Below are 269,285 nucleotides of genomic sequence, written 5' to 3'. Positions count from 1 at the left end.
CGAAGATGACAACCAACATCTTCATACTAGTTGGTGTTGTGTGTTCGCAGATGGCTAATAAGTCCAATTCTAGCCAGGAAGCTACAGTCCTACACTGGACACACTAGGTTGGGGGTGGGGGTGGACACGTAGGGAAGCATCTAGCTGACGAGATTTTCGTTGCTGTCGTTTCAGCTCAGCCTCCCTGATGCGACGGGCTTCGAAGCTTGATGCACCTTCGTGTGATAATCTTCTCCATGCCGTTCGATCATGGGCAAGTTCTTCCCAGCTACTCACATTGAAGTTGCATTGCTTCATGGTTGCTTTAAGGCAATCCTTGTATCTCTTGAATTGACCACCAGCCGATCTTTTGCCTGTTGTTAGTTCACCGTAGAAGATCTTTTTGGGGAGTCGATCATCAGGCATCCGTACTACATGACCTGACCAGCGAAGTTGAGCTCTCATGATCAAAGCACCTACACTGGGCAATTCCGCTCGCTTGAGGACTTCAGTGTCTGGGACCTTGTCTTGCCATCTGATGCGCAAGATCTTACGCATGCAGGAAAGGTGGAAGTGGTTCAGCTTTCTGATGTGGCGGCTGTAGGTTGTCCAAGTTTCACAGGCATACAGCAGGGAAGTCAGGACTGCAGCTTGATACACACGCAGCTTTGTTTTCAAGCTTATGCCTCTCCTATTCCACAGACGCTCACGAAATCTTCCGAAAGCTGAGCTGGCTTTGGATATCCGATTTGTGATTTCCTGGTCTATGTGGACCTCTCTTGACAGGGTGCTGCCCAAGTATGTAAACTTGTCAACAGAATGAAGGATGTGATCTCCAATGGTGATAACGGGTGGAACATATGGCTTACTTGGAGCAGGTTGAAACATCACTTCTGTCTTTTTCAGATTGATTGAAAGTCCAAAGCGTGAGCAAGCCGTTGCGAAGCAGTCCATGATGAGTTGTAAGTCTTCCTGGGTGTGGGCGACAAGAGCACAGTCATCGGCATATAGGAGTTCACGAACTAATTCATCGAATACCTTTGTTTTTGCTTGAAGTCTTCTCAGATTGAAGAGTTTACCATCAGTCCTGAATCTCATCTTCACGCCGATGTTGATGTCACGGAAAGCATCAAGGAGCATGCTAGCAAACACGACACTGAAGAGCGTTGGGGCAAGGACACAGCCTTGTTTAACTCCATTTGATACTGGGAAGGGTTTTGAAGACTCCCCATCGTCCGTTACTCGTGCCATCATACCATCATGAAACTGCTTAACCATCTCGGTATACTTTTCAGGGCAGCCAATTTTGGACAGGAGTTTCCAGAGTCCTTTTCTACAGACGGTGTCGAATGCCTTTGTCAAGTCGACGAAGACACAGTAGAGGTCGGTATTCTGCTCTCTGCATTTCTCTTGTAGCTGCCGGGCTGCAAAGATCATGTCGCCTGTACCTCTTCCTTTTCTGAAACCACACTGACTGTCGGGTAGAAATGTGTTGGCAATGTGTGTTGTGAAGCGATTAAGCATGATTCTGGCGAGGATCTTACCAGCAATGACCAGCAGGGAGATTCCTATGTGGTTGTCACAAATGAAACGGTTGCCTTTCTTCTTATAAATGTGGACAATGGAGGCATCCTTGAACTCTTGGGGAAGCACTCCTTTGATCCACATCAGTTGGAATAGCTCTGTGAGGCGTTGCACGAACGAAGCATCTCCTGCTTTGTATATCTCGGCGGGAATTGAGTCGGAACCAGCTGCTTTACCCGTGGATAGTACATCAATGGCTTCTTCAGTCTCGGAGGTAGTGGGCACTTCAGCTAGGGCTACATTGACAGTGCTCTGAGGCAGTTGATCTAATGCCTCAGTGCTGATGTTTGAGTCTCTGTTTAACAGATTTTCGAAGTGAGAAGCCCAACGGTGCACGATATGATTCTTTTCTGTGATTAGTGTGGTTCCATCAGAGCTCATGACGGGGGTAGAACCACATGATTTTGGCCCATAAGTTTTCTTGAGCGTATCATAGAACTTCTTCATGTCTTTACAGTCTGAGTAGGACTGGAGCTCGTCCGCTTTTTTGCTCCACCATGAGTCGCACATAGCTCTGAGTCTGGCCTGCAGTGTCTTACGGATGCTCTGGAAGGCTGCTTTCTTCGATGCGGATTTTTCATCATTGATCATGGATAGGTGTAAGCGGTGTTTCTCTTCAAGAAGTTTCTTGATCTCCTCGTCATTTTCATCAAACCAGTCTTGGTGTTTCCGAACAACAGGGCCCAAAGTTTCGAAAGCTGCTGTGTGGACTGCATCTTTGAAGCATTTCCAGTCCTTTTCAATGTCGCCTGAGACCAAGTCAGCAGAGATGAATTGCTGGTACATTGCGCTGCACAGTTCACATTTTACAGCGGCGGTCTTTAATTTGGTAACGTTGAGCTTCTTTGGTGGCTTCTTGCCCTGAGGTCTCCTGAGTGGTTTGATGTTGAAGTTGAACTTCGCACGGATGAGTCGATGGTTAGTCGAGCAGTCAGCTCCTCTCATAGCCTTGGTGATTTTCACATCTGCAATGTCCCTCTTCCTGATTATAATATAATCAATCAGGTGCCAATGTTTTGAACGGGGATGCATCCATGACGTTTTGTTTTTATTTGGAAGTCGAAACAAAGTGTTGCTGATGGTGAGGTTGTGTTCTGCACATTTTGTGAGGAGAAGGAGACCATTTGAATTGCATGTTCCAATACCGTGGTTCCCTATTATGCCCTGCCATGTATGATGGTCAGAGCCAACACGAGCATTGAAGTCGCCGAGAATTATGAGTTTGTCCTTCGTGGGAACCTGGGAGATTACTTGTTCCAGATCATCATAAAACTTGTCTTTGACATCATCCGGGTTTGTCATGGTAGGTGCATACACGCTGACTATGGTGGCATGTTGTTTCGCTGTGAGTAACAGACGCAAAGTCATTAAGCGGTCGTTGATACCCACTGGTAGATTTTCAAGATTATCTACGATGTGATTCTTCACGGCAAATCCAACACCAGCTTCATGACGTTCATTGCTGGGACGACCACTCCAGAAAAAGGTGTAACCAGCACCAAGTTCCTTGAGTTGACCTTTCTCAGCAAAACGAGTTTCACTAAGTGCTGCTATGTCAATGTTGTATTTGGCGAGCTCTCTGCCAACGAGTGCAGTTCTTCGTATAGACCGCTTGCAGACGCGCTCGATAATTGACGCGCGAAGGTGTGCGACGCCATGTTGTGGGACAAAATGTGCATGGATAGATATGCGCTTGTCCCACAACATGGCGTCGCGCGCCTTCGCGCGTCGATTATCGAACGCGTCTGCAAGCGGTCTATAGGTCTATTAGGGGCATCGCGGAGTAGCGTACTCGTAACGCACTCGACCGATGCGGGACCGATGCGCTGCGTATTTATAACTTATGACCTGCGTAACAGCGTACGCAGCGTAGTTTTGTGCATGCCCAAAACTATCCTGCGTATTGGGCCGTACCATGCGTACATCTGCGTACATAAAACCTACACAAAACGATAGAGATGCATATGAGGTGCGTATTGTGCGTACGACTGCGTATGAAAAAAATGTCAATGCGCAACTCATAAGGAATTAGGATACGCAGAAGTGTGACAGGGCCCTCATATGGCTTTGGCTTTAAGTGAGCAGTCTGCTGAATGGGAGGGGGGATGGCGATGATGCCGGGATGAGGGCGTGTGACGTAACGCCCCCCCCCCACCCGTAGAAGAAGCAAGTTCTGTACCTTTTTCTTAACATTTGTATTGTTTTGACAACTTTAAGCAAAGCTTGTATTAATTATTATTTCTTTCTTCTATTTTGTTGATCAAAACCAGTAGGGCAGTCTGTAATATATATTATTTATAAAAAAAGCAGTACTACACCGAGCCCAGGCCTAGGCCCTAGTACTAAAATTATGAACAATAATCAATGCTATGGAGCCTAACTATTATTTTCAAATATATTTCCTACACTTGGTTTTGATGTGGTTTTGTAGAAAAAACTACAACAAATGATTTAAAAGTTGTGTAGAGTCTGTTGGAATCGGCAAACCATGCAAATAAAAATGTATGCATGCTTTTTTAGACTGTGAGTGAAATGTATTCGCTTTAGTTTAAGTGTGATTATTTTTACATACCCCAAAAGGGCAGAACTGATATGATTAAATGCTGTCAAGTCAAATCTTGTTCAGTTTGTCATTATTTCAATCAAGGCATGTGGCAATCATGATTTCAAAAATTGTGATATTTGAACAGAAATCGAGCAGTATCAATGTGCACAAAACAAAAATCCAAATTTTAATGACAATTTCCTATTCAGACTATATACGGTCTCCAAAAAAACCCGCACCGTTGTATATTTTCTAATGCGGTTTAGGCCTAATAATAACGTTTTTTCACATGTTGAATATCATTTCGACTGAAAGAGGACAGCAGTGATATAGCCAGTGGCGGAGGGGGGGGGGGGGGGAGGGGGCTTGTGGGGCACGTGCCCGGCTCATTAACTTCCAGCGCCACCAGGTGTCCGCCCCCACAAAAAAAAGGATGTCTTAGGCCCCCCAAAAAAGTCTCCGGTTTCTGGTATGGAGCTTGCCCAAAAAGTGGTGCGGCGACGCGGCTTTTTTTTTTTTTTACCTGTTTTTTTTTGCTTCAAATGTCGGCTGATGACTGCAAATAGTGCCCTACTAAACTTAGTGCAAATATTATGGGAGACCAGAGAGGCCACATAAAGCTTATTCTCGATCATAACCCCATCTAAAAACACGTTAAAATTGTGCAGCAGCAGAATTCCAGTCAAACACGTGAGTTTGGCGGTTTTGAGACATCATCTTTCATTGAAAAAAAACTTTTTCATTTTGCCGACGCGTATGGCTACGGCCACGCGCGCGCATACCAGAAACCGGAGACTATTTTTTTTTGGCCTTATGGGTGTCCCTTATAAAATGCTGGTTCTCCCCGCCAGCCCCCCCCCCCCTCCCAATTCCCACTGGAAAATCCTTCCTATGCCGCTGGGGGATTCTATTTTTCATAATGCCTATAAATTTGGGGTTCGCCTTTTCTGGAATTGAATAAAATAATAATAACATACATGTGTATAATGGAGAACCTTTAAGGCCCTCTCCTTTCCCAGGCGCGGATCCAGAGGGGGAATTAGAGGTCACCCCCACCCACAGCTCTGTCTTGATTTTTCTACAATAGCAGTTCATAAAAAATAAATATTAAAACGAACCCCCCCCCCATAGCCAATTTTACTGGAAACAAAATAGGCCTAAACAAACTACCTGAAAATACAGCTGATCTCATGTCTTCCTCTCTTCAAGAAAGGCGTTAATTGGCACTAAACAAAGCAAAGGTGTCCATTCCAAACAATTCTTCAAACAAAAACAGCGCAAAGAATAAGACAAAGTAGGGGGCCTCACTAAGTAAGAGAGCGATTACAGCAACAGTACAGTAAACATGTTCAAGCCCCGACATAATCCTCGGGCGCGCATGAGTTCCCGTTACGCCCCGTGGACAAGGTTTTTCACAGGAAACAGCCGCGAGGCACTTTCTGACGAACTCGGCCGCACTCGGGTTTCCTTGGGCTTGAACTAGTAACAGGTTTCGTTTTTCCATTTCCTGCTACCCTTTTTTCGTTTTTGTTTTGGCAGAAAAAGGTTGTCTTAGTTTTTAGTTGTTTGTGTTTCAGTGAAATAAAATGAAACAAAAACGAGTGTGTTTCGTTTATTTACATAATGGTAACTGTATACAAAGGAAAACGATTGATGATTTTGTTTCATACCATTAAAAACGGAATGCGGTAACTCGATGCGTTGTCCCTTTTTCTAAACACAGACTCCAAAACGGTGTACGATAAAGGGCTTGTTTTTCCTTTTTTCTTTTTGAAATTCCAAAACGGTAACCGGTAAAGGGTTTGCTTTTTCTTTTTTCTTTTTAAAAATTCAAAAACAGTAACTGGAAAAGGGTTTGCTTTTTCTTTTTTCTTTTTAAAAATTCAAAACCAAAACAGGGTAAAGGGTTTGCTTTTGCTTTTTTTGTTCAAAAATTTCAAAACAAAAATTGGCAAAGGGGTTGCTTTTTCTTTATTCTTTTCAAAAATTCAAAAACAAAATTTGGTAAAGGGTTTGGTTTTTCATTTTTCTTATCAAAAATTCAAAAACAAAAATTGATAAAGGGTTTGGTTTTTCATTTTTGTTATCAAATATTCAAAACCAAAAATTGGAAAAGGGTATGCTTTTTCATTTTTCTGTTTACAGATTCAAAAATGGTAAAAGGCAAAAGAATTTCGTTTTTCTGATTTCGTTTTCCAGACGCATAACCGGTAACTGGTAAACGATTTGCTTTTTCTGTTCCTACACCAAGATTATAATAGGGTAAACGGTAAAGGGTTCGTTTTCCTTTTTTCTTTTGACGATTTTCAAACGGTAACTGATTGGACGGTATGTACACGGACCTGAGTGGCGCACCCGCTGTCACGTACCCGTTGGTCAAGGCATAGAGCTAAACAAAATCAAACAAAAACGTGTGTCCTTGAACGTGTTACTTTACTTTTACTTCATTTCATCCCAAGGCATAGAAAAAAGAAATGTGAACTCAAGGGCGGATCGGGGGGGGGGGGGCAACGGGGACCCATTTCCCAAAATAGGTGGCGCTCTTCAAAACCGGCCATTATGCAAACTACGAATAATGTGCGGTTATGTGCCCATTTTCAGGGCGCATTGTAAGGTTTTCAGGGCTTGGTTTTCATATTCCTCGTTCATATCAGAACTCTTTATAGGCATACCATTTTGGGAAATGGTTACGGATAACAAATTATCCAAACTTTTAGGGCCAGTTGTGTTTTCATCTCGAGGGGGCACATTAATGCTCGAGGGGACACATTTATGTCCGCAAAAGGGGCACTTGGGTAAATATGGGGAGGGGGAAGTGCCCCCTCCAGCCGCCAAGGCTCAACAATTCCCCGCCATATTCATCCCAAAGTAATACAAATCGAAGACGTCTACAAAAAAGGAAAACAACAAACTTTATTATTTCAGAATTCCAGTAATATAGTTTTTCCCGGTTATCTTAACATCTGTATCACACGAATTCCCGATCTCGATACTTTCATTTCGTCCACGAACATTGCAAAGCTCACTTCTCAATTTGAATTTCAAAAAACCAGCACTAGATTTCATTTAACGTTCAGTATAAATCAAATTTTTAGCATGCCGATTCGTCCAAAATCGCTGTCGCTGTCATTACATGTCGTTTCTAGTGACTTAAACGTTACGATTAGAAACTGTGTCCTATCTTTGCATTTATTCGAAATGTGCGCATTACTACAATTATAGTTTCAACATATATTTCCTTATATGAGTAAATAAAAGTAGTCAAGCTATAAATGTAAAATCTCTTTTACTGTGTTTCACAATTAACATAACGATTAAAAAATGTGTCCAATCTTTGGACTTATTGGAAGAAGTGTGCGCATTACTAAAATTGTGATTTCAACATAGATTTCCTTATATGTAAATAAAAGTAGCCAAGCTTCTGTTTTAGAATCTTCTTTTCTGTGTTTCACAATTAACATTAGAATCAGGAATAGATCTGTCATATTAATGCTCTTTACTCATGGCATGAAAATTAAGCATTAAGATCAAACAACTTCGTTGTTGCTCTTTGATATATACAAACCTAACTTCTGTGGTTTTATTCATTATATATTTATATAGAGACAAAGGACAATTTTATGTTCATTTTTTATCAGTATTTGCATTGTTACACGACACTTAGAAACGTAAACTTAAACGATATCTTCATAATGCCATTTTTCAGCCTTCAATCTCCTCTCTGGCCATGCATCTTGGTTTGGGAGTGATTGTACCATCTTTGGCACTTGTTGGGTGTTATCTCATCCACATTATGTTGAGCAGCTTCCACCAGTAGGCGTATATACCCTCCATCCCTGTATGGTCAAGCCTTCTCTCGCAGCAGCCTGGGGGTCAGATATCCTTATTTGCCATTCGGTAAGTCGTAAGAGTCTTTTTACCCAAGCTTTGAAGCAGGAGTGTGCATTTTCAACAGGATTGAGAAAAGGGGAGTATGGGGGGAAGCCGCGTCAGTTCAATGTTCTCATTCCCTGGTGCAGGGTGGCAGTTCAGCAAGAACATGAGGCCTTGCGTTGTCGTAGATGAAGTACAAGTGCTCTTCTTGGGGAAACATTTCCTGGCAGGCTTCAACTTTTTCCTGCAGAAATTTTTCAATTGACGCACGTGTTGTGGTGTGCAGGTTTATGGCATGATGGACAAGTCCGACTTCAGGAGATATGGCAAATGTAACGATGCAGTTGTTTCCACGTTGGTTTTGCACCACTCTGCGAACGGGTTGTCCTCTAACTGCTCTCCCATATGAACGTCGCGTCCAAATGTTGTATCCGCATTCATCGATGGAGATGCAGTGACCAACGACGCCTTGTCTTAAGAACCACTTGGCATATTCTTGTCGCTGTAGGATCACTCTGTCAGCGTACGGGCTTGAGATACATTCTGAGCTAGCTTGAGCGTGATCAACATGCCGACTATAGTCCGTGCTAATGTATTTATTGCAATACGTGGTTTATCAGGGAGCCGTTGTCGTATTTAGTTGGCCCGAGGTTAACAAGGGGTTTTTATCCAGTAACTGTTGAAGGTAATTCTGCATTTCTTGATCCGTTTCTGAACGTGTTCTCCCTCCTCTTGGTAGAGTATCTCTTCTGTTCTCACGAAGGTAAGTTAAGACGATGCTGCGAGCAGTTTGGTACTTCACGCCAAGAGTGTCAGTAACGGTCAGATAGTCGTGTTCATCTCCTTCGAAAGCGTCTATGTATGATGCGACCTCTGTCCGCGTTTGGAACATTAATGTATCGACCTCTTTGAAGCCCTCCATTGGTAGCCATCTTTTTTTTCCAGACCGAGTCTCAACAATGAGTGACAAGACAACTCAGAAATACCCCAAAATTTATAGGACTCCATGGGCTAGAGAATGAGGAGAATGCACGATCGGAATTAAAATGACCAAAACGTTAAAGTTAATGACAAAAATACAAATTTGCTTTGTCATTCAACGCCGATTGCTACAAGAGACGAACTTCAAAGATTTTGGACGAATTGGTATGCTAAAAATTTGAATTATACTGAACGTTGAATGAAATTTAGTGGTGGCTTTTAAGAAGTGAGCTTGGCGATGTTCTGGGACGAAATTAAAGTATCGATATAGGGAATTCGTGTAGTACTTATGTTAAAATAACCGGGAAAACCTATAAAATAAACCAACAAAAGCAAAAGTAAATTGATATAATAATATAAATCTTACCACACGCCCCGAATTACAAGCCCGGTATACGATATTCAATTTACTTCACAACTTACTCTGAATATTCCTTGTAAAACGTTTGTAAACAAAACAAGTTTCATCAGAGAAATTAAGATTACATCTCCAGTGCTTTAAAAAGAAAAAACTACAATGATCCATGAAACCCAGTATCGTTAGTATACCAATTTGAAAGTACATGTACTTTACATTTTACTGTCAATAAATCGTAATGATACAAATGACTTTACTGAAAAACCCTCTAATTATTGAACTTTGAAAGAATATCATGGACAATTTTACCTAACTGTGAAAGAAATTGAGTCCTTAAAAACCAAAATAGTTTCCGTAAAATTACACTGCGTGGGACTTTATGTAGGAGCACTCTTGTCAAAACCTAACGTACAAGATCAAGTTCACCACGCGTTTCAAAGCCTCAATGATAAGTGTCATCGTCCTCGCTTATAACATAGCCTAGAACAAGCTAAACTGGTGAGCGTTTCAACAAGCTTTAACGCAAAAAGGCGGATGATTGACCATGATTTACCACCATGCAGTTCGTGTCTTGCGCACCAACTTGTTCTCAGCAATGAGTTCACGGAGAAAAGCCATGCAGCCAAGCTTGCCTTGCTGAGAAGGGGAAAAAATGGAACAAAACATTAAAATACTAGATATCTAAACGAAACAAAAAAGAGTTTTAACTCGAGTACTACAGCATAATACCTACGACAACAACACTGTCACAATTCTAATGGAGTTGCACTAAATTAAATGTACTCAGGAAAACTGAAGGTAGGAATTAGCACTCCTTTTGGAACAGAGCGGAATAGAGGTTGGAGAGAAACAAGCACCAGGCTAGGAACAGTGTTGTAGGTCTCGAGACCGGTCTCGGTCTCGAGACCGGTCTCGAGACCACTTTTTGCTGGTCTTGGTCTCGGTCTCGGTCTTGGAAGCTGTGGTCTCGGTCTTGGTCTCGGTCTCGGTCTCGGTCTCGGTCTCGGACCATATTGGTCTCGGTCTCGGTCCGCCTTGAAGGGGCTGGTCTCGGTCTCGGTCTCGGTCTCGCAACTTCAGGTCTCGGTCTTGGTCTCGGTCTCGGACTATCCGGTCTCGACTACAACACTGGCTAGGAATTGCAAAGAAATGCTGCACGTGGCAAAAAGCTATTGGAACTTTTCTTAAATGTAGTTTTTGTAAGAAATTCAAGAGGCCAAAAGATTCTGCCTGACTCGACCATTCAGTTATTACCCCAAACATAATTTAACAAAGATGAAATCATCAGGTATTGTGATACGTTTCATGTACTAAAAAAAATATTTCTAAAGCTTAAAAAAATTAGTAATCCCTCCCTAATAACACCCACACAAATGAAAATTACCTGAACCATATAAGTTTGGTCTTGTTCCTCCATCTTGAAGTCCAGAGTATCAAGGTAACCGGTGTTAATACCGATCGTACGATACACGTCCGAGCCCTGTACAGGCAACGAGATGGCTTTCGTTAACTACCTTAATGTAGATCGCATTGGAAATGCAATGTTGTCTAAGCAGAACAATACCACATAAAACCAAGTCACCAAATTGGAAAGAGGAGACAATGTTTTTACAAGTTTTGATTTTAAGTGTTAAACGCATAGCAAATAGACAAATACCACTCAAAGATAGGGAATCTGAACGCAGCGGAATGTCTTTTATTTAATTCTCAAAATTTCTTTATTTAACTGTATATCAAGTTCCATATGGAAATATCCACGTTACCTTCAGATCTACAGTGACTGACACAAAGGACACTTAGATTGCCAAAGTGCTCATAAACAACAACAACAGCAACAACAACAACAACTACAACAACAGCAACAAAAACAGCAGCAACAACAGCAACAACAACAAAAACAACAACAACAACAACAACAACAACAACAACAACAACAACAACAACAACAACAACAACAACAACAGCGGCGGTGGCGGCGGCGGAGGCAGCGGCGGCAGCGGCAGCAGAAACAGCGGCGGCAGCGGCGACGGCGACGACGACTAGGACTATTACTCCTCCTCATCATCATCATGGCCCGAATGTCTCCGAATGTGGTTGCGGCCTTGCCAATGCAGGGGTCGAGTTCAGCACCGAGGGAGTTGGTTTTGGTGATGGTAGAACCAAGGTAATGTGAACTCATCGACCACGCTCAGAGTTGTCCCATTGATGGAGATGGTGGGAGGAACTAGAGAACCATGCGAGAGAGCAACTGTCTTTTAACCCAGGCTGATCTTCATGGCGAACCTCGAGCAAGCTTTGGCAAAGGAACTGCACAGGAATTGGTGATCAGTTTCACTGTGGGCGACAATAGCAGCATCATCTGCCTACAGGAGTTCACGAAAGAGGACGCGTCTGACTTTAGTCCTGTCACGGAGACGAGAGCAGTTGAGTAGCTTTCCTGAGCTGCGAGTGTGTAGCAGTACGCCAGAGGGATCCGGAAAGGCATGCATGATGGAGGAGGGCTGAGAAGAAGATCCCAAACAGAGTGGGAGCTATCACGCAACCCGGTTTGACGCCACAATGGATCGGGAACTTCCTGGATTTAGATCCGTTGAATTGGACCGTGGCTTGCATGTTATCGTAGAATATCATGAGCATGGACAGTAGCGTGTCTGAACAACCCAGGCGCTTCAAGATTGAGAACAGGCCTAAAACGATTGACATGAGTCAAAAGCCTTCATCAAGTCAAAAAAGACGACGTCAAGCGGGCGGTTTAGTACGGAAGCTTGAATTGCCTTCCGCGATACCGCGTTACCGTGATAATTTATCACAGAAATCCGGAATTCAAAGATAAATCCTTCCTCGATACCGCGTTACTGTGATAATTTATCGCAGAAATCCAGAATTCAAATATAAATCCTTCCTCGATACCACGTTACCGTAATATTTTATCACAAAAATCCGGAATTCAAAGATAAATCCTTCCTCGATACCGCGTTACTGTGATAATTTATCACAGAAATCCGGAATTCAAAGATATGTATTCCTCGATACCGTGTTACCGTGATAATTTATTACAGAAATCCTGAATTCAGAGATAATTCCTTCCTCGATACCGCGTTACCGCGATAACTTATCACAGAAATCCGGAATTAAAAGATAATTCCTTCCTCGATACCGCGTTACCGTGATAATTTATCACAGAAATCCGGAATTCAGAGATACCTATTCCTCAATACCGCGTTACCGTGATAACTTATCGCAGAAATCCGGAATTCAAAGACAAATCGGTAACGATCGAGGAAGGAATTATCTTTGAATTCCGGATTTCTGTGATGATTATCGCGGTAACGCGGTATCAAGGAAGGAATTATCTTTGAATTCCGGATTTCTGTGATAAATTATCGCAGTAACGCGGTATCGCGGAAGGAATTATCTTTGAATTCAGGATTTCTGTAATAAATTATCACGGTAACGAGGTATCGAGGAAGGGATTATCTTTGAATTCCGGATTTCTGTGATAAGTTATCGCGGTAACTAGGTATCGAGGAATACGTATCTTTGAATTCAGGATTTCTGTGATAAATTATCACGGTAACGCGGTATCGAGGAAGGATTTATCTTTGAATTCCGGATTTCTGTGATAAAATATCACGGTAACGTGGTATCGAGGAAGGATTTATCTTTGAATTCCGGATTGCTGCGATAAATTATCACAGTAACGCAGTATAGAGGAAGGATTTATCTTTGAATTCCGGATTTCTGTGAATAATTATCGCGGTAACGCGGTATCGAGGGAGGCAATTCAAGCTTCCGTAGTTTAGCTTGCCCCTTAATACACTTTTCCTGTAGCTGTCTAAGAGAAAACACCATGTCCACAGAAGCACGAGATGTGCAAAACAAACACTGGCTCTCAGGGAGAATTCTGTTGGGGATGACCTACAACCTTGGAAGTAGCACACGGGTGAGGACCTTGCCGGCTATGCTCAACAAAGAAATGCCTCTGTAGTTGTTACAATCTTGCCTGTTACCTTTGTTTTGAGAGAATGATTATGTTCGCATCTTTTAGGTTATGTGGGAGACAGTGCCAGCAGAGCAGAAACACACTGAAGAGCTGTTAGAGCAACACCGCCACACTTCAGAACTTCAGGAAGGATGCCATCTGCACCTGGGGACTTGTTGTTTTTAAGCCCGCTGACGGCACGTTTCACTGCAACCAGGTTATATCGCTATTAAGCTCATGCAGGATTGGACGTTATGGCTGTAGGTTAATGCATCAGAGCTCACTTCGGCTTCGCTAGCGTACAGAGAGCTTTGGTGATCTGCCCACCGGTCAAGCTATGCTGATGGATCAGTGAGGGTAACGCCAGAAGCTGACAGCAGTGGAGCACTGATGACCTCTTTAATACCGTTATACAGGCCACGGACTAACTACGCCTCCGCTTGACGGTCTGCTACAACATACCGGAGACACTTGCATGAAGAAAGTGACCACGCTGTGATTGCAGCTGCCAGCCCCTGCTGCCGAGCTGACATATTCACTAGAGGGGAGAAGTTCCTCATCTGCAGGAGTCCACCGTACAGGTTCACTCATGTAGCTGACCAGCCGAGGTCAGTATACCGGGTTGTGGCCACTGCCGTGCATGAGCAGTTCCGTGGAGCCATACATGAGCTAGGGTGCACTGTTGGAACCAGAGGTTAGAGCCCCATGAACATGGGGCGGCTGCCCATCGCCAAAGGTACTATCCATCCAGAACACCCCAACATCCCAGGACTATTACTACATGTACTACTTATGGAAATAAGGATTACCTGAACAAAGATTCTCTTCATATTGAGCAGCAAGCTGTTCACAACGGTGCCGAAGTAGCTCCCCATACCAGTGATTTCCTGCCGGCTGTAGCCCCGGAAATGGTCCATAATCTCCAAGCCTTTAGTCTCCCCGATCGCCATCAGTTCCCGTACAGATAACTTCGAGAAAAAAATGCCCAAAATGTAGGTTCTTAATTTGTAGATAATATATTGTACATGTAGAATCATTTGCTTTTTATGCATTTGGTTCGTGTCCAAAGAGGAATGTTCAAAACCTAACCTGTTCAAGTTTTAGTACAGTGGATATAATTTTTTTTTTAGAGAACAGTGAAAAACCATGTCAGGGGCGGAACCAGGAATAGTTGCGGGGGGGGGTCATCAGCAAACAATTCTGAATTGTCTTTTCTCCGTACATTTGGCCCCCGATAATCAATGTTGGGGGGGGGAGGGGCCTCGTACCACACTTTCAATTGGAGCGCTGTTCAAATCCAACGATTATTAACACTATTACAAAATGGTGTATAAATACTCCCTAACCAAGCTGCCTATTTCCGTATTTTGTGCACAGGCAGACATCGTTACCAGTATATTTTTTGGGGTGTCAAAGCAGGGGGAGGGGGGGGGGGGTGTTACGCATTGGTTTTTATGAATTTCTATGACAAAAACCTAATTTTTGACAGAGCTGGGGGGAGGGTTTGACCCAACCCCGGATCCGCGCCTGCATGTACAACATTTTGATCACGAAACACGATTTCGTCCATAGCACTCCTTATTTCCAAACATCAGTCAGTTATTGACTGATCGTTAGATATCACCTACATTTCTCATAAATGATTGCAAGCCATCACGGAGTGTTTGTAGTACCAATACAATCTTTAATCTGATTGAGGTTTTTGATAATGATTCAGTAGTCTACTATTGCGATAAATGCAAATGATCTATATGTCTTTAAGTGGATATTTAGATTCATCCACTGAAAATACTGTCCTTAAACCAAACCGTCAGACTTACGAGTTTGTGAATAATTTCCTATAAAAGGGGCTTTTGTAGGCGTATGAAATGAAATTAATTATTCTTACTTCGCCATCTCCGTTGGTGTCCAGCTGTTTGAAAAATGCCTTTGCGTCACTGAAGTCATCTCCAAATAACTGCTTCTTGTCTTCAGTTGTAAACTCCGAGTTTGGCTGTGAAGGAGAGGAGTAAACAATTACGTGCGTTCTCGTTAAAAAGATAACATGCGTTTAGAAACTGTAACCTTCGACTGATCGCCGTATGATATTGATACGAAAATTCACTTGTTTTTCGGGGGAGGAGTAAGACCTTGAACACAGGAGAAATCTTCCAAATAGCTGAGGCAATATAACTTCCTGTGGGGCACTGTTCAAATCGAACGATCATGGGCACTTTTGGACAACGGGTGCTTTTCAGGGCGGCACAATAATTGCCCACGTTCCCGCGAAATTCTAAAAGGGGCAACCGTTAAAGGCAGCTGGTCAGAATAGGGCACTTCTGTATGAAAAAAACACTCTAAGACTTAAAAGGGGCACTTGTTTACAAAAGGGTACTCTTTAAAAGAAAAGGGGGGGGGGTAAACACCCTCCCCCCACCGCTGATTACGCCACTGATACCTTGGTCATGGCCTTCTCGAATTCCTGTTCATTGATTGTCCCGCTGTGGTCGATGTCGCTGTCTCGAAGTACCTTGAAAAACTTGGAAAACGACTCAATAAGTGTTTGGTGCTCGGTCCTCTTTTTCTCGATTATCTGCATTGCCTCCTTCCGGTTTCTGTGTTACATAAGATAATTGATTTTATACTTTTGTTTGTCAATTTTGACACTTTGTATCTGTTTATCTTTGCATGAACAGAATTTGCTGCTGAGACTACATAATATGCGGCTCATTAAGAATTCAATGAGTATTATGCGTCATGTCAACGCTTGTGCGCGCTTCGCCGAATAAAAAACCGAACTACTAGCGGAAATTTCCAATGATGCGTCTTAAGACGGTCGAAAAGTCAAAACAAGTCAAAATTATAAATTCCAACGATTTTGCACAACAAATTTACTTCATGTTTTGTGAAGCACCTCTACCTATGTGTATGGTATGTGCCTCGAACGAGTAGTACTAACAATCTCCTTATATGGAGATTGGCGCGCGCGTGGCGAAGTGGCGACAATTTGAGGTACACCGTAAGTTACCCTGAAATCAGAATAACACTTTTGTAAACTAGCCTATTCTACATGTACAAAGATCGACTACAATAAACCCATAATGCTCATAATAGCTCCTCCATCTCGTATGGGCCATTGCAAAAGCCATTTTAGATTACGTTTCATCAATGACGAGACGTGTCCGAGAGTTTAGCTATTATGCTATGATATTGTAACGGAAAGTGTAGGGACTTATAACCCGTCTAGTGCTATTGCTCATTGCAACGTGATTGTATTATAATGTCATGAACTGTACATGTAGTACGTGCGTGACTGGGCGTGGCTTAGCGCGCAGTGACTCAATGCACGTACGTTATTGGTTGCCAAAGGCCCATAGATTAAGTACATGCATATGTGCTTGTACAGCGTTTGCGTGTTTACGTGAGGGGTTCTCACGTGATCGCGCGGGGGAGTTGTGTCGTAGAGCGGACGGTAAGGTAATGTATTGCTGGCGCTCTGGGTTTGGGGTAATGCTGACGCGCGCTGTGTAAAGGCACTGACTGTGCTTCAGTTGCGCTGTGTGATGCTGACGCGCAGTCGTACAAGTGAATGTACTGTACGATGCTGACGCTAGCTTGTTGGGTAAAAGCGTAAATCAGGTTAACGCTGAACAGCGTGTATTGTTTACATTAGCGTGCATTACTTACATTGGCGTGTATTATTTACATTGACGGGCATTACTTACATTAGCGTATATTGTTTACCTTGGCGTGCATGACTTACATTTATTAATTGGCGTGCATTGTTTACACTGGCGTGGATTACTTACATTGGCGTACATTAATTACATTGATGTGTATTGTTTACATAGGTGAACATTTTTTTACATTAGTGTACATTGTTTACATTGGTGTGTATTACATACATTGGTGTGTATTACTTACATTGGTGGTGTGTATTGCTGACATTGGTGTACATTGTGGACTGAGCAGTGCAATGTTTAAATTGAGCACCGTCAGGCTGTGCGCGTCGCTGCTTATGCGAGCTGTTAGTTGTCTCCCAAGTGTAATTAAGTGATCCTGGTAATTAACAACCTCATTAAGACTCAATCACTACTGTATATTTCTTGATTATTGTATAATAAATTACGATCATATTTGTTGTGCCAACAATCCTGTTGTCAAGGTGTATTTCATGCTGGTTTATTGTGCAATTAACAGAGAGTAATCACAATCATCATAATCGGCGGTATATTTCCTCCAAAACGGACCTGCTCCCTAAGACTTGAGGTCGCTCTGAGTGGTCTTCCGTCTTGGGAAAGCTTGGGTACGGGAAGATCAGCTACACTCTAATAGGTGTCAGACTTGGTCCCAATGAACTTAGGTTTGGCCCCGGGAGATCCCCGCCACAATATCGTGAACAAAAATGAAAAGGGACTTTACTTGGCCAGATGAGTGTTTGGAAAGTCCAGCTTTTCATCCTCTTTGATATACTTCTTACAACGTTGCACCAGGTCGTCCTTCATAATCTCCCTCTCATCCACGTACGTCAGTGAAATATGACACCAGTGTCAACTTGGTCTGAGCGTGCGCACATAAATTATGATAATGGCCACCCGAAATCCCGCGGGAGAACGCTGTACGCACGCGTTTGTGACGTCACTACGCAAAAACGCGCACGAACTTTCCACGCGTAAAAACGAACCTCAAAGTTCTGCTTTATCATTCCAAAAATGTTTTTTTCCAGCAAATTTGCCTTGGCTGACCTAGTAGTCCATTAATTATTGTAATTTTTCCATTTTATGAGAACTGAGCTAATATTTTTTGCACTCAACCAGAAGTTGATCTCGTTCGCGTATTTCACGCTTTTCATGAGAAGCTTGCGTGTAATTGTATAGGGAACTTACCTGCGTGCTAAAGCATAGGCAGATTCACGAGTGTTTAAGCAGTTCCGTGAATTTTTTTATTGTTGCACCTGGTAGACTGTTAAATTACAAGATAATCCATTATTTATGAAAAGTAGCAATGGTATTCAGTAAACCTATTCCTCATTTAAATTATTATAATTATTTCATTGAATTTTCTCTTTCCATCCCTTTCTTTTTGAAAGCCCTAGTTTCAATTTCAGTTTTAAACACCGACCAGTTTTAGTGTTTTGCTTTTTGTTTTTTCAACAAAATAATTTGTAAAAAAAAACACTTTTATTCGAAAATCACTAGAATGAAAAATTAAATCCTTGCTGCAATCCTAATTTCGAATCCAATATAACAGCCGATGTTACTAGACCCAAGCATTTTTGTCTTATAACCATACTGCAATTTTTGTTCACTACATGTATACTGCAATTTCAATTTAATCAGGAGATATTTTGTCTAAATAAACAATTAAAGTCTCTAGTTTCGCATTGGCTTGATGATACATGTACTTGGTTGTCAGCAGAAGCCATGTAATTATATTCTAAGACTAAGTCGGTAAACTTACTTTTGATTTCTTCTGACTACTTCTGAGTACATTTGTTAATGGTTACATTTCTGTTTAATGCATGTCTAGTCTCCATTATTGAAAAATAATTAAAAATCTTTAAAGTATATTAAATAAAAGGATTTTTTAAATTCAGTTCAAGTCTGGCCATAGTTTTATTCTTCACAGAGTTCTTCATCATGTCTCGTAATGTAGATTCCAAGGTCTGCATCGTCATCAGAAGGAACGACAATCAAAACATCTCCATTTACAGCTGCAAAAAAAATGGAAAAGGAAATAAAGCAAGATTAAAAAATGCAAAACGCAACATTAAAATGTCTAAAAAATATATGACACAAAAATACATTGGAAGAAGGAATAGCCAAGTCATAATCACAAAATTTAATTTGAAATTGAACCAGTTTTCATATTTACTGCACATAACCAAATCCCTGTTTACCCGCATATTACACCCAAAACTCGACTCCAAAGCGGTGCCTGTCACAAGCGATGTTTGTGGTGGGGTTTCGAGCTCGAACTCCCGGCACGGGTGGCCGGCGACGACCGCGTGATGCCGCCGAATGGTGTCAGATTTCTTCCCACGAGCATGACGAGTGCGGGCATGCAATGCCTGCCATGTCCTTTATAACGTGGTGTGAATGGAGATCGGAGGTTTCTTGACTTCGACGAGACATAAGCAGTACAAAATCTTCGTTTTTGCTGCAAGATTCAGCATTTTGGAACTCGTTTAGCAGCTTCCCAGTGTGCATTTCTTGATGCTCAACGCGTGTCACATGCGTTTTCAAGCCGAAATGTCGCCAAAAATGTGATATTCAAGGACGAAAATTCACGAAAAAAAAAATATTAGCTCGGTTCCCACATAGAAAACAATGAAGATTACACCCTCGTTCACTACTTTTCAGAAGTTAAAATTCCGTAAAAAAAACACTTTTAGAAATATGCCCTTTTTTGATGAGATATCAAGAAAAAAGTTGAATTTTCATGCAAAATCATCCCAAAATTCAAACTTGGATAAAATTAGTTTACAAAATGATATTTTTATAATTTAAAAAGAATTTATCATTTTGATGAAGCCTCCTTACCAACCGGGGTGCTTAGAAACCGTCAGAGGCGATGTCATCGCTGATATGGGGTGGTTTAATTGGTGAGTTTTCGCGCTGATAAAGAAATGAATATTCATGAACCGATAATTAGGAGCACGTACGCGCGCGTACGCCCGCCATTTTTAAAAAAATACGCGCACGCGCAAACCGTTTTGCGCGGAATAAGATACGTGCATCGTCGGCATACTGAATGTGATCACACAAACATGGAGGTCATAAATAGTTAAAGGGCCATAATAATTGTGACCTCATACCGTTAGTAAACGTCACCAATGATATTTCACAAGCAATGAAACTGTAAAACTCTAGGTGTATATTTCAGAGCGTTCGTAGACTACGAGACTCGAGAACAACTTAAGGAAACGTATTAACGGTATGAAAAATATATATATATATATTACAAAACAGTTTTACCTACTGAAGACTTGTTTATACTTTGAGCATTGTTATATAATTGAACTCCTTGTGAAAAGATTGATGTACTGACTTTAGATCTTTTTTAAGACAGAGTCGATAAGGGTGGATACAAGTAGCACCAGTATGTCATATCAATTAACTCGGATTTCAAATGAAGGCGATGAATAAATGACACAAAATTTGCTGTTCTCTTTGAACATTGTCATCAAGTGCATTCTGTCACTTACAAGTAGGATCCCCAATGTTTTCTCGTTCTTCGGAGAGAAGCGTTTGTTGGGGTCCCAGAGTTTTGGAAGTTGCTCGAATGGCTGAAGACGTTGAAGAAAGGAATCTTCGGGTTTCGTGGACAAAAACCAGCCTGCAGCAGAAAAATGCAGTTAACAAGATATGTTTCTAAGATTATGAATAGGTATATTTTGCCCTATATCGATAACGCAGTCCTATGGCTGAAACACAATGTCATCTACAAGTGTATACGACGGTCGCAGATTCGACTGTTGAAGGTCTACACAAAATGTATGATTTCTTATTCGAGAAAATAATCTCATAGTGGCAAAATTCCTCGCAAAATTAAATCCTTTACACATTTCTTACATTGTCTCACTGAAGCAGCCAACCCAAGTGCGGATACAGGGGGAGGGGCAACGGGGGCCATGTCCTCCCCAAAACAAAAAAACGAACCCAGCTTTTTTTAAGTGACGTCGCAAAAAAAGGCAGCCACTGCGTACACAACCATCTTTTGCTGGAAAAAAATGGTTAAAGTGGTCAAAAATGGCCTGAGATCGCACCACAGCGCATCTAAAATCCAAAAAAAAATTGGCCGTAAATTTTTGGAGCCACTTTTTTGGGGGACATTTTTTTAGGCCCCCCAAAAATTGTGTTATGGATCCGCCCTTGAGCCAACCACGCACTTTTCTAACCCTTAAGAATGTAAAATTATGGCTTTCCGACAACTATACAGCAATATATTCTGTAGTTAACTTTCCTTGAGTTAAATTTCAGGCTATAATTCCATTAAAATAGACATCTAAGCATTCATTGTATTGCACAACTACTGGTCCAATGTTTTAGTTAGTTATGAAATGTTTATGACTTCAATGAATAGTGTACATTTTATTGAATCGATGATTTGGTTCGAGGTTCCGTGAGTGAAATTTTGGGTGCGGACGGCTGATCACAAAAATAACATACAAAGAGTGAGCTTTACCGTCGTAGCAATGTATTGGATAGTTGCAGAGAAGTCCTCCATCTACGTAGTAGTCCTTTGAGTTCCCGGTCTTTTCCTTCACGGGACAAAAAAAACCTGTACAGAGAAAACAGTATAACCGTTTGATCCATGCTCCACGCGTACATCAAAAGGTATTATTTTGAAGTGGTGCATGAGGATTCCTGGCGGAGTAACATTAAACCCTCGTCAAAAGGCAATTTAGACCTTCTTTTTGATAGTTAAGGTCAATTCATACACACACAAAGAGATCTAACAAGAAAAGAACGACATTTTCGACTTCCGGTTACCTCAAAATTTGCCTCATACACTCTAAAAAGTCCCGGGTCAGATTTGACCCGGAAAAGGGTCGTGTGGGACCTGACCCTTTCCGGGTCAAAAATGACACTTTTCTGGGTCTAAAATTACACTTTGTGACTCATCTTCCGGGTCAATTTGACCCGGAAAAGGGTCGTGTGGGACCGGACCCTTTCTGGGTCAAAAATGACACTTTTCTGGGTCTAAAATTACACTTTGTGACTCATCTTCCGGGTCATTTTGACCCGGAAAAGTGTCATTTTTGACCCGGAAAAGGGTAATTTTTTGACCCGGAAAAGGGTCAGGCCCCACACGACCCTTTTCCAGGTCAAATCTGATCCGGGACTTTTTAGAGTGTAAATGATAGAAATGTGCATTCCCTTTGATAAAAATAAGAACAAAGATATCCTGACAGATGCGTTGACTGCGTACATGTATAAATCACATAAAGGGAAGGCTAGACGTATAAGGAGTGGTCATTCACCATTTATCGAGATCGAACTGTTTTGCAATTCCTTTTGTGACCTAAATAGTAAAACCACGATGTCTTTCTGTAGGTGGTTCATAGGCAGAGGCTTTTTGCAGCCAAATCGACATTCCATTTTTCTCGTAATCAACATGGCCCTTTTCGCCATTTTCAAGAAAATGTAATAAAAATCGGACCCATACCATTTTTCGAGAAATATCAAAGTTTTGATCTTTGCGAAAGCAATTGAGTATTTTTCAATCACAAACTTTAATATACATTGAACATCCTCGTGCTGAAACCTTTGACTAGATTGATTGAAACTATATAGACAATAAACTTCATTGTAAAACATAAAGTGACGATTTGTTGTAGAAATCGGGTAATACAAAAGCAAACTTTAACTTGATGTTAAAAGAATTAAAGTAGGCCATCTTTAGCCAAGACAATATAGGCCTGCTTTAGGCCTAAAACCGTCCTAAAAAAAAGTCCAGTGCGGACAGGGCTTTTGTCTGTACCTGGAATACAGCCGGACATCTGAACTGCTTTTCTGATGGGAAGATCGGGAGTGGTTTTGACATGGCAATACGTGCAGTCCATGGTGTTCATGTTGGCCACGGTAATACAAAGCTCCGTTCCTCGTTTGTACAGCTGGTTGGGTAAAAACAGAAGCTTTGCTACCTCACGATCTGTTCATGGTAGGGTGGCTTGTGTTTGGAATAGTAACCGACTGGGTCATATGACCTATTCAAAGCATATTTAGAAGGGCACGAGGGCACCTTATTTGCATAAATCTTGTTCAAAATGACACTTTTCTGGGTCAAAATGACACCTTTGCCCAGACTTGCGGGTTATTGTGAGTATTAAAGAGAAGTGTCATTTTGATCCGGAAGAGTGACCCAGGACTATTTACAGTGTATCGTGTATCTCAAACATTAATTGATAAACAGCGCTAAAAACATCTCCCCGAGGCACGCAACAATATCAATCATACAAAACACGCATTATAAAGGGACATTATTTTCTTCCCTTTCTCACTACTGTGTTGCACCCACCTGCTTAAATGTCAGATCCGCATTGCCCGTCTTCTCTTTGACTCGCTCACCGAACCAGTGGAAGATCTTCTTGCCCGGATGCCAACCGTAGCGTCTCAGCATGTTAGGAAGAAAACTGAGTTTACCAAATCTGGCATCTGGAATCAAACCACATACCACCATTCTGTACATTCGCTCGTATCCAATGCACTATCAAAGATGACCACAAATATTATCACTCCCCTCCTCCCCAGTCTCCGCCCCTCCTCCTCAGCCACACCCCCTCCCCGATGATGCAATACGGTTTGGCCTACTCACCAAGGAAGACTTTCGAAATACCGCCTCTCAGGAATGCCTCGATATCATGCGAGTTATATCCCACAGCCACCAGTGCAGCAACCATTGAACCGGCACTGGCCCCAGCGAAACGTTTGATGTTTCCCCAGTACCCAAGCTCCTCAAGGACCTGTGATTCAAGGAGAAAATCTATTTTTAATTAACAACTATATTATATCTATACTCGGCACTTTCAATATATAAATCCCAGCCTCTGTAAGTTTTCCATTGTATGCAGAGACACATTTTCAACTTAGTTTGTCGAAGGATGATTATCTTCATAATTAACACAAGTCATAACTGAGTACAAACTTTGACTTTAGCGGCCCCACTTTTGCATTTGTTGTAGTTTTTAGAACACGTTTTCTAAAACATGTACCTTGAAAAAAAAAGGTTTTTTTTTATTGAACTTGACAAGTATCCTGGGATTGTTCATCACCGGGCATTTCAGACATAGATCCATCAGCCATTGTGGAAGCCTTTATATAACAAGTACTATTATGTAACATCTTCTACTGAGGTGTTGACGTACCGACACATCGAAACAAATACATCTTTACATGCATGAATTGGAAGATTCTTGCTTCTGTGCAGGGCTTAGACTTGAGGACAAAATCACCATACACAGTCTTTCGGCTCCCCCAATATATGAGAACAGCGCAGTGTATCATCGTAATGATATGCTGGGGGTTTTTCCAAGCGACTTGACTAACGTCATCTAACCAAATGTTTCTCAGTCTCACGTAATTTTTCCAAACATAATTATTTGCAATGTCTGACTAAGGGCGGATCTAGGTTTCAGGAAACGGGGGGGGGGGGGGGTTATATGAAGAGGGGATTGATTTAATACACTCGTCTGAAATCGACGATGCTTATTCAATTCAACGCCAATCTCCCCATGAGACGAATTTCCCAACATTTACACGAATCAGATGCTATATATATATTCGTGAATTACACTGGACCTAAATATGATCGGAAATATCTGACAAAATTATGCCCGAGTTGGGAGATGGTAACACATTCGTGAAAAAATTATCAATTAGCGTAGCAGAAGAATCAGTTATTCTAGTGGGCTTATCAATTAATGGTAAACAAGGATAAGAAGTAATGAAATGAGTAAAAGCCTGTGTGCTGGGGGCTGTATGATTGAGTAAATTAATATTAAAATCCCCAGAAATAATATAATTTTTGTTGGAAGATGTCATTCTACAAAACAGATTTTGAAAAGGTGGTAAAAAATCAAGTACATTGACAATTGGAGGTTTATATAAGACGCCTGCGATAATACCCTTAGTTTTGGGAAACGAAATTACAACAAAGAGAGATTCTAAAACATCTTCAGAATGGGTAAGATCCTGTCTAATTTTAAAATCGAGGTCACTGGAAATATACAGAGCTACGCCTCCACCCATTTTTCCCTGTCTGTTATTAACAATGAGATTATACCCTGGTAAAAAATAATAATTATGTGGATATGTTTTCAGCCAGGTTTCAGATAATGCGATGACCGAGAACTTAAATTTCAATGTAAGCAACAAAAGTTTAAGTTGATCGAAATGTTTTTGAAGACTCCTAATATTGATATAAAGTAGAGAAAATCCATCAATATTTTTATAGGTCCTCGAGAACTGTTCACTAGAGTAGTATTGTGAATTATTAAATAAAAGGAAAGGATTATTTGAGTCAACGTATCAGGCATACTTTACTTTACAGGCACACACAAAAACAAGGAGACAAGGACAAGTAATTCAAATACAAAACAATTAGGTTAAGTGATTGAAATGAGCACTGATAATCAAATTATCCTTTTTAAAAGATGTATGGATCGACATCCAAACAGTATATTTGTACTAGGCCGCCACGAACAGATAAATATACACGACAATGTACATCAAAAAGAAACTATGCGTATTTTTACTAGTCGCGACACTCGCAACCCTTGGTCCAGGAAGGGCCAGTGACGAGCAACTCAACATAGGAACTAACTAGTCCAACCATGGAGCTATAAAAAGTTGGCCCAACCATGGGAATTTGTCAGATAGTTTATTTGAGTTTGTTGAGGTCGTCAGCACAACCGATTATGATGCGGGCACCACTCTTTTTCCGAACTTCGATGCGTCCATCTTGGGTCCAGACTTTCTCCACCGTGGGAAGACGTCTGGCGGTGTTCAGCCAACCTTGTCGCACCTGCGTCAAACTCTCATGAACAAAAATGTTTTTTCCTTTAAATTTTGACTTCAGGCGGTAGAAGGAAGACCGCGTATCGTAGTCCAAAAATTTCACGACGACAGGTCTGGAACGAACATTTTCAGACTTATCCAGGCGCGAACCGATACGATCGATGGGCGCGGTCAACACTGTTCAGGCCTAAGTCCAGGCCGACGTGGTGTTGCGCAACGTCGATAATCTTTTTGTGAGTATTCTCAATCTCTGGCGATGCTGGCTCAGGAATGCCGTGAACAATGACCGTATTACGGCGGCTGTATTGTTCTGTTGTTCGATCCTCGATTTAAGATGGCGCAATACATCATGCTGCAGTTTCGCAATGTGTTCATCTCTTTTGATGAACTCGAGCTGCATAGCCTGGTGCAGGTTGTGAGATATAGCATTGGAGAGGGCAGGAATGATAAGGTCAAGAACCGCCTGGGACTTGAAGGCCTCAGATATAGCAGTAGCTAGGGCTATGGGGTCAATAGACGCTTCAGGGGTAGACACAGTTTCTGCCGAGGCTTGACGTTTTGGCGGCATATTTGCAAGTTGACAAGGTTCCAAATGTCTTCAAAAGAGCAGACTACCGGTATGCCAGAATGGCAATGAATACTCACAGGTTGAAGCAAGATAAGACAGGTCATCCCTCAGTTAAACTGCTACAAAGATTTGGAAAAAACTGCCCCAATACTGCCCAGTAAAATGTGAACTGTCGGAGCCGATTCAAAACACGTCCGTTCACCACGCTTCTTAATTGTTAAAATCACCTCTTTTGCATTATTTAGATTAGGTTCATGAAAAAATAGCATTTTGAAGATTAAATTTGATAAATAGCGGCAATTAGGGTATACAAAGTTCATTATGGGTATACATTTTAGGGTATACAAAAATCCGATATGAAATGCCTCCATGTCTGAACATTTTTGTTTAATACTGGCATGTTCGGAGTTTCATGCTCTTATCACAAAGTGCACAATTCTGTCCCTATGCCGCTCCACTAGTAGCGAAACGTCTATTCGTCCGATGCAAAATGGTTTTCAATCCGTTGATAATCAATTACGAAATCAGTAGTCATCATACCTTTGTGACACTCAATAGTTCATTTTAACTGGCAAAGCAAGACGTTCACAACGGACAAACAAACCTTTCGCAACGCGCCTGAAACGCGGATAGTCACTTTGAGCTTCCGCATTTAGAGGAAACGAAATAATATTTCGAGGGAACGAAATGATGTATTTCGAGAGAACGAAATAATATTTCGAGGGAACGAAATAATATTTCGAGGGAACGAAATAAAATTTCGAGGGAACAAAATGATATATTTCGAGGGAACGAAATAATATTTCGAGGGATCGAAATAATATTTCGCAGGAACGAAATAATATTTCGAGGGAACGAAAAGATTTCGAGGTAACGAAAAATTATTTCGAGGGAAGGAAATAATATTTTGAGGGCACGACATAATATTTCGAGGGAACGAAATCATTTTTTGAGGGAACAAAATAATATTTCGAGGGAACGAAATAAAAAAAAAGAAGATCATCATGCCTGTCCCTTTAGGGGCTCCGTACTGACATAGTGTGAAATGCCGATAGGTTTCGGAAGCTCGCCGCGTGACTTTTACACTTTCAGATTCTATTTCCTGGAATGATCATGAGAGCACACTAACCTGATTGCAGCTTGCAGCTTGGGAATTCCAGCTTGGGAATTCCCTCTTATTTTTTTTTTTTTTTTTACATTTTTGACACGAAAGATAATTCACTTTAATACAACTGCATGAGACTCAAAAAAAGAAATGAAAAATGACGTCATGGTGTTCTTCTACAGTATGAACCAATATCTCCGACATTTAGAATAAATAAGACCGGAAAATGTGACGGCGCTTCGTAACTGACTGAAGTTATCACTAAGAGGGGAGGTGTTTACCCCCCACCAATATTTTGTGAAGACTGCCCTTTTCCATTCAAATGCCCCTTTTTTTCACGAGCGCTTACCCTCCCCCCCACAATATTTGTAAAGAGTGTCCTTCTTTTATTAACAAGTGAAATGCCCTTTTTTTCTGAACAAGTGCCCTTTAAAAAATCGTGCCCTTTTTTGTGCCATCGACCGTAATGTATGCCTTTTTGTTTTAATTTCACGCATGTAAAAAAGGGGTCCCTGATAAGCACGATTATGTTACTGTACGTTACTGTGCATAATCGTTGGTTTAGAACAGCTCTCCCATCGACAGATGGTGCCAGCCCTCCCCCCCCCACTATTTTATTTTATGGAGGCCACATGTCCGAAGAAAAAAAACGTGTCTACAATTCAGCACGGATGTGCATGTGCCCTTTTCAAGAAATGTTTACCCCCCTCCCCATAACAATGACCTTGCTACGCCCCTGTGTGCAGAAGTGTCACTTGTTCCCTTTAATGTTCCTCCTAGTAATTTTTTATCGCCGCTCGTAAATATTACACCTGCATTTCATTGCATTGTAAATACAGCAACCCAGCCCGCTAAAATCAACAATACTTGGATATAATGACAATAAATAAAATAACTCCAGTCTCATGTACATCCGCCACACAATAATGAAAGTGATAGTCGGTAGAAGTATTAATAAATGTTGGGCAGTAGCAGGCCATTTTTATGCCTACAACTCGGCAGATGCGAGTACCTTTAATATATCCTTTATACATTTTGTGAGCCTACTCATAATAAATATATTTATCACCAAAGAGCTATACATAATAATTTCTTACAATTATCAGTTATTACATCGATAAAGGAACGGAGAAACGCACATAATTCCTTTTGAGGTCACCTTGCGCTGTGTGAAAGAAGAGAGCATAAACCAAAAACTCTGCAAGTAAATAAGTGTTTGAATGTGTAATTGGAACTGTTCAGATGTCTCAGTCTGATTAGGTAATTGGAGTTCTAAAGGCGTATCGACAGACACTTAAACGGAGCAGGATTGCGGGAATCACAAGACAGTTGGTCGCAATAGTTCCAATTTCTCGTCTACTGGGGATTAATTGAAAAAAATGTGAACAAAAACGTAGTCACCACCTAAAACACATACTGACCCGAATTGCCCCCGTTGCTGCTAGGCCCTTGTTCCCTCCGCCCTCCAACACGATACCATCATAAAGGAAGTCATATCCTCCGAGTTCCTCCTTTTGCTCAGCCGTGAGAATCAGTGAGTCGGCGGCCGAGGAAGAAGCTTGAGAGACTGCCGCACTCATCTCGTTGGCACCATCACCTTTCGCATTATCAGGTCGTTGGGAAATTTCCACGTACTTTGAAATTGAGCTAATTTTGACAGTGTTTGAAGTCGACAGCAAGAAGGGTAAAATACACGCACAATGCGCTACACTACACGGTTGAACTGTTGTATGTTGTTGTATAGTTCTGAAGATGGCGCTTAATAATGTCACATTGGACTGAGCCTTTGCGTCATTAATTGTGCGCGGTTTCTGCAGTGAAACTTAATCGACACTGGCATGGATTGGCGCTGGATGGAATCTGTCAGGAATCGAAAACTATAGGAATCGATACTTGGAGTGCGTTCGATTCCCCCAGCTTACTCGCGCCTGGCTCCTCGCGTGATGACAGACATGCGCAGTGGAGTTAACTAAACGAACGGTTTCGGGTAAAGTATCGTGCAAGAGATAATGAAAGTTGAACTTTGACATGACACAGGCTGCATCCGAATCAACTGTAGGTCCACGCCCATTGAAAAGACGCGGGGACGCGCTGACAAACGGCGTAGCCGTAGCTCTGGAGGCACGTTTCGGACACGGCCTCGGGCGCCCACCGGTCATTACGTTGGCAGCCATGTTTATTGCAAGGCCTATATGGTTGCAGACCAGTAAATAAACTTCCATAGACCCCAATGGTAAATGCTCACACTTCAGAAATTCGGGAAAAATACTCACAAATCTCCAAGGTGTTCGAAACACACAGCAAATTAAAGCGTGTTTCATCATCTTTCATTTTCTTTTCAATTTTTTTTTGGGGGGGGGGGGGTTAACTGATGACTTTAAGGAGAATTTTCCCATCCGAATATGATCACCCCTGAAAATAGTCCTGAAGCCCATCGCCATTTTGAAAAACGATGCCTACACTCCATTGCAAAATAGAGCGCTTTAAGGGCCCCAATTTCATCCAAATTGAACGGAACTACAAGTTCACAGTCCTGTGCACGGCTTCCACCCATATTTTTTACAAACCCTCAAGTTCATGGCCCACAGCATGCTCAAATACTGAAGATTTTGAGGGCATGCAAATCGTGATTTGGTCGGCGTAGGCAATTTCGGACCGATGTACTGGTCTGCACCCATGTAGCACCTCTAGGGTTGCAGACCAGTAAATAAACTTCCATAGTAATGGTAAATGCTCCCACTTCAGAAAATCGGGAAAAGTACTCACAACTCTCCAAGGTGTTCGAGACACACATCAAATTAAAGCTTATGTCATCATCTTTCATTTTCTTTTCATTTTTGGGGGGTCAACTGGTGACTTTTAGGAGAAATTTCCATCTGAAGATGATCACCCCTGAAAATAGTCCTGAAGCCCATCGCCATTTTGAAAAACGATGCCTACACTCCATTGCAAAATAGAGCGCTTTAAGGGCCCTAATTTCATCCAAATTGAACGGAACTACAAGCTCACAGTCCTGTGCACGGCTTCCACCCATATTTTTGTACAAACCCTCAAGTTCATGGCCCACAGCATGCTCAAATACTGAAGATTTTGAGGGCATGCAAAACGTGATTTGGCCGGCGTAGGCAATTTCGGACCGATTTACTGGTCTGCAACCCTAACAGGGATAGACAAGGAGATCGCCATGTTGGATTTCGCTTGATTAAAAGCATCTTATCTGCGTCCGTTTTCCTACAGTTGCTTAGTAATATTTGCTTAATTTAAATTATTTATCATAATTTTATTTGCTATATTAATAAAATGTTTAACTTTAAGTTGCGATATCGATAGCATTGTCCAAAAGCAAAACCACCCCAATCTATAATAGTATGGTGTACTATTAAGGACACTGAATTGTCGCCATAAGAGTCGTTAAGCGTCGCGTAATATACAAATAATGAATGTTTGTGAGTGCAATGGTAAGAATAATTTCAAGAGGTGACAGATGAAATGTTCCATTCCACGAGGCGAAGCCGAGTGGAATGGAACATTTCACCTGTCACCGAATGAAATTATTCTTCCATTGCACGAACGTGAAACATTCATTATTTGTTTTATATAACACCTGAATAAATCCTTGTCATCTGATTGGTTGACTTTTAAATAGCCAATTTATTCAGGTTAAAAACTGTTTAAAAGTTCGATAAGTTCATCATATTTAATGAATGCAAACTGTTTAACAGGTTGAGAACCATATCATATTCAAGTAATCTCGATAAAAAACAGCGCCACCACCGGCAGCAGTGACACCGTGCAATGGAAGTTCTATTCACCGTGCAATAGAACTTCCATTGCACTGTGCGCTGCGCGCCGCGCCCGCGCCGTGCGTTGGGACGAATAATTCAATAACATGTGATCAACAATCCATCAATCAGAGGACGGGGATTTATTCAGGTGTTGTATAATTGAGGTTTAGCTTACGCAGACTGCGCAGACAGTACGCGGGACTTTGCCGATCGTCTGTCACGCAGTCTGCGTCGGTCTGAGTTGTCGGCGACACTTCCGGATGAAATGTTTCCATATGTCCGCGTTGTAGTTTGGGCTCTGTTTGCGTTTCACTTTGCGTTTCTTACGTCGATATGAAAACTAGGCTTAAAACTATAGTCCATCATTTGCAGCTATCCGAAAAGTAACTGGCGTAAATTGTTTTTGAAAAACATACTTGGTTGAAAGATAGTAAGGGGACTAAACTCCCTGTGAAATTATTCTTTCTGGCAAGCTGTCAATTTGAAGTAATCAACGAAAGAAGGCCTTTCCAACGGTGCTTCTTAAGACGCACCGTAGGAAATTTAAATTAGTAGTTCGTTTTGTTATTCGGCGAAGCGCGCGCAAGCATTGGCACGACGCATACGAGGGCGCGGTTGCTATAATTCGTCGGATCAGTGCGCGACATTGCGTAGCTGCAATCGGCTCAGTGAGAACGTGTCTCGGACGCTGAATTCAGGCCCAATTCAAAACATAATTCAGCAACTTTTGATTTGAAATTGAGATCCTAGAATGTTGTTTTTCTCGGAATATACAGCTGAAGCTGAGCTGAAACTTCATCAGGTTAGTTGTTCAGTACCCTCCTTTAGATTTTGAGCACTTTTGTTGCTTTAAACGAACGAAATGCACAAATTACAAATGATGGACTACATGTATATCTTTACACGCGTCGTGAAGTCTTTTCACGCGTCGCGGTAACTATCTTCACGCGTCGCTATAAGTTTCACACGTCGCGATAAGTCTCTTCACGCGTCGCACTCATCTTCACGCGTCACGTTAACGCCCTTTTCACTTCTTCTCCAGTAACCCTAAGATGTCATCCATCACCTACATTCCAAACTCCTGTTGTAAAGGGCAAAAAGTGAGAATTGAACACACCCACATGTTCTTGATAACAGAATGGCTTTATTATCTAGAATTTATTCAATCCAATTTCCTTTCCTCCAATGAAAATTATGAAACTATACCTATCAGTCCAACCGGTCTGAAACACAGGCCAAGCACATATTTATTACCATTCATAAATACTTTTTCGGTCAAAAAAAATCAAAACTGTTTGGTCCAAAAGTCAAAACAAGTCAAAAATTATATATTTCCAACGATTTTGTTTACAAATTTTGTATTATGTTTTTCGAAACACCCCTCAAGCTATATTATGGAATATTCATTTTCCGAAAAGGCGTACACAACTCCTTATATGGGAATTGGCGCGCGCGTACAGCTAGATGTTTGATGCTTGAACGCAGCTGTGCCGGTGTTGTGTGAATTTCGGACTATAAAAATACTGACTCATGGTACTTGGTACTGTTGCGCATGCCAACGTGAGGATTGTGAAATAATAAAACGGTAAAAGGCACCGGATTTCACAGGAGTCTAAATTTCGACCAGTAGGAATGGATAAACTGTCTTAGGTATTTATGAATAATAATTAACAAGTCCCTAGTAAACCTATAATAAATAGCAGGTAAGATTCAAAGGAATTCTGTACATCAATACCACCCTAATTTATTTGTCTTATTAGGACTTACGAAACCTCTTAAAATGTAAATCTGATGACAAACCATTATTTGGGGATCAGGAGTGAGCAAAACAATATTTACTTCAGTATGTTGAGCCCCTACAAGGCAAGTAACTCTTGGGTGGGGGGAATGTGTTGGTTGTTTTCCTTGTGGAAATGATCGATTTATCAGCAACTGACTGGTTAATTGTTGACTACTCTTCCGTTATATTTCATCACTACTGCATGAATCTCCAACCATAAAAACGCTGGCGTTTGAGTTAAATCAGATATAGCTCCGCACTTTTTGCGGTTAGCTCACCAAGTAAAGGAAGTGTATTTATGCACACATAGTAGTCCTTTATTAAAAAGAATAATAAGTGCGCCCTCTTGTGACCATTCCAAAATAAGCGGGAATATTTCGGATCTCCCCTGAGGTCCTTGACCAATAGTCTGGTTCCCTAGACCTGACAATTATTCCCGACGCTCCAATTGTAGGTCAGGCAGCTTTCGTGGCTAAAAATAAACATGACGACATTGACGGCCCTTTTTCCGTTTCCGATTTCGCTTTATCACTTATAGCTTTTAATGTTCTGATCAAATTTGAAAATATATCACTTGCTTCGTAATGATCATACAATTTTGATAATACAGTCTAATATTTCTTTAAGATAATATTCACTAATCTTGATCTGGAATCTTCAAAATTAGGCACCTTAATAGCACTGTTAGCAGGCGGAGCCGAATAAAGACCGAGTTTTGGAAAATCTGGGTAACGTCAAATTCAAAATAGTACATGACGCAGCAAAAAAGTTCGCCCGTACGATCCGAGTATACTTGATGCACAAAATCGTCGTTGAATTTCAAGTTTTCTTAATGAAAGCAATGAATTTTAATTATCAACTCATTTCAAAAGGTTTTTTAATAAGCAATTAGCAGTTAATTAAACACTCGGAAATACTCGGGCGCTATCAGATTGTCGACGAAATGAACTCGGCAAACTTCGGAAATTTTCGGAAAAAGGAGGAATTCCTCCCGTTTTAGTCACGTGACGTAAATTGTAATACAATGTATTACCGAAGGCTACCTGGACTCAGATTCATCTGGAATAGTCAGAATCTTTTGGTCTGGGAACCAATTCCAGCCTGTGAAGTCATCATACTAAAAAAATAAAGGTCTATTCCAAGTTCATTACAATAAAATGTTCATTACAATAAAAAGATGGCCTCCACTTTCCCTCGCCGTCAATCGATCCTCCCACTTTTTGATGTTACACTTAGGCCTACTACATGTACTTCGCCAAACACTTATATCCTGTCGACTGAAACTATAAAAACGGCATAGTATGGGCTATATTCACGAGTCGGCCATATAAAATTGAAAGCGAGGTAAAATTTTCATTTTTGGAACTTGCAAAGAGAAATGAAAGCAATAAAGTTAATTACAAATTAATACCAGTCTGCTCTGATGACTAATTTAAAATCTAATGTTTTAAGCCACCTTTAAAGAAGAGAAAATTGAAAGTGAGGCTATAATGCAAAAATAGTCTGGCACCATCCCATTCAACAGTTCACAATTCATAAAATGCATTCAGGGAACACGACATAAAATGGCGTCTAGTGAATAAGGTCCATAGAGCATACAGGGGAAATCTAGTAAACTGGGGAATGCATTATGCAAACTGCAAGACAGTCAAAGCCGTATTACTTATGGGTTTCGCAATATTCCATGAATTTTTTTTCTTGGAATGTAAACTTTCCATGACTCCCTGTAAAACAACAAAATTCTATGACTTTTCCATAGGTTTCCACCGCAGCAAATTTTCAGAGCCACCCCCAGTTCCAAAAAGAGAGAGATTTAGCAAGTTGCAATATTTGATTCAATTTAATAAATCCAAACTGCTCGTTCAGAGCAATCCCTCATTAAGAAACAAGGATGTGTAGCAATTTGCGATATTAAATTCAATTAAATTCAGCATTTCTACCCATGGGCTTTATTCACGAGTCGGCCATATTCAGTTGAAAGCGAGGTAAGATCTTCGGTTTTGGAATTTGCGAAGAGAAACGAAAGCTATGACATAAAGTTATTACAAAATAATGCCAGTCTACTCTGATGAATAATCTAAAATGTGTGATTAAACGAACCCTAATATTTTAAGGCACAATTTAAAAACAAAATCGAAAGTGAGGCTATAGAATGCATAGGCCTAAATAGCCTGGCACCATCCCATTCAACAGTTCACAATTTATAAAATACATTCAGGGAACACGACCAAAAAAATGAATAATGGTCCATTCAAGGTGAAATATTCATCTATTTTTAAATGCTTCATTTCATCGAACAAAATTTCTTGGAAAACCAATAAACGTTATGCATTGCCTACAAAAATAATGGGATTTATTACGGGGAACACGCAGCGTATACAACAATTAGGGGCCTACGGTGATTGAATAATGTTAATAATCGTCGGATTTGAACAGCCCCCCCCCCCCACAACACCTATTGATTTTTGGAGGCCAAGTGTCCGGAGGAAAAACCTGTCTACATTATTTTGGTATTTTTTTGCTGATGAACCCCCCCCCGCAACAATTCCTGGATCCGCCCCTGAATCCTGGTTATTACTGACATTACTAATCCTGGTTACTTCACTGGTCAGTCGGTAGTCGATATAGTGTCGCAAATAAAACAATGAGAGAGATTTGGTTTCAGTAGAAGCAGTGGCGTACGCAGGATTTTTTCAAGGGGGGTGTTTCAAAATTGGATGTCATCATTTATGACGCTAGAAATGAAGATGGTAAATTGTGTTCGCGCCAGAAATAAAAGATAGTATCAGTGGGCTAAACCTAACGCTAACCTACGGGAACCCACGACCATCAGTTATCTTTTTGAGCTAAAACATAGTAAATCAAAAAAACCCAACATGTTCTGTGTCTTTAGAGTATACGATGAACATATGAGTAAAGGGGTCAATGTGGGCAGTCAATGTGGGCAGTCCCTCCCTCAACAGCATTTTATCCAACAAAAAGAAGAAATTCAAGAAAAAAAGTGACACGGGCTGCGGAAGTGCTAGGATCTGTTCTTGTAATTGGCTAAAATTACTCAGCGTCCCCTGGATCTCATGATTATCATCCGTTGGGAATCGTCGCGAAGCCCTTACGGCGTGCGGTCCGGGGCCCGCTTAAGGGCCCCGGAAAAATTTGCATTTCAGATGCTCTGTGGTGCAATCTGAGGCGATTCCTGGCCACTTCCACCGTTCAGAAAACGTTTTAAACATCGAAAATTCCATTTAAATTTGTTATTTTTTTGTTCTTTATAAAGTTTCTTATGTACTCAAAGTTGAGAACCATGTTCCATCTCCGTATTTTTTCACAATTTTCTATTTTGAAAAGGGATTAAGGCCACTTGTAGTCCGCGCCTCAGCCATTCGTTGCTGAAGGTACAAATAAGGTGGGGGCATCGCTAGGGTGAAATTAGCATAGAGGGAATTTGGCCGCAGGACTAATGCGAGCGCGGAGCGCGAAGCACCTACGGCGTGGGTTCCGGGGCCCGCTCAAGGGCCCCGGGAAATTTTGGATCGTAGATGCTCTGTGGTGCAATCTGAGGCGTTTCCTGGCCACTTTCCCCTGATTTTTTTGGCAGAAGGTTTTAAAATTATGAGGGGATATTTTGTTTCATTTGTTTCAAATACATATAGGCCTATATACTCTTACTCTTATAAAGCGTATTCTGTATTCAAAGCTTAAAGTTGAGAACATGCACATAATTTGTAATTGTTCCGCGCTCGGTCACATAAGTCTCTTTTCCCTCCATATTTTTACATGGCAAAGGGGGGTGTTTAACAGCCAAAACACCCCCCCCCCCCCTGCGTACGCGCCTGAGTAGAAGGCTTGTTTTCAGTATATTATGCATCCTGGTTCCTTGGCAAATAGACTGTTGACGACACGGTCGCTTTTTAGAAAATAAATGCCTGCTATCTAATATCGGGATTTTGTTTCGACGATGGTATCGATATGGCATGTAGGCCTATTGTTAAGCATATAATATTAGTATACCAAAGAAAATTATAATAATAATTTTAATTCAGCAAATAATTATAGCAAAGCAACGTTATTCATTTCGTTGGAGGTCGGCTGTTGGAGTCACTGTGGTGCAAAGCAATTGAAGGATTTTCAAAATAATTGTTGTGACTAAAAACACTTATACTTTAGATCATCACCATGACGTCATTTTTGTTCTGGAGTTTCAGTAATTTGTGTTTAAAGTGAATTTTTGTTTCGCGTCGCAGAAACATGTTTTCTTCTTGGCAGCAAGACTAAGAGGGAATATAAAAGAGCGAAATTCCAAACTGCGTCTGTTCCAGTTTTGTTGGCCCTCTTTCAATTAAATGATCATCCAGCAAATTTGTATGACAAAAGTGTTAATATTCAAGCGGGAAAACCTATCCGAGCATCAGTGTGACTTGAATAAACAATATTAAGCATCAGGTGGACAAACTAGTTGTTTTCATCTTTCGTTGGAGTTCGTCTTTAAACTGAAGGCAAATGCTCAAAGTTACGGTGGTGAAAAGTAAAAGATGGATTTTCAGGTTAGTATACTCTGCGTCACCACATGACATATTAAACATGCTTCGCAGACTTTCATTTCTGTTCAATTGACGCGTCCTTTCACTTCGCCGAAAGAGGCAAAGTGAAAGAGGGAAATTCCCAGCAGCAATATACCCCCCCCCCCCTATTTCCCCCAGGACAATGGACAGTGAAGGGATGCATTGTGTTCCTCCCTCTTATGGTAAAACCCGGATGAGTGCATATCGGACTCAATACCACAATGCGCAAAAGTTCAGGTTAGAACTCTTTCAGTTTCTGGAATTTCTGCCGAAAAGTGCAGAATTATTATAAATAAAAAATATTACGGCCTTCAACCAAACAGGATATTTGTTGTGCTTGCTTTGTGTCCAACCCGGATTTTTCGACTTCAATTTTCAACAAATCGTCATTTTCGTTTGTCAGTGTTTTCGATGCTATTTCGTCTTCTTGCCGCTAACACTTAAATACAATAAATAATTTAAGTTTAAGTTAACATAACTGTTCAACCCAGATTTGTCGTCTTCAATTTGCACTATCGGTATTTTCGTTTCTATGGATTTTGGAGTGGACGCCCCCTTTCGAAGACAATTGGTCGACAAATTCAAATACATGAACAATTACCTGCACCGCCTCTTGACCTCCAGACATGGACCAATCAACGGCATCTACTATCGAGCTTATGGAAAGCGATGACGTAATTACAGGCGAGCTGAGCAAAAATGTGTCTCGTTTGAAGCGCAGATTGAAGCCGTTTCATGCCTCTAGGTCATTTCATAAATTTGGGGTTCCATTTTTTCCCCTTGTTACATCTAACATGTAAAAGATTCATGACACATTCTTTCATGCCTTCTATCTCTAAGAGTGATTATGTCAATCAAAGTAGGCCTACCTGCCAAACAAATACAAAATAGTCTAAAGTAAACTTTAATGAAACTGAAATGGCAATTACACAGGACAGGTGTAACAGGGACACACACAAAATGTCACACTTTTGGACCCCAAATCTATGAAATGACCCCTCTGCCAGCACTGAAATCGATGTGTGCATGTGATAGAGAGTTTAAAACTGCCGGAAAACACATTTCAAAGTCAGAATCTTTCAGACAATCGCTTCGTGGAGGCCGCCATGTTAGCTGACAGCTTCTGACCAATCAACAGCTTTGTCTGCCCAAGATTGCATAAAAGTTTCTAAAGTCAGCTCCTGATTGGCTGGCGTGCAGGGTTCGTTCGTCCGTCTTGGCACCGACTCGGTTTCTGTATAGAAAGAACGCAACTTCCACAATCAATCGTGGTAACTTTTACAAGTGACAATCTGCTTCTTTCTGCCAAGAGTTCATCTCGCTCAGACATACATTTCATTTTCGCCTTGAATTTCCAGTATTTTGTGTACGCATATATTAGCCCGCCTAGCCGCAGAAATTGATGATTTTGTCATACGATTTTGAAACCATGCTCGTAGAACATGTAGCTATGTCTGGATTTCGACTGTGGTCGAAATCAGCCAATTTGGACAAGTTTTATTTGTTGCAATTGCCGAAAAAGTTATGTGTGTCGTGACTAGACGACTATTTCATGTACTGACTCGACGGCTGTTTCCGGTATTTTATACACACTGACTCAATTAGCAGGAGCAGGTTTGCACAGTGCCCTCATTTTAGACCTTTTGCCTTATTTTAGCCCATTATTAAAAAAAAAATGCTAATTAAATCATTTGAATTAATCTTGACGTTATTAATCCTGGTTATTACTGACATCACTAATCCTGGTTACTTCAGTCGATATGTCGAAAATAAGACAGTGAGAGAGATTTGGTTTCTGTAGAAGAAGGCTTGTTTTCAGTATTATTATGCATTTTGATTCCTTGGCAAATAGACTGTTGACGACACGGTCGATTTTTAGAAAATAAATGCCTGCTATCAAATATTGGGGTTTTGTTTGGACGATGGTATTAATATCGCATGTAGGCCCATAGTTATAAGCATATCATTAATATAGCAAAGATAATTATTACTTAGTGGTTACTTAATGTTAACATTACTGTTCAACCCAGATTTGTCGACTTCAATTTGCACTATCGGTATTTTCAGATTCACTTCACCACGACATGAAGTGGTAAACACGCTTTCAGGACTTTCGTTTTGTGTTCAATAACGTGTCCCTTAATCCATTTCGCAGAAAGTGAAAGAGGGAAATCCCCAGCTGCCATTCTGTCTCTTACATTTTCCCCAGGACAATATACATTGAATACATTGTGTTCCTCCTAGTCTGGTTCCCAGACCTGACAATTATTCCCGACGCTCAAGTCTAAATTGTAGGTCAGGCAGCCTCCGTGGCTAAAAATAAACATGACGACATTGATGACCCTTTTTCAAAACTCGGCTTCGTTTCCGATTTCGCTTTATCACTTTTAGCTTTTAATGTTCTGATCATTTTTTTTTAATAAATCACTTGCTTCGTAATATCATACAGTTATGATAATACAGTTTGATGTTTCTATAAGAAAACATTGACTTATGTTGATCTGGAATCTTCAAAATTAGGCACCTAAATAACACTGTTAGCAGGCGGAGCCGAATGAAGACCGAGTTTTGGAAAATCTCAGTAACGGTCGTCAAATTCAAAATTGTACATGACGCAGCAAAAAGGTTCGCTCATACGATCCGAGTATATTTGATGCACAAAACTCGTCGTTGAATTTCAAGTTTTCTAAATGAAAGCAATGAATATTAATTATCAACTCATTTAAAAAAAGAATTTAATAAGCAATTAGCAGTTAATTAAACCTTTATTATACTCGGAAATACTCGGGCGCTATCCGATTGTCGACGAAACGAATTCGGAAATTTTCGGAAATTTTCGGAAAAAGGAGGAATTCCTCCCGTTTTAGTCACGTGACGTAAATTGTAATACAATGTGTTACCGGAGGCTACCTGACCTAAGATTCATCAGGAATAGTCGGAATCTTTTGGTGTGGGAACCAGACTATGTTCCTCCCTCTTTTTGTAAAACCCGGATGAATGAATCGAACTGAATTCCACAGTATATTACTTCAGGTTTAGTTGGCGTACTTTCAGGTTCTGGCATTTCTGGGTGTGTGAGTGACTGAGTGGGTGAGTGCAGGATTTCATATACGGCCATAGGATATTCATTGTGGTTACTTAATGTTAACATAACAACTGTTCAACCCAGATTTGTCGACTTCAATTTGCACTAGTGGCCGCCCCATTTTGAAGACAATATTGGTCGAAAAATTCAAAACATGACAAATTACCTGCACCGCCACTTGACATCCAGATATGGACCATTCAGCAGCATCTAAGCTTATGCAAAGCGAAGATGAAATTACAGGCACAGTCATCTGATGAATGAAAACAATTACCATCAACACAGCCATATGGTTGCTAACTCAAAGCGTCATGCCGTTGTTAGGCAAAGCTAATCCGATTACGTACTTAGCCGCTATAACAGAGCAGTGAAATGCATGCACCCCCCAAAAAACATGGCTTTTTGAACGTTGTGTTTCTCAGAAATTATGCCCAGTATGATTGAAATGTTAAAATATAACGGAAGAAGAAATTCTACACTTCATGTCGGTGGTCTTAAACACTTTTCCAGTGTCACATGAAATTTTGACTCCCATGAAATCCGGTGCCTTATCGTTTCATTGGTTGAACGTTCACATTCCTCACGTATGCATGCGCAATACTGCCAGTGAATCAGTATTTCATGGTACGAAATTCACACTACACCAGCCCAGCTGCGCTTTGCGCGACATCGCGCAATATGCACGGCGCGCACGCCGTTGTGGAGGGGCATTCCATATTATAGTCAGAGGGGTGTTTCGTAAAACATGAAGTAAAATTGTTGGACAACATGGTTGGTAACGTGTAGTTTTTTACTTGTTTTGATTTTTTGGACCGAAAAAATTGGGGATTTTACCTAGAAGGTATTTATGAATGGGAATGAAAATGTGCGCGATCGGTATTAAACACCTGTTTAAGACCGGTGGGACTCTGGATGGGTGATAATTACTTTCGGCTTCGCCTCGGGTAATTATCACCCATCCAGACTCCCACCGGTCTTAAACAGAGTGTTACAATACCTCCTCAACACATATTTATTCCCTTAATAACTCGTGAAGGAGGCTTTTACGCAAAATTTTACTGCACACCATAATGGATTAGAACCTTATTAATATTTGTGAGGCTTGAAAAGATTGACAGACATCAAATATGCACGTAGCCAGGCCTGTTTTTCCAATTTCAACAAAAGTAAAAGTAAAAAACATATCACAACGATTTTTAGCACATAATTGGATCATTATAAGGGAAATAAACCTCGTTTGAGGTCGGCTGTTGGAGTCACTGTGGTGAAAAGCAATTGAAGGATTTTCAGATTAATTGTTGTGACTAAAGACACTTATACTTTAGACGTAATGACGTAATTATTTTTCTGGATTTTTTCAGTAATTTGTGTTTTAAGTGAAGTTTTGTTTCGCGTCGCAGAAACATGCTTTCTTCGTGGCAGCAAGAGGGAATTTAAAAGAGCGAAATTCCAAACTGCGTTTGTTCCAGTTTTGTCGGCCCTCTTTCTATTAAATGATCATCCAGCAAATTTGTGTGACAAAAGTGTCAATATTCAAGCGGGAAAACCTATCCGAGCATCAGTGTGACTTGAATAAACAAAAAGCATCAGGTGGACAAACTTGTTTTCATCTTTCGTTGGAGTACGTCTTTAAACTGAAGGTCAATGCTCAAAGTTACGGTGGTGAAAAGTAAAAGATGCATTTTCAGGTTAGAATACTCTGCGTCACCACATGACATATTAAACATATTAAACATGCTTCGCAGACTTTCATTTCTGTGCAATTGACATCCTTTCACTTCGCCGAAAGAGGCAAAGTGAAACAGGGAAATTCCCAGCAGCAATATAACCCCCCCCCTATTTTCCCCCAGGACAATGGACAGTGAAGGATGCATTGTGTTCCTCCCTCTTATTGCAAAACCCGGATGAGTGCATATCGGACTCAATACCACAATGCGCAAAAGTTCAGGTTAGAACTCTTTCAGTTTCTGGAATTTCTGCCGAAAAGTGCAGAATTATTATAACAAAATATTACGGCTTTCAACCAAACAGGATATTCGTTGTGCTTGCTTTGTGTCCAACCCGGATTTTTCGACTTCAATTTTCAACAAGTCGTCATTTTCGTTTGTCAGTGTTTTCGATGCTATTTCGTGTTCGTGCCGCTAACACTTAAATACAATAAATAATTTAAGTTTAAGTTAACATAACTGTTCAACCCAGATTTGTCGTCTTCAATTTGCACTATCGGTATTTTCGTTTCTATGGATTTTGGAATGGACTTCCCCTTTCGAAGACAATTGGTCGACAAATTCAAATACATGAACAATTACCTGCACCGCCTCTTGACCTCCAGACATGGACCAATCAACGGCATCTACTATCGAGCTTATGCAAAGCGATGACGTAATCACAGGCGAGCTGAGCAAAAATGTTTCACGTTTGAAGCGTAGATTGAAGCCGTTTTATGCCTCTAGGTCGTTTCATAAATTTGGGGTCCAATTTTTTGTTTCCTTGTAACATCTAACATGTATAATATTCATGACACATTATTTAATGCCTTCTATCTCTAAGAGTGATTATGTAAATCAAAGTAGGCCTACCTGCCAAACAAATACAAAATAGTCTAAAGTAAACTTTAATGAAACTGAAATGGCAATTACACAGGACAGGCGTAACAGGGACACACACAAAATGTCACACTTTTGGAAACCAAATTTGTGGAATGACCCCTCTTCCAGCACCGAAATCGATGTGTGCATGTGATAGAGAGTTCACAACTGCCGAAAAACACATTTCCAAGTCAGAATCTTTCCTCCAATCGCTTCGTGGAGGCCGCCATGTTAGCTGATAGCGTCTGACCAATCAACAGCTTTTCCCGCCCAAGATTGCATAACAGTTTCTGAAGTCAGCTCCTGATTGGCTGGCGTGCAGGGTTCGTTCGTCCGTCTTGGCACCGACTCGGTTTCTGTATAGAAAGAACGCAACTTCCACAATCAATCGTGGTAACTTTTACAAGTGACAATCTGCTTCTTTCTGCCAAGAGTTCATCTCGCTCAGACATACATTTCATTTTCGCCTTGAATTTCCAGTATTTTGTGTACGCATATATTAGCCCGCCTAGCCGCAGAAATTGATGATTTTGTCATACGATTTTGAAACCATGCTCGTAGAACATGTAGCTATGTCTGGAATTCGACTGTGGTCGAAATCAGCCAATTTGGACAAGTTTTATTTGTTGCAATTGCCGAAAAAGTTATGTGTGTCGTGACTAGACGACTATTTCATGTACTGACTCGACGGCTGTTTCCGGTATTTTATACACACTGACTCAATTAGCAGGAGCAGGTTTGCACAGTGCCCTCATTTTAGACCTTTTGCCTTATTTTAGCCCATTATAAAAAAAAAAATGCTAATTAAATCATTTGAATTAATCTTGACGTTATTAATCCTGGTTATTACTGACATCACTAATCCTGGTTACTTCAGTCGATATGTCGAAAATAAGACAGTGAGAGAGATTTGGTTTCTGTAGAAGAAGGCTTGTTTTCAGTATTATTATGCATTTTGATTCCTTGGCAAATAGACTGTTGACGACACGGTCGATTTTTAGAAAATAAATGCCTGCTATCAAATATTGGGGTTTTGTTTGGACGATGGTATTAATATCGCATGTAGGCCCATAGTTATAAGCATATCATTAATATAGCAAAGATAATTATTACTTAGTGGTTACTTAATGTTAACATTACTGTTCAACCCAGATTTGTCGACTTCAATTTGCACTATCGGTATTTTCAGATTCACTTCACCACGACATGAAGTGGTAAACACGCTTTCAGGACTTTCGTTTTGTGTTCAATAACGTGTCCCTTAATCCATTTCGCAGAAAGTGAAAGAGGGAAATCCCCAGCTGCCATTCTGTCTCTTACATTTTCCCCAGGACAATATACATGTACAGTGAATACATTGTGTTCCTCCTAGTCTGGTTCCCAGACCTGACAATTATTCCCGACGCTCAAGTCTAAATTGTAGGTCAGGCAGCCTCCGTGGCTAAAAATAAACATGACGACATTGATGACCCTTTTTCAAAACTCGGCTTCGTTTCCGATTTCGCTTTATCACTTTTAGCTTTTAATGTTCTGATCAATTTTTTTTAATAAATCACTTGCTTCGTAATATCATACAGTTGTGATAATACAGTTTGATGTTTCTGTAAAAAAACATTGACTTATGTTGATCTGGAATCTTCAAAATTAGGCACCTAAATAACACTGTTAGCAGGCGGAGCCGAATGAAGACCGAGTTTTGGAAAATCTCAGTAACGGTCGTCAAATTCAAAATTGTACATGACGCAGCAAAAGGTTCGCTCATACGATCCGAGTATATTTGATGCACACAACTCGTCGTTGAATTTCAAGTTTTCTAAATGAAAGCAATGAATATTAATTATCAACTCATTTAAAAAAAGAATTTAATAAGCAATTAGCAGTTAATTAAACCTTTATTATACTCGGAAATACTCGGGCGCTATCCGATTGTCGACGAAACGAATTCGGCAAACTTTGGAAATTTTCGGAAAAAGGAGGAATTCCTCCCGTTTTAGTCACGTGACGTAAATTGTAATACAATGTGTTACCGGAGGCTACCTGACCTAAGATTCATCAGGAATAGTCGGAATCTTTTGGTGTGGGAACCAGACTATGTTCCTCCCTCTTTTTGTAAAACCCGGATGAATGAATCGAACTGAATTCCACAGTATATTACTTCAGGTTTAGTTGGCGTACTTTCAGGTTCTGGAATTTCTGGGTGTGTGAGTGACTGAGTGGGTGAGTGCAGGATTTCATATACGGCCATAGGATATTCATTGTGGTTACTTAATGTTAACATAACAACTGTTCAACCCAGATTTGTCGACTTCAATTTGCACTAGTGGCCGCCCCATTTTGAAGACAATATTGGTCGAAAAATTCAAAACATGACAAATTACCTGCACCGCCACTTGACATCCAGATATGGACCATTCAGCAGCATCTAAGCTTATGCAAAGCGATGATGAAATTACAGGCACAGTCATCTGATGAATGAAAACAATTACCATCAACACAGCCATATGGTTGCTAACTCAAAGCGTCATGCCGTTGTTAGGCAAAGCTAATCCGATTACGTACTTAGCCGCTATAACAGAGCAGTGAAATTCATGCACCCCCCAAAACATGGCTTTTTGAACGTTGTGTTTCTCAGAAAATTATGCCCAGTATGATTGAAATGTTAAAATATAACGGAAGAAGAAATTCTACACTTCATGTTGGTGGTCTTAAACACTTTTCCAGTGTCACATGAAATTTTGACTCCCATGAAATCCGGTGCCTTATTATGGTGGCCCTGAAGGGACATCTCATATCGCAAACGTGTGCGCATACGTATGCGATGTCGCAAAATTTATCGCGAACGTGTGCGCATACGTATGCGATGTCGCGAAATTTATCGAGAACGTGTGCGCATACGTATGCGATGTCGCAAAATTTATCGAGAACGTGTGCGCATACGTATGCAATGTCGCGAAATTTATCGCGAACGTGTGCGCACACGTATGCAATGTCGTGAAACAATTCGCGAATATGTGCGCACACGTATGCGAATTTGTTTGCAATGTCGTGAATTTTATTGCATACCTTGTCGCATACCTTTCAGTAAAATTCCTAATGAACTGGGGAGTTGTAGCAGCTAGTCTGGAATCTAGACGTACTGTTAGATATAAATAGGGTCTGACTAATAAACCTTCGCACGCACGCTGTTCCTCGCGCAATCGTTACTACTAGTACTGTCGAGCGCAAACTTGGTACTTGCGCAAGTTTGAAACTTGCGCACGCAAATTTGAAAGTTGCGAAAGTAGCAAGTTCGCGCTCGACAGTACTAGTAGTAACGATTGCACGAGGAACAGCGTGCGCGCGAAGGTTTATTAGTCAGACCCTATTTATATCTAACAGTACATCTAGATTCCAGACTAGCTGCTACAACTCCCCAGTTCATTAGGAATTTTACTGAAAGGTATGCGACAAGGTATGCAATAAAATTCACGACATTGCAAAACAAATTCGCATACGTGTGCGCACATATTCGCGAATTGTTTCACGACATTGCATACGTATGCGCAAACGTTCGCGATAAATTTTGCGACATCGCATACGTATGCGCACACATTTGCGATAAATTTCGCAACATTGCATACGTATGCGCACACGTTCGCGATAAATTTCGCGACATCGCATACGTATGCGCACACGTTCGCGATAAATTTCGCGACATCGCATACGTATGCGCACACGTTCGCGATATGCGATGTCCCTTCAGGGCCACCATACCTTATCGTTTCATTGGTTGAACGTTCACATTCCTCACGTATGCATGCGCAATACTGCCAGTGAATCAGTATTTCATGGTACGAAATTCACACTACACCAGCCCAGCTGCGCTTTGCGCGACATCGCGCAATATGCACGGCGCGCACGCCGTTGTGGAGGGGCATTCCATATTATAGTCAGAGGGGTGTTTCGTAAAACATGAAGTAAAATTGTTGGACAACATGGTTGGTAACGTGTAGTATTTTACTTGTTTTGATTTTTGGACCGAAACAATTGGGGGTTTTACCTAGAAGGTATTTATGAATGGGAATGAAAATGTGTGCGATCGGTATTAAACACCTGTTTAAGACCGGTGGGACTCTGGATGGGTGATAATTACTTTCGGCTTCGCCTCGGGTAATTATCACCCATCCAGACTCCCACCGGTCTTAAACAGAGTGTTATAATACCTCATGAACACACATTTATTCCCTTAATAACTCGTGAAGGAGGCTTTTACGCAAAATTTTACTGCACACCTTATTAATATTTGTGATGCTTGAAAAGATTGACAGACATCAAATATGCACGTAGCCAGGCCTGTTTTTCCAATTTCAACAAAAGTAAAAGTAAAAAACATATCACAACGATTTTTAGCACATAATTGGATCATTATAAGGGAAATAAACCTCGTTTGAGGTCGGCTGTTGGAGTCACTGTGGTGAAAAGCAATTGAAGGATTTTCAGATTAATTGTTGTGACTAAAGACACTTATACTTTAGACGTAATGACGTAATTATTTTTCTGGATTTTTTCAGTAATTTGTGTTTTAAGTGAAGTTTTGTTTCGCGTCGCAGAAACATGCTTTCTTCGTGGCAGCAAGAGGGAATTTAAAAGAGCGAAATTCCAAACTGCGTTTGTTCCAGTTTTGTCGGCCCTCTTTCTATTAAATGATCATCCAGCAAATTTGTGTGACAAAAGTGTCAATATTCAAGCGGGAAAACCTATCCGAGCATCAGTGTGACTTGAATAAACAATAAGCATCAGGTGGACAAACTTGTTTTCATCTTTCGTTGGAGTACGTCTTTAAACTGAAGGTCAATGCTCAAAGTTACGGTGGTGAAAAGTAAAAGATGCATTTTCAGGTTAGAATACTCTGCGTCACCACATGACATATTAAACATATTAAACATGCTTCGCAGACTTTCATTTCTGTGCAATTGACATCCTTTCACTTCGCCGAAAGAGGCAAAGTGAAACAGGGAAATTCCCAGCAGCAATATAACCCCCCCCCCTATTTTCCCCCAGGACAATGGACAGTGAAGGATGCATTGTGTTCCTCCCTCTTATTGTAAAACCCGAATGAGTGCATATCGGACTCAATACCACAATGCGCAAAAGTTCAGGTTAGAACTCTTTCAGTTTCTGGAATTTCTGCCGAAAAGTGCAGAATTATTATAACAAAATATTACGGCTTTCAACCAAACAGGATATTCGTTGTGCTTGCTTTGTGTCCAACCCGGATTTTTCGACTTCAATTTTCAACAACTCGTCATTTTCGTTTGTCAGTGTTTTCGATGCTATTTCGTGTTCGTGCCGCTAACACTTAAATACAATAAATAATTTAAGTTTAAGTTAACATCACTGTTCAACCCGGATTTGTCGTCTTCAATTTGCACTATCGGTATTTTCGTTTCTATGGATTTTGGAGTGGACGCCCCCTTTCGAAGACAATTGGTCGACAAATTCAAATACATGAACAATTACCTGCACCGCCTCTTGACCTCCAGACATGGACCAATCAACGGCATCTACTATCGAGCTTATGCAAAGCGATGACGTAATTACAGGCGAGCTGAGCAAAAATGTGTCTCGTTTGAAGCGCAGATTGAAGCCGTTTTATGCCTCTAGGTCATTTCATAAATTTGGGGTTCCATATTTTTTCCTTGTTACATCTAACATGTAAAAGATTCATGACACATTCTTTAATGCCTTCTATCTCTAAGAGTGATTATGTAAATCAAAGTAAATCAAATCGAATTTTCAATGTTTTAAAATTTCGACTTTTTTTCCAAATTATTTTGACCCACCCACCCACCCCTAATTTCGATTAATAAAAACCTGAACATGTACATGTACATGCACTTGCATACTTATGTACATATACTTGAACATGAACATGTATACCCATGTACATGTGTTTCTATTTCAGTGACAGCTTGAAGTTGTCGGTCTTCCTCTTTTGCACTGGTGACCTTCAGTTTCTTGTGTTTTGCCAGCTGATATGCATACGAAAACCATCAGGTTTGGGCAGACATCACATCACAGGCTGCGGTCCTCGTAGTCTTGGAGTCCAGTGGTTGAATAGTCCAGTTTTTATAGCGATTGGTAATCGACGCCCGCGGCGTGTTATAGAGCCGTTCTAGTACACCTGGTACCCTGCTGCCTCTGCACGGCCTAACCGCTACAAACGCCCGGCGTCCAAGTCTACTGAAAAACCACCTCCCTCTCATGCCACAGTGGGTTTATATACACGTACATGTACATGACGTACATGTACAGTTCATACAGGGGGCGAAGTTGGAAAAGAAACACGCATCGCGATATCGGAACGCTTGCGCGTAGTTCAGGCAAGTCAAAAGATCTATCTTTCTTTTTCTTTTTTAAATCTTTTTCCATGGAAAGTGAATTTCGATTTTCAATTATTTAGCTTGACCCACCCACCCACAATTTGGAAAAAACATCGAAATTTTAAAACATTGAATATTCTGAATGACCCCTTAAGTTCACATAACTGTTCAACCCAGATTTGTCGTCTTCAATTTGCACTATCGGTATTTTCGTTTCTATGGATTTTGGAGTGGACGCCCCCTTTCGAAGACAATTGGTCGACAAATTCAAATACATGAACAATTACCTGCACCGCCTCTTGACCTCCAGACATGGACCAATCAACGGCATCTACTATCGAGCTTATGCAAAGCGATGACGTAATCACAGGCGAGCTGAGCAAAAATGTTTCACGTTTGAAGCGTAGATTGAAGCCGTTTTATGCCTCTAGGTCGTTTCATAAATTTGGGGTCCAATTTTTTGTTTCCTTGTAACATCTAACATGTATAATATTCATGACACATTATTTAATGCCTTCTATCTCTAAGAGTGATTATGTAAATCAAAGTAGGCCTACCTGCCAAACAAATACAAAATAGTCTAAAGTAAACTTTAATGAAACTGAAATGGCAATTACACAGGACAGGCGTAACAGGGACACACACAAAATGTCACACTTTTGGAAACCAAATTTGTGGAATGACCCCTCTTCCAGCACCGAAATCGATGTGTGCATGTGATAGAGAGTTCACAACTGCCGAAAAACACATTTCCAAGTCAGAATCTTTCCTCCAATCGCTTCGTGGAGGCCGCCATGTTAGCTGATAGCGTCTGACCAATCAACAGCTTTTCCCGCCCAAGATTGCATAACAGTTTCTGAAGTCAGCTCCTGATTGGCTGGCGTGCAGGGTTCGTTCGTCCGTCTTGGCACCGACTCGGTTTCTGTATAGAAAGAACGCAACTTCCACAATCAATCGTGGTAACTTTTACAAGTGACAATCTGCTTCTTTCTGCCAAGAGTTCATCTCGCTCAGACATACATTTCATTTTCGCCTTGAATTTCCAGTATTTTGTGTACGCATATATTAGCCCGCCTAGCCGCAGAAATTGATGATTTTGTCATACGATTTTGAAACCATGCTCGTAGAACATGTAGCTATGTCTGGAATTCGACTGTGGTCGAAATCAGCCAATTTGGACAAGTTTTATTTGTTGCAATTGCCGAAAAAGTTATGTGTGTCGTGACTAGACGACTATTTCATGTACTGACTCGACGGCTGTTTCCGGTATTTTATACACACTGACTCAATTAGCAGGAGCAGGTTTGCACAGTGCCCTCATTTTAGACCTTTTGCCTTATTTTAGCCCATTATAAAAAAAAAAATGCTAATTAAATCATTTGAATTAATCTTGACGTTATTAATCCTGGTTATTACTGACATCACTAATCCTGGTTACTTCAGTCGATATGTCGAAAATAAGACAGTGAGAGAGATTTGGTTTCTGTAGAAGAAGGCTTGTTTTCAGTATTATTATGCATTTTGATTCCTTGGCAAATAGACTGTTGACGACACGGTCGATTTTTAGAAAATAAATGCCTGCTATCAAATATTGGGGTTTTGTTTGGACGATGGTATTAATATCGCATGTAGGCCCATAGTTATAAGCATATCATTAATATAGCAAAGATAATTATTACTTAGTGGTTACTTAATGTTAACATTACTGTTCAACCCAGATTTGTCGACTTCAATTTGCACTATCGGTATTTTCAGATTCACTTCACCACGACATGAAGTGGTAAACACGCTTTCAGGACTTTCGTTTTGTGTTCAATAACGTGTCCCTTAATCCATTTCGCAGAAAGTGAAAGAGGGAAATCCCCAGCTGCCATTCTGTCTCTTACATTTTCCCCAGGACAATATACATGTACAGTGAATACATTGTGTTCCTCCTAGTCTGGTTCCCAGACCTGACAATTATTCCCGACGCTCAAGTCTAAATTGTAGGTCAGGCAGCCTCCGTGGCTAAAAATAAACATGACGACATTGATGACCCTTTTTCAAAACTCGGCTTCGTTTCCGATTTCGCTTTATCACTTTTAGCTTTTAATGTTCTGATCAATTTTTTTTAATAAATCACTTGCTTCGTAATATCATACAGTTGTGATAATACAGTTTGATGTTTCTGTAAAAAAACATTGACTTATGTTGATCTGGAATCTTCAAAATTAGGCACCTAAATAACACTGTTAGCAGGCGGAGCCGAATGAAGACCGAGTTTTGGAAAATCTCAGTAACGGTCGTCAAATTCAAAATTGTACATGACGCAGCAAAAGGTTCGCTCATACGATCCGAGTATATTTGATGCACACAACTCGTCGTTGAATTTCAAGTTTTCTAAATGAAAGCAATGAATATTAATTATCAACTCATTTAAAAAAAGAATTTAATAAGCAATTAGCAGTTAATTAAACCTTTATTATACTCGGAAATACTCGGGCGCTATCCGATTGTCGACGAAACGAATTCGGCAAACTTTGGAAATTTTCGGAAAAAGGAGGAATTCCTCCCGTTTTAGTCACGTGACGTAAATTGTAATACAATGTGTTACCGGAGGCTACCTGACCTAAGATTCATCAGGAATAGTCGGAATCTTTTGGTGTGGGAACCAGACTATGTTCCTCCCTCTTTTTGTAAAACCCGGATGAATGAATCGAACTGAATTCCACAGTATATTACTTCAGGTTTAGTTGGCGTACTTTCAGGTTCTGGAATTTCTGGGTGTGTGAGTGACTGAGTGGGTGAGTGCAGGATTTCATATACGGCCATAGGATATTCATTGTGGTTACTTAATGTTAACATAACAACTGTTCAACCCAGATTTGTCGACTTCAATTTGCACTAGTGGCCGCCCCATTTTGAAGACAATATTGGTCGAAAAATTCAAAACATGACAAATTACCTGCACCGCCACTTGACATCCAGATATGGACCATTCAGCAGCATCTAAGCTTATGCAAAGCGATGATGAAATTACAGGCACAGTCATCTGATGAATGAAAACAATTACCATCAACACAGCCATATGGTTGCTAACTCAAAGCGTCCTGCCGTTGTTAGGCAAAGCTAATCCGATTACGTACTTAGCCGCTATAACAGAGCAGTGAAATTCATGCACCCCCCAAAACATGGCTTTTTGAACGTTGTGTTTCTCAGAAAATTATGCCCAGTATGATTGAAATGTTAAAATATAACGGAAGAAGAAATTCTACACTTCATGTTGGTGGTCTTAAACACTTTTCCAGTGTCACATGAAATTTTGACTCCCATGAAATCCGGTGCCTTATTATGGTGGCCCTGAAGGGACATCTCATATCGCAAACGTGTGCGCATACGTATGCGATGTCGCAAAATTTATCGCGAACGTGTGCGCATACGTATGCGATGTCGCGAAATTTATCGAGAACGTGTGCGCATACGTATGCGATGTCGCAAAATTTATCGAGAACGTGTGCGCATACGTATGCAATGTCGCGAAATTTATCGCGAACGTGTGCGCACACGTATGCAATGTCGTGAAACAATTCGCGAATATGTGCGCACACGTATGCGAATTTGTTTGCAATGTCGTGAATTTTATTGCATACCTTGTCGCATACCTTTCAGTAAAATTCCTAATGAACTGGGGAGTTGTAGCAGCTAGTCTGGAATCTAGACGTACTGTTAGATATAAATAGGGTCTGACTAATAAACCTTCGCACGCACGCTGTTCCTCGCGCAATCGTTACTACTAGTACTGTCGAGCGCAAACTTGGTACTTGCGCAAGTTTGAAACTTGCGCACGCAAATTTGAAAGTTGCGAAAGTAGCAAGTTCGCGCTCGACAGTACTAGTAGTAACGATTGCACGAGGAACAGCGTGCGCGCGAAGGTTTATTAGTCAGACCCTATTTATATCTAACAGTACATCTAGATTCCAGACTAGCTGCTACAACTCCCCAGTTCATTAGGAATTTTACTGAAAGGTATGCGACAAGGTATGCAATAAAATTCACGACATTGCAAAACAAATTCGCATACGTGTGCGCACATATTCGCGAATTGTTTCACGACATTGCATACGTATGCGCAAACGTTCGCGATAAATTTTGCGACATCGCATACGTATGCGCACACATTTGCGATAAATTTCGCAACATTGCATACGTATGCGCACACGTTCGCGATAAATTTCGCGACATCGCATACGTATGCGCACACGTTCGCGATAAATTTCGCGACATCGCATACGTATGCGCACACGTTCGCGATATGCGATGTCCCTTCAGGGCCACCATACCTTATCGTTTCATTGGTTGAACGTTCACATTCCTCACGTATGCATGCGCAATACTGCCAGTGAATCAGTATTTCATGGTACGAAATTCACACTACACCAGCCCAGCTGCGCTTTGCGCGACATCGCGCAATATGCACGGCGCGCACGCCGTTGTGGAGGGGCATTCCATATTATAGTCAGAGGGGTGTTTCGTAAAACATGAAGTAAAATTGTTGGACAACATGGTTGGTAACGTGTAGTATTTTACTTGTTTTGATTTTTGGACCGAAACAATTGGGGGTTTTACCTAGAAGGTATTTATGAATGGGAATGAAAATGTGTGCGATCGGTATTAAACACCTGTTTAAGACCGGTGGGACTCTGGATGGGTGATAATTACTTTCGGCTTCGCCTCGGGTAATTATCACCCATCCAGACTCCCACCGGTCTTAAACAGAGTGTTATAATACCTCATGAACACACATTTATTCCCTTAATAACTCGTGAAGGAGGCTTTTACGCAAAATTTTACTGCACACCTTATTAATATTTGTGATGCTTGAAAAGATTGACAGACATCAAATATGCACGTAGCCAGGCCTGTTTTTCCAATTTCAACAAAAGTAAAAGTAAAAAACATATCACAACGATTTTTAGCACATAATTGGATCATTATAAGGGAAATAAACCTCGTTTGAGGTCGGCTGTTGGAGTCACTGTGGTGAAAAGCAATTGAAGGATTTTCAGATTAATTGTTGTGACTAAAGACACTTATACTTTAGACGTAATGACGTAATTATTTTTCTGGATTTTTTCAGTAATTTGTGTTTTAAGTGAAGTTTTGTTTCGCGTCGCAGAAACATGCTTTCTTCGTGGCAGCAAGAGGGAATTTAAAAGAGCGAAATTCCAAACTGCGTTTGTTCCAGTTTTGTCGGCCCTCTTTCTATTAAATGATCATCCAGCAAATTTGTGTGACAAAAGTGTCAATATTCAAGCGGGAAAACCTATCCGAGCATCAGTGTGACTTGAATAAACAATAAGCATCAGGTGGACAAACTTGTTTTCATCTTTCGTTGGAGTACGTCTTTAAACTGAAGGTCAATGCTCAAAGTTACGGTGGTGAAAAGTAAAAGATGCATTTTCAGGTTAGAATACTCTGCGTCACCACATGACATATTAAACATATTAAACATGCTTCGCAGACTTTCATTTCTGTGCAATTGACATCCTTTCACTTCGCCGAAAGAGGCAAAGTGAAACAGGGAAATTCCCAGCAGCAATATAACCCCCCCCCCCCCTATTTTCCCCCAGGACAATGGACAGTGAAGGATGCATTGTGTTCCTCCCTCTTATTGTAAAACCCGAATGAGTGCATATCGGACTCAATACCACAATGCGCAAAAGTTCAGGTTAGAACTCTTTCAGTTTCTGGAATTTCTGCCGAAAAGTGCAGAATTATTATAACAAAATATTACGGCTTTCAACCAAACAGGATATTCGTTGTGCTTGCTTTGTGTCCAACCCGGATTTTTCGACTTCAATTTTCAACAACTCGTCATTTTCGTTTGTCAGTGTTTTCGATGCTATTTCGTGTTCGTGCCGCTAACACTTAAATACAATAAATAATTTAAGTTTAAGTTAACATCACTGTTCAACCCGGATTTGTCGTCTTCAATTTGCACTATCGGTATTTTCGTTTCTATGGATTTTGGAGTGGACGCCCCCTTTCGAAGACAATTGGTCGACAAATTCAAATACATGAACAATTACCTGCACCGCCTCTTGACCTCCAGACATGGACCAATCAACGGCATCTACTATCGAGCTTATGCAAAGCGATGACGTAATTACAGGCGAGCTGAGCAAAAATGTGTCTCGTTTGAAGCGCAGATTGAAGCCGTTTTATGCCTCTAGGTCATTTCATAAATTTGGGGTTCCATATTTTTTCCTTGTTACATCTAACATGTAAAAGATTCATGACACATTCTTTAATGCCTTCTATCTCTAAGAGTGATTATGTAAATCAAAGTAAATCAAATCGAATTTTCAATGTTTTAAAATTTCGACTTTTTTTCCAAATTATTTTGACCCACCCACCCACCCCTAATTTCGATTAATAAAAACCTGAACATGTACATGTACATGCACTTGCATACTTATGTACATATACTTGAACATGAACATGTATACCCATGTACATGTGTTTCTATTTCAGTGACAGCTTGAAGTTGTCGGTCTTCCTCTTTTGCACTGGTGACCTTCAGTTTCTTGTGTTTTGCCAGCTGATATGCATACGAAAACCATCAGGTTTGGGCAGACATCACATCACAGGCTGCGGTCCTCGTAGTCTTGGAGTCCAGTGGTTGAATAGTCCAGTTTTTATAGCGATTGGTAATCGACGCCCGCGGCGTGTTATAGAGCCGTTCTAGTACACCTGGTACCCTGCTGCCTCTGCACGGCCTAACCGCTACAAACGCCCGGCGTCCAAGTCTACTGAAAAACCACCTCCCTCTCATGCCACAGTGGGTTTATATACACGTACATGTACATGACGTACATGTACAGTTCATACAGGGGGCGAAGTTGGAAAAGAAACACGCATCGCGATATCGGAACGCTTGCGCGTAGTTCAGGCAAGTCAAAAGATCTATCTTTCTTTTTCTTTTTTAAATCTTTTTCCATGGAAAGTGAATTTCGATTTTCAATTATTTAGCTTGACCCACCCACCCACAATTTGGAAAAAACATCGAAATTTTAAAACATTGAATATTCTGAATGACCCCTTAAGTTCACATAACTGTTCAACCCAGATTTGTCGTCTTCAATTTGCACTATCGGTATTTTCGTTTCTATGGATTTTGGAGTGGACGCCCCGTTTCGAAGACAATTGGTCGACAAATTCAAATACATGAACAATTACCTGCACCGCCTCTTGACCTCCAGACATGGACCAATCAACGGCATCTACTATCGAGCTTATGCAAAGCGATGACGTAATTACAGGCGAGCTGAGCAAAAATGTGTCTCGTTTGAAGCGCAGATTGAAGCCGTTTTATGCCTCTAGGTCATTTCATAAATTTGGGGTTCCATTTTTTTCCCTTGTTACATCTAACATGTAAAAGATTCATGACACATTCTTTCATGCCTTCTATCTCTAAGAGTGATTATGTAAATCAAAGTAGGCCTACCTGCCAAACAAATACAAAATAGTCTAAAGTAAACTTTAATGAAACTGAAATGGCAATTACACAGGACAGGCGTAACAGGGACACACACAAAATGTCACACTTTTGGAACCCAAATCTATGAAATGACCCCTCTGCCAGCACTGAAATCGATGTGTGCATGTGATAGAGAGTTCACAACTGCCGGAACACACATTTCAAAATCAGAATCTTTCCGACAATCGCTTCGTGGTTGCCGCCATGTTAGCTGACAGCTTCTGACCAATCAACAGCATTTCCCGCCCAAGATTGCTTAATAGTTTCTAAAGTCAGCTCCTGATTGGCTGGCGTGCAGGGTTTGTTCGTCCGTCTTGGCACCGACTCGGTTTCTGAATAGAAGGAACGCAACTTCCACAATCAATCGTGGTAACTTTTACAAGTGACAATCTGCTTCTTTCTGCCAAGAGTTCATCTCGCTCAGACGTAAATTTCACTTTCGCCTTGAATTTCCAGTATTTTGTATAGGCATATCTTAGCCCGCCTAGACGCAGGTATTAAAATTTTGTCATACTATTTTTAAAACTATGTTCATAGAACACGTAGCTATGTCTGGATTTCGGCTGTGGTCGAAATCTGCCAATTTGGACAAGTTTTATTTGTTGCAATTGCCGAAAAGGTTCTGCGTTTTGTTTTACCACGTGAGTCTGTCGTGATTAGACGACTTTTTCATGTTCATTTTAGCCCATTATTTAATTGCTAAATAGAAATAAATCTTTTGAATTAATCTTGACATTGTTAATCCAGGTTATTATACTGACATTACTAATCCTGGTTACTTCACTGGTCAGTCGCTAGTCGATATAGTGTCACAAATAAAACAGTGAGATAAATTTGGTTTCTGCAGGAGAAGGCATGGTTTTTAGTATTATGCATTGACGACAAGGTCGATTTTTAGAAAATAAGTGCGTGCCATCAAAGATTGCGGTTTTGTTTGGACGATGGTATCGATATCGCATGTAGGCCTAAAGATAAGCATATTATTAATATAGCAAGGAAAAAATTATACTAAATAATTTTAATTAAGCAAATTATAACTAAGCAACGTTATTTCTTCTCTTGTTGGAGGTCGGCTGTTGGAGTCACTGTGGTGAAAAGCCATTGAAGGATTTTCAGTTTAATTATTGTGACTAAAAACAATTATACTTTAGATCATCACCATGACGTAATTTTTTCTGGAGTTTCAGTAATTTGTGTTTAAAGGGGATTTTTGTTTTGCGTCGCAGAAACATGCTTTCTTCGTGGCAGCATGAGGGAATATAAAAGAGCGAAATTCCAACTGCGTTTGTTCCAGTTTTGTTAGCCCTCTTTCAATTAAATGATCATCTAGCAAATTTGTATGACAAAAGAGTTAATATTCAAGCGGGAAAACCTATCTGAGCATCAGTGTGACTTGAATAAACAATATTAAGCATCAGGTGGACAAACTTGTTTTCATCTTTCGTTGGAGTTCGTCTTTAAAGGATACAACGTTTGCTTTTGCTGTAATTTTCAGAAATGGATGGATTTGGGGGGTTAGTATTTCATAGGAAATATTGTTACACTAACTTGTTTGAAGTTTTGTGTTCGTAGATGCTGGAAAAACCAAGAAAAACAGCCATATTCCTGTAGTCTGGTTCCATGACCCCACTTAAGATGAAACAGAGCAATTTCATAGACGTCAGGGAATGGTAAGGTCAGGAAATCAGTCTAGCTGGCTTGTACGAGCTCACACATGCAGGTGTGTTATCGATTGCAAACAAATGCAACCTAACTAAATAATGGTAATTCGGGGCAGTATTTAAAAAAGACATTTTTTTTCCAACTCTGGTCGGCCGACCAGCATTTGAAATTGATACAAAAATACCACTTTCGTGAAAAAGACGGCACATTAGGTGCCACGATTTTACAGGATGCTTTAGACTGTCCTTCACTAAAAGTCCAGTAAGGTATTTCACATTAATTTGGTAGATTTGTTTTTTGATGTTTGCAAATGTTGTATATTCCCTTTAAACTGAAGACCAATGCTCACAGTTACGGTGGTGAAAAGTAAAAGATGGATTTTCAGATTAATATATTCTGAGTCACCACCATGACAATAAATAGTAAACACGCTTTCCGGACTTTCATTTTGTGTTCATTTGACGTGCCCCTCGCCTTTCACTTCACAAGTAAGGAAAAAATTGCAATATTAAGTTTCCCCTATATTTTCCCCCAGGACAAGGTACAGTGAATAGGTACATTGTGTTCCTCCCTCTTTTTGTAAAACCCGGATGAATCAATCGGACGCAATACCACAATGCGCAGAAATTCTGGTCCGTTGGCTTTCTGGTCCGAAAACTGCAGTATTTCGGCCTTCAACCAGGGTATGGCATTGTGTTTGCTTTGTGTTGAACCCGGATTTTTCGACTTCAATTTGGCAACTCGTCATTTTCGTTTGTCAGTGTTTTCGATATTTTGTGTGCGTGCCGCTAACACTTAAATACAGTCGGAGAATAACATTCACGCACACAGACACCAACTGCACCATGATGATAAGATCCAGAGTGAATTCGTACTCGCCCCATGCAAGACAAGAGGACGACGGGCGTCTTCGTGTCGAGTCGACCCGCAGTGGCAAGCCAACGAACCGGGAGATTCTCACGTCAGAACAGAAAGAGGAATTGGCCGGGTATAAGTTCGACTTCGAGAACATCGCGTTTGAGGGCGGAGGCAACAAGGGATTGGCAGCAGTCGGAGCCATTCGGGTGAGTGTTTAAGTACTTTTTTGTAAAATACACAAAAAGTGTAGAATTCAGTATCCTCACACCAGTGTTTTTACCCATGCATGTGTTTACCATTGCATGGTTATAGTCTTTTGTGCAAATACCTGTGTTGGTAAAATGAGTTTGAGAGTGACACAAATTTCAAATTGGGTTACAAAAATACCTTAATAATGTCTGTGTACAACTTCTGAGCTTGTACCCAAGTATGGTGACGTTATGACATTTTAAACATTTCTCTAATCAATTACATGTATGTGAAAAGGGATTACCTTACTGCTCAAAACCTCATGTATTGTTGTACCATCGAACAAAAAGGGCTTTTTTTGTGCTCTTTACATTGTATGATCATTCACATTTTATTGAACTGAATCTTCGTAAGTTCATTAATAATGTTTTTGAGTTATCCACAATTAAAATGCCTCTTAGCGGTTTATGAATAATTGATGATGAATCAAGACTATATAATGGCGATTAGATTCTACTCGACTCAGTTGGCTTGCCTCGATGTTCCTTTAGGGAATCTTGCTTAGCAGGAGTCCATCCAGTAGCGTATCCAGTTTTGGATGGGGGGGGGGGGGTGGGCAACCACATATCCGCGCCGAAATGCAGACATATTGCCCCCTCCGCCCCCCCCCCCCCCCCCCCCGGATACGCAACTGAGTTCATCATTTGCAGCTCTCCAAAAAGTAACTGACGTAGTTATTGTTGGAAAAAAAACATGCTTGGTTGGAAGATAGTAAGGGGACTAAACTTCCTGTGAAATTATTCTTTCTGGCAAGCTGTCATTTTCGGAAGGTCTTTCCAACGAGACGTTAGAAATTTCCGTGAGTAGTTCGTTTTTTTATTTGGCGAAGCGCGCGCATTATGGGCGCGCCCGGCCGCGATATTTTTTTTTACACAACTATCTGGGGAACTTTGTTGCGCTTTCCTATGGAGCATGGTTTTTATAACCAGCTTGAGTGGAGGCTACTATTTTTCAACTTGGTACGAATTTCGGACTTTATTTCCCTTTTTTTTTTAAAAATCCTCCAGAGCCTCGGATCAGAATAGAAAAAGAAAATTGCTGCTATACAAGTAGTATCCGACTGAAAAATAACGTTTCTAAGATAAAACTTGAAATTTTTGGGAAAAAAAAGCAAAATCTGAACCCGGGTCGTCTGATCATTAGCCAGCATGCCTATTAACGAAGCTTTGTGATAGTATACGCGCGCGCGTGTAGGTAAAAGGTTACAGGATTGTAGAGCGCCAGGTAACCTTGATTCAAGTCGCCTGAAAAAAGGTTACCCTGTACTATTGTGTAAATAAAATATTCGCCGCCCGGCCTGCAATCTTCGATATGCGCGCCCAGTACGCTCTGACTTGCCAGTCAGCGTCGTTTACGTGTACATCACGGCCAGGGGTTAATAAAGGAACGCACACGCGCCCATGGAGTCGAGGCTGTGAGACCGCTGTGACTCGGCAACTTTGGATTTGAAATCGAGATCCTAGAATATTGTTTTTTTTTCCGGAATATACAACGTTCACTGAGCAGAAACTTTATCAGGGTAGTTGTTTAGCACCCTTCTTTAGAATTTGAACACTTTTGTCGCTTCACACGAACAAAATGCACAGATTGCATTTGATGAACGGACTGTACAGTGTGTATCAAAAAAATGCAAACAAATAAACTGAATGCCAGATGTAGAATGTGTAACCAACATAAAAAATATAGGTTTGGTTTGAAAGATACGCCTTTCCATTTTAAAATGAGACATCAAACGTCCAAATCTGATATTTTTGACAGGGTTATGAGTTGTCTTGATCTTCCAAGAGAGGTCAAAATGACCAAGGGACCATGTTTTAAATTTGAGGCATTTGGACAAATGTTGCCTAAAATGTTGCTAAAAGATGTGTTTAGCGAGTAAACACAAATCTGAACACTTTTTTGCTATAAGTTTGTAAAAGTTTGCTATAAGTTTTGTTTACATTTTTTTTTATAGGCTCCGTGCGCCAATAAAAGAGGGTGCACTTTTACCTCTTTTGAGAGCTCTGTTGACGCAACCTTGTTCCCCATGAGATCTTGCTGCGCAACGTTGTTTCCCATCATGCACTGCGCGATCATGAGTGAAGAAACGCGAACGTACGCGCCCATGGTGTCGAGGCTGCTGTGGAAGCATAGGGTGCGTTCGATTAGCTTACACGTGTATACGCGGGGTTACACCCAGGGAAAGCCACGCAATGAGGCTAATCAAACGCTGCGGTGTATTCGCCTATGGCATGCTGGGGAAATGAAGGTCAAAGGTGTTAAGGGGCGGGGCCAAATGTGAATGTACACACAGCGTCGTCTGCTCACCGGGAAAATAGAGATGCGGCGATCCGGCTAATTTAATTAGCTGTAGATCATTGCAATACGATAAATTAATGAGAGAATCAATAGATTTGCTCTAAATTATCGACAAGTATGTCATAAAGACCGATGTAAACGTAAATTTCATCCTAAATCGTTTGGAATTCGTTCCAAAAGTTGAGGCATTTTCGGCTTGAAAGAAGTTCATTTCATAAGCTTGTTATTGATAAATTGAACTTAGGCCTTAATTTCGAGAGTCGAGTCCATGACAACAAATTGCAGACAAAAGCCGTCACAAATATTGCCACAGTGTTTTTTTTTATTTATTGACACACTTTCAAGAAATACATTTAGAAGAAAAAAAACTTCCATTTGCCTTTTTAAGTACAAATGTATATAACTTATTGCTTCAATCTACAATCATTGGATATTTCATAACTTGAAAAACGTTTTTTCTTGCATATCGTGCTTCTCGAAATTGAAAATAAAAAAATTGTCTGTGTATCATCCATGGATTATAACTATTATTTCAGTTTTCATTGCTTTTGAAACTCTAAACTTATTTAGTGCTTACAAGATTATGTCGGTACATGATAAAGATCCATTTATTAGTAATTAATACCTCCTTTATTCATAAAAAACAATAAGTACATTTTCTGTTCAGGGAAAACAAAAAAAGCAACTTTTTAAAGATAAGTGTATATAGCCGACAAATAAATACTTCTTTAATATATGAACACATTATTTACAAAATATCTGAACAAACATTGTATTGTGTGTTCGAGGGCTTAGGAGAAAAAATGCACATACATTGTATTGACATGGATGGGACTCACGTCTTTGGATCTTCATAATAAATGGGTGTCTTGTGTATGTTCTTCCAGTCAACAATTATTTATACATTTATTATAAGGTGTTGAAATTTCAGAAAATCAAATTGACTCGAACATGAATTTGACTCAACTCGACCTTCTTGACTTAATGACTCAACTCAACAGGAGTAACAGGCTGGACCTCTTTTGACTCTTGACCGCTTTCTTTTTCACCGGTGAGGGCTTCGTTTCCTTGAACACCTCCAATAGACGAGATGTCTCTTGAAATCTGCAAAAATAAAAAAGAGGAAATAGGTGATATTTCTCAGGGATTAAAGGAATATGACTATGTTTTACAATGCAATTGTGGGAAAAGAATAATTTACTGACAATTTGTTGTGAACATTCACCTCGGTTCAGAGACTGTTTTCTGGATGGCTTCTATTAGAACCTCGACTGTGTAATAACTTTAACATTTTGTCAGACCATTTAAGCTACACAACTGCACATACTTGGGGTGCAATGCAAACATGCTCTATTTGACCTTTCAAGTGACTCTGTTCATGGAGCGCCTTTTACTACAAAATATCACAATTGATCTTGCTTCAAATGGAATGCCTTTCATACAAAGAGAAAAACAATGATTACTACAGATCTCTTTAAGCTTTTCAGTTTATCCTCGCAGTTTTCTGCTGGAATGCCAATTTCTTTTTCAATTTTAGTTTTCACACCGGCTTCTTTACTTTGACTCTTGCAGTCTGCCTTCATACCTTGCCATTATTTTGATCAGTTGTCATGGTTCACCATCCCATCATTCATGTGTGGTAGCAGACGACGTGGTTGTTATCCTGAAATCGAGGAAATTACAAGCGATGCAAGGGTCATAAAATCACATTGACTAAAATTCACTTTCATGCACTAAAACAACCAACTGGACACATTTTTTTAAAACTGAATGTATAGATAATTATGGACCACATGTCATGTATCATTAATGGTAAGATAAAAAAAATTCTAAATTATGCAAATTCTAAGCAGAATATTAAATGTCAGTTGACTATCAGTTATTTTCCAACCATTTATCCTATTTAGAGATATTGACAAGAAAATCAATTCGTAAAGAGCCAAAATCGCTCCAAATTTAAAATGCAAGTATCTGTAGCACAAGGTACTATTGCGGGTGACAGAGCACCTTCTGATTTTAAGAGAGAGTCTACTTAGATTTCCTGTGGAAAAAAAAAATTACTGTTGATTATGAAAACTTGAAAAGGTCCAACGTGATTGATGTTCTAATGTGACATATATTTGGATTCTTTGGATTTTTTGTAAAAACCAGTGTTGTAGTACTCTTGCTCGGTACTCGTACTCGTACTCGAGTACTTTTTTAAGTGTACTTGAACTGGTACTCGCATGTCAAAGTACTCGTACTCGAAATGACGGTACTCGTACTCGGGCAGCAAAGTGCTCGTACTTGACATGTCAAAATTGTACTCGATCATCAAAGTACTCGTACTCGAATAGCGGCCTTATCTTATCGATACTTACAGTTTGAAATGGTGGATTGGCTGCGTTTGTGGAGTACTCGAAGTTTCCTGATTTTCCTCTGTGCACGTCTGGACAAACACTTTTAACAGCAACCCGTGAGTAAGTCTGTATTGCCCTATGGCTGTATTTGGAAATAGAAGTACTCGGAAGTTCAAGTACTCATACTCGGCAACGCAAGTACTCGGCAGTACTCGGTACTCGGAAAAAAGTACTCGACTACAACACTGGTAAAAATGTATTTCAAGTCATGTGGTAAAATATTTGCTTGTTTTGGGGCAAAAATGACTCAAAATACAAAGATGTACCTTTTTTCAAAAAAATGAAGATTAATAAGTGTTTACCTGAAGCAGCTCTTCATGATGTTTCATAAAACAAGTTTCTTACACTGAATCTGAAAGAAAACAAAGCAATAAAACAAGAAACATTTAGAGCTCTACTTTTCAACGGTCCTCTTTCTTTTTACTTTTTGGGAAAGGAGTCAAATGATCTGAGGACCGAAGGCTCTGCGAACTGATGAACATTTTTGACTTTATCTTGCGACCAGCATGGCTATATGGTATGGATATCGGTACCAGTGTAGGTACATAATGCCTAGAGCGTATTTCAGAGACAAATTTGAAAAACGCGAATGCAACAAAGAAGATTTAACCCTTCTTCCTCAATCAAAAAGGCGAGATCTCGTGAACGTTAAGAGAAATTAACCGATAAAAAGATGCCACTTGTCTATTTGTAGTACCCACAAAAAAAGCACCCGGCAAACGGGCCCTTCTCGAAACACACTGGCAGTGGCGGAAATCTGTTCTGGGGACTGGGTATGACTAAACTAATAAAAAATTGCACGGCCCTGAAAATTCGAAGGCGGGGGGGGGGGGGGGGGGGGGGGGGTCTTGCATGCTGGACACCACACAATGACACCAGGGGGAGTTAAACAGATGTACATCATGTATACCTACGCCCCTTGACCTTACATCAAAAGGCGCATTTAAAGCTGTTGTACTTTTTCTTCCTTTTTCAGTACTCTATTGAATACATTTTAATTGTAGGGAAGTTTAAAATATCTCAAAATCTGCCCTTTTTTGTCTTCTCACCACGTGGGCAAGGGGTTTGGGGATGTGATCCAATAGTCCATCCCCCTTGGTCAAAAATGGGGGGGGGGGGGTACTACCCCCATCCCTCCAAGGGCGGATTTTTTTTTTGGGGGGGGGCAACGGAGGCCCGCCCCCCTCACCCCCCCCCCCCCCATAAAAATAGAACCCATTTTTTTTATGTGACGTCGCAATTAAGGCAGGCACTCTGGGCAGCTCATTAAACAACACTGGTATCTATACCAATGTAAATCAACAGAAATATTCTCTATCAAAAATGTTCGCAGAGCCTTCGGTCCTCTGATCATTTGACTCCTAGCCCAAAAAGTACAAAAGAATGAGCAACAGTCCTGCTGATGATTATAACAAAACCCAAAACCCAATTTTATTCCCCTTTAAATAGTACTTCACGGCGGCAAATTGGCAAATTTTCTTGGAATTTTCCAACAATAAAAATTATTCCCTGAACTTAGCCTGCACATATCGATCCATCCTTGCTATGTTCTCAGCTATAAATCACTTCTCAAAAAAAGAAAAAAATGCCCAATCTGACAAAATTTATTGATCATGGTGGCTGCCCCCCCCCCCAAAGAAATTCCCCTCCATCCGACTTGACATGTAACAGAGTGGCTTCGTGTATGATAACGCCCCCTCCAAATAAACGCAAAAGTTGCACGTGTACAGTCTATGTAGCGCGGCCACGCAGCAGTGATGGGTTGTTGTATACCAGTCCATGTAGACTGGTACCCCGCTTTAAGTAATTTTGGGGTTTACAATTTTGTCGCAGGACTTATAGTAATTTTGGGGTTTACATTCGTCGCGGGACTACTACAGTAATTTTGGGGTATACATTCGTCGCGGCCGGGACTTACAGTAATATTGGGGTATACATTCGACGCGGGACTTACAGTAATTTTGGGATATATACATTCGTCGCGGGGCTTACAGTAATTTGGGGGTTTACATTCGTCGCGGGACTACTACAGTAATTTTGGGGTATACATTCGTTGCGGCCGGGACTTACAGTAATATTGGGGTATACATTCGTCGCGGGGCTTACAGTAATTTTGGGGTCTACATTCGTGGCGATACTTACAGTAATTTTGGGGTTTACTTTCTTCGCGGGGCTTACGGTAATGTTGGGTTTAGTTTAATTTGTGTTTTATTGTACATTTAACACGAATGTTTTATTTGTTATTTTATTTATTTTTTTTTTTTACGTTTCAATTTTGTTTTGTTGTCCTACATTTTCATTGTTAATTGTACGTTATTGTTCATTTTTTTTTGCATTTTATTTATTTTATTTTTGCTAAACTTTTTTGCCCTAATGGCCGCCCATAGTACGACAGTAGTTGAAAACTGCATTACGGCTGCCGTAATAATAGTCACTAAAATTTGAATTAATGTTAGGCTAACTCCTTTTTCTTCGAAGCCCGGCCCTGTTATTAACAAAATAATAATTGAGGCCTATATATACTGAACCATCGCAAAGAACGTAGTATCATACTATTCAGACACCACTTATTTATATCATGGAGAGTGAAGTGCATTTTCAGACTCCTTTTTTTTTTTAACCATCGCTATTGTTACGGCAGCCATCCGGCCATGACCAGTCCATGGCCGGCTAGTGCCGTACCGCGATTTTCGACTGCTTTCGGTACGACATTGGCCTAGCTATAGCAGCCAACCGTCGGGTTCCGTCCCTGAAAATAAACGGACCATACAACTTGCACATAGTTTCCAATTTATTTTGTCTGATAAATAAACTTTTCTTTCCATTTGCGTCATAATCTGTACATTTGTCATGTTTGTACTGTAGTTGTACTTACGTCGCGGCGAATTCTGCCCGCCCTGTTTAATTTTTGCGAAGTCGGGCTAGCCCGTTACGTCATTACACCGTGACTTCCACCAGAGACCCGCTCGCCAGCTCGGGTACTGGTGTATGACACCGGAGCAGACACGAGAATCACGTGATGGCTAAACGAACGCTCCCGTGTAAGGGAAACTTACACGTGTAAGCTAATCGAACGCACCCAATACGGTACATTATAATTAGGGCTGCAGTTTATCCGTTTTACGTGCCGACGCCATCTTTAAGTTGTGATTTTGAAGAATCAATCCTTTCAAACACAACGTTTGGACGTTGTGTTAATTAGCAAAGATTTGTATTAAATGTACGTACCCCTTTCGTGCCTTTACAACCACAGATACAGGGTTTTTATAAGCGAAAAACGCGACTGACATAATCCATATCGTACAGGCATCGCGACTTTTGAATCATAATTATTTTTTTATACGTGACGTTACGTGCAAAGCTAAGCACGCGAGCGCGAGCGCATTATGGGCGCGCCCGGCGTGCAATCATCGAAATGCCCGCGCAGTACGCTGTGAATAGCCATTCAGCGTCATTTACGTCATCATCACAGACAGGGGTTAGTGTAAGGAACGAGCACGCGCCAACCTCGTCCCCAGAGATTCGAACACTACGCGCCCATCACTACCTGCTCTCTCACCCTGGTATTGGATCATTTGCATGTGCAAGATTTTTGCACACGAATGCAAATGAGGAATAGTGTGGTGCCTTGGATATGCTTTACATTAGCGTTTGTTTTTGTATGCGGTGTCTGGGCCAAAAACAGAGTCAATTCGTCGCAGCACGAGCACGGCGTGAGTTACGAAAACACGATTTTTGAAAATTAAACTTTTACGGTCTTATCGAGACAACATGCAGTATCACATTTCATATAAATATGAACAAACTGGAAAGGAAATTAGTATTTTCGAGAAGGCGTGGACGAATGATCGCAAAAACACGTACTGCACGTTGTGAATAATAACACCAAGTACACGATAAAAATCCCTTACTGGCCAATTGCGGTATCGAATCAGGATACAGGAAGAAAGTTTCCTATCCAGGGTTTACTATTGGAAACGAGGTTGGAAATAAAGTAAGCACTGGGGACGAGGTTGAGCACGCGCCCCTGGAGTCGAGGCTGAGTCTTTTTATTCTATATCTATGTGTGGAAGGGACACATAGCGTGCGCGTACCGTACTGCGTACTACGCGTGAAGTACGCACGATTTCCTGAATATGCCATAGATATAGAATATATTCTATCTATAAATATGCAAACCCATCCCGTCTTCGCGTGAGCGTCAGGCGACGTCGGCGAATTCAACTTGCGATGGTCTCCGAAACTAATCCCCGCCAGCCTCGACTCCATGGGCGCGGCGCGTCCATTGCGCAAGGCATGATGGCCGTTGATGGGGTGCTTGTGCACGGAGCCTCTAGCTTTAAGTATCTTGAAACTTAAATATTTTCCACAGGTGCTTAATACGAAGCGTGATAACTTAGAAAAAATGTTGCACAATGCGAACGTGTATCATTACTTAGTGTTTTTTGGGGCAATAAAACCTAATTTGATTTACATCATCACCCCGACGCAAAATTTCCATATTATGAATAGTGTTTTTTTTTGTTTCTTTGAACATTTTGGACACTGATTTAAATAACAAAAACCTGTCCACAATGAGGGCGCTCTGTGCAAGTTCTCTGCAAGGCCTGCTAAAGTCAAAGTTCAGTCAACCTCGTCCCCAGGGTGTCGAACAGTACGCGCCCATCACTACCTGCTCTCTCACCCTGGTATTGGATCTTTAATGTGCACGATTTTTGAACACGTATGCAAATGAGGAATAATCTGGTGCCATATGTGCGTTACATTAGCGTTTGTTTTAGTATGCGGTGCCTGGGATAAAAACAGAGACAATTCGTCGCAGCGCGAGCACGGCGTGAGTTACGAATCGAAGTTCAGTGTACTCGATTATGTGCAGTGGCGTAGCCACGGGGGGGGGGGGGCGTGGGGAGGCGACAGCCCCTCCCCATGAAACCTTGTCGCCCCCCCCCCTAGTCGCCCCCCCCCCCACTGAGATTTTGAGTTTCTAAAAAAATTATCATTGATCTACATGACGCCCATCCCATGAAATGTTCCAGCTCCCCCCCCCCCCCAGCGCCAGCCCCCCTCCCCCCCCCCCCCACTGAAAAAAAATCCTGGCTACGCCACTGATTATGTGTTAATATAGGTTTTCTCGGCCAATTTCCTAAAATGTTCTTTCACTGCTGAAAATCGGTCATTCACTTTCGTCTGAATTTGAGAATCGCTCTGAACACCGTCACGCGTTTCATTTTCGCTACAAGAGCATTCGATTCCATTTCAAATCGATCAATTATGTGATTGAGCAGAACCTTTCGTTTTTGCGCATTCAGATTGTTTACAAGACTTCCTTTTCGCTTGTAGAGGGCGATTTCAAACATTGGCCATTCTATTTCACTTTTAGTAAATGTTTTGTGATGCAATCTGCTATTTTGAATGAGAAAAACGTACTTTTGATTGCACATTCACGAAATTGTATTCCAGAACTCTGCGCGAAAAGGTATGCTTGCGTATAAATGAATGCACATGTAACGTAATTGGCCGTCTGTTACTCAAATCAGTATGCACGGACATTGAAAACGATCGAACTTTCGTTGAATTGAAATGGGATTAAAGACGTGCATTCAAATTCAGACAAAAATGAAAGACTGGTTTTTAGAAGTGAATGAACATTTCAGAAAATTGGCCGGGAAAACCTACTATTACGCAAATAAACATCCTCTGACAGATTTCGTTGGAAATGTGTCCCTGGCGTGCAGTGGAAAAGTTATAGATTCTGGGATTTCAATATTAAAATGCATATGGTTATAATGCAGTAATTTAATTAGTTTAAAAAAAAAAATCTTTCTCCTTGTATCACAGGTCCTTGAGGAGCTTGGCTATCTGGGAAACATCAAACGTTTTGCTGGGGCCAGTGCCGGTTCAATGGTTGCTGCACTGGCGTCTGTTGGATATGACTCGCATGATATCGAGAAATTCCTGAGAGGAGATATCACGAAAGTCTTCCTTGGTGAGTAGGCGGAACCGAGTTGCATTTTCGGGGCAGGGCGGGGGGGGGGGGGCTGGTGAAGGGGTGGGCAGAGCCTGGGGAGGAGGGGGCTAATATTTGTGATCATCATGTCATCAATAGAGCATTGGATACAAGCGAATGTACAGAATGATGGTTTGTGGTTTGATTCCAGATGCCAGATTTGGTAAACTCAGCTTTCTTCCTAACATGCTGAGGAACTACGGTTGGCATCCCGGCAAGAAGATCTTCCACTGGTTCGGATTGCAACTCAAAAAGAAGACGGGCAAAAAGGACCTGACATTTAAGCAGGTGGGTCAAAAGGTGTGATGAGAATGGAGGGAAGGTTATGTCCCTGTATAGTGCCTAATTTGTATGATTGATTTGTTGCGTGAATCGGGGAGATATTACGAAAGCCCGTTAGTGCCATCGAATGTATAGGCCTACATTGCTCTTTTGCAAGTATATGTTTGGTAAATCTTGTTTTTCGGATGTATATGTTTGGTGAATCTTGTTTTTCGGATGTATATGTTTGGTGGATCTTGTTTTTCGGATGTATATGTTTAGCAAGTCTTGTTTTTCGGATGTATATGTTTAGCAAGTATTGTTTTTTGGATGTATATGTTTAGCAAATCTTGTTTTTTGCAAGTATATGTTTGGCGAATCTTGTATTTTGCATGTATATGTTTCCCGAGTCTTGTTTTTTGCAAGTATATGTTTGGCAAGTCTTGTTTTTTGCAAGTATAAATTTGGCAAATCTTGTTTTTCCAAGTATGTTTCGCGAGTCTTGTTTTTGTGAAGTCTATTTTTAGTAACAGTCTTTTTTTTTTTGCAAGTATATGTTTGGCGAGTCTTGTTTTTTGTAAGTATATGTTTCCCGAGTCTTGTTCTTTGCAAGTATGTTTCGCGAGTCTTGTTTTTGTGAAGTCTATTTTTAGTAACAGTCTTGTTTTTTGCAAGTATATGTTTGGCGAGTCTTGTTTTTTGTAAGTATACGTTTGGCGAGTCTTGTTTTTTGCAAGTATGTTTCGCAAGTCTTGTTTTTGTGAAGTCTATTTTTAGTAACAGTCTTGTTTTTTGCAAGTATATGTTTGGCGAGTCTTTTTTTTTTATAGTATATATGTAGGGACCCGATCTGCTACTCCCCACACAAAATTGTTGCACCCCTATTTTTATTTTTGGAATAGTCCTACTAGCTTGTACTTGTAGCTGCATAACATGTGGTCCATGTAATAATGGTACGGTATCCGGTCACTTCGGCACCTTGGCAACTCGGCACCTGGCAACTCGGCACCTTGCCAACTCGGCACCTTGCCAACTCGGCATTCAGTCGGCACACAGCCAACTCGGCACCTGGCCAACTCGGCACCCAAATTTTGCCTCTTTCTCACAACTTCCAACTCGGCACCTGACCAACTCGGCACCTGTCATCCCGAAAGCAAAATGCTGTTTTGCCGTTATTCACAACCAATACCCCATCTCGATTTTTTTTTGGGGGGGGGCTGGAAATGTTGGCGCTGTGCGGCCAGGCGTGGCACTTGTCACCGGCCGTGCGCGGTGGCGATGGCCGGAGGGCATGTGCGGTCAAGCACGGCACTGTCACTGGCCGTGCACCGTGGCGATGGCCGGTGTGGATGTGCGGCCAGGCCAGGCGCAGTGCACCGTTGCCGTGGACTTGGAAGGACAAGCGTTGACCGGTGACGGCCAGCGTACAGTGCTTTCTACCCGTACTCAAAATATCGGAGGAACTGTCAACGAACGTTGCAATCTGATATCGCCAGTTCCATTATAAAAACAATTAGGCTATTAGTATACTAGTAACAGCGTATTTACCAGCTCAATGAAAATCAGTAATGTGCGGACTGATTACTGAGAAACATTTCGATTTTTTTCACATGGGGAGGTGCCAAGTTGGTCAAGTGCCGAGTCGGCTAGGTGCCAAGTTGGTTTTTGTACAGGTGTCGAGTTGGTGGGTGCCGAGTTGGTGGGTGCCGAGTTGGCAGGTGCCGAGTTGGCAGGTGCCGAGTTGCCAAGGTGCCGAAGTGACCGGATACAAGCTAGTAGGACTATTCCAAAAATAAAAATAGGGCTGTAACAATTTTGTGTGGGGAGTAGCAGATCGGGTCCCTACATATAGGCCTATAGTTTAAAAAAACAAACCCAAGACTCGCTAAACATATACTTTCAAAATACAAGACTGTTACTAAAAATAGACTTCACAAAAACAAGCCTTGCGAAACATACTTGCAAAAAAAAAAGACTCGCCAAACATATACTTCCAAAAAAACAAGACTGTTACTAAAAATAGACTTCACAAAAACAACACTCGCGAAACATACTTGCAAAAAACAAGACTCGCCAAACATATACTTGCAAAAAACAAGACTGTTACTAAAAATAGACTTCACTAAAACAAGACTTGCGAAACATACTTGCAAAAAACAAGACTCGCCAAACATATACTTACAAAAAACAAGACTGTTACTAAAAATAGACTTCACAAAAACAAGCCTTGCGAAACATACTTGCAAAAAAAAAAGACTCGCCAAACATATACTTCCAAAAAAACAAGACTGTTACTAAAAATAGACTTCACAAAAACAACACTCGCGAAACATACTTGCAAAAAACAAGACTCGCCAAACATATACTTGCAAAAAACAAGACTGTTACTAAAAATAGACTTCACTAAAACAAGACTTGCGAAACATACTTGCAAAAAACAAGACTCGCCAAACATATACTTACAAAAAACAAGACTCGCCAAACATATACTTGCTAAAAAAACAAGACTGTTACTTAAAATAGACTTCACAAAAACAAGACTCGCGAAACATACTTGCAAAAAAACAAGATTTGCCAAATTTATACTTGCAAAAAACAAGACTTGCCAAACATCATACTTGCAAAAAACAAGACTCGGGAAACATATACATGCAAAAAACAAGATTCGCCAAACATATACTTGCAAAAAACAAGATTTGCTAAACATATACATCCAAAAAACAAGACTTGCTAAACATTTACATCCGAAAAACAAGACTTGCTAAACATATACATCCGAAAAACAAGACTTGCTAAACATATACATCCGAAAAACAAGACTTGCTAAACATATACATCCGAAAAACAAGATTCACCAAACATATACATCCGAAAAACAAGATTCACCAAACATATACATCCGAAAAACAAGATTTACCAAACACATACTTGCAAAGAGCAATGTAAACATCCGATGGCACTAACGGGCTTTCGTAAGATATGAACATTTAGTTAGCATTGTTTACTTTTCAGTGCTAATTGAGACACGATACGAACCAAAACGTCCCGGGTCTTTCTTCCGTGTCAAAATGGAACTTCTCTGGCTCCGAATGACCCGCAAACCTGGGCAAAAGAGTCATTTTGACCCAGAAAAGTGTCAATTTTGACCATGAAAAGTGTCAGACCTGACCAAATAGAACCCAGATTCTGAGTAAAAACTGGCCCGAGACTTTGTAGAGTGTATGACGGTCTCTATGATGAGGGCATTTCAGTTTAAGGAATAATTAAAATTCTACGGTTGTCCCAATTTTTGTCTTGTTATTTTCCATTTTTATCGAAATCATTTCTCCTAAAAGGTTTTAAATTCCGTCTTCATAAACGGAAAAACCTACATCATTACTTAGAATTTCGCTTAAAAAACAGGATGATAATGACTAAAAAATACGATAACTTCAAACAATTTAAAGCATAATGTAGAAGTTTTGAGTAGGAAACAAGTTAGTAATGTGAATAAAATAGGTTTTCCCGGCCAATTTCCTAAGATGTTCATTCACTTCTGAAAATCGGTCATTCAATTTCGTCTGAATTTGAGAATCGCTCTGAACACGCGTTTCATTTTCGCTACCAGAGCATTCGATTCCATTTTAGTTCAATCAATTCAGTGATTGAGCAGCACGTTTATGTTCATTCAGATTCGTTTACAAGACTTCTTTTTCGCTTTTAGAGGGCAATTTCAAACATTGACTATTCTATTTCACTTTTAGTTCAAAGTTCTGTGATGTAATCTGCTATTTTGAATGAGAAAAACGTACTTTTGATTGCACATTCACGAAATTGTATTCCAGAACTCTGCGCGAAAAGGTATGCTTGCGTATAAATGAATGCACAGGTAACGTAATTGGCCGTCTGTTACGCCAATCCGTATGCACGGACATTGAAAACGATTGAACTTTTATTGAATTGAAATAGGATTAAAGACGTGCATTCAAATTCAGAGGAAAACGAATGACCGATTTTCAGAAGTGAATGAACATTTCAGGAAATTGGCCGGGAAAACTATACTATGGTAGCGGCATACTATAAAAATCAAGTGCGCCTCAATGGATTATCAAAAAAAAATTGAAAGAAATATACCGCAAAAACCATATTTTAACATTGCATTTACATGATGTAAACCATGATAGCATCATTTAGCCCAATAAATGCAGCAAAATATGTGCATAAATAAATAGATGCTGCGGTCGCGGCCATTTTGGATTTATGCCAATAAGGTACCCTCCCAGAAACAAATTTCAGGGTGCCAGCCGTTCTAAATGAGCTCCATACGTAAGCCACCCGGCTATGAACAGGTTTTGAAGTATTACACATTTTTTTTTACCCAACCAGCTGTACACGGGAGATTACAAGGGGGGTAACAAGGAAGCAAAAACGGAGCTTTGTATTATCGTGACCAACCTCAACAATATGGACAGCACGTATTGCCATGTCAAAACCACTCCCGATCTTCCCATCAGAAAAGCAGTTCAGATGTCCGGCTGTATTCCAGGTACAGACAATGCAGGCATTTATTGTCTTGGTAAAAGTAGGCCAACTTTACCGGTAATTCTTAAACATCAAGTTAAGTTTGTTTTTGTAAGCGATTTATGCGATGAAGAAAACAAAATTATCGCTGTGGGTAAAGAGTTTCAATCTTTAGTCCAACGAATTCGAGTAAATTTTAAAAAATGGGGAGGGGGTGGCTTGCTTGATACCACATGACACTAGGGGGCGCTGTTCATGGTACAGATGTACATCTTATGTATACTTACGTTACGCCCCCTAACCTTGCATCAAAACAGCGCATTAAAAGCGGACGTACTTCTCCCTTGTCAATACTATTTTTAAATATAGGTTTTCTCGGTCAATTTCGGCAAATGAGCAGCCAATTTAACCACTACGCTATTCTATTTCGCGCGAAATCAAATGCTACTGAAAAGGGTCATTCGATTTCGTTTTATGACCAGTCAAATGTACTGTTGCGTCATTCGATTTAACAAACTAATCATGCAATTTAACAATTCAACAAAGCAGCATTCAAATTCGCAGGAGCTTTTTGAGGCGTGTGTTTAGTCATTCAAATTCATTTTTGGGCAGTCATTTCTGGAATTTGTGCAATCTAAAAAACGCTTTGTTAAATTTTTGTTTCCTTAAGAATGATGAAGGCATAAATACGGCTCACTTTTTGGCACTTGAGTCACTTTGCCGATGTACTTCGAAGACGAGCTTTCGCTACAGTTTTACACGCATATTTCTAGAAATGGCAGCTCGTGGTCGCTACGCTAGAGTGGCCCAGGTAGATCGAGAAAGGTTGATTGAGGCCTTCGAGGGAAACGAGCAAGACTACCTTGAGCTTGCGGTCAATTTGAACATCAACAAGTCCACAGCCAGATCAATTGTTGCAACATATTTGAGGACTGGAAGGCGAGAGACGCTGGCAAGAGGAGGAGCAACCCACAGCAAGATGGATGATGACATGCGAAACCATCTGCAAGGCATCCTTGACGCTAATCCCGTCTTGAAACTTCAACAAATGAAGGCTAGTTTGAGTGAGCATCTGCCAGAGAAGCCCCAGGTTTCTACTGCCACCATAGCCAGGGCCTTGGATGGGATGATGATTACACTGAAACTAGTGGAGGACGTCCCTGATGCAAGAAATTCCCCTGAAGTTCTTGATCAACGCGTCCAGTATGGTGAGTGGTTCCTGCAGCATGGTGTTCTGGCGCATCTAGTCTTCATTGACGAGACAGGTTATAACGTCTGGACTCGACGCTCCCAGGGTAGAGCTCCACGAGGGATCGCTGCAAGACGAGTCGTCGACAGGCAACGAGGGAGAAATTGCAATGCCACCTTCGCTGTTTCTAGTGAAGTAGGCTTGGTGCACCACCGAATCGCATTCGAAACTGTGACGCGAGAAGGATTCGAGGAGTTTCTTGACAATTCAAGAGTGTGATGCAGTTTTCCCAGACGACGAACCCATTTACCTCATATACGACAATGCGAGGCCTCACGTGCGAGCCCAACTCCCTGAAGGTGCCAACCCAATGATCCAGCTGAAGCGCCTCCCTCCCTACTCCCCATTCCTGAACAGCACGGAGATGGCACACTCTGCATTCAAGGCTGCAGTTAAACGCATCCTTGGGTTACCTGAGTGGCAACATCGTGTCGGAGACAGACAGGCTGCCCAGCCAGCAGGAATGAACATGCAGCAGTGGAGGTGCGATCTCCTTCAACAAGCAGCCATCCAGAGCGTTGATGTCATCACCCAAGTGAAGTGCATGCAGTGGTACAACCATACCCAAACATATATGCCAAGATGTCTGGCACGCCAACAGATTGATGGTTGAGGAAGAAGCAACATAAACAATAAAAAACCAGGAAAAACATAAAGAAACACCCCATTCAAACACAATACAAAATTAGGTCTTGGTCAGTTAACCAATAAAGATCCCCCCCCCAAAAAAAAAATGAAGAAGAAAACAAAGAAGAAGAAAAAACCTCATTGGCCCCATGTAAAGTCTACTGGAAACATAAATAAAGAAAACAAGGTTTGCCTGAATTAAAGTGAAGATACGAAACAGTTGCCTAATACAGTTTATCTGTTTATTCGTATTTCTTTAGTCGTACTTATTTGAATTCTCTTTAAGCGAAATTGATTGCCTCTTTACGAAATTGAAAAAATTAAATCAGTAAAATCTCCAGTCGAACCAGCTTTGCTAAATTGAATGATGATTGTGTGTCACGAAAAAGAATGTAGTAGGCATCCGTCCGTCAATACTGACGATGGACTGCGCCCGGGGGATTGTCGTCTTTGTTGCAGCGGCGGCTGTGGCTGAGCAGTCCAATTCTTGCATGACAGTCTCTGCCGCAATTAGCGCAGACGAAAGGAGAGGGGACTGACTCAGGGGTGGGGGGCTGCTACTCGCAATTTCCTCCTCTGCCTCTTCTCCTGCAGCAAGGAGGTGCGCCTCTCCTCAGTGCGGTGGATCCCTGCGGCAACTGTCTGTCTCCAAGCACTGCGATCCTGGGCGGCTTCCTCCCAGCTGTTGGGGTCTATGCCAGCCTGCCTCATGTCGCGTTTACAGACGTCCTTGAATCGTAGGTTCGGACGACCAATTGGCCTGGAGCCTGACGAAAGCTCGCCATACAGGATGGCCCTTGGAAGTCGACCGGAGTCCATCCTGTCGACGTGACCGAGCCATCTGAGGCGGCGCTGGCTCAACATGGCGAACATGCTGGTGGAGTGGGCACGTTCCAAGACTTCCGTGTTGGGGACTTTGTCCTGCCATTTGATGCCAAGGATGCGGCGTAGGCAGCGCAGGTGGAAGCTGTTCAGCAGTTTTTCTTGTCTGGTGTAGGTGGTCCAGGCCTCACTGCTGTATAGCAGAGTGCTGATGACGCATGCTTGGTAGACCTGGAGTTTTGTGCACACAGTTAGGTTCTTGTTAGACCACACTCTCTTTGCCAGCCTGGCCATCACTGTGGCGGCCCTGGCAAGACGGGTGCTCAGTTCTGCGTCAAGTGACAGGTTGCTGGCGACTGTTGATCCGAGGTAAGTGAAGGTGCCCACACAGTCTAGGGTCTTGTTGTCAATAGAGATGGAGGGTGGGGTTTCGACTTCTTGGCCCATGACATGGGTCTTCTTAATGCTGATGGTAAGGGCGAACTCCTTGCATGCATAAGAGAGCCTGTCCACCAACTGCTGGAGCCCTGTCTCTGTGTGTGATGCTAGAGCTGCATCATCTGCAAATAGCATTTCCCTCAGGAGTACACTGGTCACTTTCGTCTTGGACCTAAGGCGGGCAAGGTTGAAGAGTTTGCCATCAGCTCTTGAGTGTAGGTAGACGCCTTCAGGGGATGAGCCAAATGCAAACGACAGCAGGAGAGAGAAGAAAATTCCGAAGAGGGTCGGTGCAAGAACACAGCCCTGCTTCACTCCACTGCGGATTGGGAAGGCCTCTGAAGTTTCTCCATCACAACAGACTGAACCCTGCATGTTGTTGTGAAATGATGTCACGATGCTGAGAAGTTTTGGAGGGCAACCAATCTTTGCAAGCAGCTTGAAGAGACCATCTCTGCTAACAAGGTCGAAGGCCTTTGTGAGGTCGACGAAAGCGAGATACAAAGGTCTCCTCTGTTCACGGCATTTCTCCTGCAGTTGTCGAAGGGTGAAGATCATGTCCACCGTGGATCTTGCTGCCCTGAAGCCACACTGTGTCTCAGGGTAGACGCGCTCCGCCAGAAGCTGGAGCCTGATAAGGGCAACGCGTGCGAAGACCTTCCCCACAGTGCTGAGCAGAGAGATGCCGCGGTAGTTGTTACAATCGCTGCGGTCGCCCTTGTTCTTGTACAGGGTGACGATTTTGGCGTCACGCATGTCCTGGGGGACGGCTCCTTCATTCCAGCAAAGGCAGAGGAGGTCGTGAAGATGTGGCAAAAGGGTTGGTTTCCCAAGTTGGATGATGTCAGGTGTTATCCCATCAGCACCTGGGGCCTTGCCGCAAGCGAGGCTGTCAATGGCTTTGCTGAGCTCCTCTTGCGTGGGGTCCTTGTCAAGTTCCTCCATCACAGGCATGTTTGCGATGCCATTCAGAGCCTCCTCTGACACTGTGTTTTCTGTGGCATATAACTCCATGTAGTGCTCAGCCCACCTTTCCATCTGTTTGCTGCTGTCGGTGATGACTTCACCGGACTTGGATTTCAGAGGCGCCGTTTTTTTGATGGAGGGACCTGTGGCTTGCTTGATCCCCTCGTACATACCCCTGATGTCACCTGTGTCGGAAGCGGCTTGTATGCGGGAGGAGAGTTTGAGCCAGTAGTTGTTTGCGCAGCGTCGTGCTGTTTGCTGGGCCTTGCCCCTAGCTTTTCTAAGAGCCTCAAGGTTCCTCGTCGATGGATTATCTTTGTACTCGAGGAAGGCGATGCGCTTGGCCTCGATAACTGGCTCCATCTCCGCTCCATTGGCCTCAAACCAGTCTGCATTTTTCCTCACTTTCTTGCCATATGCTGCGAGGGCTTGGTCATAAATGGTGTCACGCAGGCAGTTCCACTTGTCCACAGCACTTTGCTGATTGGAGGAGGAGAGTGCTTGATCAAGTGAGGTGAGGAAGAGCTGGGTGACAGTTGGATTTATGGAGCGGCTGGCGTTGATGCGGGGACGTGCCTTCTGCTTGGCATGGTGGATCTGCCTGCGCTGTAGCTTGACCTTACTGAGGACGAGGGAGTGGTCCGTGTCACAGTCCGCGCTATGAAAAGTGCGGGTGAAGTGGACAACGTTGAGTGTCTCTCGTCTCGTGATGATGAGGTCGAGCTGGTGCCAGCGTTTGGATCTTGGGTGTCTCCAGGAGACCCTGTGCAATGGCTTAGTCTGGAAAAAGGTGTTGGTGATGCAGAGCTGATGATAGAATCAAAAGAATGACGATATGCTAAATTGAACACAGTGCTAAAGGAATTTGAATGCCTCAAAACGAAATTGAATGGCCGAATTCTGAATTTGAAACGCAGTAACAACTGGAGAGGCAAAATAGCTTCAATTCGAACGCACGAAAATTAAATTAGCTTCTCATTTGCCGAAATTGACCGAGAAAACCTATAGTATAGGTTTTCCCGAACAATTTTGTAAAATGTGCATTTGAATTTGTAAAACATAAATTCAATTTGGCGCTGATTTTGAGAACGACAAAAATCCGGGTTTCATTTTGGCAATAACTAGCATTCGAGTTCATTTTGCATCATTCAAATAAATGAATGTGCATAACGTTTCATTTAAATGATTACAAATACGTGATTAGGCTTTCGGTCGACGGTCCTATAGAAATCATGATACAGCTTTGATTGATTTATTGATTAATCAATGTTTTGTAGGCCCAATTGATCATTAATGTGTTTGTTCGTATCTGTACACAAGGCCTACTTGAAATAGGCAAATGAAATGTTAAAAAGATATAAATCTTACCAAAATAAAATCAATCAAAATAATCTTGTAGGCATGTTATTGGGACGGTAAAGGGAAACATCACGTGTCGTGTTTCATGGGATCCGGCGGACGTTCTTGTTGTTTCATTGTCTTAATTGTATTTTAATGTCTATCTGTATTTCTTAAAGTTCTCTCTCATTTTATCAGTTCGATTGCTTGGTTATATGATGCGATTGTGGCAAATGCTGAGCCAAAAAAGAACGATTGTCTTCATCTTAGGTTTTTATATATGATTTATTACAAAAGTTGGTATGTTTTGAAAGACTACACCACTTCGTGTAGTTCAGTCATCATGATTATTCAAAAATTCAATCATTCAATCAAACATTCCTCATATGTTACTTTTGAGAACACATAAATGAATTCCAATGCTCGACCGGGTATAAATGAAATAACACTGCGTAGGAAATCAGCTGCACATTAACGAAATAGATTGATGATAATTTAAAAGGAATACAGGATTGCGGATGTGCCTTCGATTTCGCGCTAAAATGGAATGTCAATATACCAAATTCAGTGCATATTCGGGAAATCGTACGCTGATTTTTTACGACTGAATGCACCTTCGTGGAAATAGATTTATCATTTGTTAAATAGAAACAGGGATTTAGAACGTTCATTCTATTTCGCACGAAAAGGAAAGCTTCTTGTACACATTTTCCGAAATTGTCCGGGAAAACCTATAATAAAATACATTTTGGTTGTTGGGAAGTTCGAAAAATACCTCAAACTTCGCTTTGATCGTTTCTCACTACGAAAAAAGTGGGGGATGGTCCAATAACCCTCCCCCTGGTCAAAAAGTGGGGGATATAAACCGCCCCCTTCCGGATTTACGCCACTGCCTAGGTTCGTGCATGGGCATTTTCGATGTATACACTCAGTGATAATAGGGAAAAATCAATTCTTTTCCCCGTCTTGAGTTCAGGTCCGACTTTTATTGTATGCATTATCGTGACAATGGGACAAAGGGCTGACTTGATTACGAAAAAAAGGGACTGTCGATTTGGCGGCAAAAAGTCTCCCTATGAGCCACTATTACAGAATGTCAGACCATCGTGGATTTGGCAAAATAATTATTGTTATATGTTAGGGAAATAACTGGAACGGACTCACCGTAAACCATAGACACTGATAGAGTAAGATTCGTTCATAGCGAGCTGCCATCTTGGAACTCCTTTTATTTGATAACATGTAGTTCGTGCCATACGACATCTCCCCCTTTTCTAGAACAAAATAAACTGGTTAAGAAAACACATTTACAATGCACATGATTGAGTCTGGGTGTTCAATGTTAGAAAGTGTCTGCAAAATGTTGAGTGTTCCAAATCAGCTCCTAGAGTCCAATGTTCTTGGTTCAAGCAGATTTCTAGAGTTCTTGAATTAAATCAGAATGAATTTGTAATTCAGAGATGAGTGCGAGATAATGCAAGATTGATTGATTTTAACCGAGTAATGAGTGATTGAGTGATTGAGTGATGGAGTGAGGACAGTTCAGTGTTCTAGTACATGACATAATCCTGCTGCCATGCTGGTGGTTTCCTCATTCGCTGAGACTGTCTCACTCCTTGTTGCTGAGCATCTGGGTTTTGTTGGACTGGATCCTCCAGTTGGATCTCGAAGTCTGGCTCAGGTGGTGGTTGTGGCATCCGGACAATATGCCGCCTGTTCCGACGATATTCTGCGCCATTCACTCTCACGATGTAAGAACGGGGTGTGTCTGCTTTACGGAGGACCTCTCCGACTGGACCAAGTTTGCCCTTTGTTCTGATCTTCACCCGGGCTCCTGTTTCCAGTTGATCCAATGCCTTGGCGCCATGTTTCTGGTTGAAGTAGACTTCTCCCTTGGACTTGGATGCAGCGTCTGCTTGTTTCAACTTTGTCTGGTTGATTGGTTTCTGAAGGAGATTCTTGGGCAACATTGGTAGGGTAGTGCGTAACTCTCGGCCCATCATCAGACTTGCCGGACTGACACCAAGACTTGGAAGTGGGGTCGCGCGGTATGTCATGAGAGCTCGTATGGGATCTGGTTGACGCAGGATACTCTTGGCCACATGGACAGCTTTTTCGGCTTGCCCATTTGCTTGGGGATAGTGTGGACTGGTGGTGATGTGGTTGAAGCCAAACTCTCTAGCAAACTGTTGAAACTCTCCCAGGAATTGTGGGCCGTTATCTGATACAACAACTTCAGGGATCCCATATCGTGCAAAGGTAGTTTTCATGAAGTTGATGACTGCTAAGGCTGTTGTCTTCACAAGGTGATGAATCTCGATCCACCTCGAGTAGTAGTCAACGATCACTAAGTACACCTTCCCTTTCAGCTCTGCAAGATCGCACGCGATTCGTTGCCATGCTCGTTGGGGTAAAGGTGTTGACATCAGGGGTTCCGCCTTCTGTGCTGGTTGCTTTTCTCTGCAAAACTCGCATTGTTGAATGTGCTGCGCGATGTCAGTACCGATTCCAGGCCACCATATGGCTTGATTTGCACGGAGTCGGCTCTTGGTGACCCCATGGTGACCCTCATGGAGTTTCTCCAGCATTTCCTGCTGCATCTTCTGTGGGATGATGATGCGGTCCCCATATGTCAGTATGCCGTTGATCTGGCTTATCTTATCTTGTTCCTCCCAGTATCGCTTGACATCAGGATCTACGTCCTTGATGTACTTCGGCCAGCCGTCTTTCACGTACGACGATACAAGGGACAATACGTTGTCTTGCACTGTCTCATCTGTGATTTCTGCAAGTTTGGCATCCGAGGCTGGCCACTGGCTTGTTACCATGCTCACGTGTGCTGCAATTTCTGCTGCGAGATCATCACTGTCATCAGCTGTCTGGTCTGTATGAACTGGAGCTCTAGACAGGGTATCTGCAACGACTAGGGTCTTGCCTGGTGAGTAGACAGCTGTACAGTGGAATTTCATGAGGCGCATCAGTAAGCGCTGGCATCTCAGTGGTGCGTCACAGAGGTCCTTTGAATTGATCAAAGACACCAGTGGTTTGTGGTCGGTTTGTAGGGTCACGTGAAGTCCTCTGATGTAGACATAAAATCTCTCGCATGCCCATACGCTGGCCAACAACTCTTTCTCGATTTGGGCATACTTCCTCTCGGCAGGAGTCAGGGTACGGGAACAGTAAGCGACCGGCTTCCATGTCTCATCTTCGTGCTGCTGTAGTAAGCATCCTCCCAGCCCATAGCTACTGGCATCTGCGCTGACCATGGTAGGTTTAGCGGGGTCATAGAAGGCCAATGTGGGTGATCTGGTGAGGAGTGTCTTGAGGTGTCGGAATGCAATCTTCTGTTGTGCTCCCCACATCCAGTCAACGTTGTCCTTCAGGAGATCAGTGATTGGGGCTGCAACTGATGCTGCGTTCGGGATGAAGCGGGACAACCAATTGACCATGCCCATGAGCCTCTTGACTTCATCCTTTGATGTTGGTGGGGGCATCTGAACGATTGCTGTGATCTTCGAAGGATCAGCATGTATACCATCCTTGTCTAGCTGTAGACCCAGAAAGGTAACCGTCTCTTGAGAAAACTTTGATTTCTCTTTGTTTAGCCGCAAGCCAGCTTTCTGTAGGATTTGGACTACACGATGCACACGTTGATCGTGCTCTGCCTGTGTTCGGCCGGTGATGAGAATATCATCCATGTAGACAACTACCCCATCCAGATTGACGAGTAGGTCACACATAATACGCTGATACAACTCAGGCGCTGATGTGATGCCGAAAGGGAGTCGCGTAAAACAGAAACGCCCAAATGGAGTTATGAAGGTTGTCAATTTCTGACTGTCACTAGCAAGGGGTATCTGCCAAAACCCGTGCTTTGCATCGAGTAAGGAGAACACTTGTGCACCAACAATCTTTCCCAAAACCTCTTCCAGGCTGGGGATAGTGAAACGCTCCCTCTGCACTGCTTTATTCAGTTGTCGCAGATCTACACAGAGTCGAATCTGGTTGTTCTTCTTGGGTACAATCACGATTGGAGCACACCACTCTGTCGGCTCAGTGATGCGCTTCACGATACCTTGGGTTTCCATCTTTTCCAGTTCTTGCTTCAACTGGGGAAGTAGGGGCAAGGGGATTCTGCGAGGAGCGGTCACACAGTATGGAGTAGCGGAGTCGGTTAACTTTATGTTAACCGGTGGGCCTTCAAGACAACCCGTGCCTTCAAACACGTTGTCTCGGTTCACCATGGTGTACACCCGCTGTATCAGACCAAGTGCTTCACATGCTGTCTTGCCAATGACAGGCTGACCACTGGCAAGAATCTGGAACACCAACGAGTACTGACGATTCTTCATTTCACATGACAGTTTCTTTTGTCCAAGAGGTTTGGCCTTGCCACCAAAGTAGCCATGCAAGCGAAGTGTCGTTGGCTGCAATGTCTTATCACTGAGTTTCAGTGATTTGTACACGTTAGCGGGTAGGATGTTGACTTCCGAACCTGTATCTAGCAGGAACTGCACCATCTGTCCCTGCACTTTGATAGGTTGTCTCCACACATCACCATTTAGTATGTCATGGCTGGTGTGATGCACTGTTCCAACGAAGAAATCATTAGTTTCAGTGTCCCCATCATCGCTGTCAGTTGGATCGTGCTGTACTGTATGCAACTTCTTCGGTTTAGCGCGACACACTACCGAGAAGTGACCAAGTTTCTGGCAGTAGTTACACTTTTGTCCACTTGCTGGACAGGATTGGTGGCTTGGATCTCTGCCACATCTACTGCATCTCTTCCCGCCTTGTTGAGGTTTGGCACGTGTCTGTGGGGGTGGCTGTTTGAACGATGGCTTGTACGGTTGCTTGTACGGTTGCTTGGCGTTTCGGTGTAGTGCGTGAACTGATACTGTGTCGGCATTAGGGCTGTTCTTAAATTCACGCAAGTCCTTGACAGCTGTTTCAAGGGTTTTGGCCAAGTCCACGGCTGCTTTGAAGGTGAGACCATCTTTGGTGAGAAGATGTTTCTGGATATTGTTGCTGGTCAGACCACACACAAGCCTGTCTCGCAATGCATCGTCGAGAAACTGGCCAAATTTACATGTACTGGCCAAGTTTTGAAGTGTCATGGCATACTGTGCAATGGTCTCTGATGGCTGTTGATCCCTTTTGTAGAAGCGAAAACGCTCTGACACAACCAGGCGTTTGGGTCCATAGTGGGCGATCAACAACTCACACAGTTCTGTGTATGTTTTCTCAGTTACTGGGGTTGGCTCTGCAAGACTTTTAGCTGTTTTATACACAGTTGGACCGACTGCACTTAACAGAACAGCTGTCTTTTTCTCCTGAGCAATGTCATTTGCTTGAAAATACAAGTTCAGCCGCTCAACATAGTTACGGATATCTTCCACCTCATCATATTTGTCGAGGCGACCGATCAGCGGTGCGCGAGAGTGCGCCCCCTGTTGTGGAGTTTGTGCCATTGTTCTGAACCGTCACTCGTGCGGTGAATTTTCCGACGTAAAAATGCCCTTGTTACGTGTCCAAAAAGTCAAGTGACGTTAGAATACTATGCCCTAAATGTCCGCGGGTATATTAGAAACCCAGCGCTGCCACCATGTTATATGTTAGGGAAATAACTGGAACGGACTCACCGTAAACCATAGACACTGATAGAGTAAGATTCGTTCATAGCGAGCTGCCATCTTGGAACTCCTTTTATTTGATAACATGTAGTTCGTGCCATACGACAATTATCTCGATCTCGATAAATGGAAAATGACCACTCTGTACTGGCCTTTTGATGCTCGCATGCAGCGTGGAGCAAACGATTATATAGGTTTTCCAGCCAATTTCCTGAAATGTTCATTCACTTCTCAAAATCGGTCATACATTTTCGTCTGGCTATGAATGCACGTCTTTAATCCCATTTCATTTCAACGAAAGTTCAATCGTTTTCATTGTCCATGCATTCAGTTTTGAGAAACGACGGCCAATTACGTTACCCGTGCATTCATTTACGCAAGCATACCTTTTCGCGCAGAAGTTTGGAAGACAATTCCGTGAATGTGCAATCAAAAGTACGTTTTTCTCATTCAAAACAGCAGACTGCATCACATAACATTAAACTAAAAGTGAAATAGAATGGTGAATGTTTGAAATCGCCCTCTAAAAGTGAAACGGAATTCTTGGAAACGAATCTGAATGAGCATAAACAAAAGGTGCTGCTCAGTCGCTTAATTGATTAAACCGAAATGGAATCGAATGCTCTTGTAGCAAAAATGAAACGCGTGTTCAGAGCGATTCTCAAATTCAGACGAAAAATGACCGATTTTCAGAAGTGAATGAACATTTTAGGAAATTGGCCGGGAAAACCTATATTTTGTTTCTGTTTTCAGGTTATATTTGTCCCGTGAAGGAAAAGCTTGGGACGACAAAGGACTACTACGTAGATGGAGGACTACTCTGCAACTATCCAATACATTGCTATGACGGTAATGCTCACTTCTTTATTTTGTATTAATTTGTCGTGAGGTGTCCGCACCCAAACGTTCGCGAAACCTCGAACCCAATGAGGTGCTTGTACCTACCATGTATAATGTCGCATTGGGTAGTCGTTTATACTCCTTAAAGTCGTTGAAATGGTCTAGACATTTCATGACTGACTAAGACATTGGAACCGTGGTGAAATGCAATGACACTTGTTTTAATGGAGTTATAGCCTGAATTTTGAACCAAGGAAAGGTACGAATATTCCTAATAGAATGCGGAATAATTGAATGCGGAATTTCGCTCGTACGAGCGAAAGCTTGATGAAGCAATTTAAGCAACCAAGCGAGGGCGTTGCAGTAAAAAGTTTTATGTTAAACTACAGAGGATGCTATGTACAGACTGGTTACATATTACAATTATATAAAAAAAAATCCTTAGACCTCACACAACAATTCCGCATTCTATTAGGAATATTCTTAACTTTCCTTGGTTCAAAATTCAGGCTATAACTCCATTTACAAAAAAAATGTCATTGCATTTCACCACTGTTCCAATGTCTTAGTCAGTTATGAAATGTCTGGGGGGGGGGTACGATCGTACCCCCCACCCTGTAAACAGTCGCTCGTACCCCCCCCCCCCCCCGCCCTGTAAACAGTACGCTGGGACACGCTGATGAATTCACGCTCTGATTGGATAGATTTTGCGTGACCTGTGACCTGCAAGTCATCACGACCACGACCCTGCAAGGTTTCAAACGGCCGTTAAGACTGATTAATTACTCTTTTATTCCCATTCATGAATGCTTTTTTTTCGTAGAAAATGTATGATAACGCAGGTTCTTATATAGCGCTTTTAACAAGATCAGTGCGCTTAGGGAAAATGTACGAAAATGTAAAACTTATCTGTTTTGTAAATTCTTAATTCCCGTCACTTGCCCAGGCCCCGTTTCGAATTCACGTAGGGTCAATTCAATTGCATATAATGCGACGCTTAAAATGTGTCCACATGGCATGCATTGAAAAAGAAATCACATCCGGTATGGATTGTGTACATTTCTACGAGAACGTTTTCGGATAGCATTTGCACGCATTGGCTAACTGCGGTCTTAAACAGCTGCAGCTAGATGCTTTATACATAGGTCATGATAAATTACCCAGAATACCACCCCACTTCCTTCACAAGAATAGGCCCCCCCAAAAAAAATTCGGTCTCTGGTCAGCGCGCGCGTCGATTTTTATCATGCGCGTCGATCTTTTTTTTTCCAAAATGTTCCGCGGTAGCTTCAACAGCCCCCTATTTTCCCGCACCTCCTCAATTTTTTTTTACCAAAGAGCACCAAGGAATGGGAAATTGCACCAAGGCAAATGATCAAAAGCACCAAGGCAAATTATGGAGGACACCAATGTACATGAGGACACCAAAAAGGCAAAATAGTACCCACCTTGTCTGTACAATCCAAGCTTGAAGAAAAAAAAAAAAAAAAAAAAAAAAAAAAGCCGCGTGGCCGCGTCAATTCCGGAACTTTGGTCTGACCAGAGACCGAATATTTTTTTTTTGGCCTTATGTGAAGCTCATCAGCGTGTCCCAGCGCCCTGTTTACAGGGCTAAAGCGGGGGTACGAGCGAACATCCAGCAAGCACATTCTTGCATACAGGGTGAGTAAAAAATAACAAAACCCAAATGTCGGGACTATTGTTTTAGTGAAGTGCTGCATGTGGCACTTTCAAAATTTAGGATATAAAAGCCCAATTCATAAGCCTTCGTTTAGTATAAGAATCATTCAAATCACTCATGTACTTTTCAAGTTACTTCACACAGACATTATATTCATGAAAATCTTTCTTCTTTCGTATGTGAACCTTACACTTTTACCCTTTTGTAAATGGCTGCCACGCCCCTAAAAAAGGTTCTTTTGTGGTGGCTCCACATCTGCAAAACATTTATGTCTTTGTGAAGTTTCCTGCCTTTGTGACAAGTTGGAACAACCGTTTTCACTGCGGGCATGACGAGTGCCCCCCTTTCTAAATGGCTGCCACGCCCCCCAAAACGTACATTTACGATGGCTCCACACCTTAAACACTTTCTCGCATAAATATAAACATCAGTGCCAAGTTTCACGCTTATATAAAAAAAGTGCACAATTTTTTCACATGTCCGCTGGACGAAAAGTTTGAGTATACTTTCAATAGTCGAATCTGTGACATCCGTATATAATTATACCCTTTTGTAGATGAAATTGTGTTTCAGCCATGATTATGACTTGCATTATAAAAGGGAAAAAAATCCTGTTCGTAATTATATTCCAACATTATATTGTTGCATTTGCAAGTGTTTCATTTTTTTTCTGTTTCAGGCTGGTATTTGTCCTTTCTAGCAACCGAAGAACACAAGAGGCGTCCACTCTCCGGAGACCCCAATAGTCCAGAAGAAACCGAAAAATCCCTCTGGGACCCCAACAAACCCTTCTATCCGGGGAACAAAAAAACAGTGGGGATCCTACTTGTAAGTAACAGAAAGCACTTGTTGACAATGTTTATTACGAACTGTGAATTTCATGTCATTTATTCATCGCCTTATGGCTTTTACTTTTTTTGCCTTTTGAAATCCGAGTTAATTGATATGATTTGTGCTACTTTAAATAAGGGAATAAATGTGTGTACGGGAGGTATTATAACACTCTGTTTAAGACCGGTGGGAGTCTGGATGGGTGATAATTACCCAAGGAGAAGCCGAGGGTAATTATCACCCATACCGACCTAAACCGGGAGCTAGGTTATTGTTTAATTAACAATTTGAGCACAAAAGGTTTGATGGTACCAATTGATTGCCTTTCGGGGGGGGGGGTAGTTCCGAAATGACCATTCTTAAGTTGCCCTAGGTCGGATGGGGGTCAGGGGACCATGGTCAAGTGTCCAAAATTTCGAGTTTAAGTAACATGTCGCGCACAAGCGCCGTTTTTGGACTTAAGTTTTGAGATTGACCCCCTGATACCAAAAATGCTACTTAAGAACAGAAAAAGGTCGGATAAAGATACTTAAGAATGATTTAAAGATTGTATTTATATATCTTTCATATATATACTGTATCCGTGTACATGTATCCTGGTCAGTAGTGGAGCTTCTTAGGCCCCATTATTTTTGCCCACACTGTGCCCAAATTTGTGATAAGAGCATGCATGACATACAGTGTGCAGATCCAAAATGGTCATTTTAAGAGGTGGACACACCTTGAAACCTGCCGATTTGGGGGCGGAGCTTGATTTTTTCGAATATTCCTTTTAAAAAAAATAGAGCCCGGTTGATTATATTGTGAGTTTTATAAGAAACTTATTTTGAGTATATATTTACGAGGTAAAACTTTGGGAAAACTCATATAATAGAAATTTTGGACATTTTTTGCCACCGTAGCGCCAGAGTATGTTGGTAAAATGTCGCCAACATGCGAAGACTAGTGGATGTCTCACACTGCGCATGTGCAACAAGTAAAGCCCGTAAGTGAATTAAAGGGAATGTACATCATTGGTTTTTGATGTAATTTTCAGAAATGAACTATTTGAGGGGTTAGTATATATAGATCAAATATTGTTACACTGACGTTTTTGAAGTGTTTTGTTCGAAAAGGTTGGAAAAACCAAGAAAAACTAAAATGTTTAAGTAATCTGGTTCCCTGACTCCACAAAAGATCAAATGGATCAATTTATAGATGATGGAAAATTGTAAGGCACGGGAACCAGTCTAGCTGGCCTGCACCCGTTCATGAAACATGTAACCAATAGCAGACAAAATTTGGACTGAAAAAATGGTTAATTTGGAGCAGTAGTTGAAAAATAGTTAGGTTTTTCCAACGCTGGTCGGCCGACCACCGTAGGGAATGTATACAAAAATACCATTTTCTTGAAAATGACTTCACATCAGGTGCCATAATTTTACAAAATGCTTGAGACTATCATTTACCAACATCCTAGTAAGGTATTTCGTAAAAACTTGGTAGTTTTATTCTTCGATGTTTGCAAATGTTGTATATTCCCTTTAAGATACTATCACAGGTAGTAGGCTATGAACATACGTGGCAAAGTGTTTCGCCTGAAATATGTATAATTTAGAAGTGAGAAAACGTTGAAGGTGGTTTTGGAAATATTCCCACGTGCTGTTTTTACCGAGCTATCCAGCAAATGTTGGCGGTATCCCAATTTGTCAATGTCTTTTTTAAATCAGAAGGAGCTTGTTAGCAGCCATAAACGATGCCATATACACTGAACAATTGCCTGGGTTAATTTTACCCAATAAAGGGTGAAAACTGGAACTACCCAAACTTGGGTTGTTCGATAACCAATTGTTTGGGTTAGAATTTATGTTAAATTCAACCAAAAGTTGTAGTCATACAAGACCAAATTAAATTTGATCTTGAATGACCACAAGTTTTAGTTGAACTTTACTAAATTGTGACGTCATTTCATTCCCAATTCAGGACTAATGGTTTGATTGGTCATTTCGAATCCAGTGTTTTGTAATGCAACAACAGCCGCGCGCGTACATAATAGAACGTGACCAAAGCCTTTGTTGCCGTGTGTATAGCGGTTTTATTTGTTATCCATGCCTATCCATGCGACAAAGGTGACTGACCGAAGTCCTGACATAAAAATCGCCCGCTGATTGGTCAAAGTCTAGAGGTCAAGATGCGGTTGTCTTGCCTAATTAATCAGCGAATCTGTTCATATGTAATATGAGCCGTGGCTTTCGCCACGGTCTGTCCGGTTCGTAAGTGACTTCGTCATACGCGCGCACGCACCACTGATTACGAGCGCCCATTGGATAATCACTCAAGTTGCGTTAACTTCCGGTTCCATTGGTGCCATGCTACACCATCATGGCTAAGTTGAGATGACGTCACACTTACAAACCGGATGGAGTACCGAAGTGAATACGTCACGCGCACAAAATGTGTGTGAAAGACATTAGCGCGTGATTCAGCCCGTAACCAACACGCGCGCGTACTCCATTCGTTTGCATCTATGGTTTGCACTTGCACTACACTTTCTGGGTGCGTTCGAGCGTGCTACTCGTGTACGTTAACACGAGTATACTCCTGAGCGCCCGAACGGCAGGAGTACGACCACTGATCCCTATATAAAGACTGGATAGCTAATAAAGAGCCGCACAATGTACGAATTTGACTCCATATTGGTGAGACCGGCTGGTGATCTACAAAGGACAAGTTTCCGTTTTTATAGACAGCACGATTTTTTTTGTAACGTCGCGGTTCACTTGACTTATATTTTGACCACCACCACTGACCAAGGTTAACTACAATTTTTTTAACGTCGTGGTTACTAAAATACCGCAAATGTGTACGTGACCAAAATGCGCGTCAACTGTTGATACAACGCGCGCGTATTTACGCCTAGAACGTTCGTATTATACGCGGCCATCTTCGTGAGACCGGGGACGAATTGGTCAATATGCAAAGTCTTCTGTGTGAATGTTGTATGCATATCCGCTATCCAGTCTTTATATAGAGATCAGTGAGTACGACCCATTGATCTCCATATGGAGATCAATGGTACGACCCACGGATCAGCAAGAGTATACATGTACTCTCCATCATACCGTGGGCGTTTTCGAATCCCTGTTCTTGACAACACGCGTGTAACACGAGAACGTGTTCTCAGCTGGTTGTTACGAACGCGCGGGTGTGTGTCGCATCGATATAAAGCAATGCAAAATGGCCGACAATCATCTGAATTTGTACTTAGGCCTATTCCAAATGAACGAGGATGACTATTGCAAAACCGGACATGCGGTGATGAAATTGCAGACCTGCACTATAATGGTATTCTTATTCCAATCATTAGGGTATTAGCAAAAAAAAAAACCACAAAACAACTTACGAATCTGCACAGTCCGCCATTTTGTTCAAGCTGCACCTCGCCGAACCCTCCATCAACCGGGGAGTAAAAATCGATCCGCGAACGCCCTCTCGGGTCTGTTCGTCACGTTCGAGACCGCTGTTCTCGTGTCGGGTTAACCCGAGTGTTGTCAAGAACAGGGATTCGAAAACGCCCCGGGAGTATACTCCTGCACCGAGAGTAATGTGCACGCAACATTTTCCTGCAATCGGGAGTAGCAAGAGTAACACGCTCGAACGTACCCCATGGTTCTTAATGACGTCACACTTCCATTACATAGACTAAACGCATATACCGGGGTACCAGCACAATTGAAGAGATCGAACGCGTCGTGTTCTGAAGTAACTTTTTGCAAAAAAAAACTTGGAAAGTTAAGTACTTTTGGGTGTTTCGTGTGTCCAAACTTTTGTGTAAACGAAAGTCTCCATCTCTTTTCGATTGCACGAAAAATAACACAGAATGCAAATTCGGTTTCTAAGGCCCCCATAGCTTTGTGTGCACCGCGTTGATCCCATAGAGCTATATTAAATTACTAGAGCGCGAACTCGATGTACAAAGAGATGCCTGATGAAAATGAAGTTAGAAATTTTGTATGTATTTTGTACGTCTATTTGCATCATTTGCGTTTGTATTCCATACCGGTGCGTTATCGAAGCCAATACGCCCAAAACCAAAACGCACTATCAGCAAATGAGCGTGTCATTTTGCTCTACGCAAACAGCGCAACGCGTGCGCGAATCGCTGCAGACGCTTTTTGCCGTGACGTTTTTTTGAACTGTCATGACGCGCTTAAGTTGTTTGCGTATGTTCTACTTGCGCGTTGCATGTAGAGTACACTTTTAAAATTAAATCCATCTAATTTCATTATGTTCTAAAAAAAAAAAGCACATGAATTCAAAATGTCTGCGCCCAGGACGGCTTCAAACATAGATATAGAATAAAAAGACTAGTTCGACAGCGCGTCCACACGCGCGGACTTTCATGGAGGGTCACGTGCTGGAGGAAAGATACAAATAATGCACAAAAACGTGACAAACGCAACGCCGTTTACGCGCACAGTGCACCATCATCGCTAATGCGTGTGCGCATCGCGTCGCGCGCGTTGAACGAGGTCACGTGCTGGAGGAAAGATACATTTAGCTCCGTTACTTTACGTTAACTTGTTGCGCGTCCACGAGAGACAAAAAAATGGCGGAGATTTATCGCACAGATTTATCTCCGTAACGGTCGTCAAATTCAAGATAGTACATGACGCTGCAAAAAGTTCGCCCCTACGATCCAAGTATACTTGATGTACAAAGTCGTAGTTGAATTTCAAGTTTTCTTAATGAAAGCAATGGTTTTTTATCAACTCATTTTAAAAAGTTTATAAGCAATTAGCAGCAATTAGCAGTTAATTAAACCTATATCACTGACTCGGAAATACTCGGGCGCTATCCGATAGTCGACGAAATGAACTCGGCAAACTTCGGACATTTTCGGAAAAAAAGGAGGAATTCCTCCCATTTTAGTCACGTGACGTAAATTGTAACACAATGTATTTCTGGAGGCTACCTGACCTCAACCTCATCCCCAGTGCTTACTTTATTTCCAACCGTGTTTCCAATAGTAAACCCTGGATAGTAAACTTTCTTTACGTGTTTTCACGATCATTCGTCCACGCCTTCTCAAAAACATTCCTTTCCTTTTCCAATTTGTTCATATTAATATGAAATGTGATACTGCATGTTGTCTCGATAAGATCGTAACAGTTTAATTAAATAAATCGCGTTTTCGTAACTCACGCTGTGCTCGCGCTGCGACAAATTGACTCTGTTTTTACCCCAGACACCGCATACAAAAACGAACGATAATGTAACGCACATGCAGGCACCAGACTATTCCTCATTTGCATACGTGTTCAAAAATCTTGCACATGCAAATGATCCAATACCAGGGTGAGAGAGCAGGTAGTGATGGGCGCGTACTGCTCGACACCCTGGGGTCGAGGTTGACCTGACCTAAGATTCATCAGGAATACATGTAGTCAGAATGTTTTGGTCTGAGAACCAGACTAGAGGAGTTAGCGCTCTAGTAAAAGAATCGTCGAATCTTGATGTGCACCATAATACCGAACTGGCTTATTTAGGGAACACGATCAAAAATGGCTTCATCATGAATAATTGAATATCTATGACCACTTTGACTAGTTCTTACCTCAATGTTTGTGTGATCTCATTCAGTATGCCAACGATGAGAGGGAGATTATGAAGGACGACCTGATGAAACGTTTTGATGATCATATCAAACTGTCTGAAAAGCCGAACTTCCCTAACACCCGTCTGGCCAAGTATGATAAAGTCTATTTTCAGTTTTGTAAACGATCTGAGGGGTAGCAAGGTCATTGATATCAGGAGTGGGGGGGGGGGGGTAAATTTGAAAAGGGGACTCGCGCATTCGTGCAGAAATGTAGACAGTTTTTTTTTCTCTGGACACTTTGCCTCATTAAATAGTGGGGTGGGGGGGGGGGGGGGACTGGTACAATCTTCCATTGGGGGCACTGTTCAAACTTCGTACCCCTGCCCTGCAAACAGGACTCTGGGAAGGGCTGATGAATTTAAGCTCTCATTAGATAGATTTTGCGTGATCTGTGACCCGCAACTCATCACGGTCACTATCCTGCAAGGTTTAAAACGGCCGTTAAAGACATTTATTCCCATTCATAAATTCTTATTTTTCGTGAAAAGCGTAACAATGTAGGAGAATCTGAAAAAAAAGGTATTAGTTCTGTAAATGTTCAATTCCCGTCACTTGCCGCAGAGGCGCGGCACCGTTTCGAATTCTCGAAGCTGTGGTCAAATTGCATACTCAGTACAGTATGCGACGCTCAAATTATTTTGTCCACATGGTCCGCAATAATAGCAAACAAATCACCTCCGGTATGGAATGTATGCATGAACATTTTCGGATAGCATTTGCGGTCATTAACCGCGCTCTTAAACAGCAGCTGCTGCAGGATGTCTTTATAAATCACGATAATTTACCCAGAATGCCATCCCCACTTCCTTCACAAGATTCTGTGAAGCTCATCGGTCCTTCCCAGCGCCCTGTAAAGTGTTTGCAGGGCGGGAGTGCAAGCAAATGTTCAAACGTGACAATCATGCACACTATTGGACAATAGATGGCGCTCTTCAGGGCGGCACACACGCGAAATTCCAAACAAAAGCACTCGTAAACGGCCGCTCGTAAAGGGCACTTGTTTTGAAAAACAAAGGGCACTTGTTTAAATAAAATAAAAGGGCACTCTTTAAAATTATTGTGTGTGTGGGGGGGGGGGGGGTTAAACGCTGGTGAAAAAGGGCACTTGAATGGAAAAGGAAAGTATTTAAAAATATTGGGAGGGGGAAGTAAATACCCCCCCCCTTACTCTCCCCCCCCCCCCCCGCAACCACATCCGTTGGCCACGCCTCTGAAGATATCAAAGCATAATATAGGTTTTCCCGGCCAATTTCCTTAAATGAACATTCACATTTCAAAATCGGTCATTCCTTCGTCTGAATATGAATGCACGTCTTTAATCCCATTTCGATTCAACGAAAGTTCAATCGTTTTCATTGTCCGTGCATTCGGTTTTGAGAAACAGACGGCCAATTACGTTTATACACAAGCATACCTTTTCTAAAATAACTTCAGGTACAGCTAATTTGATTGACGGTTGATAAAAAAGAAACCCCTAATTGTATCTGGTGCCGATGGCATTAAATAAAAAGTGAAATAGAATGCTGACCGTTTGAAATCGCCCTCTAAAAACGAACAAGAAGTCTTGCAAACGAATACGACCGGACATAAACGAAAGGTGCTGCTCAATAACTTATTTGATTGAACTGAAATGGAATCGAATGCTGTGGTAGCAAACATGAAACGCGTGTTCAGAGCGATTCTCAATTTCAGACGAAAATGAATGACCGATTTTCAGAAGTTGAATGAACATTTTGGGAAATTGGCGGAGAAAACCTATAATTACGCTCTGTCTCGTCATAGATGAAACGTAAATACCCAATCTAAAATAGCTTTTGCAACGGCCCATTATATGCGATGTAAAATTCATATGAACATGGGCACTTGGGTTTATAGCAGTCAAGCTCTGCAGAATAAGTTTCTAAAGATGTCATTCTGATTTCAGTTTTACGTTGTATACCTAAAATTGTCGAGACTTAGAAACACTAAAGTTAAAATCTTACTGCAGCTCGGGTCAATGTTTGAATTTGCCATCAGATCACAGATTCATACTGGTTGAGTTTTAGAGTTTTTTTCTAATATATGAATTCATCGTTCATAGTTCATTTTATAAAAACAGTCGAGGTTTTACAAGCATAATATAACAAAACTTGATAACGGATTCCGCTCTTTTTCACCCAAATCCTGCCTCAATAAAGCCTGGTTATAGATTATACGTTTGACCCTGGTGATTATATCGTTTGTGACAAATTATTGCATTATTATGTTACAGGGGAAACGGGGGTGAATTTGTTAAAATAAAGACAATTCTTGATCTGCATACATAATCTGAACAAAAAAATCGACACATTTTGCTCATCATGACAAATAAATGGATAAACAGTTTCAAAAGTGACCAATCAAAGAATAAAATAATTATCTTATTGTATACAGCCAGCAGAAGGGGCCAATGGAGGAAATAAATAAAAAGAGGACCGAGCGTCGAACACTTATGGAATCGTTTTCCAAGTTTCGCAAGGTACTTGGGGACAGCGACATCGACCACTGCAGGCCTATCAGTGAGCAGAAATTCGAGGAGGCCATGAACAAGGTATGGCCTTCTTGGCAATAATGTATTTTTGTTCATGTAGGAAGATCGACTGGGTTATTTTGTTAATTAAAGAAAATTATTGATCTGCATCCATAATCTAATCCCAAAAAATCGACAACATAATGTTTTTGTTGTTTGGCTTTTCTGCGGGAACGTAATAGTTCACTTCATGTTCTCCCACACAGCCAAACTCGGAATTCACAACCGAAGACAAGAAGCAGCTATTTGGAGATGACTACAGTGACTCCAAGACACTGTTCAAACAGCTGGATATCGACCGAAGTGGCAAAGTACGAATATGAACCTTCATTTCTTTCGCCAGCAAAACCCAACTTTTTTTGGTTTTTATATCCTATAAATTCGACGGTCCGGTTTACGGACAGTATTTTCAGTAGATGCACCCATACCTTAAACAAAACCCGTAAAATCATCCATTTCCCGTGTTTTTTTTTTTACTGGAAATTCCCGTAATTGGTGGTGCCGTGACGCGCATGCTGGGATTTACACTGTGTTTGTACGTAAATTACCCTTCACAATCTCTCCCCTTTTTCTAACCTCGCAACCGCTTTTTTAAAGCTGTGATTCGCATGTATGCGTGTGTGGCGCGGATCCCGCCGGGCCAAACCTAAGTTTGTTGGGATCAAGTCTGACACCAGTTAAAGTGTCGTTGATCTCCAAACCAAGCTTTTCCCAGACATGTCGGACCAATCAGATGCGAGCGACCTCAGGAGCAGGTTCGTTTCGGAGGAAATATACCGCCGAAATGTACCTTGACAACAGGATTGTCGGCCCTTTATGTCGGCATAACAAAATGATTTTAACAATAATTAAGAAATACACAGTAATAATCGGACTTAATTTGTGCTGTTTTATGGCCAACTGCTCACGTCAGCAGCAACGCGCGTTGTATCAGTAATGCACAACAATACGGTAAGCAATGCACCGAGCATTGCACTACTAAGTCAGTAATGAGCAACAGATTAAGCAATGCACCACTATGTCAGCTATGCACTACTAAATCAGCAATGTTCACCGCCGCAATTAAGAAATTTACAGTAATAATTTGGACTTAATTTGGGCTATTTTATGGCCAGGGTCACTGGAGTAAGTTGTAATTTGGAGACATCCAACTGCTCACATCAGCAGCAACGTGAGCAGCGCACACCAATGCACAACAATACGGTAAGCAATGCACCGAGCATTGCACTATTAAGTCAACAATGAGCAACAGAAGCACTGTACAACAGTGTAAGCTATAATGTATACTTAATCAGCAATGCTCAACGCCGCAAGCAATATGTACAGCCCGTTCAGCTTTAAGCTTCACCCATACAAGCTATCGTCAGCATCGTACGGCTACGTATACGCGTAGGCATTGCACAGCGTAAGTTAAAGGTAGAGTCCATCATTTGTAATTTGTGCATTTTGTTCGTTTGAAGCAACAAAAGAGTTCAAAATCTAATGAAGGATACTGAGCAACTAACCTGATGAAGTTTCAGCTAAGCTTCAGCTGTACATTCCGAGAAAAACAGCATTCTAAGATCTCAATTTCAAATCAAAAGTTGCTGAATCATGTTTTGAATTGTTTTGAATTGCAACTATACGCGACGTCGCGCACTGATCCGACGAATTATAACAACCGCGCGCGCGTGTGCGTCGTTCGAATACTTGTGCGCGCTGCGCTGAATAACAAAACGAACTACTAATTTAAATTTTCCTACGGTGCTTCTTAAGAATCACCGTTGGAAATGCCTTCTTTCGTTGATTACTTCAAAATGACAGCTTCCCAGAAAGAATAATTTCACAGGGAGTTTAGTCTCCTTACTATCTTTCAACCAAGTTAGTTTTTCAACAATAATTACGCCAGTTACTTTTCGGATTGCTGCAAATGATGGACTCTACCTTTAAGCACGGTCATAGTCTTCGCCCAAGACGTCAGTGCTTAAAACCGATAGTTGTATTGTTGTGGCGCGCCCTTGCATACTTTTTTTTCTTTGCAATTTTAATGCTCCTGATTTTTAGAAATAAAGAGTGTTGTGGACAAAATCGTGTTTCGTGATCAAAGATTGTGCATGGTTGTTCACTATTTTCTCGAAAAGTGTAATATCCACTGAGCTAAAACGTTAGCAGGTTATATTATTATGTTTTAAACGTTCTTCTTTGAATTTTTTAGTGGTGTTGTCACCATGGGCGTCGCGAGGGGGGGGGGGGCAAGGGGGCGCTTGCCCCCCCCCCTTGAAAAGCAAAACAAAAACAAAAACAAAAAAGAAACCAGAAAAAAAGAGGCTCGAAGTCATAGTGGTGTAAATTTAAAGAGTTGGGGGGGGGGGCATAATGTCTCTGCCCCCCTCTAAAACTGAGAAATCGAGAAAATGTTGAGAAAAACAGGAATTGTTTTGGGAAAAATATGTTTTGCCCCTCGAGAAAAAATCCTGGCGACGCCCATGGTTGTCACTCAAAACGAACCAAATGCATGAAAAAGCAAATGATTCTATATGACTTTAATTTAAAGACATGAATTTACATTTTGTTTCATTTTTCCTGGAAGTTAACTGCACAAGAACTGACAGCGTTCGGGTGGAAAAAAGGCTTGAAGATTATGGATTATTTGCGAGGCTACAGCCGGCAGGAAATCACTGGTATGGGGAGCTACTTCCGCACCATTTTGAACAGCTTGCTGCTCAATATGAAGAGAGTCTACATTAAGGTAATCCTGATTTCCAAAAGGGTCACAAGTATCTTTGAGGATTAAAAGAAACGCTTTCCGCTGCATTCATATTCCCTATTTTGTATGGTCTTTCGACTTTGTCTATTTGCTATACATTTTAGGTATAGCACTTATGACCAAAACGTGTACAGATATTGTGGTATTGTTCTTCTTCGACAATAATTTAATTTCCATTGTGGTCTACGATAAACTTGTTAATGAAAGCTATCACTTTGCATGTACAGGACAAAGAGGATGTGGTGCAACGTACGATCGGCATTAACACCAGCTACCTGGATACTCTGGACTTCGACATGGAGGAACAAGACCAAATTTACATGGTTCAGGTAAAAATTACTTTTAGGTTTTTTTCTGTTTTGGGTTTTGTGGGTTTTTCTTTTCTTTTTGTGTGTGAAGCTTTAGAAAAAAAGGTGTTCTTGTTAAATGTTTATGAAATTCCACGCATCTCAATAACTGAAGATTATATTTTCGTTTTTGTAAAATTATTTTGGCGTATGAACAGTACTCACTGGTGGAGTCATTGAAGAAGTTCCAATAGCTTTTTTCCACGTGTTGCATCCATTTTGAATTCCTTGCCTGATGTTTGTTTCCCTCTCACCTCCGATTTGTCCTGTTTCAAGAGGAATTATCTTCCTACCTTCAACTTCCCGAGTACTACTCTTCTTCTAATTTCTCTTGTAGCTATGTACCTTGAGTGGTAAGATTTGAGGCTTTGCATGGTGGAGATACTAAATGATGAAAGGTTTGCGGAAACACCATGTGCGAATAATTTCTCAACTAAGAGCATGGTTCTTTACCTCTGGTTCTTTTCAGAACCATTCTCTTAGTTGAGAAATTATACCTTGAGTGGCTTTTAGCCTTGTCAAGGCCGGGCTCATATTCAGAAGTATCCCCTGTCTTAGCAACTGAGCGGAAGTGTGGATCACACTGAAGTACATTATTCAGTACGACTGTTCGTATGAATTGTTTTGTCTTTGTTGTTTGGCTGTTCTGAAGTATTTTAATGTTTTGATCCATTTTTCCGTTCACAGCAAGGCAAGCTTGGCTGCATAGCTTTTCTCCGTGAACTCATTGCCAAGGAAAAGATGGTCCGCAAGACATGAACTGCACGGTAGAAAAACACATTGGATTTGGTATTGGAGATAACTATACGCTCACCAGTTTGGCTTTTTGGAGCTTTTTGTAAGCGAAGGCTATGACACTTATCATCGAGGCTATGAAACGCGTGGTGAACTTGATCTTGTATTTTATGACAAGTGCACCTATATAAAAACGCAAGCAAAAACGTAATTTTTTTTAGGAACACATTTTGTACAGCTTTAAACTCATCTTAAATGTATGAAAACTGTTTGACATCCATTTTTCATTAATTTTGTTGAATCGTGCTCTTTTAAAAAAAAATGTCCACGCTTTTCCGGACAACTGAGGGCGCTGTTGCTGTGATATCATTTCAGGAAGTTTTCTGTAAATTCTGTTCAAGTTCGGAACCCAAAATTTGACCATTGAAAATATTTGTGAGAAAGTGTTGCTCATTAGCTGTCATGTATTGACACAACAACGAATTAAGACAAGAAAATGTCCAGCGAAATATCCAAAATCACGTAGCAACTTTCACGGAGCTGCAAAAAAGCTGTAACATTGAGGTTTCTGCCTTTAATGACATCACACTTGTGGTCATGAATAGAAAATTCGCATTGACAGAAAAAAGGACACCAAAATACCCTTAAAAATGGCACAACGAAAATTGAAAATAAGGTTAAATGGGACACAAAGGTGCATTGTAAATTACATAACATGGGCCCTAAAGGACTCAAAAGTGTGATTTCTTTCACAGTATAAGGTACAGTTTATCATAATATTCTTTCAAAGATAATCATTCTGCTTTAATTTGATAATAGGGTTTTATTCAGTGAAATAATTTGTGTGTTCACGGTTTGTTAACAGTAAAATGTAAGTATTTTTTTTCAAAGCACTTTCAAATTGGCACTTATGATATTGGGATTCGTGGATTTGTCGTTTTTTTCTTAATATAACACTTGAGGTGTAATCTTAATTTCTCTTATGAAACTTGTTTTGTTTACAGACGTTTTACAAGGAATATTCAGAGTAAGTTGTGAAGTGTTAAATATAAGCCTCTGTACTGATGACGTCACAATTTGTTTATACGTGTGCTGTTTTATGGGAGCGTGATGGGGACGACACTCTCGCAGCCCCATAGAAAAGCACACGAGTAAACAAAGTGTGACGTCATCAGTACAGATGCTTATTTATTCGGAGGCATGTAATTGAATGTAGTTGGATTTATCGTAATGAATATAATTATATCAATTTTAATTTGGTTTTGTGGGTTTCTTTCATATAAGGCTACTCGAATAATGAAATCACAAAGTTTGTTATTTTAGGCCTACATCTTTGATTTGTAAACACCTTCAAGTTGTTATTGATTGCTTTGTAATCACTTTGGAAGATGTTAACGATCCAAAGCCGCGTTCCTGTAGCGAACCATTTTTGTCCGTAAACTGGGCAGGATATCGGGCGGAGGGTTTTCTAATAACTTTTTGGTTGTGTTATTTCGTTTACTTGTATAATGTTAGCATTAAAATCCATGTCATTGTGCTTCATGAGTTTATTTTGTGGTCCCCGTGTTATAGTCTCAATTATCAGGCATGGATATAGTTTTTCTTTTTTTCATAGGATTTTCTATTTTCCCGTCTTTTTTCATTTACTATTATTTCCTCTATTTTTTCAGCATTCTGTACAGTAGACATTACACTTTTGGGGTCAGCAAGACGCTTTTTCCTTTTGTTTCTGAGGGTCCAAATATCATGCCTAACAATAAATCTTAGCGAAAAAGAACGACCGAATTACGACACATACTGTATATGAAAAGCACTGTAGTTAAAATTATGTGAAATCTCAGCTCCAATAGACCGCTTGCAGACGCGATCGATAATCGACGCGCGAAGGCGCGCGACGCCATGTTGTGGGACAGGCGTATATCAATTCACGCACATTTTGTCCCATAACATGGCGTCGCTCACCTTAGCGCGTCAATTATCGAACGCGTCTGCAAGCGGTCTATATCAGACACACGAATTGTGAAGTAGGCCTATTCAAGTACTGTCAAGTAGCATTGTTTTGCCAGTTACTATCTTGGTACCAAATTTCATTTCATTCTCGTATTTTCCTTGTAAAAATAATCAAATATTATTGTAAACATTTATGTGCATTTTTTATATCAAATGTTGCTCCATTCTTATTTCTACTTCTGAGGGTTCAACATGTATGAATAAAAAACTTCTAAGAAGGCAGGAATACCATTGTATATAATGTACTTTTTATAGAGTGGTTCAAACTAAAAACCTTTGATTTTTCCAACTAGAAAGTAGAAGGCATGATTTATTTTCTACAGAATGTATACGGTTGTTACATTTTCGTTGTGTTACATTGGACTGTTTTGATATAACTTACGGAGACTATTGTTAACTTAATCTTATTAATATCCAGTACACACAGCTGGTTAACTTCCCAAATTGTCAACTGTCGCTTGCGTTAAGGTTGTACAGGGCCAACTGAGTCGCGGAAGAAGTACATTGTTTTAACCGAAGTTGTTTTAAACGAAGAGTACGGTACATGTATACAAGTAAAGTTCATGCAAGATTCAGACTTTCCGCAGACACAAATTAATCCAAAACGAACGCATGGAAGAAAAACCACAATGGAATGTTACCAATCGCTCACGGTAACCTTTAACAAAATTAAACTCTAATGCGAACGCAGCTTACTACTGTCCTCATTGAGGGCGCCCACCGGCCGCGCAAGGGGTCACTATATAGACCATTATCATGTTGCAGCCATCGTGACTTTTTCCATTCAAATTAACGTAACCAAAGCAAGGCTGGAAGGGAAAATAGTCTGGTTCCTTTTTGCAGAAAAAAATTATCAATTAGTACTGTTATTGGATACAGGGAACATGACTGAAATGGTGGCAGCATGATGAAGGTCTATAGGCCTAGGATGGATCGGAGGACGGCCGGCGTTGGCGGAAAGTATTCGAGGTTTTGACAATGTTTGGGACGAAGTTTGTTTGTATGTGGCGGCAAACACAGTAGTAAGGGGAACTCAATATTACTTCATGTATTAGAGTCTCGCTGACTAAGAATTCACTAACAGTACGGCAGATAGGTGATGGGATTGTGCCTTTGCCGATGCAAGCATGACATTTGGCACAGTCAGAGTATGGCATGAGAAAGATATTTGGCTACAGGGCCATCGCAGATTTGTCCTTTAAAGAAATATAGGTAGAATAACAAGCAATGTCAGCCATTTCGAAAACTTTGAAAATTGCTTGTTATTCATCTGCCCATATTTTTTTCCAAGGACAAATCTGCGATGGCCTTATAGGGATCCTAGTCAAAATCATTCTAAGATATACTCTTACTCAAGGGCCGATCCAGGGGAGGGGGGGGGGGCCAAAGGGGGCCATGCCCCCCCCCAAAAAAAAAAACCACGAAACCAATTTTTTTTTAATGTGACATCGAAATAAAGGCAGGCAATGAGTACACCACCATCTTTTCCTCAAAAAACATTGGTTAAGGTGGTCAGAAATTGCCTCAGATCGCACCACAGAGCATCTAGATTCCAGAAATCCAACCCCACGCCGTAAATTTTTGACCCACTTTTTTGGGGGACCACATTTTTTTTTGGCCCCCCCCCCCAAATTGTGTTCTTGATCCGCCCTTGCTCTTACTGTGTGCCAAATGCAATGATATTGTATCATCAAACTGGCACAATTCCCCTAAATATCTTCCCTATCTGCCCCACTATAATCGGGGAACTCACCAGAATGCTCACTCAGAGACTAGTGAAGTTGATTAAGCAGTTGCACACATCAATTTGATTGCATTAGCGAAAACAGGGTGAACCACGTGAAGGTTGCAATCTTGATGTATTATGAGCTCGGATACCAGGCAAAAGGGATATGTTCAGCCCCCCCCCCCCCCCCACCCCCACCCCCGTGAGAACACTGAAATACGGACTCATTGGTTTCTTGTGAATGGCGGAAAACATACGTGTGAGAGTACAAGTCATATCCGGTTCGAGCGTTCCTAATTTCTCCATGATGGTCATATGCGCGCAAACACCACCGATTACAAGGGGTTCCCCAATACCGATGTTCCATGTTTTATAGCTCCGTGATGTTCCCCACTACCGATGTTCCCCGAAATCCTTAGGCTTATGGTTAGGGTTAGGGTTAGGGCTAGGGTTATAGGGTTGGGATTTCAGGAAATATCGGTATTGGGTAACATCGGTATTGGGGAACATAAGCATGCATGCACTCATTACAAGCGCTCATTGGCTTAACACTCAAGTTGCGTTAACTGACGTCACACTAAAGAACCGGATAAGCAGGGTCGTAAATCCTGGGGGAGGGGATGGGGTATATATCCCCCACCTTTAGACCAGGGGATTGGCTATTGAATCACCCCCCCCCCCCACACACACACACACACACTTTTTCGTGATGTTGACAAACATCTATATCCTGAAGAGCGCCCCTAGTGTAATCCAGCCCAAAGTCCCCCCCCCCCCACACTTTTCGAATTTCTACGACCGGGCAATTTTTGGATTTTGGTCATCCCCCATCCCACCCACTCGTCGACACAGATTTATGCCACTGCGGGTAAGGTAAAAGAGGTCAGATTTTTAACTGCTGAAAGCAGCTTAAGTGTCTCTCCGTTGGTTAGTAACAAACTTCTGCACTGCTTTTTTGGCAATCAATCACCTTGTCTCATAGGTCCTCACAACAACACGTGCTTCAGGTCTCCAGGCTGACCAGCTATAAATTTATTGCAGTCATTACAAAAAAAGGTAAGTGTTCTTTCAGCAAGACGTACGAAAACAATTCACATAGGGCTAGTGTGTGAATTGATTTCGCTTTGCTGAAAGAACACTTACTTTTTTGTGATCCGTGGACAGGTCTTTAAAACGTTGTTTGTGTTTAAAATCCCCTAACTAAGTTCAGTAGTACAGATGAGTGATTTGAATGATTATTGTACTAAAAGAAAGCTTATTTGGGCTTTTATATCCGATATTTGGCAAAACTTCTTCGAAAATTGGTCCTGCCTAGTGCTGAAACTGATTTTCCATTTTTCATTTGGATTTCGGGTGTTTGTTTTTTTACTCACCCTGAATAAGAATAATGTCGCCCATAAACCACCACTGCGGTATTGTACGTGGTCCAAAATATCAAAAGAGAACGTGTGACTGGCAGCTATAGCGGTAAGCAACCCGTGGCAGCATCATGTGCTAGTGCCTTTGACCTTTGTTCCCGGTCAGCCAGTACTGTATGCATGATGGCCCAGATCGACTGCTATTCATATGAGAGGCAGTGTTGGTACACGTTACCATCATTCAAGCCAGCGGGACGCTTCAGGCATCTCGTGTTGCATACGTACTCAGTGTGCGTGTTAGGTACTTGAATATAAGCTGTACTGTAAAAAAGCAAATTTACTTAATTACTTCCTACAAGCGACTTCAAACACTGTCAATGTCAAGTTCAAAGTACAGGCCAGAAATGGCAGAACGACCGGATGGTGAGACTGGCGATGGTGCCGGAGGGTACAGTGGGGCTTCCACGAGCGAGATGCGTCCAGTCACGGTCTCTCCTGCTTCTTCCTCGGCCGACGACTCACTGATTCTCACGGCTGAACAGAAGGAGGAACTCGGAGGATATGACTTCCCCTACGATGGTATCGTGTTGGAGGGCGGAGGGAACAAGGGCCTATCAGCAACGGGGGCGATTCGGGTATGAGTTTTATTTATGCGTACGTTTGTGATCACATTTTATAAGTTTCCCAGTAGACGAGTCATTGCAACCATTTAAACAAAATATGGGCCAATTTACTGGACGTACTGCCACCGTATCATGATCTGGAGTGACAAGTAGCTCGTTACTAGACAAGACAGACACACCAGAGGAAAGACTGCTATTTAATAGCGAGTTTCTTCTTTTTTCTAACACAAAGTAACAGTGCAAAGTGATCTCAAAAGTGCTTTTTTTCCCGTTCGCTCTTCAATGTCAAAACTGATACTTGAAACGCGGTAAACAAAAGTGCGAAACAGTGTGGTATTCGACGTCATGAACATGAACAACATTTTCTTTTTTATTTGAAATGTTTTTCGGTGTTTTAACTTTTATTCCCAGCATATGTATTGCATCCATCGAACGTCTCTCATTACCACGTGGTGTACAAAAGGTCAAGAGTAGAGTATAGGCCCTACGCTCTCATTTCCAAGAAGTGTTATTGTGAGCGGGTGTGCTTTCAGCTTTCAGCATGTACCCGCAATGCAATGAAATGCGGGTGCAATTTTTCACAGTCAGGGGTGTCGATACCAATTATCAGATGGTAGATTGAAGGGGACAAGTTACAGACCTCCAACAGTTATAGAAAGGGACAGCAGCCATTGGAGGCAATTTCTAAAAATGTACAATGTGCATGTATTTATTTCAGTGTTTGGGTGCGTGTGCCTTCTTAATTCTCCATGGGAGGATGGACTTATACTTGTATCCACAATGTTGAATATACCATTCAACAACGGTATACTACGGTACACCATGGAGGAAGGAACAGATACACCGAATCGCAGAGCCGAAGCAGCGGACTTGTATTTAAAGCCACTTGACATTCCCTTTGGTTATCGTTGAAAATGTATGGATCAATACTAAGTACTGTGCTAAATCAACAAAATGCATTGTTCTTAAGCCTATACTTGGTATGAGGCATTCGCATGAGATGATGGCTCAGGCTCACATTAACTTTATTCCTCCATAAGTTCGAATATTATGTTTCAACCGTCGTTGATAGTGTCTCGAGTTAATGCGATTCCAAATTGAAACTGATATTTTCAAATTTCAAAGAAATTTTACTTTTTTTGTTTCTATTAAACAGGAGACTTGAGTCGAGTAGGATTACAGCCAGGAAAATCGGACAAATTAGACCCCCCCCCCTCCCTCTATACACTTCTTTTTAAACCTTCCTCGCTCATCATGTTTTGTGGAGGCATTTGCGCGGCCATCTCGTGGTTGATGAATAAACTCATGATCCCCAGCTACATTGGGAGTCCAATATTATGCGATTTTATTTAAAAGAATGCAAGAGGGCTTTGCTCTTTTTAAAAAAAATACAAGTTCCCCCGGTTACTTTAACATTAGTACAATGTACAATGTATATGCTTCCGGCGCCTGGAACTCCGAGAACACAATGTCACCAACACAAAAGAGGTGGGGTCCCTCCGTCGCGTATATCTTGTTTGAAATGCATGGCCTATTAAGTTGCAGAGTAAAAGGGCACCGGGAATAGCTATATTTACGATTGATTTATGGAACATGTCCCTTCATTGTGTACTGGGCTTTAGTGGCACGCACTGTGGGCAGCTTTTCGAGGATCATTGTACTCGGGCATTTCTTAACAACAGGAATTCTGGTGATCCTGCTTTACAGAGGTTGGTCACTAGGCGCCATATTGGCAAAGGCAGCGCATGCACATAATTCCGTGTGGTTCTTTGACAAAATGCCCCTGTGTTTTGCTCGGACCAAGAAAAACATTTAACACAACCTTTTTCTTTGATTTCATTTTCCGACTTCATGATCCGTCGTAGTTTCGACAATTGAAAGCGCTTGCACATGTGGAGGTTGGCGTTATAATTGAAAGCCTAAGAAAACTTTAACAAATATGAGACTTGTTTGCCTTGAATCCTCTATTCCCTCTTTTCACAATCCGCTATTGGGCATGCACAGCCTCGATCTGGCAAATTTACACAATAAAAATAGCCGGTTCAGTGATCTGAACCCCGACACGGGAATCACTGAGCCAGCTATTTTTATTGTGTAAAGTTGCCAGATCGAGGCTGTGCATGCCCATGGCGGAAGTGTGGAAAGAGCGAATTCTTTGGTACAATGTCTTGCGGCGCCATCTGATGTTGATAGCTTTAGCTGTAGTTCGAGGGCTTTATTCACTACGTATTGCGAGAAATCCACGCTGCGCTGGATTCGCGTAGGCCTACACTAGTGCTATTAGGTAACACATGGGGATACAGGATGTTTTGTGCGCCGGCTTCATGGTTTGCATACAGTAGTGAATTGGGAGAAACATAGATATGGGATGTTTGTGTAGAGCTTGGTTTGCATACTAGTGCTATTTGGAGAAACACAGTGTCGTTACGTGGCGCGAATGAAAATAATTCAGGCACAATAATACGCATGATTCCTTTCTCTATGCTCCATTCAATCAGCACAAACAAAAATTAGTGAAATAAAAAAAATCTTTTCCGAACTACCGATCGAGTACCGACCCATTTGTGAAAGGCATTTGTAGGCGTAATCGGAGGCAGAAGTTATTTTCTTCTTGGCCTTATTAATCTAAACTTACATTAAAATCCATACATTTTCAGTTCAGGTTTAAATGTTTGACTTGTTTGTGAAATGTTGATTCTGTTTTTAATAATTTTTTTTGTTTCGGTATAAATCTTCTAGCCTGTGAGTTTTAGTTAATGTGTGTGGCCACATTTGCGGTAGTCGCTTCCATTAATAACTTGTATGTATTTACACGTGTTCTACTATTAGGTACTATATACACATATCAGTTCACCCAATCGGACAACATTTCCTCTCCACAAACACACGAAGCATGCTTCAGTGTTCGTACACGAACCCACTCTCTAGTTTTTAATACTTTTTATCTGTAAGTCTAGTTGTTTCCTGTGACGAAGACCCAGTTTTCAGTTACCTAAGTTAACAATCTGAAATAGCAAGCTTTGGCTAGCCCGGACGGAAAGTCAGTCTTGTTTTGTGTAACATTACTGTAGTCATGTTACATCACTGATCGGTCGCTGCTATAGCGAGGTTGCAATGTGACTGACAAAATTGCGTGTTGACCGAGCGATGTTTTGGAAACGCAATTTTGGTTCAACAAGGAAAATCATCTCAGGGCTTTCCATTTCAATTCGATACAATTCATTTCAATTCAAAAAGAAGACAAGGAGTATTCCATACTCCTTGTGAAAAATACATCGATAATTTAAAAAAAAAATAGTACATACATCAACTTTACAGTACACTTTAACCGAAAGCATTGACTCATAGCAGACAAAACAAGAAATACACCACTCTAGTTAAGAGGATGAAAACGGAACATACATGCACATGTGCACACTTCACTGCTGGTCGGCTGCACTGAATGTGGCTTGACCGTGGGCTTGCTCTACGAATAAACAAACAGGGACACACACTAACAAGAGAGAAGGGGACAATCTAAACTAAAACTGGAGTTGTTAAGGGGAATCTAATACATGACAATTTACAACTGAAACCTGGCTCTGCAACACATGCACAATAATTATGGCTGCCGAGATATGGCCATTCTCAAAAGACAGATGATCTGGAAATACGTAAATAAGTTACAGATCATAGTTTCCTCCATTCATCCTATTAAAAAAACAACAGAATTTACGAAAAAAAGGCGTTTAAGTTTGGAAAACGTTGGCTGAGTGTTAACCCTTTCTCCATCTTGAAATCATGTGATTTCACCGAGTGCAAGCTAGAGTACGGCCTCTGAGCTACAGTATACTCAATATATCGCGGGTCATGCTCTTGCCATTCGTCTCGCCAAGATTAGACGAAATGAAAACAAACATGCACATCTAGCGTAAGGAGGCCTAAAAACGACGGTGCCGGATTTGAAGGGTCGTAAATGAAAGTCGTTTTTACCCTTCACCACTTCATTTTTTTCTCGATTCTACTTGAAGAAAACCAGGATAAAATTCCAACATAAGTGCTTTCTCGGAATGGTTTAAATTTGCTTAGAAACTATTCCACCGATTCGCAGAAGGTGAAAGGGCAACCCGTAAAGGAGGGCCGCCGCGTGACTTTTTAACTTCAGGCTCTTGTATTCAAGCATGGTGTCGTACATCAACGTCAAAAACACTAAACATGTCAATTTACAAGACTGATATAAGATGCGAACACATTACTTGGTATTGCGGTCACGTATGTGAATATTATCGGATCGACAGCTTGCTGTTCTCCCACAGGGTCTAGTGTCACCTTTATTTGTTTACAAAAGTTTTTATCCATTTCAAGGTTTTTCTTGTTCTACCCCCTTTTGTTTTCCTCATTATACAACTCAAAGGACTGCAGAATTTAGTCAAAGAAGAGGAAATTTCCGCCCTCAACAATCGTCACAGATGATGGTACAAACTCAGTGAACCGAAAGGATCGCACGAGAAAAAAAAACTACTTGAAAGTCTTTATTATGGCTGGTCAGTCAGATTTGTGGCACATAATAGAGCCCCTACGTCACTTGTGTCAAGGATTTCTGGAATACTACTCCCTTTGTGATCCCCGTCACGCCCTTCTTGGACAGTTGCAAGGCAATATAGATGCCCAAGGGCATATCTCTATTCGGTAAAGAGGTGATCGGGTTTTTTTGTCGCCGTAGCCCCCAAAAGGCTGTTTGTTCCGCAAAGAAGTTCATTCGCCGGTTATTTGTCGAACAGGTAGTGACCCAAAACAACAAACAATAGGACTCAATACTGTGGGGGTAGCAGTGGCGCACCAAGGATTTGTTAAAAGTTGAATTTTTTCAAAACAAATTGGGGGTTTTTTTTTAGGGGCGGCCTATTTTGACGTTGGTGGCGCCACTTACACCCCTATTATACTACTCGGAAACAGGCCACATTCGTATCACCAAGGCCAAATCGTGGGACTAAACAAATATACCAAAAAAGAAAAAAAATGACAACATCTGGGGGAGGGGGGGGGGCTCAAGCCCCCCGAGGGCCCCCCCCCTTGGGTGCGCGCAGCCACTAGGGGTGGGGGTCTGAATCAGGTACATGCATGTCCAAAATCAAATGCCAAATTCAGACATTTTGATTAAACCAAAGGAATCCAAGCCAAAGCGATTGGAGCCGAAAGCCCACCCCTTCCCATCCCACCACACCCCACCTCTCACAACCAAACCAAACCCAACCCAACCCACCCGACCAAACCCACACAAAACAAACCTCGTCAAACCATGGTCAAATCAAACCAAACATGATAAAGTAAAATGAAATCTTCAAGGTAATAGACACCATTTGCAAATATTCACAAATGAAACTGTGAAACAAATCGTAAAATATTGTAAAGTACTTGATTGTGAAGTCACTAGTATGCTGTCACTTTCGAGAAAAGAGGAATTGCCATCATTTCCTCGCGATGGTTAGGAAATTGTTTCCTGTAGACGATGGAGCCTTTTTCTGTAGCAGACAACGCCCACGGTGATGTCGATGAAATTATATAAGAAATAATGCAGCGGTTTACTTTTTTGTAAATGATCATTTAAAATTGAATGATGGGCAATGTCTTACACTATACCATTTTTGAAAAGATTTCATCACTATTAACCGTTATGTGAGTTTAAAAAATAATATCTGGTTACGACGGAAACTTCAAAATCGTAAATTTTTGGTGAATATTTTTAATGTCACTTTCTTCCAAGATTGCGTGGGAACTAGTCTTGCTAGCAGTTGAGAGCATGGAACTATTTCGTTCAGTAACGATTATCTCGGTACCTACGCCTCACCGTTACGCACCAAAAATGGAATCTAATATACTGGTGCAAATGTGAAATTGAAGGGGGAGTGTGTGGCCTAGTGGTTACAATTCGTGACTCATGATCAGAGGGTCCGGGGTTCGAATCCAGCCGCTGGCCATATATTGTGTCCTTGGGCAAGGCACTTCACCCCCACTTGCCCCTCTCCACCCAGGAGTATAAATGGATACCGGCATTAGCTGGTGAGTAATCCTGCGATGGACTGGCATCCCATTCAGGGGGAGTAGAAATATGCTAGACACCACTTGACACTAGAGGGCGCTGTTCATGGCACAGATGTACATCTTATACATAATTACGCCCCTTCACCTGATAATGTACTTTATATCCCTTTTCAGTATTATGGAATACATTTTGGTTGTTGAAAAGTTCGCAAAAATACCATAATATCCGCATTTTATTGTTTCTCACCACGGAAAGGTGGGGGGGGGGGGTGATACAATACACTATCCCTCCCCTCAAAAAGTGTGGGGAGGTATATAACCCCAATCCACCCCCCCCCCCCCCCCCCCCGGATTTACGCCCCTGCAACCAAGTCATGTTGAAATATACCGGAAACATGTGTTTTTTTCTATATTCTTTCGCTTCACAGAAACGTACTTTCTATTTGGCAGAAAGATGGGAAATTAAAAAAAGGAAATTCCCAACTGACCTTTTTCGAGGTCACTTTGGCCCATTTTCAATAACAACTTGCCCATTCCAGGGAATTTGTAAGCTCGAAGTGTTAATACGGTAACAGGAAAAACCTATGTGACTTAAATAAAATTAATATACATTTATAAGTGAATCAGTTGAGAAAAGTTATGACCATCTCTTGTATGGAGTTTTTGGGTATGGCGAAAAGTAAATGACTTTTCAGCTCAACAAATCTGAGTCACCACCACTTATCGTACGCTTTCCGGAAAGGTGCTTAATACGCGTGTATACTTTCATTTAGCAGAAAGAGGCAAAGTGAGGGAAATTCCCAGCTACACGTGATTTTTGTTGCTCAACTCTCGGGACAATACACAGTAAATACATACATGGTTTACATCACTCTCTTCGTAAAAAAACCCCGAATGAATGAATCGGACTCAGGCCACCGTTCGCAGCTGTTCCGATCATTGAAGCTCTTCCAATGATTTCTGGAATGTTACTCAAGGTGCAGGATTTCATATGAAAGACATCGCGACAGCAGCCAGGATATTCAGCGGCTTGGCGGGTCAACATACATGTACATGTACATGTAACTGGTTCAACCCGGATTGATCGTCCGCAATTGTGGTTGGACAACTCCAGAATTTTCGTTTGTCAGTGCTATTTCGTGTACGTGTGCGGCCAACACTTGTAAGTCAAGGTTCACACACATAAACTACACAATCATGTTCAGCTACGGAGCAAAGAAGTACGCTGTTGTTGCACCACCGTCGGGGATTCTCACGGCGGGGCAGAAAGAGGAATTTGCCGGGTATGACCTCCGCTTCGACAACATCGTGTTCGAGGGCGGAGGCAACAAGGGATTGGCGGCAACGGGGGCCATTCGGGTCAGTATAGGCTTATTATATAGTGTGCTAGGTGGTATAATAGCCCCATAAACGTGGCCAATTTACTGGACTGCCTCGATCCTAGCCCCATAAATGTGGCAAATTTACTGGACTACCTCCGTAAACATAGGCCACACATCCACCATGTACAAAAACATGTCGAACTTTGTCAAATTTTGATTTTCACATTTAGGCTTAATTTGTAGGGTTTTTTGCTTAAGAAGCATTCTCACCCTCTTTATAGGCCAATCAGAAAGTGCTGCCTTTTTCAGATGTCTATTTGGCCATATTATGGGGCTATAGGTGGTATATATATTTTTGTACAATACATGTTTTATTTCTCCATGAATACACTAAGCGCGGTTAGAACTTCACTATTTTGTCACCAAATGTAACCTCATTAATGGTAAGTCTTTGCAATTTATTATTTTTTTTGGGGGGGGGGGAATGAATTTTGAGACTGAGGAACATTTCTGTATCTGTTAGCTTCTGTACAACAAACGCCTGTGGCTATCGCGTATGTGGCCGCATGGTGTACATGTATGTATGAGGATAACTGCCAGAAACACCCGGGCGAACCCCTTCTCTTAGTAACTCTGTTTGCTGGGTTCTTTTACGTGCATTTATACAACACACGGGACCTACAGCTTTACGTCCCATCCGAAGGACGAAGCAATAATGCCCTTGCTCAAGGGCACAAGACTGTCCGGGCTCGAACCCAGGCCCGACTGTTGCCTCTGAAACACCAGAGAATGAGTCCGGTGTTCTTACCCGCTAGGCCATCTCTCACCCCACCCAATTTCAAATTGGGTTAACAATGATTTTGAATAGGCCTTCTGTAATGAAACATTTTCCCGACTTTTATACATGGCAATAACTTGTGCGGAGCAACTACTTTATGGCGATATCTTAAATTGTCGTTAATAATGGAAAAAATGTTGCAACCCGACGCCCCATTTTTGCTTCATATATCATCTCCATGAAGGTTATTCGTTGCAAAAATGATAATAAGGCATGAATCTGGGACTGACAAATGTTTCCATTTTTGTTTGGAAATACTTGGAAAATGTTCTTGACTCTCCATAGACTTTGTAATATTGTACCCAATCGCAGAAGTGGTGTCAGGTTGAAACATTTTTTTCCTAAGCTTATGCACACTGCGCAGACATTTGAAAGGCTTTTTTTGTGTCCGTTTATTTGCAATGAAACTTATCTTCTCTTAAATTAAGGTAGGAATAATTGGAGGCGAAACAATATTAGCTTGCCTTGCCTCGAGCTCTTAGGGATTGCTTCGCAGGTTATTGAACATCCTGTTTCGCTTCCGCGTAATTCCGGATATTTCGTTTGTGTGTCGATTCCGCTGTGGCAGTCGTACACGGATTAGTTTCTTTCGGTTTGTCTGCTAACCTTTTTTTTTTTAGAGGTTGCGTCATACTCAGCTTGAGACATATTCTCAACTGGAATTTCTCCCATGCATGAGATTCTTTTTCTTTGTCTTTTCCAGTTAGTACATTTTCTACGTGTGTTTTATTGGTTTCTTTTTTGGCAATGTTCCAGTGGGTCGGAGTCTTGTCAAGAATCAAGCCCTTTCGGACAGAATGTTGCAACCTGACGTCACTTCAGCGGTTGTGTACAAAGTCTATGAAGAGTCAGGCATTTTTGTATAAGTATTTCCTAACAAAATTGAAAATGTCTCTCAGTCCCAGATTCATGTCATATCGTCATTGTTGCAATGACTGCATGACCTTCATTGAGATGATACATGAAGAAAAAAGTGGCGTCAGGTTGCAACATGCTTTCCGCTATGTCAGTGTCGATGTCAGGCATTTCACAATTACAGACATTAAAGATCTCTACGTTTGAATTTTCCGTTTATAACGATCTCGGGATGTTTGTAAATTTAATTCCAAAAGAATAATGTTTTTACCAGCTAGCAATTAGGAGCCGATAAAAACACGAGCTCAAGTTCAATGTGAAAGCCCCTCTACATTTTCCAAAATGCCCAAGCAAATATTTTTTTTAACTTGCTGAAAGTAAAGTAAACGTATCATCAAGCATCTGGTGAAACAGCTTGTATATATAGTTTCTCATAAACTTTATTTACCTTTCTTTAATAATATGTCTTTAATATTTCTTTCATAATATAATAATATTGCGCTATATAAGACTCCATTATTATCATTATTATATAGTGTCAATTTGAAGAAAGGATGGGATTTGTTTTCTCTTAAAATTACAAGAAATATGAAGTACGCTGTACCTTTAAAGGAAATATACATCATTTGCTTTTGCTGTAATTTTCAGAAATGGATGGAATTGGGGGTTGGAAATATATAGCAAATATAGTTACACTGACTTTTTTAAGGTTTTGGGTTCGAAAATGCTATAAAAACCAAGAAAAACAATCATTTTCCTGTAGTCTGGTTCCCTGACTCCATATAAGAAGAAACAGAGCAGTTTACATACAATGGAATTATAAGGTCAGGGAACTAGTCTAGCTGGCTTGTACCCGTTCATAGGTGTGTAATCGATTGCAAACAAGTGCAATGGTCAATTGGGGCCAGTATTTGAAAAAAAGCCAGTGTTTTCCAACGCTGGTCGGCCGACCAGCGTTGGAAATTGATACAAAAAAACACTTTTCTTGAAAATGACAGTATACCAGGTGCCATGATTTTACAGGATGCTTTACACTGTCATTCACTAACAGTCCAGCAAGGTATTTCAAAATGATTTGGTAGTTTTATTTTTTGATGTTTGCAAATGTTGTATTTTCCCTTTAAACACACACCCATTATGCTGAGCTCTATGGTCATAATCAACGGCTCATCGACTTCAGTCTGATATGTGCACTACATGTACTAGTCGATTGGCACCGGCACAGTCAGCGTCAATAAAGTCGTTACGTTTCTCAAGGTCAGAGGGCACCGAATCGTTTACACCAGCCGTGAACCCTAGCCGAACTTCCACCTCCACACCATCAATCGCGAGTCTCTACGTTGATATCTTCCTCCGATATTCTGCAAATCTTTAAGACATTCGCATTGCAATCTGGTCATGGATGACAAAGTACTTCATTTAACCTGAGACAATTTATGCACACATTTATGGCTCACTAAATTAGAAGACCGAATTTGATCGGTTGTGAGAGCACTTGCATAGTTATGTTCTCGATTCTCTTTCGTAATTTTGCAGACGGAATATGAGTTTACTGCGGGAGAGTATGCGATCAAGGGCTGATGTAGGAGTTTCTCGGGTTGGGATACCATCCCAATGTTGAGAATGTACATAATTATTCAAAAATCCTGACTACATTTCCTGAAATAACTTCGTACAATCATATTATAAATCTCGTTCATTGCCTCTGCCGAGAGTGCTCCCCCCCCCCCCCGATTCCGGGCTCAGTTCAACCATGGAGCTATCAGGCTAACAAGTCGACCACCCCCTTTAAAAAATCTTTGATCCGACACTATTTTTACCGGGTTTTTATACATATCCACTGAAATTAACTACTTAAAGTGATCTTTAATTCGACAAATTCGATTCTTTTTCCTTGTAGTTTATACCCCCCCCCCCCAAAAAAAGTCCCCTTTTTTGGACGCCTGTAACCATTTAAAAAAAAACACCACACACAAAGGCTTTCATGGGCATGACATGTGAGCAGACTAGCTCCCCGCACACTACCCGTGCTGATTGTTGGGCGGGAACCAGCCTACGTACCCCGCGAGAACGGAATGAATTTAGTCCGGCCCGCAAGCATTTCGAAATTTTGTGTGTAAATTAATAATTCAATAACTGTAAACTTGGGCCGATAATTATTGTGTTGCTATAATAAAAAAAATACAGCAAATCGGATGGGAACCCGACTCGAAAATAGCACGGGGAATGCAACATTCAATGTAACCCCAAAGAAAACATGAAGGCAACTGGCTAACAGCGATTACAAAAATGCAACAAGGTTCAAGTTGAATCAGATAACAATGGAATGTGCTAGCGTGGAGTGGTATGTATGTGTGTGTGTCATGGAATTAAACACGGTCGCGCTGCACTGTCGTAGTCAAGTTCTGTCACAATGTTGAATGTCGAACTTCATCAATATTGACTTGGCCTTTACCCAGACAATAATTGTGTGTACCGGAAATTCCCGCAGTTGCGTGGTCTTTTCCGGCTTTCCATGTACCGAGATTAGATAATAGCGACAAGGATATCGTTATCGTGCCGGGATTTCCCTTCTCAACGTTATATACTGACCGGGTACTTATGGAGTTGAGACTGAAAAAATCCTAAACTCAAATATTTCTCTCAAGTCGGATCCTCAATACACCTTTGTTAAAATACGACAAAATACGAACGTGTATAAATCTGAAGTCGATACTTTTCGGAATGCTCTTTTTTTTTACGCGTTTAATGAAACAGCGCAAAGTTATAAGTTCATCTCGAAAATCGATTGTTCACAGAAAAGATCAATTAAAACATCGTGGAACACCAATAAAATTAGTTATTTTTGTAAACTTCGGGAAAAGCAGTGCATAGAAATCCAGTTCCCAGAAACTCCATTGGCCTTTTGTTGGGTTAAGTATGTCGGACACAATAGAAGGCCGCTATTTGAAGTGGTTAAATTTGTGCTAACACAAAACCAGTTTGCCTAGTCTATAGCAATCCCTATTGTGTCTGCCACACTGCATACAAGCTATACTGGCACACGTGCTATGGGGGGGGGGGGGGGGGGGGGGGTTGAGCTTCTTAGGAACTCTGGACTTTTTCTCGGGATAAGGTCGGTACGAACTGATACAATTTGTGGGGCTAACGGTCCGACCAAGTGACGTCGATACATTGTATTGAAAATGGAATTATTTTTCAGTATCCGTTGAAATTTAATAATTTTCCACGTTTCAACACCCCAAGTCTTCGACACAGATTTACGCCACTGTTCTTTTGTCATTAATAGACCAATATTATGTTGCAGCCATTTGATATTGTTCCCATTCAAATCAATGTAACCAAAGCGAGGCTGGAGGCAAGAATAGTCTGGTTCCAAGTTTTTGCACAAAATTATTATCATTCAGTACTGTTATTGGATGCAGGGAACATGACTAAAATGGTGGCAGCATGCATTCTATAGCGAGATTTCACAGAACGTTCTCACTGTCGTGTATATGTCATTGTTCCTCTGTGATTCGCAAGATTAGACGATCTGTATCGTCATACAAAAAATCTGTCCGCAATGAGGGCGTTCTGTGCAAGCTCTCTAAATTTCAAAGGCCGCTTAAATCACAGTTTGTGCTCGGTTATGTGAGAATTAGGCAAATGATTCATCCCCTGTGACAGTTTAATTAGTTGCAAATAAAGTTAATGCATGCAATGGAAAACTTTTAGCCTACTCTAGACGGATTGACCGCTGTTTTGAACAATAGCTGCATGGCACATTGTTCATTGAAAGGGGCATTCGTGAATGTATGCAGTGATCATTAGATTATTGGTTTTCGTTATGAAAATAGGTTGAACACCCTAAGGAGATGTGCAAAAGTTGGAGGATTCAGGACTGTTAGGGATAGCTATAAGCGAATAAATGTGTGCTTAGTCTGGATGGGTGATGATAATTACCCGAACCAAAGGCGAGGGCAATTATCAGCATCCATACTCCAACTGGTCTTGAATAGTGTTTAATACCGGCCAAGCACATTTTTATTCCAGGTCAATACCTTTTCGGTCAAAAAATCAAAAAAGGTTCGGTCCAAAAGTCAACACAAGTCAAAAATTATAAATTTCCAACGATTTTGTTCAACACTTGTACTTTATGTGTTTCGAAACACCCCCTCTAGTTATATTATTGAATTTCCCTGTCGCAAATAGTGGTAAATAACTCCTGATTAGCGCGCGAGTGGCGCAGAATGCAGCTGTGCATGTGTAATGTGAATTTAGGACGATGAAATACTGAAGCACTGGTAGTATTGCGCATGCCCACGTGATGATTGTGCACGTTCAACCAATAAAGCGATGAAAGGCACGGGATTTCATATAGGAGTCCAGATTTCATGTGACACTGGAAAAGTATTTAAAAACCAGCCGGCCGGTCTTTATCATCCCTTTAAAACAGGCCACGTGACGGGCTCTTGACCAATAAGAACATGGGTATTGTCTTGTGTATTTATAAATAATTGTTATCTCATCTTGTAAATCACAGGTCCTTGAGGAACTTGGCTACTGGGGAAACATCAAACGTTTTGCTGGGGCCAGTGCCGGTTCAATGGTTGCTGCACTGGTGGCTGTTGGATATAACTCGTATGATATCGAGACATTCCTGAGAGGTGATATCACGAAAGTCTTCCTTGGTGAGTAGGCCAAACCGTATTATTACATTATCGTGGGAAGAGCGGGATGGGGAGGGGACCGGAGTGGGGGCGCCGGGGGGGGCGAGGAGGAGGGGGATGGAGATGGCCGTGTGCTTAACTCAGGAACCAATCAAAAACGGGTGCAATATTTTCGTGCAGGTGTACGTGAGACAATCCTGTGCAGAATCAGCATTCGAATAAGGAAAAATTAAACAATATGCGTGCGTTTCTTTCTTAAATTAATGAATTCGCTTGTCCCTTGCCCTTGTACCATGTGACCAGGCCTGAACTGTATTTATGACAAGTGACGTACCAGCAATGCTTTGCGACACCTGTCTTCACAGGACCTTTTAAAACAGATATGTGCATGGTCCCCGACGTCTTTTGATAATGGTGGCACGGTGGGTACGACCAAATGGTACTGGTAATAACGATGGTTTGTGGTTTGATTCCAGATGCCAGATTTGGCAAACTCAGCCTCCTACCTAACATGCTGAGGAGGTACGGTTGGCATCCGGGCAAGAAGATCTTCCACTGGTTCGGTGAGCGAGTCAAAGAGAAGACGGGCAATGCGGACCTCACATTTGAGCAGGTGAGTGCAACAGTGCATCACAGGGGAAAATATAAATATATTTACATTGGTTGGCAGGATGGGACCCTTTCGTTTTCTGGTGGGGTCTCACACTGGGCTTTTGGTCATATATTAAAGAATAATACCATATTACTAGTCTCCTTTTATTCTTCTGCACTCGAGACCTGTTCCATCTTCTGATGGAACAGGTCTCGAGCGCAGGGACACTTGCAAATGGGACCGTTTACCCGAAATTTCATAATGACACCACTGGTTGACAAAGGTTTGAACAGTTATGGTCACTACGAGGGCGCCTCAGTCGATAAATTGCAATGATCCAAATCTGTGGATCGAATAATCTGAACTTTGTTTTATAGATATGAAGATCTCTTTTTTTTCCCAACGTCTTCCGAATTGTCATTTATATTTGCCTCTTCAATACGGAAAACACTACCGGTATGCTCCCTTGCAAATGCTCTTAATTAGGAGGACAGAGAATATTTAGATTGATGAATTCTGCCCATTCAAAGAATGATGATGTAGAGGTTTAAAAAAGGAGACTTAGTGAGTACATTTTGTTGTGTGTACAATGTGAATAATAAAAGTGTACCACGATGAGTTGTGAACGGACTTTGAGGTAACATAACTCTTTTGTTTTACCTTACCAGCTGTACCAGGAAAAAAAGAGGGAGCTTTGCATTACCGTGACCAACATGAACACCATGGACTGCATGTATTGCCATGTCAAAACCACTCCCAATATGCCCATCAGACAAGCAGTTCGAATGTCCGGCTGTATTCCAGGTATAGACAAAGCAGGCCTTTGTTGTCTTTACTTAATCTGCCCACTTTTCTTCTTCAATGTCAACACCCTTATAGTTGGTATCTAGTATAGGTCTACGTGTTTTTTATTAAAAAGTTCGATTTTTCTTTTCGAACCAAACTTAGAGGAATATAATGTCCTGCAACAATAAATTTGCCGGTTTAACTTTTCAGGCCTTTAACCTATACAGTTTAAAAAAGTGGCGCTTCAGTTCATAAATTGCGCACACTATTCAAAACGAATTAGGAGCGTATTCGAAAGTTGAAATTAATTAATTGATTACTTGTCGTGGGCGGGTTTTTTTCGTGCAATGCCTCATTGGATAGTTCATAACTAATATAATGCTAGAAAATTATCAATTCAATTTGAAAAACTATTTTCAAGGTGCCACACCCCCAAAACACGCATGCACCAACTTTAAAGTTGTTTTGACCCGATTCCTTCAACAAAGAATAAATCATCATTGTGGATTGATTTTTACGGAAGCATATAGAGTATACAAGCAATAAATATGTTCTAAATTGGTCCGTGGAATCTCGCCACGGCGACTCCTTGTCTGACCACGACGAGTTGCAGGTTCGTCGTGGTTCGAGAGCAACTATAGCCGGCCTCGGCGAGAAGCCGTTTTTTAATTCTTGTGGACCTTCTGTGTTTTGAACGCAAGAAGGCTAAGAAAGAATTTCTTTATTTTTTTTTTTTTATTTCTCGAGAACTATTTTTTATGTCCGATTTTCATTAATCGTGACATTGGGGCATCGATCTAAAGAAAACGATTGGAATGTTCAAAATGACAGTTTTACCTTTTTCTCTTTACAGGTGTATTTTGCCCAGTGGAGGTAAAAAATGGGAAGACAAAGGACTACTACGTAGATGGAGGACCACTCTGCAACTATCCAATACATTGCTACGACGGTATTGCTCGCTTCCTGAATTTGTAGCGAGTCGTCCGTACCTTAAACGTTAACAAGACGCTCAAACCCAACGTGCCATTCTTGCCCATAATTTATATTATCGCATTGACTGTATAGTCGTATATTTATTGAAGTCATTGATTAAAATGGTCCCGACATTCACCGGTGCAATAAATGCCAGGGTTTATTTTCTTTTAATACCGAATTAGCCTGAGTTTGGCCCAAGGCATGTTACACTAATAAGTTGGCTTGTATTATTGTCGGAAAGGTTATACATTGTATAAGAATTTCATTATCAGTGGTGGGATAAGACGACTGGTAGTAAAGTAAACAGTTTGCACGAAACATTTTGTGTTTTCGCCAGGGTTGGGGAAAATAATTCATGAATGAGCCTGACTGCTGCACTATAGTCAGAAAAGTGAGACCTCGGCATGAACGTCGATTACTTGTTTCGGCCACGACTGGCAAAATACTTGTTTAAAAAAATAACATCTTTTGTACAATTTTCAAGTGTAACTTGTGTTTTTTGGTTTCAGGCTGGTATTTGTCTATGAAACCAGACGATTCCCTTCTACAACGCCTACAGCCATTCGAGCAACTTTCTAAACTCTGGGACCCCAAGGAACGCTTCTCTCCAAAGAACGAGAAAACGATAGGGATTTTACTTGTGAGTAACTGACCATGCCGACATGTTGAGAGTAAATATTTGTGTCATTAAGTAATCCACCGCCTTAATTGGTTTTTACATTTTTGCCTTTTCAAATCCTAGTTCATATGTCTTACTGGTGCTCTATACGTTTTACGTAATGTTCATATCTCCAACAAGCCTTCTTTTTGTTGGACCTACTTCGATCTCCAATGTGCATTGAGTGTACAGGGCGAGTCAAAAAAAGGATACCCAAATTGCATGACCAATTTTTGAATGAGTTATGCCTGTAGCACTTAGTACAAGAATCATTCAAATCACTCATGTACTTCTCAAGTTACGGAATTTTGAACACAAACACCGTTTCAAAGTTCTGTCCACGGATCACAGAAAAGTAAGTGTTGTTTCAGCAAAACGAAAACAATTCTCATAGGGATGCATGTAAATTGTTTTCGTTTTGCTGAAAGAACACTGACCTTTTTTTGTGATCTGGACAGAAGTTTAAAACGGTGTTTGTGTTAAAAATTCCGTAACTTCAAAAGTACATGAGTGATTTGAATGATTCTTGTGCTAAAAGAAAACTCCTTGTTTGGGCTTGCATATCCTAGATTTTGAAAGTGCTACAGGCATATTTTCATTCAAAAATTGGTCCTGCCATTTGGGTTTCGGGTTTTTTTATACTCACCCTGTACAGGAAGCTTTGAAGTATACATATGCATGTACCTTCTTTAAAAGTATTGGGTCCCGTTGTATGACCAATCATTACTTCCATGTTTGTTTGATCTCATTCAGTATGCTGGTGATGAGAGGGAGGTTATGAAGGAGGAACTGGTGCAACGTTTTGAGAAGTATATCGACAAGTCTGAAACGCAGGACCTCCCACCCACCAAACTGGCAAAGTAATAGTCCCTTTTCATTTGTAGTCAGGTTTCCTAGATCCAAGTTTGGGCGAGATTGTGACCGACTGGTCCAAAGCACAAAACTTGGCAGATAGATTCTCAAGAAATGTAGATGGGCGCATATCATGCGCCCCTCGGATGTTAAAAAGGCCATATCCTACATCAAACCAGTCAACAAAAGTCGTTTATTAAAGTTTAATAAAATTACAAAGTAACAAAATCAATATGGTATACAGAAAGCGGAGAGATGCCATGCAGAAACTCGAGGACAAGAGGGTCAAGCATAAAAAGCTGATGACGTCGTTTTCCAAGTTTCTCAAGGTACTTCAAGAAAGCGACATCGACCAGAGCGGGACTATCAGTGTGCAGGAATTCGAGAAGGCTGTGAACAAGGTATGGCCTCAACACACAAAACTCGAATTCAAGTCGACCATACAATTTTATTGTTGTGTAAATCGCTTGGAGCGACCTTTACCGGATCCGGGTGGGTATTGTTAGCTGGAGTAGAATACTGGGAAACGTTTTAGTATTCTCATGTTATCCATACATTATAAAAGGGTATAACTGATTCGCTATTGTTGCTCTAATCCGGGTGGATAATGTCCCGTGGAGTGCCGTGGCCTCGTGGTATCAGGAGCATTGAATTCGTGGTCTGTGGGTAATTCTGTCGGTTGTGGTTTCAAGCCCAGCCTGGGGTTATACGGTGCGTGTGCCCTTGGCCTTAAGCAAGGAACATATTAATGTGTCATTGCTGAAATCTCTCAAACCAAGAGTAAATGGGTAGTTGTGAGGGCAGAAATGGTTGTTAATTTAGCATTAGGCTTATTTGCCCTTCACCGACGTATAAACACTGTACGGACTCCATCTTGTGAATGGTTATTATGGTTGATGAGCTGTAGTCGGCGCCGAAGGGGCAGCATATTGAGCTGTATACTCCCCAGGAAGCTGAGATTGTATTTGGAATGTTTCATTGACCCAATGGGCAGAGTAATAATGATGTAGCACCTTGAGCACCAATACTGGTGGATACGTGCGCTTTTATAAATACGCATTATATTATTAATATTTTTGTTGTTCGTTAGACCACACCCCTTCCCCTTTGTCCATTTTGTGTGACTTCATCCACCTTGACACTTCATCTATTAGATTTGAAAAGCCACTAAATATGAACTTGTAATTTCATGAATTTTGTCGCATAAGGGCCTTTTAAGCGGCATACTATTTTCAAGGCACAGACAACTCCCAAGATGATTTACTTTGTTCTACCTTCATTATTTTCGATATTGAATGACTGTAAAATCCGTTTCAATTATGACTTACTTTAGGCAGTTCGAACTTCAGCGATCACGCGTGCACGTCGCAGATATGAAATACTGAGAACCAGTTGAAAAAGGTCAAATCTTGGTCGATCTTCTGTTTGTTGTGCATAAAAGCTAGACGATGTTAGTGGTCCCATATAGACACACCTCCATCAACCAAAGAAATATTATGTGACATTCACCCCATAAAACCTTAGACAGATTTATTATCACAAGTTATGGTTTGGTTTCACTTTACATGAACCAAGAGGGGACATATAAAACAAAAGTGTAGAAAAAGTCGATCGTGTAAATCAATCAGATAGCTTTTCTGTGGATGTAATTTAATACTTTTATTGCGCGGATGTTGACGATTAACGGGAAACTAGTGCTGCTATAAAGTATGGGCACAAAATGTATCTTCATAGTGAGGTTCATGTAGAGTTCACCGTCGAAGGGCGTGTTCTCCAAATGACCCCGAAAAGCAAACTTAAACATGATCGTCAAGGGCCCAAACTAGTTTTTAACTGTGTGGGCATACCCTGGGTAAAGAAATGTAATAAAGAAAGATGCAAGGAAAGAAAGAAAACTCACGGCAGTTGCATTTGGAGATTTGTGTACAAGGTCTTCCCCCACTCCCACAACCCCTAAACCGAATTTATTTATTAAACCCTCCTGCTGTTTAAAAGGTCACAAATGGTCAAAATTTCCTTTCACTTCCCCTGGTTTACTTTAAAAAAAAAAAAAAAAAAAAAAAAAAAAAAAAAAACCCCAATGGGTCACTTGACCAATATTGACCCAAGAAACAGCCTCGCTCAGAATGGTTTTAATGGCATGCCGGGCGATTAGTCGAACATTGATTTCTATGAAAGGTTCTAAACGAGAAGGTTTTTTTCCATTTTTTAAAAATAATTCTCTTCTTTCACAGCCAAACTCGGAGTTTACAACCGAAGACAAGAAGCAGCTATTTGGAGATGACTTCAGTGACGCCAAGGCACTGTTCAAACGGCTGGACACCAACGGCAATGGCGAAGTACGAATATGAACCCTTTTCAAATTTCATTGATTACGCCGTCAAAAATAAAACCCGCTTTCTGAGGAAACTATTTCAGAAAATTGTAATTGCATCAGTTTTTAAATAAAATCAACCGATGAACTTATTTTTGGTTGTTTTTTTTTTTCGAAGATAAACTTCCGGGAACTGATGGCCTTCGCCGATAGTCAGGGCTTGGAGATGATGGAAGATTTCCGTGGCTACAGCCGGCAGGAAATAACAGATCTACGGAGCTACTTCGGTATCATTATGGACAGCTTGCTGCTCAATATGAAGAGAATCTTCGTACAGGTAAACGCTTCTCTATACACGGAATTCGATCTACAATTGGAAATCTTTTAAAACCGAAATTAAACTCAACCGAAATTAAACTATGAACACCAAACTCAAATTCCCTTTTTTGTGTCATTTTGGTATTTCCCTCCTTGAAAAAAGGTACAAATTACCTGTGTCTTTGACAATAAGCTAGTCATCTAAAGCTGTACGACCTTTTTTGGCTGTATAGGGCTCAGATGTGCATCGTACGATCGGCATTAATACCGGTTACCTGGATACTCTGGACTTCAAGATGGAGGAAAAAGACCAAACGTATATGGTTCAGGTAAATTTATGAACTTTTTTTTTCGAGATGCCTTAGAAAAGAATTGTGTTTATTTTGTCAGTTAATTAATGGGGGAAAAACACTTTTTCATTTGTGTTGAATCATTTCTGGATGTCAATTGACTGGTGGAGTCAAGCTGATTCTTTCGACCTTCTGATTTAACCACTGTCTTCTTACAAAAGTTATTCACATTCGAGTACGATTCACGCACAAAAGCCAGAAGTATCCTTTTCCTTACTAAGACGATGTACGGAGGGCACTGAAAGTACATCAATTACTGTCATTCTATCGGATCGTTTAATGTGTTGGTGCGGTCGTTATAATGGTATCGTGCCATACAGAACCTAACTTAGCTTATCAGATTTTGGGTGGGGTGCAAAATGGGATTTTTTTTTCCAGAAAAGGTGGCTCCATTTTTCCCCCCGTTAATTGGTTAGAAAAGAAGGTATTACTTCTACTGTCAGTTTTTGAGGTGCTGGAGATTTCATTTCCTTTACAAACCCCCCCCCCCCCCCCCCAAATATATAGATAAATAAATTTAATTTAATTCAGCAAAATATTGCCGGGGGAAGTTTCCCCCCCCCCCCCCAGCTGGCAATGCCACTGGTTATGACGCACTGTTGTTTTTTTTTGGCTCAGAAGTTTTCATTTTCGTGTTTTTTCCCATTTGTTCCCTTCACAGCAAGGCAAGCTTGGCTGCATAGCTTTTCTCCGTGAACTCATTGCCAAGGAAAAGATGGTCCGCAAGACATGAACTGCACGGTAGAAAATCACGGTGGATTTTGCATTCGAGATATTGAAACGCTCGTGTACCTGTTTGGCTTAGTTTTCGGAGCTATCTCACAAGCGTGGACGATGACACTGTCGTTGAGATCATGAAACACATGACGAAGTTGATCGAGTATTCCTCAACATTGACGACGAAAGTGCACCTATATCAAGACCAAAGAAAGAAATTTTTTGGGGGGTGGTGGGGGAGAAGTGTGGTGATGGGATACATGAACATGTACACACACTCTTGTTTTTCTCTCGAGGACAATGCTTTGTGTTTCCTTTTGTCCCTGTAATATAACACTCTCTCATAGACTAAGCAAACAAACTTACTGCCGGCAGAGGACTATTTCCAACAAATTTAGACCCAACTCCCTAGGACTAAACGGATTTGTTGTTGTCCCTTTGTGTGTCGGTCCTCGCGGGTTATGTAGAACACGTACACACGTGTAAGGACATTTGTTGACATGTTGGCATTTAATAAAACTGACACCTACACCTTGGCACACGATCCTGAATCCTGATCCTCTTCAATCATGCCCATCCCCAACCTACCTTCAGCCTCCCTTCCCGCCTTTGACAGCGAGCCACTGCGGCTTCGCCGTTCTAGTTCGACAGTCAAATGCAAATATTTTTTTAAGCACTTTAGTACTAACCGAATTGGTGTTGCTGCTATTTTTACCATTTAAAATGGAATTTTTTTATATATCGTTTTGTACGCGCTTTGAGAAAAAAGAGTGAGTTGAAATAATGTAAAAGAATCTTATTCAGGGAATGTATTTGAATTTATCTTATTGAATAGATTAAATGTATCAGTTTTATTTATGTGTTTTAATAACATCACTTGACGCGCATTGCTTTTTTTTAATTGTGGAATTGCCCAGTTTTGCAAATGTCCTCTTCCAGGTGCCCTTAATTTGTAAACACTCGGCATTTACCTTAAAAACAGTTTTTTTCCAGTTACTTTGGAAGATTTTTGAAATCGAAAGTCTTAAAGTGAGTGCCAAGTGAACGTTACATGTGTGTGTCCGTAATCTGGGCAGAACATGGGATGGAAGGTTTTTATTAACATTTTGTTTATATTTAAACTTAAAGTTGGTTGTATTGTTCTATTTACATGTACTTGTCATTGATGAGTTATTTTTCTAGTCCTCTGTTTTTAGTCTTAATAAATTTTAGCCAAAACGAACAAAAATACAACACGATGATGAACCGGTGAATGTTGTTCTCTGTTTTAATTTCAAGTAATAGTATTTGTAAATGACAAAGTTCCAGCTACAAATATCCCCCCAAAATAAGAAATCAACCAGAAAAAAGAAATTAGTTACAACAAATTGGGTCTTTTAAAAGAGTGAATATTTCCCATTTTCACAATTGTTAACAAAAAGAAAATACATGTACTGTAAAACAAATTAAAAGTTGGACTTCTATATGCCTATCCTGAGCTCAGCTCATTTTAATTGTAATTAAAATAAACGAAGTGGCCATATTGGCAACTGAATAAAACAAATTACACATGTACAAAAACAATTGTACATTATGTAATTGAGTCAGTACTGTATACATGAAAGCACAGTATTTGATATCTCATAAACTCTTAATATCTGACACAAGAATGTTGAAGATTTTATCAAATATTGTCATGTGGCATTTTAATACCAGCATTCATAAAATTCTCAATCTTATAAAAATAGCAAATTTAAACAACTTTAGAAGTTTTTTTTTATCTCATTTATCTTTTTTATGGGTATTAAACCAATTGCTTGAATCTTTTAGATCAAAATGTATGATAAAAACCTATTCTAAGGAGGCAGTAGTAAACAAGACATGATTTTACGGACTAGAAAATAGAAGACATGATGTATTCTACATTGTGGTTTTTCTTTAATGTAACTGTCGTCTAGCCATCTAGCCCTCTACTTTATAGGCACAGAAGTAGTATTTCAGGTTGTTTGGTATCAGCACCAAAGTTTCAATGTTTAGAAATACCCCAAGGTAAACAGAAATTTCATTTCTCGAAAAATTATTACCTAGTTCATTTGAGACCTTAATAAGGGAATAAATGTGTGCTCGAGAGGTTTTTATCACTCCGTTTAAGACCGCTTAGAGTCTGGTTGCTGATAATTACCCGAGCTGGAGGCGAGGGTAATTATCAGCACCCAGACTCTGAGCGGTCTTAAACGGAGTGATTAATACCGACCGAGCACATATTTATTCCCATTCATAAATACCTTTTCGGTTAAAAAATATCATATAATTCGTTCAAAAAATCCCGATTTTGTTCAACAAGCTCACTTCATGCTTTTTGAAGCATCCCTCTGGCAAAATAATGGAGTGTTCAGCTGGCGAGTAAGATGTAAACAACCCTTTTATGGCGATTGACGCGCGCGTGGCATGTTCTGCGCGATGTCGCGCAGAACGCACCTGGGGTGTTGTGTTTGGAATTTTGAACTATAAAATAATGACTCGCTGGTAGTGTTGCGCATGCCTACGTGAGGATTGTGAACGTTCAACCAATGAAACGGTAAGAGGCACTGGATTTTTAGGAGTCCACATTTTATTGTGACACTGGAAAAGTGTTTAAGACCAGCTAGCCATGTCTTTATCATCCGTTTAAGACCGGCCACGTGACGGGCTCTCGACCAATAGGAATAGCTAAACTGTCTGAGGTATTTATGAATAATAAAATTACGGCTCGGGTAATTATCAGCACCCAGACTCTAAGCGGTATTAAACGAGTGATAAAAACCTCCGGAGCACACATTTATTCCCTTATTAAAACCCTCCTGTCTTAACAGTCACAGACGGTCAAAAATTGATCCTCCGCCCCTGCCATGCCTTAAAACACGGGCTAGTCACAAACAGTCAGATGACATTTCAAACTAGATGACTAGTCAAATTCAGTCAAGAGACAAAAGCGGACAAGCGGTAGGCACAGCTGGCTTATCAATCACCAACATGTACAGTCAAAGCACAGCTGTACCAAGTTACATAAACAGTCACAGCCAGTGAATCGGCTGGGAGCTCTTAACTGTTAACAACAGTCACTTGATTGATTTTGACTGCTGGGCTGGCCTTGTTGAATTTGCCAGGTAGCGAGGGAAAGTCAACTAAGCCTTGAATAAACTGGATATTCTATGCAATCATGCGATCCCTTATTCTAAAAAAAATTGCCTTATGGGCTCCGTGCGCCAACGAGAGAGGGCGCTTGCCCCTTGGACTGGACACACCGCGTGGGCGTACTGGTTCGCACACGTATGGCGCAAAGTACGCATGGCTTATTTTATTCTGAATGTGCACGAAGCCATAGAGTCTTCGCATGAGCGTCAAGCACCGTCCGGCGTTCAAATGTTACTCCAAGTGGTCTCTGCCAACTCTCCCTTCCTGAACTGTCGAGGGGGCACTTGTGCATAGAACCCATAACTTCTGACTAAATAACACTATTCAATGGATTTTAAAGTACATCACATAAAACTGCATTCCTCAGGCTATTTTCATGTTTCATCCTGGGAAATAGATTTCTTTTCTAAATTGCTATTTTTCTAGCAATACAAAAGTCATTCACTTATTCAAGAATGAATAACTATTTAATGCTTGGAACATAGCAATTGAAAAAAACAAAAACAAATCTAATTTTTGATGTGAAACTCGAAAATAGCACGGGGAATGCGTTTTTAAGTATCTTCAGAAAAAAAACATCTCATGTTTTTAAGACATGTTTAAGAAGCCGATGCTTGGACCCATCGTCATCTTGCTCTTCACTGATTGGATGACTGCACCTTATCTACCAGCTGAACTTGAAAGCTGTTGCTTGTAGGTACTTCTCCCCGGGCCTCAAAATAGCTTTTGGGAAGTTATCCTGCAGTGTTAAGAATTCAAACAAACAACCAAAGATATAATGCATTCATGCATTCCATAATAATATTATTCCATAACTGAAAAAAAAGTTTTTTCCCAGAAATCAAAAGTATTCTTAAATTCACAATGATTCACAATAAGTCTTTTTGAACAGCACCATAACGTGCCCTCATTTTAAGTTATAGTGGGAAACACAATTTAAAGGGAATGTACATCATTGGCTTTTGCTGTAATTTTCAGAAATGAACTATTTGAGGGGTCAGTATAAAAATAGATCAAATATTGTTTATCTGACATGTTTGAAGTTTTGTGTTCGAAAATGCTTGAAAAACCAAGAAAACAAAAATGTTTAAGTAGTCTGGTTCCCTGACTCCACTAAAGATAAAATGGATCAATTCATAGATATTGGAAAATTGTAAGGTAAGGGAACCAGTCTAGCTGGACTGCACCCGTTCATGAACATGTAACCAATAGCAAACAAAATTTGGACTGAAAAAAAAAATTGTAAATTTGGCGCAGTAGTTGAAAATTAGTTAGGTTTTTCCAATGGTGGTCCCCCGACCACCGTTGGAAATGTATACAAAAATACCATTTTCTTGAAAATGACTTGACACCAGGTGCCATAATTTTACAGGATGCTTTAGACTGTCATTTACCAACATCCTAGTAAGGTATTTCGTAAAAACTTGGTAGTTTTATTTTTCGATGTTTGCAAATGTTGTACATTCCCTTTAAAGAGCCATGTAAAAAAAATGTTTTAATGCAATCCTTGACAATGCACCGTCGTGTCCCATTTAACTTTACTTTCAATTTTCATTTTGCCATTTTTTAGGGCATCTTGGTGCCTTTTATGTTTTTATGTAAATTACCATATTCATGAGCAAAAGTGTGATGTCATTTCAGGCAGCAACCTCAATGTTGCAGCACTAAAATTTGCCAGAATTTGGGATATTTTGCTATCATAAATGTTCTTTTCTTTGGTGATTTGTTATTGTTTCAGTACGTGACAGTCAGCCAATGAGCAAATTTTGGGTCACCATTTGAACAGGAAACCCCAAAGTGAACAGTGTCTACCTGAAATGACATCACAGCAACAGTGCCCTAACTTGTCTGGGAAAGCATGGAAAATAATTTAATATAAGATTTTAGGCTTTGCATGGTGGAGTATCGGTATTGTTTCGGTTTGCGGTAACACCATGTGGTAATAACTACTGCTTAGAAGATATTTAGTTCTGAAAAGAACTTGTCCTGCTTATTATCAACTTTCGCTAAGTAGTTTTTGTTCTGATCAGAACAGTCCTGCTTTAAGTTCTAAAAGAAGTTGTCTTTGGTCTCAACGTTTCAACTAGCCTGCTCTAGTCATCGTCAGGAGACTGACGGAGAATAAGCAGGACAAGTTCTTTTCAGAACTAAATATCTTCGCAGCAGTAGTTATTACCACATGGTGTTACCGCAAACCGAAACGATACAAATAATTTAATGTTTAAAAAAAGTGCACTTTTCAATCAAATTAACAAAAAAGGCATGTGCATTATAGTTTTCATACTTTTAAGAGGATTAGAAAGTTATACAAAGTATGTTTCCAAGTAAGATTCATGTCATGAGCCCTTTAAGAAGTAAAAATATAACTGTTGCCATTGATATAAGATGGCAATATAGCTTTATTGTTTAGGCTGCTCAATGTACAACTTCATAACTAATTGAAGCAGTTCTACCCATGTTCTTCCGCATATTCAATTTTAATTCCTCCTAACGATTATTCAATTTGTATATTTTATTTGACCCAAAAGAATTGATCCTTTTATTTTCTGCAGATCTGAATTAACTTAGACGTTAGAAACGGAAGGGAGAGACTCAGTGCTGTCGCCAGCCCCGAGCATCAGGAGGGCCCATAGTATCAACTAGGGGGACCCACTATCATAAAAAATACAAAAGTATGGCTTTTGCTGTTGGGGGGGGGGGGGGAGGCAATGGCTCGCCAAGGGGGGCCCGGCCCCACCAGGCGCCCCCCCCCCCCCTTGGCGACGGGCCCGGAGAGACTACACGCGAAAGATCAATTTTTGCGCTTGTTTGAAATGATTCCAGAGTCCCGTCAAGCCAACAAGCATGACATATAGTTTGTCAATTACAAGGAAATTCTATGTAGGTTGAATTTGAGTCGCACTAAATACATTTTGGATTGTGGCAACTCCAAAACGCCTGTCTGAAATGGAGAGAGGTTTGAAGGGGGGAGGGTCAGACTTCTACTTACATGATTGATAGCATCCGGAAAGTTGCCCGTCTCCAGGCACAAGCCGCCATTTCTCGGGTAGCAGACTCCCTCCTTGCCAGCAGTGGAACCATCCAGGAAGTTACCGGTGTAGAAGTGCACTCCCGGCTGAGTGGTGGAGACATCCAAGGAGCGGCCACTGGCTGGATCTACGAGCCTGCAATCAGATGGGGCTATTCACTTAGCTCAGGGGTCAAAGGTCAGGAACATTGTGGCTTAGCCGTGTCCCAATTACTTGGCTACGGCTACAAATTACACACGCGCCTATGGAAGCCGCTGCAGCCACTTCCCATAGACATGTGTGTTATTTCTAGCCGCACCAAGTAACTTGAATGCGGCCTTAATGTAGTCTATGTAATAATGATATGTGAGTAGAATCGCTGATTAACCCTTTCATTACCACATTGTTTATTGACCTGGCTCTCCCCAGGACCAAATTGTTTTCTCAGTCATGCGGAAATCACTAGAGCGTGAACAAAATGACCGCAAGCCTGAGTCCAAAACTCGCTTTTTCAACCCAGATTTTCACTGCCAAGGAGTGATTTAAATCATAGGTGTTGTGTGTAAAGTTTGTTCCTTGAACCTTACTCTTGTATGTGATGTAAAAATGAAGTCCATATGTGTAAATATAAGAAAGTTATGCCTGTTTGTTCATCTGGTTCCATTTATCAAACTGCAAGCCATTTCACCACATGACCAAATGGCACTCCATACCTCAATTTGTGCGTGGATACTTCTGAAGCACTTTTCTCATTTTTTTGTAATGGCAACACTATGAATAAACTACACCATTAGAACGATCCGAAAACACTCTTTCAGATGGTATATGGTTGTTGTATGGACGGCCAAACACATCAACATGCCGCCTTTCTGAAAAGTAGTGAATATATCTCAGATAATCTGTGTTGAGGGTGTTCTGTGGTTTCCTGGTCGACTAAAGTCGCCCATGGGAACCAGCAGGGGGGTTCTTCTTGTCACAAAAGTCGCCCATGGTAAAGAAAGGGGTTAATTATGACCTCTACATTTTGACCAATCACCGTGCGCTTTCTATATCTTCAGTCTTCAGTCATTCACCTGTTGTCGTGTCATAGACATGGATTAAAAAAAACCTAGACACAGGCAAAAAAGGCTGTGGTCATGCGCTCTGTATTATGTTATGTGATATGCACCAAGCTTGTCTAGGTTTTGTAGATCTATGCCCGGCCGTTGTTGTATTACATAACACTGCATTCCAATTGACCAATCAAACATTTAGTCCTGATTTGGGAATGAAATGACGTCACGATTTAGTAAAGTCGACTCCGATTAGCTGAGGCGCGAGATCGCATAAATCTGCATTCTTAGATATATCAGACGTTAGACAGGAGACTGGGCTCCATGGACATCGGGTGATACTCATCAGACTAGCCTTAATGGTGAGAGTGTCCAGATGCATTTACAAAACCACGGATTTATCTCTGACTTTGACTACAGGCTTCAGTTTCAAGACTTTATGCCCCTAATGTAACTACCCCAATACAATATTAATCCACTTTCGTGACTAAGACACCAAATCCTGTCACACAAAGCAAATGGTCGGCGCATTTTCACTGGGTTTGAACATGGTTATGTTACTGGGAATCTAAGGCTTAAGATGATACCATAGCCTGAACGATTGATGTCAAAACCTGAACAAGCGTTGAAAACTGGTGGTTCATGCTGCAACAGTTTTATGATTTTACGATAAGTTGCGTAACAAAATGGATGTCTTAAATATCCTACAGGGTGCCAAAAAATATTTCCCCTCAGGACATCCTTTCGAAATGATGCGAGGCCTCTGAGAAATGTATTCCCTAAATTCATGCTGGGATAGGTAGGCAAAGCACTTGACTGAATTTCTATTCCATCGGAGAAGATTACAGGTATTTCTGGTAACAGTGCCGGTTGCCTGGCATTTACAAGGTTGGGAAGTTGTTATCATTTTTTACTATTTTGTAACAACCAACTTTGAAGGCACCATTTTTAACAACAACAAAAACTTGATTGTGACCTTTATCTTGAACGTAAATGGCAGCAATTGGGTCCAGGAATGTATTCCATTCATAAAGTGGATGCATGGGAGTTCAAACTTTTCTATTTTTTACTCCAAATTGTCAAGTACACAATTTTTAAGTACAGTGAAATCTCCATAAGTCAAACCTCAAGGGAACAGGTTCAAAATTTGACTTCAGCAGAGTTTTGAGTTAAGCAGGGTTATATTATTATACTACTGAAGGCAATGGATTATTTGTTTGACTAAACAGTTGTTTTGAGTTATCAGAGTTTGACTTAAGGAGATTTCACTGTAACCTACTTGATTGAAGGCTTGTCCAGGGCAGGAGAGTTGAGACAGAAGCTGTGGTCGATGCCACCCTTAGGGGCATCCTTAATGCGATCATTCAGCTCCACCTGCTCCCTCAGATCAAAGACGGTGTCCTGGACAGAAGCCATTTCACCTGACAAACAAGAAGTGTTTACGAAGGGAACAATTGTGTGATGGAGCAGTTTATAGAAACGAGAGGTTTAAAGGGTCTGGTCGCTGATAATTATCAGCGACTACTAAATGCTGCATGCAAATAATTTCTTGGTTTGTACTTTGTTGAAGGACAGGCCTCTTTAACCCTAGCCCCCTTGACCGATTTACTCGGATCCTTCCTTACTCTTGCAAAATCCAACACCATATGGTAACTCAGCACCCAAACTGTTGGACTCTGATTATGTGAGTGGGTCGCTGACAGATATTTCAGGCCTCGCTCGCTGCGTGTTTATCCGTCATTCGTTCCAAATACCGCAAAACGTAATCCGGCGCGAACTGGTTAAGAAATACAAAACAGATTTCATTCCTTTTCCTCCCTTCCAATTTACTTGAAGGTTCTTTGTTCTTAAAGGTCCAAAGTATGCCAGATTATTTGCGACAAAAAACTTGAATGATTTCGGCAAGTTACCTGATGGAATGAGCTCCTCATTTACTGGAATGTAACGGTCGGCATCGATCCTGATTCTGTGCTGATTTATTGTGCCACCATTCTAATTTCAGGAGGGAAACAAAAGGAAGCACATACAGAATTCATCAAGTTAGTGAAGTGTTCTTCACTGATAGTGATTGTGATGACAGTGAAAAACTACAACCGCTAATTAATTAGCAAAATCAGTGCTTATGAATTTCTCAGGCATGAGAATGAATTTCAATGAAAAAAAAAACAGGAAACTTGTGCAAAAACAGGAAAAAGATGTGAAATCAGGCAAAAAAAACCAAAACTGGCTCAAAACAAATAAAATGTGGAAATTTGGGCCAAAAAAAACCCAAAATTACCCCAGGAATTCCTGTTTGAACAGGAAGATTCTCATGCCTGATTTCTTGGTAATGACAAAAAGGAAAACAATTAACCAGAAATATGACTGAAAGCTTTCAGCATTACTAGCGAAGAATTCAAATTAAGTTTGGCCATCAAAACCTTGAAGTTCTCCCTGTTGACCACAAAATTAGCATTTAATGGCAAAGGCAAGCTCTGCAAAAATAACTTAGTAGAACTTTGGTCTTCGAATTCTCCCTGACCTTTATTAAACCTTGCAAATGAAGCTCTATCAATGCCAACTAGCTTGAGATCTTTACACCATGATGTTTGGCAGATCGGGGAGCTATACCAAGATGGATGAATGAAAATAGTCTGGCACCTCTGATTTCCTCACGATTGATATGACCTTAACACAGCCACGACCTGGGAGCCAAGACAATGAAAGAAAGGACTTACATGGCCGGCTAGGTTGAAGTAGGAATGGTTGGTCAGATTAATAGGCGTTGGTGCGGTAGTAACGGCCGAGTAGACGACATTCAGAATGTTCTCATCGGTCAGTTCGTATGTAACCTCAGCGGTCAGCTCGCCAGGGTAGCTCTGCTCCCCATCCGGACTAATGTGTGTTAGTTGGAGGGTTGTTCCCTCCACTGAGGCATTCCACAGCATCTTTAGTGTGAAAAGGCAAAGACTTTGGCAATTAGCAAGTATGACTTCAACTTGATGTTTTTGTTTTGTGCCTCTTTATGAAGTATTTCTGATCATTTCAGTCCTAATTTGGGGTATATACATGGACCCTTCCTTAAGCCATTGATTGTTGGATGACAAACTCTCCCTGTCAAAATCATTATCAGACCTGTAAACAAGTAAACAAAACCAGTAAACAAGCCACCATGGGCCCCATTGGTAAATCCCCCGCTTTTGAAAATTTGGCAAAAATACTCACAACTCTTCAAAGTGTTTGAGACACACATCAAATTAAAGCTTACTTCATCATCTTTTATATTCTGTTCATTTTTCTGGGCGTTAACCAGTGACTTTTGAAGATGATCAAAGATGATCACCACTAAAAGTAGTCCTGAAGGCCATTGCCATTTTGAAAAAATGTCCCAACTTCGTTGCAAAATAGAGCAATTTTAGGGGCCCAATTACATCTGAATTTCACAGAAATACGAGCTCGCTGTCCTCTTCACAGCTTCCATCTTTCTTCATTACAAACCCTCAAGTACATGGCCCACAAAATGCTCTAACCCATGGCCCGGCCACACTGCAAAAATAGAAGTTCCATTCCACAGTAAGTAGAAGTTTCACTGCAGGGTAACACGATTGTTGGCTCTGACCAATCAGATGACGAGGATTTATTCAGGTGTTGTATAAAACAAATACTGAATGTTTCACATTCATGCAATGGAAAAATTCATCCCATTTAGTGACAGATGAAACCCTTGGCTTTGCCTCGTGGAACGGAACATTCCATCTGTCACCTTGTGAAATTATTCTTACCATTGCACTCATAAACATTCATTATTTATATATTATTTTGAGTCTTCCTCTGAGGTACATGATTTTAAATTACACTCATCGCCATAACACATCTTTCCTTCCGCTTTCAGATGTTTGGGTCAAGACTTACCACTCCGAATCCTTTGAAGCCACCGTGCAGATGATTTGGTCCATTGTTCGTTTCCAACTGGTATTCTTTACCGTCGATCACAAATCGTCCTTTTGCAATTCGGTTTGCATGGCGGCCCGCGACTATCCCAAAATAGAAGCGACCATTTTCATAACCTGTGAAGACAAACAAACTTTGCATGAAAAAGTCAACAAATACTAAAAAAATTCATTAATCAAACAAAAAAAGACAATGTTTACAGAATTATTACTACTTTCAGTTTTGAGAGAGCAATAAAGGTCTGAAACTTAAAGGGAATATACAACATTTGCTTTTGCTGCAATTTTCAGAAATAAAAGGATTCGGAGGATAAGTATGTTATAGCAAATATTGTTAAACAGACTTGTTTCACGTTTTGGGCTTGTAGATGCTGGAAAAACCAAGAAAACCAATCATGTTCTTGTAGTCTGGTTCCCTGACCCCACTTTAGATGAAACGGAGCAATTTAACGGAAACATTAGAAGCAGATTTTGAACAAAGCCAGTCTTCTCCAACGCTGGTCGGCTGACCAGCGTTGGAAAAATACAATTGTTCTTGAAAATGTCAACACACCAGGAGCCACGATTTTACAGGATTCTTTAGACTGCCATTCTAAACAATCCAGTAAGGTATTTGGTGATAATTTGATCATTTCATTTTTTGATGTTTGCAAATGTTGTATCTTCCCTTTAACAAAGAATCTATCTTGGAAACACAGCAAAGCAAGCCACCATCATATGAACGAGCTACAATCTTAGACATGTATGGACTAAGTGCTAGTGGTGTGCGTTTACGAGGAGTAAGGGAACCGGATACCCTATTGAAGTTAAACACGGGTACCCGGATAACCGTAAAAAAAAAACAGCACCAAAATTCAAATCCCAGAAGTTGTCTGATGGGTTTTATAGCTTTAAAGTGTAAACGGCAACTTTTGCGAGTCTTGTTTGTCACACATTAAAATGCACATAAATGGGAAGTCTGTTTTTATTTGTCCATGTAGCCTGATTTTATTTTTAAAAATCCCCAACATATGGCATTTTACTTTTACTTTATGTTTGCTTTTGCTTCAAGTGTTAACTAGCCTTAAGTTCAAGCAAGTTCAAGCAAGGACCAGAGGTTAACTAGTGGTTGGTTCATGACGAAACCTAGCGCATGCGTACTGAAATTGAAGTGCAAACCACTCTAGTCAAACTATTGTCATGTCAACGACTGTCAAAAAATGGCAGTCGCATAATTATTCAACACTTGCTGTTTCTCTTTATTTACACAAATAATAGTAAAGGTGATCGTGTATAGTTTAGGACATCTTACATAATCGCAACATCATTGTACAAAAAAGTGACATAATCATAAACTAACATGGAAAAACTGTGCAATGAAAATGAAATTTAGCGTTCACAGTTTCGTTTTCTGCCATTTTTGTTGAAAGTGTGACCCCTCTGCACTTGGCTATGGAAATATAACCAGCTATAACTCGTTGCGCGACCAGCCGCGGTAGGCTTGTTCCAAATAGTCAACTAGCAGTCAACCATCGTCAACTACACAGAGCTCGGGCTTACTTCAATCGAACTATGGTTAACCATTTGTCAACAATAGTTCTTGCGCGAACTTGCCCTATTAATGTCTGATAAGGATAGGAACCCCCCCCCCCCAAAAAAAAAAGGGGGAAAGGAATGTTGCTCACCTTCCAGTTTATCATGGCCCAACACCACATCGGCAATGTTGCCAGCTTTGTCCGGCATCTCAATGGACGTGATGGCGGCGCCAAAATTAATGATCTTGACTACCATGCCATTCTTGTTGCTGAGTGTGTATCTGACCACCAGGCGGCCATCTTTGGTGTGTCCAAAATCTTCCTGAGTTATCGGCATCTTCTGTCCAAATAATTATAAAGAAATTAATTACATCAACAGAATACTTGCACATATCGCTGTCACCATGGACAGGTGTTATGGAAAGCGTGCGTCCGCTTTGGCAAAGTGCGCCGGCGGCTGTTGCCTGTCATTCAGTAATCTTTGGAGCTCTCTGATGTGAGGCGCGCCCTCTTGTGTGCACTCTTCACCCGCAGCCGCGTAATGCATCTGGGCACTTTACAGAGCGCCAAAGATTTTGGAATGACAGGAAACAGCCGTGGTGCGCTTTGCCAACGTTGATGCACGCTCAGTGGATGATTATAGCTCTAGTCTGGCTGCCTGACCCCATTGCCCTTGTGACTATTTTAGGGGGGGGGGGGTCGGGAAACAGTCAAGTAAATATCAGAGAGGATATGCTTTTTACAAACCTTCGGAATTCTGCCCCAAATTACCATGATTACTGGATATAACTAGACCTCTGAAGTTATGGAATTCAACATTTTTTTTCCTATTTAGCAGTCATACTATAGCTGGGGTGGTTTCCAAGTGAAAAAAAATAATTTTGATCTTAATTTGATTTTCTGCTCCCCTAGCAACGGGAAGATCCACGTGTGATGTTATATACGAAGGTAGTCGAGTATTTTCAGTCACATTTATGGGACTAAGGATACTCCAGCTACCTTTTAATTTTACCCTAGTTGATTATTGTGCAACTTTTCCCAGTCTACAATGGTCTGGGTGGTGAATAGACTACCTTTGTAAGTGTGAATGTATTAGCTTGAGTAACTCCAGCTAACATGCTCATAAGGACATGTGAATTCCTGATGAGCATGTTAGCCGGAGTTACTCGCTGTAAATGTATGATGTCATAGGATAAAGATAAGATTTGGTATCGATCGATCCATGCATGTCAAGCAAATGGGTACAATAAGGCCCTACTACAATACCCCCTACGGAAAGAATTCCATTACCTCCTGGACACCCTGCACACAAAAATGGTCTGAAAATTTTAAGTGTTCTTTTTCAGTATAGGCCTAAATGCTTCGATGTTTTTCCCTGCTAAATTTGACTTTTTACTTTAGGGCATGTTATCACTTTCTGATGGCTGATCGTTAGGTCACTGCAGGGAAAAGTTAGTGATGTCAATGTATGGAATTTTCCCCCATCCCTTCCTCAAACAATAATCACATGTCCAACCACAACACACCTCCCACCCACCCACCGGTAATCCTTATCTTTAGGACACCTGTATTTTTGACAAGTTCTGTTCAAAACTGACTTTTGCAGATGACTGTCCAGTACCAAAGTGACTTTTGCAAGCTAAAGCAGTATTTTTTCTTCATATAAACTCATTGTTAGTTGTAATTTTGAAAGCACTTTCAAAGAAAATGTGACTTTCCTACTGTTTTATGCAGTCAGACGTGCATGTAATTCTCACAACATGAGTGAAAGCCCTACATAATGAAAGCCCGATGCTGATTGGCTGCTAAAAAAAATAAATAAGATGTTTATTTTTTATCAGCCAATCAACATCGAGCTTTCATTGCATCGAGCTTTCACGTTTGCCATCTTGGTTTTTGAGTCTGTTTTCTGGTTGTCACCAATGTCTTTTACCCCTTAACTTCCCTCATAAATTAAAGCCCTGCCCTCTTTCCACAAAATTAACGAAGTGGCTATCGTTACGGCAGTCGTTGTTTAGCGCCCTCTACGATACTTTTTGATAGGCAGTGGATATTTTGCCGGAGACGGCAAACCTTCAGTAAACGTTAGTTTGCCGGATATGCACTGAACATGCGCAGTTACTGTTTTTTTTTTACTTAAACATTTTCCGGTGACAAATTTCAGTCTGGTTCCATGCCAATACTATCGTTGTATTTTTGTATTTACAAGATGGGAATCAGACCATTTTATAATTTCGGACTTTATTTCCCTTTAAAAAAAATCCTCCAGAGCCACAAATCTGAAAAAGACAAAGTAATACTCTGCAATAAAATGTTTGAGACACATTAAAATAATAAAAGAAGAATATTCTTATTTATTTGGGGATGAAAAAAAAAACCTTAAAATTGTGGAGGGGATCAGGATTCGAACTCGGGATATCCCACTCACTAGAGCCATTGCTTAACCACTGCACCGACTCAGACAGGGCTCTTGAGTGCTCTGAAACGTGCAAAACTAAATCAGGCCCACTTTACTCACAGTTTAGCCAGCAAATTTCTCCAAAAATGCCACTGGGGCAAAGAAAATGTCTTCAGTATTTCACCAACCAAGTTTGCAGACTTAATTCAATTTTTAAAGAAGACTTTTCTTCAATATTTTGCACATGAGAGGGAAGTCAAGTGATTTCAAAATGGGGCTAAATACTAGACTGGTACATGTCCAGCCATGGTCCAACTATTTGAAAAGACTGACCTATTCATTCAGTGTCAATAGTCTGGTGGCTTGACTATGCAAAAATGTGTAGCAAATTGAGAGTAGTTCCCACTTCATGCCACATGTTTCTTAAATTCTTTTGGCACTGTTGATTGATGCAGTACTGAAGCTGTGTTGGACTGGTTGTTTTAGGTGCCAGTCTATTTTCTTGTTTTGCATGTTTTCAATACCTTAAGTTTTGGGACTCTCATACACAGTATTGAGAGTCCCAAATTTTCGGACTAGCACCGACTGTGCTACACAACTTCAGTGGGAATTTAATACATGCTATAATTCAACCCTATCTTAAAGAGTACAGCGCCCTCTGTTGATATGGATTGCCGCCGGCAAACCTTTAGAAAACGTTAGTTTGCCGGCGTTACCTCCGGCAAAATATCCACTACCTTTTTGATATGCACGCAGGTATATAATTATTTGTTTCCACACGTTTTAGCGAGCAGTGCGACAGCTCAGGCGATAGAGGGTAGGATTTTGCACCGCGAGGTTGCGGGTTCGAATCTCAGTTTTGCACTCGAATTTTTTTCCTTTTCTAACCTGAGGCTTTGGAGGATTTTTTTTAAAAGGGAAATAAAGTCCGAATTTCATAACGTTCAAATTCACTTTTTTCCTTCTAATTTTATATTTTCTTGTCATGTTTTTAGAAAAGTTGCAGTCTACTGTAACGATAGAAAATGGGAAATGCGTTACGGCTGCCGTAACAATAGCCACTGCGCAAAATTAAACCTGCTGTCTGATATTGATAATTATCAAGAAGGTGTTACTGCCAATTGTTCAGATGTGTCAAGAAATATCAGAATGTCAATTTTGAGTGTCATTTAGTCAACTGTTTTGGTGAGTCTTTCCCTTCCTATATAGCAACGGGGTCCTTAAAGTAAGGATTACCCACCCACTCCCGCCCCCCCCCCCCCCCCGAAAAACAAAACAAAAACAAGGCCAGGGGGCGCCCATGGGCCGAAGTCAAAATGGCTGAGGAAGGACTTTCACATCCCTACAACTTACAAGTACAACGTAACTTACTGTAACTTACTTCAATTGCTTCTATCTTGGTTTTTTTAATGCTTCTTTGCCGGGAAGTGGGCGTTTTCCGATCTTCTTTCTGTTCTGAATCAGTGAATGAACGAAGCTTCAAAGTTCGAAAGTCGGATCCCCTGCACATTATCAATATATCAGTATCCTATGCATGCAAAACGAGCAAGGAACCAGTCAGCCAAAGTCGCTTTGCAGCGCCCTCTAAAGTCTGTCATTTAAAAGGCCCAGGTGGGCCTGGCGGATCCGCGGATCGCATGATGATTGCAGGTGTACTGGCCGATTTTATCGTTCGATGGGTGGTGCCTCGATATCATGGTAACTTATTACCATCAATGGAAAGATAGGAATATAAAAAAAATCTGTTTTAGCCTACGGTGGTAAACTCGAAAATGTGCTGAAAGGTAGACAGGTGGGTTTTTTTTTTCACTGGACACCCGACCTCCGTAAAATCAAATAGTTTTTTTTTTGGGGGGGGGGGGGACCATCCTCCCATGGGGCGCCATTCAAAACTTATATCATGGTTAATGTTTAGACAATAACTACCGCTACTTCCTTTCCACCGACGCATGGTCCATGGAAAATAGGCACAAAAGCGCGGAAAAGGAATTTTATGTTCTTCCAGCTAATCGTGTAACTCATACGACTGTGTTTTTCTCCGGATGCCAAATTTGGGGGAGGGGGGGGGGGGGACTGCATGCGGGGGGGGGGGGGCGAACTTTTTGGGGGGCGTGCTCCCCTCCCCCCCCCCCACGCCCCAACGCCTCTCCCGTCGCGAGGGGGGGGGCGGGGCGCTTCCCCCCCCCCCGGAAAAACAACAACAACACACAAAAAGGGGGGAGAAAGAAAAAGAGGCGAAGTCATATTGCTGTTAATTTAATGGGTTGGGGGGGGGGAGGGGGAATGTCCCTTCCCTTAATGATAAATCGAGATTAGCCTATGCTGGAAAAGTATAGGGATTTCCGGGGGAAAATGTGCTTTGCCACCCTCTAGAAAAATCCTGGCGACGCCCACGTGTATCTATACGACACATAACCAAAGAATGAATAATTTGTCTGTAGATTTTTTTATCCAAATATTGTCTAATGGTACCAATTTTATGAAGGGCAAATGAAGCAGCACGACACACATTACTGATATAATTATTCAGAAAGATGAGCATTAAATACAACTCCAAGGTGCGAGCACTTGAAACTGGACATATTGAATTATTATGTAATGTGATACATGTGATAGGACTACAAGATAAAGGCGACTAGAAACATAAATAATCTCAGTTTTATGATCGTTCATTTTCAGACAGTTTTGTATTGACCACATATATTTATGTCTTTCAAGCGTCTTGAAGCTGAACCCTGATGTTCCTTCATCTTGTTTGAGAATGATGTAAAGTTGGGTGTCGTCAGCATACATCATGTTGGATATTCCATGGTGATTGAAGACATCTTCTAGTGGTGATGAATATAGAGTATAGGCTAAAGGGCCAACAACCGACCCCTGTGGTACTCCACGATCTTGGAAGTAAGGCGATGATTGCATCTGCCAATGTCAGCGGTCTGTAGGGTACGTCTTGAACCAGTTCAGCGCTAAATACCAAATCTCTCACTCAAGCGTTTATACTGACTTTATATTAGGTTAATTTATAAGTTGTAAACTGTTTAATGGGATGGTGCCAGACTATTTTATGATGGGACTGCGTTCTAAGCCTCACTTTTGTGTTTAAAAACACAAATTTTAAATTATTGATCAGAGCAGACTGGTATTCATTTTGTAATGAACTTTTATTACATTGCTTTCGTTTCTACTCGCAAGTATCAAAAATGAAGAGTTTATTTCGCTTTCCATTTAATACGGCCGACTCGTGAAGAAAGTCTATGTAGACCCTCTTAATGAAAATAAATATTGTATTAAAATATAATGATGAAGGCCTTTTATGATTGTGTACATGATTGATATCGAGTTTGTTCACTTGTAGGCCTACTTATGACGTGTTCGCCTTGTGTTTTATTCCGCTCTTGTATGTTGACTTCGAACAATACCAGCATGGTGCCAGTATATAACTATTGAACCAGTGTGCTCACAGACAACAAAAAATAGGGAATCTCATTTCGGAGAACCCTTTTGTTTCACAACTCCCTCCTCCAGCCGCAACAGCAACCTCATCGGAAAAATCTTTATCTTATCAGTTCTCACCTCCTTATCAATAATATACCCGCATAATAATATGATATACATTATCCCCTCCAAAGGCTAATTGTACACACAGCCATGCATTATACGTGTACTACCTTTTGCTTCGAAAAAAAAAAACCCATATGGGCCACCCTAAATATTATGCTTAACCCATATTCCCGGTATATTGTGAACGTTTGATAAACGGACAGGTCACGCGTGCTTGTGGGGTGGGGGTAGAATTCATAAAAAGTAAAAGGAAATTTCATGACATCGGGTAAGATTTGACCTAACTTGATCCACGGGTCAAATTTAACATGTGACACGTTTCAGCCTCAAAATGACATTTCTCTGACTTAAAATTGTAATTTTAACCAAGAATTAAGAATGTCATTTTTACACGTTAGTGTCATTTTGACCAAAATTGACCCAGATTCTGGTCCGAATCTTACCGTGGACTTTTAAGAGTGTAAATAACGTGGAGTTTGTAAAAGCGATTCTAAGGCGAGTTTTCTGCTTAATATAATCACCAGGTTAAAATTGTACATCACACGGATACTTCGTCAGCAACACCACGAAGTAACACTCATGTACATACCAGTAAAAACAAGCAATCGGAGAAAACGGCATCTGAAGTTGAACGCCTTCGCTTCTAAAACAACACTTTGCGTCAAAACGGCAGAGTATTTTCAGTTGGGTTTCTCGTTGTGGACACTTGATGAATTTAATTTATTAAATCTGCTGTTTTTCACCCGTTTGTGTATTAAATCAACAAGAAATAAGAGGAAAATGGTGAGTGTTAGTTCGTGAAACCGAAAAATCTGCGAAACTGTACATTTTCACACTCTTCAATGTATACATTGCGAGGAAAGTGCAACTTCAGGTCAGCGCGCGCAATCATATCCGGAGAGTGTTACTTTGTGAAAACGTTTTGTAAATGGAACTTGAGTGTTACTTCGTGAAAACGAAAATTGTCACTTTTGCGCAAAAGTTGCCATGGATAATTAGCGCAATTATTAAAGTAAAGCTCTTGAAGCTTCGTGCAATGGTAGGCCTTGATGAATAATGTTTAAAAATGTAAAAAACTGAAAATCGAAAAAAAAAAATTGTTTAACACGTAGAGTGTTACTTCTTGGTGTCGGTGACGACTTATTACAACCAATCAAGTTCCATCTTATTACGTGACCTCCAATCCAGCCGACTGATTGGCCGGCCGGCTACTGCATCGCCGTTTGCTTCTCCATCTTTATACCACGTGATAGAGTGACCAGAGTTTGCAATACTGACGATATCTGACTCAGTGATTCGCTAACTCGTGGCCAGCACCGCAATGAATTCGCTCCGTCTGAGCACCACACATCGGCTCAGCAGTTCCCGCCAAAATATTATTAAAGGTACGTCGGGATAATTTTCTTTTTGTGCATTTGTCTTTTTAGCTTGCTCGAAATCTTAAAGAGTGCTTAGCATGCTTAGCAAACCTGTCAAAGTTGAGCTCAGTTTAGCAACTTTCATAAATTGAAGAAAAAAACACAGAGAAAACATCAGGCATGCATATTTTTGGGGTTTCGTAAACTGGATTCCATTGCTAACGCATGTAAAAAAAAAAAACACCGCCTGTGGGCACCAAAAACCACCCCCAGGGATTGGTTTGTTCCGAACGATACAATTTCAGGCTCTATGGTTAAGCAGTGGCGTAAGATCCGTGTCAGCGAGTGGGGGTGGGGTGGGAGGGAGAGGGGATGGCCAAAATCCTACAATTGCCCGGTCGTGGAAATTCGAACCGAGCGAAGGGGGGGGGGGGGGCGCGTCTGGGCACACTAGGGGGGGGGGGGCTATTAGGATACAAATGTACATCTTTTGCGAACTGGCGCACTTACATTACAAGGTGCATTTAACACTTTTGTACTGTTTGTTCGTTTTTCGGTGCTATTTTAATACATTTAGGCTGTTGAAAAGTTAGAAAATATACTTACAACCGGCAGTTTCTCACAATCCAATGCCCCCCAGTCAACCAGTGTACGTGTGGGCTACCCCCCCCCCCCCCCCACGCCCTTGTTATGTAACCTATACGCTATAAAACACTAATCAGTTTTCATTTGAAAATAGTCAAAGTTGCATCCAGCTAAATACTAGGATTAGCTAGCTGGGTGCAAGTTGCACTGTTTTTTAGTCAAACTTGACTACTATAAGGGTGTTTTCTGAGTGTAAGAAATCAAGGGTTTTAGATGAAGACTCTACATTTCAGAGCCGGTTGACTTTGCAGAGTTTACCCCCTCGGAGATGTTATGTCCAATCCGGCCGTACTTTTCCAACCGTGAGGTTTCCAGTTTCTCACCCTCCCGTGACCCAAATCGACATCGGGGAAAATGATCAAAACCACGGGTGGGACCCTCGCCTCCCGCACTGATCCATCGCATGTATTTCGCTCAGGTTGTGCTCGTCTATCTTTGAGTATTTTGAACCTCGAACCCGGGGGCGGATATATTAATCTTTATCAAGATTTATGCGATGTTTTCTCAACTCTGCCCCATGTATCATTAATCAGAGGTCCCCCCCCCCCCCAACAAAAAATAGTACACAGACCAGTGCAAAAAAGTTACGTGCTCCTGCTATTTATAACATTTCAGTATTGTGATGGAGAATTGATAAACACAAGAACGCTTCGCTTGCATCCCACGGCTTGCAGGAGTACCCTGGGTTTGCATCCTTCTCATCCTTCACTGCTTCCAGGCACCATTTATAAACCCACTTCACCGTTGGAAACCCTCAGTCTCCTGACGACGGGCAAAGTATACCGTCCGAAACGTTGAGTACCCTCCGGTTCTTTTCAGAACCACACATACTCACAAAAGACATTTTGTCACATGGTGCTACCGCAACAAGTTATTTAATTAAACCACAAGAAATTTGCGTATGAACTCGAAGTCCCCGTCCATGGTGCTTGGTTGGCAGTTCCGTTCAGCCGGAGTAAACTATTTTGGGAAGTCGGAGATTTGGTGAGCCACTTTCGTGGCAAGCACACAAAATAATACCATTTCATGCATCCGTATATATTTTTTTTGTGGGATGCATGACAATGGTATTGGTATTGGTAGTGGTTAAAAAAAATAAATATAGTTCTGTTGCTAATAAGATACACAAGACAGAACTGCATGTAAATTCCGCTATTAATAGGGCTTCTTCTTAAATTATAACTTCCCTTTATTTCTGTTCAATATTTCTCGTCACACGTAGGGCCCATAAGCCCCATATACAAAATAATATAGGTTTTCCCGGCCAATTTCGTGAAATGTTCATTCACTTCTGAACATCGGTCATTCGTTTTCGTGTAAAATTGAATGCACGTCTTGAATCCCATTTCAATTCAACGAAAGTTCAATCGTTTTTATTGTCCGTGCATTCGGTTTTGAGAAACAGACGGCCAAATACGTTACCTGTGCATTCATTTACGCAAGCATATACCTTTTCTAAATTGAATTCAGGTACAGCTAATTTGAATGACGGTTAATGAAAAAGAAATCACTGCCGATGGCATTAAACTAAAAGTGAAATAGAATGGTGAATGTTTGAAATCGCCCTCTAAAAGCGAAAAAGAAGTATTGTAAACGAATCTGAATGGACATAAACGAAAGGTGCTGCTCAATCACTTAATTGATTGAACTGAAATGGAATCGAATGCTCTGTTAGCGAAAATGAAACGCGTATTCAGAGGGATTCTCAAATTCAGACGAAAATGATTGACCGATTTCAGAAGTGAATGAACATTTTAGGAAATTGGCCGGGAAAACCTATACCGTGTATAATAAAAATGAGTTATCCATTGTGGTGAAGGAAGACCAAAATAGCCCGCATAATACGGCATTTATAGGGAACCGTGTTGATAAATGATGCACTTGATCAAAGTGGCAGCCCGACCCCGGACGCCCAAGGGTAACGAACCCTTCGTTGTTGTTTGTTGTTTGGATCCCGACACTGTGCCAAAAAAACATAACGTGACCTTAAATAAACCGGGTTGAGAAGTGCGACAAATTTTTTTTATCACACGTAGTTTGATCATTATAGGCCTACTGGCAAAATTTTGTGTATGAATCCATGATCTCTACTACACTATCCGACAGCGGCGCGCTATACGGTCCCTCTATTTAGCAGATATCTCTGTGAAGTGTTCTTTTTTGCTGGTTCACGGCTAGGGGCCAACCTATACTCCTCAAGCAGTACCTGACTGACTGATTCCCCGACCGACTGACTCCCCGATCCCCCCCCCCCCCGACTGACTGACTGACTGGCTCCCGGGCTGGCTGGCTGGCTGATGGCGAAGATAGCCGGGCAGTGCTATCGTATATGATTACCCCGTACTAATGCGATACAACCAGCGCATTGAGTGCACCAGATGCGTGGAGAGACCGCAAGTGAATAACCCTTCTTATCTGAATCAATGGAATATAACTTTGAATGTCTCTCCCAGTGGTCTCCCCAAACTCTCTCTTCCTTGTCGTTGAGGGGGTACTTGTGCACGGAGCCCATAGCCAGCGAAATAGACCTATATCGTAAAAGTGTAGAGGAAACACATTGTCATCATGGAGTAAAGTTAAACGCGGTGAAATCACGACGAGATACGCCTCCCCGAAACAACCGAAACACGACCATCCGTTTGCATTTGGGGGGGGGGGGGGTGTCACGCTTAAAGTTTCAGAATATAACCCGTTACCGTTACCATGCATGGTCACGCTATAATATTGATTCCCTCTGATCGGAAAGCAATGCGCAGTATTGATAAGTATTCCACCATCACCCCACCAGTCTTCTGTCACAGTGTCACTATTGTTGCGCTATTTGTTGAACTCAGAATTTTATGGGATCGTCTTTTCATATCGTGCTGGGAAAAAACACCCTAGGTTTGGTTCATAGTCCATGTTTAACGAGCCGTTAACGCATGCCAAAATTGCCATTACACACCTCTGGGTAAACAGGAAAATGTGCAAATGTAGAATGAGAATCCCAGTGGAGTGAACGAAAACAGCATCATGAGTTCTATTCCGGACCGCCTTTTTGTTTCAGAGATTCACCGTGTGCCAGGCACGGTTATAAATGTGTTTGAGGTCAACGCGTGAAATAAATTAAACCATCCATTTAACTTATCAATCAGTGCAACGAGCTTGTCAGACGTAGGCTACATGTTAGATTATGCATGTGCGACATGCAGATCCGTGGGAACTGTCGACTTGCAAGCACTACCGGTCCAGAAGGCTGCACTGCTCTTTATAGGAACAAGAACGATTCAACAAGAGTAAGAACATTTTGAGACGCTTGTCTCAGTTCGTGTGGGCAGGTAGCTAGGTCTATACCTGCAAGGAGAATTAATTATATTTGTTAAATTTTCTGCAGGTTGATCTTGGCAGGACAGTAGTTTATTGAACACGCACAATGTACAAGGTCGGTGAAAATGATCCTGGAGATGTACCGGTGGTGGTTGGCGAGCGCAAGGCGTGTGGATGCGGGCCGTGTCATCCCCGGTGCCTCGCACCCCTGGCTCGCCCGGCTGTCTTCTCTGTGCTCATGGCTCTCATTCTGATCGTCGAGCTGGCTGCCATCAACGGCTACATCGGGGCCATCACTTCCACCTTAGAGAAGCAATTCCTGCTATCCAGCTCGGAGGTTGGAGCCATCTCCATCATCAACGACTTGGTCAGTCTACTGGTGGTGGGCATCTTCACGTACTTCGGTCACTCGGCGCACCGACCGCGCGTGGTCGGTACGGGCGCCTTGCTCGTCGGCGTCGGCACGGCCATATGCGCTCTGCCGCACTTCACCACTGATTCCTCCACGGGATCGTTCACCACGAACGCCTCTCAGCATCGGGTTTGCGGGGAGTCTGAGAACACAACTAGTTTCGGAAACAATGCTCCGGAGAAGTCCAGGTACACCAGTTTGTATCTCTTCATCATTGGACAGATTGTGGTGGGAGTTGGTAACGCCCCCATCATTCCACTGGCCATGACATACGTGGATGATGCAGTCGAGAAGCACAAAACAACAGCATACATTGGTAAGAAGCCGCCTGCGCAATTTAAATCTTATATATTGTTATAATTCTGGCGATTTCCTTCTCAACGTAATGAAAGTCAAATAAACCTGACACAAAATTACGTCACGGTTTGTTTACATGTGCGCTTTTCTATGGGAACTTGGTATCTGTCGTCCCAACCTGGCCCCCACAAGAAAGTGCACGTGTAAACAAAGCATGCCGTCATTATTTCCCATGTCTTTTGGTCACAGATAAGTTTAATCCCTTGTAGGGATTTATCCTGACAAATAAAAATAAAAATCATCTGAACCACTTTAATAATTCAGATTTTCAAAGCCCTTTCACAATTTCCAGAGTTAGCCTATCTATATATATAAGAGAGAGTTTAACTCGGCCTCCGAGACGATGTTTGCTCATGAAAGGATCCGAGACCGCGGGCTCCCGCGGCGCCAAAATCGCTCCACGTCTGTGGAAAAATGCGGAGGGTGTCTTCCGCCGGGTCGGACGCTTCGGGTCGTCCTGATTTTCCCGTACGGACCGGCGATCCGTTTCGTCGATTTTTCGTGACTGCGTTTTGCGCAGGAATTTGCCGTCGTGTGCGCTTTCACGTTGACTGCCTGGCCGCCCCCTGTGCTGGCTTTTCTGCGAGTCTAGACTGTGCGAGGTCAGCGAGGTCAACGTAGGGGTTCCGTTTACGTGTTGTACTCGGCTGTTCTGCAAAAGCGTTCACCAAACGGTTGTATGGGGTGACCTTGGCAAAATATTGTTTGTCCATGGTGCGTGGCCACCAAGTGTCCCTATTCTTTCATATGCTTTGCTTGCCGCCCCTGCGCTGAGTGCAACGAATACTCAGAATGACTACACATTAGTATGCCTTGCGCGGTCTGACCTACACATTAGTATGCCTTGCGCGATCTGACCAATCGAAAGTCTACACAGCGTAGTATTTCCGGGCTATGCGTAAAACCGTCGATGGCAACGCGTACTGCAGCCTGCTCCACACCCTGGAAACGAGGTTGAGTCTACGGTGCTCGCTATTTGAAGCACAAGCATGTGACGAGAGTGCTCTGTCGCTTCCATCGTGTGTACTTGTTCATACAGCTCCATGCTTCCACCAAGGCTGAGCTTTGTGAGTTCGCTGCCCGCCACGTATAATTCAGTGTCGGGTTATAATTTCGGGGGCCTGTTTGGCATGCTTCAAATATCGCGATCTTAATCGCAGTCACAAAAACATCGACGAAAAAGTGTCCGACCCGGCGGAAGACACCTTCCACATTTTTCCACGGACGTGGAGCCATTTTGGCGTCGGTGGGAGACCGCGGTCTCACCGGATCCTTTCAGGACTGAGCAAACATTTCTCGGAGGCCGAGTAAAACTTGCTATAGATGGTTGAACCAACTTGAATAAAAGTTGAATCGACTTGAATAAAAGTTGAATCGACTTTTTCCTCGCAGACGGTTCTCGCAAATTGTAAGGAGTTCCAGTTTACGTTTGTTGAAGAGTCCAATACTGAAACTTAATTATGCCCTTCCTCCATGATTCAGACCGTTTGTAATTTTATGGTAACACTCAACATTTTCATTTCAAATGACACCTTCACGTTTTATTGCATTGTGATTTATTGTCAAAACTGTACAATCAGCCTTCGCCTGTGTACTACAGTAACCTCTCTACGTTTTCCAAATGCGACTGCCCCAAACTCAAAACTTTAAAAGATGATCTTTTGCTCAAATTGGTTTTAGTGGTCAGAAATTGCCTCAGATCACACCACAGAAATTTCTTTTCTATAACCATGATAACTGCATGTCTCCCCAACCATGCCCCAACTATATCCCCCATTTACATTTAACTCCCCACATTTTCATCCCCAACACTACGCCCTACCCGATCTATGATCGGGTAAATCAGCTTGTTAAACATAATGACCAATATGCCTATTTGACTTTAGGCCTACACAACGGTCCGTTTCCCCATCAAATGCAAGGCTTCATCTCTTGAATGCAAGCCGATGCTGTAGTAGGACCGATAATAATCCAAACTTCATTTTCGGTTCCCCTCTCATGATACTCCTCAGCCGTCATCTACATCGGTACCTCCGTAGGACCCATGGTAGGTTTCCTCGTCAGCAGCTGGACCCTGTCACTGTACGTGGACCTGGACACCATTCCCCGGGACGAGTGGCCGGCCGTGCCCCGCAACGATCCCCGCTGGATCGGTGCCTGGTGGCTGGGGCTCCTGGTCCTCGGATCTGCCATGGTCCTCCTCGCCCTGCCGCTGTTCCTGTTTCCAAGGAGGCTTGGGACCCCTATTGACGAGCCTGAGACCACGAAGAGTTCGGATGTTGCGGGGCTGAGATGCAACGGGGTGGAACTCCGCGGAGCCAGCGACCGTAGGGAAAAGGAGGAGGGGTTTGGTGACGAACATAAATCGGAGACCAAGAAGTTTGAGACAGAGATCAGCCGAGATCAGGACAAGATGGAGAAATTTGAATCCAAGGAAAGCTCGAGGACATTAATGGGCCAAGTGAAAGGTATGATGATTGTCCTTTATTTTAGATTTTGCTTGCTCTTCATTTTGCCGCAGACCCTCCCTTTCTATAGTTTAAGGAATAGATAATGCGAGCAGATTCGGCGATTATTATGCAAAACAAAACTGCGTCTTGACCTCGAGATTCTGACCATTTAGCGGGCGCCTTATTTCGGGTCTTCGGTAACCCATTGTTGTTTTACAAAAACATATCAGCTAAATTGACCAATTAACAGCTCAGTCCACATTTCTGATCGAAATGACGTCACAATTTCTTGGGTCGACTCCGATTGGCTTGCGCGCGGGATCGCATAAAATTGTCGTTGCTATTTTATATTGTTTGCTCTCAAATAAATCCACCTTTCAAACTCCTGTGCACGAGCTGGATCTCCTTTACTTTACGTCGTTCATTGCCAACCAAAGCTCTGTCCTCTTGTGCATTCAGATTTCCTATCGGCTCTCTTGCGACTTGGCCGAAATCTGACGCTGGTGGCGCTGGCACTTGGCTTGGCATCAGAGCTGGCAATCGTCAGTGGACTGACGACGTTTGGCGCCAAATACACGGAGACACAATTCGGCGTGAGTGCAGGACAGGCTGCGTTACTCACTGGTAAAAAGTTGACAGAATTATCGTGCAAATTAGCCAATTACTTTTAAATACATATCTATACAGGGGCGGAACTAGTTTTCAGGAAATGAGGGTCAATTTTGAAGCTACGATGCTTTCTCCTGTATTCTGAGGCAGTTTGAGAAGAAATCTAGAGAATAGCATTCCATTTATTATTTTGGCCCCAATTTACTAGTACACGTATATAATAACGAAAACATTAGTAATGGGCTGAACGAGAGGGGGAGGGAGTCCCCCCCCCTCCCCCCCCCCCCCCTCCAGATCCGCCACTGACCGATGTTTGAGAATTTCGCTGCGAATATTTCGTGACGTCAAAACTCGTGTAGATTGGTTATGGGTTGCGCTATTTCACAGCTCACCCCCATGCTCTTTTCATTCAAAAATTTAGCCAATTTGTTTAGCGAAAAAAAAAACCCAGAACGGTCATCGGTGCTTCTTCGTTTACAGCAAGCAGAGCCCAGCTCACCACAGTAAATAAAATGAAGTGCTATGATTTCTTTTGATTTTTTTTTTTTTTTGGTTCTCGAATATCACACGATTAATCTTTCGTCTGCAAATAGTATAGGCTGTTATGTACTTTTGCATTTTTTTTGCTAAAGAGGGAATTTTTGTCATATTTGGATAGAGTTTACCTTCCTAAGCCAGAAATCCATTGGTAACATTTTTTTCTATCTACCATGTGGCGGCCATCTTGGATTTCAAAATGGCCGCCATTTCGAACCTAATGTGTATCATAACTTCGGACCTGATTGTCATATGAAGTCCATTTTGGTGGCAAACCCTATGTTTTTAATGCCAAGGAACCCACATAAATCATTGTTGATGGGATACTCCAAATGGATGGCAGCCATCTTGGATATTTCAAAATGGCCGCCATTTCGTACCTAATTTGTATCATAATTTCAGACCTGCATAATTGTCATATGAAGTCCATTTTGGTGGCAAACCCCATGTTTTTGATGCAAAGGAACCCAAGTAAATCATTGTTGATGAGGTACTCCCAATGGATGGCAGCCATCTTGGATATTTCAAAATGGCCGCCATTTAGTACCTAATTTGTATAATAACTTCGGACCTGATTGTCATATGAAGTCCATTTTGGTGGCAAACCCTATGTTTTTAATACCAAGGAACCCACATAAATCATTGTTGATGGGATACTCCAAATGGATGGCAGCCATCTTGGATATTTCAAAATGGCCGCCATTTAGTACCTAATTTGTATCATAACTTTAGACCTGATTGTCATATGAAGTCCATTTTGGTGGCAAACCCCATGTTTTTGATACAAAGGAACCCAAGTAAATCAGTGTTGACGGGGTACTCCCAATGGATGGCAGCATCTGGGATATTTCCAAATAGCCGCCATCTAGGGTTTCATTCAAATAATAACGTTGCACCTGAATGTGGTACGAAGTCCATTTTGGTGGCAAACGTCATATTTGTGATACCTAGGAACCCAAGTAAATCATTATTGAGGGAGTACTCCCAATGGATGGCAGCCATCTTGGATATTGTGGTGGCACACCTCATAAATTTGATACCAAGGAATCTACACATTGTTACCCTGATTGAAGGCAGGTTTCTCTGGGAAGAATGTTTCAAACCACTTGGAACAATACTTGGAGTGTTATTACCTCATTATGATCAACAGCACGATAATAATGACTGCTGGATATGATTGGACTGACTGTAACCTGACTGTACAGATCAGAAGCAACCCATGCAGACTTGGTCTAAACCACTGTGTTCAACCGCTTTTCCCAGGCACCTGATAGCACTGAAATTGGTGTAAATCAGAGTTGTAAAGAGCCACTAATTTTTGTGACTCGAGTCGAGTCGAGTAATTTTAAAGAAGTGAGTTGAGTCCAGTCGAATCATTAGTTTAAGAAATTTGAGTCGAGTCGGGTTGAGTCAAATATTTACCTCGAGTCAATTCGAGTTACGAATATTTGAAAACCACATAACAAAGACAAGAGGGAAAGTCATTAGTATCACTAACAGTTAACAAGAAGTGAAACTTCGATCTTATCAAGGCTATCTGGTTTGGCTTCGGGTCTTGATTTTATTTCGCTGATACGCTGACATCAAAACCAAATTGCAATATACAAAACTGTTTCTGATTATTTAAAAAGTCGGTATGTTTCTGTTTAATTTTTAAAAGGAGGGCATCAATTTAGCCGGCGTTTGAATCCAAGAACTTCATAAGAAACCGCCCAAAGCCAATGATGAAACAACAAATTGGAAAATGTGTTTAAAATCCGTCTCCTCGGTGGCTAGTATTTTGTGCGTTCCATAATGATGATATGATGTGGTATGGGAGTCTGTGACACGTGGACATTACAAGCGGCCGCTGTAACTGTATTCGCAAAGCGGCATGAACATAAATGTTGCACTGTACGTCATTGCAATTATTTTTCGCAAACTTTTGCTTATATTTTTGAGACCCGAGCCTAATTATTCTTCGCTTGAGTCGATTCGAGTCTTCTGGTGAGGACTCGAGTCGAGTCGATTCATTTGCTCGCCGTGACTCGAGTCCAGTCATTTACCCCTAGGGACTTGAGTCGAGTCGAGTCACCAAAAGTTGTGACTCTGCTTTCATATCTAGCCTAGCCACGACAGGACCAGGGTTGTCTGGGCATGTGATGCAGTTGATGCAGAGAGCCACTTACGAACAAAAAGAAACCCATGCATACAAACAACCTGAAGTGGACTTACTAATTGCTAACTATAGACATCATTCACAAATACTTGAAGTGGAGCGGCATAGCCCCAATAATACCAAGAATTGTGCAATCTGTGATACAACTATGAATTAAACTACGCATGTTGGTTTTTCATACCTTGAATAAAAAAATTTAAATATAAGAGGCATTTCATATTTAACTTCTGGTGACCTTTGAGAGTCAATAACCTTTAACAATTATGCTTCAAAGCTTCACTTTCCTATGTCACAAGTCTACGTCATAGGTCTTCATGCAATGCAATTAATGATCAGATTTGGGAACAACTCATGTCTGACCTTCAGTGACCTTTGAAAGTCCAATAACCTTCGTAAACCTTATTTATAGCCATTTGTAAGGTTTACTATTTAAACCCCAACTTTTTCACGATCTAAGTCTAAATTTTATGCTATGAAAAGAAAATATTCATATATACATGTAAGACAATTCAAATTGAACCTCTGGTTACCTTTCGAGAGGTCATGACCTATCTTTAGATATTTATAAGATTATCTCGGGTAAATGCCACTTTTTTTCATGATGTGAGGGCATCATATCTGACATCTGATACCTTGGAGAGGTCAACGAACTTTGTATACCTTATTTGTCGATATCTATCATATTTATTCCATAGTCATGTATTGAATTCAGACCCCATGCACAAACAATTTTGAGGTGACCTCTGAACTCAATTTCTTTTCTTTTTTAATTAATGACAGACTCAACATGCCCCAATTGGAATGCAATGGAATATATATACAAATGTCAAGCAGTATTCATTATTGTGTCCTTATTACACTCTGTTATATCCAGATGGACTTGAGTAACCACATTTTTAACCTTTTTACAGAGTGTGATGCTTGTCCAATGCACCTCTTATATTCTTAAAGCAGGGAAATGGAGATCAGAAGTCATGATCAGAAGTCATGTCTTTGGGTCTGAATCATTACACACTATAGAATAATTGTTAAAAAACACTTCTTTTTCACTATTTAGACTTAGGTAATGAAAAGTGGCATTTGGAAGATTATATAAATAGCGGCAATTAGGGTATACAAAGTTCATTGGGAAAAGATGTTGCATCTTGACATCAATTTTTTTCATAATATATCATTTCCAATTTTGTTAAGAAAATACTTTAAAAACTTTCTTGACTCTCCATAGACTTTGTACACAACTGCTGAAGTGGCATGTGGATTCTACATTCTTCCCATTCATTGACCCTTCACAAAGGGCACCAGGGGTCAGATATGAAATACCTCAATTTCTCAAAAATTCTCGTCAAGGCATGAAGACGTGATATGCCAAATTTAACCACAAAGTGCACAATTCTGTCACTATGCCTCTCTACTATTGCCAATAATTAACAATCCAGTCCAGGAATGGTCAACACTTGTCACTGTGCAATAGAGACCCTTTAAAAACTAAACTGCAAAATGGCGCTCATTCTGGCTGCCATCCATTGGGACTACCCCGTCAAATTTGATTTACTTGGGTTCCTTGCTATCGAAAACATAGGGTTTGCCACCAAAATGGACTTCATATGACAATCAGGTCTGAAGTTATGATACAAATTAGGTACTAAATGGCGGCCATTTTGAAATATCCAAGATGGCTGCCATTCTTGGGGAGTACCCCGTCAACAATGATTTACTTGGATTCCTTGGTATCAAAAACATAGGGTTTGCCACCAAAATGGACTTCATATGACAATCTGGTCCGAAGTTGTGATACAAATTAGGTACTAAATGGTGGCCATTTTGAAATATCCAAGATGGCTGCCATCCTTTGGGAGTACCCCGTCAACAATGATTTACTTGGATTCCTTGGTATCAAAAACATAGGGTTTGCCACCAAAATGGACTTCATATGACAATCAGGTCCGAAGTTATGATACAAATTAGGTACTAAATGGCGGCCATTTTGAAATATCCAAGATGGCTGCCATCCATTGGGAGTACCCCATCAACAATGATTTACGTGGGTTCCTTGGTATCAAAAACATGGGGTTTGCCACCAAAATGGACTTCATGTGACAGTCAGGTCCGAAGTTATGATACAAATTAGGTCCGAATTTTGAAATCCAAGATGGCCGCCACATGGTAGATGGAAAAAAATGTTACCAATGGATTTCTGGCTGAGGAAGGTAAATTCTATCCAAAAATGACAAAAATTCCTTCTTTAGCAAAACAAAATGCAAAGGTCAAAAATACGACATAATATACTATACTAAAACCACTCTCGATATTAAAGGTGCAGCCATCCTGCCGGCATCTTGCGCAGGACACCTCCTTGCAGGCGCGTTTCTACGACGCTTCAGACTGACGGCTTTCCAGTGCTCCGTCTTCCTCTGCATCACCGTACTTGTGACTCTCTGCATCTACCCCGTGCTGATGTTTCTGGGATGTGACACTCCTACTGTGGTTAGGTAAATTGAGGCCTTCGCAATTTTTAAGGAATTTGTGGGATTGAAACTATATGATTTTGGTGATGCGGTATGAGGACGCCACTTTATGGGTGGTAAGTCTGATTTGAATAATTCCGTTTTTTAATTTTGTGTTGGAGTTCAACGTGAAGGTGAAGTAATTGAAAGCAGAATCAAGACTTCAGACTTTGGTGTCAGATGATGATGCAGGCAGGCGGATAGCTGTACAATTGGTTGGAGTATTGCCCCGCTAAATAACATCCAAACCGAACCTGACCATTGCAGACAACACAAAGCAAGCGAAAGTTTTCACAAGTTAACGGATATTTCTTTTAGAAGTTTTAACAATGCAGCTGTAACATATGTTTGGGCCAGTGTCTGTCATGTCTTGGGTGTTAACCAGACTTGACTCGGGTTAGATTCGCCCCTTGTGAAGCTCTGAGCTGCCGCCTAGATTTTAAGGATATAGCTCTGCTGAAATTGCGATATGGAGGTAACAGCTGATTCTGAGTATGCCTATACAGTCTGAAAGGTTCCTGGTCAGATTCAGGGTCAAAACGCGACACTTTGCGGGGTCGACATGACACATGAAAAAGTGTCATTTCGACCCTAAATGGACAAAAGCACCCAGATTCAATGAATTATCTTTAGTGTACAGAGAGATGTACAGGCTGAATGCGTGATGCCATGGCTGGCACGGGTGGCTAGTGCGTAACTTGGGCGCTTGCCTCTTACCACTGTGGCCCTGGTTCGATTCCCGGCTGCTGACCATTACTTGAGTAGAGTTGTGCGTTGGTTCTCTCCTTTGCCACAGGGTTTTTTCTCCGGACTTTTGGTTCCCTCCCTCCGGATAAAAAGCAAACACTTCCGATCTCAGTCTGTGCTCCGTGTTCATAATTATGGGTCGATGTGGCTGGCTGCCAAAGGCGCCCTTACATGCCTGCGGCTCGACCACGCTGTAGCCGCGTCCTTTGCAATTCAGCTTCTCAGCTGCGAGTATTGATTAGCCTCCCAAATTATCATTATCCGAGAACCAAGCACAGGGTCTGACTTGAGTCAAATCCAGTTGCAGGACGTGAAAGCAAGAAAACTTCTTCGGTCATAATCAACTCCGGGACAAAATAATTTTAGAGGAAATTGGGACTGCTTGTGTTTGACAAAGGCATCGACTGAAATCTCGCGAGTTGCCGTTCAACCGTTTTGGGGATTTCTCTCTCCCCAGTCCCAAGTCGACATCGTGCACCAGCTCTCAGTGTGTCTGCGATGACACCGTCATTGATCCAGTGTGCGGTGTGGATGGCTTGACATACCTATCACCGTGTCTCGCCGGCTGTGTGGGCAGGGACGAAGAAAACAAGGTGAGACCTTCATCTCATGACTTTTAAAACGAATCATGGTCGACTGCTGTGATGCTGGACATAGCATATTTTGGAATTCGAGGGACGCAGAACACCCGAGGAAAAGTCAGGGTACCGTGACAGGGATGCGTTCAACTCACTCAAAAAATGCAAACGTTTGCCAACGTTAGTAGACGTTTTCCCAACGTTGGTAAACTTTTTCCTGTTAGATGTTCACAAAAAGATCACGCGATCGTTGGGAGCGTTTGCACGTGTGGAACGCAGCCCAGGCGTTCCGACATCGTCACAATATGTCAACCAGATAAAAGCCATGTATTAGTTACTCTGCAAGAAACGTATGAGATGATCGTTGTGTGACCTGTGATAAATGCACGTGAGTTGTTCTTGCGGCAGGTCAATCAATCGTGAGCGGTATTTCGATGATGTAAAATTAATAATGTAATGGTTGTTAAGTTTCAAGGTGAGTTTCTCGATCAATGCATTGAAAAGTCAGTATTTAAGACACGACATTTTACAATGTAATCTTTGTTCCATGCAGTGCTAACCTAAACACAAACTGTTACCACCATTAAAAAAACAATTCATCATTTCTGTCACAAATTCTCCAAACATTCCAGACCTTTTCAGATTGCAGCTGCATCCAGGGACCCGGCGCCAATTCGTCGTCTACCGAAGACGAGTCCGAGGCATCTTGGGAGGCCAGGGTATCAGCGTGCCCGCTCTTCTGTACCATGATGGTGGCCTACATCGCCACCTCATCCATGGCACTGTTCGTCATGTTTATGGGCCAGAATCCCTCCATGATCATCAATCTCAGGTATACGACAAGGTCCGAAAATTTAGAATCTCTGACTACGAGAGTCCCTAAACTTCAAAAAAAATCCTGGCACATGAAACAACCATTCCAACACCCTTTTAGTACTGCATCAATCAATGTGTCAAAAGAAACATCCGATACCCAGCAGGATCATTTGCAATTACACGGAAAAGTAACCAGTAATTTAATGACAGGAACTTTTCTCTAAGTGAAGATAAGACTCCCTCAATGCCCTATTCTTCCTGAAATGGTATTGTCTGCAAGGAAACTGACATTGAAGGTGCTTTCAAAATACGTTGTCGCGGGAACACTTTTTTGCCACGTGCCTTAGCAACGGAATCCATCTCTTTCTCATTATACGTTTTCTCTGTTTTCTCAATTTCCTTTTGAGCTGAAACTTCATCAGCTTAGTTGTTTACACCATACTTAAGATTTTGATTTACAATTTTGGTGCTTCAAACGAAAACCAAAGCCCCAAAAGCAAAATGTTCCAACGTAGGCCTATACTTTTAAAGTGATTTCAAGTCTAAGGTGAATATTGATATATAAAAGGGTATAACAATGGTGTGACTTGTCTGTATGCAGGTGCGTGGAGGAGAAAGATAGATCTTTCGCCATTGGAATGCTGACTTGTGTTATCAAGGTCATCGGTAAGGCTAGTATAGAGTTTACATGTGTATATAATCCATATTACATCATTTGCTCGGCGATTCACTATTGTTCAGGACTTCTTAATTATAAAATGGAAACAAAAAAATGCTTGAAGCGGGCTTTGAACCTGCGACCTACGGATTACCGTTCCAGTGCTATACTATCTGAGATATCCATTCCGATGTTGGCGGGTTTTCCGATGTTTATTGGGCGGCAGAAGCCATATATCCGTATGTATATATGCCATGTAGCCAGGTATCACGACCACAGTTCCGATAGCAACATAAAGCCTAGCAATACTGCAAACCTGAGGAAAAGAATAACCTACTCTATGGAATCAGAGGTCGATGGACGATTGCATTGATTAAACTGTTTAGTTTAAAACATTTTTTTTAACCAATAAAAAACGTTGATTCCACCCGGGTTCGAACCGGGGACCTTTCGCGTGTTAGGCGAACGTGATAACCGCTACACTACGGAGTCTGATGTCGATATACGATTAGATTGATTGTGCTTTTTTTTTCTTTTTTTCTTTTTTATAAATATAAAAGTTGATTCCGCCCGGGTTCGAACCGGGGACCTTTCGCGTGTGAGGCGATCGTGATAACCGCTACACTACGGAATCTGATGGTGGTAAACGGTTTCTTTGATTGTGCTTTTTACTTGAATTGTTTTTTTTTTTCATAAATATAAAAGTTAATTCCGCCCGGGTCGAACCGGGGACCTTTCGCGTGTATAGCGAACGTGATAACCGCTACACTACGGAATCTGATGATGGTAGACGTTTTCTTTGATTGTGCTATTGAGTTTAAAAAACTTTTTGTTTACAAATAAAAAACGTTGATTCCGCCCGGGTTCGAACCGGGGACCTTTCGCGTGTTAGGCGAACGTGATAACCGCTACACTACGGAATCTGATGTCGATAGACGATTACATTGATTGCGCTTTTCAGTTGGAAAAAATTTACAAATAAAAAAACGTTGATTCCGCCCGGGTTCGAACCGGGGACCTTTCGCGTGTGAGGCGAACGTGATAACCGCTACACTACGGAATCTGATGATGGTAAACGGTTTCTTTGATTATGTTTTTTAGTTTAATATTTTGTAATAAATATAAAAGTTGATTCCGCCCGGGTTCGAACCGGGGACCTTTCGCGTGTAAAGCGAACGTGATAACCGCTACACTACGGAATCTGATGGTGGTAAACGATTTCTTTGATTGTGCTTTTGAGTTTAAAAAAACATTTTTTTTACAACTAATAAACGTTGATTCCGCCCGGGTTCGAACCGGGGACCTTTCGCGTGTTAGGCGAACGTGATAACCGCTACACTACGGAATCTGATGGTGGTAAACGATTTCTTTGATTGTGCTTTTGAGTATAAAAAAACATTTTTTTTTTTACAAATAATAAACGTTGATTCCGCCCGGGTTCGAACCGGGGACCTTTCGCGTGTGAGGCGAACGTGATAACCGCTACACTTCGAAATCTGATAATGGTAAACGGTTTCTTTGATTGTGTTTTTTAGTTTAATATTTTGTAATAAATATAAAAGTTGATTCCGCCCGGGAAATTGGAATGCTGACTTGTGTTATCAAGGTCATCGGTAAGGCTATTATGGAGTTTACATGTGTATATAATCCATATTACATAATTTGCTCGGCGATTCACTATTGTTAATGACTTCTTAATTATAAAATGGAACCAAGAAATTGCCTGGAGCGGGCTTTAAACCTGCGACCTACGGCCGGGCTACGGATTACGGTTCCGGTTCTATACTGACTGAGATATCCAGCCCAATGTTGGCGGGTCCCCAGTTTGTCAGTGTCCTTGCTTATTGGGCGGCAGAAGCCATGTAGCCAGGTATCACGACCAAGGTGACGATGCTAGCAACATTAGGCCTAGCAATATTGCAAACCTGGGGAAAAGTATAACCTACTCTGTGGAATCAGAGGTCGATGGACGATTGCATCGATTAAACTTTTTAGTTTAAAAACTTTTTTTAACCAATAAAAAAAGTTGATTCCGCCCGGGTTCGAACCGGGGACCTTTCGCGTGTTAGGCGAACGTGATAACCACTACACTACGGAATCTGATGTCGATATACGATAAGATTGATTGTGCTTTTTTTTCTTTTTTTCTTTTTTATAAATATAAAAGTTGATTCCGCCCGGGTTCGAACCGGGGACCTTTCGCGTGTGAGGCGATCGTGATAACCGCTACACTACGGAATCTGATGGTGGTAAACGGTTTCTTTGATTGTGCTTTTTACTTTAATTGTTTTTTTTTTCATAAATATAAAAGTTAATTCCGCCCGGGTCGAACCGGGGACCTTTCGCGTGTAAAGCGAACGTGATAACCGCTACACTACGGAATCTGATGATGGTAGACGTTTTCTTTGATTGTGCTATTGAGTTTAAAAAACTTTTTGTTTACAAATAAAAAACGTTGATTCCACCCGGGTTCGAACCGGGGACCTTTCGCGTGTTAGGCGAACGTGATAACCGCTACACTACGGAATCTGATGTCGATAGACGATTACATTGATTGCGCTTTTCAGTTGGAAAAAATTTACAAATAAAAAAACGTTGATTCCGCCCGGGTTCGAACCGGGGACCTTTCGCGTGTGAAGCGAACGTGATAACCGCTACACTACGGAATCTGATGATGGTAAACGGTTTCTTTGATTATGTTTTTTAGTTTAATATTTTGTAATAAATATAAAAGTTGATTCCGCCCGGGTTCGAACCGGGGACCTTTCGCGTGTTAGGCGAACGTGATAACCGCTACACTACGGAATCTGATGGTGGTAAACGATTTCTTTGATTGTGCTTTTGAGTATAAAAAAACATTTTTTTTTTTTTACAAATAATAAACGTTGATTCCGCCCGGGTTCGAACCGGGGACCTTTCGCGTGTGAGGCGAACGTGATAACCGCTACACTTCGAAATCTGATAATGGTAAACGATTTCTTTGATTGTGTTTTTTAGTTTAATATTTTGTAATAAATATAAAAGTTGATTCCGCCCGGGTTCGAACCGGGGACCTTTCGCGTGTAAAGCGAACGTGATAACCGCTACACTTCGGAATCTGATGGTGGTAAACGATTTCTTTGATTGTGCTTTTTACTTTTTTTTCCTTTCTTCTTTTATAAATATAAAAGTTGATTCCGCCCTGCGGGTTCGAACCGGGGACCTTTCGCGTGTGAGGCGAATGTGATAACCGCTACACTACGGAATCTGATGATGGTAGACGTTTTCTTTGATTGTGCTTTTGAGTTTAAAAAACATTTTTTTGTTTACAAATAAAAAACGTTGATTCCGCCCGGGTTCGAACCGGGGACCTTTCGCGTGTGAGGCGAACGTGATAACCGCTACACTACGGAATCTGATGATGGTAAACGGTTTCTTTGATTGTGTTTTTTAGTTTTCTTTCTTGTTTTATTAATATAAAAGTTGATTCCGCCCTGCGGGTTCGAACCGGGGACCTTTCGCGTGTGAGGCGAATGTGATAACCGCTACACTACGGAATCTGAATATGGTAGACGTTTTCTTTGATTGTGTTTTTGAGTTTACAAATAAAAAACGTTGATTCCGCCTGAGTTCGAACCGGGGACCTTTCGCGTGTAAAGCGAACGTGATAACCGCTACACTACGGAATCTGATGGTGGTAAACGATTTCTTTGATTGTGCTATTGAGTTTGTCAGTGTCCTTGCTTATTGGGCGGCAGAAGCCATGTAGCCAGGTATCACGACCAAGGTGACGATGCTAGCAACATTAGGCCTAGCAATATTGCAAACCTGGGGAAAAGTATAACCTACTCTGTGGAATCAGAGGTCGATGGACGATTGCATCGATTAAACTTTTTAGTTTAAAAACTTTTTTTAACCAATAAAAAAAGTTGATTCCGCCCGGGTTCGAACCGGGGACCTTTCGCGTGTTAGGCGAACGTGATAACCACTACACTACGGAATCTGATGTCGATATACGATAAGATTGATTGTGCTTTTTTTTCTTTTTTTCTTTTTTATAAATATAAAAGTTGATTCCGCCCGGGTTCGAACCGGGGACCTTTCGCGTGTGAGGCGATCGTGATAACCGCTACACTACGGAATCTGATGGTGGTAAACGGTTTCTTTGATTGTGCTTTTTACTTTAATTGTTTTTTTTTTCATAAATATAAAAGTTAATTCCGCCCGGGTCGAACCGGGGACCTTTCGCGTGTAAAGCGAACGTGATAACCGCTACACTACGGAATCTGATGACGGTAGACGTTTTCTTTGATTGTGCTATTGAGTTTAAAAAACTTTCGCGTGTGAGGCGAACGTGATAACCGCTACACTTCGAAATCTGATAATGGTAAACGATTTCTTTGATTGTGTTTTTTAGTTTAATATTTTGTAATAAATATAAAAGTTGATTCCGCCCGGGTTCGAACCGGGGACCTTTCGCGTGTAAAGCGAACGTGATAACCGCTACACTACGGAATCTGATGGTGGTAAACGATTTCTTTGATTGTGCTTTTTACTTTTTTTTCCTTTCTTCTTTTATAAATATAAAAGTTGATTCCGCCCTGCGGGTTCGAACCGGGGACCTTTCGCGTGTGAGGCGAATGTGATAACCGCTACACTACGGAATCTGATGATGGTAGACGTTTTCTTTGATTGTGCTTTTGAGTTTAAAAAACATTTTTTTGTTTACAAATAAAAAACGTTGATTCCGCCCGGGTTCGAACCGGGGACCTTTCGCGTGTGAGGCGAACGTGATAACCGCTACACTACGGAATCTGATGATGGTAAACGGTTTCTTTGATTGTGTTTTTTAGTTTTCTTTCTTGTTTTATTAATATAAAAGTTGATTCCGCCCTGCGGGTTCGAACCGGGGACCTTTCGCGTGTGAGGCGAATGTGATAACCGCTACACTACGGAATCTGAATATGGTAGACGTTTTCTTTGATTGTGTTTTTGAGTTTACAAATAAAAAACGTTGATTCCGCCTGAGTTCGAACCGGGGACCTTTCGCGTGTAAAGCGAACGTGATAACCGCTACACTACGGAATCTGATGGTGGTAAACGATTTCTTTGATTGTGCTTTTGAGTATAAAAAAACATTTTTTTTTTAACAAATAAAAAACGTTGATTCCGCCCGGGTTCGAACCGGGGACCTTTCGCGTGTAAAGCGAACGTGATAACCGCTACACTACGGAATCTGATGGTGGTAAACGGTTCCTTTAATTGTGCTTTTTACTAATTGTTTTTAAAAAAATTTTTATAAATATAAAAGTTGATTCCGCCCTGCGGGTTCGAACCGTGGACCTTTCGCGTGTTAGGCGAACGTGATAACCGCTACACTTCGGAATCTGATGATGGTAAACGGTTTCTTTGATTGTGCTTTTTAGTTTAAAAACATTTTTTCTACAAATAAAAAAAGTTGATTCCGCCCGGGTTCGAACCGGGGACGTTTCTTGTGTTAGGCGAACGTGATAACCGCTACACTACGGAATCTGATGTCGGTAGAAGGTTTCCTGGTTTCGTTGATTGTGCTTTTTAGTTGAAAAACATCTAATTTACAAATAAAAAAGTTGATTCCGCCCGGGTTCGAACCGAGGACCTTTCGCGTGTTAGGCGAACGTGATAACCGCTAGGAATCTGATGTCGATATACGATTGGATTGATTGCACTTTTTACTGGTAAACGGTTTCTTTGATTGTGCTTTTTAGTTGAATTTTTTTTTTTATAAATATGAAACTTGATTCCGCCCCTTTTCGAACAGGGACCTTTCGCGTATTAGGCGAACGTGATAAGCGCTACACTACGGAATCTGATGATGGTTAACCTTTTTTTTTTTATTGTGCATTTTACTTTAAAAATATTATATATATATATATATATATATATATATATAAATGTTGATTCCGCCCGGGTTCGAACCGGGGACCTTTCGCGTGTAAAGCGAACGTGATAACCGCTACACTACGGAATCTGGCGGTGATAGACAGGTTCTTTTATTGTGCTTTTTAGTTTAAAAAAAAAAGTCTTTTTTTTTTTACAAGTTATACAAATTGTTGCTTGGCGATACAAATTGTTGCTTGGCAATGCTTCCGCTCGGGTTTGAACCGGGGACCTTTCGCGTGTGAGGCGAATGTGATGCCGCTTAAAATATTGAGAACGCATTGTTAAGGATTCAAATATTTGGTTTGTTTTGAAGGGCCCAGTCCCCGCCCCCTTGTTCTTAAAATTCCGATGGACGTTGAACAAAACATCAATATTCACAAACGTTTAATAAATTTTTGTTTAATTATTTTTTTTAAACCTCTTTTTACTTCGGTAGGATTTTTCCCGGCACCCGTTTACTTCGGTGCAGTCATCAAATCCACGTGTCTCCTCTACGCGTCGAGCGAGGGCGCTGTACTATATGAAGAAACCGCAAACTCTGTCTGCTGGCACTACGACCTGCTCGCGTTCAGACGGCGATTTTTCGGCTTGCTGATTGGACTGAAGTCCTGCACGCTGATTTTCTTCCTGATCACTATGGCATCACTGTGGAGGAAAAGAAAAGAAGAGGTAATGGAACAGCCTCATCATTATTACCACCACGTGATCAAACGTCTATATAGGCTACCCATTCGTATTTTCTTCCTATCCTGGGATCTTGAGTCGAGGTTAAATCTCAAAACTCGTTTACAAAGATATGGATATACAAAGCGCAAGGAAGTGTTTATCTGAAAGGTGGCATAATCATGTAAATCAACTATGACTGCGGACGGAACGGTGGACTTTGCCCAGCAGTCCGACAGGAGCGCCAAATGCCCCAAGCATTATGGGTTTGATATGAGTGTCCCAGAAAATTTCAAACATTAGAAGAAGCAGATAGATAACTAATTACGTGCATATTTTCAAAGTTTTCAAGAGGACCCTTCAATTTTTCTCCTCCCGACGCTCATGCACACTATTTCCCACATCCGTCCACTATCACGGTCTCCGCCTAGTGAACAAAACATTGAGACATAGTCTAGTTCTGGGGTGCATTCCAGCTCACGCGAAAATGACTTGTGTTCGTCAACCCAAATTGAAACGATAATGTCAACGAAAAACTGTTAGTTTTACTGTTTGGATAGCAGCTTTTTATAATCCTTGAAAAAAAAAATTGTGAGTGGAAGTGAATATTTTCCCCAGTAATAAATTAACTTAATTGGGATGTTGAAGACGGAAAATGTCAGCCCTGATAAAAGTATGACGTTCCTTGTTTATGTTGGTCATTATTTTGAAAAACATAAGCAAACGACTCAAAAGACCGTTCGCCTTGATTGCTAACGTTCGCCATACAACGTTAATGGCAATACATATCGGTTCCATTTTGCACAAACGTTACCAACGTTGGTAAACGTTAGCACTGTTCGTGTAAGTGGAACGCATTAATAACGTTGGTAAACGTTAGCACTGTTCGTGTATTAAGTGGAACGCATCCCTGGTCTTTGGCATAGGATCAGCTGATATTTTAGATTCACTGTTATCTTTATTTTTTGTCTCCTAAACTTAGGTACAGACCGAGGAACAGACCGACAAACGACGCCATTCTGCTTCATCCGAAACGTCATCCATCTAATGGGAAAAAAACCTGTGATTTCGGTGGATCAAATTATTAATTTTGAGGATCCAACGGCAAGATAAAAAAAAACATGAAAAACAAAATACAAAGTATTTATTCACCTATCCATTTCAGCTTATACATAAGTGCTGTTATAGATATTCCTTTTAGTAATGATAGCTTAATGTGTACAGTCATTTTCCTCTGTTTTGGATATATTTAACTTCCATACCTCAAAATTATTTGAGTTAAAGCTGAGGTGACAGAGATTTTTAAAAAGACATTCTGCCAGCTTTTTGGGGAACCTGCTGAATGTTTCGGCATCATAGCCTTTTGTTTTCAATTAAAATAGGTGATTAAACAGAGTAAAACAACATTTTTTTAGCATACGTGTATTTACGATTATTAGAAGCGGACTGCACAAGCTTCAAGAGGCATGCATGTAATTTAAAAAAAAAAAAAAAAAGGATTAAGAGGTATTATTAAAATCTTAATTAATTTCATTTAAGTTTTTGATAGTTTAAGAGTGATACATTTCAAACCTTATTTTCTCAGACCGCCGAGAATGCTGTCATTGATAGTTGTAATGTGTTGGTTACGTATTGAGTTGTCGAATCGGCTGTGGCCAGTATTTATTACTGACAAACTTTTTGTAATATACAAATAAATTCTTTAAAGAAGGTTAGGCGTGCCAGTTATACCGCAGAAATATACAACTGTTTTCTCAATTAACTTGAAAGCAGCACAAATGTGTAAATATATATAGCCAGACTAAGCCTTTTGGTTTAACTCTCCCGAACCGTACCACAACGCGAAATTCCCCAACTTTTTAGATTTGTGGCCAAAATATATATACCAATAAGCAAAATATAATGTTATATTTTTCAAATTGTCAGATCTTATTATGGCATGCGTGAATATTATATATATGCATATTGTCATTCGGTATGCCTTCCAATAAATATTTGTATCATGTGTCTACGTTACTACAATCTCCAAGTTGTCATTTTGTATTTGAGTAATGCGCGACCAATCTTCTTCTTCTGTCGTATGTCCTTAGACCTTCAGCTCCGTTGCAGCAAGCCAGTCCAGTGTGTCATTGTCTAAGTCAATTAAGCCACGATCACCATTCGGTGGCCGGTATATGGGACAGCTGGTCATCACATGTTCCACAGTCTGTGATGGGTCACCACATTCACATTGGGCACTGTCTGTGAGACCCCACTTCTGCATTGCAGCCCCGAAGCGTCCCACACCTGTCCTCAGGCGATTGAGTGTTGTCCACTCCTTACGGGGGAGGTGCTGGCCCGGAACTTCTGCTGGATCCTCGATGTAGTGGTGAAGCCTGGATGGTTCTGCTGCCTTAGTTCCACTGGTCCATCCATCTTGCCTTCACCCAGGAAGCCTTGGAGGTGTCCGCTGGTGTTGTGTGGAGCAGTTCCTGGGCTTGTGTGGCAAAGGGACGCCGGGACTTGAGGCGTGTGCGCTGTGGTGTCTCCGTGACTACCTTGTGGAGGAGGTGAGATTCACTCAGCTGTGCCTTCCGAGCAAGGGCCAGCGTGGCTGCTTCTCGTCTGATCTCTGCTGGAGCAATTCCAGCAAGGACAGGCAGTTGGTTGGTTGGAGTGGCTCTTAGACATCCGGAGACAGTCCGTAGGGCAGTGTTGAGGGCAGCGTCCAGCTTCTTAACATGATGGCTACGGCTCCAGACTGGGGCACAGTACTCAGCGGCAGGGAACACCAGAGCCTCTGTGGAGATGCGCAGTGTCTTTGTGGTGGCTCCCCACGTGGTACCGGCTAGGCGTCGTATTAGCGCGGCACGGGCGGTGGTCTTTCCCTTGACACTGTCCAGGTGTTGTTTAAAGGACAGCGTTCGGTCAAGCTTCACTCCAAGATATGTTGGGGAGGACTGGGACCGTAGCCGGGCATCGTTGACCATGATGTTGATGTCACGGGTTGCTTCCCTGTTGTAGAGGTGGAACATTGTTGCTATACAGTCTTCTCCACACTGAGCTTGAGGCGCCAGTCCTTCAGGTATGAAGACAGGATGTTCATGTCCTCAGAGAGGCCTTCCTCTACTGCTTCCCAGGATGGCTTGCTGAGCAAAATGGCCAGGTCGTCTGCGTAGCCGTACTTCCTTGATGTTGTTGCGGGTAGGTCATAGATGTAGATGTTAAACAGTATTGGTGCCAGAACTGAGCCCTGCGGGACGCCATTCTTGAGCTTTCTCGTCCTGCTGCTTTGGCCGTTGCTGGTGTGGAGCTGAAAGCTGCGGTTGCTCAGCATCTCCATAATGAAGCTCACCATGTGCTTGTCTGGGATGGTTTCCAGAAGCTTCATATGTAGCCCACGCAACCAGACAGTGTCGTAGGCAGCTGTAAGGTCGAGGAAGACAGCACCAGCCTTCTCGCCGGTCTGGAAGCTGTCTTCTATGTCCTGGCACAGAAGGGTCACCTGGTCTGTTGTCGACCTACCACTTCGGAAGCCAGCCTGTTCTTTGGGCAGCTTGGGGTCAATCACTGGGGTGAGGCGCGCCAGGATGAGGCGTTCCAGGAGCTTGAAGGATACACACAGCAGTGAGATGGGCCGGTATCCCTTCGGGTCGTCGCTCGGCTTGTTTGGCTTCGGCAGGGCAATTACCTTGGCACGGCGCCAGATCTTTGGCAGCTTTGAATACTGGAGGCATGTGGAGAGGAAGGAACGGAGCCAGTCAGTTGCCTTCTTGCCTTGATGTTTTATGTACTCAGGGTGGATGCCGTCTATGCCTGGTGCCTTACCAGTCTTCAGGCGTTGTGTGGCCTTATCGATTTCTTGTGATGTGAAGTCGATCGATAGGTTGTGATTGCATCCTGGGGCCCTCAGCAGCTCATGGACTCTTGCTGATGTTTTTCTAGTGAAGTCCTTGTCTGCATTAGGGAAGCGGCCATTACTCAGCAGGAGCGATGCGATGGAGTTTGCAGTGATGGGGCACTGTGCCGGGGTTGTTGACCTTCCTGTCAGCTTGTTTAGAGTCTGCCACCCCCGTCGGCTTGAGTGTGTGAAGTCGATTGATTCCACAGTCTCAATCCAACGTTGCCTGCGCTTCTCATTTAACCTGCAGAATAGGTCGTCTGCTGCTTTGTCCCTATCTTCAGCTGTTTGTGCTACTGAATGGGCGCGAAGTAGATGTTCACATTCGTCGTCCCAACAGGGGACATAGGCTTTGCGCACACCACGGGGGATGTTGTTCTTGGCGGCATCCAGCAGCATTTTGCAGTATGAGTCGTAGGCATCATTCAGGTTGTTGGGGCACGGGTGTGGTAGACCGGCAGCTGCCTTGTTCACTTGTCTGGTGAAGCCTGCCCAGTTAGCTTTCCGGAAGTTCCACCTCTTGACATCCCTCCCTTGCACAGACTGGACCAACGATGGGATGGTGATGAGCGACGGTCGGTGGTGTGACCGGGGAAACATGTCCAGGATGCGTCTTACAGGGAGGGGCTGGTTGTTATGTGATTTTGCAAATGCCAAGTCTGGATTGGTGGTACTGTTCCATCGTGCAGAGTAGAATGTCTGCGGCTCCTTTGGGTCGTATAGGAGTGTAGCATCTACAGTCGAGGCCCAGTCTACCAGGAAGTCGCCATCAGCGTTGGAGCTGCTGTAACCCCAGTCTGTATGATGGCTATTGAAATCACCAGCATACACGGCAGGGGCTGGGACATCTGGCAGGGACGATGGGATCAGTCTGCTGGGTGGTGGTTTGTAGATGTTGACGATGGTAATGTCTTGTGCTTTGGTGGTAATCCATTCTGTCTCTGCACCGTCTGGAGATTCGTCCGCAAAGACATTCGTCCGCAAAGACATGGCCTGGTCAGCCGCCGGACAATCTCCAGACGGTGCGCGACCAATGAAAACGGCTAAGTAGTTTTCGATTTAAGTTGGTATAAACGTGCTTTTTCAAAATTTCTTTTCCGAACGAAAGATAAAGGAATATAATGTCCTGTAACAAATAATTTTGCTTGTTTGTTTTTGCAGGCCTTCATAACGTTTTAAATATTGGTTTTAAGTGGTGTGCTCCAGTTCAGAATTTGCGCACACTATTCAGAACGAATTAGGAGCGTCCCACTCTTAATTCAAAAGTTGAAGTAAATTAATTAATTGCTTGTCATGGGCCAATCTTTTTCGTGCGATGTCGCATTGGAAAGCTCATAACTAATGTAAAGCTAGAAAATTATCAATTCAATTTGAAAATCTATTTTTCAAGGTGCCACACTCAAAAGCACGTGTACACCAACTTTCATAATAATAGGGCCCGTTTTCCTTTTACTTTTTGCTTTTCCCAAAAGTTGTATTCACGCCTAAGGTTAACCTTGTTCTTCCTGCATGTGCTATTTGTAAATTGCTATTTCTCAAGCAATACAAAGGTTATTAACTTAAAGAGACATCATCGAAAAAAAATCTGCACACTTTAGTGATGAATTGGGGTCCGACAATATTTCAGGCGGATCTGTTTGTGCATCACAGTCGTAAAAAAAAGCAACCCAAACTGTTGCAGACATCCAAAGTTGAAAAAAAATCTGTCGTTAAATAAAACATACAAATTGACAATCTTGTAGTTGTACAATTGACAATTTGAAAAATTGATGACAAAAATAATGAGAAGCATAGGGGAGCAACAAATTGTCATTTGTTTTTTTCATACTCTTTCTTACTAATTACATATCGTTTGAAATGGAAGAGAAGGTCTTTGCCATCAGGGAGTTGAAAAGAAAAATTGAACCTAGCCAGACCAGGCATCCACCAAACGCGGCACTTTCACATTGTATTATTTTGTATTTGCTGTCAAAAAGAATATATTTTTACTGGTTCGATTGCGCCCGTCTATGTTGAAGAGCGCCCTCAAAAATACAATAGTCGGGTACCATTGAGCTTAAGTCGTGTCGCCTGACCGTCGTTCACCAAATCAGTGGATAGTAGCGCGGATTGCGCGCGATAAGTAGTACGTGTGTTTACGGTGCCAGTGCAGTGGTTCCTTGGATCATGCTTGGATGATGACGATGCGAATATTTCGTTAAAAACCCACACCGATTCTTCGCCGCTTCAGTAAAAGTTCACAAGGCTTCATCAGTTAATGAAGGAATAATCAGTAGAACCATCCCACAAAATGTCGACGGAGGCTACGCTCCAGCTGCTCTGTGGAGAGAAGAAACTTGACCGAGACCGAGGTTTGGGCGAGCTTCAGCGGCTGATGGACGAGTGCGACCCGCCGGGCCTGGAGCGCTTGGAGACGGCGTTGACGAGCTTGCTGCACGGTCAGGATTCTCAGACATCGTGGGAGACGAGGCAAGGGGTTCTGTTGGGCTCCAAGGTGGTCGTAATGCACGAGTGGGGCAGTGAGACTTTTGCCACACAACTCCGATTGTATGCTCTCCATTCACTCAACGATGATGAAGCAAGAGTTCGCATCGCAGCTGGTAAAATTTGACAGAACAAAAAAAATACCTGCGAAGGAAAGAATGTTGCAACCTGACACCACTTCAGCGGTTGTGTACAAAGTACATTGTACTTTTGTAGTCAAGAAAGTTGCCTAACAAAATTGGAAATGTTTCTCGGTCCCAGATTCATGTCTTATCATCATTTTCGCAATGAATGACCTTCATTGGGATGATATATAAGGAAACAAAGTGGCGTCAGGTTGCAACATTCTTTCCCAAGTGAATTTCAAGTGAAGTGTACTTTTACATCATTTAAACATTTTAGGCCTACGCTTTTTTTTTTTTTTTTTTAAATTTCCCTCAATTCAATGCCCTGCCCTCTTTCAACAAGATTAAACCTGCTGATATTCAGACAATGTCATTACCAGTTGTTCAGATGTGTCAAGAAATGTATAATTTTAAATGTCACTTTTGAGTGTAATTTAGTCAGCTGTTTTGGTGAGTCTTGTGATGTTATATAGTTTTTGACATAGGTGATATGGTCTGCCAAATTTTATAAAACTTTCCAGACATGTAAATTTCTGTGTATTCTATCCAATAAACCTTGTTCCCGCTTCCACAATGGTTTGCAATGAGAAGAACTACGATAAAAATACAAAGTCTGAATTTAAAAAAAGAAAGAGAAACAGCGTCCTCTATTGACAGAGTAAATAAACCTTTTGCGCGCAGTGAGTGCAGGCTAAAGACGCTTGTCTTGTTCGCCTCGTATTTAGCCAACAGGATGCTGGGAAGGGCTGATCTCTTTGAGCTCTAATTGGATAGATTTTGACCTGTGACGTAGAATCATGGAGGAAATGCAGCGCACAAATAGGCTACAGCTGTTTATCAGGTGACTGCTCTATGTTCCAACACCCCTATGTTCCGACAACCTAGATTGTGTTACTCCCGGTTAGGGTTAGGGTTAGGAATAGGAATATGTGCAGTCGAAACATAGGGGTGTCGGAACATAGAGGTGTAACCGTTTATCATACGTATATGTATGTAGCCCGTGCTAGCTGCATGCGAAGGTCATGATAAGTTACTCATAATGCCATCCATTCTTCCGTCACAAGATTCTGCAAAGTGGCATCAGCCATTCCCAGCACCCGCCGCACTGTTTGCAGGGTGGGGGATACAAGCGAACTTGTCTTGCTGAATACTTCTTTCATCGACTTCCCGCTAGTGCTATAAAAACCCTCCAATTGTTTGATAATTCACCATACAGAGTGCATCGGAACCGGGCACTCGAGTCAGTGGCACACCCAGGATTTGGTTTTAGGGGGGGGGGGGGGGGGGGGGGGGGGGGGGGGGGGGGGGCTCAAGCCCCCCGAGGCGCCCCCCCCCCCCCCCTAGCTACCTACCCTATTTTCAAATGCCATGTAATCGGAAGCAGAATTTTTTTTTTTTGGTCAAGGGTAGTTGGCACCCGTACATGTACTACCCGTAAAATGCAAACCACTCATTCACAGACGGTAAAAAATGTCTTCCATTTCTTCCCCTTGCCATGCATCAAACTAACAAGGGAATTCTTAATTAATTGTTAAAAGCAGTCACTTGATTTATTGGCATGACTGAATTTGCTGGCCAGAGGAATATTTCGGCCTAATGGTCGAAATATGAATTCAAGTTTTGCCAATGCCAGCTTAAACATCTACATGTATGAATTTAAAGGCGGTTCCTCAGTTTTGCATAATCCTAACAAACAGAGCTGGACTGATGATTACATGTTTATAGCCCTAGATAGTGTCGTTCAATACAAAATTTATGTTGCCAATGGTCGTTTCTTTCTGATAATTAGGTTTTTTTTTTTTTAAATCACAGAATTTAAACTGAATGTTCTTTTTGTCAATACATTTAAGCAGTATTCATCCAAAAAAATGACTTGCTTGTAAAAGTAAAAATGCAGAACAAATTCGTTGTTCTGGAAAGTTTGGCTTTCTATTCCATTTGTTTTGTCTATGTTGAATAAAGAAATCAACTGGAGCGGGGTTTGAACTTACAACCTGCAGGTTGCTGTTCCAGTGATCTGCCAACAGAGTTATCCAACCTGTTAGTGGTTCCCCAATGTATCAATGTCCTTGTTCAAGGGGCGCTAGTCAGAAGCCATAAACCTGAATGCCGTATGCATACATGCCATGTAGCCAGGGATCTCTCCTGAAGTCACGCTGCCAGCAACATTACAATGCTGCAAATCCGGAAAATAGCAAACAGGGATCACTCAAAGAGGATACATGTACAGCTTTTAATTACATATGTACACATACTGAAATTTGTATCCTTGTGGAGACATTTGTTTGTTCTCGTGCACTAAAGTTTTCGAGTTTGAAAGTACAGTTTCAAAATCCTCTTATTAAAACCAGAATTAATTTCCTTGGCTGAAATTCGGACTTAATATCCCTTTTCTAAAACTCTACCATTTGCAACTGATCAACATACCTTGAAAATTCCTAGTTTTTGAGTAAAATCCATATATCTACGGTATTTCGTGAAAACCTTGTGGAGACGTATTCATCTATAGAAATTGCCCTGTGGAGACGTATACAATCTTTTGTTCCCTATTTTGTGCATGTCTCCAGAGGGCACGGTGTATCAGATCCGGTATTTTCAAATAAACCACAAAGGGGAAACTGACTGGGTGCATTATAATAATTTTTTTCAACGTTGAACAAAGATATCGACTGGAGTAGGGTTTAAACATGCCAACATACCGGTAGGGCTGGATAGCTCAGTTGGTAGAGCACTGGAATGGCAATCCGGAGGTCACAGGTTCAAACCCCGCTCCAGTCAGTTTCTGTGATCAATGTAGAAAAAATTAAACATGTACATGTATGCACACGTATGTACATGTGTAATGCATCTAGTGAGGTTCTGTTTGTGGTTTATTTGAATATTCTATTAATTTAAAACTCTATATTGATGTACATGTACACGTGTACACCTGTACACATGTATGTAGGCCTACATACATTTGTACAGTTTACTATTAGTTAAAGCTGTATGGCATTTTTTTCTTAAATGTGTGGCCAAATATGGACATACGTGTACTTTTCAGGATTTTCTTTATGTGTACAAACATTGACATGTAGACTAGTTTTGTACATAACCAAGTATGGTGAACACTTTAAATGGTTGTTCAATTATGCAAAAATTTTGAGCCATATTAGGCCTATAGTTCTGCTCTTGCTGTATGGTAATGTACCGGTAACTAATGTAATTATATTTGTCCACTTCCATAGTAATAGACAATTAAAATCTAGCCATTAACTGTGTAATTGGGATTTTGGGGCAGAGTAGCACATTATCACACATCACTTAGCACCATAATTGCTTGCATTGTGTACAGTGTTCAGCGTTCAGCGTATAAAAACTAAAGTTTTGTGCCAGTTCACATATATTATGTGCGTACAATGTACACAATAATGGTGGTAAAGAAAACTAATTGATCAATTTTTAATTTATTTTTTTTACAGTCCAGTGCTATTGAATAGGGCAAACGATTATACATGTAATTGTCTTGTTTACATACATGTACATGTATTTTTTATATTTTGTCCAGAAAGCACAGCCTTGTAAACAAAAACAAACTAAGGATAGAGTGTTGCAAATAGTACAAAGTACTCTACATGTATATTATTTTCAAGTGGACAAAAGTAGTCTAAATATCTTGTGCATTGTGCATTACAAACTACATACATGTACATGTAGCATCTAATAAATGTATGTGTTTTGAACATTATAATGTTCTCCAAAAAAGGGGACAACAATAAGGGAACTAAGCATTGTACATTTAATGAAACTGTTTCCCAACATGAGATTTATATGAAATATATGGCTGGATTATTGTATGTTTGTTCCTCACAAACATACAATGTATCAAAACTACATTGTATCAAGCATGCATGTAATTACCAGTACATGTACATGTACATGACATGTACATGGGCTTTAATTACGTATCAGCACAGCAGATTGCATTTTAGGTGCATATCATACTGAACGTCAGAAAAGTAAATACCACTTCAGGTTGAATTTCTAAAAATAGACATTTCCAAGCAGCTCTTTACACCTGCCTTCAATATTAATGGTCTATAAATAGAAAATGGAGCCTGGATCTAACAAAGGCCCTAATGGGCCCAGTGTTTGTTGGCCTGTGGGCAGAGCTATTTTTAGCTCCCTTGCCTTATTGATGTTTGATAAATTTGACATTTAAAAAAGGCAGTCTGCATATTACCATCCACACAGAGCGCACTAAAGCGGAATTTGTATTGCCCTGAAGAAAACACATGAAGTACTCCCTTGTCTGTGAGGCTGGTCATGTGGGGAATAGTTGATGGGGAATAAAGACAGACAATATGGCACAGTGTTGGAACAGAACGAACTAAGGGATGCAGATTTTTTTTTTTCCCCGCCATTGACAATGGCAGGAAAGCCATATTTTTTCTGCTGAAAATTAATTTTTTTCCTTCTGAAAGTATTTTTCTTCTAATTTCTTTCTTTCTTTCTTCCTGTTCTGTCTCAATTATAAATTATTATCGATTTTGCCTGAAATTAGGGGCCTACTGGTCACGATGTTAATGTGCAAGATTTACAAATGTATGTTATGATTTCTAAGACGAATAGCTTAAAACCTGCAACAATTTCAATTTGACATTATTTTTTTCACCATATACTACCTCATGGGCCGAAGACTGAATGTATTTCTCATTCAGCTAATTTGAAAGTAGATTTATTGATACAGAATTTACTTGCACGAACATGTATGTCAACTTTATCGAAAAAAAACTTTTCGCCTGATAAGCATTAATTACACTGATGGTTTACATGAAGCTCATAATCTCATTATTGTGTCACTGAACATTGGACCAGTCCCTTGTTTTGTGATTCGACATAGAAGTATGAGTTGTCGTTATACCTTCCAAATTGCCTCCAATTAACAGTATGCCATTGACATTAACTGATCTGCTGTATCTTTAAATGCAAAGTTGGGTTTTGCCCTTCACTGACATGATTTGATAAACACAATACACTCAGTGTTGTCTGAGGGTTTGTGAGAATTTTCCTTTACACATATACAAGCTTACTAGGGTGGGACTCGAACCCACGACCTCCTGCTTACTAGTGCAGACATCTTACCACTGGACCACTGAGCTTGCTAGGGTCAGTTGGCTGGCTCGATCTGACCAAAATCACATCAGTGGAACAGCAAAACCTAATATTGAATTAAAGGTACAAATAAACATTCCAGTATTTGTAATTTGTGCATTTTGTTCGTTTGAAGCAACAAATGTGCTCAGAATCTAGAGAAGGGTGCTGAACAACTAACCTGATGAAGTTTCAGCTCAGCTTCAGCTGTATATTTCGAGACAAACAACTTTCTAGGATATTGATTTCAAATCAAAAGTTGCTGAATCATGCCTTGAATTGGGCCTGAATTCAGCGTCCCAGACGCGTTTCTCTCTAAGCCGAATGCAGCTACGTGATGTCGCGCACTGATCCAAAAAATTAAAGCAACCGCACGCGTGTGCATCGTGTCAACGTTTGCGTTCACTTCGCCGAATAAAAAAAAAAAAACTACTAACGGAAATTACTAACTAACAGAACTACTAACCGTACGGCACCGTTGAAAAGGCCTTTTTTTGTTGACTTCTATAAATGATGGCATGCCAGACAGAATAATTTCAAAGGGAGTTTAGTCCCCTTACTATCTTTCAACCAAGTATGTTTTTCAACAATAATTACGTCAGTTACTTTTTGGAAAGCTGCAAATGATGGACTGTACATGTAGCTTTTACATTTCCCGATGCAAAATTCCATCCCACAATTAATAGTGATATCAGCAGTTTGACACTATCCCAGTTGAATTGCAACAAGCCGTGTAAACAGTTCCCATTTGTTTTTTCTACGCTTTGTTCATGTGTGCCTTCGGTAGGCGAGGTCCTGGGTGCACTCTGCAAACGTTGCGGCACGGAGGTCTACCAGTCGGCCTGCGAGCTGATCCACGATGGAGTGCGGAACAACCTGGAGCGCATCCCGCTCTCGGAGAGATCGGAGGGGGAGAGGGAGAACACCCACATCTTGATGGAGAAACTGGCCGTTCAGCATGAGCAGGTATACCCACTGTGCACGAACAATGAGGGCGCTATTTAGTCGGATAACGACAGTCACAAATCATTTGTTAAATAGAAGTTCAACAAAGAATTATTAGTCGACTATTGCTTCCCAAACTTTTACAGGTTGTCATAGAGGTACTTTCCTCGCCTTCCACCGCTGTGACCCATGTTCGATACCTGCCCCAGGCCAATATGTGGGTTTTCAGTCCCTGCCTGATTCCGTGGGTTTCCCCAGAATTTTCTTCAGGGGTTTTCCTCCCACATCTAAAACTGTAATTTCTTCACATTGTCTTCTCTTAACCAGGGCCCATGGGAGACCAGTGGGTTCCCCTGAATTGGCTAACCAGTTACAATAAGAATTAAATAAATAAAAAAACACCATTTTTTTTCTTTTCAGGGGCATTTTATGAACTCCATGGTTCTGTCACCACACACTAGAGCTCCGTGAAAAAGATATATTGTATGCACACACTGTTTCTTGCACTCCTGGCGTAAAGTATGCACAAGTAATTTGATTTTGAATGTGCCAAAAAAACCTGAAAAGTCTTAATGTTAGCGCCAGAGGCACTGTGGCAGTGTGCAGAGTCCCTCTTAACTCTCTGTGCAACCAAGTGAGGGAGTACTTGTCCAAAGAATTCATACCATAGGCTTTATTTTTCATATTTTTTGTGAAATTACTGAATTTCTGTTTTTAATGTTTCATCAGGTAGAATAAATAACATTTAAAATATAAAAAAAAATTGTTATTGTTTTTTTTCTTTCTTTGAAGGGAGGGAGTGCAACAGCAGAGCAGATTTTCCATGATACTGCAGGCTGGAAAAACCTGGAAACCTGGATGAAGTGAGTTGATCGCGTAAAACACATTTTATGACAAAATTATGGTCTATTTGTATTGCATATTTCTACTCAATTTTTATTACCCCAAGATGTCCTAGTTCTGCTAAAAATCCACCAAGGCACGGTAAACCAATGACAAAAATAAGCTTTGTGTTAAGTACTTCTTGTTTGATCAATGGCCTGAATCCTTCAAATTACTTAAAGGTACCATATACAACATTTGCAAATGTCAGAAAACAAAACTACCTAATTATCATGAAATACCTTACTTGACTGTAAGTGAATAATGGTTTCAAGCATCCTGTAAAATCATGGCACCTGGTGTGCTATCATTTTCAAGAAAAGTGGATTTTTTTTATGCCAGCTATACATGTACCTACATGTATGTACATTTGTACATACATACATTTGTACCAGTTACCTCTTTTGTCTGTTAACAGGATTTGACTAGTCATAGTGCTTGCACGAATGTGATCTGACTGTTTTTACTAGTCTGTATACAAATACATGGCAGGGGAAGTGGAAGAAAATTTTGACAGTCTGTGACTGATCAAACAGTAGGAGGGTACATGTACATGATATGCCTGTCTTTGTTCCGCCCAGGTGCTTGGAGTCCGTCATCAATGGCTGTGGGCCTCATTTCGTCCCGTTCATCACACAGGATCTTCTAGACCTCATCTTTCAGACCCTGACCCATACCAACCGGTTCGTCAGGGAGACGGGGTACTACGTCATGTCATCTCTAGTCAGCTGCACATCACCACAAGGTGCGTCTGTTTACAACAAACTTTGCCACTTTATATAACTGACATACAGATCCTTGTCATTTGATTGGTTGAACTCACATCATGTGACGTTTGATATTGCTCCCACTCATGCTGGGGCTAAAAAAAAAAATTCGCCCATGGGAATGGGAAATACTACCGTAATTTTCGGAATATAAGCTGCGGCTTATACGTTGAATTTGCCCATGAAAATGTTTACTGCAGCTTATACACAGGGCGGCTTATATGCCGAGACTTGAAGAATAAAATAAATGATATTCAAATGTATATTTAACTTGATGTACTGGTATAAGAAAATATCTGTTGCTGAAATGAATCATCAATTAAGAAAGTCACTAACAAACCGAAAGCACGTCCCACAAAAAGGTACCGAGCGGTAAAAAGTACGGCTAGCGAAAGCTAGGTGTCTCTTCGACATCGACAACCGGCCGTACGTGATTCTAGTGCTGCATGCATGCTGCATGCATTCCCCATGGACCACACCATTTGTGGTAATAAAGGGGTGTACTTTCTTGGGAACAATAATTACCAATATTTCCGCTGTTTAAAAACAGAATAAAAGACAACTAATACTTTTTATGGAGTTCCAACCATTTCTTTATTCAATAATCAGTTGTTCAATGTCACAATATAATTTTTTCTTGAAATGTATTCAAGAAACGATGTAAAACTCAAAACAGGAGCTAAAAATCACCCCTTACAAAATGAACTGTGAATGATTTGGTATAACTTTTTTGGCCCTTTTTATAACTTTCGTAGTGTAAATGGAACTGGTTCAGAGCATTTTACCCTGCGATGATATTCCTCCCATTCCACTCTGAGCCACTCAATATTATATAATGTAATATTGTGATAAACTTCCATGTAAAAGGGGAGGATGGTATAGTAGGGGTGTGCTTTTACGAGAAGTCTGGGAACCGGGTACCCGATTGAAAAAAAAACACGGTCACCTGGGTAACCATTAAAGAAACCCAACCAAAAATTCAAATGTCAGAAGTTGCTGTCCAGATTGTTTCTGAAGGTCCTCACGATATTACTAAAACGCTAATGTTTTAAGCCACATTTTAAAACAAAATGAAAGTGAGGCGTGAAACGCATAAATAGTCTTGCACCATCCCATTCAACAGTTTACAAGGCCTACCGGTATTTACACATACGTGAGTTTGTCGCAACGACTATGTCAAGCGGCAATGTGGAACACGTGCACGTGTGAACGAACAAATACGCGACATGTTGCGCTAGTTTTGAAATTAGGATGATTAGTCGCACGAATTTGTCGCGTAAATATAAACGCACTTATTGATTTGTGTGTATATATAAAAACGTGCGACATTATCGTAGGACAAAATCATGTTTGTGTAACTAAAATTCAGGGAACACTATCAAAATATGAATTATGTCTATTCAGCTTCATGACATTTTGTGAAAGACTTGCTATCTTGATGTCATTGATCAGATAACGGAGACGATGCGATGGAGTCGTGTAGCGAGTTAACTGATGAGAGCCCGGTCTTGCATTATGGTGACCAGGTGGCCCAACACCTTGCTGAGGGTTTAGCAGACAACTGGAGTCAGGTTAGTGTTCAACAAATTTGAAAAATCCCAAGATAATGGCAATAAAATTCCCAAGATTTCCCAAGATAGTCAGGATTATGTTTCAGAAATGCGCAATGCAAGATTACACTTTTTTATATGTGTACTGTGTATGTTGGGCCCAGAAAGTGCTGCAAAATTCAAACTATAAACTTGAAATGCGCAAACTCCCAAGTTCGGTGAAATATTCCCAAGGTCTAGACCAAATTCCCAAAATCTTGGGAAAAATCACAAGGAGTGGCCACACTACTCGCAGTTGGCCATTCGCAATATTTTAAATATTAAAAAGTGCACTTAAAAAACTTGTAACCCAAAAAGGGTGTATTATAGTTTTCACACATTTCAGAAGAATGGATGTTTGCATAATACATTCCAGTGTGGAATTCATGTCATGGACCCTGTAAGTTTTGTGTCCTCTGTGTAACCTTTGGTTGTTTGAGAAGTTTACGTCTTTTCGTTTTCTTTAGGTGAGGATGGCCAGTTCGGTAGCGACAAGAAAGTTCCTTCTGAACCTGCCAAACTGTGAGAGCAGAGAGAAGTTCTTTCCTCTCCTCTTACCAAGGATGTGTTTGAATAGGTGAGTGCTCATTCAAAGAACATTTTCAGTGAATCTTTGAAAATCCTCAAATGTGTAGTGTGATTCTTGTTAGTAAATAAAGTCACGAGCCAGTATGGCCCATCAGGCCGGCATTTTGAGCTGGTTTCAATGGCTAGAAACGACTCAGGATATTTGTATTCCCCCTGGATGGGATGCCAGTCCATCGGAGGCTACTCCCCAGCTAATGCCGGTACCCATTTACACTCCTGGGTGGAGAGAGGCAAGTGAGAGTGAAGTGGCTTGCCCAAGGACACAACATATGGCCAGCAGTTGGATTCGAACCCCTGACCCTCTGATCTTGAATCACGAACCCTAGCCATTTGGCCACACTAGGCTGAGTTGAAGTTAATCACAAAAGTTAATCACAACTCCGGGGGACGAACCTGTGTTCACAGGAATGGAGTGCCCATCTCTCTTTCAAAGCGATTGGGCCAGAATCGATATAATGCTGCTGCTGTGGGGGGATCGCCACACCTCCTCCACAGCGAGTCTGTTACCTTCCCAGCATTGACTAATGCGGTACCCATTTAACACCTGGGTTGAGAGGAGTAATTGAGGTAAAGCGCCTTACTCAAGGGCACAGCCACATGGCCACGGCAAGGCTCGAACCCACAACCTCACGATCATGAATCCTGTGCTCCACCGCTAGACCACACGAGCACAACTCAACCGCAAGTTATTCAATCTCAAGTCAAGTCAAGTCAAGTCACAATCTACTCCAATGAACTGTGATGGAGATATGTCTTTGTCATTTTTACTCGTGACCTTTTTCATAATTACTTTATGACAGACTAGTGATGGCCTTGATTACAATCCTGACGTTGAGTCGGTTTCTTTCATTGATTACAAAAAAACATCAATAAATTTATGAAGTGACAGTAAGCAAGTCGTTGTTAAGGCATGTTTACGGAATCTATGAAACCATAATTTATTTGACCCTATCAAGACCTGGCTTTTGTAATATTTTTTTCTGGAATTGGAGGAAAGCCACGGTAGCTGTGCTACTGGAACGGCTTGTTATTTGGCATCCTAGATATTTGCTCGGCTGGCTTATGATGAGCTTTCTGTTTAGTTAGATAGCCACTGCAGCCAAGCAGTTGGTGAGCTGCATGTTTTGATATTGTACGTCATTTCATCTTGCCAAAATGCCTTTATTATTTTGTTCAGTGATATCAACTTATGATCATCAGAGATGAAACTTTTCCGATTTTAATCGGAAAACCGACTTTTTGAATTTTCCAACGAAATTTCCGATTTTTTTACAGTGTGTCCCACAAAATTTGATTTTCTGATGATTTTTTCACAAAATGTCATTTTATTTCAATCATAATTTCGAAGAAAGTCGATGGAAATGGCGTGCTAAAATCATCGCGAACGTAGTTTTAATCTCTTTCACCAGTCGTTATTGGAGAGTTTCAACGGTAGAAACACAGGGCATAACACTGATCGGAGCCTTCTCCGGCTGGACAAAAGGTTAAACATTGACAGGCGACATGGAAAAATCACTGTGTCGCACGTGCGTGCGAATATGCAATGGTACCAGCGTGCGTACGTACCACACCACCGTACCGTCCGCTAGCACATGGCCGGCCGGGACGGGTAGCCTTGTGAAGGATCCTGCGGATAAAATCATTATGTTGTGCGATTTTCGGAGGTTTCAGATTCAGTTGTACAAAATGCAATGCTTTAAAAATCATGATGAATATCTCGAGGATAGCGAAGAGAGCATTAGCGAAACATTTCACTGGCATTTGTTGGAAGAGAAAGACGGTAATGCCTGATTTTTTTCCCATGCATGAATGCAAGTGGTTGAATCATGGACATGATTGAAGCACCATGAACGGTGCCCTTGTCTTTCGGACTTTTCCCTCGACTTTCTCAAGTAAGAAGTGAACTTCTTTATTGATGACTCCATTACTCTAACCGTAATTCAGGCATTTTATGCAATGAAAACGCTGACCATTTTTTTTTTCATCGTAAAATTTTGTTTGAATAAAAAATAAAGCAGGAGTTGGTGTCCGGAAATTGGGCATGAAGTGTATTGTACATGCATGTATATGTGTGTAATGGCAGCGCGGCCCAGATTTCGGACACGTATTTTTGTTCGGCCTTTTTTCCGATTTTTTTGCCACATGCCAGTTTCATCTCTGGATCATGCATTAAACAAAACATGAGACAATACGCATTTGGCATCATTTAATTTAGCTAATTAAATGGGTGCAACTGCATTTCTTTGTGTTCAGATTGTTTAATATTTCACAGACCAACCAATCCTACTTCAGAGGCAGTCAGTAAGAGACCATAAAAATGAAAAGGGACACCCTGAGCAGGACTCCATACTCTGCCAAAATGATATCACGACCCAGGCTTATGGCTCTGCAAACTGACATGCTTAAACATTGGCACAAACATTCTTCACTGTTTTAAGAATTATTCTAACAGCTATCCTCTTATTTTGAAATGAATGCAGGTATTATGTTGCTGAGGGTGTGAGGACATACTCACAGCATACATGGAGGCAAGTGACTGGGGAGCAGGGCAAACTGTTTGTGGAGGCAAACATGCCAAATATGGTGAGTTCTTCCTTCTTGACATCACATTGATAATGCTTCCCTCACCAAGTTCAATCAAAGGCTATGGGCTCTGTGCACAAGAATCCCCCTCAACGATAAGAAAGCCTGACTCTCAAGCGAGGACGCTATGGCTTTGTGCACATTCAGAATAAACAGTTGTGCCTACTTCATGCATGCATTCACGGCTCTCGAAAGGGCTGAAAAAGCCCCCTCTCTTGTTCGCACGGAGCCATGAACAGTTGCCATTAATTATCATCAGAATGGGTAGCTTAGGAAAAATTGAAGTCTCATTTAATTTACAATTCTGACATCACGAAACATTTGCTGCAAAATTTGCTGGAGTAGAAATATGTTCAACTTTTGTAAATTCGCAGCACGAAAAAACTACTCGTGATGTCAAAAATATGCATTCGCATTCAACATGTTCAAGCTGAATATGAATTGGCCTTAACCTTAAAAAGGGCCGTGTTATTTTTACCATCTCTCAGCCGAGGGGGGGGGGGGAGGGGGTCGATTTTTATGTTTTTGGTATCAAAAGATGCACAAGGCTCGAGACTAAAAGACTAAAAAATCAGAACAGCTTGGGTCGCGAAAAAAAATTTCAAAGCTATCACAGAAAAAGTTGAGGGGGGATTTCCCCCCCCCCCCAGCCCCTTTTGGGTTAAGAAGGCTGTGACATGCACAGAACATATAAAGTTGGTTGAATAAAGTTGGGTTTTATTTATTTAAATTTGTTTAACAGGTAGATTACTACATCGAACAGACCGATGCAAACAACCATGCAGTGAGGGAGGCTTCCTGTGCCTGCATAGCAGAGTTAGGGTCCAAGGTACATCCCTCTCATTGACCCCTCTCAGACACACCTATGCCCCTCCCCCTCCTTCCACCGAGGGAGGCTGCCTGTGCCTGCATAGCAGAGTTAGGGTTCAAGGTACACCCTTCTCATTGACCCCTCTCAGACACACCTATGCCCCTCCCCCTCCTTCCACCGAGGGAGGCTGCCTGTGCCTGCATAGCAGAGTTAGGGTTCAAGGTACAATCCCTCTCATTGACCCTACTCAGACACACCTATGCCCCTCCCCCTCCTTCCACCGAGGGAGGCTGCCTGTGCCTGCATAGCAGAGTTAGGGTTCAAGGTACACCCTTCTCATTGACCCCTCTCAGACACACCTATGCCCCTCCCCCTCCTTCCACCGAGGGAGGCTGCCTGTGCCTGCATAGCAGAGTTAGGGTTCAAGGTACAATCCCTCTCATTGACCCTACTCAGACACACCTATGCCCCTCCCCCTCCTTCCACCGAGGGAGGCTGCCTGTGCCTGCATAGCAGAGTTAGGGTTCAAGGTACAATCCCTCTCATTGACCCTACTCAGACACACCTATGCCCCTCCCCCTCCTTCCACCGAGGGAGGCTGCCTGTGCCTGCATAGCAGAGTTAGGGTTCAAGGTACAATCCCTCTCATTGACCCTACTCAGACACACCTATGCCCCTCCCCCTCCTTCCACTGAGGGAGGCTGCCTGTGCCTGCATAGCAGAGTTAGGGTTCAAGGTACAATCCCTCTCATTGACCCTACTCAGACACACCTATGCCCCTCCCCCCTCCTTCCACCGAGGGAGGCTGCCTGTGCCTGCATAGCAGAGTTAGGGTTCAAGGTACAACCCCTCTCATTGACCCTACTCAGACACACCTATGCCCCTCCCCCTCCTTCCACCGAGGGAGGCTGCTTGTGCCTGCATAGCAGAGTTAGGGTTCAAGGTACAATCCCTCTCATTGACCCTACTCAGACACACCTATGCCCCTCCCCCTCCTTCCACCGAGGGAGGCTGCCTGTGCCTGCATAGCAGAGTTAGGGTTCAAGGTACAATCCCTCTCATTGACCCTACTCAGACACACCTATGCCCCTCCCCCTCCTTCCACTGAGGGAGGCTGCCTGTGCCTGCATAGCAGAGTTAGGGTTCAAGGTACAATCCCTCTCATTGACCCTACTCAGACACACCTATGCCCCTCCCCCCTCCTTCCACCGAGGGAGGCTGGCTGTGCCTGCATAGCAGAGTTAGGGTTCAAGGTACAATCCCTCTCATTGACCCTACTCAGACACACGTTAGGGTTCAAGGTACACCCTTCTCAATGACCCTACTCAGACACACCTATGCCCCTCCCCCTCCTTCCACCCGAGGGAGGCTTCCTGTGCCTGCATAGCAGAGTTAGGGTCCAAGATACAACCCCTCTCATTGACCCTACTCAGACACACTTATGCCCCTCCCCCTCCTTCCACTGAGGGAGGCTGCCTGTGCCTGCATAGCAGAGTTAGGGTTCAAGGTACACCCTTCTCATTGACCCTACTCAGACACACCTATGCCCCTCCCCCTCCTTCCACCGAGGGAGGCTGCCTGTGCCTGCATAGCAGAGTTAGGGTTCAAGGTACAATCCCTCTCATTGACCCTACTCAGACACACCTATGCCCCTCCCCCTCCTTCCACTGAGGGAGGCTGCCTGTGCCTGCATAGCAGAGTTAGGGTTCAAGGTACAATCCCTCTCATTGACCCTACTCAGACACACCTATGCCCCTCCCCCCTCCTTCCACCGAGGGAGGCTGGCTGTGCCTGCATAGCAGAGTTAGGGTTCAAGGTACAATCCCTCTCATTGACCCTACTCAGACACACGTTAGGGTTCAAGGTACACCCTTCTCAATGACCCTACTCAGACACACCTATGCCCCTCCCCCTCCTTCCACCCGAGGGAGGCTTCCTGTGCCTGCATAGCAGAGTTAGGGTCCAAGATACAACCCCTCTCATTGACCCTACTCAGACACACCTATGCCCCTCCCCCTCCTTCCACTGAGGGAGGCTGCCTGTGCCTGCATAGCAGAGTTAGGGTTCAAGGTACAATCCCTCTCATTGACCCTACTCAGACACACCTATGCCCCTCCCCCTCCTTCCACCGAGGGAGGCTTCCTGTGCCTGCATAGCAGAGTTAGGGTCCAAGATACAACCCCTCTCATTGACCCAATTCAGACACACCTATGCCCCTCCCCCTCCTTCCACCGAGGGAGGCTTCCTGTGCCTGCATAGCAGAGTTAGGGTTCAAGGTACATCCCTCTCATTGACCCCTCTCAGACACACCTATGCCCCACCCCCTCCTTCCACCGAGGGAGGCTGCCTGTGCCTGCATAGCAGAGTTAGGGTTCAAGGTACACCCTTCTCATTGACCCCTCTCAGACACACCTATGCCCCTCCCCCTCCTTCCACCGAGGGAGGCTTCCTGTGCCTGCATAGCAGAGTTAGGGTCCAAGATACAACCCCTCTCATTGAACCTACTCAGACACACTTATGCCCCTCCCCCTACTTCCACTCCAACATCCTGGTCTTGGGTAGAAGTTTGCCAGGTTAAAATTGGTGCTCAAACTTCAAAATGTGCATCCATCCACCTACCAGTTTGTTTAATTTCATGGCACACATGTGTATTTAGGTTCATATATTGCATATACAAATGTGTACAGACATTCCATATGGTATGGCAAAATCACAATACATTTTAAGTAATAAAGAAGAGTTGATAGTTTATGGGCTCCGTGCGCCAACGAAAGAGGGCGCCCTTTTACCTAGAAACGACGTCCCATGGGCGGGACACTAAGGCCGTGTCCGAAACGGGCTTCCAGAGCTACGGCTACGTCTATTGTCAGCACGTCCCCGCGTGTTTTCAATGGGCGCGGACCTAGACCTAGCTCTAGACAACTGATTCGGATGCAGCCTTAGCTAGTTGTCGCTCACCGTTCCTTGTGTGTGACGCATGCACACCAGGGGATTTGTACCATGTACACGCAGTAGTGGTACGGCCGCGCGTCGTGGCAAATTTTTGCAGTCAGGCAAGATGGCGTCGGTCGGTCACCCCCAACTGTACTTTCTTTGCCGGTGAGGGGGTGTTTGTGAACGGAGCGGATATGCTGGCTCTTTGATGTTGGAATATGTTAACTCACTACACTACCTCTGCTGTTGTCAATATTACAAAGATACCATAACTAACAATTTTATGCCATCATTTTGGAATATTATACATTCCCCCTCACCCCTTACATGAAATCTGTTCACTTGTACTATCTGCGCTAGTACGTTGCCCACAGAACCAATCAGACATATTCAAAGCATGGAAAATGCTACCCTTGCTTAAGCCCAATGTTCAGCAAATGTCGAATTTTTGTTGTTTAAATGCTGTCAAGTCTTCAAATTCAAATTCAAATTCAAGTTTATTATCCACGCTAAAAAGCATAGAAATTCAGCTTCCACTGGCATTTCTAAAAATAAAATTACATGAAACTACTTAAAACAATTTCTAATCACTACATCACTGTAACGCACTTAAAAATAAAGTCTTCTTAATTTTCCGTGATCTCACAGCTGAATAAGGAAGTGGTGCGTCCCTTCGTAGGCAGACTTCTGGCTGCGTTATTGGAGTGTTTCAGTGATGACAGCTGGCCAGTCAGAGATGCTGCATGTGTAGCTTGCGGCAACTTTGTCAATTGTTTCCCAGAAGAATCAAGGTAAGTCCTCAAAAAAAAAAACCCAATCGGCCCAATTATTGAGCCCACATTTGTTCAGCCAAATGTAACTATCCACTAGAAGGTCAGCTAGTGCCCTTAGGAGATACCTTAGGAGTGTGGAGCGGATATTTTATAGTCTGAATTTAAGCCTCCTTTCCATTAATGCTTTAATTTAATGTAAATCAAATTAGGTTTTGCTGTTCACCGACATATAAACACTGTATAGTCAGTGTGTTTACCTCCGGAGTGAAAGTTGGAAAAAATCACTCGGGTGGGACTAGAACCCACAACCTCCTGCTTTCTAGTGCAGATGTTTCTTGCCACTCAACCACTGAGCTAACGGGATTGGTTGGCTGGTTACATGTAGAATCTGATGTACATAGCAGCGGGTACCGCATTAACTATTCATAAGAATCAGGGTGATGTAAATCAAATTAGGTTTTGCCCTCTAGAAAGCAGGAAGTCGTGGGTTTGAGTCCCACCCTTGTGTTTTTTTTCAAACTTTCACTCAGGAGGTAAAACACTGAGTGTGCAGTGTTTATACACGTACGTTGGTGAAAGGCAATACCTAATTTGAGTTACATCACCCCGACGCAAAATTCCATCTTATGAACTAGCGCTATTATGAACAGTCTGTTTTTGTTTCTTACATGCATAAGTCATTAAGATTTTTCAGACTTTTGTCTGAAATCAAACTTTTGAATCTGAGAGCAAAGACAATATCAGGATAGAAAGAAATGCATCTTTCAGACCTTTCATCCAATTTCCAGACTTTTATTTTTTAAATTGACAATCTCATCCCTGTACATAGTCAGGTCGGTGACAAAGTACACAACAGACACAAAAAGTGACTGCAAATATGTTTCTGGTAAGGTGGCTTCATGTGAACAGTTCTCTACCAATGAAATTTCACAATCTTATCCCTCGCTATAACAAACATGCACGTATTGCACCTTGAATCAAACCAGCATGCATTGTTGCTGATAACAAAAACGAACATGTTTTCCTTATCTTCAGGCCAAGTATGGAGAAGTTGTACCCGTTGTTCTTTGCCAACCTAGCTGATAACATCCCGTCAGTCAGGCAAGGCGCTGCCGTTGCACTGCTCAATGTGGCCAAGGCATATGGTGAGTTGACTTCTTCAAAAAGATTTTTATGTTTATTTCTGCTTTACTTGCAATCAGACTTGTGATCAGGTCAATCACTGTCAGTTAAAGTTGCATTCCCCATATTATTGTCGAGTTTAAAGGCAAATATCACAAAATGAAATGATCAAATTATCACGAAATACCTTACTGGATTGTTAGCGAAGTATCCTGTAAAATCGTGGCTCCTGGTGTGCTGACATTTTCAAGAAAAATTGTATTTTTCCAACGCTGGTCAGCCAACCAGCATTGGAGAAAAGTGGCTTTTTTTTCAAAAACTGCTCCTAATGTTTCCTAATTAGTTATTCTGCATTTTCTTCGCAATTGATAACACACCTGTGAGGGGGGTGCAAGCCTTCTAGACTGATTCTCTGACCTTACAATTCCCCAAAGTCCATAAATTGCTCTGATTCATCTTAAGTGGGGTCAGGGAACCAGACTACAAGAACATGATTGGTTTTCTTGGTTTTTCCAGCATCTACAAGCCCAAAACGTGAAACAAGTTATTTTAACAATAACATACTGATCCTCCAAATTCATTTTTTTCTGAAAATTGAGGCAAATGTTGCACATTCCATTTAATCCCGAAAATACATTCCTTTTTTTCTATTTTTGGTTTTAAATTAATTAGATAAATTCTATGTTTTTCTTTCAGGTGAGGAGGCTAGCAACCTCCTTATGGACAAAATCAAGGAAGGAGTCTCTGGTCTCGAAACGCAAACAGCCACTTCTGAGAAATACGGTGACCTGGAGAAAGGTCCGGCCACGTTTAGTGTCGCCAAGAGGTTACGAGATAACGACATCGAGTTACATTCAGACAAACAGGTACATATTTTTTTTTTTTCATATCCAATTTTAAATTGGATATGAAGAATTCCCAAGTCGTTTTATATAAGTAAAGAAAAATAAAAACAAAATTAACTTCAAGTTTTCCAGAATTGAATAAGTTTGTACATATTTTATTATTTATTTATTTTTTAATTTTATTTCTTTCTGGTTAATGAAACCAAGGATCCCTCAAAAGTGCCCTAGGCACTGTAGCTCGCAAGCCTAAAGAAACCTGTGGAGAGAAGACAATGAGAAGAAATTACAGTTTAAAGGTGGGAGGAAAAGCCCAGAGAAATATTCTGAGGAAAACCCACGGAATCAGATAGGGACTGAAAACCCAATCCACATATTGGCCACGGGCGGGATTCGAACCCGGGTCACAGCAGTGGAAGGCGAGGAAAGTACCGCTACGCCAACCTGACTACATACCTGGTGTTGGTCTAGAAATGTAATTTTAATCACCACTGGTTACATCCAGTTGGCATTACTCAGACATTTGTGCTTGGTGGTAGAAACTATTGGTAGATATTTTATATTATATGTTCATATTCATCATGAGTTGACAACTATTTGTTGAGGTAAATTTTAGGCCTCTCAAAATGGCCTCCAAATTACCTCGGTTTATGCACTATCCAGTCAGTACATGTTCATGGAGATTGGTGGTATTATAATCTTGACACATGGCGTTTTTTTCCCCAGATGTATTCATGTGGCTCCCTGGCACCTAAGATGGGGCGGGGCTCCAAGAGAGAGGGAGGCTGCATGGATCATAAATTCCGCAGGCCGTCCGAACCATGGGAAGTTTGTGAAGGGTAAGGAAAAGTTGATGCTTTGGGCAGTTTTTACCATTTTTTTTTTTTTTGGCTTTCACTTGAATCCAGAAATGTTATGCTTTCCATGAAAAAAACTTCACATAGTGGGTTTTGAAGAAACAAAAAATAAATCTGGTGTTTGTATTTTAAAAATTGAGTTTTTTCAGCCAGTAACATTTGCTTTTTTATTTTCATATTTTCTATGTATTTTTTTTGTGGGGTGGTGGGGGTGTTAATTACAATTAGGGCAGCATTGTAAAAAAAAAATAATAATCCCTGACTTTAACGTTTAAAGATTAGCTGAGAGATTTGAGGATCAAAGAACTAAGAACCAAAATTCAATCCAAGACATCTATGTAGCCTTAGTCTTGGTTCAAGAGTGGATTAGCCTCTTTTCAAGCCGCAAGTTTTTCACTCTTGCTTACAGGTGCATACAGTTATTATCAGAGCTGTCATCAATACAGTCCTTATCTGCCTCTGTTGGGACTCTCTTACCATCAGTAGCAGAGGCTACGAGGAACCAGACCTATGCTCAGCATGTTCATCTCTTAGAAACAGTTTGCAAACAGGTTGGTGCCATTTTTAAAATAGAATCATTTGCTCTCCGTCAATTTTTATAATTATTTAAAGCAACACAGTTGCCAAAATTTTAAAGCAACCACAACCTAGCCGCAGCCAATACTGAGACCCGCTACGTCTTCCGTCTGGTGTACTGCCTCTCTTGCGTGCTTACTGAATTAAGCGCGGGCCAGGCACGGCGCGGTGGACGTATTGATGCCATGTTTGTTTTCCACGCACGTTGTTTCTTCATAGTCTTCGGTGGTTTCTCGTTGATATTTTGACCGTGCTGAGTCGCACTTTTCAGTAGCAGAGGCTACAAGGAGCCAGACCTATGCCCAGCATGTTCATCTCTGAGAAACAGTTTGCAAACAGGTCGGTGCCATTTTTAAAATAGAATCATTTGCTCTCCGTCAATTTTTATAATTATTTAAAGCAACACAGTTGCCAAAATTTTTAAGTAGGATGCATAAATACTATCATACCTGCCAACTGTTCCGATTTAGGCGGAACTGTTCCGATTTCGGAGATAAAAAGTGCCCGAAAATCGAAACGTCCCGATTTTCCGAGTTGCAAGAGAAGAAATAATACAAAAAATTAAAAATTAAAAAATGCCCCGGCCCCATCGCACACTTGTCCGAGAAAAATGTTTTATTGTATTGAGGGCGCTATTGCCGCTACCATAATGGTATAAAATCCGCCTCGCTCTTATGTACGACGAAAGGGACGTAAACCAGACTCAAACGTCATCGAACAGGCCATGTCCGAAAGGCTGCGGCTGCAGCTGTTGACGCGCACAGGCTTGTGCGATCAGCCACAGCCTAGCCGCAGCCAATACTGAGACCCGCTACGTCGTTGTTTCTTCATAGTCTTCGGTGGTTTTTCGTTGATATTTTGACCGTGCTGAGTCGCACTTTTTTTGTCAACGTTTTTGTATGAGCATCTCAACTGCAACATGGACCAGGAGGATGATACACTGAAGGAGAAAAAGCAGCGATGGAGTCAAAAATTCCGAGAGGAATATCGTGAAAAATTTAGAAATGTGTATTGTAACAGGCCTATGTACATGTACATGTACACCGTCAGTGACCGTACAATGATGTAGGCCTACGAACTTTTCCAAATAAAATTGTACTTGTCACTGCTTGTACAGTGTACATGTAAAATGCATTACTGTGACTGAATATCTACATGTGATTAACTGTGAAGCATGTAAGTCAGCAGTCATTTATTCTTAAATTGTAAATTTTTTGATCAGCAAAACCGGCTGGAAAATTCAGAAAATTATCCACTAAATAAGATTAGTGTCTGTTGGGTCTGCTTCTGGATATCATGTAACATTTTAGGCACATGTACATGTATTTTGTATGATTGCCCCTGGACCCAACCCATTAGCGCGTGCGCGCCTTTGCCGCTCACCGTGTATGATGCGTAGGCACCCTGTTCCTCTTTCTGACTTTTCAATGTTGGCAGGTATGAAATACTAAGCTGTTGAAGTTTGAGCTCAGTGGCTACTCTACATTTTGAGGAAACAGAGAAAATGTATGGACAATTTGTGAGGTCGCATAACTGGATTCTGTTGCTAATACATGTCAATAAAAAAAGTGTCCCCGCTGGGCATTTGGGACCAGTGCTATCTTCACTGTGAGCAAGGTTTTTCTCATTAAATTGGTACGTGCATTTCCAGGTTGTAACCAGCAGGCCACATGCAAGAGAATCGACTGAAGTCAATCAATTAACCAGTTCGCGCCGGGATTATTTTGACTTTGACCGGACCCAGTTATTCACAGACCTCGATGCCAGACAGGTTCAGGCCGTCATCTGCAGGTAGCACGCCCTGATATTTCCGGCCTCGCTCGCTGTGAGCGGGTCACTGACAGATATTCCGGCCGCGCTCGTTGGGCGTCTATCTGTCATCCGTTCTGAATACTGCAAACCTTTACGTGCATACACATTATCCGACGTGGACTGGTTCATCAATCAACCAATATCAACACAAAAATTCCATAATGCTGTTAGTTCTGTATTTGTCACATTGTATTTCTGAAAGAGCATTATTGGGCACAGCACCAAGGTTAAAGCTGGTATCCTGTGACACCTAAGTCAGTGGTTGATCCAAGGGAACCAGCGAATTTTCCTCTGAAGGACAGTTTGGCTGTGACTATGGCTACATCCCTGCATAGATCTATCTGTAGGCGGATGTGTGGATTTAGCCATAGACATGTGTACCCTGATGGCTTATTCTTTGTATTTAAACTGTCAAAGGACATCATGTCCTTGTGAAGTAAAAGTGGTGTGGTTGTACCTTTTTCAATTCTGCAAAATCCTCCTATACTTCCCAGCTCTGAAAAACATTTAAGAAGAGCAACATCCGTCTTGTGTAGAAGTACCCCCTCAGTGGTTGAAAAGAGAGAGGCTGGTGGGGAGCCGTTAAATCGGTTTCAATCAGTCACCATCTTGCTTAACATTCAACATATATCCCGCCCCTAAAGACTGGTTTCCGCCTCCATAACTATTCATAATCAGAGCCACATGAAAGGGATGGGGAACAGTCTACACACATCCCCTGGTATTACGTACATTAAAGAAATCAGGAAGGGTGTGTGAACCAGCGAAGTGCATGTCCCACCATAGAAGGCACCGTGGCTAGGCAAAATGCGCCCTCTCTTGGTCACACATGGAGCTCATAATGAATGAACTTTGTTTTTCATATTTTTTTTTATTAAACAAGTCAAACTGTTTTCATGGCCATTTTTAGTAAGTGATGAATCTCGTGAGTTGATAATTATCGAAATAATTTCAAGATGTTGAAAATCTCCCGCAGTGTCAGTCGGGATTGCTTTTGATGTTTATTCACACTTACCAAGGCATTTCAAAAATTAGCTTGATTAAATTTTGAAGAAAACACTTCCTGAGAGGATGTTGAATAATGGGATATAAATAATGTGTGATGATGCAGATATAAATGTTATTAATACCATGTTCAGATCAGGCCGCTTCTACTGTGTGTGACGTGCACGCGATGTGGTCAACTTTGCACCGTATATGGAGATCGTAATATGTGGTTCTGAAGCGGCTACCGCAGTAGCTGGCGTGTGCGGTGCGTACTGCGGTGCGTACCTGCGATGGACTGGCATCCTGTTGGGGGGTTGTGCCCTTGGGCAAGCCACTTCACCCCCACTTGCCTCTCCACCCAGGAGTATAAATGGGTACCGGCATTAGCTGGGGAGTAACCTGCGATGGACTGGCATCCTGTTCGGGGGTTGTGCCCTTGGGCAAGCCACTTCACCCCCACTTGCCTCTCTCCACCCAGGAGTATAATGGGTACAGGCATTAGCTGGGGAGTAACCTGTGATGGACAGGCATCCCGTTCGGGGGTTGTGTCCTTGGGCAAGCCACTTCACCCCCACTTGCTTCTCTCCACCCAGGAGTATAAATGGGTACAGGCATTAGCTGGGGAGTAACCTGTGATGGACAGGCATCCCGTTCGGGGGTTGTGTCCTTGGGCAAGCCACTTCACCCCCACTTGCCTCTCTCCACCCAGGAGTATAAATGGGTACCGGCATTAGCTGGGGAGTAACCTGTGATGGACAGGCATCCCGTTCGGGGGTTGTGTCCTTGGGCAAGCCACTTCACCCCCACTTGCCTCTCTCCACCCAGGAGTATAAATGGGTACCGGCATTAGCTGGGGAGTAACCTGCGATGGACTGGCATCCTGTTGGGGGGTTGTGCCCATGGGCAAGCCACTTCACCCCCACTTGCCTCTCTCCACCCAGGAGTATAAATGGGTACCGGCATTAGCTGGGGAGTAACCTGCGATGGACTAGCATCCCATCCAGGGGGAATAGAAATATTCTTAGTTGTTTCATGAAACCAGAGATGAACACCATCCTTGTGGGCCACATTGGTTCTTGACAGACTTTACTTTACTTATTAAGACCATGTACATGACGGACTCTCGACCAATAGGAATGGGTAAACTCTCTCATTTTGTGCATGGTGATTGAATATTGTAGGGAAAAGCGAAGTACAAAAATACAAGCATTTCAAGGTCTTTGATCAAGAGCTAGCAGTGAATGTTTAATACGATTAGACTTGGCGCTTTTCCTGATTAAATTTAAAGTGACAAGTTCTGAATGATAAGAAGTTAATCACGAGCAAGCTCTGTCTGAGGGAAGTGCCAATTAAGCTTCATGTTCATTGCTGAAAGCCCCTAATTTTGTTCTTGTAGACCTTATCAGTAGAAGGGGGTAACATGTCTACTTGCCACTCACACAGGAGCAGTAAGCACCTAAATTTCACTTAGAGATAAACAACACAAATAACAAAAGACTAACAAAATAGGTAGTAAAACAACATCGATGTTGAAAATTGTAAATGATGTTGAAAATTGTAAATAAGTACAATATAATTTACTGGAAACAAAAATAAACACAATCCTTTGGTTGAGCCATGAACTTGATTCTTAACTCTAAAAACAGCTGGGGGATAGTCAATTAACATCTGGGAATGGGGGTCCTCCCATCTGTTCTCTGTAATGCAATTACTGATCTTAATGAAATTCCAAATTAAAGCTTTCTTGTTCAATTTATATGCAAGTTTAAGTTCAATAAAAATTTGTAATGACAATCATTGGTATTCCATTTTTCTGTCTGTGACTGAGTGGGTTTCTCTGTACACGTTCAGTGGAAAACAATTTTTTTGGGTGTAATTTGCATATAAATCTTTCGCAGATGTAATACCTGTTTTTTTATGATATTCACATTTTTTTCAGAGTTTGAAAAAACCCCAGAGAATACAGGTTGAAAAAATATGGCTTAATCTCTTGATAAAAAAATTTTTTGCTCCTTAAGTTGCCAGCTTTTTTTCTCCCTTAAAAAAAAAATATGTGAATACTTTTGAACAAAAATGGAATGTTAAGTTATTGAAACTTGCCTCAGTGAGGGAAGAACGGGTATCCCCCCTCAGAAAATCAGTCAGACAAACACATGCTGTCCAAATCTCCGACCACATCAAGACAGCGCCAAATTGGCCATATCCTGCACCTTCGCAGGCCCAACTGTTGTTGTTGAATTTGTTGTGGTTCAACTGCCAATTAGCTGGAGTCAGCTGGCTTGTTAGCCTTGCACCCTTGGGAATTTGGTGATTTCCCCTCCTAGATGAAATATCCGTCGGGTACATGAGGGGGGGGGGGGGGCTGGCTGGCTGGCTGGCACAAATTAATATGTTCCCTCGCGTTCTGGTGTACATATATCCTTTCCTGTGTTTACACCTTTTTTTTCGTTGTTGTCGCAGCACAGTATGATGAGTTTGTATGAAAGTTGGGGAGAGACTTTGTTGTGCACTGACTGTACTTTCAAAGTGCAGGATTAATAACATTGTGGTTTATAGAACTGAGTTTATGTTGCGTGAAATACTTTCATCATTGCCGCCTTAACTCGGACCACACAGTAATAAAAAAAAATGTGGACGTTCCGGGAACACAAAATTCATACGTAATATTTATAAACATAGTGAATTTGTGGAATTGATTTTTTTCATAAAAAAACCTGATTTATTCTCTTTTTAACCCTGAACCACTTGATTTAAACAAGTCATAGAATTGAGCAATCTTTTGATTTTCTCCACTGCTTTCTCAGGCTTTCTATAATAATAAAACCACATCTTAAAGCTTGCCACAGGTACAGTAACTGTTCTGTTAATGAATTATGTAGTCCCAGAAAAACATAACCATGTTGTTATCCACATTTTGAAATTTGAAGTTTCAAATTATGAATCATATTTGTTTTTATCTGATCTATGTAGACTTTCCTTCTAGATTCAACGTAATATTCATGCTTCCTTTCTCAATTTCCTTTGCAGCTCCCAGTCATAGCCAAGAACATCGGCAAGCGATATTTTAAGCCAAACTTGGAGAGATTTCTGGACAGTATCTTCTATGCCTTGGCAAGTATCTGATACTTTTTTGCCCATGCTTTTCCTTGTACCTCTGTAGTTTACACAGGTTTTTTTTCCCTACACCAAATGTATTAAAATGGTCTGTAAAAACCTTCACATCATTCATTCAGACAAATTTGGTTTACATATTGAGATGTGTGCAATCTGGAAGGTCACTAAACCTGGAAGCCCAGCATCAATAAAAATGCATAAAGCTAGCAGACAAGAAGTCTACAGTCAATTTGTCTCCAGCTTAAACATTTTCTTTTCCTGAGTACTAGTGCTCATCTTCACCCATTGCCTTGGGAAAAAGCTTTTTACAGGTGCCGGAAAGCTTAAGGACCTCCTCAGATACTTGAGCACTTAAATGGCTTGGTCAACTGCCGGCGAGTATCTATTGCCATTAGAATTGATATGTTAGTTGTCGCCTAGAGGTGCATTTGGACGAGACTGTTTCATCTGTATGTTCTTATAAATTGGTTACTGCAAACATGTGTAATGAATGTATGAGCTCTTAGGCAGATTGTCTCTAATCCTGATTGATCTTTCCATAGCAGCTGATGTTTTTTCAAAGCTGTACTTTTTTTTTTATAAAGGCAACCAATATTCAAGTTTCACTGAATACAACATATTGCTTTGATACATAAAGAAAAAAAACTTATATAAGATTTTTTTATTTATTCATTGTACCAAATGTGCAGTTCAAAGCTAAAAACATTTGCATTGCAGATAATGAACTTGTTTTTACGTCTCTTCCTGGCATAATTTCTTCAATAGTGAAAAGCAACACCACCACCAAAATTACAGTATATAAATGTAAATGTAATTTTTCTTGTGTCTCAACAGTCATGTGACAACGCCCTTACCAGCAGTGCGGCAAGCCTTTGCCTGATTGAGCTTGGCAAGTACCTAGGCCCCAATATACTCAAAGGAAGAGTTGAGCAGTATAACCCAAAGTAAGTAACCAGACTAACCTTGTGTGCTTATGAAAATACATGCGTACAAGCCTTGATTCGCAAACAAAATATCCATAATCTTGATGATAAAAAAAATGAAGGGAAAAAACCTCATGACGGTCTGAACCTGCAAGTTGTAGATAACCTTTCGGGATAAAACTGAACTATCTAGTCCTATGTTGGGGAAAATACCCACATAGGACTGGATAGCTCAGTTAGTGGAGCACTGGGGTGCGTTCTATGTATAAAGCAAACATTCTGTCAATGTTTGTAAAAAGTTTCCCATTGGATAATGGCATATTGGGGTGAGTGGACTACACCTTGTGAAGGTACTTGGGGGTCAGGTTGGCGTAGCGGTACTTTCCTCGCCTTCCACCGCTGTGACCCGGGTTCGATTCCTACCTGGGCCAATATGTGGATTGGGTTTTCAGTCCCTGCCTGATTCCGTGGATTTTCCCCAGAATATTCTTCTGGGCTTTTCCTCCCACATCTAAAACTGTAATTTCTTCACATTGTCTTCTCTTTACTGGGCCTCATGGGAGACCAGTGGATTCCACTGAATGGGCTACCCAGTTAAATTAACGAATAAATAATTTTAAAAAAAAATCACAATTTGCAGTTTCAAATCCTGACTTAAGGATTCTTTGCACATCTGTTCTAAAGAGGAATCAAGCATGTTTGGTTAATTAATATTTATAATTCATGTCCTTGTTTGATATTTCTTGCAGTTATATCAACAAACTCCTTGCCAACCAGTGTGGAGCACCACTCTGAAGACTATCCTAGAACAACCAGATGGCCAGATGCTCCCGTCAGCAACAAACCATACATGTAGTATTAAGTGATAAGCTTTTTTTTCTAGGCATTAAATACATTATTATTTGTCACAAAGAATTAGTCAATCTCAACTTTGAAGAGTATATACCATGATTTTAAAACAAGAATTATTTCAAGAGAATCCCTTTAAAATACTGTTTTGGAAGTTTCAAAGTTTCCAGATTTAGGACAAATTTGCACTTATTGTAAAAGCTATGATCACTTATATGTATATCAGTTTATGTAACAGACCCAAGTACAGACTGCTTTAGTTTGAAATCAACAGTGTCATGTGTCCATGAAAATACCTACAAAATCCCTTAACCAGTTACACTGAGGACGTGCAAACACAATCTGGGCGACAGGATATATCTTCAAGCTTTTCCCGAGTCTCTGGCAGCGGACGTGTATACACGTCAGTGGTTCCCATTGTACGCACTGTGTTTTGAACTTGAGCTTGGCCACTGTACATGGCCTGTCGTCGTAGCAAATATTGCTCCATGGCGGGGTCTCGGAGTGTTGCAAAACATGAAGTTACGATAAGAAGTACCGTACAAATATTGTACAAATGACCCTCTAGAGTCTGTATTTGCGGTGTTTCAACCCTGTTTGACTTACTTTAAAATTTGGCCGATATGTCTTGTCTTTTTTTAAAAAAGGAATTTTTTTTTGGCCGAAAATAATCCCAGCGGCAAGTATTTCAGTAAGAGTACATACATGTACATGTACCTCTTTGGTTCGTACTGCTTCATTGTGGTGCTGCACTTTATGTACAGTTGTCCAAAAAAAATCTGATTGAAGTTTTACTTTGAAGAGTAACTTCAATCATTTGGCAGCCGTGTTATTTCAGTGAAACAGATTTTGGATTTGTAGTGACTATTTTATGTATGATTAAATTTGTAGTGACTGTTTTATGTATGATAAAAAAGTACTTTTGACAGTAAATATTTTGGGATTTAATAGTTTTGTTTATTGATGTTTGCAAATGTTGAATATTACCTTTAAATCAGTTTTAAACATATTGTGTTGCGTGTCGGAGAGGGAAGAAAATCCTGACTAAAGGCGGACCATAAACGTCTTGGGATATCTCTTGATTGTGTGAGCGCATGTATCGAACTTTTTGGTTTGCTTGGCAGTTTGACCATTTTGAATAATCATGAAACCAACTTGCAAGTAACTTTACCAAGTCAACTTAATAACCTGCTTCTGTTGTAGTTTTCTCTAAACAATGCTTGTTGCCCCCATATCCCCATAGGGTTTTAGTCTGTCAAACATCTGAGTTTGAACAAAAACGTCAATGTTGTAAAATGCATGCCCCCCAAAAAGTAACAATGAACCCTTAAAATAGGTTAATTAAATACAGGGCAAGTCAAAAAAGGGAAACCCAAAATGACAGGACCAATTACTTAAAGGGCCAGTTCTGAATGTAGCACTTTCAAAATCTAGGATATGAAGGCCCAATTAAAAAACTTTCTTTTAGTACAAGAATCATTCAAATCACTCATGCACTTTTCAAGTTACGGATTTCAAAAACAAACACAGGTTTTAAAGTTCTGTCCACGGATCACAAAAAAAAGGTAAGTGTTCTTTCAGCAAAATGAAATCAATTCACATAGGGATGTTTGTGAATTGTTTTTCGTTTTGCTGAAAGAACACTTGTTTTTTTTTTCTTTAGTGTTGTGGGCGTCGCAAGGCCCCCCCCCCCTCCAGAAAAGCAAAAAAAAAAAGAAAAAAAGAAGGGAAAAAAAGAGAGAGAAAAAAAAGGGGCGCGAAATCATATTGGTGTAAATTTAATGGGTTGGGGGGGGGGGAATGTTCCTGCCCCCTCTTAAACTGATAAATCGAGAATATGTTGAGAAATACAGGGGTTTTTTTGGGGGGGAATATGTTTTGCCCCCCTCTAGAAAAAAATCCTGGGGACGCCCATGAACGGTGTTTGTGTTTAAAATCCCTTAACTTGAAAAGAATGAGTGATTTGAATGATTCGTGTACTAAAAGAAAGCGTATTAATTGGGCTTTCATATCCTAGATTTTGAAAGTGCTGCATGCAGAACTTCATTAAATAAAAAAATGGTCGTAACATTTGGATTTCCTTTTTTTAACTCGTCCTGAATGTAGATCTGCTCAAAATAAATAGGCTATACTACTGAAAGATCCATAAGGGAATGAATGACAGTTTTAATTTATGGTATCATATTTTGTATTTTGTTTAGGAGTGCATCATAAATATTGTTTTACACACTGATTTGTGGAAATTGTTTATTACTTGACATTAATGACAGTACTGAAGTTTGATTTGTTAGTTGAGATAGAAGTATGCAATCTATTTGCCTTTTACTTGAGCAGTTTTGCGTTGATAACGTGCCATTTTGTATAGACGTGTATTGGTTTATAAAAGTCACCGCCAACATTTCTTTGAAAGTCCAATTTGCACATCACTTCTGTGTTTTATTTATCAAGAAAGAGAAAAATGTCAACAGTTACTTTCGGATATTTTGAATAAATCTGAATGGCACAGTTAGGCCATGGGCCAAAATCTGTATCAGGTCTAGAAGTTGAGGTTCGTTTTAACTTTTTGGTGTCAGCTTGCAATAAGGTCAACTGTACTAATTCGATAGTGCTGAAATTGAATCTGGCTGTTCACATTGGCCCAAATTGCACATTAAAGTTATGACAACATGTTGTCCTCATTATTTTGCCCATTTTTTGTCAATAATAGTATTGTAACGGGAACTTATTGGGCTCTTGTCCTCCGAATCCGGCTAAAATGCAAGAAAAGGGGACAACCACACAGGATTTCCAACTTCTGAAGAAACTCTTTTTTATTCAGCTGCACGAACACTCTGGTCAACCTGCCACACTGCTACCAGTGCCACAACTGCTGATTCCCAGCATAGAAAAACACACAGTCTGAACAAATGTATACAAATGTATACAAATGTATACAAATGTGGCAAGTTTACCCAACCCTGGAATCTGGCCAAGCCCTGGCGCGTAATTGAACAAAAGACATAATATTATAGAGCCTATATTTCCGGAGCGCGCGCGCTAGCCAGACCCAAAACCAGGTCAGGTGCGCGCCGCCGGAGCCCCTCCGCCGCGGAGCACTAGCGCAAGAAAGCAATGACAACAAAAGTGCTGCACATACACAGTGACCGTTTTAGCCGATTTTCGGCTAACTTTGACAGATTTTTTGTAAAAAACGAGTTTGACAGAGAGGATTTTTTTGCAGATTTCTGGCAAAATTCTGTAAAAATTATTATTTGACAGAAAAACAGCAAATTTGAAAAAAAGAAAGAATTGTTTTAAAAACAAGCTTCAACCTTTTCAAACTTTTCAAACAAACCCTTGCAAAATAGGACAGGTTGCCTTGTCTATGTGCTAAGTCACCCTGGCTGCATAGACTGTCAGTTACAGTATTTTTGTCATATGTTTTAAGTTCAAATGCTTTCAAATGTGACACAACAGATAAATAGAAAGTCGGCATGAATAATACAAGTCATTATTTAACGCTCAACACGGTTTTTTTTTTTACAATCGATCCTTTCAAACATGAGCACTTTGGATGAGATTTGGACTTGGCGTTAAAAGGATTTATATTATTATTTATTAAATGTATACGTACCTCTGTCGTCCCTTTACAACACAAATCAATCACAAGTAAATCACAAGTCATTCAGTTTCAAGTAAATAAGTGACACTATTTTTTTTCTCCATTTCTTTACCCAGAATACACGTTTTGGGGGCGTAAAACTGGGCTTCCGGAATCCAAATTGAAAAGGCAACTCGCAGTCTTGAAAAAAAAAAAAATCATACGTTATATTGTGGAGTTTCGAACCAGAAAGTAGATTGTGCATGTTTTTAAATTGCTATTTGTCTAGCAACACGAGTAAGTACTTTACACACACAGAATTAGTTGCGGCCCGACACGTTATTGCTTGTGCGCTATGGGCAAAAAAGCAACCCCTAAATATTTCCAGTAATTGAAAAACGTCAAAAATAGAGAAAAAAAAGTACCTTTTCGTTTAAATAAAACATTTAAATGGCTGAGGAGCACGGGCAGAGAAAGTTTAACATGTTATGATTCAGCAGGGGTGATTGCAGGAGTTTCACCGTACGGCAGATAGGTGATGGGTTGTGCCATGCCACAGTCGGAGTATGTCTTACGAAAGATATACACCCAGGCTTAGGCTACTTGGACTACCTAGCTTTCCTAACGCTCGGTACCGATTCCGAACGACATTCGGTACCAATTCCTAACGCATTCCTAACAGCGTGTTAGGAATTGGTTAGGAATTGGTTAGGAATTGGTTAGGAATTGGTTAGGAATTGGTTAGGAATTGGTTATATATAGGGATATACAAGTGGGTGTTAGGAAAGTGAGGCTGCGTCCGAATGTTTCGGCTGTGGCCGCTGGCTGCGTCTGCGGCTGTGCGACGCGGCTAAACGGACGCAGCCAACAGGAGCACGTTTTGGCGGCCCTTGAACTGGAACATGACTTGTTTCTGACGTTACAGCCGTGACCTGAAACATTTTTTACGGTCATACTAGCGCTAAAACGTGCCCCAGATCATTCGGACGCAGCTGCGGCCGCGCCGCGCCCTCAATCGTTCCTTTTAAAAGCCCATTTGTAGCCAGGCCAGCCAAGTCCTGACTTCCGTGCTGTATGCCTGTGAAATTTGGACAACCTACAGCCGCCACATCAGAAAGCTGAACCACTTCCACCTTTCCTGCATGCGTAAGATCTTGCGCATCAGATGGCAAGACAAGGTCCCAGACACTGAAGTCCTCAAGCGAGCGGAATTGCCCAGTGTAGGTGCTTTGATCATGAGAGCTCAACTTCGCTGGTCAGGTCATGTAGTACGGATGCATCGCCTCCCCAAAAAGATCTTCTACGGTGAACTAACAACAGGCAAAAGATCGGCTGTTGGTCAATTAAAAAAATACAAGGATTGCCTTAAAGCAACCATGAAGCAATGCAACTTCAATGTGAGTAGCTGGGAAGAACATGCCCATGATCGAACGGCATGGAGAAGATTATCACGCGAAGGTGCATCAAGCTTCGAAGCCCGTCGCATCAGGGAGGCTGAGCTGAAACGACAGCAACGAAAATCTCGTCAGCTAGATGCTTCACTACGTGTCCACCCCCACCCCCAACCTATGTGTCCAGTGTAGGACCGTAGCTTCCTGGCTAGAATTGGACTTATTAGCCATCTGCGAACACACAACACCAATATGGAAATGTTGGCTGTCATCTTCGAATTTCGAAGGACGAACTATATATACACCGCAGCATTACTTTCATTTCCCTACCAAAACATCGCTCTTTCCTATCCAGTCTCAACATCTCTGCATATTAGTAACCCAAAATTACATCCAACAATAACCCACCGGATAAAAATGAATCCTAATGTATTTTGGAAGTGTGAACATTTAGTTAAAATTGACGATAGAAAAATACGTTCTCACCTGAATCATGGAGCTATGCCGGACTCATGGAGGCCGCCATCTTTTACTCGAGTTAAAAGTCACATTTGCTGAAATCCGATATCACTTTCCTAACACCCACTTGTAATTCCTAACCAATTCCTAACCAATTCCTTACCAATTCCTAACCAATTCCTAACCAATTCCTAACCAATTCCTAACCAATTCCTAACCAATTCCTAACCAATTCCTAACCAATTCCTAACCAATTCCTAACCAATTCCTAACACGCTGTTAGGAATGCGTTAGGAATTGGTACCGAATGTCGTTCGGATTCGGTATCGAGCGTTAGGAAAGCTAGGTAGTCCAAGTAGCCTAAGCCTATAGGGTCATCGCATATTTTGCCCTTTGAGAAAGATGTAAGTAGAATAACAAGCAATGGCAGCTAATAAAAGTTTGAAAATTGCTTGTCATTCTATATATCTATATTTTTTCACAGGACAAACCTGCGATGACCCTATAGCTAGATATCTCCGACTTTGTGCCAAATGCCATGCTTGAATCCTCAAAGACACAATCCCCAAATATTTCCCGTATATGCCCCACTTTCATGAAGACTTGGATCGGAATGAGAAGTCGGAGAGATAGTAGTGTTTGGCCTATTAATTTATTCTTTTTGTCACGGAGGAAATCTGAATAAAATCAAAGTTGGACTAGAAATTGTTTCCATGCGAAATACGCTTGCCTGTTGTGTACTTGTTATATATAGTTCTTTTATTGAGGTTGCGCATTCAGCAATGTATTTTTGATAGCATATTGACACAAGATGAGAATTCGACATAATTCTAGATCTCCCGTGGTCTTTATTAACAAATTCGATTGTTTTTTTTCCTGACGAAATGTCACTTCTGTAGTCAAGTTATCTAGAAAGAAAATGCCGTCTACACTTTTCTGGAGAAAAAAACCTTGAGAATTGGGCTTTACAGGGTGGCCCCCCAAAAAAACGGGTTGTTAAAAAAAGAGCGGTTGTTGTGTAATAAAACCCACATGAAAGATGTGCGCTTCACAAAATAGGCTCTGCAGCAAAAACTGTAACTGGGCCGAATTGGGAGATCTTGGCATATTTCTTTTAAAATAGTCTCCATCTACACTGTAAAAAAGTTGGGCAAATTGGTTGATAATTCGACCAATGCTGGTCGAATTACAGCTGCCTACACTCTTGGGCAAATTCGTCCCAATAGTTTGACAGTTTTTACCCAATTCAAACAAATATGAGGTAATTTCATACCAATACTGGGTAAATTACATTGCAATTATGGAATTATTATAGTGTATCGGTTCACGTGGTTTGATTCTATATAGGTACATGTAGGCCCCCTATAGTGGAAGTATGCCGGTCGGGTTTTTTTTTTGGGGGGGGGCACCCTGTATTAAGTGCGTTTTTTAATCCAGAACTCAGAAGGGATGAAGATATTATTGCAAATATTGTTGGCAACGATAATCCAAGAAAAAAAGGAAGAAACTTACGTGTACTGTTATTATAGAAAATAAACTGAACCCGAGTATTTTTGACTCGTTTCCCCAAAACATACTCTCGTATTCAGCTCTGAATGGAAATAAAAAGGGTTTTATATTTTGAATGTGTGTGTTTTGGATTGAAGATAAGCTATAAATAAATGTGCTACATAAAAAAAAAAAAATTGGCGACGAGGATGGGATTCGAACCCACGCGTGCAGAGCACAATGGATTAGCAGTCCATCGCCTTAACCACTCGGCCACCTCGTCAGATGACTGCTAAAGAAAACTATCTATTATAACCTATTTGTTCGGTACGTAGTCAGGTTCCGCGCGCGCCATTCTGTTTGGAATACATAGAGTTTATGTTGTAGAGAAAACGGGTACAAGACTTATCAGAACGCATGCCGAAATGAAATGGCAGCAGCCGGTCGAGTACCCGCCTACGAATTGGATCATGTTCCGAGACGTCGAGTCGTGTATGCATAGCAAAGTGTAACAACGTTACCAAACTATTTGCTTCAGGGGTAGTTCATGCGCCTGCGCATACGTGCATGCGCAAGTGCTGGCGGATGTACGCGTGTAAACACATTAAACACCGTATACACAATAGACTAGGGTGACCGTATTAGCCGATTTTCGGCTAACTTTGACAGATATTTTGTTGGAAAAACGAGTTTGACAGAAAATCTGACAGAATGGATTTTTTTTGGCAGATTTGAAAAAAATGTTACATTTGTTTAAAAAAGGTTTCATTACATAATGAAACATTTACATAACGGGACAGGTTAGCTGGTTTAGGACTTTGTCGTGACCACAGGCGCTATAATTTGGCAGATTTTTTATAAGGCTGACAGATTTTGAAGTGCATTTAGCAGAATCTGGCCACAACCAACCTTACGTGACTGTGATGGCGCGTGGATCGGACTGGTGGTGGTCGGAACATGGTCGGAAACACCGTACTGACATTGTTGACAATGACTGAGGTTTGTCCTGAATAGGTTAGAATCATGGTTACGTGTGTTCTTATTCCTCCGTGGGAGCATAGCCATTAGTAAGCGATTGTAAAGTGAAACCTTAACAATAACAATTAACATGCTCTCTTGACCATGTTGAACTTGACGTGCTTGACTTTGTTTTATTTTCGAAGTGGCTATCGTTACGGCAGTCGTTGTTTAGCGCCCTCTCTACGATACTTTTTTGATACGCACGCAGGTTTATAATTAGGGCCTAGGTTTTGTTTCCATATGTTTTTACTTTTAGCGAGCAGTGCGACAGCTCAGTCGATAAAGGGTAGGATTTTGCACCGTGACTCGTGAGGTTGCGGGTTCGAATCTCGGTTTTTCAATTGCACTAGAATTTTTTTCCTTTTGTATTGTAACCTGAGGCTTTGGAGAATTTTTTTTAAAAGGGAAATAAAGTCCGAATTTCATAACGTTCAAATTCACTTTTTTCCTTCTTAAATTTTATATTTTCTTGTCATGTTTTTATAAAAGTTGCAGTCTACCGTAACGATAGAAAATGGGAAATGCGTTACGGCTGCCGTAACAATAGCCACTGCTTTTTATTTTTCGCAGTGGTCAGGTGGTAGGCTAGTGCTACTGCTAGGCCGCTACAAGTACAAATACCATAACAATAAGTACACTTTACATTAGAAAATGTGAGGGCGCTGTTCAATTGGCGACCCTTTTTCCATAGACATATAATAAAACCTCAGCACGACATTAACTGCTTTTATGTTGTAAATTCTGTGAGCAAAACGGGCTGCGTAAACGCGGCCTGGGGCGATGCGCGAATTATCATGTGGCTTCGATTTACGCGCATACTTTATACGTATCCCATGAATGTTCAGGCCAGCGCCAATGCACTTGTGCACCACTTAGTTTTTTGTTTCCCGCATGCGTATGGGACCAAATGATTCCAAATAACGTGCTAGTGAGACCGCTCTCTTGCCGACGCATCACGCTGTGGAGGGCGTTCGCATAATACGCGCAGCATTTTGCTCACAGGCATGACAGGCGCAATAGCAAATGTCGTGTCTAGGTTTTATTATATATGTCCATGCCTTTTTCTGAATAAGCACTTCGCTCATACCCCCTGTCCTGCAAACAGGACGCTGGGCATGCTGGGAAGGGCTGATGAATTCACGTTTTGATTGGATAGATTTTGCGTGACCTGTGACCCGCAAGTCATCACGGCCACGACCCTGCAAGGTTTTAAATGGCCATCAAGACTGACAAATGCATGAGTCATTCATCCTGTTACATGTTTTATGCCTAGATGCATTTATGCCTTTTTTTCGTTGAAAAGTGTAATAACGTAGGAAAATCTGTAAACTTATCTGTTTTGTTTATTTTCATTTTTATTTCATTCCATTGCGCAATCACGATTTCAAGCAAGATGGCGATACACCGGTAAATCCGCGAAATGGCTTAATGTGCACAGTGATACGGATCACGGAATAATCGAATGTGATCGAATGCGGGCGCACGATGCTTGCGTGTATAATTACCAGCAGAATAGGCGCGCGTAAGATCGCGTAACATAGCGTCAGCGATGTCACCCTAGATTAGTGACACTGACATCGGGTCATTAGTTGAAAAACTGAACTGGCTTTATAGGAAATTATAATTAAAATTTTGATTTTTTTTTTTTACCATTCCTGTACTGCTCTAGACCCGTTAATGTGGCGTCAATAAGCCACTTCGGAGTTACTACTGCGCATGCGCACATCAGATTCAACAATTTAGTTTTGTGGATAAACACAGCATATATACATGTATTAAAATGCACACAAGTCTATGGTTGATGTGGTAACCAATCCACATTTTGCACTAAAGTTGGAGCATACATACATGTACAAAACAACTTAAACCATGGTGCTTAACCAGTTCACGTAGGATGACTTACACGCAAAAGTTTTTCGGTATTCGGAACGGATGACGGATAAACATGCAACGAGCGAGGCTGTCTGCAACCTGCTGGCAGTGAGCAAGGCCCGAAATATCAGGGTGTTCTGTTCTACCCGCAGATGACGGCCAGAACCCGTCTGGCATTGAGGTTCGTGAAAAAAAATCCCACCCCTGCCGCCTGGGCCCGGTCAATGTCAAAATAATCCCGGCAGGAACTGGTTAAACATAGTGTTTAATAAATAAATGAAAAAAAATACAATATCCGGACACTGTTTTGAAACAGCCTGGATGAGATGATATAGTTTGAAAAGGCCACTGGTACTTTTACCAGGGCAGGGAGAGGTTACATTGAAGACAGAGCATCATAAAGTCAGAAATTGTGCAGTAAATCTTGCAGCAAGTGATTAAATCTTGATAACAACATTAGCCTTTTGACCCAATCTCCAGAGTGGTTTTTCCGGGCCGCCGCTAGCCTTTAAATCCCCATTGGGCCTCTCAGCCAAAGTACATGCACATTAACGGTCTCAACAAACTCCTCAACTAGATTGCATTGGCCGATGCACTAAAGCATTTTGAGTCGTTCGGAAGAATGATTTTTTTTTAAGGCAATCATGGAATAGATTGTTGTGGCTTTAAGGCGGAAACAAACAAGGCTTTGAAACAAACAAGGCTTTGGCTCATCGGGCACTGGGCGGATCAGCAATGAGTATAGGGACTCGTGATTTGTGATTTTTGCCATGGCACTTGGAGAGATTTCGAAGACTGTAAAAAATGTAATGGATGTAAGGAATACCCTGGATTAGGCCTACCTGTTTTAAGCTGGAAATTATTATTTGAAATGTTATGGTTTTGTTCACTGTAGGACTGATTCCTTAAAAAAAAAATGAAATTCTAAATTTTCCTTAATAATTGTCATACAGAACAAATAATAAACATTGTGGTCAAGTTCCTTACATTGATTGGGCTGTTCTCCATAAAAATCCACTTCTCTCCATGTCAACAGTGTAATAATACTGCCCTCTTGCATCATATCAGTTCTCAGTTCAGCACCGTTCCCGTATGATACAATGAAATTTGGACCTTTGAGTAACTGCCATGCTGTGCGTGGATTTTTTTGGTGTTGCATGTACATTTCAAGTGTTAAATATGTCATTAAAAAAACAATTACATGTACATGTACATGTACATGTACTTATTTTAAATGTACCATATCGTCGCAGAGCTGACATACCGACGAATAAGCGAAAACATAAGCGAAGTTGGTCATGTTTCTGGGTGCGGTACCGGTATTTTACCCTTAATGTTTCGATAATAACCCTTGTGTATATATACGGATAAGTGTATATTCGGAATGAAATAGGAAACGTAGTATCCATCAGGTCACTTATTTAATCAAAAAAGTTGTGCGATATGATTTTATTTGATCGTAAACGTATTCGTCAGTTTGTCAAATTACAAAAATCTCTAATAGCTGGTTGATCTTCACACTGTTTGTATGCTATTCCTCAGTTTGTCGGATTGCGCGCGCGCAATCCTACAAACTGGCAAATAACATTCATTGGTTCTTTGAACGTACACCTTACATTTAAGCCAGTTACCAGCGAAATGTTTGTATGCTATTCGTCAGTTTGTAGGATCGCGCGCGCACGGCGCGCCAATCCGACAAACTGACGAATAACATTCGTTGGTACTTTGAGTTTGAACGCACTCCTTACATAAGCTTACATAAGCCAGAATTTTTAATATTTTGCCATTGTAAATTTTTGTTTCTTTGGGGATTCGTTGTTGCTTCAGTACATTTGACAGTACATGTAAGCCAATGAGCAAACTTTTTTTAAAGCCATTTTTCTCAAAATAAGTTCGCTGAAGTTTGCGACGCACCACCGACTTTCTCGTGGCATATCTTTGAAATAAATTGAGCTACAGATTTAAATTTGGTATCATTAGAAAGCTACAGAGTTGCTCTTTTACATGGTATAAAACTTAACAATTGAAAGATGGGAGATATTCTTCATTTATGCCCAAGCAGGTCACAAATTAGGTTGCAATTGCACATTTTTGGGTGACCTGATCAGAGGCAAGGACATGTACATGTACATGTATGTATCGTCAGACCCCCTAGAATTACGAGGTCCTATTTTGACGCACTCGCATTCAATTTGTGTTGGACAACGCGCGCGTGTTGCAAGCCTTACCTGCACCAAATAGGATGACTTGAGGATACATTTACCGGTATGTGACTTTGCGATTCAAATACAGAGTGACAGTTCCTAAATTACAAAGTACCATTAGGATACACCTGTGATAAATTAGAAACCGTTTCCTTACCATGACATAGTTACCTGGGAGCTCCAATTAAATGCTCCAATTAAATATCGGCATTATTGATTTTTAGTGTCTGTGTATCACTGCGTTTGTTGAGACGCGCGTCCTTGCCACAGTTTCAATTAGAGCACTGCATTTATACATCCATGCCATTGCCGGCGCTTTGAACAAACACTCCAAACTGGCCTTTTAAATGTGTCAGTTAACGAGAAATGGAAGGTCTCATTCGTATGTGGTCAATTTATTCAGGGTTGAGGACACTCAATTTAGAGAGTTCCAATTTCCAATTTAGAGAGTGCTCATGTGGCGGCCTACATTGCAGGGATTTATATCAACATTTGATTTGATTCGCGGTTGGCAGAAACTGTAAAAGATAACAACAGTAAGTGCCAGCACCTGGAATACTTCTGAGAAGCAGGTTAGGCAATGTACCGGTATGTTTGTCCACTATTTGAAATTATGTGGGTACCATGTACTTGAGGAAATTTGAAATACAGGGTGGATAAAAAAAAACGAAACCAAGATTGCTAATTGGAACAGAAGTAGGTCACATGTGAATCAAAGGGAGATATCCTCTGTTAGGGTTGAATCTCCTCTTAAAAATGACACCCTGGTCATGTCGTTACATTCACGGTTGACTGAGCAGTGACCAATTTTACGAAAGGGTCTATTTAGAGAGTTGCGACACTTTTCAATTGTGGTTTTTGTGGTGTCATTTGTCACAGAGTGAAAGGCTATGGTTGCCAATCAAGGCAGGTGGAGAAAAAAAAGTTTGCCATGAAAAGTGGCGCAATTCTTTACAATTCTCTATAATATCTTGGTTTCGGGTTTTTTTTTTATCAACCCTGTACAATAGCACGGTTTCGACGGATAAACAAACCTTGCAAAAAATAATGTCTTTAAACCAAAGAGATACATGTACCAACAGTGTTTGTTAAATCGTGTCTTGGATTCTGTAATTTCATTGGTCTAAAATGGTCATGTGTCTAGTCTACAAAAGTCATTTGTTCAACATGCAGTCCAAGCAGACGTACACCACTGTCTTGAGTTGTTTCATTTTGAAATACTTTTGCCTTAAATGACTTCAAAATTTAATAGCTACCACTTCGACCAGAAACGGGTGGTAGCTTCTAGTCCTCTATTATACATTGTATACATGTATTGTTATCTTCGACCTGATTGATTCAATATCTAATTAAAACCCCTCCCTCCAATTCCTACACTGAAAGAGTGTAAACATGTCGATAGTAATTATGAAGACGACGCATCTCCTAAAGTCGCAATGAAAAGCGCCGGTCAATACTGTCCTGTCAGTATCTCAGGCCAGTAAATCCTCTTTTCATTTGCCTCGTTACCATGGATACTCTAGCTATTGAATAGTGTGCTTCCTTAAAGCGTGGCCGTTTGTTTGTGTATCATTTGATTATGTGTATACAGGCACGAGCCATAAGTTCATCTGGAAGGAAGAGACTCCTTACAAAAGATACCGAACACTAATTAAGTTTTGAAGGGCACTTTCATTGTCAATTTAAAAATTTTTTTTATTTTTTTTGGGGGGGGGTACATCAATAGTGTCTGTGCATGTATTGTAATGTGTGTATTCACATCGTGTAGGTCAACAGTAGGTTTGACTCGGGGACATTTAAGCAAGTACATGTATGTTGTCACCAATTTTGACAATAATGTAATCAGTTTTGTCAAGTGTACATGTGTACATGTAACATCCAGGCAAAACCGACATTTTTCCACGAGATGTGAACAGTTGGATAACTCTGTTACAATTTTTTGTGGCTTTCCCAGAGCACATGTAAAATGAATAAGTGCAAGTCAAGGACAGTTATCAATAAGGAAAAGTAAGGCCCCCCCCCCCAAAAAGTCGGTCTCTGGTCAGCGCGCGCGTTGATTTTAATCATGCGTGTCAATCTTTTTTTTTTCCAAAATGTTCCGCGGTAGCTCCAACAGCGCCCTCTATTGCCACACCTCCTCATTTTTTTTTTACCAAAGGGCACCAAGGAATGGGAAATTGCACCAAGGCAAATGATCGAGAGCACCAAGGCAAATTATGGAGGACACCAATGTACATGAGGACACCAAAACAGCAAAATAGTACCCCACCTTGTCTGTACAATCTTGTCTGTACTTATATTTTTCGCACATTAGCTCAACCCCAAACCCCCCCCCCCAAAAAAAAAAGTGAGATGATTTGATAGCTGACACTTTTTTCCGGCTGACACTGCCATGACTGCAGTAAAGGATCTATCACCCCAAAGAGTGGAGTTCCTAGGCTCGTGAAGCATCATGAGCTCACTGGAGCGGAGTCCGGAGCGTGCTGTTGAATTTCTGATACACGGAACGAGTAACGCAAACACTTTGTAACACTCTTCAGACTTCAGAAGCAACTACCACAGTGACAGATGTTAGAATCTAATGGTTTCTTACTGGGTTTTTTTTCTTCCTTTTTTCTCTCAGATTGTTCAGATGCCATTAATGATCAACATCAGGCAGAATTCAGCATGTGTGTGTTCTGCATGAGGTGTGACTGTACATGAACGTGCGAATGCCGTCACAATGTTCTGTAAGAGTGTATGTCTTCTACAGGTTCAAGACGATAGTACGTCCATGTGAGTAAACATTCACAGCTTTTGATGGTAATCTCTTGGTTTTGGATTGTAAAGAAAAGTCCCACTATATGGAATGAAAGCGATTTATTAAAAATTAATATATCCTTATATCATTGCAGTTTTCACCAAGGGACTTGCTAAGTATATTGTCAAAAAAAAAAATTAAATTTTTTGATTTTTTTTTTATTCTTTCGAATTTTATTAACCTTAGCCCTGTTGGCCCTTTTGGCTAGGAACCATCCTCATTCCTTCAAAATCCTTTAATTGCCACCCATGTAAAAATTGGACTTGGTCTCAAGCCTCCGAAATCATCTGTTGTTTCTTGAATTTGTTCAGTGGAGGGGTGACCAGTGCCTCAATCCTCAAAATCCTCAAACAATCACTGTAATGGGTTAAAGAGGCACTAGATTCTGACATCCCTGAACATTTTATGTTTTAGATTGTTTGCTTATTTAATTTTAAACATCTGGTTGAAAGGAAACCAACCTTACAGTTACAAATGTATGTCTTACCGTTCCCAAGAAAAGACGGGGGAAAAACAGTTGTTTACATCGGACACGAAGGAGTACAAAAGCCATACAAAATTTTGAGTTTTCCTTAGGTTTGTGTACAAACATGGATGCGCCCAGCAGGCATCATGTTGTACATTGAGTCAGCGCTCTCGAAATTCAATATTATAATGAATCCAGCAACTGAAGCTGAAGATTTATTGAAATCAATCATATCAAGTTGATTACTGCAAAGCAAAATTCACCCAAACCTGGAAATTGAAAAAAAATATTAAAGTAAACAAGACTTGCAGTCAATCCAGACAAAGTTTTGTCTGTAAAAAGTGACCACCTTAAAAACTTCATTTTCTCCAGAAACTTTGGTTCAGCACTGCATTGCAAAATTTGTCTCTTCATTAAACCGTCAACGATTTATATTTACTGTATCAATAGGGCCTAAATGTGCATCTCTAGGAATTACTTCTGTGTATGGAAAATCCATTTTTCCACTTCAGGCCCATGCGCACTTGTAGATTTTTGCCGTTACTTTATAGTCTGCCTTTTCTCTGGATAAGTTGATTTGAAGGTCAGCAAACTCACAAAACATGCACAGTCCTGTTAAAGTGCTAAGTTAGAGTGCAGCATTGTGCGGCCTTTTTGGTTATGCATGCAGTGCCCATCTTGGCAGCATATGTTTGGAGCAAACAAATCCTGTTTACTGTGCATTTGCATTTTTCTGGTTTTTGCGATGCATTTTGAGTAGAGATTTCTTAAAGGGAATATACATCATTTGCTTTTGCTGTAATTTTCAGAAATGGATGGAATTGGGGGGTTGGAAATATATAGCAAATATAGTTACACTGACTTTTTTGAGGTTTTGGGTTCAAAAATGCTATAAAAACCAAGAAAAACAATCATTTTCCTGTAGTCTGGTTCCCTGACTCCATTTAAGAAGAAACAGAGCAGTTTACATACATTGGGGAATTGTAAGATCAGGGAACCAGTCTAGCTGGCTTGTACCCGTTCATAGGTGTGTAATCGATTGCAAACAAGTGCGATGGTCAATTGGGGCCAGTATTTGAAAAAAAGCCAGTTGTTTCCAACGCTGATCGGCCGATCAGCGTTGGAAATTGATACAAAAATACCACTTTTCTTGAAAATGACAGTATACCAGGTGCCATGATTTTACAGGATGCTTTACACTGTCATTCACTAACAAGTAACAGTCCAGCAAGGTATTTCAAAATGATTTGGTAGTTTTATTTGTTGATGTTTGCATATGTTGTATTTTCCCTTTAATCAATACCATAAGGTAAATGTCTCTCCGAGTATGTAAAGTTTTACGGCAATATTAATTTTGCAGGTACCGGTACACGTACTTACAAATGTACATGCATGTACACAAATGTTTTACAAGTACCAATGTTTTAATTTAATGTACATACCTGGCCGGTATGAAAAGTAGTAAAATAGCAGTGTGCGGTAATGTTATTTGTACTGTTCAAATACACTTTTATCTACATGTATAATGCTCTGCAGTTCGTCCGAGATAACCAAGATAATCTCTGAATATGCCTAAAGACTTGAAGGTTTACATTGTGGAAGTCAAAAGACACATGTTTGTTAGGTTTTTGCGGTAGCAAAATATCTTTTGTGATTGTGTGTGGTTCTGAAAAGAACTGGTTTTGTAACAAGACTGTTCAGAGTATGCTCTGTCCACCTTTACAGCTTATAATACAACATTTGCTTTTGTTGTAATTTTCAGAAATTGAGGGATTTGGGGGGTTAGTATTTTATAGCAAATATTGTTACAGTACACTGACTTGTTTGAAGTTTTGTAATCATAGATGCTGGAAAAACCAAGAAAACCAATCATGCTCCTGTAGTCTGGCTCCCTGACCCCACTTTAGATGAAACGGAGCAATTTATAGACGTCGGGGAATTGTAAGGTCAGGGAATCAGTCTAGCTGGCTTGTACCCGCTCATAGGTGTGTCATCGATTGCAAACAAAATGCGGACTAACTAAATATGGTAAATAGGGGGCAGTATTTGAAAAAAGCCAGTTTTTTTCTCAGCCGACCAGCGTTGGAAATTGATACAAAAACACAGCTTTAGTCTTGAAAATGGCAGCACACCAGGTGCCTCGATCTTATCGGGATCCTTTCGACCACGTCGACTGTCATTCACTAACAGTCCAGTAAGGTACATACTGTATTTCATAACAATTTGGTAGTTTTGTTTTTTGACGATTGCAAATGTCGTACCATTCCCTTTAACATGTAATCACAGATTCATCATTGAGACAAAAAAATCACGCCAGGATTTTTAAAAATAATACATCGTGTACACTATAGGCCTACATTTATTCCACTTGGACGCACGTACATGTACATTTTGTACTGCACAGCATCATTTGACTATTAAATTCCAAATTATATGTTGGTCACAGGCTTCATGCATTAATTCCAGATTGCGAGAACACCGGAAAAAACAACCGGATTACATAAGTGTGTATCAAATTATCAAGGCTCAAAATAATAGCTTATCCATTCCGGATAAACACAAAGTGGCCTGGGTCAGTGTTGCATCAGATGTACTTTTACAGCAGGTCTTATCCACTTGATGATGTAATTGCACAAATTTGCGTACCGTACACCTTGATAACAGTTCTGAATTGCCAATTATAAATATATCTGTAGGCGAATTAGAATCACTAAAAATTATATGTAATATAATACACTATACATGTAGGTGTACAAACAGTTTATTTATTAAAGGTTCCATGAGATGCATTTTTCTTAGGAGTGCATTTTGTGCAACTTTGTTCTCCTCTTAAATGTATGAAAAGTATTTGACATCCTTTTTGGTTAATTTTATTCAAAAGTGCACTTCTTTTAACATTAAAACATGTTCATGTTTTTGCAGACAACTGAGGGTGCTGTTGCTGTGATGTCATTTCAGGAAGACACTGTTTTCAGTTGAGGGGTATTCTGTTCATATTGTGAGCCCCCAAAGATTTGTTCATTGAAAGTTTGTGAGAAAAGGTTGCTCTTTGAGTCTTTGGCATACTACGGTACCATGTACACTGACACAACGAATCACCAAAGAAAAGAAAATTGACAACAGCAAAATGTACCAAATTCTGGCAACGTTTGGTGCTGAAATAGCTGTGACATTGAGTTTTCTGCCTGAAATGACATCACACTTTTGATCACGAAGATGGAAATTTGCATTGGCATAATAACCAAACAGGCACCAAATACCCTTGAAAGGAGCAAACCAAAAAAATGAAAATAAAATTAAATGGGACACAAAGGTGCATGATTGCATTAAAAATTACATTGCATGGGCCCTTTTTTTAATACAAGTTTAGACTTCTCTTTCAAAAAGGAGAGTGAGAGAAAAAGAGAGTGGGAAATTCGTTGAATGGCAGTTGACCACTCTTTGTTCAGCAGCTTTAAACCTCATTTTAACCTACCTATTTTAACGTTCGAATTCAACTTGCAATGGTCTCCGAGACTGATCCCCGCCTCCAGTAACTTTGGATACATTAGAAATATGCAGTGGATGAATCGGGAACCAGTCTAGGTCACCCCCAACTCTCCTTTTCGGGCCGTTACCAGTACATCTATACATGTACGTATTTCACTGCACAAGTCAGAAAATAGAAATCCCTGATTAACCCTCCTTTGTTTGATCAGTCACAGACAGTCAAAAATGTAATCCTGTTCCCCTGCCATGCCTTTTTAACAGGCTAGTCACCAACAGTCAGATCATATTTCTGGGAGGCAACTGTGACAGTCAAATTCCATCAACAGAGACAAAAGCAGATGATTGGGCCCAAAAAAATAGTTCTGCTTCCAGTTTCCCTACCTACCCTATTCTGACAGCCCCTACCCTAATTTTTTTATGGGAAAATGAGGGAAAAACACCCAAAACAATCACTTTTACCTTTTACCCTTGATTACACGCAGACGCCTCCATATGATTGTACACACACAAAAATTTGGCCCCCCCCAAAAATTTCCCTACCTACATTGTACCTACCCTATTTTCAAATACCTCGGAAGCGGAACGCTTTTTTTTTTTTGGCCTTGGCAGGCTCAGCTCGCTTATCAATCACCTACATACATACAGTCAAAGCATAGCTATATCAGGTTTCATAACAATCACAGCCAGTCAATCCTGCCTTATGAAGGCAGGGAGCACTCAACTGTTAAAAAACAGTCACTTGATTTATTTTGACTTGGCTGGCCTTGATGAAATTGCCATCCAGAGAGAGAGAGAGAGAGAGTAAATAAAAAAAGAAGATGCCCTAAATTTAATTATAAATATTATGTACAATTGCTCAATGTATTTGTATGGACCTGGACAATGGTACCGTGACTTTTCTGTCTGATTCCTATTTACTTGCATTCTCTGAGCTCACAATCCTGCTTCTCCGGATTTCTTCCTTTTTTTCTGTCTCGCTTTCTTTTCTTTCTCTGCCCTGCCATTGTCTGATTGGACCCTTTTCTGGGTTCAAATTTCTCCGTATGCCTTATCCTCCATTGACAGTTGCAGATTATCTTGAGGTCATTGTGGATAATTTGCACCGTCGATGCAATTATCTCAAATCACAATTTCAGTTGAAATTTGTCAAAAGCCCAAGCCATCAGAGAAATGAAGTGTAATTGAAATGGTATTCACATATTTATGAAGGTCAAAACAGTCACAATGAAAGCCATATTTATTGCAACTCTCAGGTTTCTTCGTGCTTGTGTATAAGTAGTCTCCAGATTATAATGGTGGTTTTTAATGGTTAATTGTGAATTTAAAATTTAACAGGCAAGAAACAGTTCAAAGGGTGTTTACAGATGTACAACATACGTTCCCATTGTTAAAGAGCAAGCATCATACATACATGTACTTACAGACCCATTAACTGCATGAATAGTCGCGGGAAGCAGTGTGCATGGAAAGATTCAGGCAAATATGAATTTTTGCAGTAGAGAAAAATCAAATTTGATAAATTATTTATGTCGGGTTGCCAAGGTACTGGTAACCTCTTGTCTGTGAATGTAAGTTCTGGGAAAATGTAAGAGAAAATAGCAAAAATCTGAAGGAAGGAATAAATGCCAAGGCCTATCAACACAAGTAGCCCTTACATGTATATTAATTCCTCATTGGTCATCCGGCATTTGCTTTGGATGATGTCACTGATAATGAAATTTCTCTGATTTCCCGACGACTTCTTATTTCTGATATCACTTCCTCTCAGTTCCAAAGCTGCATTTTAAATTAATGTACAAGTGCATCGACTCGTGATTCGTGGTTTTCTGCCTGTCGATTTCTCTAGGGAAAAAGTTTATGGGTTCTTTTCAGAACCACACAGTGCAACTCAACAAGTACAAAAATGTTGTGCTCAAAATGTCAAAGGATGCAAAAAAGTACATGTGGGTAACCATGGAATTGCTCACGTACACGTACATAGTGCACTTGAAATACATTGTAACTGCATCATCAGATATCCTCAAAATTATTTTTTAACCCTTAGTGAGTCAACACTGATTTCCGTTCTGAAATTTCAGATACCTCTCTATCTGAAAATGAAATTGCATTTCCCAGGTCAGCATGATCAGTGAGGGGAAAGTAACATCGATCTTTACACTGTCCTGTTTAAGTGTCGCGTTGACAGCGTGTTTTCCCTGTCACCCTTCAAGGTGTCGGGGTAGCAAGCAAATCATCTTGGAGAGCCCACTCTACTCCTTGAATTGCCCAGGCATGAGTCAGAAATGATTGCTGTGGAATTGAACAACTGGTGAGGGGGGGGGGGTCTTGGAGAAAATGAAATTACACCGTCAAGATGCCATCATTGGTGCATCCGATGCAGCAATTAAGCATCGCATGTCATGCATGTAGTGGATCTGTTGTATTTCAGTAAATGAAATCTTCATATCTTAATGTGCATGGAACGTATACATGCGCCTTGACCAAGTAAGTGTACAGGTATGCAGTCTGAACTTTTTTTGTCTACATGTACATGTACGTATACCAGGTAGATTTAAGCGAGTCAAAATAGAAAGAAAGCAACAAAATGTTATTGCTGCCAAAATTTAAACAAAGTTTGGCCTTCCCAGTGTATTTTATAAACTCAGTATATTTGGTGTTGTTGGATGGCTTGTGTGAAAAATCCATGAGCTTACTTCGGTGGGACTCGAACCCACGGCCTCCTGCTTACTAGTGAAGAAGTCTAACCACTCGACCAAGCTTGCCATTATCTACATGTACTGGTAGTACAGTTGCAATATTAATCAAATACTATATTTTTAATTAATTATTGTGGATAAGGTGTTCATGGGTGGATACACAGGAGGGCCAAACTAAAAGGCAAAAAAGTCAACTGCGCTGGCTGTGTTCCTGGGCCTAAATTTTGTGGGAAAAATCTTGTACACAGGTTGAACAGTAGCCTTTGATTCCTTTTTAAATTGTGCTGTAGACCAGGATGTCTTGAAGTCATTACTGCTCAGCCTGCTCATAAATTCTATTTAATCGAAGCACTTTGTCATTGCAAATTGTGCATTCATTAAGTAACAAACCCATTTATTTGCCATTAACTTCTGATGAGCGTTCATCATGAACCGAGACTGTTAAGGGGGGGGGGGGGGGGGTGACAGCCAGTTGAGGCTGATCCCTTCCCTAAACAAACGGCCCTTGTGGTCCATCTGTTTGATTACTGTAATGCTCTATTCTTAGAGTAATTGCTGATGTTCATCAAAACAGGTCAAAATCTTAAGCATGCACTACTGACATTTACATGTAGTCATTTACATGTAAATTTTAAAATGTGCCGCAGGGATTGGTGTTTGTTGAAGCCTTTCTGACATTTCTTCTTATGTAACAGAACAAATGTTATAGAACAACTGTAAGCTTGGAACGTGTCCAGACCTGCTCCTCTCTAAATTCCAGAAATTTATTTTGGTTTTAAAGATGGTTGGATTGTTAAGACTTTTCCACTTTTTTTAAAGGTTGTTTGGTTGTTAACTACCGGTACGGTAGCTTACAAGACAACCCAAAACCATGTGGCTTGTTTGTGTGTGGTACAGTTTTGAAGAGAAAAACAGAAATGCTGTTGTGTTGAGAGAGAAAAAACAGCAGCATTTGGAGGAACTCAACAAGGCTGTGACGTGTATCAACTTATTACATATCAGCAAACAAAAGAAGTCCACCTGAATAGTAAATAGTCCGAGCTAAAGCTGTTAACTTTTAAACAATTTAGTATTCGAGTACATTTGTATTCCAAACTGCGTTTGACCTACATGTAGTATTCAGATATTCGAAACTGCCAGCTGCAGATCTGCATGCCACACTAGTCAAAAGTTGCAACGCTGGAGTGTGTTGCAGTTAGTACAAGTTGTACAATGAAGGGCTTTAAACTGCTACATGTACATGTAAAAAGGTGGGAACAATGAACCGCCATCGACCAAAAAGTGACCGTCTACAAAAAGTGGCACTTGGCAATAAAGCACCGCAACTTCACGATAAAGTAACATTGCAGTTGTGTGTTTACGTGCATCTTTTCGATATTCAAACCGGCAAAAAGCTATTCGAATATTCGATGGATGATCAAATGTTCGGTAATTATGGACAGCCCCAGTCGGAGTTGGCAAATTTGTTTGCAAATTACACAGTGCGTTTAAAAGCTGTGTTCACCAACTCCTTTTATTTCCTAAAAAGTTTACCAAGGCCCAGTTTTAGAAGGTCACCATTTTAATAATCTGGTAAAAGTTCAGCAGATTACCTTGCTACATGTTCCTGTACAATAGGTTTTTTGCTTGCCATAGGCAAGACCATTGTGGTCAAGTGTTAATTTCACTCCGTGCAAACCCACACCCTGAATTAAGGCAGACAACAGTTGTTTGAGGTAAACCACACATGCAGTAACATGCCTAGAACCTCAAGCAATGTATTTCCCAGATTTAATTCTCCAGATTTAATTTGAAATCTTCTACACAGTCTCTTTAAATAGCTCTCTATTGTCGGAGTCACTAGGCGCTTTGGACTTTGGTAGGATGCAGTCCTTGGCAGGATCATCTTTCTTCTGGCGATGTTGTTCACTCTTTGGAAAATTAGCCATTGACGTCAAACCAAGTTTCAGATTCTGAAGCCCTTTCATCCTGTTGCTGGTCGCTGTATAGTGTTTATTTGTACCTGGGAATTTTGTGTCTGTGTGGGCAGCTCAGAGGAAGATATGTGGAAAAACTTATTTCATTCAAGTGTTCACCTTTTAGTACAAGTGAAAAAACTCTTTATCGTCATGGTTTGGATTGTTATGACTTTTGATTTCTTATTTTTACCAAGGGTCACTGTCTGAGCAGTTGTCAACATGGCTAACAAACCTTATTGTCACTGATTTTGGAAGAAGATGGTAACATTCCTTGTTGCATTCTTTCCCCAGTGATCTCAGTAGTATCATTGGTAAATTCAGAATGACACATTAATTAGATGTTCATTGTGTGCCAAAATGCCAAAAATTTCAGTTTTGATGCCACATACATATAGTGTACACACATTCTTGTTCTGTAGTTGTGGGGACTACACACGAGTTGTCCCATGGTACTATGGGGACCGAAGACGCTAAGGGGACAGCAGAAAGTCCCAATAATTCGGTCCTAATTACCCTAACAATGAAAAACAATAACGCGGTGATGGCCCGCCCACACATACACGCAGCCTACGGTACATGTACATTGTACATGTGGGAAAGACTGTTGTTTTCTTCTTTTGTTCTTTTTATGCCCCGCGGCGAAGCCGAAGGGGCATACTGTTTCCGCCTTGTCCTTCCGTGGGTGGGTGGGTGTGTGTGTGGGTGGGTGAGCTTGTCTTACATACGCAGTGTGGACTTCCGAACAAAAGACGTCCACATAATGTAGGTAGCAGCGACGAAGTGTGGACTTGCCCACGTCCACACAGTGTTTCCCCATTTCTGGAAAACAGGTTTAGAGGCATTTTTGGGTTAGGTTTATTTGTAGCAGAATGAAGAGAAACACTAAAGGGAATCATTGAAAAAAAATTGGGTTGTAAGAGTTTTCACAGTTTGAGAAAAATGAGTTTTTCCACTGGTGTTCCTTAACTACACGAAAAGAAAGGAAAGTCCACACTAGGTACCGGTATGTGAAACAAGTCTGGGTGGGTGTGTGGGTGTGTGTGTCCGGACAAATTTTGTCAGCGCGATAACTTGAGAAATACTTAACATATGAACTTCAAATTTGGTTTGTGGATTGTCCTTGGTAATCCTAAGAAGCCTTTTGCATTTGGAGCCGAAAGGTCAAGGGTCAAGGTCACAGTGGCTGAAACAATAGAAATTTTGTCAGCACGATAACTTGAGAAATACTTAACATATGAACTTCAAATTTGGTTTGTGGATTGTCCTTGGTAATCTTAAGAAGCCTTTTGCATTTGGAGCCGAAAGGTCAAGGGTCAAGGTCACAGTGGCTGAAACAATAGAAATTTTGTCAGCGCGATAACTTGAGAAATACTTAACATATGAACTTCAAATTTGGTTTGTGGATTGTCCTTGGCAATTCTAAGAAGCCTTTTGCATTTGGGGCCAAAAGGTCAAGGGTCAAGGTCACAGTGGCTGAAACAATAGAAATTTTGTCAGCACGATAACTTGAGATATACTTTACATAGGAACTTCAAATTTGGTTTGTGGATTGTCCTTGGCAATCCTTAGAAGCCTTTTGCATTTGGGGCCAAAAGGTCAAGGGTCAAGGTCACAGTGGCAAAAACAAAAGAAATGTTGTCAGCGTGATAACTTGAGATATACTTTACATATGAACTTCAAATTTGGTTTGTGGATTGTCCTTGGCAATCCTAAGGAGCCTATCACATTGGGGGTCGAAAGGTCAAGGGTCAAGGTCACAGTGGCTAAAACAATAGAAATCTTGTATTTATTCTGAGATCATAGGGATTAGGGATTAATTCATATAAAACCTACAGAAGACACTAATGCTGTCAATGAACATTCCATTTGACCAAGGTACTTGTAAGTTGATGTTAGAGTGGTGTTATGTCATGGAAACAGTCACGGTTGCGGGGCATTTGTGTTTGTAAACACACCTGACTTGTTTGTCTCTGTATCGCTCTCAAACTCCATAGCATTTTCCGTTTGGGGCTAATACCAGTAGCTTCCTGAAGACTGAATTGTGGGGTCTATTGTCCCTATTGGCTCCTCGCACAAGTACGGTACCCCTTCAATGGCCAGAAAAGGAGGGTTGGGGGAGACCTACATGTAGACTGGTTCCTGGTCCATCCGCTGCGTATTTCAAATGATCCAAAGTTATCGGGGGCGGGCATTAGTCTTGCAGACCATCACAAGTTAAATTTAAAATGAACGTATTCGCGTGCCGACGATGCCTGATGCTTGCGCGCCAAGATGCTATGACTTAGCTTTGTGCTCATTCAGGATCAAGTTGTGCGTACTTCTCTCGCGAACCAGTACAGTGCGCACACGCGGTGTCCCGTCCAAGGGGCTCTCAAAAGAGGTTAACCTCTTTTGTTGGCACACGGAGCCCATTACTCTCTGTTTGCTTTCCCATAATATAGGCCTAAGGAACCATGTGTGTCTACACACAATACATCCTAAAAGTATTCTAAAGTTTTACATTAATTGTACATTTTCAATTCAACATCATTTTCTTGGAATGTATTTTTTTTTTTTTTTTTTTTTTTACGAACTTGTCCTCAAAATTTCATAACCATAATATTTATTGCTCTCTGGGTGGGCTTACATATAAACTGCAAATCTATTTAAATAAACAGCAATTAAAATACGAAAAGAATACATGTTCATGTATGTAAACCCCTTTTCCCCCGACAGGATGTCCAAGCTTACAATGGGATGAGCCCTAATGGTGTTTGCTTAGAAAGTCCACAAACATGTTTTTGTCCGAGTTTAAATGTCAGAAAATTGCACCTGGCTGACGATGACGAGTTTGACATTTTTTCTTTTTGACGCGTCCTAATCGCGAGAGAGCTAGGATGAGTTCTGACTGACCAGCTAATAATGGCAATGATTATAGAAACCCCCCCTCAGGGCATCAGTCTCTTGAAACACATGATGCTGTTGTTATTCGTTTTTGAGTCGACTTTTTCTGTCAAACCTACAAATTGACCCTCAATTAAAATAGTCCAAGGGACTTCGTGAGTCCCAATTGTGAACAGGAGCAACTGACACAGTTGGCCATTATGGACACTGGGCAAAAGTACCTCCTCAATATGCTCAATGCAATGGTTAAAGGGAGAGTCAGGGGAGACCGATGAAAGAGACATGCAAACTTGCCAACGGCACCTGACGCTCACCCGAAGATGCTTCAGGTTTTTGCACATCAACACTCCTGCTATTTAAACAGTCACAGACGTTCAAAATGTCCATCCACTTCCACTGCTATACTTTTAACACAGGCTAGTCACCAGCAGTCAGATCATATGTCAAGCAAGCAACAGACCATTAACAGACAAAGCAAGCAAGTTGTGGGCACAGCCATGGGTGTCGCGAGGGGAGGGGTGCTTAAAAGCAACAACACACCCAAAAAAGGGGAAAAAAGGAGAGAGAAAAAAAGAGGTTCAAAGTCCTACTGCTGTTAGTTTAATGCACATTTAACAAAATGGGCGTCCACAGGGATGTCAATGGGGATGGAGTGGGCAAATGTCCCCCCACCCACCCTCGAAAAATGATAAATTGAGAATATGCTTAAGAAAGCACAAGGATTTGGGGAAATAATGTGTTTTGCCCCCCTCTATAGAAAAAATCCTGGCAACGCCACTGGACACAGCTGGCTTAGTCAGTCTTGCTTTTACATGTATGTAGGCTGAGAATTTTTAACTGTTGAAAACAGTCACTTGATTGATTTTGATTGAAAAGACTACTTGGCACAGAATGTAGTTTTGCATAGGAGGGTTAACAATAAAACGAGTCGTGTTAGCACACATCAATTATATCATGTAATGTGTCATACGTGCTTGCACCAGCTGACCAGTCCCACTGGCACTGGGGTTTTTTCAAATTAATGTGGTTAATGTGCACGGGGTCCGTACATGAACATGTTTAATGCCTGTGAAATTCACACTTGGTTTACACAAAAGTTATTCTGGCATGATCTGGGTTGATCATCAAAACAAAGGTTCATGAAGGAGGTCGAATTCAGTAACGAACAATTTCGAACTAGTGAAGGTTTATGGCAACACGATGTGGACATTCTTTTGGGAAAACGCGTGGTTCTGAACAGAACCGGTTTTAAAACTTGACGTTCCGATCAGTATGTTCTGATCGTCTTCAGTAGAACAATTTTGAAGTTTTAATCCCTTTTAATTTGTATTGAAGTTTGGCTGAACTGCAGTTCATTGTTCACGCTTGAGTACATGTAGATTGACATTGAACATCAAAGCCCTTGTTGAAAAACTATTACCTTTTTTTCTGCAGAGCAGGGATGACTGAAATGTGGCTTTTAAGCAATTGAAGTAGACCCAAACCGAAGCTTTCCGTTCCGGTGATTTTTGTCCAGTCATGTGAGTGGAGCTCTTAAGGTTCAATCCTGAGGGTTTTTTTGAGGTACATGTACAGTCCATCATTTGTAATTTGTGCATTGTGTTATTTTGAAGCAACAAACGTGCTCAAAATTAAATAAGGTGCTGAACAACTAACCTGATGAAGTTTTAGCTCAGCTCAGCTCAGCTCAGCTCAGCTGTATATTTCGAGAAAAACACCATTCTAGGATCTCGATTTCAAATCAAAAGTTGCTGAATCATATTTTGAATTGGGCCTGAATTCAGTGTCCGAGACACGTTCTCACTGAGCTGATCGCAGCTACGCGATGTCGCGCACTGATCCGACGAATTATAGCAACCGCGCGCATGTGCGTCATGTCAACGCTTGCGCGCACTTCGCCAAACCAAAAAAACGAACTATTACGGAAATGTCCAACGCCTTCTTTCGTTGATTTCTTCAAAATGACGGCATGCCAAAAAGAATAATTTCACATGGAGTTTAGTTCCCTTACTATCTTTTCAACCAAGTACGTTTTTCAACAATAATTATGTCCGTTACTTTTTGGATAGCTGCAAATGATGAACTGTAGCTTTAAGTCACATTCTTCTAGCATGTGCATGTACATGTAATAGGTTTTACTTTTTGTCATAGCACGAGAGGCCTGCATTCATACACGTAGTTAAAATAAAAACCTGCCGAACAAAAATAGCCGTCCAATAAAGCGTGTGTCAATATGCCATCAAGATGGATGGCTCTTGTTTGCTCTCAAAGCAAACTTCCGCTAATTTGATCAAACATGTTTTGGCGCAGGCAAAATTTGTTGACACAATCATTTCTCTTGCTTTCCCATGCCCCTCCACATTTTTTCGTCCCGAAGTGAATGATGTACGCAGCCCACAAACTGTCAGGTTGGAAATTCCTTTTTGTTTGCGCAGTCCGCTGATAAACATGCCGGGTTTGGTTTGACGTGTTTCAGTTTGTTTTACCAAGGATGTTACAAACATGTCCCAGACACTAAGTACAGAAGAGTCCCATTCGTGACATGAATCATATATCAACTTTGATTTTCAAAGACGCTTTAACTGAGATACAATATAAAGCGTTTGATAGTTCTTCAAACCTATTTTTTTTCATTAAATTTGTTACAATGTACATTGCATGCCATGGATAAGTTTTTTATTTTCCCAGACTGTTGTCTATTTTTTTAATTAACTGCTGTATTGTCAGGCCCGTCATCAAGGGGGGAGGGGGCCTGGAGGGGCCAAACAATTGGCCCCCCCCCCCCCCAACAGCAAAAGCCATACATGTGTATTTTTATATTTCTTATGGTGGTGGGCCCCCTATTGTACTATACCCCCTCCCCTCCCCCGATGTTCAGGGCTGGCAACGGGCCTGTGTATATTGTACTGGTAAAGTTCAAAACTACATACGTGTACAAGACTGTCTTAATATCTCACAAAATGTCTTCTGATGAAACAAACACCTCATTTCCACAAAAAAAAAATTAGTACAGACATGTACAAGTGATATCCTTCAGGATAGAATTCTGCATCAGGGAGGTGTTTTCTCGTTCACTTACACTGTACATGTTGTAAATGTATCAAAACCACAGTATGTTCAGTGCTGATTAGAGAATATAATGTACGAGAATGTACAATGTACAAGTAGTTACGTGTACATTGAGTAACCTCAGCAAGCTCTGTGGTCGAGTGGTTGTGCCATCTGTACCAGTAAGCAGATGGTTGTGGATTTGACTCCCACTCGAGTATTAAGGGGAGTCAGGTTGGCAAAGCGGTTCTTTCCTCGGCTTCCACCGCTGCGACCCGTGTTCGAATGTATGGATTTCAGCCCCTGCCTTATTCTGTGGGTTTCCCCCAGAATAATCTTCTGGGCTTTTTCTCCCACCTCTAAAACTGTAATTTCTTCTCACTGTCTTCTCACTGTCTCCTCTGCAAGCTACACAGTGCCTAGGGCGCTTTTGAGGAATACTGGGTTTCATTACCAGAATAACAGTAAATAATAATAACAAAGCTTGGTGATTTTTTTCCTTGTATTGAGCTCTTAGACAGCACTGAATATTCAGTAATTATAAAACTACGTTGATGAAGGTCAAAAACATACATCATTGACTATTTACTCAATGTGTTTGTATGTTTACTTCAGTTAACAAGGTTTTAAAGTTAAATTTGATAAAAATTATTGAAATTATCCCAGTGAAGATCTGCAGACTGAAGCGCAGGAATGAAGCAAAGAGTGGCAATTCCAGATCTCATCACGCGGTGTGTGTGCAGTTAATCCGTCAGCAAACAAAGAAATGGGCTCGTTTATCACATCCGCGACAAACTTCAATCTCTCTGATTTGATTACCGCCGTTTCCCAGTGGCATATCCCGGCCATTAACCAAGTTATAGGATGGGCACCGGCTTGACGTGATTGTCTTGGGGTGTTTCATAACAAATGAACCGTGACACCGGTGATATAGAGCCAGCCGGCCATCGCATTGATTTAGGAGGGTGGGGATTTAAAACTCCTCCAGGACCGACCGAGCGAAACTAATTATCACTGCCAGTGTGATTACGGTTCCGCCGGTTGCATCAGCAGTCCAGACAACCGTATTATGATTATTGCAAGCCCGTCCAAGCAGATTCCCTTCGCCGGTCATAATATGTATTAATGAAAAACTTCATTGCGGCATGCAATTCCGCCGAGCCTCTGTCTACTTTTAGCAGAGGGTCCATGGTTCAGTTCACACACATGATGCAGTACCTAGCACCACAAGAATGGCTGTTTCCATGGCTCTGTGCACCTTGATCCAGACGTATGCATCATAGGAATCGGTATTTACACACAAGTGTGATATAAAAAAGCACATACATCAGGTACATACATGTATGCATACATACAGTCTCAAAAAATTGCGGTTTGCAAAGTCTTGTGGTGTCACTAAAAAGCCCACAATTACATGAAGATTTCTGTAAAAATCCGTTCAAACAGGTTTTTAAAAGCCAGTCTTTACATGTATATGAATCTGGGACTATAGGGCTGTACATCGGAACCGGGTACCCGAGTACCGGACCATTGATGTCAGGAACCGGTTCCAGATTATGGAATCGAGCGTAACTTCTCAGACAATGAAAAAGAAAGATTTTGAATGTCATTTGTGGGGAATTTTCAAAATCCAAAACAAAAAACATATTTCACGTTGATGACGCTCGCGAAAGTTGCAGTTTACATCATAAAGCTATAAAGCTCACTGTACATACTTGTATCTTGCTGTTTTGATGCACCGATGTACATGTGCTTGTAGTATAGGCCTGTTATTGTACCGGTACGACCCTTTATGAACAATCTCAACAGCAACTTCCGGGATTGGAATTTTTGGGGTTTTTTTTGGTTGTTTTTAATGGGCACCTGGATACCCGTGGTTTTTGCAATCGAGTATGCGTTTCCCGCACTACCGTAAATGCACACATCTATCTGGGGCAAATCACGTTTCATTTTGCTCAGCGTAAAAAAGATTTAGCAAATGCCGGTAGGGTTACCAGCTTAAGAATTTCATGCATTGACGATTGTTGGATATGTTGTAAGTTGGATGGTTCTGTGCAGATTTTTGCCAAGCAGTATTTATGACTTCAAGCTCAGTGACTGAAGTCTGGCCCCCGCTGTCTTGTGTCTGCGTATCAATAGCCTTTAGGTGAACCCTGCTAACAGACAGAACATTCCTTCAGTCTGCTTTTTCATCACATTTTCCTATTAAACACATCACCCACCAAATTATGAAAAGGCTTTGTATTAATGCTGTGTAAACCTGACCCGAAACCGACTTCGGGTCAAGTCAGGTTGGTTTGTCCGACATTTTAGTTGGGTCAGGTTGGTTTCAGTTTTGCGTTTGCGATTTTCGGATTGGGTCTGGTCCGTTAAGCCATTTTGGAAATAAACCGAAATAAAAATATTCGGTTTTTTTCGGGTCGGTTCAGTTTCGGGTCGTTTTAAAAAAAAATTGTTGTCAGGTCGGGTCAGGTCGGTTGTAGTTAGTCCAGTTTGGTTTCAGCTCGGATTTGGTTTATAAAATAAATGTCTCGGGTCGGTTTGGCCTTGTCAACCAGACCCGATGCACCACTACTTTGTGTCATGACTTATATGTATACTAAAAATGCAAGCAACTTTGTACTGATACAATGTTTACATTTACAACATGCAAGTTGATGTTCACACATGTACAATGTACATGTGTGCATCAGAGGAGAGCTAAACTTTGAATTGCAAATTTCAAGGCTTTGCTAACCACAAAATTCCACAGTTATGATCATTCTTATATGCTGACAGTGCTTGCAAAAATAAATGTGACAATTAACCCTGTAACTGTAAGCACAGAATCATCAGTTACAGGATGTACAGTGCATATGTACCGGTATGCACGTGCATTTACATGTATAAGCCTAAATTCCTCGCAAAATCTTGAAATATTATGCTAGTCTTAGGACGGCATTTTCTGCTACGGTAAGCCATCGTGGATTTTTGGCTAAATATGAAATTGGGCCGTGGCTAACAGTTGTGGCACAAAACACTATTTGAATAAAAAGGAAAATCATTGCCCGGAATAGCAGGGGCCATTTTACATCAGGTACACGTAATCATGTCACCAGACAATCTCTACCGTTGAGCCTGAACGTGCTACCCCCCCCCCCCTCTTTCAGGTTGAGTGATTTAAGGCCAAGATGTCATCATTCATGTCATTGGATCACATCAGTGAATGGTTGGAATGATTTTTCATTAAGTTGGCATTCATGTGTGTCACATCAGACACAGATGGTGCACAGATCAGCCAAATGTGAAATTAATGTTCTGAAATTTGAAAGTCATGTTGGCTGTGATTTGTTAAATGCTTGAAATACGCATGTCGTCTGGAGAATGTTGGTAGAAAGTCATTATACCTTGTGACCTTGGTCTTGAAAAACATTGGATTTTTTTTAATGCCATCCTGAGGTGGACTATGGCATCTTATGTCATGTATAGATCACAAGTAAATGTACATACTGTGTATGGCAAAAGATCATGTATTGTAATTTGTATGTGCAACGTACAATTTCACTTTTTTGTGATTCAAATTTTTCTTTTCTTATTTTTCAAAATGTTCACACTGTCTTTGGAAATTCTGTTTAAATGCCAGAGTTCTGCATTTGTGTGCAACTTGGGATCTGAATTGGATCCTGAAGGGCATGTGATGAATGACATGTGTGATGAATGACATGTCACATGTATGACATTCATGCACATGTTGGTACATGTATGTAATAATATGAAGTTTGTATATTCTTAAATGTCATGTTAAAAGAGAAAATATGCATGCCATCTGGAAAAAACCCATTCCAATTGTACATATTTATTGAAATGTTGGAATTGAATTGTGTCTAGATTGCTGCAGTTTATGCAATTGATTTTTGTTGAATCTCCACATTGTCTGTACAACCCTGTCCTCCTCTGAGCTTGATTTTCCCAGGGATACGCAAAAGGAAATTAGCTCCCCAGCATTTAACCCCCACAGGGTACAGTCGATCAATGACAAAAAAGTATCAATCACAAGCAAAGCTTATAGCCCCGGAAGGGAAAGTGCACTGCAAATTTCCCACCCTGTGACGGTTCCTTCTGGCAGAATCCCCAGTGTAATTATCACATCGTTAGCAGCTTTTAATTAAATAATTGCAGATACAAACAGTATACACAGTGGTGAACAGATCTGATTGTTGTTCTCGCACTTTGTGTCATCTGTGCTTACATGTGGTCAACTGTTTAATTTCCTCGGTGACTGCTGCCGTCCGTTATTGCATATTAATCCCCGTATTTATTAGCATCTGTTGCAGTGCCAAATTATTGAATTCAGCGAGACGTGCATTCATTGTCACTGCATGAATGCAAGGAAAATTGCGCAGTGTCAGGAATAACAACTTTTGGGTGTTTTTTTCCCCTGTGTTGATCGTATTTGGTACGGTGTGTGATTTGCTATATCATTACCGTATTTGGAATCGTAGTTTACATGTAGCTGGGGCTTCAATTTTTTCATTTGGCATGCATATGCGCTGTTTTTGCTTGAAAATTACAGATTGAATGAGCTGTCAGTGTCACACATAACGGTCCTCTGTAGTATTTAAAAAAAAAAATACTATACTCTGCACATCATGAGGCCCATTGAACATGTGGACTTACAGTTACATGTGTAAGAAATGTTACATCAACATCAACATTTTGATGAAATTTGCCGGATGGTAAATTACAAAAGGTCATGGACCATTTAAATCGTCCGTGGTCAGGTGTAACAGGGATACAACAAAGTGTCAAACTTTTGGACCCCAATTTTATGGAATGAGCTCTACAGGACGGCCAACGTAAGAGGTGAGAGTGAGATTTTGGTGATGGAGCTTGATTAGAACTAATGTGAGCGTGAAGCGCGAAACCCTAATGGCGTGGATCAGGGCGAACAATTTTGGATTCTAGACGCTCTGTGGTGCAATCTCAGGCAAATTCTGACCACTTTAATTTTTTTTGCAAAAGATCATCATTTAAAGCCGGAGTCCATCATTTGCAGTTATCCAAAAAAGTAACTGGCGTTATTATTGTTGAAAAACATACTTGGTTGAAAGATAGTAAGGGGACTAAACTCCCTGTGAAATTATTCTTTCTGGCAAGCTCTCATTTTGAAGAAATCAACGAAAGAAGGCATTTCCAACGGTAGATCTATAGTCGTCAGTAACATTTAAAGCTATAGTCCATCATTTGCAGCTATCCGAAAAGTAACTGGCGTTATTATTGTTGAAAAACATACTTGGTTGAAAGATAGTAAGGGGACTAAACTCCTTGTGAAATTATTCTTTCTGGCAAGCTCTCATTTTGAAGAAATCAACGAAAGAAGGCATTTCCAACGGTGCGTCTTAAGAAGCACCGTAGGAAAATTTAAATTAGTAGTTCGTTTTGTTATTCGGCGCAGCGCGCGCAAGCATTTGCACGACGCACAGGCGCGCGCGGTTGCTATAATTCGTCAGATCAGTGCGCGACATCGCGTATAGCTGCAATTCAAAACATGATTTAGCAACTTTTGATTTGAAATTGAGATCCTAGAATGCTGTTTTTCTCGAAATATACAGCTGAAGCTGATCTGAAACTTCATCAGGTTAGTTGTTCAGTATCCTTCATTAGATTGTGAACACTTTTGTTGCTTCAAACGAACAAAATGCACAAATTACAAATGATGGACTAGGTCTTTAAACATCATTGTTGAGTTTTGAGTCAATTATTTATTTCTTTTATGGCGTGAGAAATCGCTTGTGGGCGTGAGAGAATGAGAATAACCTGAAATGGGTGAGTCTCACGCTCAATGCGTGAGACTTACATGTAGGCCTGACTCAGTGTACAGATGGCTGCATCCATTTGTGTGGATATTATACTTTTGTGTACCCAAGACAAGAATGACCCATTTTGAAATATATAAGCACAAGCAGTCCATCCACTTACATGTATTGTTATACACACTTAAAGCCACATTGCTTTTATAATGAAAACCATGTAATCTGGATGCATTGCTTGGTGCTATCGCGATTTTACATCAACCATGCAGCTATAAAAGTAAGCCAGCATGTGGAAAGCCTGCTGCAAGCTTGCAGGCTATCATGCAAGTTTGCAGGCTATTACACAAGCTTGCAGGCTGTCATGCAAGCTTACCGCAAGCTTGCAGGATATCACCCAAGCTTGCGGCAAGCTTGAACCTAAGTAGCAAGCTTGCAGGCTATCATGCAAGCTTGCTGGCTATCACGCAAGCTTGCAACGAGCATGTACAGTACTTTGCTTGCAGAATTAGTCGCAAACTTATTTTAGCTTGTCGCGAGCTGGATAAGATTGTGGCAAGCTCCCTGCAAGCTTGCGGCAAGCTTGCCGCAAGCTTAATTTTCTGTAAGGGATCAACACGGGTCCACTGTAAGTGTACGGTTCACACTAACACTAGTATTCAAATGGGTCAACTGTAGATTTCAAATTTTGTACCCGGGATTTTACCCAGGTAGAGCACCTAAGCCATGTGGAAGCCATGTTGGATTTTTGCCATGGGGAAAGGGATCTACCCAACGTTCCCCACTACCGATGTTCCCCCAAACCCTTAGGATTAGGGTTAGGGTTAGGGCTAGGGTTAGGGTTATATTGGTAGGAATTTCGGGGAACATCGGTATTGGGGAACATCGGTACTGGAGAACATACCGTAGGTATGCACCCTTGTGAAAGCATCCAGTGTGTTGTACCCAGGTCCGACGCACAGATGTTGGATAACATGAAAGGCTCTTTATACATCTTGGACCCTTTACAAAAGTGGCCCACTAGCCTATACCGGTACTGGTACATGCTGTTAAACAATATTAGACACGATTAACAAATTTTGAGATCTATGCAAGTTTTGTTATTGTCGTCATTGTTGAAAAAGTGTTCAGTTCCCAAAATGGAACAAAAACAAAAAACGTTTTCATTTGAATTTAAATTGAAACCTTTACAGTGTAAGACATTAAAGAGGTTGTGGAATGCTCGAAGACATTTCCGTCATTTTCCGGGTATATGTAGCCTAAGGTGTGATGAAATAAAAACGACTATTGTTTCTGTCATGAAATGAGTACAAAAGGTACTTTTGAGAGCTGTTTTTCAAGTCCTGTCATGCCTGTTTCGACCCGAACGTGCAATTTGTTGCGGGCAGCGAACAAAACACAGTAAATCGTGACGTAATAAACAGGACTCCCGATGTAGAGTAGCATTAACAAGTCCTGTTTATTACGTCACAATTTACTGTGTTTTGTTTGCTGCCCGCAACGACGACTTTTACACAAATTGCACGTTCGGGTCGAAACAGGACCTGAAAAATAGCTCTCAAAAGTACCCTTTGTACTCATTTCATGACAGAAACAATAGTCGTTTTTATTTCATCACACCTTAGGCTACATATACCCCAAAAATGACGGAAATGTCTTCCAGCATTCCACAACCTCTTTAAACCACTGAATTTGTGTGAGCTACATGTAAGGATCAGACCAGATAGTCTCAGCGTAATTTTGGCAAAGTTGGGAATAATACAGACACTATCATACTTTTTCTCTTGGGGAAAAGCTACACACAAAATATATCCGGAAAGCAAAGGGCAGTATAGAAATATGCCGGTACATGTACATGTACATGTTAATTTGAGTTACGACATCTGCGTTCTGATGTACTGGTAAATTTATTAAAATTACTTAGTGTCCTTGAATCTTGTTTATTGGAAAGCACGTTAATTGTTCAAGTGGAGAAAAGTGCTGGTACAAAATTAACGTTTCTACAAAAAAGTCTTGTATGCTTCATTATTAAAAAGGACAACGGCAACTGCATGCGTTCAGTATTTAACTCTGTGAAACATTTTCTCAAATTTCTGTATCTTTGCACTGAACCGCTTTCAATAATTTACTTTGTAAACATGCTTAAAGTTAAACTGTTACTTTTACATGTAATACGAAACTGCACAGATACTTGTGAACAAACGATACACTTTATGTTATGGGATCTGTACTCATGTGTCCATACATGTACTTAGTACAAACTCTTAGCTCTAGTTACTCATAAATATTCATAATGTCCTCAGCCAATCATAATGCAGCCAGCTTGAGTTTCCACCCTAACATGTGTCACTGCTATCAGTATCTTTCATCATGCATATGCATGAGCCCCCAATGAACCAATCACGTACCAATGGATGTGTCACACACATCAAGCTGCACCACTGTCATGACTGTGGCGCGGTGGCTGGCCGTGGTGGAGTTCCTTCAGCCTGTCACCGTGTGGATGTGTTACGGCAAGGAAGCTTGTATCTTCGCATCTGTCCGGCAAATAGACATTTTTCGCTAACATTTTTCACTTTTTGGGGGTTCACCAGTAGAACTTGAAGCTGTCACTGCTTGGAATGGTGTGCTTGTTCATCGCAGGATTTTTTCAACAAACGCTTCACAGAGAAAAGCCTAGCTTTGAATGCCACGTTTTTTGTCTTGTCTAATCCAGCTTGTGCGAGGAAGACTGTGCAGCATCCACACTTATTCCGACTTCTTTGGAGTGGGATGACCATTGTCACTGCAGGAGTTTGCGGTTGAAATTGGACCGTATTTTTATAAGGTGAGTGACGAATGGTGAAAGGCACGCTTAACCTACCTTGTATAATATTGACGGCAAAGGATTGATTTTGTGCCGGCTAGAATTTCCTGTCGTTTCCTGATCGTGCATCTGAGAAAGGCAGAATTTCAATGTTTTGACAGTGGCGTTTGTTTGAAAATGTGTTGCAGTAAGCTTTCAGTAGCTTAAGAAGATAATGAAAGGAGAGAAATAATAAAGAACATTATTTGTAGGAAAATACAGGAAATATTGACTGCAGTTTTCAAATTAAATACTAATGAAATAGGTAAATTGGCAGCATATTTCATAATTTTCCTTTCACTTAAAGGTTCCTTCTTCAATGTGATTTCTAGACCAAAATTAGTCAGAAATGAGGAATTCAGCTGAAAATGTCCGAGAGTTTTTGGCATGTTATAGGGAATAGACGATGTTGAGGGATTTTAACAGTACATGTATGCGTGTATGGACATTCAGCAGCTTATAAAACTTAATATTAATTCTAGATTTTTCGATTCCTGAATGTTGTTTTGAAAATGTGCAAAAAAAGGGGGAAATGGATGTGTTTCATGTCTCGCTGTAAGCATTCTTCAAAAATTCAAATTATTTGTCTGACTGCATGATTTCTTATTAAATAGGGTCAACCATTATTTTTCAAGTCTTGAGATATTTATCTCAAAAATGTGGGCACACCAAAATCTTTCTTTGGACCCAAATTTTCTAGATAATGAATTGTGAGACATTGGGCTTGTTATTTGAACCCGATAATGAATTTTTGAAAAGGAAAATACACGTACAGTATATTAAAAAGATTTTTGGTAACATTAAGTATAGCACTTAAAAAAAGTGACATTTTTCCCCCTTCATTTTTCAACCATTAGGAAGTGAATTAAGGTTTTGCCTGTACAGTGTATGATGCATAACATTTTATAACCTAATCTGAAGAATGTTGGCCACTGTTTGAATTAAATTGAGTAGGATTTTTGTTTTGTTTTGGATTTTGTGTTTTTCCGAAAATTGTGTACATTTTTTGTTTCTAATCTAAGTCTTTTTCAAAAGCATTGCAAACTTATCTTGTCTTAGCATTAAAGAAACTCAGGAGTTTAATTCAGTGAATAGTTAAAAAAAACAGAAAATTGGAAAGACTGTTGCATCCTGACGTCAATTCTTTATCCCAATGAAGGTCAGCCATTGCAAAAATGTTGAAAAGACGTGAATCTGGGACTGAGAAACATTTCCAATTGTGTTAGGAAATACTTACAATGTAGACAATTCTCTTGACTCTCCATAGACTTTGTACACAACCGCTGTTGCGTCTGGATACAACATTCTTTCCAGAAATTTTTTAAGAAACCTAAGAACTACTTGTTTTTTATTAAAATTACATCAAACTGACGCTGTGTTTTTGTGGGGATAGTGCATGTTTACTACTGGCTTTGTTTATGTGTGGATGCATCCAGATATATCTGGCAGACATCCGAGTACAACATGTAGGTATTCATATACCGGTACCTCTGGCATTAGATCTGCAGCTTCCCTGCAGTCCCTTGAAATCCAATCTGTTTTCGTCTGGATATTTCCTCCAGAAGAAAAAGATGGGACTTAAAGGGTTGTCTGCAAGGGTTCTCAAATTTAGCATCCCTGCAGTCCATGTGATTAAGTGCTGATGTCATTAATTTACACCATGTTCATTTTACATGTGGTATAATCTAACTACCACACTTTCAACAGCATTACCTTTGATTTAATTAGGTTAGACTGAGTGACATATGTACATTGTAATTGAATGTGCGTACAGTGTGTGCTCTAACATTGCCTACTGTTCTAACATTGCATACTCTACGGTAATGTGGACCTGTGGACAAAAGAGGTCCACATACTGGTAGTGCAGAAGTTTCAATGTTGTGTGGACTTGCCCAGGTCCACACAAGGTTAACCCTCTGGAAAACAGTTTTAGAGGAATTTTGGTGTTAGGGTTATCTGTCGCAAAATGAAGATGAACACTGGAAAAAATGGAATAAATTACCTCATCGTGATCATAAAAAGATCAGCCCATCCTTGGAACATTTTAAATCACAGCTTAATTAAAAGACTTTGTTTGTTACCAGAAACACATCTATTGACACATTTTTGTATAAAGCGCTATATAAGAACAGTTTATTATTATCATTATTAAGGAAATCATGATCAAAAATTTGGGTTGAAAAAGTGTTCACAGTGCGAGTAAAATTGTTTTTTCTCCATTTTTTTTTACACTAAAACAAAGGAATGTCCACATTAGGTATAGCATGTAAGTGTCTGTTCATGCCTACCGGTACACACATTGTATCCACACCATTCACTATTGCAGGTACAGTATAACTTTCCGAAGCTGTAGTGGGAAGAAGTAAGCTAATTGTTGGTTCATGCAACCTGAAACACAAAGTAAAGATGACCGGAAAAAAACTAAGACCAAAAAAAACCCCAAGCTATCAGGGTTTTCAAAACTTCAAACGTTTAAATGTTACTGACGTCTATAGATCTACAGTACTGCGTTAGGTTAAACTTTGTTGTGTAATGAAATTAATGAGCACTGCGCCTGGCGCACAGAGGTTAGGTTTCCCGCACTAACATTTTAGTACTGCAATCTCAATAACAGCTTCTACTTAAGGGGAAATTGTGTGGGGAAAAATTGACATTTTATCAATTCTGGTTGACCTAGTTTCCCTTGAAGAATATCCCCCTTGTGATCTCATTGTGCCTTTCTTGTACTCCTCCACTCACTGTGCAACGTGCTTAGTAGCCAGCTGATAAATCAAACTGTATTCAACCCTCGTGTTTCACTTTATAAGTACAATTTTCTCACGTCATATTTGCTGCGTCCTAACACTTTTTTTTCATGACCGTCACTAGAGATGTGGCCCTTTGACCAGGACATGTTTGGGGTGAAGTGTGCGGACACTTTGGGCACATCAAGCTCTCCGGGCATCATGGGGCAGGGTCCCAAGTGTGGGTTTGAGGACGAAGTACGTACCCATGGTGTGTAAAGGACGCACTCCTCATTTCGGAGTCCTTGTTATCACTTGGGGTAATTTTAGTTAGGAAGGATACAGGTAAAAGCTTTGTATTCCCTGTTGGTTCTGCCCTTTCTCTCTGAACCATCCTTGTTCTTCAGATTTCAAGTGGCCTTTTAATTTCGTGAAATGGTGTCCGTTGCCTAATGCCACAAAATATGGCAAGGGACCAGTCACTTTAGCAGATTTCTCCCACTTTACATGACTTGGACATCCCCACATGTGAACCAGCAGCCAAGCAATGTTTTTTGGGGGGGGGGATTTATTTTGTACAACAGAAAATGGAATAATTTTGTCCATATTTGTTGTGAAATGGATACTTTTTACGTGAAAACAAACTTTTTCCGTTCAGTGTCATTTTTATAAACAGCTTAGGCCTACCTGATGGCAACGTTCTGGCCACTTCACCGTTTCAATTATATCTTCTTCTTTTTTGGTAGCCCTACATGTAGCTTAATAACCCATGATAATGCCCCCCCCCCCCCAAAAAAATACTTCTGCTTCTGATGACATGCCTTTCAAAAATAAGGTCGGTCGGAATTTTTTTTTTCGCCAATTGTTTTTATGCTGATTGAATGGGGTATTCAATTATATGCGAAGTTTTAGCCTGAACTATTTCCATTGCACTACGAAAGCTGTGCAAAAATTGGCCACAAAAAGTGAATAAAACCTACTGTAATTATTGTCAATATATTTACGTTCGATATAATTCTTACAAAATAATGGACAATTTTAGGGTCGCGGCCAAAAAATAGGGTCGGTTGGGTAACCGGAAGCAGAATTATTTTTATTTTTTTTGGCCTAAGATTGAATTGACAGGATGTTGAAGTAAAATGCATTCTGTCATAACTGTCATTCTGTTTTTTTAATGTAAGTGGGTTAACTTTAAAAAGATCATTTAGGAATTGCATGTAAACTTTAAGCCATCAAGATCAAACTTATTATTTTGCCTAATGCTATAAAGAATTGACAACAGTTAACACGTATTTCTTGCAAACCACAGCGGTCATTTGGTGAGGGAATCATGTCTTGTACACAGCCCTTCAATGTTATTTTCTGTTGGCTTGGTAATAATAAATAAAGTTCTGCATGCCTTAATTGTGAACTTTGGAAAAACACACCACTGATCATTTTTGTTTTGTCTATCAGAAATTTAGATGCTACAAAAAACTCACACATACAATGTACAATATAAATGTTACTTCACCCTTGCATGTTGTTAATTGTATGCCAATTTTCCCTTGTAGCAGCTTGCAGATTAGGCTCGTGCAGAGAATCTTTTAAGTAAAAAACAAACAAACTGAGTTTAGTGTGCCCATTCCATGTACAGTACAGTGTATTTCATCAGCCTCATGCAGCAAACCTCACGTTTGCACAATTCCCAGCTGACAATAGTATCCTTGTAATTTTCTTTGCCTACTGCAAAGGCAGAAACCAAATTAACATGCAAGAGAAAATCCCCAGGTACCGGTAGCCGGGATGAGATTTTCTCTGTCTCCTTCGCTTTTCAACTCGGAAAAACCATTGTGATAAATGCCCGGACAATTTTTCTTCGCAGCAGATGCGCAAATTAAGTCAAAAGCTTAGAAACCACGGTCACGGATGCACCATCAGGAACACACAATTCGGTTGTGACAAAGACGCTCAAATTCGGTTGTGAATAGGAAAAGAATTGTGGGGAAAAAATTTGCTTTGTGAAAATCGGCGTCTGCCTTGGGAACTTAACAAATTGAAGGTCACAATAAGTTAGTGGAAAGATCCTTGTGTACGTGGATTCAAAGGTATAGTCCATCATTTGTAATTTGTGCATTTTGTTCGTTTGAAGCAACAAAAGTGCTCAAGATCTAAAGAAGGGTGCTGAACAACTAACCTGATGAAGTTTCAGCTCAGTTTTAGCTGTATATTTCGAGACAAACAACATTCTAGGATCTCAATTTCAAATCAAAAGTTGCTGAATCATGTTTTGAATTGGGCCTGAATTCAGCGTCTGTGACACGTTCTCACTGAGCCGATTGCAGCTACGCGATGTCGCACACTGATCCGACGAGCAACCGCGCGCGCATGTGTGTCGTGCTAATGCTTGTGCGTGCGTTTCGCCAAATAACAAAACAAGCTACTACATGTACATGTACATGTAATTTGAATTTCCTAAGGTGCTTCTTAAGAAGCACCGTTGGAAAGGCCTTCTTTTGTTGATTTCTTCAAAATGACAGCTTGCCAGAAAGAATAATTTCACAGGGAGTTTAGTCCCCTTACTATCTTTCAACCAAGTATAATATTCAACAATAGTTACGCCAGTTACTTTTTGGATAGCTGCAAATGATGGACTCTGGCTTTAAGGTTGCTGTAGAATGTACTGTACATGTACATTGTACATGTCATTGAAAAGCAGATACCATTAAGAGATAGGGAGCTGTGCAATTACGTGAAGAAGCAATCTTCTGCTGTTTACGCTGATGCGCTTGTATCTCTCAATCTGTCCTTTCCTCTCCCCACCTCCAATCCTTCCCTGGGGCCTTCGGGGCTTCCTCCCCCGCTGCCTCCCTGATCTTTCCTTCTGTCTCAGTGACCCTTCTTCCCTTGATTATTCTTTTATAACCCACCCACCGCCTTGCATGTCAGTTCTCATGCATTCCGCGTGGAGATCATCATTTCTTCGATCTTTAACGCTCACCACACAAAATCCACAGATTTCGAGTGACGCCGTCGGTGGCATTTTTTATCTGCATGCAAACGTTGATATCAACTGCATTTTGCAAATTAATGTTTGAACAAAGATTGAAAAAAGTACTACAGGGTGGCGCAGAAAGAAGGGAACCCACTTTTGACAGGAAATTTAACCTACATGTACTTTTTTTTATAATGTAGTCAAGTATAAATCGTCAACTATACGTGGTGAAACAAATTGCAAGAATAGTGTCATTATGCCAATTTGAATACAAGTCACCAAAATCACTGTTGTCCACGTGTACATGTAAGTCCGTCTCAGTCAAGCGGATGGATTAAAGCCGTCCGTGGACAAACAGGTTTGGCACATGAAATTTTTAAACTACATCTCAGAGACAAAGTATGCATTTGCAATCATTTTTGCATCACCTATGCGTAAAGATCAATATCATTAAAAGTAATTTTTCAAATATGCTCAACAAGTAGGTGAAAATTGCTGTCAAAAGTGGGTTTTCTTCTTTTTGCACACCCTGTACTGTGGGGTCATAATTGGGTAGAAAATGATGCAAATGTGGGATATTCTGATTTCTGAACATGTTTCAACTTTCCACTGTTTCCTCACTAAGTTCAGTTTTTGCCAAAAGAATTTCCTAAGATTAAAACGTTCATGCAGCCCCCTTAAATTTAGGATCTTGACATTTATTTTCATGTCTATCTACATGTAGTTGGTAAGAAGGAGCTTTTTATTTCTTACTCCATTTTCGCTGTTTTTTTCTTCTGAGTTACCGTAGTTTCTGATCACTTTATCCTTCAGATTTATTCCTGATTGTAATTCCCAAAGTTTTACAGTTTCCTTTCCATCTATATTTATTATTTTTTCCCCCCTTTGGCCTGCTTTCATCCCATGCACAGGTAGCTGCCCTTGTCAGTTTTCTCCAATGTTTATCTCTCTTGACACTCTTTCAGTTTGTGGCCAATTCTCCTCCATCTATTCCCCATCTGACCACCCACGGTGATTCCGTCACAGAAACCCGTCACTCTTAGATGACAACCACATCCTGTCCTCATCAGGCGCAGTTCCGGGACTAGAAACAAAATATTTTTGCATTAGAGGAGATTCTGTTTGTGTTCTCGTCGCCAGGTTTGCGAGCGCAGCATCGCCAGCGGGCAATCTAGCAGAGCAAACCTGAAGAAGTGATATCCAGGAAGAGAGGTTGAAACGAGAGAAACTAGCGAGATGGCCGGGGGCAGGCTAACAGCGCTCATCATGGTCGTTAACTCCACGCCATCACCATGAAGGTCGGAGATGCGACGGGGACTAGCCGGGAAGGCCGGTATCGCTCTCGCAGGCCGTGGGCAAGCAGCCTGCGCCATCGCTGTTGCTTTGGGTGATTATCCTTCTCATTGTGGCTTGTTCACAAAAGTGTTTATTCTCATGTCACAGAGATATCTGCATGTGTGTATAATGCCAGGCAATTCGTTGTTACGTAGTCCAAATCTCCCCAGGAAGCGTGTGAATTCATGAATTTTTAACCATTCCAGCATTTCTTTTAATCTTATGTAATGATTATATTTGTCCATCTGTGAAAAACACAGCAGATATTTGTTAAACCAAAAATGAAAAAAACTATCAACCCTTCCAAATGAAAATTTTGAAATGGAAGAAAAATATCATGTTATTTTGTGCATAACAATTTATATAACTTTTTTTTTTTTTAAAGCTGTGCACTTATAAAGAAGAGTCGACTTGAAAACAATCAAAAATCTTTAACATAATAAATAAACGGGGAAAAATTGCAATACAGATGCACGTCTGTCTAGGAACATTGATCAAGAGTGCGCCGAACAGCTAGACCATCTGTCAGAAAAGCACCAGACCAGCACTGAAATTATTAGATACAGTCGAGCAGTCCAGTGTACATTACGAGCCCCAATATTCCATTGGAGTCTGTGTATTGTTCTAACTGTTCGATTTCATTACATACCGGGTACAGCCTACATGTACATACTTTGCTCTTGAAGGTTGGCGTTACAGATGTACTGGTCATGCTATTTTTGAGTTGTCACCCCCAAAAGGATTTTTTTATGCCCCGCGGCGAAGCCGAAGGGGCATACTGTTTCCGCCTTGTCCTTCCGTGGGTGGGTGTGTGTGTTAGTGGGTGGGTGGGTGGGTGGGTGTGTGTGTCCGGACAAATCTTGTCAGTGCGATAACTTGAGAAATACTTAACATATGAACTTCAAATTTTGTTTGTGTATTGTTCTTGGTAATCCTAACAACCCTTTTGCATTTGGGGCCGAAAGGTCAAGGGTCAAGGTCACAGTGGCTGAAACAATAGAAATTTTGTCAGTACGATAACTTGAGAAATACTTAACATATGAACTTCAAATTTGGTTTGTGGATTGTCCTTGGTAATCCTAAGAAGCCTTTTGCATTTGGGGCCAAAAGGTCAAGGGTCAAGGTCACAGTGGCTGAAACAATAGAAATTTTGTCAGCGCGATAACTTGAGAAATACTTTACATATGAACTTCAAATTTGGTTTGTGGATTGTCCTTGGCAATCCTAAGAAGCCTTTTGCATTTGGGGCCAAAAGGTCAAGGGTCAAGGTCACAGTGGCAAAAACAAAAGAAATTTTGTCAGCGTGATAACTTGAGATATACTTTACATATGAACTTCAAATTTGGTTTGTGGATTGTCCTTGGCAATCCTAAGGAGCCTATCGCATTGGGGGTCGAAAGGTCAAGGGTCAAGGTCACAGTGGCTAAAACAATAGAAATCTTGTATTTATTCTGAGATCATAGGGATTAGGGATTAATTCATATAAAACCTACAGAAGACACTAATGCTGTCAATGAACGTTCCATTTGACCAAGGTACATGTAAGTTGATGTTAGAGTGGTGTTATGTCATGGAAACAGTCACGGTTGCGGGGCATTTGTGTTTGTAAACACACCTGACTTGTTTTTTAATGTTATTTTTTTCTGAATACAAGCGTTTTTCACTTTTAAATGAGACATCAGATGAAAAAAAAATCAGCCAACATGTAATTGAAAAATTACTGTACAAATTGCAATTTGTTTCTGGTCGACAATAATTTAGTTCTTGTACAGTTGACTGGTTCATCCCAATCAGACTCAGTAATGTACATACATGTACCGAGTACCAGGAACCAGTCAACTAGCAGTACGCATCTGTCTGCATGCAAAGGCAACCAAATAAAAACTTTTTTAAAGGTTGAAGATGCCACAATTTAAAGAAGATGTTTTTGTTGAAATATATACAGATCGAAAAATCATTAGAAGAAAAAAAAATTTCTGATGTGTGGAAGCGCATGCACAATGCACCTATTAGGGGCCTACAGCTTTACCCTTCTATGCAAACACACATTCTGTGCAAAGTTGTCCTTTCAGTCAAAATCAATCAAGTGACTGTTTTCAACTATTAAGAGCTCCCAGCCTATACATACATGTAAAGCAGGGTTGATTGGTTTGATTGTGTTTACAGCTATGCTACATTGTATGACTGAAGGCGATTGATAAGGCAGCTGTGCCTACCGGTACATCTTGCCTGCTTTTGTCTGTTGACTGAATTTGACTAGTCACAGTGTTTGCTCAAAAAGTGGTCTGACTCTTGGTGACTAGCCTGTGTAACAGGCATGGCAGGGAAAGAGGATTGATTTTTTGACGGTCTGTGACTGTGCAGACAGCTAATAGACAGTTAATATACAAAATCGCATTTGTTGAAGAGAAAGGGCAATAAATCTTTAATTTTGTCCGTTATTCTTTGCAATGTTATCTCTCCGTTGCAGCTATGCCCGGCTGATCAGTCAACATCCGATCCTACTCTGTCTGATCATTCTGCTTTGCATCACTGCCTCTGGCCTGCTGGCTTTCCTGCTCTACGATCTCCCTGATTTTGTGGATCCGGTTGCCGTAAGTAGATCTCTTTGAAAATTCAAGAACCCGCTGGAGTGCAGTCAGAGTTGGGGAAGAGGGAAAATATTTGACAATATGGCAACTCGATGTTCTGCTTTTTTTTTTACATTTGAAAAGTTTGTTTGTCCAATGGGATTATTTTTTTCAACGTGTCATCTGATTACATATGTGTTTGGAATTATAGGTTGTCGTAAACATTTCCATTTTTTTTGTTTCTGTAGAATTCCCATCTTATCTTAAAGCCATAGTCCATCATTTGTAATTAGTGCATTTTGTTCGTTTGAAGCAACAAAAGTGTTCAAAATCTAATGAAGGATACTGAACAACTTTTTTACTTGATGAAGTTTCAGCTCAGCTTCAGCTTCATATTCCGAGAAAAACAGCATTCTAGGATCTCAATTTCAAATCAAAAGTTGCTAAATCATGTTTCGTATTGTTTTGAATTGCAGCTTTACGCGATGTTGCGCACTGATCCAACGAATTATAGCAACCGCGCGCGCCTGTGCGTCGTTCCAATGCTTGTCCGGGCTGCGCTGAATAACAAAACGAACAACTAATTTAAATTTTCCTACGGTGCTTCTTAAGAAGCACCGTTGGAAATGCCTTCTTTCGTTGATTTCTTCAAAATGAGAGCTTGCCAGAAAGGATAATTTCACAGGGAGTTTAGTCCCCTTACTATCTTTCAACCAGTATGTTTTTCAACAATAATTACGCCGGTTACTTTTTTGGATAGCTGCAAATGATGGACTCGGGCTTTAAAGTTGCTTCCCCATGCTATCTTCCAAGTTTCATTCCAAAAAAATTGATTCCTTTTCTAAATTGCTATTTTTCTAGCATTACAAAAGTTGTTCACTTTTGAACTTAGAGACTTCAACTGAAAAAAAAATCGGCCTATTCATAGTTATTGAATTATTACTTTACAAATTCTATTTTTTTTTTTACTACTAGACAATAAGTCCGTTCTTGTGAAGTAGGCTGGTTCCCGCCCCACAACCAGTATCGATGTTGTATATGGACCGGGAGCCAGTCTGCTTGCAAAGCTGATCTGTTTGTGCCCAAAACATACAAGCTGAAAATGTATTAATTAAAAAACACAAAAATTCAACTTGTTGAAAAGCACTGGAACCTAACTTAAAGTGTCCCTAGTGGTGTCCAGCCATTCGTCCAGTCTTATTCACAAACACCGTAACTTATCCAAAGCTGATGATTGAAATATTAAAGATGCTGAAACACTGTACTTAACAAGTCTTTTGTTCTGAATAGAGCAGCATGTAGGTAGAGTATATGCCCTTGAAATGGGAAAAATACAAGACCCTTTGCTTGGAAAACACCGGCCACTTTACTTAATTAAGTTTATCTCAGATGATCCCTTGTTATCAATTCAGCTTGACAAATCAAACATCGGACAAGTATTGGAACAGATTTGAAGTATTTGCATGGAAGTAAGGTTATTTGCAGAGCACTGTAGTGCAAGTGGCAGATGATCTTAAAACGTTTGTATTGAAATTGTAGCCTCAAGGAATTTCTCTCAGTTTACTGATGGGCTTTCTTGGATCGGTGATGGCTTGCTCAAATTTACCCCCCCCCCAAAAAAAAAATGTAATTGGCACTGGATAAAAATTGAACGAAAATCATGGTACCAGAAAAGGTTGCATAATGGCGGGGGTAATTAAAAAACAAAGACAATTTATTCAATTTTTCTCTGCATTGACAAAAAGCTTCTTTAACCCTTTGATGCACAGATTATTTGGATTAGATAACATTTCTTGGGCGGCTTCTAGCGACCGCCCTGTGCATTAAAGGCTTAACCCTAACTCCCTAGGCTTTTTTGCAAGGATGCAACCTCAATCCTGCAAAATTCTCCCACTGCCTCCACGTAAAAATTGCATACAGCCTCAATCCTGCAAAATCATCCGTTATTTCTTGACTGTGGTCCTTGGAGGGGTGACCACTGCCTCAATCCTGCAAAATCTTCCAGCATGTCTCTATACATTATGTTCATGCGTGAGTTGGTAAAGTACACGTGTACATTACACGCTACCTAGCCATACTGTGGACAGGTCCATCAAGGGTGTAATCTCATAAGCCAAGCACCAACACTTCTACATGTATGCCCCCCCCCATATCTCCCATCCCCCCCCCCCCCCTTTCCACACACCAAACACCAGATGGTCAGGATGCATTACAGAGACACCGCAGGGGCAATTTATTAGCGCACAGCCAGAATTTGAAACCTGCCTTCACACGTTTGCCAGGGTTTGATATTAAATCTCAAGGATCAGCGAAATGAACAGTAACATACATGTAGGAATGCTGTACGTTATGAGTCAGGTAGTAGTGTGCATTTATGGGTAGTAAGGGAACCGAGTACCCGTAAAACAAACCCAACCCCAAACTTCAAATCCAGAAATTGTCTGAAAGGCTTTACAGCTTGACGTGTAAACTGCAACTTTTGCGAGCGTCATCTGTCGCTTGTTAAAACGTGAAATCTGTTTTGGTTTTCCATGTAGCCTGGTTTTCATTTTGAAAAAAAGTCCCCACAAATGGCATTCAAACTTATCTTTTTCATTGTATGAGAAGTTACTAAATATAAGTAATTTGTAAAGTTGGTTACAGGTACCCGATCCCGTAGTCTGGAACCTGTTCCTGACATCAGCGGTTGGGTACTCAATTGGGTGCCTGGTTCTGATGCATACCCCTGGAATAGTGGAGACCTTATTTAGGAGTAGTATCGGTACATTAACATTGGGATTTAATGGACCAAAGTTATTGTAAAGGTCCTTCACACCATCCAAAATGTCCATGTTGGACCCGGGCCCAGCACAATGATTTCGGGATCCCCTTACTCACAAGTACCGTAGGAATCCAACATCATACATGGCTTCTTCACAGCTCCGATGCTCTACATGGGTAAAGTCATCCCTGGCTGTTTACTCTGCCTTATCTAGCTTCCAGTTCTTGAAACTCAATGGGTCTTGAGTGCTAAGTGGTAACACATAGCAACCAATGAAAACTGGTGTGGAAATGAATGGATGTTTTCATCGGATGACATCAGCCTGCCCCAGCATAGTTTAGTAGTGAGAGAGGCAAGTTTTAAAGAGTGGTCAATGGACTGATCAAGCACTGGAAGTTAAGTCAACATCCAACATACATGTACGAATTCTACATAACAACAGATCCTTTCAATACTCGAGCGTTGGGTCCTTTGTTGAAAACGGTCCTATATCGTACAGTTGTGTGCTTAGTCTATGGGAGAGTGGTATATTACAGGGTCAAAGGGAAACACAAAGCATTGTCCTCGAGAGTATAGTAAAACATGACTGTATGTACATTGTACATGTAAATATTGCAGAGTCAAAGGGAAACACAAAGCATTGTCCTCGAGAGTATAGTAAAACATGACTGTATGTACATGTAAATATTACAGAGTCAAAGGGAAACACAAAGCATTGTCCTCGAGAGTATAGTAAAACATGACTGTACATGTATGTACACGTAAACTCAAAAGCTGTGAAATTTAGTAGGTGCTGAGTACATGTTTATCAAACCCTGATTGTAGTTGTCGCATTCTGTATGTCAGGTGGGTACATCGTCAAAATTTCATTGGGAAAAGATTATACCTTGTTTATATTGTGAGAAATAAAAACAAGTGTTTGGCATTTTCTGACCTTAATAATAAACTGGACTTTGCTCAGCAGACGTATGAAAAATTACGCTATTGCACTGTACCATTGATTAATTTGGCGATGCCCTGAAAATATTGCAGATATCCATTTCACCGGCCCCTTTTAAAAGTGTAAAGGTGAATTGTTCTAAATAATGATTTGTGGAGTGTTCAGAACATCTGTCGTCAAAACAGGATGTTTGTGGCAAATACTCGCTGTTTTCCCCTCAGTTTCTGTACAAAAAATGGAATGAAAACTAACAGATTTTTGTGAAAAGGAAAAACCAAAACATCCAAAAAGGCTGTCAGAATCGGATGTAAATGTCGGACTTGAATGTAAGCGAGCACTGTCGCATATCCATCATTTTTACATAACCAAAACAAGTGCTTTTTTAACTTAAAGAATTTTATTTTTAAATCTGATGTCATGTCACCTTGCTGGGTTTTTTTTCCCGCTTTAATCAACCCCCCCCCCATCCCAATTAAATTTTTGGAATATTCCATTTGGCAAAACAAGCTGCAGCACATTGTGATAAACATCTCCAAATCCAATGTTAACCAGATGTCATTCAGCGCTGCGTCAATTTGTTTGGGGTGATTTTTCCCCCGCTCGGTAATCACTTTAGGAAAAGCCAAACAAGAAGCCTCTAATGTTTTCCAAACACTGCGGAAATAATTTTCCCAACGGCCTGCGGCGTGATTTCACACTAAGTTTACCCCTGCGGCTGCGCACGGCCTCTACACAGACATCAAGCATCCAGTCTGATGTAGACGTTCCATAACAAATAACAAACTTGAAAAGACCCCCCCCCCCCTTTTAAAGTTGTATCCTCATGCTATTTTCGAGTTGCGTCCTGAAAAGTAGTTTCCTTTTCTAAAATGTTATTTTTCCAGTGATCATTTTTTGAATGAGACATCAACCAAAAAAAAAATGGCCAATGTTTAGTTACTGAATTATTACTTAACAATTTTATCGCGGGATAGGCTGGTTCCTGACCCACAATCAGTATAAAAAATGTACGGACTGGAAGCCAGTCTCCTGGTAAAGAGGATCTTATGGTGCCCAAAACAAACAAAACAAAAAGTTTTCAGATAGTTGCAGACGTCTAAACAAGGGAAAAAAGGAAGTTTTTGGTTGGAAAAAACCATACAAGTTGAAAATTTATTAATAGAAAAAAAATTGACAAAACACTTTTTAACAAAAAACTGACACAACATTTGTTCATGAGCTCAGGGAACAAAACTTTAACCCCCCCCCCCCCAATGTAGTATCCAAAGATGTTCTCAGGATGTCTTTCATTACCTGCGTCCTTCCTTTTGAGACTTTACATTAAACCTGTTTGGGGATTTTCTCTTTTTTTTCCTTTTTTTAATTGGAGACTGTTAAGGTTAAAAATAGGCACTCACAAGTCCGTACCATATGTCACCGACATTCAAAACAACTGTGCCGAGATGTCTCAGCATTACTTATATCCTTCCAAGGAAACTTGCTCGTGCCGCGGTGTGTTAGACGGGCCGTGTTATTGAATTTGAGACGAGTTGGGTTGCTGCACTCTGCTTGAGTCCCGACCATATTGTTGAGAAATTGGGATAGCGCTCTGGGGTAATTGACATGAACTACGTGTAGTGCATGTATTGGAAATTCGATATGCTATCATGACTGTCTGTACATCTCTGGAACATTTTATTAAAAACATGTTTAGGAAACTGCTCTGCTTTTAAAAACTTGGGAAGCAAACACATTTTTGTGTGTGGCAGTTTGTGAAGTTTTAAGCCAAAAGTAAAACTCGACTTGCATTTGCAGTGCGAATCAAGGGTAATTTCTCAATGTATGTACAGGGTGAGACAAAATGATCTGGACCCAAATTAAAGAAAATATTATAATATGTAGCAATTATCAAAACAAACTGAAATATGTTTTATAGGCTTTTGAGGTGACCTCAGTAAGGCCTAATGGCCTTACTGAGGTCACCTCAAGCTGCACTCTGAAGGATATTTTGAGAGTTTTAAGGAATCGAAGCGTTATCTGCAACATCAGCCGTCATTTTGAAGAGAAAAAAAGTTGGGTAAAAAAAAAAACCCGCATCGCCGCACCACTTTTGGGGCAAGCTCCATACCAGAAACCGGGGACTTTTTGGGGGGCCTTGGGTCCAGATCGTTCTGACTCGCCCTGTACATGAACAGTATGCAGAGGCGTAAATTGGTAATGGTAAATTGATAAACTTCTTCTCTCTATTCCTACAGGTTCAAAATCCCTTGGAGACAAATCTTTTTCAATAGCGGGCCCCAAATTATGGAACACTATTCCCATCAACATCAGGGATGCCCCATCTCTCACCATTTTCAAGAAACGTCTTAAAAGTTTCTTATTCATAACATCCTAGTCCTCTCTTGTACAGCGCTTTGATCTATTTTGTAAAAGCGCTTTATAAATACTTTATTATTATTATTATTATTATTATTATTATTATTAATGTATTTGGTGGAGAATTGGGGATGGATTGTGTGTTTTCATTTTTTTTTCCCCACCTTGGCTCCACCTCTCCATTACCACATTGCATGTTCCAGTCATGTGCGTGCACGCATGTCGGACTTGTGCTGTAACTTACAGTGTATGTTGAACATTAGTCACAGCTGTGATTGGTCGAAAATGGGGGGGGGCGGGGCTTACATGTATTGAATCAGTCTATTGGATGTACACAACTTGTGCGAAGCACTTCCCCTTATACATTACATTCAGCTTCAGTAGAAGACATTCAAACGGGTGCATACCGATGTTCCCCAACACCGATGTTCCCCAATACCGATGTTCCCCGAAATCCTTACCCTATAACCCTAGCCCTAACCCTAACCCTAACCCTAACCCTAACCGTAATCCTAAGGATTTCGGAAACATCGGTATTGGGGAACATAGGTATTGGGGAACATCGGGTAGATCCCCATTCAAACTACAGGGTGAGTAAAAAAAAAATGAAACCCAAATGTTGGGATCATTGTTTTAGTGAAGTTCTGCATGTAGCACTTGAAAAAAAAACTAGGATATGAAAGCCCAATTCATAAGCTTTCTTTCAGTACAAGAATCATTAAAATCGCTCATGTACTTTTCAAGTTACGGAATTTTAAACACAAACACCGTTTTTAAACTTCTGTACACAGATCACAAAAATGGTAAGTGTTCTTTCAGCAAAATGAAAACAATTCTATATCCTAGATTTTGAAAGTGCTACATGCAGAACTTCACTAAAAAAAAGGTCCCGACAATTGGGTTTCGTTTTTTTTTTAACTCCTTCTGTACAGTGCATCACCAAGCCACTTGTAACATTCATGGCCAACTTCTTACTTCAATCATGTCAGTTTGCAAAATTTGCCAATTAATATCTTTGCGTTTTCACTCTCCTGACCACGAGGCGACGGCACTCGACTTTTGTTTCTGTAAAGGGAGAGAAATTCTAAAAATCTGAAGAAAAAAATCAACCAGAGGTTTAGAGGCTCAGTGTGAAATTTTAATATCCGACAGATTTCTAGCAATCCAGCCGTCTTATTAGGAAAGTTGTTACTCTCATTTGGCACATCTGGAGATGGGACAAAATAATTGGATGCTCAGTTTCGAAAGCTGAGTAATTGCGATATGATTGCACCTGGGTACGCTCGCTGACACGCTCCCAGATATCTGACTTCTTACTCAAGGTGCTGCTTGACGTCAGTGCTTCTTTCTGTTTTTTTTACTCCATTTCATCTGATAGCAGGATTTCTTGGCCTGAGATGAATTTTGTTAGGGACCCGGGGTAAATATTTACAGGGGTGGTCTCGGCGTCAACAAAAAGCAAATATCCGCAAGCGTCTGATAATGCAGACCTGTGGAAATGACGGGTCTAAAGTGCACCGGGGGTTCATGCTTGTACGTTTGTCATCCGAAGTGGAAAGTGTGGATCTTGCTGAAAGTTAAAATGGAAAAAGACTGTGATTCTCGGAGCAGTTTTAGAAAGCATTAGAAATTGGCATTCCAGTTTTTCTGTGCTGTGTAGTCATTTGTAAAATAAACATTACTGGTTCCTGTTATTTCCTACCCCAATAATCCTTGTATCGCCCCAAATCCCCTGATTATGCTATGGGTATTTAAATATTGTTTTTCCTTGTTATTTTTCGGGTCTTCGTGGATGTCAGTTCCCCTGTTTTTGTGTGAAGTGGAAAACAACATCTGACTGAGATGGGTCACGCTACATATTGACAAAAATGTCCGGTGTACTGGGTTGGTGTGTTCCATTTCCATTCAAAATGCAAACGTTGGGCAGAATGTGTAGCCTGAATCCTTACCTGATTTAACCTCACCAAGATCTGCAAATAAGGACCTGCTCGTAATATTCTCCGAATCAGACAATTTCGTTTTTTAATTGTTGAATGCATTTTCATTGTGAATATCATGTTTTATGGATACACCCTGATTCTGTTGTATAGAGACCAACAGTAACTAAGACTGTCCCAAATGTTTTGAATATGCGATCATCAATTGAATATTTGAATAGCTTTCTCCTGCCTTGAATATTTGAAAACAAAAAAATTATGCACATAACCACAAGACTGTGATGTTACTTCTAAATTTGCGGCATTTTTTAGTCAGGTGCCACTGGTTTTGATGGTAACTCTTTTGTCGACGGCGGTTCATTGTTTCTATCCTTTTAGTCGGTTAAAGCCCTGGACAGATACAAAATACTTACTGCAAACTCTCCTTATCGATCGCCGCACGCAAATTTCAACTGGCGCGCTCTGCATGCAACTTTTGACCTGCGTGGCACGATGCAGCTGGCAGTTTCGAATATCCGAATATTCGATCAAACACATCAGTGTCGAGTAATCGAATACTATATTATTCCAAAATATACAGCCCTAAACCTTAACCTTTCCACAGCACAAAAATCCCCCCCCCCCCCCCTGTGTGAAGGAGAGCTGAATAAACAGAATGTTTAATTTCCAAAAATCCATTTATTTTAGAGGGTCCTCATATCCGGCACTATTAAAATACGCATGTTCCTCACCTATGAACAATCCCTCCAAAAAAAAAAAATCTGTCAACAGATTTGAAGACCTGGGAACGGCCAACTAGGGAGGAAGAAGTCTCTTGATGCGTTGCTAGGCAACCACACACCATCGCTGCCCATCCAAGAAGACGGGAATAAAAACATCTTTTAGGGATTACATGTACGTCCAATTCACTTCATCTCCCTTGGGCTTGGAGAAACTGTAGCATGCAGTCCCATTCCAATTTCAACAAAAAGTAAAGGCTCGGGGGAGGAAACGGAAGTGTGCTCTTCATCTCGGTTTTGTTTTTGTTTTTCCGTTGGCTTGTCGCCAGCGTGGGATTTCTGTTTGTCAGTGTTGATCAAGACGTTTGCGAGGAAATGTCAGACCGCCTTGTCAGGGACAATCTTTGGGGGTTGACATTAAAAAGGGTTTATTTGGTTTCATGGGGTAATGTCAGTCAGCGTACCATATTAATGGGTTATTAGGCATGATAGCAGTTATTCACATATATTTATTGTGTTGGTAATGAAGATTTATTTCCAAAAAGGTCTATCCAGTTGGGGAAAATAAAGTGAAAAATGTGATAATTAAAACGATAAAACAGCTTTTTAAACTTCATTATTCGCTTTATTGTATGTTAAAGGGGCACTGCGTCCTGAAATCCCCGAAAATTTCAAGTTTTAGATTCTTTATCCTACATGTATTTCAAACATCTGGTTGAAAGGAAACCAACCTAATGTCTTAACGTTCCCAAGAAAAGACGAAAAAAACCCACTTGTTTACATCGGACACAACAGAGTATGATAGGTGTTTCCTGTCGTTTTCATACAATGTATGATACACGTTGTGTGTGTCTGGCAAAGCGCCCAGTTTTTAAAGGATAGTTGTGTGGATGTTGATACATGTATCCTACTTTTAAATGTTCTTTCAGATTAACATCATTTCGTTCAAAACGCGTTTTTAGCCCAATTGGGCGTACATGTATTTCAGGACGCAGTGTCCCTTTAAACTGACTTTGGGCAGCTGGGAGAGAGCGGGATTCTAAAAGGGAACAAAATATCATTTGATCGCATTTTGGAAATAACCTCTTCAAGTATAAATGACTAATAACGTGCTTCATAATGCTGATTAATATTAAAAACATTCCAAAGGCTTTCTCAGTAACCTCAATAGTTGTGTAGTTTCACAGCTCGATACTGCCATAAAAATACATACATTTTGTACAGCTGTCATTGACCCCACAGGTCCTTCATGTACTCCTGAACGAGAAGAAATTATATATCAGTATATACATTGTAATAATTCTGGAAAATACAACATTTGCAAACATCAAAAAATAAAACTACCAAATCATTTGGAAATACCTTGCTGGACTGTTAGTGAATGACAGTGTAAAGCATCCTGTAAAATCATGGCACCTGGTATACTGTCATTTTCAAGAAAAGTGGTATTTTTGTATCAATTTCCAACGCTGATCGGCCGATCAGCGTTGGAAACAACTGGCTTTTTTTTCAAATACTGGCCCCAATTGACCATCGCACTTGTTTGCAATCGATTACAAACCTATGAACGGGTACGAGCCAGCTAGACTGGTTCCCTGACCTTACAATTCCCCAATGTATGTAAACTGCTCTGTTTCTTCTTATATGGAGTCAGGGAACCAGACTACAGGAAAATGATCGTTTTTCTTGGTTTTTATAGCATTTTCGAACCCAAAACCTCAAAAAAGTCAGTGTAACTATATTTGCTATATATTTCCAACCCCCCAATTCCATCCATTTCTGAAAATTACAGCAAAAGCAAATGATGTATATTCCCTTTAACCCACAATCTACAGAATGACCTACAAATTCGATGACTTTTCTGGACCCCTTTTTTTCCCAAAGGTTTTTTTTTATCATGAATTGTTGTTCATCCAGCTTTAGAAGGAATCCAGTTGTACAACATATAAAAATGCATGTACGCTTGTTTAAAATCCTAATCACAAATGACATTTCGTAGATCGAGCAACACCACCCCCCCCCCCCCCCCCGCATCGTCTTTCATTTTGGCATCTTGCAAGTTTTATTGTCTCTTCCTTAATCATTCTAGGCAGCCCTGATCAATAGTGTCGGTATCAGTTATTGACTAACTAATTAACCCAGTGGCGGATCAAGGGGTGTGGAGGCCCCCCCCCCCCCCCCCCCCCGGCAGTGAGCGAAATTTTCTGAAATAAGTAAATATTTCACTTGAGAGAGCCCTTCTGCCCCCCCCCCCCCTCAGCAGTTACCTCTCTGGATACGCCCTTGTTACCAACTCTGCCTGAAAACGTTGGTCACCTCCGTTATCTGAATGTGTACAAGCAGTAAAAGTGACAGACATTTCCCTCTTTACTTTGTTAGGGTTTTGAACCACGGGGTACGGCCATAAGCCAGCGGTCTGTCACGTGGCAGAACATGCTGGATCAAACTGGAGCGGGCCAGCTTCTGTCTGTCTACCCAGTGCATGGCAGCCGCCACCCCTACAGCCAGACAAAACAGCCTCCAGTGCACTCTACCTCATCCAATGCCTCCATCAACTCAACCACAGCAACCTCAACGCCCCTCACGCTGACTGCCGTGCCAGACACAACTCAGACATCCGTGGATGAGATTCAGGCTGTTGCTTCTGGAGATGATGATGACAGTAGCAGCAGTTCCAGCGATTGGCGGGGTCCGTATGATGGAGAGTTGCCCTTCGGAGCCGTGGATGCCAACGAGCCGTTCTTCTGTTTCAACCCCTGTGAGTTCATGTGGTCTTCTTTTTTCCATTGTATTACTGTGTGTTTTTCCCTGATATTCTATAAAACCATAGACTGCTTGTGTGGTTTTCAGCAATACATAGGCAGGGTGGTTCAGGACTTCACATGGAGCAATAGGCAGGGTGGTTTTGGGCTGAACATGGTGTAGTAGGAAAGTTGGTTTGGGGTGGTACAGAGATTTATCAGTTAAGGTTTTACGAGAGAGGAGATGGTTAAGAACTATGGAATTGAATTTGCTCAATGCAACAAGGTCCGTGGCTCAGATCAACTGTTCACTGTTTATCAACAAAATTGACCTGAAAATTCCATGTGAGATTTGTTCGGTTTTAGCAGGGTGACTGTTAACTTACCGGTACATACATGTACTCGGGGACGGATATAGCTTTCAGGAAACGGGGTGGTTGATGTGAAGGTGCAGGGGTTTTGAGTGATGGTTTGCTTAGATCTGTTACTGATACTGATACTATTTTGGTTTGACCTTTACAGCCAGAGAGTATGCCCGGATGGTGTTTGAGCCAATTCACTCCGGTAATCTGCTGACGTTACACGGTCTGCAGTCAATGTGCCAGTTGGAAGAAGCCAGCGTCCGTCAGCATCTGCAGTTTATGAGGAGCTGTTACACCAACAGGAAGGGGGAATGCTGTCCCAGCTGGTCAATCGGAAACTATGTGGCACTGCTGAACAACCGTTCCAGCTGCGCAGAGATAACGGCGGGTGACGTGGCAGAAACCCTGGAGTTGCTGCAGAAATGCTCCCACTTCTATCGCAGCCGGACCTTGCTGCCTGACTGTTGGGAGACAAGGGAGTGGAGACCGTGCCCAACCAACATCCACCAGGACTGCATCCGCTATGATGCTGTCTACTCCATCATGCATTACCTGGCTGACGTGGAGTTCCTGAGTGTGGAGAAGCCCAACAATGTCCGTGTGCAAAACGCCATGGTCATCCTCCCGGTGCATGCTGGGAACGACATGCGGGAGGTCTACGAGGACATCTTCCAAGATAAGGAAGTGGAGAACTCGGAGGTTCGAGTGACGGGATTGTTCTTCAACCTCAAGTACGATCTCTTCGGCGAGCATCTCACGGCCGAGGCTTTGTATCCGTGCCTTGGAGTGGTGATCATCATCTTGCTGATGTGGATATACATTGGATCGTTGTTTATCACCGTCATGACAGTGCTGAGTATGGCCATGTCACTCATTCTGGCCTATTTCCTCTACCGTGTCGTCTTTGGGATTCCCTTCTTCCCATTCATGAACCTGACCACTGTTATCCTCCTGGTGGGCATTGGAGCCGATGACGCCTTTGTCTACTGTGACATCTGGAAGCGTACCCGTTTAGACCACGTCAACACCCCTCACGTTCTGGTGGTCTTGGACACACTGCGGCATGCCGCGGTGTCCATGTTCGTCACCAGTCTGACGACGGCGTCCGCTTTCTTTGCCAACACCATCAGCAGCATCACCTCCATTAAATGCTTCGGCATCTTCGCAGGGACAACTATCCTTGTCAACTGTTTCTTCACCGTCACCTGGTTGCCTGCCGTTGTCACCATTTATGACCATTACTTTGACGGATTCTCCTCCCTCAGGAAAGACACGAGGGAGTACAGAACCTACAAATGGAAACACTTGTGGTGCACTCGTATCGTCTGCTATGTGCACAAAATCAAGTATGCCGTGAGCGAATGGTCCCGCATTTTCTTCGACAAGATTTTACCTTGTGTTGTGGTCAAACTGCGGTATATGTGGCTGCTCACATTAAGCACGCTTACCCTGGGTGGATTCATTCTGATCTTCTTAAACCCAAAGCTTCAGTTGCCCACTCTTCCTGAATTCCAATTGTTTCGCTCGCTGCACCCATTCGAGCGATACGATTTCATCTACAAAGATATGTTCTGGTTTGAAAAGGTCAACAGTACAGGGTCACAGGGTTACGCTCATTTGCCTTTGACAATTGTCTGGGGAATTCAGCCGAAAGATAATGGCAATCCCCTGGACCCGGACAACCACGGTACCATCACATTTGATGAGACATTTAACCTTGCTCTGCCGGACTCCCAGCAGTGGCTTATGAAATTCTGTGCCAGGTTACGTAACCACACTTTTTACTTTCCAACCTCAGGGCTGCAATTCAAAAACTGTTTTATAGAGAACTTCAAGACCTGGATGCAGTCTAGAAACTGTCTCGACCCCGAAACGGGGGAAAGTCACAGACCATGCTGCCAGGAAAGCGCATTTCCGTATTCTCAAGACGTCTTTAAGACATGTCTCAAGGAAGCAGTTAGTGTACTGTACCATGAGTTCCCAGTGGCCTTCTCAAAATACACCCCGGGGCCTCGTTTCAGTGGCCCCAAAGACAAAATTGTGGCTGCCATTGTTGAGTTTGACAGCACACAGACTTTCACATACTCTTTTGAACAAATCAAATCATTTTGGACCAGATTTGACGCTTGGGTGAACTCAGAGATGAAAAACGCTCCCCCAGCCATGCAGCATGGATGGTTCACAAGCTTCTTGGATTTCTATGATCTCCAGGACAACTTGGCCCACGGTACGCCCATTGCTCTAGGCATGTCCATCATCATCTCTACCTGTGTCATGTTTGTGACCACCCAGAATCTCCTGATCAGTCTCTACGCCATCCTGTCTATATCCGGCACCATATGCGTCACCATCGGGGCCTTGGTGCTTCTGGGCTGGCAGCTCAACATTCTGGAGTCTGTCATCTTGTCCGTCGCGGTGGGGCTGTCTGTTGACTTCACGGTCCACTACGGCGTGGCCTACAGGATTGCACCGGAGAAGGACAGGGAGTCACGGGTGGTGTTCTCTCTGGGCCGCATGGGATCCGCAATCACCATGGCTGCCCTGACCACGTTTGTGGCAGGCGCCTTGATGATGCCATCAGCCATCCTGTCCTACACCCAGATGGGTACCTTCCTCATGCTAATTATGTCCATCAGCTGGGTGTTCTCAACGTTCTACTTTCAGTCCCTGTGCCGCACCATCGGCCCGGAGGGGTCCTTGGGTCAGTTCCTACTCCCGGGCAGTACCTGCTGCGCTCAGAGAAAGAACACCATCAGAGCAGTCGAAGATTCAGAGGTTATCCATTCTCATTCCTCGGAGGTGCCAAGCTCAGGTGAGTCGCATGAACTGGAACCCCTCAGCTCCTTTGCGGCATCAGATCTGAGCTCGCCTGCACCTAGCACCAGCTCCCTGGGCGCCTGCAACAAATTCTCCCGCCATCTGGGAGTTGCCCCGCATTGCCCGCACCACCACAGGGCCAGGCACAGGCCCGAGAGACCGCTGGTCCCAGTCACTGGCCCTGCTCATTCGGAGGTGGTATGGGAGGGAACCAGCGGGTTTGTGACCCGGCTCTACCAGCCAGTGCCTCAAAGTGAACCATCCCCGTCGGCTATTCTTCCAAACAGGAATCCAAATATTCCCGACATCTGGGTGAAAATGTGAATTGCCGTGAAATTCTGGATTGTATATATTCATGTTTTGTAACTTTTTGGATTGGGCATTTTGGTCAGTTCTGCTTGGAGGCAGAGGACCATCGGAACACCTTTTGATTATAAATTTGATGTTTGCAATTTGAAAGGGGAGAAGGTTTAATTTGACTTAACTGTACTAGACCTGTGCAACTTCCTTAAGTTGCTAAGAGTTGTGATTTGACTTGACCAATCCGTTTATACCACTGCATGTTCCAGAGGTGTGTCATATCAAAATACATGATTGTCAGACATTTTTCCGACATTAATCATGCTTGTGATTTGTCACAAAAAAGGGGGTGGGACTTATATTGTTTTTGTCACCCTAGTTAACTTTTATATTTGAGTAAATAAAAGGTTTGCTGAACGGCTTAAATGGTAATCATAGCAAACCTGAGCAATTGCTTTGAATGGGCTTAACCTACATGTATACCTACAACCTGTTTTACATAACTCAATAGAACTTGTATCACATTGTATTACATTGTATTTACTCATTGACGAAATCAATAAAAGCTTAAGTGCTGGGCGGTTAGGGCGAAAAAAGGAGTGACAGGTAGGACGGTTTGGGGCGGTACAGGGACTAACCCTCCCTCTCTCAGTAACCCTATGGGTCAAAATCTATCACGTTACAATTTTGAACAGGTCTGTAAACTGGCCTCATCTTGGTACAATTGACAGGTTAAATAGCTGCTACTCAAGCTGTACCAGTATTAATGGTCAACCTATCTATCAAACCACTTGTAAACAGGCTTTGGCAGTTATAGTGTGTAATGGGCCTTATTCACGGGTCGGACATATTGAATTGAAAGTGAGGTGAAATCTTAAGTTTTTGAAATTGCGAAGAGAAATGAAACCAAGTTAATTTCTAATTAATTCAAGTCTGCTTCATTGGATAATTTAAAATTTGTAATTAAACATTCTCTAATGTTTAAAGCCAGATTTAAAAGAAAAATGACAGTAAATAAGGCTGCATTGTGCCTGCGTAAATTGTCTGGCGCCATCCCATTCAACAGTTAACAATTAATGA

The 269,285-nt window shown here is 41.2% G+C and overlaps 7 protein-coding genes, 2 long non-coding RNA genes and 30 other non-coding genes across 41 annotated transcripts; 5 read left to right on the top strand and 34 right to left on the bottom strand.

The window, feature by feature from the left end:
• Positions 1–7,001: 7,001 nt before the first annotated feature.
• LOC119745176 lies at positions 7,002–29,649 on the bottom strand. Its single transcript, XM_038221400.1, has 14 exons — positions 29,628–29,649; positions 28,897–29,297; positions 23,602–23,749; positions 23,305–23,441; positions 22,768–22,900; positions 21,469–21,564; positions 20,489–20,619; positions 20,022–20,030; positions 17,704–17,801; positions 15,740–15,896; positions 15,191–15,295; positions 14,112–14,270; positions 10,705–10,800; positions 7,002–9,956 (listed from the first exon to the last, which is right to left on the bottom strand). Exons 1-14 carry the CDS (start codon positions 29,647–29,649, stop codon positions 9,870–9,872), a joined length of 1,779 nt encoding a protein of 592 aa, XP_038077328.1. The 3' UTR covers positions 7,002–9,869.
• LOC119745695 lies at positions 18,201–19,653 on the bottom strand. Its single transcript, XR_005273650.1, has 2 exons — positions 19,181–19,653; positions 18,201–18,994 (listed from the first exon to the last, which is right to left on the bottom strand). It is a non-coding gene; the product is annotated as an uncharacterized LOC119745695 (long non-coding RNA).
• Positions 29,650–59,552: 29,903 nt separating the features above from the next.
• LOC119745681 lies at positions 59,553–102,447 on the top strand. The gene is made up of 12 exons (XM_038222215.1): positions 59,553–59,879; positions 70,458–70,605; positions 70,778–70,914; positions 75,253–75,412; positions 87,214–87,309; positions 89,661–89,809; positions 95,435–95,541; positions 97,863–98,019; positions 98,205–98,309; positions 100,568–100,726; positions 100,972–101,073; positions 101,779–102,447. The coding sequence occupies exons 1-12, from the start codon at positions 59,661–59,663 to the stop codon at positions 101,848–101,850; spliced, it is 1,611 nt and encodes a 536-aa protein (XP_038078143.1). The 5' UTR covers positions 59,553–59,660; the 3' UTR covers positions 101,851–102,447.
• Positions 62,926–67,661, bottom strand: LOC119745682. Its single transcript, XR_005273649.1, has 4 exons — positions 67,495–67,661; positions 64,922–64,971; positions 63,806–63,883; positions 62,926–63,324 (listed from the first exon to the last, which is right to left on the bottom strand). It is a non-coding gene; the product is annotated as an uncharacterized LOC119745682 (long non-coding RNA).
• Positions 102,448–107,175: 4,728 nt separating the features above from the next.
• Positions 107,176–130,046, top strand: LOC119744725. 2 transcript variants are annotated; one of them, XM_038220803.1, is made up of 12 exons: positions 107,176–107,555; positions 121,105–121,252; positions 121,708–121,844; positions 122,492–122,627; positions 123,463–123,558; positions 124,094–124,224; positions 124,996–125,102; positions 125,339–125,495; positions 127,329–127,433; positions 127,587–127,745; positions 127,960–128,055; positions 128,738–130,046. In XM_038220803.1, the coding sequence occupies exons 1-12, from the start codon at positions 107,298–107,300 to the stop codon at positions 128,807–128,809; spliced, it is 1,602 nt and encodes a 533-aa protein (XP_038076731.1). In that variant the 5' UTR covers positions 107,176–107,297; the 3' UTR covers positions 128,810–130,046. The 2 variants fall into 2 exon arrangements, with proteins under 2 accessions (XP_038076731.1, XP_038076732.1); XM_038220804.1 differs by lacking the exon at positions 107,176–107,555 and adding an exon at positions 114,417–114,923.
• Positions 130,047–131,622: 1,576 nt separating this feature from the next.
• Positions 131,623–145,386, bottom strand: LOC119744727 (galactose mutarotase-like). Of its 2 annotated transcripts, none has more exons than XM_038220805.1 (8): positions 145,229–145,386; positions 141,600–141,789; positions 139,898–140,052; positions 138,724–138,933; positions 137,917–137,998; positions 137,286–137,427; positions 134,936–135,110; positions 131,623–132,685 (listed from the first exon to the last, which is right to left on the bottom strand). In XM_038220805.1, the coding sequence occupies exons 1-8, from the start codon at positions 145,355–145,357 to the stop codon at positions 132,611–132,613; spliced, it is 1,158 nt and encodes a 385-aa protein (XP_038076733.1). In that variant the 5' UTR covers positions 145,358–145,386; the 3' UTR covers positions 131,623–132,610. The 2 variants fall into 2 exon arrangements, with proteins under 2 accessions (XP_038076733.1, XP_038076734.1); XM_038220806.1 differs by having other exon boundaries at positions 145,219–145,305.
• Positions 145,387–152,324: 6,938 nt separating this feature from the next.
• LOC119718828 (solute carrier organic anion transporter family member 2A1-like) lies at positions 152,325–173,118 on the top strand. The gene is made up of 9 exons (XM_038188247.1): positions 152,325–153,445; positions 155,499–155,954; positions 156,396–156,560; positions 161,555–161,729; positions 162,949–163,084; positions 163,702–163,901; positions 164,487–164,551; positions 170,881–171,113; positions 172,090–173,118. Exons 1-9 carry the CDS (start codon positions 152,824–152,826, stop codon positions 172,153–172,155), a joined length of 2,118 nt encoding a protein of 705 aa, XP_038044175.1. The 5' UTR covers positions 152,325–152,823; the 3' UTR covers positions 172,156–173,118.
• Positions 164,963–165,035, bottom strand: Trnav-aac. Its single transcript has one exon. It is a non-coding gene; the product is annotated as a tRNA-Val (tRNA).
• Positions 165,105–165,177, bottom strand: Trnav-cac. Its single transcript has one exon. It is a non-coding gene; the product is annotated as a tRNA-Val (tRNA).
• Trnav-aac lies at positions 165,394–165,466 on the bottom strand. Its single transcript has one exon. It is a non-coding gene; the product is annotated as a tRNA-Val (tRNA).
• Positions 165,534–165,606, bottom strand: Trnav-cac. Its single transcript has one exon. It is a non-coding gene; the product is annotated as a tRNA-Val (tRNA).
• Positions 165,673–165,745, bottom strand: Trnav-uac. Its single transcript has one exon. It is a non-coding gene; the product is annotated as a tRNA-Val (tRNA).
• Trnav-aac lies at positions 165,819–165,891 on the bottom strand. The gene has a single exon. It is a non-coding gene; the product is annotated as a tRNA-Val (tRNA).
• On the bottom strand, positions 165,968–166,040 carry Trnav-cac. Its single transcript has one exon. It is a non-coding gene; the product is annotated as a tRNA-Val (tRNA).
• On the bottom strand, positions 166,571–166,643 carry Trnav-aac. Its single transcript has one exon. It is a non-coding gene; the product is annotated as a tRNA-Val (tRNA).
• Positions 166,712–166,784, bottom strand: Trnav-cac. Its single transcript has one exon. It is a non-coding gene; the product is annotated as a tRNA-Val (tRNA).
• Trnav-uac lies at positions 166,856–166,927 on the bottom strand. Its single transcript has one exon. It is a non-coding gene; the product is annotated as a tRNA-Val (tRNA).
• Trnav-aac lies at positions 167,000–167,072 on the bottom strand. The gene has a single exon. It is a non-coding gene; the product is annotated as a tRNA-Val (tRNA).
• On the bottom strand, positions 167,140–167,212 carry Trnav-cac. Its single transcript has one exon. It is a non-coding gene; the product is annotated as a tRNA-Val (tRNA).
• Trnav-aac lies at positions 167,279–167,351 on the bottom strand. The gene has a single exon. It is a non-coding gene; the product is annotated as a tRNA-Val (tRNA).
• Positions 167,430–167,502, bottom strand: Trnav-cac. Its single transcript has one exon. It is a non-coding gene; the product is annotated as a tRNA-Val (tRNA).
• Trnav-uac lies at positions 167,569–167,641 on the bottom strand. The gene has a single exon. It is a non-coding gene; the product is annotated as a tRNA-Val (tRNA).
• Positions 167,715–167,790, bottom strand: Trnav-cac. Its single transcript has one exon. It is a non-coding gene; the product is annotated as a tRNA-Val (tRNA).
• Positions 167,866–167,938, bottom strand: Trnav-cac. The gene has a single exon. It is a non-coding gene; the product is annotated as a tRNA-Val (tRNA).
• On the bottom strand, positions 168,007–168,082 carry Trnav-cac. Its single transcript has one exon. It is a non-coding gene; the product is annotated as a tRNA-Val (tRNA).
• On the bottom strand, positions 168,139–168,211 carry Trnav-uac. Its single transcript has one exon. It is a non-coding gene; the product is annotated as a tRNA-Val (tRNA).
• On the bottom strand, positions 168,453–168,525 carry Trnav-aac. Its single transcript has one exon. It is a non-coding gene; the product is annotated as a tRNA-Val (tRNA).
• Positions 168,594–168,666, bottom strand: Trnav-cac. Its single transcript has one exon. It is a non-coding gene; the product is annotated as a tRNA-Val (tRNA).
• On the bottom strand, positions 168,738–168,809 carry Trnav-uac. The gene has a single exon. It is a non-coding gene; the product is annotated as a tRNA-Val (tRNA).
• Trnav-uac lies at positions 168,968–169,040 on the bottom strand. Its single transcript has one exon. It is a non-coding gene; the product is annotated as a tRNA-Val (tRNA).
• On the bottom strand, positions 169,114–169,189 carry Trnav-cac. The gene has a single exon. It is a non-coding gene; the product is annotated as a tRNA-Val (tRNA).
• On the bottom strand, positions 169,265–169,337 carry Trnav-cac. The gene has a single exon. It is a non-coding gene; the product is annotated as a tRNA-Val (tRNA).
• Positions 169,406–169,481, bottom strand: Trnav-cac. Its single transcript has one exon. It is a non-coding gene; the product is annotated as a tRNA-Val (tRNA).
• On the bottom strand, positions 169,538–169,610 carry Trnav-uac. Its single transcript has one exon. It is a non-coding gene; the product is annotated as a tRNA-Val (tRNA).
• Trnav-uac lies at positions 169,687–169,759 on the bottom strand. The gene has a single exon. It is a non-coding gene; the product is annotated as a tRNA-Val (tRNA).
• On the bottom strand, positions 170,460–170,532 carry Trnav-uac. The gene has a single exon. It is a non-coding gene; the product is annotated as a tRNA-Val (tRNA).
• Positions 173,119–177,100: 3,982 nt separating the features above from the next.
• On the top strand, positions 177,101–206,619 carry LOC119745577. The gene is made up of 16 exons (XM_038222035.1): positions 177,101–177,587; positions 183,517–183,695; positions 184,467–184,537; positions 185,138–185,301; positions 186,776–186,894; positions 187,380–187,489; positions 189,981–190,083; positions 190,826–190,912; positions 194,477–194,619; positions 195,637–195,746; positions 196,420–196,589; positions 197,292–197,404; positions 197,832–197,973; positions 203,825–203,908; positions 204,746–204,855; positions 205,584–206,619. The coding sequence occupies exons 1-16, from the start codon at positions 177,278–177,280 to the stop codon at positions 205,627–205,629; spliced, it is 2,061 nt and encodes a 686-aa protein (XP_038077963.1). The 5' UTR covers positions 177,101–177,277; the 3' UTR covers positions 205,630–206,619.
• Positions 206,620–212,802: 6,183 nt separating this feature from the next.
• On the bottom strand, positions 212,803–212,884 carry Trnas-gcu. Its single transcript has one exon. It is a non-coding gene; the product is annotated as a tRNA-Ser (tRNA).
• Positions 212,885–233,410: 20,526 nt separating this feature from the next.
• LOC119745433 (protein dispatched homolog 1-like) lies at positions 233,411–269,085 on the top strand. Its single transcript, XM_038221773.1, has 6 exons — positions 233,411–233,509; positions 243,543–243,653; positions 250,509–250,755; positions 253,174–253,297; positions 264,365–264,743; positions 265,249–269,085. The coding sequence occupies exons 3-6, from the start codon at positions 250,661–250,663 to the stop codon at positions 268,227–268,229; spliced, it is 3,579 nt and encodes a 1,192-aa protein (XP_038077701.1). The 5' UTR covers positions 233,411–233,509; positions 243,543–243,653; positions 250,509–250,660; the 3' UTR covers positions 268,230–269,085.
• The last annotated feature ends 200 nt before the right edge of the window (positions 269,086–269,285 follow it).

This window comes from Patiria miniata, unplaced genomic scaffold (genome assembly GCF_015706575.1).
Source record: "Patiria miniata isolate m_02_andy unplaced genomic scaffold, ASM1570657v1 HiC_scaffold_7, whole genome shotgun sequence".
Lineage (NCBI taxonomy): Eukaryota > Metazoa > Echinodermata > Asteroidea > Valvatida > Asterinidae > Patiria > Patiria miniata.
The sequence above is the reverse complement of the archived record's forward strand: the minus strand, read 5'-3'. Positions and strand labels throughout refer to the sequence as shown.

Coding starts and splice junctions, on each gene's coding strand:
- LOC119745176 (XM_038221400.1), bottom strand. CDS start 29,649: ATGGCTGCCAACGTAATGACCG. Junction 14,271..15,190: donor ACACCAACGGAGATGGCGAA/GTAAGAATAATT, acceptor TTTTTCTCGAAG/TTATCTGTACGGGAACTGAT. Junction 10,801..14,111: donor TGAAGAGAATCTTTGTTCAG/GTAATCCTTATT, acceptor TTGCCTGTACAG/GGCTCGGACGTGTATCGTAC.
- LOC119745681 (XM_038222215.1), top strand. CDS start 59,661: ATGATGATAAGATCCAGAGTGAATTCGTACTCGCCCCATGCAAGACAA. Junction 98,020..98,204: donor TCGAGGAGGCCATGAACAAG/GTATGGCCTTCT, acceptor TCTCCCACACAG/CCAAACTCGGAATTCACAAC. Junction 101,074..101,778: donor ACCAAATTTACATGGTTCAG/GTAAAAATTACT, acceptor TTCCGTTCACAG/CAAGGCAAGCTTGGCTGCAT.
- LOC119744725 (XM_038220803.1), top strand. CDS start 107,298: ATGTCAAGTTCAAAGTACAGGCCAGAAATGGCAGAACGACCGGATGGT. Junction 122,628..123,462: donor AATGTCCGGCTGTATTCCAG/GTATAGACAAAG, acceptor TTCTCTTTACAG/GTGTATTTTGCCCAGTGGAG. Junction 124,225..124,995: donor AAACGATAGGGATTTTACTT/GTGAGTAACTGA, acceptor GATCTCATTCAG/TATGCTGGTGATGAGAGGGA.
- LOC119744727 (XM_038220805.1), bottom strand. CDS start 145,357: ATGTGCAGGGGATCCGACTTTCGAACTTTGAAGCTTCGTTCATTCACT. Junction 141,790..145,228: donor CCAAGATAGAAGCAATTGAA/GTAAGTTACAGT, acceptor TTATTTGGACAG/AAGATGCCGATAACTCAGGA. Junction 138,934..139,897: donor GCTTCAAAGGATTCGGAGTG/GTAAGTCTTGAC, acceptor TTCACACTAAAG/ATGCTGTGGAATGCCTCAGT.
- LOC119718828 (XM_038188247.1), top strand. CDS start 152,824: ATGTACAAGGTCGGTGAAAATGATCCTGGAGATGTACCGGTGGTGGTT. Junction 161,730..162,948: donor GACACTCCTACTGTGGTTAG/GTAAATTGAGGC, acceptor CTCTCTCCCCAG/TCCCAAGTCGACATCGTGCA. Junction 163,902..164,486: donor TCCATGATCATCAATCTCAG/GTATACGACAAG, acceptor GTCTGTATGCAG/GTGCGTGGAGGAGAAAGATA.
- LOC119745577 (XM_038222035.1), top strand. CDS start 177,278: ATGTCGACGGAGGCTACGCTCCAGCTGCTCTGTGGAGAGAAGAAACTT. Junction 177,588..183,516: donor AAGAGTTCGCATCGCAGCTG/GTAAAATTTGAC, acceptor TGCCTTCGGTAG/GCGAGGTCCTGGGTGCACTC. Junction 197,974..203,824: donor TAGAAACAGTTTGCAAACAG/GTTGGTGCCATT, acceptor TTTCCTTTGCAG/CTCCCAGTCATAGCCAAGAA.
- LOC119745433 (XM_038221773.1), top strand. CDS start 250,661: ATGAAGGTCGGAGATGCGACGGGGACTAGCCGGGAAGGCCGGTATCGC. Junction 253,298..264,364: donor ATTTTGTGGATCCGGTTGCC/GTAAGTAGATCT, acceptor TTACTTTGTTAG/GGTTTTGAACCACGGGGTAC. Junction 264,744..265,248: donor GTTCTTCTGTTTCAACCCCT/GTGAGTTCATGT, acceptor TGACCTTTACAG/CCAGAGAGTATGCCCGGATG.